Source organism: Delphinus delphis, chromosome 1 (assembly GCF_949987515.2).
Source record: "Delphinus delphis chromosome 1, mDelDel1.2, whole genome shotgun sequence".
Classification (NCBI taxonomy): Eukaryota; Metazoa; Chordata; class Mammalia; order Artiodactyla; family Delphinidae; genus Delphinus; species Delphinus delphis.
In genome coordinates, this window is record NC_082683.1 from 17,673,988 (window position 1) to 17,932,329 (window position 258,342).

A 258,342-nucleotide genomic window follows, 5' to 3' on the forward strand; every position below is an offset into this window, starting at 1 on the left:
CTGGAGGAGACATTAATGCTAGAGGGAGGCCTGGAGTAATAGTGCAAAGCACATTGTGGAGGCCTAAGCCATCTGGCCATGGAGTCTGTGCCAAGCCTGGGGAGAGAGCCCCAGGTTCAGATGGAGGAGTGGTCTGCAGGCATTGGACTTGCTCTTACGGTAGCTGCATGAGCTTCTTGACTTGTCTGAAGGTGTTAACCCAGAAGCAGCAGGAGATATTGGCCAGTGAGTATGGTTATTCCCCTGGTTGGCCAGCAAATAGTCCAAAGCTATGTGGTTATATCCTGAGCTAAGGATTCATGATAACCTTGACAGTGAGAACCCTGGCTGTCCCCATAGTAATTTCCTTTCTATGGTTCCACCTATCTAGGGGAGGAAAACCTGCATAAAATAGGGAAACCCATGTACTTAATACCCAGGAGTGTCTTGTCAATGGTACCAGAGGCTGGTGCTGGAAATGTTGCTTTGCCCACACATCTTGGGTTATTATGAAGGTTGATATGCAGGTGGCATTATGTCCAAGGAGAAAGCAACGAAGGACCTATATCTAGAATACAAAATAGTTTTGGGGTTACAAAGCGCACTGCTCAATATTCTTCCAGCTGGCCTCAACATTATCCATGAAGAGGATGAGAACATGATTGTGAAGGCCCAAGGCACAGCAGCTGGGAGAAATGTCCTTGCCATTGTCAGAGAGTGAGATACCAATAAGGTCTCCCGTAGCTGGGCATGGTGGGAGGGGGTAGGAATGGCATATTCAGTACTGTGACAGGTTCATGCCACGGGCCCCGGCCTGAGCAGCTGCTCAAGGCTGTTTAACATTGCCTGTTCAGATCTGGAAGAAGAGGAGAGAGGTTATTTACCCCTCCACCCCAGTCTATTTCCTGAGATTGCTTGCCTATGTTCTTGCTAGATTTGCCGGGATCTGTCGTGTGCCTGGCATGAGCTAGTTGATCTGTCCTTTCTCAGAACATTTACCTCCATAGGAACCCAGGAGTCACCATACTTCCTGACACATCAGGGGGACTTGTTCCCCTCTTAGGTGCCCACAGAGGATGAGGGAGTGGCTAAGGTAATTGCTCCTTGAGCCAACCATACCAAGGCTCATTTGTACCCACCACCTGCAGGTGGCAAGTGTGGAAGAGCAAGTGAATTCCACGTGGACAGATGGAGGGCAGTGCCGTAAAGATAATTCCATCATCATATTATATCATACCTGGGAATTCCAGCACATGAAAAAGATGCTCATCAGAGCCTTAAGAGTCTAGGTTCTACCTGCTTGGTGGAAAAGAACAGTCACCCCATGTACCTAAACCATGTTCATGGTAGTCAGAATCCATGGCAATTGTGAACAAGTCAGATCCAAAGGTCATTGTGCCACTTTGAGCCACCTTGAGCCACAGGCCAACGTTCCTGCAAGTAATACACATTCCGTGAGCACCAGTGACTTCATAAGTCAAATGAGTCCTCACTGGACTCCCTCAAACCGCCGTGGTAGTTTCACTGTTGTGATAGGTCCAGGTGTGCATCTAGTGAACTAAAGTGGTTATGATGGCCACATAGTCTTAATCAGCTTTTTTATTCCAGATGCTCTCTTCAAGATGCAGTGCCTTACTGTGGGCTCATTCATATGTCACATATAGATCGAGTTTGTGGCTGAATTGTTGTATCCATCTCCACAGCAGGGGTTACCATATGGACCTTCTCCTAATGGTCCCGTTTTGGGTGGTCCAAAGGCCTGGCCATACAGCAAGTCCATTAGCAACGGCCCATGAAGCTGTGTAAAAGGGACTATTTACAAAGGTGTGGGCAGGCTATAGGGAACACACAAGTGTGGTGCAGTACCCCTGGACTGGTAACTGGGGGGATGCTACTGCCCTTGGGCCAGAAGGGAACTGGAAGAAGGTCTTGTAGAGAGAGCCTCCTCTGTGATGACCCAGCCAGCCTCAAACCAGCCCCAGGCAACCCCACAAGAGGCATAAACATCCCAACCTCCTCCTTCCCTCTCATCCTCTGCCAGGGATCCCTGTCGGCCAAACTCAACTGGAAGTCACAGGGTAAAGGAACCTGATGATGCAGGTTGGCCCCCTGGCAGAAAAGGCAGAAGGATGGAGAGTGGGCCTGGAGGGCAAGTAGAAGATACAACACACAAGGGAGGGTTGCGATTTTAGATAGGGCAGTCACAGGAGTCCTCACTAGGAAGGGATCATTTGAGCAAAGACCTGAAGAAGTGTTGTAACTCATCGAATCCTCACAGCAATTGATAAGGCCATTTTATAGTTGAGGAAACTGAGGTACAGCACTCAGTTTATTCATCATCCAAGATTACACAGCTAAGAGCTGATAGAGTTGGGATCTAAAGCCAGGGAGTTTAGCTCCAGGTATCCTGCTCTAAACAAAATAGGATATAGAAAAATCATAAAATGAAAGGGCAGAGAAAATGTCAGGACATATAAGACTGTGATTGACAGTCATAGATGTTATTTATTGAGCACTGACTGTATACGAGCCACTGTGTTAGGTGCTATGAGGGGGATATACAGATGAACAAGATGCTGTGTTTGGGTTTCCCTGGTGGCACAGTGGTTAAGAATCTGCCTGCCAACGCAGGTGACCCAGGTTCGAGCCCTGGTCTGGGAAGATCCCACATGCCGCGGAGCAACTAACCCCATGCGCCACAGCAACTGAGCCTGTGTGCCACAACTAATGAAGCCCATGCGCATAGAGCCCGTGCTGCACAACAAGAGAAGCCACCGCAATGAGAAGCACGTGCACTGCAACAAAGAGCAGTCCCCCGCTCACCACAACTAGAGAAAGTCTGCGTGCAGCAACAAAGACCCAATGCAGCCAAAAATAAATAAATAAAATAAATAAATTTATTTATTTTTAAAAAAAAAAGATGCTGTGCTTGCCCTCAAAGAGTCTATAATCTAGTTGGAGAGTGGGGAGGGAGTATAGAAACATTTACAAACCAAATCCCAGCAGCTCATCATACATTCTATCGTAGAATTACAGATAAAATGCTGGGATACCGCTAAGGAAAGAGACACTTTACAGCTGGGCTGAGGGCAGCTTTCCGGAGGTGGTGGCTTTGAAAGAAGCAAAGAATTGTAACAGCAGAAAGGGGAAGATAAGGGATTCCAGGGGAAGGAACCATGTGAGCAAAGATGTGGCTGCATTTGCGGGATGGCTGATCACCTAATTTGATGAGAGCGCACGAGACTTTTGCTAAGAGAGATGATTTTAAGTGGGACACCAATAAGGCATTAAGCCACCCTGGATCCCACAGCGAGGCAGAGGCTTCCTTCTCAATTCTCCTTAATGGAGAAAAGTCTCAGCTGAGTGCTGGCATATCTTGCAAACACTAACACTCACTAATCTCCCTTTTTAACCCAAATTTTACAGATTCAGATCTTCAAGTGGGCAACCAAGCTCTGGTTGGAACTTCACAACATTGTTTTGTTTTCACTGTCTTTATTTTGACTGTTAGGTTCTATTTCAAACAATGATACTGGTTTTTTTTTTTAACTTACAGATAAATTTTTTATTATTATTTTCCTTTACAGATAAATTTATTAAGGAAAATATAGTTGATTTAAAGGGACAATATTTAGTTACGCATTCAGGTGGTTCACAGCTATGGCAAAAATCACAAAGGTGGTACACTACTGGCTGATGTTCAGGATACTCTGGTATAGAGTAAAAAGCATGTGAGGGAGAATAATGGGGGAAAAAGGTTGGGAAGGGGGTCAGATCATGGGGGGCCTGAACACCATGGTGAGGAGTGTGGCTTTTATTCTGTCAATCACGGCAAGGCGTTGGCTCAAGAATAGGCAATGATCATGCTCAGAGCTGTGCTTGGCAGGGCTTGTTTGTGGCCTCTGAGTGCAGGGGGAGGGGGAGACTGGAGGCTGGGACAGCACTGGGGAGGCTGTTGAAAGACTCAAGGTGAACAGGTAGAGGGCCCTGGACCAGGGTCAAGGTGGTCCAACTGAAAGAGAGGAAGGGCTGGGTTCAAGAGCTCCCATCAGGTTGTGTCATAGGGTGCTATGTGGCTGACCTGGTGAGCACAAACTTCTTTTCAAGAGGCGATGAATTTCAGCCTCTAATCCTCCTCTCCAGTGTGATTTACTAAGAAAATTCAATGGTCTCTGACTGGGCTTTACTGAGGAAAGGTAACAACAGAAGAGGCTAGCCCACCACAGTCTCTGGGACCTCGTTAGGGGGGATTGGAAGTGCAGTCAGAGATGATGGAGAACATAGATTCCCGTCTCCTCATTCTGTGTTTCCCCGCTGGAAAAGTCCACCGTCGGCTTGACCGCTTGTGGTGAGTCATTCTATTCCATACAATGCACATCTGATTTTCTAAGACCTTCAGCTTCATTTCACTGAACATAAGCCGTTCAAGGATCTTGTCCTGGAGGGCAAAGCAGGTGTGCAGCCTCTCCACTTCTTTTGTATTCAGGCAGTTGCTCTTGGGTTTGGCCTCACAAGTCTTTGTCTTCTCTTCCTAAACTCCCCATCACCACGAAAAGAGGAAAAGTTGGTTAATAGTGATAATCCTTTCCCATGCCAGTTGAGTTACAATCATCTCAATCAATTTCACGACCAGCATCTAAGGAGATCCTCTTTGCCACATCTTGTGGGTGAGAGAATGGGGCCCAGTGAGGGAAGGTCCCTTTCTCAGCATCACCCAGCCTGCATGAAAGTCCCCAAACTCCCAGGATCCAGAGCTGCCTTTGGTTCACAGGAATAAGTGAAACGGCCGGCTAATCTGCACCCACGGAGGACTTAAAACCCTTAACCCAAATATATGTGTCTCCAGAGCTTGTGCTTTTCTCAACATGCCTCTTTGAGAGTTTAGTCAGGCCTCATAAAATCTCCAAGTCTCAGTGGTCTCATGAAATGCTCTTATCTCTGTCATCTTTATCTGCTCCCTCCCCCACCACTGCATGCAGTTGGTAAGGACACAATTTTTTTTTTTTTTTAGGATTCAGCTACAAATTCCTAGTCTTTAAAACCATTTAAGAATTAAATATTTCGGACATGCAAAAAAAGTAAATATTACAACAAATACCCATGATCCCTAAAATATCACAACGGTAACTGAAGTCCTCTGTGGATTCTGCTCCTAGAGTGTTCCCCTCCCTCCCTGAACCTTATCTCAACTGCAATCCTGAATGTGGTATTTATTTTTTCCATGCATTTCTTTACACCACTTTACACCAGTTCTCAGTGGGAGGCTATTTTGCCCTCCCCTGGGGACATTTGGCAATGTCTGGAGAAATATTTGGTTGCCACAAGAGGCGTGAGGAGTGCTACTGGCATCTTGTGGGTAGAGGCTAGGGATGCTGCCAAAAATTCAGCATTGCACAGGAGAGTCTCTCATCACAAAGACTTATCCAGCCCCAAATGTCAATCGTGCAGAGGCTGAGAAATCCTGCCTTAATGTACTTTCACTATACATAGGCATCCATAAACTAGGCAGGATATTGTTTTGCATGTTTTTTAACTTTACATAAAAGACGTCATAATCTAGGTACATTTCTGCTGTCTTCATTATTCAGTTTTAGAGATTTATCTACGTTATACATGTTTTTAAATTTATCCATTTTAATTTTTCCCACTTTAAAGCAGTTGTTACTGTTGTCAAAGCATGTTGTCATCAAACATGAAGTACAAGAGTCTGGGATGGGCCCTATTCTTCAGCTGAGGCAACTGAAACTTTGTGAAGGAAGTGCTTTGTCCTCTATCACCCAAGAGGGAGCTGCAGAGCAAGGTCTTAGACCAGAGTCGGATTCCTTCGTCTTGCTGCATTGTCCTGACACCTTCTCTGTCTTCCCACCCCCCAGTCTGGCTGCGACTATCCCATCACTCTCAGCTGAAGCTAAGGTCCCTCTTGCTCACCTGCTGGGGCTCTGGGGGCGTGGGCTTGAGTTCGTACTTGACCAGCCAGTTGCTAAGCAACAGCAGAAGTAATAGGAACCCAAACAAGGCTGGCTTATAGCTGATCAGCCAAGCCATCAGTGCTCCTATGGTGCCTGAGGAAGCAAATGTCCCATGGAGATTCCTAAAAAGAGACATTAGCTCCCCCAGCATTATGGCTTGGAAGCACCCAGGCCCCAAGGCCCTGCCTGTCTCCCATCTGGGACAGTTGCCCTCCATGACAGGAGTCATGGCTGCCCCCTCCTCTGAGTCATAACCGGCCCCCACCCCCAGCTGCCGCATAACAATAATACTGACTACTCCTAGGTCTTAAGCAGCCACTATGTGCCAGACTTTGACAGGCAGTTCACAAGCATCATCTCATGACATCCTCACAACAGCCAAATGATGTAGGCTTTCATGATACCTCAGTCATTCAACAGTACTTCTGGGCCTAGTCGCTGGGGATCAACTGGCCAGCAGTACAGAGCCTCTACCCTTGTAGAGAGGGAGACAGCGAAGAAAAATTATCCAAAACTTGGAAATAAGGCAAGAAGATTTCTGCAAGCTCGTTCACAGTCATATTAGGATATTGGCTAACTGGCCCACTTGTTTGTCACCTGATGCTTTAGGGGAAGGAAATTTTATTGGGTTTAATATTTAATATTGATTAGGGTCCTGACTCTGTAAAGTCAGATGGAAAAGTTGCTCCACCAATTTCACTTGGGTATATCCCAAAAATTGAAAGCAGGGTCTTGAAGAGATATTTGTACACCCACGTTCATAGCAGTATTATTCACAATAGCCAAAAGGTGGAAGCAACCCCAAAATCCATCAGCAGATAAATGGATAAGCGAAATGTTGTATATACATACAGTGGGATTAGCCTTAAAAAGGAAGGAAATTCTGACACGTTACAACATGGATGAACTTTGACGACATTATGCTAAGTGAAATAAGCAAAAAGCAAAAGCTATTTGATTCACTTATATGAGCTATCTAGTGCGGTCAAATTTATAGAGACAGAAAGTAGAATGGTGGTTGGCAGGGGCTGGGAGCAGAGGGGAATGATGAGTTGTCGTCTAGTGGGTACAGAGTTTTACAAGATGAAAAGGGTTCTTCAGATTCTTTGCAGAACCATGTAAGCGGATTCTTTGCAGAACCATGTGAACGGACTTAACACTAGTGAACTGTACACTTAAAAATGGTTAAGATGGTAAATTTTATGCTATATGTATTTTACTACAATTTAAAAAATTAATTTACAGTGAATTAAATTAAAAATTTTTAATGAATTAGTTACTTCTGGGAAAAAAAATGGATAAGTTGCAAATGATTTTTGTTTCCAAATAGATGCAAATGAATTCTGTCTGACAGAAAAGATAACCTCAAAGTTTACAGTTTTATGGCCTTGTAGGACATTATTTTTTTTCTTATTCAACTTTGCAGTCTTATTCCAGCATTCTGTGTTCCACTGACCAGTGACTATATTATGTTTCTCATATTTTCCTTTGACCCATCTTTATCCTCCTGCTGTTCTCTCAAAAACGAGTTAAGGGACTTCCTTGGTAGTGCAGTAGTTAAGAATCCACCTGCCAATGCAGGGGACGCAGGTTCGATCCCTGGTCCAGGAAGATCCCACAAGCCATGGAGCAACTAAGCCCGTGCTCCACAACTACTGAGCCTGCGCTCTAGAGCCCACAAGCCACAACTACTGAGCCCACATGCCACAACTGCTGAAGCCCGGGTGCCTGGAGCCCGTGCTCTGCAAGAGAGGCCACCGCAATGAAGAGTAGCCCCTGCGCTACAACTAGAGAAAGCCCGTGTGCAGCAACAACACTCAACGCAGCCAAAAATAAATAAATTAATTTTTTAAAAAAGTTAAAAAAACAAAGAATGAATTAAATAAATCTTTGACATGTGCTCACTATTTTGTATGGGAGTTCTTTATGTTCAAATGTAAATTTTAATGATTATGTTATTCTAATATATTCAATTAGTTGTCACTTGTTGGGTCTTAGGGACCTGAGATAACACTTTTTTAAAAAAATAAATTTATTTATCTATTTACTTTTGGCTGCCTTGGGTCTTCGTTGCTGCATGAGGGCTTTCTTTTTAGTGGTAGCGAGCGGAGGCGGCTACTCTTCGTTGCAGTGCACAGGCCTCTCCTTAAGGTGGCTTCTCTTGTTGCAGAGCACAGGCTCTAGGCGCGCGGGCTTCAGTAGTTGTGGCACATGGGCTCAGTAGTTGTGGCTCGCGAGTTCTAGAGTGCAAGCTCAGTAGTTGTGGCACACGGGCTTAGTTGCTCTGCGGCATGTGGTATCTTCCCAGACCAGGGTTTGAACCCATGTGCCCTGCATTGGCAGGTGGATTCTTAACCACTGCACCACCAGGGAAGCCCAACACTTTAAAGTTAAATCTTTCTACACATACTTAAACATTTCCCTAGAATGTTTTCCTGAAAGTGGAATTGTTGGGTCAAAGGATATGCATATTTTTAAAATCTAATTTTAAATTTTATCAAACTACTAAACATGCAAGCCAGTCAGATAGAACTACAGGGTTTAAAACAAACAAGTTTCCATCTCTTATCTCATCCCTTCCCACCCTCACATTCTACGACTCAAACAACCAATTTCAACTCTTCTAGCTATTCCTCCTGGTGTTTATCTTGATATATCTGAGTAGTATGCTTATACTGTTATTTCTGAATTTCTCAATTTTGAAATTATATACTATCTTTTCATGATGGAATCTGGGTATTTAGCTCCTATGTAGAACCGCCTCCATTCCCACTTTGTCCCCTCTTCTGTAAACCCCTCTCACCCCTCTCCTCCACAAAGTTTCTCTTTCCTCCATTCTCCCCATATAATTCTATCCCTTTGGTTAAAACAATATTCATTGCTTATGTTATTATAGACCTGTCAGTGTAGTTCACAGCTGAACCATGTGTTGTATTATGATTACACTTTCTTTCTGGCATAGCTTTTAGTTTTCCTGAACTTAATTGTCTCTTTTTTTCTGTTAGCTTAGTTTAAAAAAAAAAATTCAACTTCTTTGATGTAAAATCGACATAAAATAAAATACACCTATTTTACGTGTGTAGTTCAATGAGTTTTGACTAATGTATACACGCCCCAGTCAAGATAGAAAACATTTCCATCACCCCCAGCAAGTCCTTTCCAGCTCTCTTGAAGTCAACCCCCACCCTCATCCCAGGCAACCACTGATTGGATTCTATCACTAGAGATTAGTTTTACCAGTTCTTGAACTTCACGTATAAATGGAAGTATTTTTTGAGAATTATACTTTGAAGACACAAACTTGTAAAAAAGCGATTACAGCTCTGTGTCCTAGAGGAAATAAGCTTGAAGAACACAAGGCCTGTTCCAGTGTTGGGTCAGTGAAGGATTCCTGGAGGTATTAAAAGAATAAACCGCCACCACCATCAGCGACATTAGAAAGAATTAACCTGGAGTGGAAAGCCGTCATGTATGTGGGGATGGGAGCATAGGAGTGGGAAGAGGTGCGAGTGAGGAAGTGCAAATGGGGAGGGGGTCCAGACAGAAGACAGAGCATGAACAAAGCCCCGGAGGCAATGGCAATCCCGTTTGGACTCATATCTGGATTTCCTAACTTTTGTCCATTTTATTACCTCGAAACTCATTTGCTCTCCAAGATTTCCCCAGTCGAAGCACGACAATTATGAATAGTAAATACGATGATCTACTAGTTACATATCAGTGTTTTCCCCTGTAAGCTCTTTGAGAGCAAGAACTTCATAATTAAACCTTTGTCACGTAGTAAGCATTAATAAATATTGGTTGACCTGACGAATGAGTAGGTGAATGAATGAATGAGTGAATGAACGAATGAATTTATGAATACACGCAAGTCCCAGGAGGAAATGGTTGCTCTCGGAGGTAGAGTCTGGCCCAGAAGCCCTAGAATGGGGACCGTGCTGGGACCGACCCCGACGGCTAAGGAGACGCTCTAGGAAAGCTTCGTGCAATTTGCCATGGCGCCGCTCTAGCCTCGAGGACGCCGCTCTATGGCAGCGGGGAGGGCGGGGCCGTGGGCGTCTCGGGCTTTATTGTTCTGGCGCGGCGGGAGCGCGCGGAGCGCGCTTAGCGCGTGCATACGCGGCGGCGGTTGGCAGCGCGCGGACTGTGTGAAGTGAAGCGAGGCGACTCCGGACTCACGGACCGACAGACCGAGCGGCCCTTACGGCCGTCCGCAGCCAGGCGGCCCGAGATGTTGTCTGGGAAGAAGGCAGCAGCCGCGGCGGCGGCGGCGGCAGCGGCGGCGGCGGCCGGGTCGGAGGCCGGTGCCGGGGCAGCGGGCGGCTCGGAGAACGGCTCTGAGGTGGCCGCGCCGCCCGCGGGCCTGTCCGGCCCTGCCGAAGCCGGGCCGGGGGCGGCCGGGGAGCGCACTCCCCGCAAGAAGGAGCCCCCGCGGTCCTCGCCCCCCGGGGGCCTGGCTGAGCCGCCGGGGTCCGCCGGGCCTCAAGCTGGGCCTACCGTCGTGCCTGGGTCTGCGACCCCCATGGAAACGGGAATCGCAGAGACTCCGGAGGGGCGACGGACCAGTCGGCGCAAGCGGGCGAAGGTGAGGCCCGATCCCCGCCCTCGAACCGCAAATCCCAATGCCAAGCTTCCCCGAGGTTGTCCAGCCCGCATTACCCCCACCCCCGCGAGCCCCGGTCTTGGGCCTTGAGCCCCATGCCCCCCGACCTCCCCAGTCACCGACCTCCACCCACCTCTCCACTAGCTGGCTGGGTGAGGTGGGAGAAGGGAAGGTCTTTGCGGTGGTGAATGCGTCTTCATGCCGGGACCAGGCCGTCCTGGGAAAGGGGGATCTCGGGAAGGGGTATTTACTCATTTACATCTCGTACACCTTTTCATTTTCTTGACTGGGAAAAATGGCTCCCTGACGTGGAGTTATGGTTGGCCTTGCTGGAGACATACATCATTTGTTTGACCACAGATGTGTCTGGAAGCTGCTCAGCAATATTTATGTGTTTCGGCCGGGAGCACGTTGAGGCTGTAGGGTGATGCTAAAGAAATTGCCTTAGCCTTGAAGACCGGAAAAAAGGAACTTTTTTTTTTTTTTTTGAGCCCTTTGCTGTGTGCTAGAGAGTTTTGCTCTTTGTCCTTTTATCCTGTCAACGATCTTTTGATGTAGTTTTACAAATGAGGAAGCTGATTAAGAGGGTTAATATCAATTAGTCAAGGTGTAAATATACGGCAAGAAAAGGCTTTGTCACGGGACAGTATATACAGACTCACATCTCTGGGTGCCAGATGCTGTGTTCAAAGCATCACCAACTTTTTATTTTTGCTAAACACCAACTGGCAGGTTTTGCTAGCCCCATTTCAGGAATGAGTAAGCTGAGGCATGCAGTTTAAGCAGCTTGCCCAGAGTCGCAAAACTAAGTAAGTGATGGAACTGGAATGTAAGCCCTACACTTACAATGTGATATGGTAGCATCAGCCTCTGAAACAAAGGACCACATGTGACACCAACAGTGAGCAGGGCACTGGGGCAGTAGTAGGGCACAGACTTTAGACATGGCCCTTTTCTGGAGATTTCATGGTACAGTTGAAAAAACTGGAAGTATATGTACATATAATTTTAAGTAACTAATATTTAAAATTATGTAATTTATGCATATTACAAGTTTTCTATCTCTATATAATTTAAGTGGATATACCAAGTCAGTGTGTATGAGGAGCTTCTTGAGTATTGCCCAGATTGAGAGCCCTCAGATTGAATTGCCCAGTTTTGAGAGATCTCTCTCCAAGAATACCTTACTCCAAGTATAAAGGAGGGAAGTCTTTGTGGGGGGGGTGCGGTTTAACCAACGCATAGGTTGGCAACTCCCAATTCTCTGAAATGAAATAGAGGATAGAAGCCCAATTGGGTTTTGATTTAACTATTTCAATAGAAAATTTGGCCAGAAACCAGATGATAAGATTTTTTTTTTTTAAGAGAACGAGGTGTCTTATTTATTTATGCATGCATACCTGCATGCTGGGTCTCTTAGTTGCTGCACACGGGCTCCTTAGTTGTGGCTTGCCAGCTGCTTAGTTGCAGCACACAGGCTCCTTAGTTGTGGCATGTGAACTCTTAGTTGCAGCATGCATGTGGGATCTAATTCCCTGAGGAGGGATCCAACCCAGGCCCCCTGCATTGGGAGCACGGGGTCTTAACCACTGAGCCACCAGGGAAGTCCCTCAGATATTTTTTTTAAAAACAGGTTTATTGAGATAATTCACATACCATAAAATTTACCATTTTTGAGTATGTAATTCAGTGATTATTAGCATATTCACAAAGTTGTACAACCAGCACAATATCCTACAGTCAATTGTAGGATATTTTCATCACCCCCAAAAGACACCTGTACCATTAGCAGGCACTCTCCATTCATCCTTGGCTCCAGCCCCTGGCATTCACTAATCTTTGTGTCATTGTGGATTTGCCTTTTTTGGACATTTTATGTAAATGGAACCGTATAGCATGTGGCCTTTTGTGTCTGGCTTTAGCATGTTTTCAAGGTTCATCCATGTTGTAGTACTTCCATTCAGTACTTGATAGCTCACTTGCCAAATAATATCCCAGTGTACGAATATACCACATTTTGTTTATCCATTCATCATTTTACAGACATCTCCACTTTTTGGCTGTTGTGAATAATGCTGCTGTGAACATTTGTGTACAGTTTGTGTGAACATGTTTTTGGTTCTCTTAGGTATGATACCTAGGAGTGGAATTGCTGGGTGGTATGGTATCTCTGTTTAACTTATAGAGGAGCTGCCAAACAGTTTTCCATAGCAGCCACATCATTTTACATTCCCACCAGCAATATTTGAGAGTTCCGATTTCTCCAATCTTATTGACACTTGATAATGTCTTTTTATTATAGCCATCCTAGTGGGTGTGAAGTGCTATCTCATTGTGGTTTTAATATGTAGGCTAAAAATGTTGAATTGAGTATCTTTTCTTGTCCTTATTGGCCATTTATATATATTTTTGGTGAAATGTCTATTCATAGCCTTGGCTCATCTTTAAATTGTGTTGTCTTTTTATTGTTGAGTAGTTAGAGTTCTGTATATACGGTGATTACAAAAGCTTTAAATTTTGATTTCCAGTTTATTTTTTCTTTTGTCCCTTTTGCTTCTAGTGTTCCATCTAAGAAACCATTGCCTAATCCAGTGTCATAAAGATTTACTCCTATGTTTTCTTCTAAGAGTTTTAGCTCTTGCATTTAGGTCTGTGATCATTTTGGAGTCAATTTTTGTACGTGGCATTCTTTTGCATGTGTGTATCCACTTGTCCCAACACAATTTGTTGAAGGCTGTTCTCTCCCCTTTGAATGATTGACACCCTTGTTGATTGACCATAAATGTAAGGGTTTATTTTTCCACTCTCAATTCTATCCCATTGATCTATATTTCTGTTCTTATGCCAGTACCACACTGTCCTGATTACTGTAGTTTGGCAATATGTTTTGAAATCAGGAAGTGTGAGTTCTCCAGCTTTGTTCTTTTTCAAGATTGTTTTGGCTATTCTGTATCTCTTGCATTTCCATATAAATTTTAGGATCAGTTTATCAATTTTTGCAAAAAGGCAGCTGAAATTCTGATTGGGATTGTGTTGAATCTAGATTAATTTGGGGCTTGCTGTAAGATTTCTTTGTAATTCTCCTGTGTTTAATTTTCCTTTGTGATTAGCTCTGAAACTCTCAAAAGAAAAATGGGTTATGTGTTTATTTGGTGAGCAACTAGGAAGTAAAGAACTGGGGAAGCTGACCTACGTATTCATAGCTAGTCTTGGGAACCAGAGGAAACAGACCTCAAGGGATAGAGTATCCATAAAGGAGTAAAATGGAAGCTGAGTCCACTGTAGATAGACCTTGCTTCAAGACCTTGCCTCAAGAGTTTATGCAGGGGATATATCTATATTTTATAGCCTGGGAGCTTATTCATTTTGGGGAGGGACACTTTTTTTTGCCACACCGTGCAGCATATGGTATCTTAGTTCCCCGACCAGGGATTGAACCCATGCCCCCTGCAATGGAAGCAATAAGTCTTAACCACTGGACTGCCAGGGAAGTCCCTGGGGGGAGCCCTCTTTTTAAAAAAATTTATATATGCATAAACATGTATATAATTATATAAATAAGTAAATATATATATAATTATGTAATCAAAATTAGGTTCAGGGTATTGGAAGGAGTCCATGCAATTGAAGGTCCCTGAGGCTTAAGTTTCATTAGTTTCAGCATAAATTCACCTCTGAATGTCTATGCTAACATTATGGCAAACTATTTAAGGTTTGAAATTGTTAAATTGGGCTGAGACTTTGGGAACACCACACAGCTTAAGGAATGGCAGTCTTGAGCTGGGCCTTGAAAAAGGACAGAATTTTTAAAAGTGTTCTGGAAAAGGATGGACTTCTGGAGTTAACTCATCCTCCTGTGATTCCTTTTCCTCAGAAAAATAAATCCTACCTTGTAACATTATTAGGTTTAGATATAATGTAAATAAAATGCTTATTGCAGTGTCTGGCATAAGTAAGTAGGTACCCAGTGATTTAAGTACTACTAGGGAAGAAAAGGAAGTGAAAAATGCTTGGAATATAATAGAAAGTGGTTTGAGAAGCAACAGGGAGTCCAGAGTGGACAACTGAATGTTGGGAACAATGGGCAAATGAATTTAATTGGAAATGAGGTTCTTCTAGGAGCAAGATAAGTTGGAGGGACCAGTATGTTGCAGAGTTGTATCTAGGTTGTAGAGAGCCAAATACTAAATATGTGCTGTCCAGGATGGTAGCCACTAGCCACCTATGGCTATTGAGCACTTACCATGTGGCTAGTAGATTGAGGGAACTGAATTTTTAATTTTTATTTAATCCTAAATAGCCACATGGTAAGTGCTCAATAGCCACAGGTGGCTAGTGCTACCTTATTGGACGCACAGATACAGAACATTTCCATTATCTCAGAAAATTCTGTCAGACAGCATTGCACTAGATTATGAAGTATAAGTGCTATGAGAATTTAGAGAAGGGAAAGATATATTTGTAAGTTTGGAAGACTTAGGGAGTAATTTGCAGAGGAGGTGGGCCTTGAGTTTTAGACATTGGATTTACAGAAAAGGTGGGAGTAGCTTTTAGGGAGTTTAGGGATGATTTTGACGAGTGTGTTAGAAAATGATTAGAGGTAAATTTGACTAATTAGAGCTAGAGTGTTTATATGCTGTTTTGACAGTTTGGGCATTCATTTGTTAAACTATCTGAAAATACAGTGTATTTGGACAATTAATCTGGCACTTGTACCCTAGGTGAATTACAAGGAAGCACTGTTAAAAGACTGGAGCTTTAAGGTGGTTGGGAAGTGAATGAATCACTGTAGCAAGGGTGTGGAAGAGATAGGAGGACTAGAGATACAAATTTGAGAGTCACGGATGTACAGGTAAGAACAAGTACCCTACTGACTCATCTGCCTGTTGGGACACCTTTTTGTACTTGGTTATAAGTAGTTGTAGAACCTCTCAAGTCTCAGAGGATTTTACTTAGGGATAAAAGATTCCCAATCCTTTATGTTCATAGCATCCATTCTTTTTGTCAGGGGAATAATTCTTATTTTTTAGAGTTTGTATGATTCTTTCAGATGATTTTTAAACTTTTTCGTAAGTGGGGAAATCCTTTTTTACAAAATATAATTTTATGCACAATCCCAAAATAAAATACTACTTGCCTGTTTTATATGAAGTTTAAATTTATAACATTTATTTTAGTTGTCAGTCTTTGAGACAATGAGGCTATTTTGGTAGAGCCAAATTTGGGAGTGGAGGTTAAGCATAATAAATAGTTGCAGCTTCAATAATTTCTGTATTTTGTTTATGAAGTATTGTACTGATTGACAAGTAGTGGTAGTGCAAAAGGTTGTTTCCTTTGTTTTTAGCTTGTCTTGCCATCTCAGGACACTCTCTCAGTTGAACAGAGATGGCAGAAGAAATTTTATTCTTCAGTCTACCCAAAATTGAGTTACCTCAGTAGTACAACTTCATATGTTGGTGATCTCTAAAGGGTTATGGTTTGGTTTAACATATGAGTACTCATCTTAAAAATACACTTTAAAATTAGTAAATGAAATCCTCCAAAAATCCAAGAGTTCTGTGGAACACAGTTCTTTTTCTGTTGTTGTTAAATACTACCTTAGATATTCTTACTCCTATCTCTAGGTATTTTTCTGATGTCCTTTTTTTCTTGAAAGCTAAGAACTCTAGACCAGCCTCTTCCAGGTGTATTCCTTGTTAGTAGTTATTACATCAAAACATTGGATTAAACAATATTTAAGAAGATTGTTTTTGCTGTGAAACTTCTCAGTACTTTTAACATGTATTATGACTCTCCTAGAGGGGGCCTATAAAAAATGCAGTGTTTCTCTAACTTTAATCTTGGATTCATTTTTCCTTCAAAGGGCGTGGTGTCTTAGGCAAAAGCTGAACTAATTCAGTAGAGAGGATCGTATATTATTGTTTGTGTTTGTCTCAGAATTTGCACATTGCCCAGTTCCACAGTAGGCACTTGTTAAGTGATTATTGATTGAATGGGTAGGATTGATGGGCAGGGGATTAAAGGGCTGAATCTTTGGGTCAGGGAGAGATCAAGCACCGTTGAGGGGTAAAAGGTGAAAGGAAGCTGCATACTGTAAACATGTATTACATTTTCTAACCCAGCTCCCTCTGAAACTTTTTTCCCTCCTTGCTGCTTTACCCATTATCCTGAGGTCTGTTCCTAACAGTTTAATCTCAGTCAAGTAGGATAAAGTTTGTTATCTGCATTTTGGGGAGATTTTATTGTAAAGTCTCTGAGATGTTTACCTGATCAGGTTTTTTTGTTTGCAACTAGAGTTTCAGTTTATTAAGGGCAGAGATACTCATTCATAATCATTTTCTCCATTGTGCCATGTTCTCAGTTCAGTATTTGATAGATAAATACAGTTATTCATGTGTTAAATAAAATTCTTAGAGCACAGGTCAAAACTATTCAATTTATCCATAATTGTTTCCATTTTCTAACCCAATCCCTGTTTTCAGTAAAACTCTTACCTCCCCTAGCTACCTACTGCCCCACCACCCAAATCCTGTGGTCATGTCACTTAAAAAAAAAAGAAGACGACAGATAATAGCAGCCAGCCATCTGGAGCAATTTCAAAGATATTTCGAAAGTTAAAATAGATTACATTCACTGTAATCCACAGGACGATGCATTTCAGAAATCTAATATATTTGGAAGCCATGTTGTCTTTGCCCTGTCTCCACCTCCAATAAATACTTTTTATTTTATTCGTTTTATTTTTTCATTCAGTCCAGAATAGAGAGCTCTTGTTTCTGTAGCTTCCTTGTTAGGGTAGGGGTCAAAATGATGATTTGACAGTGTTCCAAGGTTGATGACTATTTGTAATACCACATTACACATTTTAACAAAGCGGTCCATAATAATCTTCCCTATCCTAAGTTGCTTTACCCCCCAATAAAACATTCATTAAGACTGCTTCCTCTTTCTACTTATTACCTGGTTTTCCCCTTTGTAACGGGTGTGAATTAGTAGTAAGGCTTGTAGTCTCCATATCCACATGACTTACTCCTTAATTTGTTGTAATAAGGATTCTTTGCTCTCATCATTCAACTCTCTTAGGTCACCAGTGTTTTGTTTATGTTTTTGTTTTAAGCAAATGTACCGTTTTATTGTTTCAGTTTGACTATTGCCATTTGCAATTTTTATTCCCTGCCCACCCTCCCCACTCCTCAATTTGGTTTCTAGAATTCTTTTTTTTTTTTTTTTTTCCCAGTACGCAGGCCTCTCACTGCCGTGGCCTCTCCCGTTGCGGAGCACAGGCTCCGGACGCGCAGGCCCAGCGGCCATGGCCCACGGGCCTAGCCACTCCACGGCATGCGGGATCCTCCCCGACCGGGGCACGAACCCATGTCCCCTGTATCTGCAGGCGGACTCTCAACCACTGCGCCACCAGGGAAGCCCTCTAGAATTCTTTTGCTATCTACCTATGGAATAGTAGTTAGAAGTACAGATTGGCATTAGACAGACTTGTTATTCTAGCTAACTGTATTTTTGTCTGACTGAGGGCTAGCTTAGTCTTTTGTTGAAACTTCCAGTATGTGAACATGATATATACATATGTATAGATCCACACACAAACACACAATTAATTTTTATTTGTAGAGAGCCTCAGAGTCATTGATTTGAATTTCAGTACTATGATGTAAAAGTTACAGTTTGGGCTAAATCTGAACTGACACAAGATTATTTCATGAGAGATTTTGTTTTTAATGGTTACCTATTATGAGCTAGCTTGTTCCTTGTTATTTGCTTATTTTCCTTAAAAATTGAAGTTAGAAAACAATTCATATTTACTGATGGTTCCAAACTGAGTTTCTGACTTTAGATGTCCATTGTATTTAGCTTTCCCTGGTATAATCTCCATATAGGTAGAGTACAGAGAGATGGATGAAAGTTTGGCCAACCTCTCAGAAGATGAGTATTATTCAGAAGAAGAGAGAAATGCTAAAGCAGAGAAGGAAAAGAAGCTTCCCCCACCACCCCCTCAAGCCCCACCTGAGGAAGAAAATGAAAGTGAGCCTGAGGAACCATCTGGTGAGTTATAGTAACTAACCACAGTTTTGTTTTATCTTAGAAATAAGAATAAATGAATTTATTCCTATTCTGCAATGTTGTTTATGTCTTTGGTTTATACTCTTATATTGGCCATGTGTATTTTTGTGTGTATGCACATATACATGTATACACACATAAATATACATGCATATATACATAGTGGTACTGACATTCTTTTTGTGTGTGTCTGTACATATAGGAGGAAAGTAAAGAATGAGGGTAGAAGGATAATGGCTGTGTAAGGCAGCTGAAAAGTTGGAGAAAGTGCACAGAAAGCCAAACGCGAAGAACCAAACCTTTCAGTGATAACTCTGATTCAGAATTTAGAGATAGAATGATTCAGAAATTATTCCGGCTAAATTATGCCATTTACTTCATGGTTAGATACTTTCAGGTGAAACCTTCGTGGTGTGGATCAGTTTTGAAAAGGGTCTTTTCCTGGTGAACAAAGATAAAAATACATTCTGAAGTCAAAAAGAAAAGACTTAAGTGCCTGTTATTGTTTAGTTATTGAGCCTCCAGTCAAAAGAATGGTATAAGAAAAGGCTGTGAAGAGATTCTAAGGTCACACAATCTTCCCTATGACATTGAAAGATTATTGGAGCCTGTAGTACTGTTTTCAGAGGTTCAAACATTTTAAAAGAATTCTCACTAACATCACCTCAGTGAGTCCTACTGAGGATACCCAGACCAATTAGGAATACCCTTTTGTTTTGGAGAGACCAAACAAAAGTAGAATCTTAATTAATATTTCATATCTTCTGCCTTTAATGGCTACTCTTTAACTCTTCTTGACTTCGAATTTTTACTAAGTTCTTCTCATTAAAATACTTTCTGTATTTCCAGTAGCTCCAGGCCCATTCACCTCACCAATTCTTTAGAGAGCATTACAAATCAGGTGTTAATTTAAACTTAGATTTAGAACTTATCAAACAGATTCTAGCTAAAACTCAAAAATAAAAATTTATAATTTACAGTAATTGTAATAAAATGTGATAAAAGAATACAGTTTGAGAGCATTTAGAAAAAGATAGATTCTGGGTTTAAATCTTCTCAGGACTCAGATTTCCTAAGAATGGTTTTCCTAAAACTTTCTTAAAATAACTTATCGGAGAGTTACTTACTGGGAGTGGTATATTACCTTTGGGAGTAATGTCCCTGAGGCAAAGGTACCTCAACAACACCTCCTCTCTTTTTGTTGATTTTTTTTCCTCCTTTTCCTAGTCTTTTACATTTAGCACTCTCCCCTTCTTTCTGTCCTTACTCCCAACTCTTCCCTTGACTCTCTACTCCTTTCTTCTATATTCTTCTTTGATTCTTGCCTTTCTTTTTTTCTACCTTTGCTGTAGATTTGCCAATGAGATACATGGGGATAATCCTTTTGATAGCTGTTATATAGCTCCAGAGGCTGCTGATCTCTTAGTTTAAGGACTCTATTATTCAGTAGATGATCTGATATCTCAGATACTGCCTCACCCTCTTTTTTGTGTAGTTGTCAGTGTCTCCAGTAAGAAACTGATTTACCATAAAGTATCAAGTTGATATACACTTTGTCCTCTGAGAATTTTAAACCAAGTCTTGGTGTTTTCTTTTTTGTGAAAGAGGTTTTTTATTTTGTTTTCCTTCTTCCATAAATGTCAGATATTGTTCCTACAAAGAGTAAATATCTTTTTAAAAATTATTTATTTGGTTGCGCTGGGTCTTAGTTGCGGCAGGCGGGCTCCTTAGTTGCAGCTCGCGGGCTCCTTAGTTGTTGCATGCATGTGGGATCTAGTTCCCTGACCAGGGATCAAACCCGGGCCTCCTGCATTGGGAGCATGGAGTCTTATCGACTGCGCCACCAGGGAAGTCCCCAAAAGTAAATATCTTAGCAAAGGGATTTAGGATCTGGGGAACTGTCTTTATGCCATTATGTTCTAGTTAATGTTAATCCAGTGGTTTAGTTTAAGTTTTAAACTATTTAATATTTTGGAGAAAGTTAAAGTTTTGTTTCTTAAGTTTAGGATATCTTCAGTGCTCAGAGGTGTGCTGATAACAGCCAAAACGTACAATTAATTTGTGGTTATGAAAATAAAGTTATTTTTCCTCTAAAACAACTCAAAAAAATTTTTTTAAACATTTGTAGGGTGAATTAGGGAATACTTACCCTGGAAAAGTAGTGGTAACTTACTGGCCTGCAGAATTTAGAAATAGTTTGGGTCCTCATGGTGAATAAATATTATCAGGGAAGTTCAAGTATGTAGAAACTGTCCAGGGTTTCCAAAATCTCTTGTCTTATCCGAACTAGTTCTTTCACTTAAGTTTTCATTCAGAAATTGAATGGAAGCCTTGCCATATGCGTATTTAATATCTTGAGAGAAGATGTGGGTCTGGTTCTTTACCAAATCTTTTCAGTTATTTTAGGTGATAACTAGACATTAACTTACTCTCTTAAAATATATCAGGTTTGAATACATTTCATTCTTACCAGCTTTTAAACATGTTTAGAAAATTTTGCTTTGCTGTCCACAGTGTTAATCTTAAGAAGAATAAAATATTTTGTTAATTATGAAAGCACAAGGTATTCTGAAGTCAGTGGGTAAAATGATTTGACTGGAGAAGATTCCTCTAGGAGACTTCTAAGAGGAGGCCAAAAAGGAAGGTTGGAGCCTTGGTTACCAGGCTAAGGAATTTGAACTTGATGTGCTTTAAGCACTAGGAGGATCTGGCCACGGGTAACACTGAGGTTTTTTGAGTGAAGGTGCTATACCAAAATACGTGTTTTGGAAAAATCAATCTATGTGCTCTATAAGGGCAAAGTAAAGGAGTAAAGAGACTGGGATTGGAGAGGTGATTTAGGCTATTTTGGTAATTGAATTTACTAGATTTTGATCAATGGAAAAATGTTCTCAATATCAAAGTTGAATTTTTGGGGAAACGAGGTTTGAGTTTCAGGAATTCCCTGGTGGTCCAGTGGTTAGGACTCGACGCTTTCACTGCCTGGGCCCAGGTTCGATCCCTGGTCTGGGAACTAAGATCCTGCAAGCCTGCACGGTGTGGCCAAAAAAAAAAAGAGGTTTTTTAATTGAGAAAAAGTTCTCTGTTCTGGGTTAAACACTGTTTGTAGATTTGTCAGTTTTTAATTATAACAATGTGGCATTTAGTTCTGTGGTAGTCACATAGGTAAATGTATTTTTCATACTAAATATTACTGCTTATGTTTAAAATTCACCTGTTTTCTTAAACATTTCCATGTATTTTTATATTTACTATACACTTCTGAATATATTTGTTTTAACAAACGATGGTTTTATTTGGTTTTCCAGTACCTTTTCTATCAAGATAAAAGTGGCAACTGAGCCTGAACAGGTTGTTTTTCGAATTGAGTGTTTGGTTATTAGTGGTGTTACATAATAGTGAGCGTCTATAAAATAGAGTAAAATCTCGGTTGGAGTTTACATACTGGTTTAGAATAATTGCTGCTCTGTTAAAGTAACTTTCTATTGGAGAAAAGCTTTCTTCCCTTCTTGACTCAGTTGTTACCCTGTATACCTTAGATTATTCCTCAGTGAGGTTTTACTAAGTTAACTAATTTGCTAGCACTTAGCTTTTTTATTTTCATACAAAACATAGTTTTTTTCCCCTCACTGCCTTTCAGCAGTTGAAATTTTCCAGAAAAATCTCACTAAGTAGTTCCTGGATTTAAATTTTGTATTGGATTACTGTTTAGGAACTCTGGTTTGGGATTACTGTTTAGGAACTCTAACATTTGGGATTAGAAGTAGCTTAGTTGTGTATAGCTTAAGATTTGTATGGAAACTTACTCTAAAATAAATAAAATGAAATTTGAAATGGGTTTTTAAGATGCCTTTCTTAAGACTTCTTCACGTTAATGGATTTCTCAATAGAGACATCAGAAGTATGTTTAAAATATATGTATGTATGTGCACGTGTCTGTATGTGTACCATTTTTCCAGACTCAGTGCTGTGCTAATACTCTAATGAAACTCAAAGGCTTCCATTAACCATTGATTAACTCTTCAAATCAATTTTGTTAGATATTGTTAGCTGGTCGGTGACGACTTTATTATATTCCATTTTATTGAATGACTGTGGGAAGAATCACTTTATCTCCTTGTTTAAAATAAGGATTCTGGTGAGAATATAACAAAGGAAAGTGTTTGCTCTCTTCTCTGTTGTGCATGGTAATTTTGGATGTGTTTGGTGTATGTGTTTGAAAGATATGTAGGCTTTTAAACAAATTACAAAACAATGAGATATGAGAGATTGCTATGACAAAAAATTCTGTATGGTTTTAATAATTTGGAGGCCTTGTTCATGTAATAGTCATGCTGTAGATTGAAAGTATTTTTAAAAATCACACAAAAGGAGATGCAACCTGAATTAGTAAAAATACTAAATTTATATAAAATATACAAAATGTGCATGTATGGGTAGAAGAATTTAGCTTAAAATTCAGTGAAATTTGATCACAAATACTGTTGACAAGAGATTGACCGAAAACTTGATGAGTTGCTTTATTTGCTGTAGCAAAAATCTAAAAGGCAGAATCTTTTGGACTATCCTTTAGAACTCGATATAATAGAATTTGACCAGAGAAGAGCTGAAGATGGACCTTACTTTAAAAGAAAAAAATCAATGGTTGGTCCCAATATTTGTACAGTGGTCCTTATATTTTCATAATTCTTTGTTTATAAAGTACCCTGATCATCTCTCCTATGAGTCAGTCATACTGATTGCCGTCAGTAAAAGTGCTGGATTTGGCAGCATGGATAGTTATGGTCAGAGTTCAGGTGAATACTTTCGTTTATCAGGCTGTAAGTACTCTCAAGTGGCACATCCCAGCCTTTTCTCTCTCCATGTCTACAAGTGCACAGCCCCCATACCCAGCAGGAGACCCTTTTTTGTAGGTTTAGTAGAAGTTGCTAGGAAATTGATCCCTGAAGAGTTGTTTATGTTGCCATTTTGGCCTGCTAGTGTCAACTAAGTGCCTGAAATCATTTGATTTTCTCATCATATGAAGTATGGTGTATACATTTAGAAAACAGACCTAGGATTAATTTTCTTGCCTTTTTTTAAAAAATAAATTTATTTATTTATTTATTTTTGGCTGTGTTGGGTCTTCGTTGCGGGATTTCTCTAGTTGCGGCGAACAGGGGCTACTCTTCGTTGCAGTGCGCTTGCTTCTCATCGCAGTGGCTTCTCATTGTGGGGCACGAGCTCTAGGTGTGTGGGCTTCAGTAGTTGTGGCATGTGGGCTCAGTAGTTGTGGCTCGCAGGCTCTAGAGCACAGGTTCAGTAGTTGTGGCGCACGAGCCTAGTTGCTTCGCGGCATGTGGGATCTTCCCGGACCAGGGCTTGAACCTGTGTCTCCTTCATTGACAAGCGGATTCTTAACCACTGCACCACCTTTTTTTTTTTTTTTGTTATAGCATCATTTCAGTGTTCTGATTTGGAACTATGCTCCAGAATAACTTACTAGAGAGCTGGGGGAAAATGTCACAGGCCGAAAAGGTAACCTAGATCAATTCAACAAAATTTTTGTATTTTGAGAGATTACTAAAAATGGACCAAGATGTATATTACTCTCCAACACATGGTCCCCACTCTCAGATAATTTATAGCCTAGTGTGAGATACAGATGTATACATAAATGTATAATAGAAGGCAAAATACTCTTAGATGTTACATTTCAGGGTAAAAATTTAGAGAGACTTACAGGCAGAAAGGGTGGAAAGGAAGGAAGTCTTCAGATCCTTCTTTACTTACAGGAAGAGTTAAAAAAACAAAAAAGAAACCCAACAAGGTAGGGGATTGGTGGTGTGGAGGGGAAAATTTTTATAGAGACATTTTCCACACAAAATAAGATTTTCACAAATGTGCAGCTCCTCATTCACTTTATTCTACATACATTAATTGTAAAACTATAGTGCTTTGTTCCAGGCATGGTGCTGGATTCTGAGGGTTCAAGGCTGAAGACTAGGTCCTCCTGCAAAGAATTCACAGTCCAGTTTAGGGTTACAGATATTAATTGACAACAATGAAGAAACAGTACGATAAAAGTATATACAAAGTATGGTGAGACTGCAGAAATTGTTTTCAGATGTTTTTCCCAAAATTGGATTTTGGACGTTTTACTTTAAACATGAAGGAATGAAGTTAGGCTTTTATGAAGCAGTTTGAGAGCCCTGATTTTTAACTGTTTACTGCTTTTGGCTGATAAGAACCATTGAATCAGATGCTACCAAGTTATGTTTGGTCTTTAGAGATTGACCTGCTTTTCTTAATGAATGATTTTATTTTATTGATAATTTTGCTTTATTTTTTATTAAGGCAAAATAGTAATTTGTTTAGCTGAGCAACTTTATTTTTGTAATCTCGTATTCTTTTGCTACCATCCTTTATTTGGTGTGATCATGGATAATAGAAGAACAGGATACTTTGAGGATTTTCTCATCTGAAAAATGGGGCTTGATATGAGGATCACATGAGAAGATATGGGCTCCACTTTTGTGTACAGATGTTTTGTATTTATTAAACACAGTTGAACCAGGAATACGGTGGGTTGTTGGTGGTGGTGTTTTTGTTTTTTTTTTTGTGGTACGCGGGCCTCTCACTGTTGTGGCCTCTCTCGTTGTGGAGCACAGGCTCCAGACGCACAGGCTCAGCAGCCATGGCTCACAGGCCTAGCCGCTCCGCGGCATGTGGGATCTTCCTGGACCGGGGCACGAACCCGTGTTCCCTGCATCGGCAGGCGGACTCTCAACCACTGCGCCACCAGGGAAGCCCGGTGTTGTTTTTTTTTAATTTATTTATTTTATTGAAGTGTAGGTGATTTACAGTGTTGTGTTAATCACTGCTGCACAGCAAAGTGATTCAGTTATACATATATATATATACACACACACACACACACACACATTCTTTTTTAAAATATTCTTTTCCATTATGGTTTATCATAGGATTTTGAATATAGTTCTCTGTGCTGTACAGTAGGACCTTGTTTATCCATTCTGTATATAAAAGCTTACATCTGCTAACCCCAACTTACCACTCCATCCTTCCCCCAACCCCGTTTCCCTTGGCAACCACCAGTCTGTTCTCTATGTCCATGATCCTGTTTCTTAGATAGGTTCATTTGTGTCATATTTTAGATTCCACATATAAGTGATATCATATGGTATTTGTCTTTCTCTTTCTGACTTCACTTAGTATGGTAATCTCTAGTTGCATCAGATCAGTGTTCTCCTCAGGAAAAAATCAGGTTAGGTAATGGACTAGGTTGACATACATACTCTGTCACTTTTGGAAACTGGAAAGTGTATGTGGTAGCCCATTTTCAATAATGTGAATAGATCATTTTTTACAAGATAGATAATTCTTTAAGCTTTTATATGATAAATCATAGGAGGAGTGGCAAATCTTGATACTTTCTAATAAAGACTTTCTCTCCTCAGAGAATAACAATGTAAATCCATGTATCAACTATCGAGATATAACATTAAATTTTGCCATATTTGCTGATCACAGAGGTTTTCAACATTTGAAAATAGGATTATTTTTGATTTTGCTATTTTTTAGCATCTTCTGATATTTGAAGATAGACAAATACATATGATTAATTAAAGCCTAAGAAGTTGTATGTTTTTCATAGCATTGTAGACTCAAATCATGTTTAAGATGGAAGGAGCCTCTAATCATAGCCTGGGAAGATATAGATAGCCAGAGTTCTGAAAAACTGTTACATGAGCAGGAAAGGGGAACTCTCTTGTTGGGAAATACATTCATGGTTATCAGTTGTGAAAAGTTATAATGGTTCTTTTAATAGCAGCTCCAGAATAAAGTTCCATATTGGCCTTTTTAAAAACAGGTAAATAACTAGAAAAATAAGCTTTGTTTTTAAAAAACTACCGGTACTCAAACACAGCTTAAGCTTGGTAGTTGAGCAACATAACATAGCATCTGAATTGTGGGCTTTCTTTGCAACATTTTGAAAAGTGAACTACAAACCAAGATTTTGCAACAAAATAAGTAAGGAAAATCTATGGAATGTGGAGGGAAATAGCATGTGAGAAAGTCAGTTCTTTCAATTGGCTTACAAAACCTTTGCTTTCTTCCCTAGCTTGTAGGGCTTTTACATTCTTTTATATAGGATCCCTACTACTGAGCTTCTCAGTTCTGCCCCAGTGTTAAGTTCAGGAGCAAAGCAGTGCTACAGCTCCTCCAGTGGTACAGTGAGAAAATTCCAGGCAGGCTCCTACCTCAGGAAGCATGGTTTTCCTGCTTTCTAGACTTAGTTCTTTATTTTATTTTACTTGCTGTGTTAGGTCTTTGTTGCTGCGCGTGGGCTTCTCATTGTGGTGGCTTCTTCTGTTGCGAAGCACGGGCTCTAGGCATGCGGGCTTCAGTAGTTGTGGCACGTGGGCTCAGTAGTTGTGGCTCGCGGGCTCTAGAACGCAGGCTCAGTGGTTATGGCGCACGGGCTTAGTTGCTCTGCGGCATGTAGGGTCTTCCCGGACCAGGACTCGAACCCATGTCCCCTGCATTGGCAGGCGGATTCTTAAACACTGTGCCACCAGGGAAGTCCCAGTTCATTATTTTAAACAACAGTGTAACCCTAGAATTGCTGCTCTAATTGGAGATTTCATTTTGGTTAATTTTGTTGGGGAGTATTGATCAGTGTTAGGTGTTTTAAAATGCCTCTGATGTGCTTCAGAGGAACCCCCGAGGCTCTTCCTTCAGGATAGTTTAGTCTACCTCTCTGAGCCCAGTTTACTTTGCTTTGCGTTTCTTTGAGCTGCTGTAGATGATTTATTCTTCTGCCAAAAATCATAGTCAGAAAGTTAGCAGGAAAGAGATGTATCAAGCAAGAGTGGTATACTTGAAGGTGTTTTTAAGCCACCTCTCACTACAGCAGGGACAGGAAGGCAGCACAACTTGGTGATGGTCACCAATAATTCATTTTTCTCAATTTTTTCTTTTTTACTTTTTTTATCATTTATGTTGACCAATTCCTCTTTGAAACTGTGACTTTCCTTAATGAGATTAATCATACAGCTGCTTCAAAATTTTTTACCTCTATGTTGATTTAAAATTTCTTATACCCATTCTCACTTGTGAGTTCTAGTCTTTAATTTCCAACCATCTTTAGAGTATTTCCATTTAATTTTACTAACCTGTCTCCCAGATTTCCCATTTTTTCCATTGTATTACTATTCTCCTGAACTTTGGAAGCTTGGAGTCTTGAAAGCCCCTTATCTCTTTCATCAAGTCTCTTGTAAAGTCATGTGTCTTCCTGTGCACAGCCTCTTCACCTTGTCCATTTTTACTGCCACCTTTTAAACTTTTTTTTTTTTTTTTGCGGTACGCAGGCCTCTACTGCTGTGGCCTCTCCTGTTGCGGAGCACAGGCTCCGGACGCGCAGGCTCAGCGGCCATGGCTCACGGGCCCAGCCGCTCTGCGGCATGTGGGATCTTCCCGGACGGGGGCACGAACCTGTGTCCCCTGCATCGGCAGGCGGACTCTCAACCACTGCGCCACCAGGGAAGCCCTACTGTCACCTTTTTATTCTGCTGGATTTCACTTCACATCTAAATTATTTCAGTAGTCTTTCGACTGGATCTCCTTTATCTAGATCACCTTTCTCCTCTAATCCATCTAGTACAAACTGATTAAAGTATCACTTGTTTTGTTGCTTTCCTGGTAAAAATACTATTCTCCTGCATTACTATTAAGATCAAGTTTAAGTTTTGGCCCTGAAAGTGGCCCACTTTTGCTTATCCTTTGTGTCTCCCACTGCTCTTTGAGATCATCTCCTTCATTAAGCAGGGTGCTGTGTGCGATTCTTCGTACATACCATGTCTGTGGTTTTCTCCTTGCTTTTGTAAATGTTCTGGACCATGCTGTGGTATCACCGTACCCCGCACCCCCCACCCCAGTCTATGCAAATTTCTGGATTTGTTCGGAAAAGCTTCCCTGATTCCCCCAAGTGTGTGTTTCTTGTTTCCTTTAAAAAAAAAAAAAAAAAAGTTTCTTTCTGGATATTTTTCATCTTTCCCCAATTAGATTATGAGCCCTTTGAAAATAGGGACTCAGCCTTTTCTACTTTTGATTTTGTGCTTGGCAGTTTGGATGGGTATTCAGTAAACATTAAATTTGTGAGCTTATTTTAAGTAAGAAACTCAACTAGTGTGTTAATATAGTGCAAACTTGTGTGTTCAAAGATGGTTTTAACTTTTGAGATGTTTTTTTCCTTTGCTAGTTTCTTAGGTTCAATTGAAGTCAATCCTTGGCAGTTATTTTTATTCTGTAAATTTGGTAAATTTTTGATTAAATAAATTTTGATGAATTGATTTTCTGTTTAAAGATCATTGCTTCCTAGAAGATTTAGTAATTCCTCAAAATGTTTACAAAGTTATCAGTTAATGTGATTCCAAGAAACTAAATAGTCAAAATGTGATGAATATGTTGTTCAGTATATTCCTGGGAACAACACACCAATGATTCTCGCCTCCATGCCTGCCAGATAAAAGTATTTGAATGTAATAGACTTCCTCTTAAGATGTTGAAAGATTGGTCTCTTGAGAGTTTGAATCAAGATGAAAAAACAATTCAGTAGTGTGACTATAACTAAAATACTTAACTGTTCTTCAAGAATAACTTAACAGATCTGTAGATTTATTAGAGGACAACTGAAAGGCTGCTATGGAAGATAAACTGAAAAGATTTTATTTTGAACTTGGAGAAGATATGCACAAATAAACTGTATTAGGGTCTCTACTTCAAACTTGAGGATTTGTGTGTGTGTTGTCGGCGGGGGTGTGTGAAAACAAAAGGAAGTCTGCTCATTCAGTAGTGCCAAAATCAAGGTGATATTAAAAAATTGCTTGTGTATATTTTCATCTTCTGTTTTGAATTTGAGCTCATGGAAGATAACAACCACATTTGCCTGCTGTTCCATGTCTTTGTGCCACTGTCAGAAGCAGAGTTCTAGGCCTGAAAGACCCGAAGAGCAAATGAATATGGCATTTTATATGTTCTAATCAGAGACACTACCTGGATGGAAAGTTAGCTGCAAACATTTGTATGTGTGCTGTTCTTAATAAAATGAATATTCTCTTAAAGAATAAAGGAAATTAATACGTAATTATAAGACTGTTTCTTATGCCAATTGCATTGCATGATTCTGTGCTTTGAACATTATAGCATGCTGGCAAAACAAAGGATCTGAGAGCTGGTAAAGCAAAAAAAAAAAAAAAGAGGAAGAATTGGTCTAGAATACCACTAATAAAAATGGTGCTGTTTTCTGCTGTCTTTGGAGAAGTAGGCACCCTCAAAATACTCATGAGTATATTGTGATTAGAGAGAAAATAGCAACTTTACTTTCAAGCAGGTTATAAATATTCATCAATTCAAGAGACAAATATATTGTTCATTTACTTAATTTTAAGCACTTTTTGTTTTCCATCATTTCTTTCATGTTTATATCATCTTCTGCTTGGTTTTCTCCTGTTTCTCTGCTTAAGTAGTATTTTAGAGTTTCATTTCTTTTTTGACTTTCTGTTGCTATGAGAGATACCTTTTAAAAATCTTCCAGAGTATTGAATATTTTCCATGTTTCTCCTACGTATTTTTATCGAAGGACAGTGTCTTTATAAGAATTTTGTTAGTACCTCTTTTCAAAAGCAGACAGCAAAAAAGACTGCCTTACCTTGTTGTAAAAGAGCAGCCTTGTTGACCTTCTGAGCACATAAGTCAGGGGTAAGAAATCCATATTTCTATTAAGAAAAAACATTGACAGGAAAAAAAAATCAGTACAGTAAATAGCATATTGTATGACATGTAGTGGGAGGAGAAGGAAAATGATAGAAATAGAAAGGGTAAAATAATTCAGTCTCAATGGCAAGCTTGGAAGTGTTTTTTGGTTTTGTTTTTACTTATTAAGAAGTGGTGAGATGCCATCATTAGAAGAGACTGTTGTTTTCATTCTTTCTTAAAGAAGCCAGAAACATAATTTGAGAAAGAAGAGCTATATTATTCCTAATGCCTAAATGTTCTTCTTGGAAACTCTTTCATTGTTTTCAGCCCCTTTCCCCCCTTCTAAAATAATAGCTTAATCTTCTGGTGTAGTTTGGTGCTATTTGGAACCAAAGAAAATAATGACAACAATTTTAACTCTGAAACTTTTTAACTCTGAAAGACTTTTAAATGAATAAATCCATAAGTTCATTAAGAATGAACATTTTTTAATTTAAACTTTAAAAGTAAAATTTTAAATGTACAGCCTGCATTTTTAAGATAAGTTTACAGATTGGATTTCATAATTGGAGTTATCTCTTCATAATTATATGCCCTTTCCAAAGGCTGTAAACAGCAAATCATATACCTTGTACCTTGTCTGAGAAGCATAACCTTCTAGAACCTAAAGTACCGTTTATACAAGAGCAATGTGAAATAATTTTAGGATGGGATTCTATTCTACTTTCAAAGCAGACCATATACCATCTAGCAACATATTATAATATTGTCAGAAATCATTTATATATGAATACCTTCATATACTTAAAGATGAAAATGTCATTTTAAGTCTCACAGACCTGGGATCATTCTTATAGTAAGGGGGCTATGTTAGTTTTACTTTCCTGCTGCCTTTTAACTCAAATGGTAGAATAATCAATCTGCTTTCTAGTTGAGATTCTTTTAGAATAAACTGTTTAATGAAGAGTGTCCAGTTTTAGATCTTTGTGGGATGGTGTTTCATATCTTCCAAAGATCACACTGGTAGTAGTTTTCCCTAGTATATCAGGTGGCGAGAGGCTTAAGAGGATCATTGCATCTGTCTTGGTGATTGATTTTTGGAAGAGTCTGGAAGATGATCTATCCGAACTTTCTCAAGTTTAACTTTCAAGCTGTGATACTTTTCTTAAAGTTATTTCTGTACATTAATCAATGAGGAAAATTTCTTAGAGGGCTTATTGTGAAGCTTGAGGTAGAAGCTCCCCCATCATCTTGCCTGCTCCAGCCTTCCCCCTTGTGTTATGTCTATCTACAGTACTTGGCATATGACTGTGAGGTGTTTTATGGTGTTTTAATTAAAGTGTTACTGAGGAAGCACTGGCATGTTCGGATCTGGCACTGTCTAGTATGTATAGTGAATGAAACTTCTTTTGGAACTGAATCTTAGTTATCATCCCTTCTTTGAAGTCAAGGGGAGAATATTTCATTAAAATTATGTCTTGCTTGTTGTCTTATATATATTCTTTTTAGATAGAAAGGTAAAGTTTAAGAGACATTGAGCAGATGCTGAATTGTTGCAACTCCAGATCCTAGAGCCCATGTCACACCCACTCTCAGTCTAGCAACAAGTAGTAAAAGACATTTGGAATCCCTTTTCCCCCATCCAACCTTGACTATTAAGACTGACAGCAAGAATTTAGCGATTAGAAATACTGCGTACTTTGTTCTCCTACCTTTCAACAAGAATCAGCATGTAAAGTTGAAGTTTCCTGACCAGAATTTGGAAGACTATAATGTGACTCCCTGGGCCTTGATTCCAGAAGAAGGAGCTCTCTGAATATGCGTTTACTAGTTGGTGGTGAATTTGTGAGTCGCCAACTATTAGGCCTTTATGTCCAGATATTATCTCAATTTATGGAGTAAGGTCCCTGAGTTCTCCTCTTTCCTTCCACAGGGCAAGCAGGAGGACTTCAAGACGACAGTTCTGGAGGGTATGGAGACGGCCAAGCATCAGGTGAGGGTGGCATTAGATGCTTGCCACTTAGCAAGAGCCGCCAAGTCAGGGTTTGATGCTTGCAAGTGTTTTTGGCTGTAGTACCCACATTTTAGCCAGAAGCGCAGGGGAACTTTAACCCACAGGACAGAGTAGTATAATAGGAGAAAGTGTAGACAGAACAAAGGCAAGCAAAACCTTTTGAAGTCCTCAGGCCGATCTCAGCCCTCCACTCTTCTTCATGTTTTTGAGGAGATGGCGGATACTTTTCTCCCCAGCAGCCTTTATAGTAAAAGTAAACATGATATAAAACATAGACTTAGAAATCATGGGACCTTTACAAAGAAAAATAACTTTATACACAGAGGGGAAGCCATAGGCTGAAAAACAGGATGGAAAGGCCTTCTAGGATTAGTCAGAGGAACTATGTGGGCAAGAGAAATGGTTGTTAAGTGGTATTGGATACAGTTTTTTCAGTTAACATTACATAGTTAATCATTTTGCAGTTTAAACATTTTGTTTCTCACATGAAAATTAATCTTTGTTAAAAACTCTGCTTGAAGTGCTGTTTCTTTTCAGACCAAACTATGAGATTTTAACTTTTGGAAAAAGTAAAGGGTTAAATGATTTATAGGGGCCTATCTGGAACAGTTAAAGTTTGTTCCAAGAATCCAAAGTAGAATATCTGGATTTCATCCTTTACCTCTTAAAGGATGCAATTGTGTGTGCCAGTGCTCAAAACTAGTTTATATATACATTTTGATAGACTTGGAATAGGTATCACTTATGGAGTTTGTCACTTTTGAACTCTTAAGTCTACTTTAAAATTATTTGTTTATTATAGTTTGTGTACAGCAGGTCCAGGGAATATTTTGTATTTTACTCTCTTAGATCAAAAATAGTTCAATGTTAATACAGAAATTAGTACTTAGGGGATCCAGAATGTTAGAAGTAGACTTCTTTAAATGCTATTTGAAGGATTGGAGGTTGATAATCAGTACATGGTTGTCTTAGAGGAGTTAAAATTCTCTTTCAGAGTCTGTATCTGATAGATAAATCTTCAAGAATGCTTTTCATCAAATGATGCACAATTGGATCTTCCAAGGAACTGTTGAGGGTCAGGGATAGCCTTTAGAGCTTTAATCTTGAAGAAATAAATTGAGTTTTCTTGTTTCTTTTTGTTTTGTTTTTACATGAGTAATAAATAAGTTTACTCTTTTGCTTAAGTAAACAACATGTTGTATTGCTGAAAGTAAAAGCAGACTTTCTTATAGAACTGTGGTGCTACTGACTTAATATTAGTAGAACATGAGTTTTAAGTGTTTCCAGGAATGGTGGTGACTATTCTGAACCCTTCAAGGTCTCTTCTTTAGATTTTCACCTTGTTCAGAAGCATGTATTTGTGAGATGATCAGTCAGAGTTAGAAACGTATGCTTATAAGTGATCAATGTTATTCTCTTAACAAAACCAAATGACCGTCATGAGTATCTTGGGACCAGGATCACATCTTGACTTTTAAAAAATCATAGCAAGTTGGTGTTTACATCCTAAATCTTGAAAGTTAGAAGGGAACTTGAGGTCATCTTGCCTAGCTTTCTGCCTTCAAATAGGTGGTATTTGTATCACCCCTGTTTTATCAGGTCCTGAAACACAAAGTTAAATGACTCGACCAGGAATATACCCAACTGTGGAGGAGTGAAAACCCAGAGGTCTCGTTTCTTATGCGTATACTATTCCTTACACCTTCCCTTATAGAATCATTTAAAGTGTGCGTTTACGCTGAAAAAAAAAAATCTAAAGCATAAGAAATCATAGGATTTTCCTCTTTTTCCTTTTTCTCTCTTCTCCCCCTATTCTTTATTCTTTTATTTTTAAACTATTATAAGACTGGATATGGTGCATCTAAACTTACTAATTTTAGGAAGTTTATATGTGCATCCTATCAGGCTCTTGTTTTCCCTCTTTAGCTAGAAATCTAATTGTAGTTCATTTTCTCTACGTTAATAAAGGGGGAAAAAAGGCAAGAAACTCATGGAGGCCTTCTTTTCTGTTGTTATATCTCTCTTACTTCATTCAAGATGCTACCTGTATCATATCAGAATCGGGGGGAAATGATTTCATGGAATAGCAGTCCTATATACTCACTTCCCTCCCCTCCTTTTTTCTGCCTAATTGATATATCCGGAAAGATCTAAATTAGTCCCTTAAATATTTAACTACTTTTACTGTGTTTTGAGGGAAAGCATTAGCCAATCAGACCATTAGAAAAGGCAATTATGCTTTAGCATGACTGCATTTTGAAAGGTGATGCTGGAAATTTCCTGTGTTAAGTGGTGAGAAAGAGGAATTGAACAGAGGGCAAGATTGGTATGTAGGCAGCCTTGGGGCTTTTAAAAAATTAAGGTAGCATCTTTGAAATATTCTAAATTTCCAGAATACCAGACTCTGTTAAGTACACACAAACACCAAAGTATAAAACTGTATTCCAGAGCCAAGTGTAAATACTTCTGAATTATATGTACTACTGCTACTTTTAATCAGGATGTTATACTGAAGACAATTGTATTCTGTAAGATTCTTCCCTCTAAAGGAGATACTTGAGTTAGATTATCCAGAATGGTTTGTTAGTTCATTTTGAAATATTTTATAGAAAGAATGTTTTGATTTACCTTCTGAGCAGTTTAGTTTCCAAATTAACATTTTTTGTTTCCTTGGAAAAAAGTTAGATTTTTTCATCTTGCACACTTTTCACCTTGATTTTGATAATGGTTTCCTTTTTTGGAATAGTAATTTTCATCCCTAAAAACCAGAAGGAAGGCAATAATTACTGAGTTTTTAGGGACCATTTTTCATTTTTTAAAAATTTATTTTTAAGAATAATTGGGGTTGTTTTTAGATGTTATATAGAAGATAGAGATGGAGAACAGTGTTATTCCACATACACATTAATGTTACGACTTTTGGCTTCTTTAATTCCTTTTGTTAAACTTTTGATGTTTGATTCAAAGATAATTTAAAACTGTCATGACTCATATAAAATTTCTTAATTGTTACATATTTCCCAAATTAGCCAACTATATTGGAGTGATTTCTGTTGATAAGAACACTTGGAATGAGGAACCAAATATAATGTAAAATTTAGTGCTTTTTCCCCACATGGTTTTTCTGGCTGTCATTGACAATAGTATTTTGCAGTAGGATTGATGTTCATTGACCACTTATTAAACATATATATAGAAGATAATATAGCTAAGAAAGAAAACTACCCTGTTTTGGGGAGGGAGAAGTAGAGTTTACAGGGTTCATTGGTTGTCTTATTAATAGTATACACTCATGAAATACACCAAGAAGTAACCTATTAAGAGGTATTTGGTCCAAATACTCAGAATTATTGGGTAGATAATGCTTCTTATAAATGTGACATGTTTTGGGACTTGGCTTTGTTTTTTTATTTTGATTTGGGGGTACAGGACTGGGGACATCAGAGCTGTATAGTTGGGGCTTCCCTGGTGGCGCAGTGGTTAAGAATCTGCCTGCCAACGCAGGGGACATGGGTTTGATCCCTGGTCCGGGAAGATCCCACATGCCGCGGAGCAAGTCCGCGTGCAGCAACAAAGATCCAACACAGCCAAAAAATAAATTAAAAAAAAAAAAGCTGTATAGTTTTAGAAGCTTTCAAATTACTGAAATAACCTATACATCTGATAGTCAGCATTTCTTCTTTTCATGCCTTAATTTCATGCTTCACCCTCCACAGTATGGCTGTTACTGATTATTTTTTTCCTTAAGGAGTAAGTAATTCTGACAGTCTTTAATTTTAGGTTGAGATTCATTAAATGTGAGGATTATTGATTTGATCTACTGTTGTGAATACAGTATTTGTGCCCTCATAATCTACTGTGAATGGATGAATTTTTCTTCTTGTCTCCAACAACAGTATTTCTTAATGTACAGCCCACAGTAGCATTAGACATTTTTGCTTAACCTCTTGTTAACCATTATTTTTTCCTAGATAGTGTTTGGATGTCTTTGTGGAAACAACACCTCAATAGCTTAGCTATAATTTTCTAAGTTACATCTTTACCTGCTTTGTTCTTCTTCTTCTTTTTTTTTTAAACATCTTTATTGGAGTATAATTGCTTTACAATGGTGTGTTAGTTTCTGCTTTATAACAAAGTGAATCAGCTCTACATATACATATATCCCCATATCTCCTCCCTCTTGCATCTCCCTCCCACCCTCCCTACCCCACTGCCCCATCCCACCCCTCTAGGTGGTCACAAAGCACCGAGCTGATCTCCCTGTGCTATGTGGCTGCTTCCCACTAGCTATCTGTTTTCTATTTGATAGTATATATAAGTCCGTGCCACTCTCTCACTTCATCCCAGCTTAGCCTTCCCCCTCCCTGTGTCCTCAAGTCCATTCTCTACGTCTGTGTCTTTATTCCTGTACTGCCCTTGGGTTCTTCAGAACCTTTTTTTTTTCTTTTTTAGATTCCATATTATATGTGTTAGCATACGGTATTTATTTTTCTCTTTCTGACTTACTTCACTCTGTATAACAATCTCTATGTCCATCCACCTCACTACAAATAACTCGATTTCGTTTCTTTTATGGCTGATTAATATTCCATTGTATATATGTGCCACATCTTCTTTATCCATTCATCTGTCGATGAACAACTAGGTTGCTTCCATGTCCTGGCTGTTGTAAATAGAGCTGCAGTGAACATTGTGGTACATGACTCTTTTTGAATTATGGTTTTCTCAGGGTATATGCCTAGTAGTGGGATTGCTGGGTCGTATGGTAGTTCTATTTTTAGTTTTTTAAGGAACCTCCATACGGTTCTCCATAGTGGGTATATCAATTTACATTCCCACCAACAGTGCAAGAGGGTTCCCTTTTCTCCACACCCTCTCCAGCATTTATTGTTTGTAGATTTTTTTGATGATGGCCATTCTGACTGGTGTGAGGTGATACCTCATTGTAGTTTTGATTTGCATTTCTCTAATGATTAGTGATGTTGAGCATCCTTTCATGTGTTTGTTGGCAATCTGTATATCTTCTTTGGAGAAATGTCTATTTAGGTATTCTGCCCGTTTTTGGATTGGGTTGGTTGTTTTTTTGATATTGAGCTGCATGAGCTGCTTGTAAATTTTGGAGATTAATCCTTTGTCAGTTGCTTCATTTGCAAATATTTTCTCCCGTTCTGAGGGTTGTCTTTTCATCTTGTTTATATTTTCCTTTGCTGTGCAAGAGCTTTTAAGTTTCATTAGGTCCCATTTGTTTATTTTTATTTCCATTTCTCTAGGAGGTGGGTCAAAAAGGATCTTGCTGTGATTTATGTCATAGAGTGTTCTACCTAGGTTTTCCTCTAAGCGTTTTATAGTGTCTGGCCTTACATTTAGGTCTTTAATCCATTTTGAGTTAATTTTTTTGTATGGTGTTAGGCGGTGTTCTAATTTCATTCTTTTACATGTAGCTGTCCAGTTTTCCCAGCACCACTTATTGAAGAGGCTGTCTTTTCTCCATTGTATATTCTTGCCTCCTTTATCAAAAATAAGGTAACCATATGTGCGTGGGTTTATCTCTGGGCTTTCTATCCTGTTCCATTGATCTATATTTCTGTTTTTGTGCCAGTACCATACTGTCCTGATTACTGTAGCTTTGTAGTATAGTCTGAAGTCAGCGAGCCTGATTCCTCCAGCTCCGTTTTTCTTTCTCAAGATTGCTTTGGCTATTCGGGGTCTTTTGTGTTTCCATACAAATTGTGAAATTTTTTGTTCTAGTTCTGTGAAAACTGCCATTGGTAGTTTGATAGGGATTGCCTTGAATCTGTAGATTGCTTTGGGTAAGATAGTCATTTTCACATTGTTGATTCTTCCAATCCAAGAACATGGTGTATCTCTGCATCTGTTTGTATTGTCTTTAATTTCAGTGTCTTATAGTTTTCTGCATACGGGTCTTTTGTCTACTTAGGTAGGTTTATCCCTAGGTATTTTATTCTTTTAGTTGCAGTGGTAAATGGGAGTGTTTCCTTAATTTCTCTTTCAGATTTTTCATCATTAGTGTATAGGAATGCAAGAGATTTCTGTGCATTAATTTTGTATCCTTCTACTTTACCAAATTCATTGATTAGCTCTAGTAGTTTTCTGGTAGCATCTTTAGGATTCTCTATGTGTGGTATCATGTCATCTGCAAACAGTGACAGCTTTACTTCTTTTCTGATTTGGATTCCTTTTATTTCTTTTTCTTTGATTGCTGTGGCTAAAAATTCCGAAACTATGTTGAATAATAGTGGTGAGAGTGGGCAACCTTGTCTTATTCCTGATCTTAGAGGAAATGGTTTCAGTTTTTCACCATTGGGAATGATGTTGGCTGTGGGTTTGTCATATATGGCCTTTATTATGTTGAGGTAAGTTCCCTCTATGCTTACTTTCTGGAGGGTTTTTATCATAAATGGGTGTTGAATTTGGTTGAAAGCTTTTTCTGCATCTATGGAGATGATCATATGGTTTTTCTCCTTCAATTTGTTAATATGGTTTATCACATTGATCAATTTGCGTATACTGAGGAATCCCTGCATTCCTGCGATAAACCGCACTTGATCACGGTGTGTGATTCTTTTAATGTGCTGTTGGATTCTGTTTGCCAGTATTTTGTTGAGGATTTTTGCATCTATGTTCATCAGTGATATTGGCCTGTAGTTTTCTTTCTTTGTGACATCTTTGTCTGGTTTTGGTATCAGGGTGATGGTGGCCTTGTAGAATGAGTTTGGGAGTGTTCCTCCCTCTGCTGTATTTTGGAAGAGTTTGAGAAGGATAGATGTTAGCTCTTCTCTAAATGTTTGATAGAATTCGCCTGTTTAGCCATCTGGTCCTGGGCTTTTGTATGTTGGAAGATTTTTTTTTTTTTTTTTGCGGTACGCAGGCCTCTCACTCTTGTGGCCTCTCCCATTGTGGAGCACAGGGTCCGGACGCGCAGGCCCAGCGGCCATGGCTCACGGGCCCAGCCTCTCCGCGGCATGTGGGATCCTCCCGGACCAGGGCACGAACCCGCGTCCCCTGCATCGGCAGGCGGACTCCCAACCGCTGCGCCACCAGGGAAGCCCTGTTGGAAGATTTTTAATCACGGTTTCAATTTCACTGCTTGTGATTGGTCTGTTTATATTTTCTATTTCTTCCTGGTTCAGTCTCGGAAGGTTGTGCTTTTCTAACAATTTGTCCATTTCTTCCAGGGTGTCCATTTTATTGGCATATAGTTGATTGTAGTAATCTCTCATGATCCTTTGTATTTCTGCAGTGTCAGTTGTTACTTCTTTTTCATTTCTTATTCTGTTGATTTGAGTCTTCTGCCTTTTTTTCTTGAGTCTGGCTAATGGTTTATCGATTTTGTTTATCTTCTCAAAGAACCAGCTTTTAGTTTTATTGATCTTTGCTATTGTTTCCTTCATTTCTTTTTCATTTATTTCTGATCTGATCTTTATGATTTCTTTCCTTCTGCTAACTTTGGGGTTTTTTTGTTCTTCTTTCTCTAATTGCTTTAGGTGTAAGTTTAGGTGGTTTATTTGAGATGTTTCTTGTTTCTTGAGGTAGGATTGTATTGCTATAAACTTCCCTCTTAGAACTGCTTTTGCTGCATCCCATAGGTTTTGGGTCATCACGTTTTTATTGTCATTTGTTTCTAGGTATTTTTTGATTTCACCTTTGATTTCTTCAGTGATCTCTTGGTTATTAAGTAGTGTATTGTTTAGCCTCCGTGTGTTTGTATTTTTTACAGATTTTTTCCCTGTAGTTGATATCTAGTCTCATAGCACTGTGGTCAGAAAAGATACTTGATATGATTTCAATTTTCTTAAATTTACTAAGGCTTGATTTGTGACCCAGTATATGATCTTTCCCGGAGAATGTTCCATGAGCACTTGAGCAGAAAGTGTATTCTGTTGTTTTTGGATGGAATGTCCTATAAATATCAATTAAGTCCATCTTGTTTAATGTATCATTTAAAGCTTGTGTTTCCTTATTTCATTTTGGATGATCTGTCCATTGGTGAAAATGGGGTGGTAAAGCTTCCTACTATGATTCTGTTACTGTCGATTTCCTCTTTTATGGCTGTTAGCATTTGCCTTATGTATTGAGGTGATCCTCTGTTGCATGCATAAATATTTAAATTGTTATATCTTCTTCTTGGAGTGATCCCTTTATCATTATGTGTGTTCTTCTTTGTCTCTTGTAATGGTCTTTGTTTTAAAGTCTATCTTGTCTGATGTGAGAATTGCTACTCCAGCTTTCTTGCGATTTCCATTTGCATGGAATATCTTTTTCCATCCCCTCACTTTCAGTGTATGTGTCCCTAGGTGTGAAGTGGGTCTCTTGTAGACAGCATATATACGGGTCTTGTTTTTGTATCCGTTCAGCCAGTCTGTGTCTTTTGGTGGGAGTGTTTATTCCATTTACATTTAAGGTAATTATCGATATGTGTGTTCCTGTGACCATTTTCTTAATTGTTTTTGGTTTGTTATTGTAGGTCTTTTCCTTCTCTTGTGTTTCCTGCCTAGAGAAGTTCCTTTACCATTTGTTGTAAAGCTGGTTTGGTGGTGCTGAATTCTCTGAGCTTTTGCTTGTCTGTAAAGGTTTTAAATTTCTCCATCAAATCTGAATGAGATCCTTGCTGGGTAGAGTAATCTTGATTGTAGGTTTTTCCCTTTCATCACTTTAAATATGTCTTGCCACTCCCATCTGGCTTGCAGAGTTTCTGCTGAAAGATCAGCTGTTAACCTTATGGGGATTCCCTTGTATGTTACTTGTTGTTTTTCCCTTGCTGCTTTTTTTTTTTTTTTTTGCAGTACGTGGGCCTCTCCCGTTGCGGAGCACAGGCTCCGGACACGCAGGCTTAGCAGCCATGGCTCACAGGCCTAGCCGCTCCACGGCATGTGGGATCTTCCCGGACCGGGGCACGAACCCGTGTCCCCTGCATTGGCAGGCGGACTCTCAACCACTGTGCCACCAGGGAAGCCCTCCCTTGCTGCTTTTAATATTTTTTCTTTGTATTTAATTTTTGACAGTTTGATTAATATGTGTCTTGGCGTGTTTCTCCTTGGATTTATCCTTTATGGCACTCTCTGTGCTTCCTGGACTTGATTGACTATTTCCTTTTCCGTATTAGGGAAGTTTTCAACTATAATCTCTTCAGATATTTTCTCCCTTTCTTTTTCTCTTCTTCTTCTGGGACCCCTATAATTCGAATGTTGGTGCGTTTAATGTTGTCCCAGAGTTCTCTAAGGCTGTCCTCAATTCTTCTCATTCTTTTTTCTTTATTCTGCTCTGCAGTAGTTATTTCCACTGTTTTATCTTCCAGGTCACTTATCTGTTCTTCTACCTCAGTTATTCTGCTATTGATTCCTTGTAGAGAAGTTTTTATTGCATTTATTGTGTTGTTCATCATTGTTTGTTTGCTCTTTAGTTCTTCTAGCTCTTTGTGAAACGATCCTTGTATTTGTCCATTGTATTTTCAAGATTTTGGATCATCTTTATCTGAATTCTTTTTCAGGTAGACTGCCTGTTTCCTCTTCATTTGTTTGGTCTGGTACGTTTTTACCTTGCTCCTTCATCTGCTGTGTGTTTCTCTGTCTTCTCATTTTGCTTAACTTACTGTGTTTGGGGTCTCCTTTTTGCAGGCTGCAGGTTCATAGTTCCTGTTGTTTTTGGTGTCTGCCCCTAGTGGCTAAGGTTGGTTCAGTGGGTTGTGTAGGCTTCCTGGTGGATGGGAGTAGTGCCTGTCTTCTGGTGGATGAGGCTGGATCTTGTCTTTCTGGTGGGCAGGACCACATCCGGTGGTGTGTTTTGGGGTGTTTGTGACCTTATTATGATTTTTGGTAGCCTCTCTGCTAATGGGTGAGGTTGTGTTCCTGTCTTGCTAGTTGTTTGGCATAAGGTGTCCAGTACTGTAGATTGCTGGTTGTTCAGTGGAGCTGGGTCTTAGTGTTGAGATGGAGATCTCTGGGAGAGCTCTCGCCGTTTGATATTATGTGGAGCTGGGAGGTCTCTGGTGGACCAATGTCCTGAACTCGGCTCTCCCACCTCAGAGGCACAGGCCTGACATCCGGCTGGAGCACCAAGACCCTGTCAGCCACATGGCCAGGTACGTGGGGAGTTTCTTGCCTTTTGGGATGTCTGAGGTCTTCTGCCAGCGTTCAGTAGGTGTTCTATAGGAGTTGTTCCATGTGTAGATGTATTTCTGATGTATTTGTGGGGAGGAAGGTGATCTCCACGTCTCACTCCTCCACCATATTGAAGGTCTCTGCCTTGTTCTTTTTATTCTCCTAATCTTACTAATGCCTTTCCTTTAAAGTTGCTTCCATTATCAGTGCTTCCAACTTCTTGTTTTATGTGCTTTAAAATGATTAAATATGGATATCTGGTGCCTGTCTTGTTACTTATATAATTACTTCAGTGGTATTGAATTTTGAAACTCTTTAAATTGTTTCTTGATATGTTCAGAAGCTGATGGAAGTATGTATTTGTAAGATCATCTTAGATAGAGAGCGCCGAATCCGAACCACTAGACCACCAGGGAGAGATCATCTTAGAAATAAAAGTAAAATATATGTGAATGTTTCTGAGGACACCTTAAAAAGATGTACTTAACCATCAGCTTATAAAAATATCAATTTAATACCCAATTTTAAGAATTATACTTGTTATGTAAGTTATATATATACTATGTATATATATTACTATATAGTATATGCAGTAAAATATTTTACTTGCAATATGTAGTAAAGCATTTCTAATGTTTCTGCCAGAAAAGGCGAATTCCTTGCTTTCTTTTATCTCTTCATTGTAGTCTGCTTAGTTTCTTTCACTGCTTGCCAGCACTGAATTATGAGAACTGATGGATGGTGCCATTTATGAGATCATGTGTTGGTTATTAAACCTTAGAGTCCTCTTCATGTTCCCTGCTGTAGTCCTAAAAGAAGGCATGTGATTGTGTTTTTCACTCCATAACCTCTTTTGCTTTCGTTAGTGTATTTTCCTTTATTCTGGGTCTTTAGTTTTAAATTTTATTGTATATTATCAGTAATGCTAATTTTAATTAGAGTGTCCTCCAATATTTTAAAGTTTTTTTGTGGATGAAGAAAATATTCTAAATGCCTTGTGCTTTATATGGTATATTGTTTCACTCATTAGTAAACTGATTTTTGGAATGTTAAGCTGAAAAGAATGACTAAATCCTAAGGATGTTTCAGCTTTTGAGCAAATTGAAAGTTTTTTTAAAAAAGGAAGTGAGATCAGTCTGCAAATAAGGCAAAGCTTTACAGAGGTTCTTCAGGCAAGAAAGGAGTTTGAGGCATAATCATTATCCCTAGTTTTGTGTTCACTTTCACTTTTCCCAGAAGTCCTTTGCTTTTCTTTGTTAGGTGTGGAGGGTGCAGCTTTCCAGAGTAGACTTCCTCATGACCGGATGACTTCTCAAGAAGCAGCCTGTTTTCCAGATATCATCAGTGGACCACAGCAAACCCAGAAGGTTTTTCTGTTCATTAGAAACCGCACAGTAAGTTTCCAATCAGCTTTTTTCCACCTGAATTGTAAAAGGTACATATTACTTTTATATAGAATATGGGGGGAAAAATAGAGAGGAAAGAATTTTTAAGTTATCTGTAATACTATTCCGAGATAACCACTGTTAAAAATTAGGCGTTTTTTCCTCCAGGTATTTTTTTAAAGGTACATTTAATTTTTGTTTTTACAAAATTGAGATCCTACTTCCATGCATTCTTGGGATCCTTTTCTTTCCTCATAACCTCATAAACACACAATAAGAATCTTTACACACTTTTTTTTTTTAATAATACATTAAAAATAATCACTTTGTCTTTCCTTCCCAGGGTAAGAGAAACCCTTATTCTGTTCTTCTCATCTGGTTGATCTTCCTCCTCTGGCTAAATGATTGATTTTTAATGTCGGCAAAATATTTTTTTGTCTGACAGTTGGGTCATACTTTAACTGTTGGGCATTTAAATGTCCATTTTTGCTTATTATAATGAAGCTCTGAACAGCTTTATACATTCTTGACTCTTATCTCTGGTTATTTCCTTAGGATAGCGTTCTAGAAGGAAAACTACCTGGTCAAAAAGTATGAAGGCTTTTAAAGATTTGATACATGTTGTCAGATTGCTTCCCAGAGAGGCTGACCCAGTTGACACCCTCGTTACCCTGCCCTGTTTTTGTGATTAAAACGATGATAATCTGTGCTGCTGTAGTAGACCAAAATCATTTCATTTATTTTCCATTTCTTTGATTACTTAGACTGATTGCTTTTTTTTTTTTTTTTTTTTTTTTTTGCGGTACGCGGGCCTTTTACTGCTGTGGCCTCTCCCATTGTGGAGCACAGGCTCCAGACGCGCAGGCTCAGCGGCCGTGGCTCACGGGCCCAGCCGCTCTGCGGCATGTGGGATCCTCCTGCACCGGGGCATGAACCCGTGTTGCCTGCATCGGCAGGCAGACTCAACCACTGCGCCACCAGGGAAGCCCCAGACTGATTGCTCTTTCACATTTATTAGTCATTTGTATTTCTTCTGTGAATTTTTCTTTAATGTCCTTTATTCATCAGAAATTCTTTATATACTATTCAGAACATATTCATTGTACTCTGGAGTGATACAAAGTAGAAGAAATTCATGTTGTAATTTCAGTTATTTTGGATATAGCTCAGAGATGTCTTTTTAGCCACCACTAACGTCTTTATTTTGACCATTACATTGCAAAACTACTGCTAAATTTGGATTGTTAAATGCCATTCATCTAGAGTGATTGGTAGGTTTTTGTAGTACAGAATAAAGGTTCTTTTTTGTGAAGGAAAATAGGGTGATTTTTTTAAAGTGAATGGAAAATTCTTAATGTGCATTTCTGAGGCTGATTTGTCTTATAATTGAATCAGCTTCTTTGTGTAACATGTCAACATTTGTTCTAAGTGGATTTCAGACAAAATTGTCATTTTTTTGTTTCATCCTGAGGGGAGTTTTTACTTGAATTTGAGTGGTGGATTTATAGGGATCTCTGTTTTCTTTGATTCATTACCTGTGACCAGAAATCCAGATTTGGGGAAGGACTAGCCCAGGTTAGAGTTGTGGTCTCTGGCTAAAGAACGGAACTTAAGTCATTCTTTCCTGTAAGAATTGTGTCAGTTCTCTCGTGTTAAACTGCATCTTTTGCTTCCAGATTTTAAAACCACAACTTTAGGATTATTCAACTAGAACCTATGACCTGACCTTTATATTATAAGATGGAAGGAGGAAGAAGGCTTGTGTTGAGGGGTGATGGACTTGGGCCCACTGTGTGCTTGAGGAATTCCATTTTCCTTTGACAGTGGCCACAGAGAAAAGCAGAGGGTCCATATGGATTTGGTCATATCTCTGTAATTGAATTTATTTGCACTTTTTTTTTTTTTTCTTTTGCTGTACGCGGGCCTCTCACTGTTGTGGCCTCTCAGTTGCGGAGCGCAGGTTCCAGACGCGCAGGCTCAGTGGCCATGGCTCACGGGCCTAGCCGCTCTGCAGCATGTGGGATCTTCCCGGACCGGAGCACAAACCCATGTCCCCTGCATCGGCAGGAGGACTCTCAACCACTGCGCCACTAGGGAAGCCCTGAATTTATTTACACTTTAGTTCTTTCTTTGAAACTTGTTTATGGAGCAGTCTTTATTAACTTTTAGCTAAGATGTAAATATGATGGTATTCAGCTGGTCTTACATTTTGCAGATATATATTCAGTTTGAAAAGAATAAATTGATTGTAAATAAATTGTACCATAATATTTTTTATTCCTCATCTTACTGCTTTTTCAGCAGTATTCAAAATAATTGACTCCTCCTTTCTTAAATACACAGCTCCCTTAGCTTAACACATTATTCTAGTTTTTCTCCTTCCTCCCTGGTTGTCTTCTCTGAATGCTTTATAGCCTTATCCCTAACAACAGGCCACTATGTGAACTGGTTAGAGTTCCTTAAGGTCCTCTCCCCTCTCCCCTGTTCTTTCCCACTAGGAGCCCTGTTCTACACACTTGGCTTCAGTTATCACCCATAAGCAAGTGGCTCTAAACCTTAACTCTCCTCTGAACCCCAGCTATGTATCTAGATGCCAGTCTTTCACCTCCTCTTGTTGTCTTGAAACTTAACTCATTATCTCTTATTTCAGTGTCCCTCATTCAGTGAGTGGCATACCAACTCATTTAGTTGTGCAAGCCCAAAACTGAGGAGTTATCCTTTGCACACACACCTCCCCACATATCTGATTGATCATTTGATTTTGTATCTACTCAGGATCTCTGGAGTTATCTAACTCAGGTTTAAATTCTTGTTGCTCCCCAGCTGTATGATCTTGGCAACTTACTAGGCAGGCTAAATTATCTCCTAGCTTCTTTAATAATTCACTCATTTGACATAGTTTTGTGTTTCATTAGTTTCTTTGTCAGGAATATAACCCTTACTGTTTCACTGAAAGGAAAACCTATATTTGAGGCCTTAAAGTTAAAAAGATATTTTAAAGTGATCAAATGGTATATGTCTATTTGATTATAATACAATTTCTATCATTTAAATACAGTTGCAGTTGTGGTTAGATAATCCAAAGATTCAGCTGACCTTTGAGGCTACTCTCCAACAATTAGAAGCGCCTTACAACAGTAAGTAGTGTTTTCAGTAGGACTGGTTTTGAACTGGATTTGAAAATGGATACTTCCTTCCAGAAGCTCATGGTTCCTTGATAATGAATTTGATAATGAATTTTCATCTTCTTGTGCTATGCAAAAATGAGCCTTGCAGCAAAACTATTTTGTGTGTTTGTAATTGTTTTTCTGATTTTTTAATTGTGTTGACGGGTGAGTGAGTTCAGAGATTGCTAATAATTTCTCCAGACCTATGTTCCAGCTTTAATCCACATAGTACTTTGCTGGCATTCAGCCTGTCTATCTGGCTTTCTCATTTCCCAGTTGCCACCAGCAGTCTTGTAACGTTTTTGCCAAAGGAAATGAGCATAATACTACTTTTAAAAGGGTTGGTTTTGTCCTTCATTTCATCTGTAATGGGATGTCATTTTTAAAAATTCGAAATTATGTGATATGCATTTTGGACTACCACACAGATTAATAGTTCTAAGAATCACTTTTCTAAAGGAATCACATGACTTGAAGCTTATAGAAAAGATGAATAGAATGACTTCATGATGGAGAAATAGAAGAAGAGTTAAGAGTTTTCCATTTAAAGTGCTAAAAAGATAAACATGTTTTTAAATTCATTTTTCTGTAGGTGATACCGTGCTTGTCCACCGAGTTCACAGTTATTTAGAGCGTCATGGTCTTATCAACTTCGGCATCTATAAGAGGATAAAGCCCCTCCCAAGTAAGGACCTGGCCAATGAATTTTATGGTTTTAAATTCGGTTCCAGCAGGCTTTTTAGCATTTTATTTTGATTTCTAAATCCATATTTAGAACCAAAATATTCCCAAGTTTATCTTCTTATAAGTCAAATTTAAAGTAAAATCTCTTTGTAAATGTGAATTTCCTATAATTTCTGGTTTGATAAATACTTGATAAAAGATACTGAATTTCCAATTTAAGAAAAAACAAAGTAAAATTTATTAAAAATGAAAAAAATCAGTTATAAAGTAGGAAGTTTGTTTTCTCTCATTAACCAGTTCTTTAATGCAATGCTAAAGGTTGCATTTTTATTTTTTAAATGCTTTTTACCCCTTTAATGGTGTCTGGATAATGTCTGCCAGGAATCAGAAGATAGCGATATTTTGAGAATTAATACATCTATCTATCTATTTATTTATTTTATATTTATGCTTTAATAATTTTTCATAAAAGGAAACTAAAGACTGCAGAAGTAGAGCTTAAAGAAAATAGCTTTAAGAATCGATTGGTTGACTGCTCAAATTGTCCTAAGTATAATTGTGAGGTAAATGTGGGAGATTATTCATAATAAATTAACCGAGGGTCACAGACGCTGAAGCACATGGCAGAGGTAATGAAAAAGTAAATCTTAAGATAAAGGATTTCATTTATGAATTTTCAACATTGAATTAAAGTTTATAAGTTTCAGATATTTGCTAATTTGTATTCATATAGTTTTCATAATTTGAAAATAACTCTGAATTGTTACTTTGTGAGACGTCATAACATGTTAAGAACCTAGAAATTTCCTTGATAAAAAAAATAACAAATAAAAACTCTTAAACCTACAACAAAGTATTTTAATTTTTGTTCATTTTTTAATTTTAGCTAAAAAGACAGGAAAGGTAATCATTATAGGCTCTGGGGTCTCGGGCTTGGCAGCAGCTCGTCAGTTACAAAGTTTTGGAATGGATGTCACACTTCTGGAAGCCAGGGTAAGAATTTTATTTTGGGTTTAGAAGCCCAGCTTAATGGAAATATGGTAAAGAAATTATCTGTTGCAAATTAAGGAATCTTACAAATTGAACTAAACCAAACTGATTTAAATAATACTCAAAGTATTTTGACAGTGTTAACTACATTGGATAAAGCATTTTTGACAGTAAAACTTTGCAAAGTGCTCAGTGAGTATTTAGAGTTTATAAATAATCCATATAGCCCTTTGATGTATATTTTCAGGTCATTGTTTCTTGCAGCTAACTTTCAATTTGGGGGCTTTCTCGGGCATACCCTTTACAGGATGCAGTTATATTTAGTGGTGGGACAGAGTGAATTGTATTCTGTTTGATTGTAAACGGAAAGGAGTTGCTTCTCAGACAGCAGCCATCTTTTACAGCCTGGTGAAGCCAAGATATTGGCTCCTTATCATTAGTCCTAGAGAGAGAAATGGAAACTGAAAGAGGATGGGGATGATGGCACAGAATGGAAAAAAAGAACATCCCATTAGGATGTTATTATTCAAATCATTTTCATGAGTAATTTTTGAGATTTAATTATTTTTCAGTGGCTTAAAGACCTCCCTTGACTCCTACCATTTAAAGAAACAAAAACCAAACAACAACAAAACACTTCTCACATAACCTAAACAATCTAAAATTTTATAAAAGCTTTCAAAATGTTTTGAAATTGCTTTTTACAAATTCCTAATTTTTTAAAATGTTCTTTACAAATAGAGTATGGAGAGATCAAAATTAAATAATTCCTGATACAGTCTTACTTTAATATTTTATTCATTAATTCAGAAAACATTTGTGTGCCCTCTGTCTCCTGTGTACAAAGAATATAGCAAGGAATAATGGGATCATTATGATTCCTACCCATGTGTGCAGGTTTTTGTTTTGCTTTTTTTCATTTGTTTGTTTGGAGTTTACAGAGTACTCTCATGTAATCCATGACTGAAGTATCACTGCAGTTCAGTAAGATTTCCCCATACTTGAAAATCTACAGTCATCAAATGGGCCTGTGTAGAAATGAGAGGTATTGTCAACAGTTCATGCTCAGTAGACACTCTGCCCTTGGGCATGGGGCTGCACTGGAGAGGCATTTGTCAGATAGATATCAAATCATTCACAGCTGACTTTGACACTGTGGGGCAAGAGTCAGAACATGAAGGTAGGAAAATGGCCTTTAGTGTTGAAATTTGTGAACAAATATTTTCTATGTGAGTGGCCCTTGCTCAGCCTGTACAACTGGTGTTAGAGACATTAGGGTAGGTGGCTAATAGTACCAGTAACTAAGTATGTCTTTTGGGTGTCAAATTGTTTCCTACCTCACATCACTTAATTCTGTTCCTTTTATATGTCATTCATTACCTACCACTCTCTCAAATAGTTAAAGTTCATTTGCTCTTTGTGCTCACATTGTACTCCATGTAAACTCTAACTACACCTTTCTTTTTAAGTTATCAAAGAGCCCTGAGATGGTACCTTGCCAGGTTATTATGGTTAAACTAGAATTTATGACTTTAGCCATTTAATTTCTGAAAAACAGGATCGTGTGGGTGGACGAGTTGCTACATTTCGCAAAGGAAACTACGTAGCTGATCTTGGAGCCATGGTAGTAACAGGTCTTGGTAAGTAGTTCTTAGTTTTGTACTGTAATACAAGGTCTGAGACTCATAAAATTGTTTAATCTTACATATATATATATATATATATATGTATGTATGTATGTATGTATGTTTTTTTTTGTTTTTTTGGCTGCGTTGGGTCTTTGTTGCTGCGCACGGGCTTTCTCTAGTTGCTGCGAGCAGGGTCTACTCTTTGCTGCGGTGCGCGTGCTTCTCATTGCAGTGGCATCTCTTGCTGTGGAGCACGGGCTCTAGGTGCACCAGCTTCGGTAGTTGAGGCACACGGGCTCTAGAGCGCAGGCTCAATAGTGTGGCACATGGGCTTAGTTTCTTCTTGGCATGTGGGATCTTCCCGGACCAGGGGTCAAACCCTTGTTGCCTGCATTGGCCGGCAGATTCTTAACCACTGCGCCACCAGGGAAGTCCCTGTTTAATCTTATATTTTAAAGCCATAGATACAATTTTAAAATATATTGGTTAGGATACTGTTCTCAGTATTAGTGAGAGGTAAATTGACAAATAGTCTTCCTGAAAAGATACATCAATATGAGCATAATTTAAAATGTACATAGATTTTAACCTAGCGGATCCAGTTCTAGGAAATTATCCTAAGAAAATAGACAACTGGACAGTGACGTAGCAGATGTTAGAAACCACAGATTAGAAGATTAAATTATTATACAATGAGAACTATGCAGCCACTAAAAATTATGTAGCTGCATATTAACATGAAATTATGTCCACATTTGTTGCAAAGTTGGAAAAAGATCACAGAACAGTGCATGTGTTATGATCCTTTTGTATGTATATGTCTGTAATTTTATGCACATAAAATCTAGAAGGGTCTGTAATGTTAACCAATTTTTGGTAATAGGTAATGTTTTGCTTTCTTCTTTATGCTTAACTTAAATATTTATTTTACTTTGGGCATTTTGTTGATATGTAATTCATGTACCCTAAGCTTTGATATTTTAAATTTTGAGTAAAAATATTTTTGCATTGAGGTTTTTTGTTCTCTTTTCATAGGTATGTTGAATTTAATTGTTGGAGTTTTTTCTAGGAGGGAATCCCATGGCTGTGGTTAGCAAGCAAGTAAATATGGAACTGGCCAAGATCAAGCAAAAATGCCCACTTTATGAAGCTAATGGACAAGCTGTAAGTTGACAACAAACTACTTTTCACAATTTCTTTGGTTCAGTGGAAAACAATTTTGGGGAAATATGTGAGTGAATATACACACATATAAATATGAGCTGAGAGTAGAAATGATGTGACATTATTGTGATTGTTTCTTAACTCTGAGCTGTATAGGAAGGGGTTATACATGCCTGTTTAGGCATTTATCTTTAAATACTTAATGAAGATTAGGCTAGCTAGGCTGTTAAGTTTTTTAGTTTTTGATGGGCTAATAGCGAAATGGTGGTACTAACCTGATGCTTAGGTAGGTTAAAGTGTTTGTTGATCAGAGGCATAGGAGCTTCCTATGGTTGGTATGATAGTAGCATGGAAGTGATATTCAGTATGGGAGAGTGAGAGTGTTTTAACAGCTGTATTATAAGTTATGTAAGTCAGTCCTAATTTTTAGGGGTCTGTGAAACTCAAAAGTTTGTATTCAGCAGAATTTTTGCCAACTCCCCTGTTAGGAGTGAGGGAGTCTACAATTCTCAGGCTATAAACACACTATCATCTTTATATTTGAAGGAAGGGAAAGCTTGCTATGTATATGGCAGTTTAGCCTACTGTTATTAAAAGTGGTTAGATTCCAACTCTAGAATTTTGTGTGATAGGTCCCATGGGACATCCTCACCTTTTCCTGTCTACCTTTAGGATATGCAGTTTATATCAGAGAAGTACAGACTTCTGGGAAATGTTTTGGTTCCCATCCCCACCATTCTGGATCCATATTTACTCCCAGGGCTTTTTTGGGGGTGAGGGGAAAGGGCGGGCAGCCTTCTGGCAAAATAAACAAAGTAGAAAGGAAAAGGATGAAGTAGAGGTTAATTCAACAATTCTATAAACTTCTATTTACCCTGCAAAGACCTGTAAAAAATAAAGAGATAAGACAGTGTCCCTGCCATGTAAGACCCCATAGTCTGGTGGTACTTGTACACAAATAATTATCTTTTCCCACCTTTTTATTATAGAAATTTTCAAACATATACAAAAGTAGAAAGAGTACTATAATGGACTCCCATTTTTCCAGTCTTGTTGAGAGCAGGGGAAGTGACATGACCAGATAGGTGTTTTAGGTAGATAGACAGTAATTTAGAGAATTGAATTGAGGAAGCAGGGTCTCTGAAGTAGATACTACATTAGTTCTCAAGAAGTAATGGAATCCAAACCAAAGATTATCACTGATCTTTGAGACACTATCTTTTTCTTTAGACTTTCCTGAATGTAGAGCCTGTTCATTTAGTCTTTCTAACAGTAAAAAGTGAGGGGTTTTTTCCTAGTAGAGATATCCAAAGAAATTGTCTGCTTTCTTGGTATTAGATAAGCTGTAAAACATTTTTTAAAACACTTGTTTCTAAATAACATACCAATATTTGCTGAAGTGTGGCCTATAGCCAGCTGCCAATCCATGAACTGTTGGTTACTAGTATGGGATGAGATATATCTTGTGCCAGAATGTAAATAAACCACACCATTTAACCATGATGTTTGTTCAGAGGATGACTTTTTTTTTTTTGGTAGCAAGACTTTGTCAACGAAAGAAGTGGTGGTGCGTTTAGTTTATGTTCTGGCATAAGCTCCGTATCTCACCAGGACCAGCCCTTTGAGTAGCATTTTGGTACACAGTTGTTAAGCTGGTGTGTGGTTTTCAGCATTTTGTTGTCATTCAACTCTGATCTTTATAGTATTTTTCTAGGTTTGTTTGTTTGTATTTGGTGAAGCAGCCAAATGGTAAGGAGGATTCTTTAAGCATTCTCAAATTTGGGAAAAAATTCTTTGCATCTTTGAGTTCTGCTTGCCTTAAGTTAGTCAATCAAACATAAGAAGACATTAATATTTCTTAATCATGCTGTTCCCAGTGGTCTAGCTCAGAGTAGGAATGGACAACCGGTGACCAGTAGACTGGCTTTTGGCTTATATGACAAGTACTGAGAGCTTATAGCCTGGTTAATTTATGCTTATAATCACAGATATGTGTCGTGCCTTTAGAAATCTAAGGAATCGCTCAGTCAGTTGCTTCATTCTCCCATTTTGCAGGGGAAGAATCTAAAGCACGTGCATGTTTCCCTGAGGTCATTATAGTCAATAAGTTGTAGAGCCAAGGTCCGTTGTCTGGTGTTGCAGCTTTAATGCCCGCACTTGTTCTGTTCTGCCTAGCTGATAGTTCAGGGAAGGTGGGAGCAGGGGTGAGTGTGCAGTTCTGACTGCCAGTGTGACTGCATCAGCTGAGTCTCCTTCTCAGAGAGCTTTCTTTTAATAGGTATTCTAAGGAGGCCCACCTAGAGTGATGATATTCACTCAGCCATTGATTTTTCTTCAGTGAACTGTTGAACGAAATGAGATGTGTTCCTCCATTCTCTGTGGATAGCCTCAGTGGAAGAGAGGGTGATTTGATGGTTCTGTTGTTAGTACATAGAAATTAATTATTCCATCCTATACAAGGCCAGCAGTTAACTCAGAGTTATTAATATCATTTGTAATTTTGTCTTAAGGACATATCACCATACTCAGCCATTTTGCTGCTATAGAAAAAAAATCATGTAGTAAGTGGTTTTTGTTTTGTTACCTTGTTATTGTTTTAATAACAGTCACAAGAATCCCTGAAAGAGTTTGCCTCTCTCTTCTCTCTGGTCCTGGACTGGCAGCTAGTATGTTGAGCTTGTATGTTTGTTTTTGACAAAGGAAGCTTATTTTATGGCTTTGGTTTACTAGAACAGGGCTTTCTAATCTGGTTCTACTATAGGATATTCTTATAAATAGAAGTATCTTCCAAGCCTATAAAAACAATCAGAGGGCTTCCCTGGTGGCGCAGTGGTTGAGAGTCCGCCTGCTGATGCAGGGGACACGGGTTCATGCCCCGGTCCAGGAAGATCCCACATGCCGCGGAGCGGCTGGGCCCATGAGCCATGGCCGCTGAGCCTGCGCGTCCGGAGCCTGTGCTCCGCAACGGGAGAGGCCACAACAGTGAGAGGCCCACGTACCGCAAAAACAAAACAAAACAAAAAAAAACAATCGGAGCTAATAAAGCAGGTGCCCTCGGATTAACTGATGATGGAGTTATCCTCTGAATTATGCAGTTTTAAATAGATATGGGTAAGGTTGGGAAATAGGGTAATTCATATTTCAGGAGCATTTTGGGTGTCACCAGTGAGAGGACTGAAAACATGGATTGGTGGGGGAGACTGGAGAAATGACTGTGAGTGTTTTCTGCATCTCCTATACGGCTAGTAACTTGGGGGCTTTAGATTCTAGTTTTGTGTTTGACTTCTTTTGAGTAATGAAAAGGTATCTGAAGTGAGTGACTGTGTGAGAGAGAGAGACTCTGTGTGTGTGTGTGTGTGTGTGTGTGTGTGAGATTATTAAGTGAGATCAAAAGACTCAGTAACTACTTAGAGAAACAGAACCTGATTATGAGGAAGAAAGATAACACTTGAAAGGTAACGCATGCCAGGCTTCTTAGAAATACCATTGATTGGATACACTCAGTACCTATCATAACTTAGCAAGTTTCCACTTTTATTCATAGAGAGTGGTGCTTAAGTGGTTATACTTTTGACAGAGGTATCTTGGCCGTTTCAGTTTTCATCTTCCTTTTTGGAAACATCTTTGGTATCTTTAAGGAAGTCTTTCTCTACCCTTTAAAATCATGACTGCCAATCCCTGCTTTTTATAAATATAAAAATCTCATGCCTTCCTTTAATGTTTTTGAAGTTGCAAAATAAGTTTTTTCCCCTCAAATATAGTTATAATACTGACTTTTCTTTTCCAAACTATATTAATTTATTTAACAAGAATTTACTGAGCACCTCTGCTATGTGCTAGAAGTTGCTGGAGTGCACTCCTTAGACATGCCATGTGTGCCTTCTCCACATGGCTTAGTCCCTGCTCTAGGAAAGTCAGTTATTTACATCCCCTGAAAGATTCCTTATGAGGTAAAAGAAGGAGAGGGAGGCAACAGTCTCCATTTATAGAATCACATTGAATTTTATTTGAATTAAGGATATACCTGTTGTCCTTATTCTCCCTTCAGGGTTAATAACAATATCTCATTTCCCTTAGCTATTTGGGAATCTGGGTTAGAAACTCCTCAGATGTAAATTTATTTTTCCACTAATCTTTCGTTTTACCGTAATTGTAGAAGTGCATGGGGATGGGAGAGGTGGAGGTTGACTGTGGCCTCTGTTGGCCAGATTTTGCCATTACAACTTTCTTCAACGTGTAATTCTTCCTGAGGATTTCTCTGGCTAAATCTCAGAATTTTGAGTACCTGGAACCTAGGTACACTTAACTCCATTTTTGCTCTGCTGCTAGAGAACTTATGCAGACTGGAAGTATGACAGATGGGCAATGTTTTTGAAGACCTACCAAGCTTGTGATGATAGAATGCAACCAGAGGTAGAACTAAGGAGAGCTGTCCTTCCTTTGAGATGATTCCTTACAGAATCAGGGACCGTGTCCAGAAAGTTGTTTGGCTCTCCCAGAATTTATTCTGCATGAGCCAGTCACACAGGCTTCCCCACCCGGACCATGTTCAGGGATGCTCCATATAATCCGTCCTCCATATATGGATGCTCCGTGTAATAGGATCAAAGCAGTCAGGGTTAGACCCCATTTAGAGGAGGGAGACTCACCAAATGTTTAGTCTTGAAGGAACCATTTATTTGGAGCCTTTCATTGAGAAATAAATGGTTTTGAAAAATCATAAAATCTGTTTCAAGCAATAGCCTTTTTGTTTGATTCTTTGCTAGGAAACTGTATCAAAGGCCCTTTCCCGAAAGACTGCTTCTTCGTTTGTTGTTATGTGTTGTCACTGTGTTGTAATATAGGAATCCAGCTGCGTAAAATGTGGTGCTTAAGCCTTGGTAACATTTGCTGAGTTCCTTTCTGAGGATGCAATTTAAGAATATACAATAGAACAGTCAGGTTAGGGCTTCCCTGGTGGCGCAGTGGTTGAGGGTCCGCCTGCCGATGCAGGGGACACAGGTTTGTGCCCCGGTCCGGGAGGATCCTGCGTGCCACGGAGCAACTAAGCCCGTGTGTCACAACTACTGAGCCCGTGTGCCGCAACTACTGAAGCCCACACACCTAGAGCCCCTGCTCCACAAGAGAAGCCACCACAATGAGAAGCCTGCGCACCACAACAAAGAGTAGCCCCCGCTCGCAGCAACTAGAAAAAGCCCACGCAGCAACGAAGACCCAACGCAGCCAAAAATAAAAATAAATAAATAAACTTATTTTCTAAAAAAAGAATGAATGGTCAGGTTAAACTAAAATTATTGTGACTTGTGTTAGAGATTGCCAGTATTTCAACATCCTTTCATAATTATTTGTGGAACTAACAGAGTCCAAGGGTTCTCACCAAAGGGAAAGAAATGACCTGAAACAGGTGTGTAGGGGGTGCTTAGGGTAGTCAGTTGCTAAAGTTCTTGTCATTGTCTGAGTGTGTCAAGTAGAATATATCTAATAGATTAACTTTAGAAACAGAGTCAAGGTTTAAATACATCAAAAACACATTTTGCTTTTCTCCCAGTCAGTATTGGTGTCCTAATGGACAAGTATTTTATGTACTATTTTCCAAATATTTCTTTAATTTTAAAGTGTAATTTTAAAATTAATGGGAAAAAATCCAGGTTTCAAAGCTACCCCTGGTGTCACTGACAACATTCCTATAACTGCTTAGCAGAAAATGGATGGGACCTGACTGCTGACTGGAGCCCCGAGTTAGAGGGGGTGTCCTGGAGATGCAGTCATGTCATTCTGGTATCAGATGCAGCAGTGATCTTTTGGTTTGGTGTTTGTTTGGTTTGATTGTTGTTCTTTTTCTCTTGTACTGAATTTTGCTTACTCCTCTCTGCTTTCTGCACTGTCTCCCTTTAGCACCCCCACCCCCACCCAAAGTGCCTTTCTTTTGCCCATTTCTGTGCCTTGACTCTCTCATTTTAGTCTCTGTACAGTCTGTTCCTTATCTCTGTGGTAGTTGGCAGCTTCTGAGCTCACAATGCTTCTGTCATGCTGTGTGTTTAAAGCCTTGATTCTACTGCCGTCTTAGAAAACTAAACTTGGCTTGGCTGTGGGCTCTTATTTACAGTTTATTTCTCTCTCTGCTGCACTGGTTAAAAGGACACTGTCAAGGTATTTTTCTTTCATAATTTTTCAATTCATTTTCCTCACTGTTTACAGTAACCCATTAAAAGCCTGAAACTTAAATCTTTCCCTTCCAAAGATCCCGTCCATCATACATTCCCACTGGTTTGTTGTAGAGTTGCACCTGTATGTTGGGCTGGTGCCATTTGAGTATTTGTCATTGAAAGAGCATGTAAAAAGTCAAGTTTTTTGTCGGGGGTGTGGGTGGACTAAAGGGGAAAGTGTAACGAATCATGTGGGCTGCTCAGCACACAGAGGGAAGAAACAAAAGGTCAAATTTGGTCCCTCTAACCTTGACAGTGTCCCTTTAAATATTTCTGTACCACACACCCTGGACCCCAGATACTGAGCCTTTGAGTGCTGCGTACTTTTTCAATATGAACTTCCCTATGTGACTGTCACTCTAGCTGTAAAGATTAGAGCTTGTCTAAAGCAAGCCATCCAATTGACACTGGAAGAGCTTTAATCTGTACCATTTGCAAACTTGGCGTATTGGCACTTTCTGTCCTATTGTAGAGGCATATGTGATCTGATCCCTCTTGCTGCTATAGCATCCTCCTGCTAGGCATTTTAGAAGCCACATGTAGAAATATCACCATTTGTACTCCGGGAAAAGCAGTCATTCATATTGCATCTGTGATCAGTGAAGAGCTCATAACTATGTAGATTTCATATTGAAAATGTGATTGTTTCCTTTTTAAAGGAGCACCAAATTTAGAACCATCTTTTGTAACATCACTGCGGGAATTAACACCAAGCAAAATTTCAGCATTGCTTTGAGCTGTTCTTTATGTGACCATCATATATAGAGTATATGTAACTGACGGGAAAGTAAATGAAATTCCTGACAAGAAGGTCACTTCCATCAGCTCTGATAGCTGTGTAATCAAAACAAGTAGCGATGTCACCAAGAACTCCTTTCTTTGGCCCTGGACTTGAATGGGTAGGTCAGATGTGTTTGATCCACCAAGTCCTAGGTACCAAGTCCTAGGTACCACCCTGATATATAAATGGCACCAAGCATCCAAAGCCTGATTCACTGCCTTATTTCTCAACATAAACCAAAAGATTCTCAGGGGTTTCTATTTCTAAGGCTAAGGGGGATTCTCTAATTCATAAAGATTTCCTGATTTCTCCCATGTGTGATCTTTTAGAACTTGATGCTTTAAAATATTATTTTGATTGAATTAGTTACAGTGTCTTGTCATAATTTACAGTTCCAAAGGAGAGTTGCAGTCCTTTTCCCTTTGTTTTGGTGCAGATTATACTTCTCACCATATTCTTTTTTGCTATACCATGGCTCATCTGCTAAGAGTTACTGTGTGACTCATCAGTGAAGGGGCAGAGGCTAGTGCTTCGAAAGCATCCATTTAATTGGGAAGGGCAAAACTGAAGGAGTTGCAGATGAGAAGCAGAGTTTTACTGTGATGATCTTGTCCATAATAGTTACCTCTAATTGTAGATCATTCTTCCTCAGCCTTAGTGATTATTAGGGCTTACTTTCATGTTTTGTTTTCTTGTTACCAATTTTAGGTTGATGGTAAAGTGAAAATCCAAATTTTGAATCCTGTTTCCCAGTTGGTGCCTAGCGCCTTTTTTTTTTTTTATGTATTTATTTGGCTGTGCCGGCTCTTAGTTGTGGCACGCGGGATCTTTGTTGCCACACGTGGGATCTTTCGTTGTGGCATGCGGGATCTAGTTCCCTGACCAGGGATTGAACCCAGGCCCCCTGCATTGGGAGCACGGAGTCTTGACCACTGGACCACCAGGGAAGTCCCGATGCCTAGGTTTTTATGGCAAGAGATGCTTGCCTTAGACATGCTTTTTCCTTCTCGCTATTCCCATGAATTCAGCAATAGGATTGTAGATACAGTTTACTCTGGGGCTGAATTAAGCAGTAGCAGAGGAATTTGTGTCAGCTAACTGATGGTATCACTAGGTAGGGGCACAGCAGGGATTAGGAGCATGGTCTTGCAGCTTGATGATCTGCTTTGCAATCTGTTCTCTTACTCCACAGTAGTGAGCCAGACCTGGTACCTCAGTCACTCATAGTCTAAGAGCATTGGATATTCAACTCTGAACTTAATTGGTGCCATAAAACACTATTACTCTGAGAAAGAATTAAGATGCTGTTGTGTTCTTATTAATAGCCATGAATTTCACTTCTCTCTTCCCTACTCCTACCTGAAATTGTCGTCTTTGAGGGGAAGCAGATACCTTGGGCTTCTTATTTTTTCATCCTGTCCTTATTCTGGAAGGTGCTCAGGTGTGTTAACATAGTCTTTGTTCTCTGGGACTTCTCCAGTGTGTTGTCTGCATGTCAGCCCAGCTTATCTCAGTGCATGTCAACTCCAGGGCATCTTGGGCTCCACATGACTTCACTCAACACCAATGTGAATCCTGTGGCTGTTAATAAAGGTAGAGTCCCAGCTCTGAGGGCAAAATCGTGAGAATAGGAAAATATCTGGGCTGAAACATTTCATATCTCATTTAATGGAATTGACCACTTCATAGAAAAGACAGTTTGAATCATTGTCCTCAAAGGTTTCCCCTTTGAGATACATATTTTGACCTTTTAAACTGCAGAGCATTTGTGTTTTCATGGATGGTTATGTTTAGTCGTGTAAGGACCAACTCTGCCATACTTCAAATTTTCAGGTTCCTAAAGAGAAAGATGAAATGGTAGAGCAAGAGTTTAACCGGTTGCTAGAAGCTACATCTTACCTTAGTCATCAACTAGACTTCAATGTCCTCAATAATAAGCCTGTGTCCCTTGGCCAGGCATTGGAAGTTGTCATTCAGTAAGTACTTTGATACCGCTTGTTGTATTATAGATTCCGTTTATAGATTTGCTATTTAATGTTTAAAGTTTTCATCAAATCTTATTTGAGCTAGTTTTCACTTATTTTCTTGTGAGATAGTTAAATCCAAAAGTAAAGCTATTTAAAATAATTACATGATCCTTAAGGCTCTCTCGATTGTAAAATTCATGTCTTTTATGGTATTGAATTAACTGTATTTAACATAGCCTAGAAAATAATTTGCCACCAGCCAACTTTCTTATTCCAAAGTATTAGAAATTTTAGAGGGCCTTGATGCCATCAAATGTTTCTGATGGGCACCTGTCTTACTCAGCAAGGCTGGCTGTGTGGCCGGAGCATATATATTGTCTCTTCAGGTTACAAGAAAAGCATGTCAAAGATGAGCAGATTGAACATTGGAAGAAGATAGTGAAAACTCAGGAGGAACTGAAAGAACTTCTTAATAAGGTGAAATTTTATATTTTTTTCATAGCTGAAGATGCATCAGTAGGGGGAAAAGGCCTTTAATTTAGAAATTTAAAAGCATTTCTGATTTTTTTTCTCCATGGGAGAGAAAGTCTGCACAGCTCATTATTGTTAAGAAAATAATGACTAGCAAAGGGCACTGTATTATCTGTCAGTCTTTCTGTATGGCATTATTGGTAAATTGATGCTGGGGGAAATAGATCTTTCCTGTGTCAGGTTGCTGTTGCCTGTTGCAAAGCTGGCCTAGTGCCCTCTGCTGAAGTCTAGGATGAGAAGGAGATCAGCTGTGCTGGGGTTAAGTTCCCACTGATGAAGACAACATGTCAGCAGCCAGTACCATAATTCATTGGCATAATTATTTCACTTGAGGTGCCAATATGGGGATATTCCCCAGTGGTACCTGTAAGGGGGCCTTTGTTTATGCCATCTTCCAGAGCCCCAGCTCCAGACTGGGAAACCATTTGTTTCTCCTCATCCTGCCAGCTGCAAACTTGGGGGCTTTATGATGCAAAATCTGGGTGCATCTTGTGACTGGACTCTTGCCTCATTCTCTCACTGTACCTCATTTCGTCATCTTGTCAAATGAAGAGGTCTCTGGCACGTCTTCTTCATGGATTGTGGTATGGATGAAGTGAGAAGAGTGGCTAGAACATGGCCAGCTGGTGTGAAGCTCCCAGTCTCAAGCTTTAACCTTCACCCTAGTCTTGTGTAGCACCACCAGAAATCCGAAAAAACTAACATTGGGAATGGTTCTTTGTGTGATGATTTGACCTTTTACATATTTAAAAAACAAATCATGACAATTTGTTTCCCAAAGCAATAAGTTTAATTGGAGACAGTTTGTTTTTCCTGGTAGTTAATTTTTAATTAATTACATATTTTTATTAATGGGACATTCCTAGTTCTCCCATTTGTTTTGGAAGACAGAGCCAATCCTCCTTATCTGATAGTGATGTGATACCTCTATGTTGAGCCATATAGGATTTTTTCCTGTTTTAAAATGTCATTAAAAAAATTTTTTTTAATATCATGATTTGGAAGAGGTATTTAAGAATTCCATAGACCTTGCAGTATAACCCTGTTTTGGTATAATAGCAGTTTAGGGGAGGAACCAAAGTACATGCTTTGGTGATGAATTACTGTCTGGAATGGTAAATTTGTATTTTTCCCTCTTAGATGGTAAATTTAAAAGAGAAAATTAAAGAACTCCATCAGCAATACAAAGAAGCATCTGAAGTCAAGCCACCCAGAGATATCACCGCTGAGTTCTTAGTGAAAAGCAAACACAGGGATCTAACTGCCTTATGCAAGGTATGGTATACATACATGCCTCATTGATTTTTACTTGGAATCCTAAGAAATAGTATAGATCCGGGAAACTTTGGAAAAGAGAGAGCCACTAGCCAATCACAGGTGCCTGTAGTAGGAAGAGGGTTTGGTACACAGGAGCTGTGGGAACTTAATGGGTTAATTTTGTCTGCTTTTTCTGCAGAATTCCTGCCTTGTTTTCACAGTGTCATCCTTTAGCTTACCCACATCTCAGTTTAGCCCTCTGTCATAGTTTATCTCTGACAATTTAAAATAATGATAATGAACATGGACTTCAGAGTTATTGAATGGAGTCAAACTGTCTGGTTGAAATCCCTAACTTAGTATCTCCTAGCCCTGTGACCTTAGACTCCTTAGTCACCTCATCTGTGACATGGTGTTAGTACTACCTCACTTGTAGGGGGTCTGAAGTGGTTATTCCATGCTCGGGACACAGTAAACGCACCGGAAGTGGTAGTCACTATTCTTTTTCATCCTTACTGTGTAGCATACTAGTATGTTTCTTTATTTCCTCCTTCTGCATCCTCCCCCACCTCCCCGCCCCCACCCCCCTCAGTCTTAATTCTAGGCTAACATTGTAACTTGTCTCCGAGAACAACCATCCCTGAGCCCTGACCCAACCTCCAGCCTTCAGCTAAGGCACACTTGTAGATTAACCTGAACAGGGATATGGTCCAGGCCTTACACCTTGTGGTATAAATAACTAGGTGGGTCTCTGACCCATCAAGATCAACCCAGTTCTCTTAATTTTATCAGGAATATGATGAATTAGCTGAAACACAAGGAAAGCTAGAAGAAAAACTTCAAGAATTGGAAGCCAATCCCCCAAGGTAAGGAAAACACGAACGCTCAGAAAGATAGCTTTTACTGTTCCTTCTGTTAGATTTAAAAGAAAAATTACAAAGCACCCTGGGCTTTTATTTATGTTCAGTGAATGTATTGTAAATTGTTTAATGAATGGAAGGTATCTGTGCACATAGGACTATTTGTCAGGCTCCTTAATCCTCTGCTGTTATATTTTAATGTGTAACGGTGTCCTAGATACTTGCTAGGTATCTTTTTTTTAAAAGATAGCCTTTTCCCATAAGATTTGATACATGAATGAAAATTGTCTTTGAGTGGCGTAGAAGGTGGTATTGCTTTAAACTCATAATTCTGGGGACTAGGAAAGTATTACACTTTATTTCCATTGGGTTTTTGACAGTGAACTCTTACATGGTGACAGTGTGCTGCATGTTGCATCCAGCCTCCACATACATCTACTCTTTTCTGTAGTCAGGGATGCTACCCATTCTTGCTTAAAAAAAAAAAAGTCCATGCTTTATTCAAAATATAAAACAAAAAAAATGTTTTAAAGTAAGCTTTTATAATGCAAGGTAACAGGATAAAGAAGACTTTTTTTTTCCCCGGAATTACAGTCAGGCCTTGCTTTATGGCTTGGCCTGCTCTAGGCAGCAGGAATAAAGGGCTTAATAAAACAGAACGGTCCTGCTTTTTGACTTAGAATTTCTTCACATAAGGCATAGTCCCACTGAGATCATCCACATCAGCCCATTGAGAATCATAGTAATGTCCTTTAATAACCTTGTGCTCCTTTGTTCTCATTTTGCAGTGATGTGTATCTCTCGTCAAGAGACAGACAAATACTTGACTGGCATTTTGCAAATCTTGAATTTGCTAATGCCACACCTCTCTCTACACTTTCCCTTAAACATTGGGATCAGGTAAAATTCCCTTACCATGTATTGCACATGTCTTTGAGAGGGCTCCTAAGATAAACTGTTAATTTGTTTGTATGTGTGTTTTTAAACAGCTTTATTAAGATATAATTTATATTCAATAACACTCACCTATTTTAAGTGAGCAATTTGATGTTTTGCCAGACTTACATAGTCATGAACCACCACACCCACAATGAAGATACAGAACATTTCTGTCACCCTGAAAAGTCCTCTTGTCCCTTTGCAGTCAGTCCCCAGCCCTCCTGCGCCTGGCCCTACGCAACCACTGATTTGCTTTCTGTCACTATAGTTTTGCTTTTTCTAGAATTGCATGTAAATTGGACCATACAGTATATAATTGTACAGTATGTAGCCTTTGTCTGTGCCTTTTTTTGATTTTGAGATTCATTGTTGTTGTGTATATCAATAGTTTGTTTCTTTTTGTTGTTTAGTAATATTCATATCCATTGTATGGATACGGCCACAGAATGTACCCATTCACTGATACATGAACAGACATTTAGGTTGTTTCGTTTTTGGCTATAAATGATTGAAGCTACTGTGAACGTTCATGTCTTTCTCTTGGGTAAATATCTAGAAGTAAAATATTTGGGTCTGCGGGAAGTAGATTTTTAACTTTATAAGAAACTTCCAAACGGTTTTCCACATCTCATTCTCAGCAGCAGTAGTATATGCCCGCCCCAGTTGCTCCATAACCTCACCAACACCTGGTATCGCCAGTTTTTAAAATTTTAACCATTTTAATGGTTGTATAGTAGTTTTTCATTGTGGTTTTAATTTGCATTCCTGTGATGACTAGTAACGGTGAAGCATCTTTTCATGTGCTGATTGGCCATTCATATGTCAATTATTTGGTGAAAAGTCTGTTCAGAACTTTTGCCTATTTAAAAAAATCTGTCACAACATTGTTAATCAACTATACTCCAATATAAAATAAAAAGTTAAAAAAATTAAATTTATAAAACAGTTGTTTGTCCTCTTGTAAGAGTTCATTATGGTCTGTAAATTCTGGATACAGTTCCTTTGTCAGATTTATGTTTTGAAAATACTTTCTTCCAGTCTACAACTGGCGTTTTCATTTTCTAAATGGTATCTTTCAAAGAGCAAAAGTTTTTAATTTTATGAAGTCCTGTTTATCAACTCTTTCTTTAGGCTTTGTGCTTTTTGTGTCCTGAAAAATCTTTGTCTAAACTGGGATTGCAAAAATTTTCTCCTGTTTTCTTCCTGAAGTTTTATGAGCATAGCTCTTATGTTAGGTCTATGACCCATTTTGAGTTAAATTTTTGTGTATAGGGCTTCCCTGGTGGCGCGGTGGTTGAGAGTCCGCCTGCCGATGCAGGGGACACGGGTTCGTGTCCCGGTCCGGGAAGATCCCATGTGCCGCGGAGCGGCTGGGCCGGTGAGCCATGGCTGCTGGGCCTGCGCGTCCGGAGCCTGTGCTCTGCAACGGGAGAGGCCACAACAGTGAGAGGCCCGCGTACCGCAAAAAAAAAAAAAAATTTGTGTATAGTGAGAGGTGAGGTAGGGTTCATATTTTTCCATATGGTTATCTAATTAACTATTCTAGCACCATCTTTTTTCCTTATTTGTTTTGGAGCCTTTGTTGAAAATCAGTTCTTCTATATGCCACTGTCACACTGTCTTGATTACTTTTGCTTTATAGTACATCTTGAAATCAGGTAGTATAAGTTCTTCATCTTTGTTCTTTTTTGAAAGTGTTTTGACTATTTTAGATCTTCTATAAAGTTTTAGAATCAGCTTATCAGTCTCTACAAAAAAAATACCTTCTGGGATTGTCATCTTAACAATAGTGAGTCTTCTAATCCTTGAACATGGTATATCTCTCCATTTATTTAGGTTTCCTTTAACTTATCTCAGCAGTACTTTATAGTTCTCAGTGTACCAGTCTTACACATCTTTTGTTAAATTATTTTTAAGTGTTTTCAGTGTGATTTACTCTTGAACTGGTGAGAAATCACCAGGTTTCTTAGATGCTGAATGGACCTGTAAATCTGAGACTTTGGCCAGACTTAAGATTGTATAGAAGTAAATATTATATTTTGCTTACATATTTTCATTTTCATTATACATTTTCCTAGTAAAATTATTTTTACTTCTTCATCTTCAGATCATGTCCTGGTATTCTTTAGAATTTGAATTTGGCAAGGATTGCACTTGCTAGTGGTATAAATCTTGTAGAATTTCCAGTTTCTTTATGGTTTTTCATGTAAATACTAAATTACCTCTAGTCACTGATCTATCATTTGATGTTGCAATATGTATTCATTTGTAATCGTTTTAAATTTTGAATGTAGGTGATGTGAACTGATCCATATGGGGAACAAATGAGTCAGTCACTAAGTAGTGAGAGTAGTGCTGCCAGCCCAGTATATTTTTATCTAATTCCTAAGAATCGTGGTATGTTTTCCCCAGGAGTTTCATGAAATTAGCAATATCAACTAGCCTTCAAAAGTTTCTCTATTTGGAAAATTTTTCAGTAAATTCAAAGACATGAAATCATTTTGGGAATTCTTCCAGGCCAAATCTTGACTTCTTCATGGATTATCTTGGGCGAATCTTTATAATCCTAGATTACGTCTGGTTTGACCAACTTTAGTTTTGGAAGTCTTCCTCAACTTTAAAACCTGTAAGTTTAAGCCATAAAAACTGATTTTGCTGTTATGTAGAAGAAAATGTAATTAGGATGGTGAGTCTGATATCCTACCACATCTATAGTGCATACAAAAGCCAAACAAACTTTTATGGTATCATCTGAATTTACTGAATAAGCTTCCTTCCCTCTCCTGCGCGCCGTGGGTAGTCTGGACTTGGTGGTGTAGGACTGTGATGATAAAAAGTCTATCACAGAAGAAAAGAAACTGCCCCAATCTCACTGCCCAGAGGTAGCTATTAGTGACATTCTGGCGTTCTTTCCGTTTTCCCTTTAGTTTCCTGGGGCAGCTGTAGTGGAAGACTGAGTGATTATTCTTTAATTTCTGTCTTAGAATATTGGCTTTCCACAAGCTGGTGTTTTTTCAGTGTTATTTTGTAGGACTCAATATAAGTGGCATAAGTTAGATTAAGAAAGTGTGAAAATATGTTCTTTTCTGTCTTCTTTAGGATGATGACTTTGAGTTTACTGGCAGCCACCTGACAGTGAGGAATGGCTACTCATGTGTGCCTGTGGCTTTAGCAGAAGGCCTGGACATTAAACTGAATACAGCAGTTCGGCAGGTTCGCTACACAGCTTCAGGTACGTCTTTACTGGTAAGATAAATCTCTTACTTTGAAACATGGTACTGATCTTTTGTTGAGTTTGACCTACAGAAAAAATTTTAGGTACATCTCCTGATAGAATGTCTCATAAACTCTGATTCCTGAATTTAAAATTTTGCATTTACAGAAGTACTGAGGCTGTAGAGCCTTTAGAGGCTCTGACCCCATCTTAGTATAAACCAGAAAATTGGGGCAATTTTTAGAGTCTCCAGTTTGTGCATATTAGTTTGGTATTATAGTAAACAGCCAGGGAGTTTGGATCTAATTTTGCTAAGTATGCTCTTAAATACCAGGATTTGGGCCCCTAGGGCTCCAGTGGGACCCACCCCTTGTATTTCACCATCTGCATCTTGGTTTTTGGCTTTTCCTATTCAGGTGGGCTAACTGCTTAGGCTGGTTTCTCATTCTGGGAGCAGTTTTGCTGATAGGTTGACTTCAGAGATGAAATTGCCCTGTGATTCCTTTGGCAGTAGGCTCTGTGCTCATTACTGCTGCTTTCAGGGTGCATTTCATGTGGAGTGCAGAGAGCCCATCATCCACCCACCTTTGGAATTAATAGTCTTGAACTCCTTAAGAAAGCTAGTCACCCCTGCTCTCTAAGGGCTCTCATGACTAGTGGAGATGTGGCCACCAGTCTTGCCTGCCATGGCCCCTTTTCTAGAGTTGCTGAGATCACCACAGATAATTTTTTTAACAACCAGTGAAACAGTTTGGGTTTTTGGGGGGTTTTTGGGTTTTGGGGTTTTTTTTGCGGTACGCGGGCCTCTCACTGTTGTAGCCTCTCCCGTTGCGGAGCACAGGCTCCGGACGCGCAGGCTCAGCGGCCACGGCTCACCGGCCCAGCCCCTCCACGGCATGTGGGATCTTCCCGGACCGGGGCACGAACCCGTGTCCCCTGCATCGGCAGGCGGACTCTCAACCACTGCGCCACCAGGGAAGCCCCTAGTGTAACAGTTTTTGATTTTAGTTTTCCCTTCAGAGGCAGCTTCTGGCTGCTGGTGTTGAGAAGATCTACAGCCTTAAATAGCCATTTGCAGGCAGGTGGAGAACAGTGAGACTAGCTTTTGTGTCATTTTCCCTAATTCTGTGGCCACAGAAAATGGGCATGTATGGAGCTGTCATACTTACTTTGAGCTATCTATGTATTTTTCAGAAATTATGTAAAGAGGCATTTACTGAAGAAAAAATTGAACACAAATGAGGGAGAATTACATTAACTTACTTTCAGTACCTTTTCTGTGGTCAGCTTTGAGCTCATTCATATCCTGGCAAGCTAAGCATCACTGTATATTCTCAAGGATAGCATGCTCTGTGGTTTTAGGCTGCATCCCTTAGATCGGCACCACAAGCTTCTGATATCATTCTTCTTTTGGTCCTTAGTGAGCACCTAACCACAGTGGAGAGATATTGGTTCTATCGGGATAGGCATTTTACTCTTAATTTTGGTCTAAATTTACTTAACTTTGGTAAATGATAAGGTCCTATTATTAGTCCAAAAGATCCCCAGTGTATCAGTCGGGAAGGTGGGGTAGTATGGTGGTAGAGATCGAGGACTCTGAAGTTGACTGTTGGGTTTAAATCCTGGCACTTGTTACATGTATGGCCTTAGACAAGTTACTTCACCTCTGCCTCAGTTTTCTTCTGTAGAAAATGAGCAGAACTGACTTCACAAACTTGTAGTAAGAATTAACTGAGATAGCATGTAGATTCTACTGTGCACTAAATGTTCATACCCTTGTCATTATCATCCTTATCACCAATAAAGCCTTTTTCCTCTAACCTGTCTAGGATGTGAAGTGATAGCTGTGAATACCCGCTCCACGAGCCAGACGTTTATTTATAAGTGTGATGCAGTTCTCTGTACCCTTCCCTTGGGTGTGTTGAAGCAGCAGCCACCAGCTGTTCAGTTTGTGCCGCCTCTTCCTGAATGGAAAACATCTGCAGTCCAAAGGATGGGATTTGGCAACCTTAACAAGGTAACTTGCCCTAGGTACTTCTCTACATACCCAGTGTACAAATATCAGTCTGATTGCCCTCCACTTAGAGAGGAGAGAGGTTTGCGTTTTTGAACATTTTGCTGTGCTATCAACTCTGTGATATCAGGGTGAGGCCTGTCAGTTCATTAACTTTAGTACCTAATTATATAGAAAGTATCCATGAGGACTGTCTTCTGGGGTCACTTCTCAAACCCAAGCCTATAAAAAGAGAGTGCTAAATGTCTTCCTAAGTAGTACATGTATAATAGGGATTTCTAGGCTTATACTGAGAGTAGATTAGAAGGAACTTATTTTAGTAAGGTCTGAGGAAGAAGCACTTCCTGTTGAGGCACAGCTGTGCTTAGCTTAAAGCCATGTTCTCTGAGTGCTGTCACCAGCTTATACGCTTCTTTTTTACAATAGGTCGTGTTGTGTTTTGACCGGGTATTCTGGGATCCAAGTGTCAATTTGTTCGGACATGTTGGCAGTACGACTGCCAGCAGGGGTGAGCTCTTCCTCTTCTGGAACCTCTATAAAGGTAATGGCTTTCTAGTTTTAATCTTTATACATCCTTATAGGAATAGAGAATTAGGAATATTATACTGCCTTCAAGGAGTTCACAACCTAGTGGGGGATACATTAAGGAGGCTGGCAGCCTCAGAACAGGGCAGGAAGTAGAGGAGTGAGAGTGGAAGCCAAGGCACTGCAAGAGAAGACATAGAAGAAGAAATCAACTCAGCCAGGGGCTCGGGCTCAGGCCCAGGGAAGCTTCCTGGAAAGGGAAACTTGTATTCCTCATTCTCAGACTTTTGTATCTGACTTGCCCCTGAATCTTTGATCACTTTCCCTAGAATGTATTTATCAAACTCCTACCTCCTGTTTTACATTCTTCTGTAATTGGGTTGCTCTTAGTTCTATATAGAGCTTTTTTTTTTAAAAGAAGTATATTTAGATCTTACCTCATTCCAAGAAAAGGATGTAAGACATTCTCCTTTGCAGCAGTATCAGGAGGCCTGGCCTTGACAGTGCAGACACATCAGTTAACCAGTTTGACTGACACGTGGTTCTTTCCATCACTCCTCACTGCCTGGTACTGAACATCCTTCGCACGGCCAGGGCCACTAACTCCGCAGAGGAGCCATTTGCTCCCTGAGCACATTGTTTCCAGCAACAGCTGAGTGCTCTTTCTCTTCCCTGATCTAGGCCATCAAGTCCTGTCAGGGCCTCACTCTCTCTCTCAGACCTGTTTACTTCTTTCCCACTGCCTACCTCCCAGTCCAGGCCACTCTTACCTCATACCTGTTCAATTGCCAATAGCCACTGACTGCTATCACCACTTCTTTCTTTTGATGGCTTTCATTATCGTGGCCATCATGAAGGCTGAATAATCTGACCCTTCTTTTCTACTCAGCTTCTTCATTGTCCATGCCCTCCCCAGCCTCCAGGCGCACTTGTCTGCTCTCCTGGAATCCTAAAATGTACCATGCTGTCTTCTGCTCTGGGGCCTCTGCATTGTACTGTTCCCTGGGCCTGGGGTGCTTTTATTTTTCTCCATCTCTTCCTTCCCAATGTGGCATACTCTATGCAGCTTCAGGGCTTGGCCCAAATGGTACTATTTCAAAGAGACTTTCCAGGACACATGTATTCCCACTGCCTCAAATGAAATTATGTCCTTGTATTCTTTTCTCTGTAGTCTGTGTTTTCATAGCTTTTATCACAGTTCGTAATTGTCTCTATGATTATTTTTGTTGTTGTTGATTTTTGGAGTATATAGTCTAGTTTATAGTTTTTATATCCCTAGCATCTAGTACTGTGGCTATCGCATAAGCCTGTTGCACACAGAGTCACGAAATGGGTGAGTAAGGGTGACGATGAGTATGGAAGGGCCTGGGATGACAGCTAAGAGGATGCAGCCCTGGTCATGGAGATGTCTAAGAACTCTGTGCCTAAATATAGGGACACTTGATAGCAAGATCTGAAGTTATATCTTCAGAACTTCTGTATTCTGCCAGGTTATAAGCAATGAAGTACATGAGTCACACTTCACTGTGGTTTGCCAGCACCCTTCTGGGGATAGGATTCAAGTTGCTGGCTCAGAAACGTGTGTCTAGCGTGAGTGGTGCATGTCTGTCATCAGATTTCAAACAGCCAAGAATAATGTGAGACCTGATAAGGAGGTACTTGAGAAAAGTCTGTAGGAAAACCCTGGAATTGTCCTTTCTGTTTCTCTAGCTCCAATACTATTGGCACTAGTGGCAGGAGAAGCTGCTGGCATCATGGAAAACATAAGTGATGATGTGATTGTTGGCCGATGCCTGGCCATTCTCAAAGGGATTTTTGGTAGCAGTGCAGTGCCCCAGGTAAGTAAGTAAGGGGCAGGGGCAGGTGAGGATCTGGGGTTTAGACTAAAGCAGGGTTTGGTGTATCTCGAGTTGCAGCACAGATTCTTGGTCAGGACAGTTTCAGCCAGAATTGTGTGCTGGGTTTACATTAATGCTAATGTTTAGAGTTCATGCCCTAAGTATGGGATTGAGAAAAGCCCCCAGTACATGGGCCAGGGGATTGAGAAGGCTATTTGCCGCATTTCTTTGCTTGTGTTGTCTGTTGTCTCTGCTTGTGGAATCATCCCCACCCCCAATTCCCCAACCACCTTTCAGATGAAGTGGCCAACTCCCCAAGGGAAGTCTCAAGAGAATCTCTTGGTACTTTTTTCTGTTATTCTTTCTTTAGGTCCATTGAACACTTTTAAGTCCCTGATGATTCCTTTGAGAGAAGGCATATTAATGCTTCATGTGAATTTTAAAAGGGAATAGAGATCAATCCCTGGGTGGATCTCTGGATTCATAGCGAGAAGGCAATCTGGAGGCTTCGTTGCAGCCTGAAGGCATTTTTTTTACTTTACAGCAGCAGCATTCATCACTTGGCTAACTCTCGTGTCTCTCGCCTTTCTCTCACTTGTAGCCCCCACCCATCACAGCTTTTCCACCTTTCAGAAATGACCGATTTGTCCTTGGTGTCCAGTAATAACTTCCACTCATGGTTTCTCCTTTAGCCCAAGGAAACAGTGGTGTCTCGCTGGCGTGCTGATCCCTGGGCCCGGGGCTCCTACTCCTATGTAGCCGCAGGATCATCTGGAAATGACTATGACTTAATGGCTCAGCCAATCACTCCTGGCCCCTCAATTCCAGGTGCCCCACAGGTGAGAAACTGGCAAACTATACCTGGGCTTATTTGGAAACAGGCCAGTATCCCAGGATTTCAGGGTAAAAATAGTGCCACTGGTTTTCTTTTTAGATTTTAGTCAGTCTTAGACCCTTGGACCCTTTCAGATAACCAAAAGCAGAGGGAAAGGGAGGAGAAATGTTTGTGTCTAATTCGTTACATGTTGTCCTTGTCAGTCTAGACAGTCTGTGTTCAGAATGCAAGAGTCCAGAGTAAAAACCAATTACTTTTTCCTTATTCAGACTTTTGTTCCTAAAAAACAAAAACAAAACCATCTTTAATTGTGCCCCATTTTGTACTGGCTCGTAGGATTGTTGCAGGATCCCAATTACTTAGGGGCCTCCAGGAATGCCCCTGAGAAATAACCTAAAGTCTTTATGAGTAGTCAGGGTTTCTCAGGACCCTGTTGGTAAGTAAGGCCTGCTCTAAGCTGAGAGGCCGAAGTGTTCCAGAACAAGAACAAGTGCTGTGTTCTCTCTGGTTCAGAGTAGTCGGGAACACCACACCTCTAGTAGGGGATACATTAGGCAAAGGAAGCTCTACAACTGGGTATCCCTGAGAATACCCTGATCTAGGGTATTAAACCGATAAATAAACACAGATGCAGTTAAGCATCACCCTAGAACTAAGGCTGGGCTGAGTTTTTTGTTTTGTTTTGTTTTTTTGCGGTTCGCGGGCCTCTCACTGTTGTGGCCTCTCCCGTTGGGGAGCACGGGCTCCGGACACGCAGGCTCAGCGGCCATGGCTCACAGGCCCAGCCGCTCCGCGGCACGTGGGATCTTCCCGGACCAGGGGCACGAACCACTGCATCGGCAGGTGGAGTCTTAACCACTGCGCCACCAGGGAAGCCCTGGGCTGAGTTTTATTGCCCCATTTGTACTTCTGTTTGTTCTAGGAAAATGCCTGCTGATAAAGGGAGACCCTTTTTGGGAGAATGATGGGCCAGTGATGGGGTGGAGAGGGCAGGTAGTGAGCCCTCAAAATCCAACAGGAATTCGGCAGTTCAAACACAACAATAAGGCATATTTGCAGCCTGCTGATTTTCTCTAATTTTTTTTCCTGCAATAGCCTATTCCACGACTCTTCTTTGCTGGAGAACATACAATCCGTAACTACCCAGCCACGGTCCATGGTGCTCTGCTGAGTGGGCTGAGAGAAGCAGGAAGGATTGCAGACCAGTTCTTGGGGGCCATGTATACCCTGCCTCGCCAGGCCACACCAAGCGTCCCTGCCCAGCAGTCCCCGAGCATGTGAGATGGATGTGTTCTAAGGGAAGAGGCCGATGTGTTTGTGTCTTTTGCTGCATAAGCAAAGCTCTTCTAGCAATATTAGATTCTACTGAGAAACTCACCCTGGCATCTGGGCTCCAGATCAACTGCTAGAGCTCCTGGTGGTCAGGTGGCCAAGGAGGTTGCCGCCTTTAAGTGACTTAGAGCTAGGGAGGCACTTGTCCATTAGTGTGGGAGTCTGTGTTCTTCGTTAGGACTGAGGCAAGCAAGTGCTGCGAGAGAACATCTTAGTCTCTTTGTGTGTGGTGGTTTTTTATATTTTGAGAATAAAACTTCATAGAAAATTAGTCTTATCTTTTTGTTTCCCCTTAGGTTTCGAGTTATATATAAGGCAGGGGTGTTACTCCTTTGAAAATGCCAGTTTTTATCCATGTTTAAATAAAGAGGATGTTTATATAAAGGAGAAAATGGTTTGGTCTGGTCAGAAGACAGGATTGAGGGGGGTTCCCATAAAAGCAAAGGGTTTCCTGGTCTGTGGGGCTAGACTTCCCCATTGGGATTGTGGGGTGACCGTGTGCCAGGGGTAGGAAGCTGCAGGTCAAGCATATGGATATTAGGAAACTGAATGAATTTTCAAGATAAGACACAAGCCTTGACACAAAGTTTGGGTGGGCCTCTGGCAGACCATCCTGGCTTTATTCCCCTAGATTCCCTCCATGGGTATATGCTAACTTTCCACTTCTGTCCAAGGTATTGATATAAAAGTTTAAGGAGATCAAGGGTTTAGGTAACATAGTGGAAATTTTCTATTGCTGCTGTAACAAATTATCATAGCAGACTCTGAAGGAAGATTCCATTTCCTTGCCTCTTTCAGATTCTAGTGACTGTATTCCTTGGCTTGTGGCCCCTTCCTCCATCTTAAAAGCACATTACTCCAATCCCTGCTTCCATCATCACCTTCTGTTGTTCTGTAGTTCAGATCTTATCTCCCTCTTATAAGGATACTAGTGATTTCATTTAAGGCCGACCCAGATCTCTCTCCCACCTCAAAATCCTTAATCACATTTGCAAACTCGTTTCTGCCACGTAAGACTAAAACATTTTTACAAAAAGGGAACAGTGCCTTTTTCTTCCAAAGGGTTCCTAACAAACAGACTATGTTACTGTAAGTTATGTACATAATCTGCTTCTGGAAGTTGGATTTTACTCCCGTTAGTCAATTCTTCCCTATAATTAGTTTAAATGAGGTTTTATTCTTAGTAAGATATAAGGGACATTACATTGGTGGTCTGACTGGAAGATGAAGATGGAGAGGGCTTTTTCCTCATCCTGGAATGAGTGACAACCATGGGAAAAATTTGCACACCAGGATCAGGGCAAGTGGTGCAACTATGATGTAAAGGTGAGAAGAGCGTGTAGTAGAAAGTATATTGACTTTGGACCACAACCTATATTTGAATCCTAGCTTTCCCATGAATATTGTTACCTCAGGAGGTTAGGGTGTCTGATCCAGTGGTATGTGGTCTTTGAAGAGTTTTTGTTTTTTAAATAAACGACATAGGCAGCTTGGGAGACGACACAGATGATTGGGCGGGGGGTGGGGTGTGTGTGTGTGTGTGTGTGTGTGTGTGTGTGTGTGTGTGTGTGTGTGTGTGTGTGTGTGTGTGTGTGTGTGTGTGTGTGTGTGTGTGTGTGTGTGTGTGTGTGTGTGTGTCTGTGTGTGTCTGTGTGTGTCTGTGTGTGTGTCTGTGTGTGTGTCTGTGTGTGTGTGTGTGTGATATGACAGAAGAGCCTAAAAGTAAAATAACTGCTATATGATTCCAAGTCCAGTTACATGAGTCCGAGGAAATGTCCTTTCCCAAGCCTCAGCTATGTTTCCAGTCCTTACGGCATCAGTAATTGGCTGAGTATTTTCAGTAAATGTAAATGAAATATACTAGCTGCACCAGTGCACAGCAACAGCTGTACACAGAGATGACATCAAGAAAAATGGCATCACTGACTCACACTCACACAAAGCACATGGAAACTAGGGAGCTTTATTGGTTACATATTGTGCTGCCGAGCCAACAGAGACAGACAGCATTAGAGCCAGAGGATACATGCAGACAGGCAGCTTCAACTATACACATGCACCCAAGGAGCCCTGAGTCACTGCTCATGGCTTCGCCCTGGTTTCCAGCGACAGGGTCTGGCCTCCTTGGTCCCATGCTTGGAGCTGGAATGTAGGAGAAGCTGCTGCACCTAGACTCCAAGGGGCAGGGGAGAGACCAGAGCACCTGCCTGAGCAAGTAGGTGTGGACCGACAGATACTGATGTGTCCCCTAGCAAGGGGGCCTATAATGTAATAACAGTTTATTTGAGGGCTACTTCCCTAGCCCTCCCGATCTTTAAAATACAAAAAAAAAAAAAAAAAAATAGACTTTATTCTCTTAAAAATACATTCCATTCAGTACATGTTCTGAGCTGTGAAGCAGCAGGAAAGTAGGGCCCCTTTCCCTATGATCTTGGTTGTGAGGCTTTGAGGAGAACCCTGTTGTTCCCCACCCTGGGGTATTTAAAAGGTAATCCCTAAAAGCAGCTCTTCCAAAGCAGTCTTGTCAGAGTAATGATAAACCCACACCAACAAAGGCAGCTGGGGACCCAGGGGCAGGGTCCCTATTCCTTTACTGGGAAACGATAGCACATGGCACTAACTCACTAAATATAAAGAACTAAAACTGCCCCAGGATGGCAAGTCCAAGAGCAACACAGACGCTCCCACACCCCACGAGGGTGATAGCGTCACGTGCAGGCCTGCCTGTGGCCGAGGCTGGAATTCTTGGCCCCACTGCAAATCCCTGTGGCCCACCCGGGAACTGTTTCCTTGCTACGCAAAAGCAGAAACAGCCACAACTTCTCTGCCCACCGTCCCTGCAGCTTTCTCTGGTTGTTTCTAGTACCAGAGTGGTGACAGACAGGCGGGGGCAGGTGGAGGAGACCAGCTCCTAGCACTGAGCCAGCTCTACTTTCTCCAAGCAAGCAGCTCTGGAGTGCCAGCTTCCCAGACCTTACTAGGAACCCTCCCACACCCCATACACCTGCCAGTAAAATTCCGAGTTAGAGCCAAGCTGCAGAAGAGGCTGGTCATAAAAGTGGGTTTGTTGGCTGGGACAGAGGGAATATTTGGCTTGATTAGACAACTATTCAACTACCAGGTCTCCCATTTGGAAGTTTCCTCCAGGACCCCTGATGGTGAGGCCTGGGTCCAGACGGTCACACCTAGGTTGCTTTTCAGAAACAGGCCTTCCAACTTTGGAATTTGACAGCCAGCCTTGCCAGCTATTTGAAGCCCAGAGGAACTGAGCCTCTAGCGTTCACCTGCTATTACAAATATATTTTCTGCAATGCTGAGGACATTTAAAAATAAAATCTATTTTACAGCGGCTCTAGAAAGTGTGCAGATTAAGGAAACAAAATATTTATCCTGAAATAACTGTTACAATCAAACCCTATTGCACTCAGATTTTAAGATAGCAGCCCCAGCAAAAGGGCACCATAGCTGCCCCTCTTCCACAGAGCATTCTGGGTGGTGGCAGATGTTGGTGCTGCTAAAATGTGGAAAGATCCAGACTTTGGCACCAGGAGCTACAGCACCAGAATCCAGGGCTCCCAACGCCCAAAAAGACAAGAATTACTGGCGAGATCTTTGTAGGCATCGTTTGGCGCCCTTCTGTTTCCACCAGCAACGAACCACAGACCTAATTTCCTATAGCCTCAGTTGACCGCCACAGGGGTCTGTTTCCTTTGGACTCTCAGGGTTGACAACCAGTTAAGAAGAATGGCAGGAAGGCTACAAGTGAGAGGTTGCAGCCTTGAGCCAATGACCCAGGAAAAGCAGCAGGAAGAGATTTTGAAAACAGCATCTTGAGTATCTGAGGCAGCAATGTGAAGAAAAGGCAAGCCACATGACAAATACCCTTAGATTGGCAAAACTCCAGAAAATGGAAGTATAAGCAAAACACTCCTGTCCGTGAAAGTCAAGTAGGTGCTCCCCAAGCCTCCTCCAGGATCGCCAAATCTGATGCAGACAAGGGAGGGGCAAACGCTGGTTCCCACCCTGAGCGGAGGCAGGGAAGATTCAAGAAGCACTGGAACAGGAGATACACACCTTGTGCTGTGGAAAGCACGTGGCCTGCTTTGTGGCACTGGGCAAGGTTGGTGTTGAAAAGGGCCGCAGAGACCATCTAACCTCACCCTTTCACTTTATAAACTGGAAAAGTGAGGCCAAGGGAACTTCTCTGAGTTCATCCTCATGACATTAAAACATGGGGAACTGGAAAGAATAAGGCCCAGGAAAACAAAGGCGATGGGAAGGACACATGTAAACCCATTTGGACAATACCTTCCACGATTAAGACTCACCCCCCACAGGGAGGAAACAAAAATCTTAGAATGCCAGATTTAGGATCCTTAGAGACCATCCATTTCAAAGAACTCATTTTACACATAGGGAAACTGAGGCCCCAAGAGGACAATGACTTGCCCAAGGTCACATAGCAAGGAAGTACAAAGCCATGAAGAAAATTCAGCTTTCCTGACTTCCACTCTAATGCTCTTTCACTATGAAGGAACAGTGTCTGCTTCATAAAGGTAGCCTTTGAAAGGGGATCCCTTCTTTGAACTGAGAGAATGCTTAGAAAAAGCAGTGCCAAGAATGTACGGTTCTTTCCCCACGTGATTGGTATAAGGAATCTAATCAATTTTTCTTTATGTGGCTTCCTGAAAGGTTTGCTATATTTTGAATTGTATGAATCTAGGGCCCTTGATGGGCACGTATTACCTTTCCTCCAATGAAGTCATCATAATGATAGCTGGTTTGCAGAAATCATGGGCCCACTTCTGTAGGAATGCATCAGCTTGGTAAAGTGCGATACCTCCTCCACGGGGGATGAGGAGGAGGAACAAAGTCCATGCCTTTCATGGAGCCATTGCTTTGTGGAGTGACTAAGGGGAAATTGCTTCTTCCTGTCTACTTTCCCCCGTGCTGGCGCTTCCTAGAAGGCAGAGTATGCTGGGTCAGGCCCAGGTTAGTCTGGGAGTATTCATTCCAAAGGAGAAAACAACGAAGTCAGCCTGAAGTCTCCAGCCACAGGAGAGGAGCAGGCAAGGCCAGCAGCATGTTGGTGCCCAGGGAAGGAGATGCATGAGGCTCGTGCACTTCCAGGTGCCTTTGGAAGGTGAACAGAGAGCCGGGGGTTGGTGGGGGGGGGGGGGGTGTGATGTCATTCCAGTAGGTGGGTACCCGTGTGCTCTGCCCCCAGCAATCAATGGTCAGCCCGGGGGCCCAGTCAGAGAAACTTCAACCTAAAGGGTAGTTCCATAAACCTGTAAAAGTCTGAGGAACTCCACAGGGGAAGAAATGGAACTCCCTAGATGGAGCTGATGGCTGGTGGGTGCACAGGCCCCTGGGGCAAATGAGGAGTGAACTGGATGCGGTGAAGAGACTAAGAAATCAGAACGTTAACCACAGAAGGGGTTGCCCTATGACACAGAACCCACCAAGGAGCAGAGAAGAGATTTGGCTGCTGTTGTGTGGCGGGGATACAAGGGGTTTCTATGTCTTTCCTCATGTGGGGGCCAGAGTGGCCCATCCTACCTGGGGGACGGGGACAAGGAGAGTAGACTCATGCATCAGGGAAGGCTGGCCCTGGGTGACCATGTCCAGCTTGTAGTTTCTGATTTCCTCTGGCCAACTGGCAAAAAAGAAGCCACAGCCTGGCTCTCTGCCAGTCTCCCAGCCAAGGCCTAGTTTCTAGCCTGGCTCCTTCACAGGGCAGGAAGGCGCAAGAGCTGAGAAGCAGGAGCAGAGGAGACAGCAGACCTCACCAGCTGGCTCAGTTTTCCTCAGCACAGGGCCTGTTTGGCCGTAACCGTTCCTCAGCCCGGGGTCGCCCAGGCTCGGGCAGCCCCGGCTTTGCAGACAGTTCAGACCTTTCGAGGGAGTTGTGCAGTCGCCTGTAGACACTGAGTGTGCAGTCGTCACCTTCCTCCTGTGCCAACAGATGACAAAAGTCAGCTGCAGAGAACAATACAGTGAATAATAAGACACTGTCACTCCCCACCCCAATGGCCCTCTCTAACAGGGAGATGTGGTGCAGACCGACCACAGCAGAACTGCAAAGGACTGACCAGTATCAAAGTTCCACCTACGAACTCCAAGCTGCTGAGAGCTCCTAGGGTAGACTGGGAGGCTCACAGCTGAACAGGAGCCCTAAAAAGGGACAGGACCAGGAACAGGGCCACTGGAGTGGGACCTCCAAGTAGGGGCCAGCATTACTGGAGTGTTGCACGTGCAGGCTGCAGGCCTCTCAGGGTCAGAGCCATTTGCTCGCTGGAGAGGCAGGGAAGTATGAAAAGGAAGCTGGACAGCTCTTATCCTACTTCCCACCTACAGACTACCAAAAAGCTCACATATACCTTTCCTACCATATCTCATCTCATATGTGCCCCTCACCCTATATTTCTCAGACATCCACAGTTTTAGCTTCATCCAACTTTCTCTGCACTCCTCTTCTACCAGAATTCTGCCTTTTTAATGTTCTTGTTGCTCCTCCCCAGCTAATGCAGATCAAAGAATGAGTGAGAAAGTCTGGTTGGCAAGGTAAAAAAGAGCATTGGATTTAGAGACAAGAATCTTGGATTCAAATCTTAGCTCTTCCAGTAATTCACCTGGGTGGCCTTGGTGAAGAGACCCTTTGTGTCGCTGACCCTCCATTTCTACATCTAAAAAATAGAGATAATATCCCCCCACACACACCAGGGCTGTTGGAGAGACTGAATAAGACAGTGGGTGGGGAAGTGCTTTAAAGTACCCTGTAAAGACTCAGGGCTTTTCAACTTAACACACAGTCACCACCTGCCTTTTAAAAGAAAGGAACAGGGACTTCCCTGGTAGTCCAGAGGTTAAGAATCCGCCTTCCAATGCAGGAGGCACAGGTTCGATCCCTGGTTGGGGAACTAAGATCCCACATGCCATGGGGCAACTAAGCCTGCATGCTCTAGAGCCCGCGCGCCTCAACTAGAGAGAAGCCCACACACCACAACGAAAGATCCCGCGTGCCGCAACTAAGACCCGGCGCAGCCAAAAATAAGTATTTAAACAAATAATAAAAGAAGGGAACAATCTCTAGGTCAAAAACATCTTTCTTCATCACAGGACTCACATCTAAAAGACACTCCTGGGGGCTTCCCCTTCATATGTTGTTCTGGCACTCTGACACTCATATAAGGAGAGATTCTAGATTTGTCTATCCAGTAACAAGCCACACTGAACCAGCCCTGCCCTCAGACTGATGACATAATGGCCTACATAGGTGTCTGGGACAAAAAGTGATGCTCGGGCATAAAGCTTATCCAAGTAGGCCCAGTGTAAGCCCCAGCGCTCCTCAGCCCCTACATGCCAGCAGCTGGCAAAGATCTGCCTAAACTGAGGCAGCCAAAGAACTCATTTTCTTGGCTCCATCTCTGCTCTACAGAAAGCCACTGTGCTTCCTCCTTTAACCCAGAACCTCCCAACAGCTGCAGCTGATTCTTGTGCTTCTAGGTACTGCTCTGTGGGGCTATAAGGGGAGCTCCTCTGGCGACCCTGGCAAACCAAGAGAACACAGGCCACATCTCTCTCCTTTTTTGTAGCCTTCATATGTGAAGGCAAAATGAAGGAGACAAATTGGGGAAAAGATTTTGGAAATGCATGCTGCTCTCTGCCAAATACCTTCTTCAAGGTACTTCATTCTTCTTTAAGGCCAAATCCACATTATTTTCAACAGTTCTCTGAACTACCCAGTTCTATTCAGTGTTTCTCAGCCCCAGTCTCCATAATCCTGAGTCACACAGGCCAGGGCAGAGGGGAACAAAAAAGAAAGTAAAGGAGAAAAGGGGAAAGTGGAAGGAGAACAGGAGAGAGGGAAAGAAGTGGGACTTACCATGCCTGCCAAGTGGTTCCAGGCTTCAGCCGTGACAGTATCTCCTACCCGATTCCGACGAGTGAGCACCTCTGACACGGTGAGGCTGCTTTGGGTCCTTCTGGAGGAGAGCTCGGGGGCATCCCCTGAGTTGCCTACCCTTCGAGTGCCCTGCTCAAGAAGGTATGAGCTGGGCTGTTCAAGGTCTGAATAGTCTGTGGAAGATCTCTGGATGTAGGTGTTGGTAGATTCCACATTTTTACCTATTCGAGTCGGGGGGTCTTCTAAAGAGTTCAAGTCTCGCCTACTCTTCCAGGCATTTCTCACAGTAACGTGTCTGGCATCTGACGAGCCCACTTCTAAGGGGCCACTATGGCTTTTCCACCTGATTGTCTCCGCTGTGGGTGCATGGCTATTCCTCTCCACAGGATCGGATGGCTTGATTATAATGCTGCTCCGAGAGACCACCGTTTCTGGCCTGTTCTTCGGGGCCCCATCTCCCATTCTTTCAGCTTCTGTGAACTGCAGGGTGATGTCATGTTTGTGAATGGAGAGCTCAAAGGGGGAGCTGACATGGTTACTAACCGACGTGAGCTCTGGTGGCCCAACCTGGATGTTGCTGGTGGATGTGTGCCTCTCCCGCAGGGCCTCGCCTAGAGCAGCTCTCGGGCTGCTGCTGTCAGAGGGGTAGATAGTTATACTGCTTGTCACTTTGTTTGGCCCTGGTTTGGAAGTAGACTTCTGTTTTTCCAATGTGGCCTCGGTTCCAGATCCTCCCATGACTTTTTTCACATCCTTATCAATGATGACAGGTTTGATGATGGCTCTAGATCGCAAGGCCTCTCTGGGGCTAAAGGGCCGCTGGCTTTTTACCCCGGCACCATTGGCCTCTGGGAGCTCCACGGCATTGGTGGAGGCTCTGACAGGTTTCCCAGATTCATTTTCTGTTCCCACATCTTTATCATTCTCAAAGAGGGAGGTTCTAAGTCCCCCTCGGGATTTGGCCTTTTCTCTAGAGTTGGGCTGTTGCTTGGGCTCTGGAGTAATGGTTGTGTTTACCAATTTGGCAGTAACAAGAGACACCATGTCCATATCATCATCTGAGTCTGGCTTCTCTCTGCCACTGGATTTGATGACTCGACATCTCAGGGCCTCATGCTGACTACTGTCTTCCATCACAACTGCTATGGGTTGATCAACTCCTTCTTTACTGGGGGTTGAAAAGCCCTGAAGGATGTTCTCTTGGCTTCTGGAGCTATAAGGATACTTTGATAAAGGTGGAGCCTTGGAATTTGGGAAACTGGTATCAGCCTCTGGGCCGTTGGCAGCCTTTTTCCCCTTAGAGAGCCCTTCTGAGGAAGATCTTCTAGATGTTGCCAGAGCTCCCACGGCCTTAGAACTGCCAGAGTCTGCAGCCTGAGTTATTTGACTTCCATTGCCAGGCACCTGCCCCCTCTTGCCAAAGAGGGCCTCGGTGGAGGTGTCAGAAGCCTTGTCACCTCTCCCTGATATGTCATTGGGAACAGATCCATGGGTGGTATCACTAAATGTTCGTGTCGTCTTCTCTACTTTCCCCTTCAGCCCACTCTCAGTACCTGGCTTGGGAGTGCCCTTCCAAACTTTATTGTGCTCCTGGGCAGCTGGCGGGTAGCGGCTAAGCACTGACGGCTGTTCCCTGGACTTCTTCCCTTCACTCTGAGAGGAGCCAGATGCGAATCGATCTTCAGTTCTCTTTGTCTCCTGAGTCCCACTGTCTGCACCTGCCCCTGTGTTGGAAGCTTTGGCTGCCCTCCTGTTGGTAAAGCTGGGAGAGGAAACCTGCCTGTTGCTCAGAGGATAGTTTTCATTGTTGAGAACAAATTCCCTGTTTCGGTGCCTTTCCCGCTTATGCTGAGGGGACAGTTCCCGGGGTGTCTGCTTGGACACAGGTGCCTCATTCCCATGCGCTCTAAACTTAGTCCTCTCATGCCTGCCTTTGCTGGACAGGAAAGCATCTTCCCCTTCTACCTCCCCGTTCTCTAATTCTTTCTGTTTCTTGATTTGTAGCTTTATCTCCTCCAGCTGGCTGGCTAAGAGTTTGTTTTTATTTTGTTCACTTAAGTAATTATCCTGAAGGTCATTATTTTTGGCCCTCATTTTCTTAAGCTCTTCCTCCAAAGATTCAAAATGCTTGATTTGTGTCTTAAGTTTCTCAATCTCTTGGTTAAGGTCTTTTACTTTGTTGTCTTCCTGATTTCGGTTCTTTTCATTTTCTGATTTGTTTCTTGTTTCATTCTCTACCTGCTTTAGATAGTCCAGAGTTCCCTTCCTTCTTGATTCTTTGGACGGCAGTGTGGAAGAGATACCATCCTCAATTCGTAGGTCATTCCTTTCCAGAAGGTTAGAAGCATTCCTTGTATAATCTCGGTTCATTTTTTTGTTCTGCTCCAATTTTTGAGTGAGCTCTTTTATCAGTTTCTCGTTTTCTTTCTCCTTTTCATTCAAGTATTTTCTCTCACTTACAAAGGTCAGAGTTAATGATTTCAGCTTTTCTAACTCTGACACTAAACTCTGCTCAGTTTTATCCAGCCGGTCCTCAGAAGATTCTAGTTCTTTCACTTTGACCCTGAGCATTTCCAGCTCAGAGGAGATTTTCTTTGTCAGGTTTCTCTCCTCATTCAGGCTCAAACACAGTTGGGTACAGTCATTCTTACTCCTGCTAAAGGCCTCCTCTAGCTTCTCCAGTTCAGCCATTCGTTTCTGAAGCCGCTCAATCTCAGATTTTAGCTCCCGGGTGAGGTTTTCCTCCTCCTCAAGTTTCTCCTTCATCTGCTGACAGAGATCCTCTGCTCTCTTAATTTCCTCATCTTTGCCTTCGATTCTCAGCACTCGCTGACGCAGCACTTCAATCTCAGCCAACATGCTGGAGTTGCTGCCTTCCGCCTGAATCACCTTGTCCTGGAGATCCAGGAGCTCATCCTCTGCTTTCTGGAGGTTTTTTGTGGCTTCCTCCAACTCATCAAGACGGCGGCTTAGACTCTGTAACTTAAACCGCAGGTGGCGGCTGGAAGCAGTATCCTTGTAGCTTGTAAATTCAGCCATGTCTACTGCCAGCCAATGTGGGCTCCTAGAGGCACCCAGTTCCACTCGAGGGGATGAGAAACGGTTACCTTTCTCTTGGCATCCACAACCTTCTTTGGCAGCTCGAGACCATTATCAGTCTACAGAAGAAAAGCAGAAAGCATGTCAGGCAGCAAATCTAAAACCTCTACTTCAACTCCCAGTTGTAAAGAGTTCCCATATGTAATTCTTGTGCCTAGAACATGGCAGGTGTTGAAATTTGTTGAATGACTGAATTTGACTAAACCTGCAAGAAAACACTGGTTCTTTATGGCTGATGCCTAGTTTCACCCTAATGAAGAATGCCACCAATGGCAGCATGGCAAAAAGACACAAAAATGCCTCATTTACATGACCAACTGTTCGATATTCAGGAAGCAAAGTCCAACCCAAGAAGGATAAAAATAAAATCTGCACCTAGAAGCATCATAAGGATACAGCAGAATACCACAAGGTATTTTAAAAGCAGTAAGGGGTGGGGGGGAGCAAATAGTCTATGAAGAAATAACAACTGAACTGGATTCTCAGCAGAAACTTTTAAGTGGACATCAAGAAGATAAAAGACATGATAACAAAACAAAACAAAAAGACATGATATAACATCTTTAAAAGTTCTAAGAGAAAATAACTAACCTAGAAGTAAATCTCCTAGAAGTAAATACCAAGAGAAACTATGAAAGAGAGATATAATTAGTCAGAAACACTTCAAGAAAAAATAAAAGGAAAATAAAAATTTAAGTGTTTATCACTGAAAAAACTATTGATAGACGTACTTCAGAATACAGAAACTGATCATTTAAAGAAGGCATTAGATGCAAGAAGGAAAAGAAATTAACCCAGACAAGCACTGATTGATTCAGTTAAACAATAAAAATCAATTAGGGATTGGTTTTATCCTGCTCCTTCTCCCCAAAGTGGAACTGAAACACTAAACAATAATAACATGTAAATCATAAAGACAGAAATCAGAATTCAAGTGTTCTTAGAATGTTATATTCTTTGCGAAGAGGATAGTGTTATTATAACTAACTTTAGACCTTGTTAAGAATAGATATTAATCGTATATCTGATAAGGCATTAATAAGCAGAATATATAAAGAACTTCTACAACTTAACAGCGAAAAAGAACCTGATTTAAAAATGGGAAAAGGACTTGAATAGACATTTCTCCAAAGATGATATCCAAGGACGACTACTATCAAAAAACAAAAAGTGTACAGATGTGGAGAACTGGAACCTTTGTACACTGTTGGTGGGAAAATGCTATAACTACTATGGAAAAACATGATGGTGGTTCCTCAAAAAATTAAAAACTAATTATCATATGATCCAGCAATTCCACTTCTGGATATATATGCAAAAAATGAAAGAATGATCTCAGAGGGATGTTTGCACACCTGTTTTTTTTTAATTTTTCTTTTGGCCACACTGTGCAGCTTGCGGGATCTTACTTCCCCAACCAGGGATCAAACCCAGGCCCCTTGCAGTGGAAGCGCAGAGTCCTAACCACTGGACCGCCAGGGAAGTCCCCATACCTATGTTCATAGCAGCATTTTCACAAGAGCCAAAAGGTGGAAGCAACCTAAATGTCCATCAGTGGATGAATGGATACACAAAATGTGGTTTACACATACAATGAAATGTTATTCAATCTTAAAAAGGAAGGAAATTCTGACGCTTCAACATGGATGCACCTTGAGGACGTTATACTAAGTGAAATAATCCAGTCACAAAAGACAAATACTATATGATTTCACTTATACGAGGTACCTGGAATAGTCAAATTCATAGAAACAAAGTAGAATGGTGATGGCCAGAAGCTGAGGGAAAGAGGAAATAGGGACTTGTTGTTCAATGGGTATAGAACCATTTTTATCTTTCAGTTCTGCAAGATAAAAAATGTTCCAGAGATTGGTTGGACAACAGTGTGTATATATACTTAACACTACTAAAAAAGTGTACATTTAAAAACGGTTAAGATGATACATTTTATGTTATGCATTTTTTGCCAAAATAAAAAATAATTTTTAAAAACGTTAAGGCACAAAAGAAGTAAAATACATAGAGATGGTAGGGTATACTTTCAGTTTCTGGTCCAGCATGTAAGGAGCTTCTAAAGTCATCACTTCTTCCTAACAAGTAAAAAGCTGAACAAACAAAATCAACAACTCTTCTTAGATCCATCAGAGAACTGAGGTTACAGAGAAAACTGCTTCCCCCAAAGTTAAACAGACAAGTGGATACAGAGAACACAATTTACCAGAGCAGAAATGCAGGAGTAGAAACCTCCACAGGAACTAATACCAGGGTAGGAAAACCTAAACTGCAACTGACAAACTTCTCGAGGCTCAGGGTGGACAACTTTGGGAGTCAAAAACAATAGAGGGTGTCTCAGTCTTAGGTGGGGGATGCACCACATTTTGTGAGCTTTACCTCCAGGAGCTGTACCAGGTTCCCACAGTGAAGATGGGAAAAAATCCCCTCATGCTTCCAGCTGGAGGAAGGTAAATTAACCATTTTGAAACCAGGGTCTAACCTATTAGAGTCTTATCCGAGCCTAACTAACCTGGGGGAAGGAAAATACCCAACTCCAGCCAGCTCTAACTTTCTACATGGTGGAAGGAATATGCCCAACTCCAGCCATCCTGTACCACCTAGGGGATGGGGTAGGGAGAGGGGTGGCACGTAGGACCTGACATTGAGAAGCACTTGTGAAATTCATAGCCCAGGGGCCCAGGCTTACTAAAAAACTGAGACCTGATCATGGGACAACAGGATACTTCCCCTTCCCCAACGCTATACCACAACATCACTAAAGGCCTACTTGCCTAAGTTATTTTTACCCAGGACATCATGTCCAGCTTTCAATAAAAAATTACAAGGCATACTAAAACAAAAACACAGTTTAAAGAAACAGAGCAAGCATCAGAACCAGACTCAGATATGGAAGAGCTGTTAGAATTCAGATAGAAATTCAAAATGACTATGATTAATATGCTAAAGACTCTAATGGAAAAATTAGACAACATGCAAGGTCATATGGGTAATGTAAGAAAAGAAATAGAAATTACAGAAAAGAATCAAAAAGAAACGTTAGAGATCAAAAACACCAACAGAAATGAAAAATGCCTTTGTCTCATTAGTAAACTAGACACAGCTGGTAAAGAATCTCAGAGCTTGAGGATATGTCAGTAGAAACTTCTAAACCTGAAAAGCAAAGAGAAAGAATGACTGCAAAACAATGGAACAGAATATCCAAGAAGTGTGGGATAACTACAAGAAGTGTGGGATAACTACAAGAAGTGTGGGGTAACTACCAGAAGTGTAACACATGTGTAACGGGAATACCAGAAGAAGAAAGAAAGAGAAGAAAAATTTGAAGCAATAATGACAGAATTTCCCCAAATTAATGTCAGCACCAAACCACAGATTCAGGAAGCTCAGAAGACCAAGCAGGATAAATGCTAAAAACGAAAACACCAAGGCATATCATATTCACACTACAGAAAATCAAAGATAAAGGAAAAATCCTGAAAGAACCCAGAGGAATAAACACCTTACCTACAGAGGAACAAAGATAAGAATTAGCATCTGACTTCTCAGAAATCATGCAAGTGACAAGACAGTAGAGTGAAATATTTTAAATGTTGAGAGAAAAACACCACCAATGTAGACTGCTGTACCCTACAAAATTACCCTTCAAAAGTGAAGGAGAGGGACTTCCCTGGTGGTCCGGTGGTAAAGAATCCACCTTCCAATGCAGGAGATGCGGGTTTGATCCCTGGTTGGGAACTAAGATCCCACATGCCACAGGGCAACTAAGCCCATGCGCCACAACTACTGAGCCCGTGTGCCTCAACTAGAGGGCCTACGTGCTGCAAACTACAGAGCCCATGCACTCTGGAGCTCACATGCCACAACTGCAGAGCCCATGCGCTCTGGAGCCTGTGCACCACAACTAGAAAGAGAAAACCCATGCACCACAACTAGAGAGAAGCCATGCACCACAACAAAAGATCCCACATGCCACAACGAAGATCCCGCATGCTGCAACTAAGACCCAACCCAGCCAAAAATAAAAAATAAATTTAAAAAAAGTCAATTCCGAAAGTGAAGGAGAAGTAAAGACTTTCTAGGACAAATAAAACTTGAGGGGACCTGTTGCCAGTTGACCCACCTTACAAAAAATGTTAAAAGAAGTTCTTCAGTAAGAAGGAAAATGATATAGGTCAAAAACTCAGAACACTTAAAAAAAAAAGGACGAGCATTAGAGAAGGAATAAGTCCAGTAAAATAAAATTTTTAATTGTTCCTATTCTTAATTTATCTAACAGATAATTTTTCAAAATAATAATAGCAATAATGCCACACCTACTGAAGCCCACACGCCTACAGCCCATGCTCCGCAATAAGAGAAGCCACCACAGTGAGAAGCCTGCGCACCACGGTGAAGAGTAGCCCCCACTCACACGACTAGAGAAAGCCCAGGTGCAGCAACGAAGACCCAATGCAGCCAAAAATAAATAAATAAATTTTTTTTTAAAAACCCACTTTAAATTTTAATAAAGACATATATAGATTAAAAGTAAAAGGATCAAGAAAGATATACCATCTAACACTAATCAAAAGAAAGCTGGAGGGCTTCCCTGGTGGCGCAGTGGTTGAGAGTCCGCCTGCCGATGCAGGGGACTACGGGTTCGTGCCCCGGACCGGGAAGATCCCACATGCTGCGGAGCAGCTGGGCCCGTGAGCCGTGGCCGCTGAGCCTGCGCGTCCGGAGCCTGTGCTCCGCAACAGGAGAGGCCACAACAGTGAGAGGCCCGCGTACCGCCAAAAAAAAAAAAAAAAAAAAAAAAAGAAAGCTGGAGTAGCTACATTAATTTCAGATAGCAGATTTTAGAACAAGGAATGTTATCAAGGGGAAAGGGGGATATAACATAATGATAAAGGGGTCAATTCTCCAAGAAGACAATAGTCCTTAATGTGTATGTGCATCAAAATATGTGAGGCAAAAACTGATTGAACTGCAAGGAGAAATAGATAAATCAATTACTATGGTTGGAGAGTTCAACACCTCTCTGTGATAAATGGACAGATCCAGCAGGCAGAAAATCAGTAAGGACATAGCTGAACTCAGCAACACCATCAATCAACTGGATATAATGGACATCTATAGACTATTTCATCCAACAACAAAATAAACATTCTTCTCAAGTTCACATGTAACATTCACCAAGACAGACTACATTCTGGGTCATAAAACACACCCAAACAAGTTTAAAAGAAACTATACAATGTCTACTCCCAGACCACAGTGGAATGGAACTAGAAATCAGTACCAGAAAGATAGCTGGAATTCCAAAATATGTGGAGATTAAACAACACACTTCTTTGACATGGGTCAAAGAAGAAATCTCAAGAGAAATGTTTTGAGTATTTTGAACCAAATGAAAACGAAATACAACTTTATCAAAAGTTGTGGGGTGTAGCAAATGCAATGCTTAGAGGCAAATTTATAGCACTGAATGAATATATTAGTAAAGAATGAAGATCTACAATCAATAAACTCCTATCTTAGGGAACTAGAAAAAAGAAGAGCAAATTAAAACCAGAGTAAGCTGAAGAAAAGAAATAATAAAAATTAGAGTAGAAATCAATAAAACTGAAAACAGAAAATCAATAGAGAAAAAAAATCAATGAAACCAAAAGCTGGTTCTTTGAAAATATCAATAAAATCAATCAGCCTCTTGCCAGGCTAACTAAGAAAAAAAAGAAAGAAAACACAAATTACTAATAACCCAATGCAGGGGGCCCAGGTTTGATCCCTGGTCAGGGAACTAGATCCCACATGCATGCCGCAACTAAGAGTTCGCATGCCACAACTAAGGAGCCCACCTGCCGCAACTAAGGAGCCTACCTGCCACAGCTAAGACCTGGCACAACCAAATAAATAAATATTTTTTTAAAAAAAGAAATGAAAGAGGGACATCACTACAGATCCCATGGACCCTAAAAGGATAATAAAGGAATATTATGCATAACTCTATGCACACAAACTTGATAGCTTAGATGAAATCAATTTCTTGAAAGACACAATCTACCAAAACTCACACAAGAAGAAAAACACAATAGACCTGTATCTATTAAATAAATTGAATCGATATTTAATAACCTTGCAAAACAGAAAGCACCAGGCCCATCATTTCACTGCTGAAATTATACCAAGAAATTATACCAAGTATCTACAACCTCTTCCAAAAAGAGAAGCAAAGGGAATACTTCCTAACTTGTCCTTTGATGCCAGCATTACATTAACAACAAAAGCAAAGACATTACAAGAAAAGAAAACTACAGCCCAATATCTCTCATGAACACAGATACAAAAATCCTTAATGAAATATTAGTAAATGAAATCCAACACTGTATAAAAATAATTATACACCACAACTAAGCGTGATTTGTCCCAGGTATGCAGGGCTGGTTCAGTATTCAAAAATCAATAAATGAAATCCACCACACTGACAGGTTAAAGAAGAAAAATCACATGATCATATTAATAGATGCAAAAAAGCACTTGACAAAATTCAATACCCATTCATAATAAAAACTCTCAGCAAAGTAGGAACAGAGGGGAACTTCCTCACATCTACAAAAAACCCTACAGATAACATCATACCTAATTGTGGGAAGTCCAAAGCTTTCTCGCTAAGATCAAGAACGAGGCAAGGATGTCCCCTCCTATCACAGCTTCTCAAAATTTACTGAAGTCCTAGCTAACACAGTAAGACAGGAAAAGAGAAGAAAAGGTATACTGATTGGGAAAGAAGAAATAAAACTGTCTTTGTTCACAGATGATATGACTGTCTTATGTAGAAAATCTAAATGAATCAACAAAAAAACTGGAACTAATAAGCAATTATAACTATAGCAAGGTTGCAGGATATAAGGTTAACATACAAAAGTCAATCAATTTCCTGTATATACCAGCAATGAACACGTGGAATTCAAAATTGAAAACACAATACCCTTTGTATTAGCACCTCCTAAAATGAAATACACAGGTATAAATCGCACAATATGTACAAGATCTATATGAAGAAAACCACAAAACTCTGATGAAGAACTAAATAAATAAAAAGATATTCCATGTTCATGGATTCTAACACTCAATATTATCCAAACTCAGTTCTTCCCAATTTGACCTCTAGATTCAATGCAATCTCAGTCAAAATCCCAGCAAGTTATTTTGTGGATATAGCCAAATGGATTCTAAAATTTGCATGGAGAGGCAAAAGACCCAGTACAGCCAATGCCATATTGAAGGAGAACAACAGAGTTGGAGAACTGATGCTACCCAACTTCAAGACTCACTATAAAAAGCTGCAATATTCAAGACTGTGTGCTACTGGTGAGAGAAAAGACAAATAGATTAATGGAACAGAACAGAGAGCCCAGAAACAGACCCACAGAAATATGGTCACCTGATCTCTGACAAAGAAGCAAGGGCAATACAACAGAAAGACAGTCTTTTCAACAAATGGTGCTAGAACAAATTGGACATTCACGTGCAAAACTATCAATATCGACACAGACCTTACATCCTTCACAAACACTAACTTGAAATGGGTCACAGCCCTAAATGTCATAGATGAAACTATAAAACACCTAGAAGATATCATAAGGAGGATACCTAGTGACCCTGGGTTTAGCTGTGACTTCTTAGATACAACACCAAAGGTACAATTCATGAAAGGAGTAATCGATAAAATGAACTTCATTAAAATTAAAAACTGCTCTGCAAAAGACAATGTCAAGAGAATGAGAAGACAAGCCACAGACTGAAGGAAAAAAAACTTGCAAAGGACATATCTGATAACAATAAGAAAATCTGATTTTAAAATGGGCCAAATACCTTAACAGACACTTCACTAAAGAAGACGTACAGGTGGCAAATAAGCTTATGAAAAGATGCTCCAACATCACTTGTCATCAGGGAAATGCAAATTTAAAGTTACCACTACACCAAATGCTAGTAAGGATGTGAACCACAGGAACTCTCCTTGCTAGTGAAGATGCAAAATGGTACAGCCACTTTTAGAAGACAGTTTGGTGGTTTCTTAAAAAACTAAACATACTCAGGCATATGATGTAGCAATAGCAGCACAGGTAAGATGCAAAATATTATATACAGAATGGATAAACAACAAGGTCCGACTGTATAGCACAGGGAACTATATTCAATATCCTGTAATAAACCATATATATACCTAACTGAATCACTTTGCTGTACATCAGAAACTAAGACAACATTGTAAATCAGCTATACTTCAATAAGACAAATTTTTAAAAATAATATTACAAAAACAACAAAAAAAGCACAGATAGTTCATCTATAAGAGGCAGGAAGGCAGAGTATATGGGTACAAGTATTAGTGGGTAGGTAGGAAGGAAGGTGTGGTGGTAGTAGTCTAATAAAGTTCTCTTCTGACTGTTTTTGCTTTTTCACTGAAGTAGAAAGCAAGATCATCATCTTAAAATGATGACAAGGGCAGGGGGTAGAGTAGTACAGGTTTCAGAAATGGTCATCTAGGTGAATGGAAAATAGAATGATTGCCAGGCAACATTAAGGGCCCACTTGAAATTCATGGTTATGATTTAAAGTGAAACCAATCAGCAAGGTTGTATTTTTATATTCAGTCTTGTTCTGCTGACCAGGTGAAGGCACAGAGAGAGAGAATTGGACTGAAAACAGGGTTGGAAGTTTGCAAATGTAACAAAGCAAGAAAAGAGTGAGGAAATTATAGGTGTGCACAAGGGAGCTTCAGTAAAGAGAAACACGAACATTAAGAACATGTGAAGAACAGTGAAAATGTAATAGGACCAATGAATTGAAGGTACCAATGAGGACTGAAGGATTGTTGGAGTCAGGGTACTAGGAGGAATGAGCTTGAAAGATAGGAGACGGTAATCAGAGAGGGATCTCAGGGAACTGAAATTATCAAGGAGTTGCAGTAATTGATAATGTCAAGAACTAAGGTATGAATAGGCAGAGCACAGAGGATTTTCAGGGCAGTAAAACTACTCTGTATGATACTATAATGGTGGATACATGTCATTATACATTTGTCCAAACTCACAGGATGTACAACACCAAGAGTGAACCCGAATGCAAACTATGGACTTTGGGTGAACATGATGTGTGTGGAGGTTCATCAACTGTAACAAATGTACATGGGAGATGTTGATAATGGGGGGGAACCTGAGGAGGGAAGTGGACAGGGGGTATATGGGATATTGCTGTACCTTCCCCTCAATTCTGCTGTGAATCGAAAACTGCTCCAAAAAAGTAGTCTTAACTTTTGTAAGTTAAAAAACTAAAGTATGATTCTGGGAATGCCAGCTACAGAGAGGGGTGAGATCACTGGAAGAGAGAAATACTGAGAGGCAAAGGTGTTGCAAGGATTCCTGAATTGTACATTGAAAGCCCACAAATTAACAGGACTAGTGCTGCAAATTGTGACATTAAACAAGAAACTATAGTCATCGAGAAATGAGAGGCAGTGACCCTGGGGTTCAATATGACAGTAACAATAAGGGCACTGGGTGATGCAGTCTGATATTAGATTTAAACATAGGAGAAAGGATGGAGGGAACAAGGTCTGCGCCATAAGAGAAAAACAGCCTCCATCTGAGAGAAAAATGGACTCAACAATGACCCCATGAGAAAGCTCAGGGCAAAAGAGAAACGACCTTAAGCAGGATTTGAGGAGATGCTAAATGCCACTTCTCTCCAACCCCAAGATCTCCTCCATCAATTGCACCTAAAGCCTGGAGCCACCAGGTGGAGCCCATGCTCAGCTTTTAAAAAACACCAAGGCCTCCGCGGCGTTGGAAATTACGGGGCCTGCCTCCCTCCCAGCCTCTCCATCGCCCAGCTCCCTAACTATTCTTTCCTCTCCACCACTCGGCTTCCCTGGGTATTGTCTTTCTCTGTCTCTTCTCACCTGTGCCTCCTTTGGTCTCCCCTTCTCCTTTTTCCAGCTTACAGGCTTCCTCATTCCCAAAAACGGAGAGGAAAAAAAAACCCTACATCTATATATTTTTTATAAGAAAGAAACCATTTCCCTTATTCCCATCTACTTTTCCTACATACAAAAAAAAAACCTTGTTTTTGGCCTTTTGCCTAGTGGTACAGTAAAAAAAAAAAAATTCTTAACTACCATTTTTTTTTCTTGCGGTACGCGGGCCTCTCACTGTTGTGGCCTCTCCGGACGCGCAGGCTCAGTGGCTATGGCTCACGGGCCCAGCTGCTCCGCGGCATGTGGGATCTTCCCGGACCGGGGCACGAACCCGTGTCCCCTGCATCGGCAGGCGGACTCTCAACCACTGCGCCACCAGGGAAGCCCCTTAACTACCAATTTTATACACAGGGTGGAGGGGATGGGGGACTGAACTAAAAGTAGGAGCCATAAACCACTTTTAAATGAGTAGATACAAAAGATCTGTAGTGGCATAGCAGTTATTGGAGGACAAATGATGCTTCTATAATACAAAGAGCTTTAAAACAGCTTATCCTCATAAGTATGCTAGACAGTCATTAAATTGTATACTTTAAAGAGAGGAACTTTATGATACATAAATTATATCTTAAGTTGTTTAAAAAAAAAAACAGCTTACCCCAAACAGACATTCTCCTCAACAAGTCTTATTTATACTACATAAACAAATCTCTTTCTTAGAGAGGAAAATGTTAAACTTAAGTACAGCCCCACCTACAAATGATATTTCTGAATTAGCAGAGTCCAGGAATTACACTGCTTTTTTATTCATTTGGCTTTTAGTGCCAATTTTATATGTTCTGTTCAAGACTCTGATATGAATCAACCAGGGTAGCACAAGGAATGAAAAAGCGAAACTCACTGAATATACAGCAAATACTTACTGAAATATATAGAGAAGAGAGTTATCACACGCCACTGCTCAAAATCCTTTAAAGGGCCTTATTGCTCAGGACAAAGCCTACACTCCCCACACGGCATGTGAAGTCCTAACCACCCGCCCTGCCTACCCCTTCAGCCTCGTCTTCAAACTCCGCGTAGCTCTTCACTCCCGACGTTCCACAAACCTTGCACTCTCTCTCACCTCCAGGCCTTCACTAGCTTGATAATACTTCCTTTTCAGTTTTTCAAATCCCACCTTAGGCAGTACCTCCTCCTGGAAGCTCCTGGAGCACCTCCTTCCTGAACCCCTAGGCTAGATCAGGGCGCCTCTTTCTTGCGCTTTAGTCTGCTGTATTGGTCCCATCACAGCACTTATCACAATGTATTCAAGTTTTATTTATTCATTTTATCTCTCCAACTTGTTTCTTTTTCACCACTGTATTCTCAGCACCCAGCAGGAAGCCTAGCACATAAATTAATGCTTAAAATTCAATGAATGAATAGGGCTGAATGAGCCCCCTAATTATTAAATGGCTGGTCAGCCCTTTGGCACTAACCATTAACAGAAAATGATAAAAACGATGTCGAGGAGCTACTTACTCATGGATTACAAATGGAGAAAACAACTAACAATAACAGATACAGCCAGCACAGATATCAAGTCTCGTGGTAATGCTCTGAAAGGTCTCGTCCCAAGCCCCAAGCCACTTGCACAGTGCTTCTCCCGTTGGACAATGACCCATCTGGCTTTCAGGTCTATGCCATGGAAATATGACATAAATACCAGAAAACCACACCACTCATAGAGGTTCTAATTATTGGAGGAAGTGTTGAAGCAGAAAATATTTCTGGATCTTCTTCCACTCCTTAGAATGGGATTTCATAGCCAAAACACAGCTAAAAGATCATTTAGTCCACTGACTTTCAAACCAGACTGAGCAAACCCCTTCCAGAGTCACCTGGGAAAAGAGAGCAGGGGCGAAGGTCTGAGCAGGCTGAGTCAGGCTCCCTCTCTCACTCAGTCAACCAAAGCAACCGATTTCAGCTTCTTAACATATTGGTCTTCCCCCAAATGACTCATGAAAGAGTTCTACCACTTTTATTTAAAATAAAACTGCCTGTTTGGCCCAATCCCTTTATTTTAAAAATGAAGGAACTGAGACTCAATATTTCTCCAACTTAGCAAAGCCAAGGACTTTAGTCTCCTGACTCTACCCAGGACTCTTCCCATTGTGTAAAAGCACTTCCCTACAAATTCTTGAGCATTTTTACAAAGTGAGGCATTCTGATTATACATAGACCAATAAAAACAGAAAGGTATAAAGGGAACAAATAAAGGACAACCCCAAATTGAGCATGACTATACTACAGACAATATAGTAAGGACTTACTATACATGCTTTCTCTAGGAATCCCAGATCTATCTACTTGAACAAATTACTTCTCTGAGGTTTTCTCATCCAAAGACAATATGTAATCCCCCGGCATGTAAAGCACTTAGCAGAATGCCTTGCACGTAAGTCACAACAAACAGTAGCTATTACTATTATTCTACTCAGCCTTCACAATAACCTTATGGGATCGGTACCCTCAAACTTGCCCAAGGTCACACAGCTAGTAATGACAGCCAGATGGTGAACCCAAGTCTAGTTCCAAAGACCATATTCCTTTAAGAATGCTACCCTGTTTGGCCAAGTCATTGATCTTCTTCATGTCTCAGACCCTTCCTCTGAAAAAATAAAAGAATATCAACCCCACCTACCTCACAGCAAAAGTTAAAGTCAGCAAAATCTCTTTGAAAAGTCCTGTGCATACCTAAGGTAAGTTTCACTAGGCAGAATCCTCCTCAAAAGAGAGACTCACTAAAATCAGCCCTTCTACCCAGGGTAATAAATAAGGAAATGGATCGAAAATGAGGTTAGAGTTTCACTTATCTCTGACCTTTTGGCCCTAAGCACAGCCAGAGAAAGAAATGCTTTGCTACCTCCAGGACCATCCACAAAGGGAAGAGACAGATGCCTCTCTTTCCAGTCTTCCTGCACTCCCCATCAAGTATGTTTATCCAGGTAAAATGCATTTATTTAGTAGACATCTATGGAACATCTGTAATGCACCCAGCATTTTGCCAAGTGCTAGAGAGAGATCATTAAGACCCAACCCTTGACTTCAAGAATCAGAAAGCTAGAACCAATTATAAAATAAGAATAAAGAGGGGCTTCCCTGGTGGCGCAGTGGTTGAGAGTCCGCCTGCCCGATGCAGGGGGACATGGGTTCGTGCCCCGGTCCGGGAAGATCCCACATGCCGCGGAGTGGCTGGGCCCGTGAGCCATGGCCGCTGAGCCTATGCGTCCGGAGCCTGTGCTCCGCAACGGGAGGGGCCACAACAGTGAGAGGCCCGCGTACCGCAAAAAATAAATAAAGAGGCCTCCCTGGCTTCCCTGGTGGCGCAGTGGTTAAGAATCTGCCTGCCAATGCAGGGGACATGAGTTCGAGCCCTGGTCCGGGAGGATCCCACATGCCGCGGAGGAAATAGGCCCGTGCGCCACGACTACTGAGCCTGCGCTCTAGGGCCCACAAGCCACAACTACTGAGCCCACATGCCACAACTACTGAAGCCCGTGCACCTAGAGCCCATGCTCCACAACGAGAAGCCCCCACAATGAGAAGCCCATGCACCGCAACGAAGAGTAGCCCCCGCTCACTGCAACTAGAGAAAGCCCACGCACAGCAACGAAGACCCAATGCAGCCAAAAATAAATAAATAAAAACAAATAAATAAATACATTTATTTTAAAAATAAATATGTGCACCTGAAAAAAAACACATTAACTATATTAGGTGATATTGCTAAAATCACTTATCATTTCTAGTAACTGTTGCAGATTCCTTTAGATTTTCTACACATATGGTATGTCTTCTGCAAATAATGACTATTTAGCCTTTTCCTTTCCAAATTGTGAGACATTTATTTTCCCCAAATACAATGTTGAAGTAAAATGATGAGAGTGGACATACTGCTTTGCTACTGACCTTGGGTGGGGGAAGGATTCAGTATTTCAATGTTACTTATAATGTTTACTAGAGGTTTTCCGGTAAATGTCATTCATCAGATTGAGGACGTACCTCTTCATTCCTAATTAGCTGATTTTTTTTTTCTTTTTAATCATGTAGGGTGTGGAATTTTATCCAATGGTTTTCTTTTGCATCAACTTAAATGATCATGTTGATTTTCTCCTTTATTCAATTAATATTGTGAATTAAAGTGATTTTTTGAAATGTTAAACCAACCTTGCATTCACAGGATAAACCAAACTTGATTATGTTATTATGTTTTTATATGTTGCTGGATTTATTTCCTAATATTTTTATTATATATGTTTTATAACAGCTTTATTGAGGTATAAGTGAGAAATAAAAATAATATATATATATAAAAAAAAGAGGCCTCCCTGACCATCTCACAAAACATAGCACCCACTCTGCTTCTTTTCACTTAGTACATTTCACCACCTGATATATGTGCACTAGAAGCTCAGAAAAAGTGATTAATTGTACCCAAGAGTGGGGTGTGGGAAGGAAATTGTTTATATTAAGCCTCAGAAATCATGGGAAAGTGAAGAAAGGGACGAGTAGTCCATTCTTTAATGCCAACTTCCTCCCCCCGCCCAACACACATACCAGTGTCTAACTCAGTTCCAACTCATACTAGAAAGATATATCACTGTCTCTCATTCAGACCTCCTTTCTGCCAAAGGTCTTGAACCCAGTTCCAAGTGGCCCTATCCAGCATTTTGGAGGCTGGTTCTTTTTCCTGTCCTAGTGGGCCAGGAAGGTCTGAAATAGTACAGAATCAAACTTGCCCTGCCCTTTCCCCCAACACAGCTGCCATGATTCACTTCCTGTTCCCAACAGTCATTTAAAGTAGGGGATCAGCAAACTTTTTCTGTAAAGTTTGATAGTATCCATATAAGTATACAACTTAGTTTGATAGCAAATATTTTAGGCTTTGTAAGGCCTAAGGTCTCTGTCCCAACTACTCAACTCTGCCATTGTTGTGTGAAGCAGCCATACACAATACATAAGCAAATGACATGGCTGTGTTTCAACTAAACTTTATTTACAAAAATAGGCAGTGGAGGGTTTCCCTGATGGCGCAGTGGTTGAGAGTCCGCCTGCCGATGCAGGGGATACCGGTTCGTGCCCCGGTCCAGGAAGATCCCACATGCCGTGGAGCGGCTGGGCCCGTGAGCCATGGCCGCTGAGCCTGCGCGTCCGGAGCCTCTGCTCCGCAACGGGAGAGGCCACAACAGTGAGAGGCCCGCGTACCGCAAAAAAAAAAAAAAAAAAGGCAGTGGGCCTGTGGACCACAGTTTGCCAGTCCCTGATCTAAAGGAAAATGGGAAAACTATTTTAAAGCAGTTTCCTCCTGACAATTTCTAGTTACCTGTCTTAAAACCTTCAGCTGTCCACATCTCACCAGCACTTCTTGAGTGTTTCTATTTAATTTCTGGACTTAAAAAGATTTTTCCCAGAATCACAAATTCATGTATTTTAGATATGCAAACCTCAGGGCTGGGAGCCCAACTAGTATGTAGAGATTCTTCAGGTTGGAAAGGATTTAGAGATCATCTGATCCAACTTCCCACTCAATGAAGAAATTATCTAGCAAGTAGTCATTCAGCTCCTATTCAATGACAGGAAGGGTACTCATTTCCTCCCAAGGCAGCTCATTTCATCTTCAGACAGCTCTAAGGTAAGATATTCTACTTGTTCCTTCTTAGCACATTTTACCACTTAATTGCTTGAGAATTTATTTACCGTGTGACTCTTTTTACTAGATTGTAAGATCTATGAGATCAGGCATGTTTTTTTGTATTTGCAGCTGTTTTTTACTGCTGTCTCTCCAGCACTTTGAACAGTGGTACATAAAGGGTATAAAGTAATTGTTTACAGGGAGGAAGGAAGGGAGGGCAGGCAAACAAAACAATGCTGCATTTGGGGAACTTTAAGAAACTCAGCAGTACTGACACGACAGGCACAAGGGGAGGAGCAGAGCAGGTAACTGATATGGTTGAGTGCAACAGAGAAGCCCTTGAAATCTCACAGCAAGTGCAGAGGCTGAGGCGGTAATATTTGAGGACCAAGTTTAGAATTCCCCCTTTCTCCCTTTTCCTCTTCCTTCCAAGCCTCCCCTGCACCATTCTGACGGTGATCATCTGTCACTGCAGTTTTCTGAAGACTTTTCAAACAGGCCCTCCCCCAACAAAAAGTGCACAGCCCTAAAACCTCTAGATAGAGTATCCCCCCCTCACCCACGGGGGATATGTTTCAAGACCCCTGGTGGATGCCTGAAACCACACACAGTACAGAACCCTCTATGTATTATGTTTTTTCCTATACAGTTAACCCTTGAACAATGTGAGGGTTAGGGGCAATGACCTTCCGAGCACTCAAAATCCATGTATAACTTACACTTGGCCCTTCATAGAGGCAGTTCCTCCATACATGCAGTTCCTCTGTATCCTGAGTTCTGCATCCGTAGATTCAACCAACTGCAGATCGTGCGGTACTGTAGTACTTACTATAGAAAAAATCCGCATATAAATGGACCCGCACAGTTCAAACCCGCGTTGTTCAAGGGTCAACTGGACAAGAGGACGGAGCAAGATTTCATCACGCTACTCAGAAGAGCATGCAATTCAAAACTTATAAATTGTTTATATCTGAAATTTTTCATTTACTATTTTTGGTTGATTGGTCCATCTTAAGCTTACATTATTTACCTTTTTTTTTTCATTTCAATTTGAAAGTTGGTTTCAATCAATAGTTTCAATTGTCTAAGTATTTTCTACAACTTCCAGTTTATAAGCATTCACTCACTATTTATTAATCTAACAGGCATGTCTCTTCTGTATCTTCATCCAAATTGATTTTCAAATTGTTAAACAAAATATAACCAAGAACAGCCCTCCAGAATGCCACTAAAAACAACCCGTCTAGATAAACATCAATCCATTAATCAGTACTTGTATATCCTTTGCATGCAAGCCAGCCCCAAATTTTCTTTGTCTTAGGATCACATGAGAAAATGTTAAATACCTAATTTTAGCACTTAAGACATATTACCTTTGTAGCATATTCCTGATACCCCAGCCTAGGAACCTTTTCAAAAACGAATTGCCCTAATATACATCAAAGTGCTATATATATAGTAATTACCCCTGGATGGTATGATTTTTTTCCTTTGTTTTCTAATATTTCAATAACAAACTTGTACTGGTTTTACAATTTAAGTAAAATCACAGCAAAACTTAAAGAAAAAAAAATTATCAGTTAGCTTGAGTTACTCTTAGTGATTTCTACGGTCATCCCTGTGTTCTTATCCTTCGCTCAATCAGGTTTAGAATTTTACCAGAGATCACTGTCAAGTTTCCAATGATACCCTCAAGCCCATGTGACCTAGAGGTTAACTCCAGATAAATCAAACATCTCTACAGAGAGAATTAGAATTTAACTCTGCCTTCAAAAAAAATATGTCCAGAAACCATTCCTTTCTGGCTACACAGCACTGCCACCCTAGTCTGAGCCACCACCATCCCTGCCCTAACGAAGGCGAAAGCTTCCTACCTGGTCTCCCTGCTTCCGCTGATGCCCACTTTACCCCACCTTCCACAGTCTTGTTCCCCAAGAGCAAACAGAGTATAAGCCTTTTAAAACGTAAGTCAAATCATGTCTCTCCTCCACTGTCCCCTCCCCAGTGGCTCCCATCTCGCTCAGAATAAAATGCACTCCAGGGACTTCCCTGGTGGTCCAGTGGTTAAGAATCCGTCTTGCAATGCAGGGGACGCTGGTTCGATCCCTGGTCAGGGAATTAAGATCCCACATGTCGCGGGGCAACTAAGCCCACACACCACAACTACAGAGCCCATGAGCTCTGGAGCCAGCGTGCCACAACTAGAGAGAAGCCCATGCGCCACAACTGGAGAGAAGCCCACGCACTGCGACGAAGAGCCTGCGCACCGCAACAAAAGATCCTGTGTGCTGGAACTGAGACCCAATGCAGCAAACAAACAAACAAACAAATATTTTTTTAAATAAATAAAATCCACTCCAAAGGTCTTACCCCCGCTCTCAGGCCCTAGGTGATCTGAGTCCCATTACTTCTCTGCTTTCATCCCCTACTGCTCTTTCCAGACTAACTCCACTCCAGCACACTGGCGGCCCTGTCGGGACTTGGACAGAACAAGCCACACTGATACCTCAGGGCTTTTACATTAGCTGTTCCCTCTGCCTGGGATGCTTTTCTCCCAGGTATTTCCCTGGGTGTGTTCCTCACTTCTTTCAGATCTTGGCTTAAAATATCACCTCATCAGAGGACTTCCCTGATGACCTTACATAAAGTAACAATCTCTCAGCTCCCCATCACTCCCTATTACCACCTTACCCTGCTGTTGGTTCTTCTGAGCAACTATCACCTATGGGTGTTGTTTATTTATCTACTTATTTATTTACATCTAGCTATTCATTTTTTAAAATATTTCTACCCATTAGAATATAATCCTTGAGAACAAGGATTTTTTCCCTGTTTTGTTTAAGGCTGGACACTTAGCTCCAAGAACCGTGCTAGCCACGTGGTAAGTGGTACCATCAGAACATAAGTCCCAGTATATAGCAAAACACTCTATGTATAAGAGGTATGTGTAATAAATTTTGTTGATGAAAATGATTACTGCCCCCTCCCAAATTCACCAAGTATATTGAAAAAACATTGGTGCTCCAATAAAGAGAGACTAAAGTACCCTCAGAAAGATCAATGAACAAATGAATACTGGCTGCCACCCCACCCAACCAAAAATGAATTTCATTATCTACCCAGTTCCCTGGGGTAGGAAAAATCCTCCAGGGAAAGGAACAGAACAAGAAACCTGAGCCAACGAACAGGGCAAGAATTTGCCTCAAAGTTTCCCACTCCCTCAAGAAGAGCCTGTCCCAAACTATGCCTGTTTCCAGGAGGGGTTCCCATGAGAGTGAGAGGTCTTGCTAAGATTCCTTTCCTATGTCCAATCACTCCTACGCCTAGAACCCATTTCCCAGACTCATTCTCTGGTTGCCCCATTGCTCTTCCTTCCCAGAGAACCTTGTTCTAACTATTAAACAGCTACCGCTGGTGACCAAGACCACTAGGTCCTCTGGCCACTCAGTGCTCTAGTTTCTTCTATTTCATTAGTACTCTCCACTGCCTCAGTCAACAACACCAATAAGATACTGGCATACACAATCCGGAAAGGGCTAGGAAAAGGAACTAGCTGTCAGTCACTGCCTCAACCAAAAAGTAACTTTCAAAAAATAAAAATAAAAATAAATAAATAAAAAAAAAGTAACTTTCACAAAAGAGAAGCATTATAGTGCAATGAAAATAACCCAGGTTTAAAATCTAGTCCTACCATCTACTACTTGTATGAACTTGGAGAAGTCATTTGACCTCTCTAAGCTCACTTCCTTGTGGTGAAAATAGCAGCACTGACCTCATAGTGCTGGTGTAAATATTAAGGGAGATAATGTCTGTCGAACAGGACTATGCCTAGCATATAGTAAGTGTTCAGTAAATGGTAGCTAGGCCTATTTCTGAAGGTTGGCTGGGTGGATTGAATGAGAAAACATGTGAGGTACTTAACACAGTACTTGGTTCAGAATAGGTCATCAACAAATACTGACTTTCCTCCCTCTCTTGTAATGGTGGTAAAATTGTAGAGACTTCAGAAACCACCCAATCCTATCAGTGTGGCTCTACAACATTGTACAACATACTTACCATTTAGGTAATTTAGGCTTTCTGTCAATGCTTCTGGCTGCTCCCCTGATGCTTGTTGTCTTGGCAACAGTCACTCACTATCTTTTAATGGCAGTTGCCTCTTGACCTGGAGAGAATATAAACAGAAGGGAAAAGATAGGTAAAACCTGAATTGCACCAAGACTGGGCTGACCCAAAGGCCTCTCCCAAAGACCTTCACATACACTGCAGTGTCAGAAAGAGATAAGGGAGAATCTGCGTGCAGATCCTGACTCTGAAGGAAGCTGGCTATCTCTCTCCTCAGGGGAGAGAGGGAGTTTGGCTCTAGGAGACTTCCCCTTTCCTACTGGATGATATGGTCCCAGGATAGACTACATTGTTGTTCCTAAAATTAACAGACCTATACATTCCCCAATAGTCTAAAAATTCGTATGACAGCTTACATTCAGGAAGGATCTCAGAAATCAACTAGTTAAATGCCCACATTTTAAGGAAGGAAACTAAAGCTTGGAAAGGCTGAGTCACACAATTGCTTAGGGCTAAAGCTGGGATTCTACTAAAAATAAGATGTTCTGGAATATGTGTAAGGAAAAAAATAATAAAACCAAACATCTGTGAAGTATCCACCACACCCTGGGCAATATGTTTTATGTTTTACACCAGACAATAACACAATAATGTTACCCCCTTATAGATGAAGAATCTAAATTTCAACAAGTCAAGTGACTTGTCCAAGGTCTCACAGCTTGTGAGTAAGTGACAGGCAGGGTTTAAACCCAAGTCTGTCCAACTACAAAAAGCCAAGTCATCATGCTGACTCTCACTGGGGTGCCTTCTAGACTTGGTCCTCAAAACAGCCCTGAACTACTCAATATCAATTAGAACAAAAACAGAGCCTGTCTGCAAACTTTACCCCTGGTTTTGTAATAAACTTTCTCCAGGGGGGCTGAAAAGCCTCCTAACTCATTGAATCTTACCCCTAACATTAGAGAAGAGTAAATGAAGGTGGAAGATCTGGGTCAAACTTCTGTCCATCCCAGTCCTGAGGAAGAACAGAAAAATGGCTTCTAAGCTAGTGGCAAAACTAAAGCTTTTGTACATCGTCTTACACTCACACTATCCCCCTCCTTTCATGACAACTGCCCATCCCTCTCTTACATATCCCACAGACCACCCTGTGACCTCCTTCCCAGGCTGTTGGTCCCTTTTTTTTGCGGTACGCAGGCCTCTCACTGTTGTGGCCTCTCCCGTTGCGGAGCACAGGCTCCGGACGCGCAGGCTCAGCAGCCATGGCTCACGGGCCCAGCCGCTCCGCAGCATGTGGGATCTTCCCGGACCGGGGCACGAACCCGTGTCCCCTGCATCGGCAGGCGGACTCTCAACCACTGCGCCACCAGGGAAGCCCTGTTGGTCCCTTTAATCCAATTTCCACACCTCCACCACCAACCACGTAACATACATACAGATACAGAATCTACCCCTACCTCCATCCTCCTAGGGAGCTAGAAAAGGCTAGAATTAAAATGAAGAAGTAATAAAATGATAGCTTTATACAACTGGCTTTAAAAAAGACGAGGGCTTGAAGTCTCAAGCCAGTTAAGACCTAAGAGAGAAGAATTATTGATAAGCAATGAAAACAGCTAGAAAAGAAGTAGAAAAAAGGATCTGTACCAGGGGCAGCACCCAAGGGATGGCTTGGGTGGGCATGGCAGAAGCTTTAGCTCTCTCTCCCCGCACCACACACTTCAGAAAGACAATCAGTCTATGCAGACTAAGTGTGGTTGCTATTCAAACAGCATCAGAACTGGCCCACAGACCTTCTGTCCTGCCCCTCCACCCACCTTACACACACACACACACACACACACACACACACACGCGCGCGCGCGCGCGCGCACACACACACACACACACACACACACCTTCCTTTGCATAGCCTAGAACCTTTCCTACATAAAAATTCTAAACTCCTAACAGTGACAGCAGCACCTCTACTGAAAGCTGCTGCCCCCTCCACCTACTGCCAAATTTGCTGGCATAGTAATAAAGCCCAGGAGCCTATTCTCTTCAAAACAGGATAGAATACATTGCCAAAAATCAAACAAACAGGAACTCCAGATGATCCTGATTTGTTTTCAACTATCACACAGCCTTTCCTTATTTCTAAGGGCAAATGATTTCTTTCCTTTGCTTCTGAATGTCATTTACTTCTTGCTTCCTCAGTGTCCTGGTCCTCTGTCCCCAGAGACAAAGGATGACTGTAAACTCCTCAAACTCTGTAGTGCTGCCCCTTCAGAGCCTCTCACCCCAGCGGATCCAGCCACATCACTGCCCCAGGCATCTCCTCTGGTGCTCCTGGCTATTACTGCTGGCGGTGATAGTGAGGGTTCTGTGTGCATGTGCTCTCTGTCTAGAAGAAGAGATAACAGGACCCTTACAGATCACGGAAGAGCCCAACTGCCTCATCTTCCAGAGGAGAAAATGAGTCCCAGCAAGGAGAAGAGACTGGCCCAAGGCTGCAAAGCTGGTTGAAGTGAACCCGGTTGAGTCCACCTGAGATAGTTCACAAGCCACATTAAGGAAATGCATCAGTCCATCCTCATTTGATTGAAGATTAAAGCTCTCTTACTCTCTGGGCTCGGACCTAGGTTGCGGCGACATGGCTAAACGCACCAAGAAGGTCACAACGGTGGGTAAATATGGGACCCATTATGGTGCCTCCCTCAGGAAAAGGGTGAAGAAAATTGAAATCAGCCAGCACGCCAAGCACACTTGCTCCTTCTGTGGCAAAGCCAAGATGAAGAGACGAGCTGTGGGCATTTGGCACTGTGGCTCCTGCATGAAAACAGTAGCTGGTAGTGCCTGGACCTACAACACCATTTCTGCTGCCACAGTAAAGTCTGCCATCAGAAGAGTGAAGGAATTGAAGGACCAGCAGAAGCACCACCATTTGAAACACTGCAGCCTAAATGGGTTAATTTATGTAACAAAAAAAAAAAAAAAAAACTCTCTTAAATGTGTATCACTTTTGTTCCCAAAACACTTTGATAATAGATAAAAATGCTAGTGGGTAGTTCTGCTTCCAGTACACTCCTCCCACAGATAAACAACTAAACACTCTGAATAAAATATAAAAAACAACTATCTGAAGTGAACAATGGCTGGCAGACTTTAGAAAAGTTAAAAACTGGAAGAAGGGACTGGCAGGGGAAGAATTCCCCATTTTTGGAGCTTTGACCTGAGGGTTGTCCAGCTGAAGATCCAATTAAAAATTAAACCCTAGACTTTCTGTCCAGAAGGCAGAGAGACCAGAGAAGCCACAGACAAGAAGAAGAAAGAAGAGAGCCTGAGATGGAGAGCCTAGGTTCTGTGAGACACTCTGCCCAATCTCCAGCTGACCCCTGAACCATGTCCACATGGGGCAGAGTCCAAGGACCTCAGCTAAGGACAAAAGAACTGGACTGAGATTTGAACTGCCACCCACCACAGGTGAGACAGAACGTGCAATTTTGAGTCTAACCAACTTAACTATCTGCTAAAACAAAAACATCAACAGAAGCCAGAGTCTCCACAACATAACATTCACATGCACCCATGTCCAGGGCACAATCCCAAATTACATAAAGAACTAAAAGAATTAAACCCATTTGCAAGAGAAAAGACAATCAGGAGACGGCAACTCTAAGATGACCCAGATGTTGGAATTATCAGACAAGGATATTAAAGCAGCTATTATAACATCTATTAAAAGCAGAGAAATTGAAAAAAATTTAAGTGGAAATTTTAGAACAGAAATGCAGGATCTGAAAATTCTCTGAATGGGCAAGCTTAAGAATGGAATGGAGATGACAGAGAAAAGAGTCAATGAAACTTGTAGATCAAACTGAAATAACTGGGTCATCCGCAGTCTCTAGAAAAACCACCCTCAGGCCTTTCACCTGAGTGTATGCAATGATTACTTTCTGTTATCAGAAAAATAGGTATCAGAGAGAACCAGAATGACTAGGAATCACAGAGAAACCATTACCTGCAATTCTTTTGGACCAGGCCACCCCTCATCTACTAATTAACTCTTTCAAATATAAGCAAAGAAGAAAGTATAAAGGTAGAAAATGAGAGGGCAGGATAAAAATGTACACCTGAGATAACCATAATATCCAAAGTCCTAAGAGTCAAATCTAGTGCCCCACTGTGCGTACTGAGAAGCAAGGAGATCGTCATGTTTTCCCCTATAATTGCTGAGGTAGCATTCTCAGGATTGTTGGCGAAAAAAGCCAGGAGGGATTTTTAACATTTTTTTCTGCCCTATGTGGTCTCTTCAACAAAAATCCAACCTGGTAAACAGGCTGCTAGCAGGATGGGGTGGGACCAGTCGGTGGTCTGGAGCTGAAGAGTACCAGCAGCTTGGTGAGAGTCAACCTAGTGCCACCTGGATTGGCGAAAGAAGCTAACATGGCACCACCACTGACCAGCGTCCCACACTCAGGTTACCATGTTGGAGTTCAGCTGCAAAAGACACGTGCATTTCTGTAAACCCTGCCTTTTTCTCATGCCCTTCCTCCCCACCCACACACCTGCCCACAGGGAAGAGAATCCAGTGCAAGTGCTCTTTTCTCAAGTCCTGTCATTAATTCTTAAATTGTGTTAATAACAGAGGTTTCAACACTTATCTATGATGGAGGGCTACTAAAATAATGTCTTTCTTTTTCTAATTCTCCCAGGATAACTTTTTACCCATGTACCTCTTAAGATGAGAAGAAGATACTCTTATCCCCCATATGACAGATGAGCAAACAGACTGAGAGACTTGTGACCCTTTTAGGAAAGCTAGAAACAGAGGCAGGACTGGCACCCAATAATCCCATCTCTGAGCTTCAGCGTTTCTTCACCTCACTAAAGAAGCCTTACCCAACATAGACCCAAAAATATAAACAAGATTGCAATTGGAAAGAAAGGACTTAAGAACTTAGTATTAATAAACAATTGATAAGACTCATTTGTGATCAGCATATCTGTGTAAATGCAGGCCCTCAAGGAGGCCACCTGGCTCTGCTGTCTCCTTCCCTAACCAGTAGGTTGTAATTGAGACCAGGCATCCTTGCAATTAGCCCATGTTTGTGGGGTTTAGCAACAGAACCACATGCCTGAGATTGTTGGTTATTCACCTGCTTTAACAAAGTTGGCTGAATCAGAAGAACATGCTGGCTGCCTTTAACCTCTAGAAGTCTATAATTAGGGTATCAAGGGGCCACAAGGATTACAGCAAGTAATGGCAAATGTAGTTAAACAGCAAGTCACAGAAATCACCCTAAGGAGAAAGGAACCAAAGGGCTTTTATTACCTAATTTAATCTTCATGGTAACCTATCAGGAAAATACCATCATGTTTAGTTTATAAATGAGGAAACATTAAAGGTTCGAAGTCACATAGCTGATAAGTGATAACTGATAAGTGGATTCTCACCTACATATTTCTGCCCCAAATTTTGCTTTCTCCTCTCCATTATACCTCCTCTCTAAGGAATCATCTCTCAGATCTCACCCTCAAAAAAGTCAGTCCTGATCCACAGTCCAAACATCACAAACCTACATGAGGTCGATGGGTAGTTTGTTCGTTTTTTCATTCATTCATTCATTCATTCATTCTAATATTGACTGACCGTGCATCAAGCTCTGGGACAAGCACTGGGGATAAAACAGTGAATAGAAACAGACTGTCTTCAAGGCATTTTGTACAGTACAACAGAAAAGCACTGACTGAAGAATCATATTAAATATAAAATCTATGAAGTACAATTAATAGAAAGTGACCCACTGGGGGAGGTCTAGGAAGGCTCCAATTCGCAGTAAAATGTTCCAAGTAGAAGAGGGAGTACAGTGAGCTTGAAGAACTAAAGTAAATCTGTATAACCAAAGAAGGGAGAACCAATAGACACAAGAGATGAGACTGGAGAGGGCCATACCATGCAGGCCTTTGGAGCCCAAATTATTATTAAACTACCCAAATAATTTAAGTCATTTAAGTGTTAAAAAGATGTAACGTGTGTACATTTCAAAAAGATCACCTTGGCTTTAGTATGGACAACAGATGGAAGGAGGTAAGGATGATGCCAAGAGATCAGTAAGGAGGCTAGTTCTGTGGTCCAGGAGAGATAATAGCTAACAATACTGGGTGCATACAGGGCACTTCCTATGTGCCAGACACTGTTCTAGGTAATTTATATGAATGAATTTAATCCTTGTAACAACTCTGTGAAACAGATACTATTATCAGTACTGAACAGATACTACTATAAAGTTAAGTAATTTAACGAATTCCATGCCCCCGCTTGGTGTCCTCACTTCCCTCATAATCAGTCCCTTGCAAACAACTTTAATTCATTTCTTCATATTCAACTAGTAAAACTTCAATCCTTGTTAAACCAAACTAACAACCTCTCCAGGCCTACACCAAAGCAGCAAAGTTATAAAGTTGAAATAAAGTTGTATCTCTAGAGAAAATATAACTACATTGACTGGTATCATTTTAAATTTACCACCACAAATTTCAAACGGGCCCCCTCAATGCTGCCAGCAATCCCGCTGCATTTCTCTTAGTAGGTTCACTTTTCTATTCCCCCAAAATGACTCTTTCACATCTTTTTCCCTTTCAGTAAGCCTCCAGCTCCCATCAGCTAATGACTTTGCCACCAAGAAGCAACATGAAACCGTCATCTTCCACTCCAAATCTAACAACACACGAGCACTCTGCTTTCCCTACTGCTACAATGAAGACTCTTTGTTAGTATATAAAGTACAAACTTTCATATCTACTATGGATCCAATTCCCTCTTATCTTTTTTTTTTTTTTTTTTTTTGGCGGTACGCGGGCCTCTCACTGTTGTGGCCTCTCCTGTTGCGGAGCACAGGCTCCGGACGCGCAGGCTCAGTGGCCATGGCTCAAGGGCCCAGCCGCTCCACGGCATGTGGGATCTTCCCGGACCGGGGCACATACCCGTGTCCCCTGCATTGGCAGGCGGACTCTCAACCACTACGCCACCAGGGAAGCCCTCCCCTCTTATCTTCATATGCAGTTATCCCCACTCTCTCTTACATCATCATTTTTCTCTTTACAGACTCATACCCATCAGCATACAAATATGCTTGAGAATGGCACTACTCTTAAGTGTGGTCCACAAACCAGCACTGGCTCACAAACTGTTACCGTTATAGGTACAGAAATTGAGAGTAAGCATACAGACATTTGTGTAGCAAGGTGACATTGCTGCAACATCCAAGCATATGATCAGTGGACTTCTCAAATGGTAGACCAGTAAGTTGGTGAACCCAAATAGTGAGTCACGTGTGAAGTAAGCTTTGTACAAATCGTACACAGTACTACCACATGTTGATCCCCGACAGATTAGATCCAGAGGCCACATTTGAGAAGCAAGATTCTAGAATTACCCATCTTAAAAAACAAGACCAAAAAAAACTGAAATAAACTCTCTTTTGAGCTCACTTCCTCCAGCTGCTCCAGCCCCAACGTCTCTGCTTCTCTTCAAAGCAATACCTCTGGAAGAGTTGTCTACACTCTTCATTTCCTCCCCTCTCATTCTCTCAGTTCGCTCCAACCAGGCTTCTATCCTCAACATTCCACTAGAACTGTTCCTCAGGGTCAAAGGCCTCAATATCACCAAATTCTAAGGTCACCTCTTTGACCTCTAAATAGCATTAACACAAATAAACACTCTTTCTCCGTCAAAACACTTTCTTCCTTGGATGCAGGATAACACACTTTCCTGATCTTCTTCCTACTCCTCCCCTGGCTCTCCCTGATTCATTTTTGCTGGCTCCTTCTCCTCTGCTTGACAAGGGACGGTCCTGGACCTCTTTTCTTTATCTGTACCCTTCCTTTCTTTGGATAATCTCATCCAGTACCATGACTTAATATCAATGACTTCCAAAGCTTTTACCTCCAGGACTGACCCCCCTGAACTCCAAAAGGATATCCAACAAGCTACCTAACATCTCTACTTAGACGTCTAATCGACATCACAAATCCATACATTCTCATATGCTTGATGGCCTTCACCTTTTACTCTTCTCTCCCCAAACCCATTCCTCTTCAGATCTTCCCCCATCTCAGTCCACAGCCACACCATTGACCCAACTGTCCAGGCCAAACACCTGGAATCATCCTGGATTCTTCTTTCCCTCACATCCCACATGCAAATCCATCAGCAAGTCCTATCAACTCTACTTCCAAATTTTCTTGAATCTGTCCCTCTGCCCTCTTCACTGCTATTAAGCACCCTAGTCCAAGCTCCTGGACTCTCACCCTACCAATTACAATAGCCTCTCCTTAAGCCTCCCTACTACCAACTGTCCCCATTCTCCAAATAATGGTGAATTAATTTCTAAAAATTTAATCAGAACAAGACTCTATCCTGCTTAAAAACAACAAAATCTCTAATGGCTTTCCCATTCACTTAGAATAATCCAAAGTCCTCACCGTAGCCTACAAGGCCCTACATGATCTGACCCCTATCTACTTCTCTGGCCTCATTTCCTACCAGGTCCCCTCCTCACTTCCTGTTCCTTGCGCACACACTGTTCATTCTTGCCTTACGGCCTTTGCACTGCTCCCTTTTCCCTTTGTACAGCTGGCTCCTTTCGTTCATTGAAGAGTCAGCTTAAATTTTACCACCTCTATAAAGACTTGATCAGCCGATATAAAGTAGCTCTCACCCGCTAACATATCACCCTGGCTTATGCTCACCTTAGCACTTAACCTTATCTGACAGTTTGTCTATTTGTTTATTGCTCGTCTCTTCCTCCCCACTCCCTGTCTAGCTCATCACTATATCCCCAGGAACTAGAACAGTGCCTGACTGACAATAAATAGATGAGTCTACAGCACAGGGGAGTGATTTAGGCTGGAGACATGCATTTATGAGTCATGTGCACAGAGGTGTGGTTACTAAAGCCAATGGGGTGGATGAGATCACCCAGGCAGAGTGTCCACTATGAGGAGAGGGGACAGCCAGGGAGAGAAGAACATTTAATAGCTGAAGAATAGAGGATGAGCCTGCACAAACAACAGAGAACTATGAGGAAGAACAAGAGAGTGTTATGTCACTGGAGCCAAGAGAAGAGAGTGTTTCCAGAAAAAAAGGGCGGCCAACAGTGTTAACTTCACTGAGAAAATTAAAGACGAAAAATATCTGTTGAATTCAGCTTCATGGAGGACATTAGTCACCTTAGCAAGAGGTGTTGCAGTGAAATGATAAGGGCAGAAGCCAGACTAGAGCAGGCTGAGTGAGCAGAGTGAGGCAGTGAGTATAAACAGCTTTTCAGAAAAGTTTGGCTATTTGAAAGTGAAGGTGATGGATTAAAGAGAATGCAGGGCTGAGGAAGCAGAGTTGTTCTGTCTGTTTCTGTTTAATGGGTGCACTCATCAGAGTACTGCTGCACTCACAAGCTGCAAGTCACCCAAAGGTCTCACACCCTCATACCCAACTTAGGATGCCATTTCCCTTGGACTGATTCCTAAATGCCCAGAGTATCTAGAAGTTTCTGTTTACATGTACATCTCACCTCCCTTACTACATACAATGGAAGATAAAAACACCCTTCTATATTCTTTCACTTGGTGCTGTCAAGACAGAACACTGGGCTTTCTTACTAAAGGGCCTGAGTTTAAAAGGTTTTCTGCTGCTATTTTAACTTCAAGGCATATATGGGGATCACTGTTATTTCTACCCCAACAAGAAGCTTTTTTTCCATTTTATAGCCCCTAGGGCACTTCCCTTTGTCTCCATTCCACACTCCCTGTCCACCCTGCCTGCTTCCCAGGCAACACACTATAATGGCAACGGTCTTGGGAGTGAGAGAAGCTGGGTTCCCACTATAATTCAGTCACATATCAGGTTAGGTGACTAAACTTCACAATCTCAGTGTTTTCAAGTGGATATAGAGATTATAATATCTAAACTTCATGGGGGTGTTGTAAGGGCTATATGAAAATATACATTACGTGCCTAAGCACATAAGGCCTAGCATAAAACACATCCTATAAATGTTAATTCAATTCTCTTCTCATTACCATTCTGATTAAGCCTTACATCCTCTGCACAAGTTTATTTAGTGTCTTTTTTCCCTCTGTCTATGTTGTACCAGGAAAAGGAGAGGAACCTTGAGAAATTAACTTGCCCAGTTCCAACCGAAAGAGTTTTAAAGAAGTACTAAGAGAGGTGGATGGGTGGGGCCAGAGGTGTAACCAAGCAGCATCTGAAAGGGCAGGGAGGAGTCCACAGTCAGGCTCCCTGCCAGGTTCTCCTGGGTCCCCCTCCAAGTTCCTTCTTTGCAGCTAAGGCTGTGTCTCTGTATCATGCTCTTTTAGTAAGTCATGCTTGCCAACAAGTCTCAAGTCAATGTCTTCAGTATTAAAAAAAGCAAAACAGCACTTATACTCACACACATACTGGGCTGTACAAAGGGCAATGGAGTCCTGAGTTCTAGTCTTGACTCTCAATTTATTAGTTCTGGACCCTTGTAGGATTATTCTAATTCTCTTACTCAGAGAAACTCTTACTCAAAGTTTCTTCATTTGTAAGACAAAAATAACAATCTGTCTTCACTACAAGACTGAAAGGATCAAATGAAATAATGTGAAAGTACTCTGCACACTATAAAACATGGTTATTGTTATATTATAGGTATACAAAGCAGTTACACAGTCTACGTTTGGCCAGTTTCGGTGTAAGTTTGACTGAAAAAGTCCCCAGCTCTGGAGTACTCTATACTACGACCCAAGGCTACCTATTTCCAACCCAAGTCCCTCTGTCCCTGGCAGCTGAAAAATTTATATTCTAATTCCACTTGATTCCCTTATCTTAGCAAGGTTTCTTGAACTTCTCTGGCTAAGTGGCTCCATGTCCCCAAAATGGTAAAGACCATGACACCTGATGATCTCTAAGGGCCCTTTTGGCTTGGACATTCTAAGCCTCTCTATCCTATACTCTCAAAGCACTTTGTCTCCCTACTTGAGCAATTTCCACTCTACTTTGCATTATAGCTTTATCTTATATTATCTCCTAAGGAGAGAGCAGAAGGTTGTCTTAAATGAGTTTTATATTCCCCACAGCACTTAACATGGAGCTCTGTACATAGAAAGTACTCAAAAAGTATTGGCTGAATTGATTTATTGCTGATTTCTCATTTTTTGCACTTATTGTCCATACCACACAATAATTATAGACTATCTTCTTATCTTTTTATATTCCTTTTGTAGCTCCATAGGCCTGGCAAAATGTGAAACACATAGTCTATATTTTTTTAGGGACTGGTGACTGGTTCATTTCTTGATCAAGGTAAAAAAAGCTCAGAGCCAATCAACCTATCCTACCTACGATTTTTAACAACTGCCTCTGGTTACTGACATATATAAACATGACATTTATCAGACTGTCACAGGAAACTGTATAACAGTTATTACACGGATAGAGGCAAATGGAATGCAGGAGTTAAAGGCCCTTTTCTCCCCAGTGACATCAATAATGTGGTAAAAAGGCAAATATGTTGACAGCTAGCCAGACCTGGACTCTAAGCTCATCTCAGGGAGTGTGGCGGGGGGATCTTCTAAAACGGCTCCCAGGGATGTCCACCTCCTAGTATCCAAGTTCTATGGGGGCTCCTCCCTTGAGTGTGGGCTGGACCTAATGACTTACTTCTAATGAAGAGAATATATGGCAAGAGTTATGAGATGTCACTTCTGAGATGAGGTAGAAAAGACTGAATTTTTTCTTGTTGCCTCTCTCTTGCTCTCGCCACCTCTTGCTTGCTTTGATGAAGCTAGCTGCTATGCTGGAGAGGTCCATGTGGCAAGGAACTGAAGGTGGCCTCCACCCACCAACCAGCAAGGAACTGAAGGCCTCACTCCCATGTCCTGGAGGAACTGAATCTTACCAATGACCACTGAGAGAACTCTGAAGCTGGTCCTTCCCCAGGCACACTGGAGGTGAGCAAGTCCCTCCTGTGAAATTTTTGATGTGATGTTGTGGGTTTTTTTAAATTTAAAAAGCTGTTAACTCTTAAAGATACATACCAAAATGCTTACAGATGATACGTCTGGAATTTGCTTCAAAATAATACAGGAGGGCTTCCCTGGTGGCGCAGTGGTTGAGAATCTGCCTGCCAATGCAGAGGACACGGGTTCGAGCCCTGGTCTGGGAAGAGCTCACATGCCGTGGAGCAACTGGGCCCGTGAGCCACAACTGCTGAGCCTGCGCGTCTGGAGCCTGTGCTCGGCAACAAGAGAGGCCGCGACAGTGAGAGGCCCATGCATCGCAATGAAGAGTGCCCGCCGCTCGCCGCAACTGGAGAAAGCCCTCGCACAGAAACGAAGACCCAACACAGCCAAAAATAAATAAATTAATTAATTAATTAATTAATAATAATACAGATGGGGTTAAGTGAATGAGGGTATAGATGAAACAACATCAGCCATAGTTTATAACTGCTGCAATTGTGTATGGGTACGTGGGAGTTCGTTATGAAGTTTCCTTTCGTTTAAATTTGAAATTCTCTATAACAAAAAGACTTCTTGCAGGGAGGGATGGGCAAAATCCAAGAACCCAAGGGCCCTTCTAAGTTCCGACGATCTACGATCCCACAACACCTCAAATCCTATGCTCTGACCTTCCCTAGGTTTCCTGAACTGAATATACCATTTCAATCCATGCCAGTGACCTACATTATCACTTTCCCACAAAAACTCTGTTGAGCACCCACATCTGATAAGTTAGTTAAAATAAGATTACTTGGACAATTTGGCCCTAGGAGGTGAAGAGAATCGAGTGATACGATGGCTAATTGCTAGAAGGTACTTGGCACAAAGTAGGAGGAACCGCCCTAGGGCTTCCTCATGTAGGAAACCATCACCTGTTGTACTTTATTGTGGCCACCCTTAGGACACACCAGCCTTTGGCCAGTATAGGTATTTTAACATTTCCTCCCTATGCTGTGTACAAACTTAATTTTTTAATCACTTACAGTTTTCTTTCATTATGCCTCAAGTATCTCAATTGGTATGAATGACCTATTTTCTAATTTCCAGTTTTGTTCAGCTAATTAAAAAAGAAAATCTCATGGTCTACAGTTCCACAAGAAAAGAACTTCAACAGGGAAGAAATCATATCTGCTTTTTCTTGTCAGAGTCTCTGATTCTTCGGTTAGAGAATCAATCTTTGAAGTTCCTACTAAACAAGAAGATTCACACAATAAAGTGAAATGAGGATAGACAAATGCAAACTCAGTAACTAGTTCCCACACTCTTCCTTGAGGTACATCACCATTGCTACTGCCACATCCCACTTCTATTGTATAAGATGTCCATGCTCTAATCTGTCATGATAACTTCAATCACCCACACAATATTTATATTCTACCCCCTACCCTTCACCCTCTCTTTATGAATAGTCCTGAGATAATACTGTATCTGAGGGGTTTTCAACTCTGGCTAAATATTAGAAAAACCTGGGGACCTTGCAAAACTATCACTACTGTCTGATAACTGACTCAATTTCTATAAGAGGTCAATGATTCGAAAAAGGCAAGGGATGGGGGAGCAGGGGAAGAGGGACCACTCTAGATGTAAAGAAACTTAAGAAACATAACTTAATGTGTGGACTCTGGGTGGATCCTTATTCTAACAAACTAACTGCAAAGACATTTTTGAGACAATCAAGGGAATTTGATTATGACCTAGGACTTAGATATTAAGGATTTGTTAACATCATTAAATTTCATAATGGCACGGTTATGTGAGAAAATGTCCATATTTAAAGATGCGTATTAAAGTATGTGGGGTAAAATTACATGATATCTGGGATTTGCTTTAAAGTTCAACAAATGAAGCAAATGTAGCAAAATCTTGAAAATTATTGAATCTAGATAGATACATACAGGTTCACTGTATTAGCCTCTCCAGCTTTGCGAATGTTTGAAATCTTCATAATAAAAAAATACTTTTTTTAATGCTGACACCTAGGTACAACTATAAAACTCTTTATCAGCTTCTACCAAAGCTGAGCATATGATCCAGCAATCCTATTCCTAGGTATATATCCAACAGAAATGAGTGCCTGTCTACCAAAAAGACATGTACAACACTAAGAATGTTCATGGCAGCTTTGTCATATAGCCAAAACTGTCCCAAAAGTCCCGTAACAGAATAAATAAATAATTGTGGTACATCCAAACAATGAGCTATTACATACTAGATGAATGAATGCAACATGGATGAATACCAGATATGATACTGAGCAAAAAAATCCAGACCCAAAAAGAGTGCATGCTATCTGATTCTACTTATATGAAACTCAAGAATAGACAAAGCTAATCAATGGGAATAGAAGTCAGAATAAGTGAATACTTGGGCAGCCAGTAACTGATGAGGAAGAAGCACGAGGGAGCCTTCTGGAGTTTTGGAAATGTTCTATATTTTGATCCAGAGCATATCTTGATGTGAGTAGTCTTTTGTTTTTTGTTGTTATTTTTTTTTGGCTGCGTTGGGTCTTCATTGCTGCGCACAGGCTTCCTCTAGTTGTGGTGAGCGGGGCTACTCTTTGTTGTGGTGCACAGGCTTCTCATTGCAGCGGCTTCTCTTGTTGCAGAACACGGGCTCTAGGCGCAAGGGCTTCGGTATTTGCGGCACGTGAGCTCAGTAGTTGCGGCACACAGGCCCTAAAGCACGCGGGCTTCAGTAGTTGAGGGACGTGGGCTCCGTAGATGAGGCACGTGGGCTCTAGGGCATGCGGGCTTCAGCAGTTGTGGCATGCAGGCTCAGCAGTTGTGGCTCGCAGGCTCTAAAATGCAGGCTCAGTAGTTGCAGCACACAGGCTTAGTTGCTCCACCGCATGCGGGATCTTCCCAGACCAAGGATTGAACCCATGTCCCCTGCATTGGCAGGTGTATTCTTAACCACTGCACCACCAGGTAAACCCCTGTGAGTAGTCTTCACATGACTATTTACACATATAAAAATTCACTGAGTATTTTACTGAAAATTTTGTGTACTTTAGATATATTCAATAACAAACAAACATTAGAGTAAAAATCAGAATCTTACGTACCAGTGTTTTACAAAAGCTCTGTAAGCAATCCTAACGTGCAGCCAACGCTAAGAACTGTTCTTCTACCTCAACAAACTTCTACCTACCAAGACTCCCAGGTCTTGGACTTCCCTGGTGGTCTAGTGGCTAAGACTCCACACTCCCAATGCAGGGGGCCCACATTCCCAATGCAGGGGGCCCACGTTCCATCCCTGGTCAGGAAACTAGATCCCACATGCCGCAACTAAGGGTTCGCATGCCGCAACTAAAGACCCCACATGCCACAACTAAAGACCCTGCCTGCCACAACCAAAAGATACCTCATGTCGCAACTAATGATCCCGCAGGCCACAACTAAAGACCCTGCACATGGCAACGAAGATCCCGCACGGGGCAACGAAGAGCCCGCGTGGGACAACTAAGACCCAGTACAGCCAAATAAATAAATAAATATTAAAAAAAAAAAAAGACTCGCAGGTCTTCCTACTTCCACTGCAATAGTAACTGTGAAACAAGGTAATAAAAACAGAAGCTTGGAAAGATGGTGGTGCGGGGAGTAAGGCGAGAGGCACCTCTTAGAAGAGTAAGAATTCAGGACAAGGGAGGAAAACTGAGGTCAGTGCTGATGGAGCTAAGAACATAGCTGAAAGAGACAGTGAGTATGACAACTCAGATTCTAGTTTTAGCTTATTACTGGCTAGCTATGGGCTTGGCCTTAGGCAAACTGCTTCTTTTCTCCAGACCCCACTAAGATCTATTACAGTTTTTAAACAGTCTGGAGAGGTAAGTGAGAGGAATCAAGTAAAAACAAGCCCTTTTGAAGGACCCTAGGTTTATCTCTAGCATAGCACTTACCATTCTATACTATAATTATCTACTGGTTTATCTCTTCCCACCAAACCTAGAGCTCTTAAAAGGCCAGGATTATGTATATCATCTCTGAATCCAAGCACATGCATAGAACTTGGCACATAATAATAACTCAGTAAATGTTCAATAGCTAAATAGCTGAAAACTATGAGTGCCTATACTTATGTTCTTATAAGTACAGATACACTTATATAGACTTATAAGAAAGAATGATTCATTTCCCACATATACACCCTTTTCAAATAACACTGAATAATATTACTTTCCTTATTGATACCAACTAAAGGGAGTCCAGATTCTAAAATACCCAGAATCATCAGAAAGGCTCCCTAGCCTACCAGAAGGCCTCAAAAGTCTATGCCTCCTCCTCCCCAAATAACATACCTCCTAATAATATCTAATGCTTATACATTATTTCATAGTTCAAAGTACTTGCAGTCCCATAATCTCAATTAAACCTCATAACAAGTCTATAAGGAGGTATTATCAAATCCATTTTATATAATGAGCAAACTGAGGCACATATTTTAAATAATTTGCTGACCTAAGGTAAACTGAAATTAACTAAAGGAGGGCTTTCAATATGTACCCTCTTTCTTCGGAGCCCAGAGGGAGGAGAAACAGGAACATCACTACCTCTGCTCCCCTGGCCTCCCCAAGTTAGACGAATCAGTCCACTAGCTGCTTTTGCTTTATTGAGCTGACTACCTCTTAAATTTTCCTTGTCTCTATGAGAATCAGTTATATGATTTTTATGTTAAGCAAAATATAAGTCCAGCCCAAGTAGAAAAATCCCAAGTCTACAAACAGCCACACTCAAAAGCTTCTAGCTGACATCCTTGTGTATAAAGCTAAAGAAATAAGAGAAAAACTTGTTCCAGCAGGGAGGTATAAACCCTACTAACCAAACGGCCCTACAATACTCAGGCAGTTATGCACAACTGATTTAGTTTGTACTTGCTTTTATATTTTCTTCAATAATTTGTACTGTCTATTGTTTTCTCCTCACCATTGCAAATTCTTCAAGGGCAAAGGTCACATCTTCCAGTTAAGATGGTCCATCTCCTATATAAACGAGCATACTGTACCCAAGCTAAAACTGGACCATGTTTTTCTGACCCTGTAATTTATATAAACTGTCTTTCCCAAAATTAAAAATTTAAATACTTTTTTAATTTAAGTACTTAAGTTATTAAATACTTTAAGTAATTAACAAGCTTACATTCTTCAAAAGAATAACATATATAAAATCTAGAGTCAGGGCTTCCCTGGTGGCACAGTTGTTGAGAGTCCGCCTGCCGATGCAGGGGACACGGGTTCGTGCCCCGGTCCGGGAAGATCCCACATGCCGCGGAGCAGCTGGGCCCGTGAGCCATGGCCGCTGAGTCTGCGCGTCCGGAGCCTGTGCTCCGCAATGGGAGAGGCCACTACAGTGAGAGGCCCGCGTACCGCAAAAAAAAAAAAAAAAAAAAAAATCTAGAGTCTCTAAGAAACAAACACCAAAGAACACAGCATCTACAATAATGGCAGGCAAATATTTGAGTGGGAACTCAATGAAGATGAACTGTGTGAATGATAACTGAGAGCTCAAAATCCATTAAAAATCACTTAAAGCAGAATGAAATAACCAGGAACCAAGAGAAATGGATAGAGAATGCCAAATTAATTGGAAAAACAGCAAGTCAGACTTTAAGGCAGTACCACCCAAAGTCATGCTTGGGGTCCCACAAGGGAACACTGGATCTAAGCACTGCATTACACCCACAGCAGAGATCTATAGCCCAAGTGCAAGCATTCGGGTAATTACTCCCCACTACCACTGCCCTGAGGTCCAGGCACAGGACTGCAGGAGTTAAATCAGGCAATACTAAAAGTGAGGAGGAAATTAACATGCCACCTGACACTTTTCCGGCATAGCCTAAGCCGATTAGTTTAGGTTACAAACACAACTGCAAGATTCCACTACACTGATGAAACTACTCTTTTTCTGCAAACTAAAAATAACCTATTTATCAAATCCGGAGCATTCCTCAAGTATTTTTGCCCTGTCAGCTACCCGAAGTTCCATTTCCTCAAATCCTTCATTTAATCTACAGTGTTTTATTGGATCCAAGTCTCCCCATGTCCCTCAGCTTCCCCCTTCATCCTAATCCTGTGACTACTGCAAGAGACAAAAACCCTTTCCTAACTCAAGCTTTTTAAGTTTCTTTTCTAATAATAAGCATGTACAAAGCTTGTGGCTCCTGCCTTGTGTAGAGCCGCAAATGGATGATGGGCTGAGCTGCAGCAAAGAATAATGAAAAGCAAAGAAAAAATGAAGGACAAGACAGGGCATGATCAGGAAGTTGGCTAAATGCTTTTCATTCAGGCAGGAATAGAAGGAACCCCACCCACTTAGAAGAATAAAGCATAAGGGTGAATGGTTTCCAATACAGAGCAGACTGTATTTTACCACCTTACAACATAACAATCAAGCCTGCTCTGGGGACAGATAAATACCCAAAGAGCTCTGAGTATCCCACAGGAATCACTAATCTGTCCTAGGGTTGAAGTGACATGTTCAGGGGAAACAAGCTTCCATAATTTAAGCCAAACAAGTCAGGCATAAACTGCAGATTTTCTAGTCATAAAGTGCTGAGACAGGTGCTCAAATCATCAGCAGTTCTCCTCCTCTCAGGCCCTAGGGTAAACTAACACTCCTTTTCCAAAGGTGGAAACTAACATGGACTTTGAACTTCCTTTTGGCCCCTTGTTCCCTGCAATAGCCTCAGGAGAATGCCACAATACTCTGCCACCCTATATAGATGTAACAAAGCATTTGCTATTGTAAAACAGTTACTTGGGATATACATAATGTACTTCCCACAGATCCAACTTTCAAGTCTTCTCTCACTCCTATTTTTATCCTTTTATCTCTTTAAAACAAAACAAAACAAAAACTGGCTTATCTATAAAATCCACACTCTCAGAAACATTCCTCCTGAAAAAAGAAAACTTTAGCCTGCGACCACCCAAGGTGCACTGTGGTAAAGCTCCAGTGCAGAATCTATGCTGTGTATCAAAGCAAACTGCAAGTTGTGGTCCTTCCAGGATTCATGAAATCAAAGAATATCAAAGCTGGAAAAATCCTTGGGGGTCAATTATCCAGTCCTAATTTTCATTTTATTTTTTATTTTTTTGGCCGCACCTCGCGGCTTATGGGATCTTAGTTCCCCAACCAGAAATTGAACCCATGCCCCCTGCAGTAGAAGTGCGGAGTCCTAACCACTGGACCACCAGGGAATTCCCCGATTTTCATTTTAATGATGGGGAAAATATGACCAAAAGAGAGGAAATTGAAGCTTGGAGCAAAACTGAACCTAAGACCTAGGTATCCAGACTCCCAACTCAGGTCTCTTATGCCACACCATACCTCTGCAGAAGCCTGAGTTTACGGAAGTCAAGTAGCTACGGAAAAGGGAGGAAAAAGAAAGGAAAAAAGGTACCAAGCAAAGAGACCAATTCTTTGTGAATTCCCCTCCTCTGTTACTGGAGGAGGAGAATTCAGGGGATCGGTTACTGCTCCTCCAAATGCCTTAACTTTGAGAGTTTGTCTCTTAGGGACTTCCCTGGTGGCACAGTGGTTGGGAATCAGCCTGCTAATGTCAGGGACACAGGTTCAAGCCCTGGTCCAGGAAGATCCCACATGCCGCAGAGCAACTGAGCCCGTGCACCACAACTACCGAGCCTGCGCTCTAGAGGCCGTGAGCCACAACTACTGAGCCCACGAGGCACAACTACCGAAGCCCACGTGCCTAGAGCCCATGCTCCACAACAAGGGAAGCCACTGCAATGAAAAGCTTGCACACTGCAACGAAGAGTAGCCCCTGCTCGCCGCAACTAGAGAAAGCTTGCACGCAGCGACGAAGACCCAAAGCAGCCAAAAATAAACAAATTAAATAAAATAAAGAGCTTGTCTCTTAAACATTACATAATTTTTACTAAAAGCAAGATACAAATTGCCACTCACACCCTAATGGGGCCTCCCAATCACTGGACAGGCAAAATCAAAATCAACCAAATACTAGGATGGAACGACTACAAGAACCCTTAAATAGAAAGTGGCATCCTTTGGGGGAAGAGGGCACATTTTTAAAAGACGACTCAATTGTATGACACCACTGAAAGAAGCCACATTATCAGATCATATTCTGTATCTAGGCCTTAGAGAAAATTTCAGTTCTCTGAATCTTTTTCTTTAACAGTAAAATGAAAAGTATAGACTTTCATTCATTCAAAGACCCTTTCAAGTTCTAAAAGGCTCAACCTCTTTCCAAGAGGCCCCTACTAAAGGAAGACACTAGCCATAACAGTACCCAAAAGGCAAGGTACAAAATTCTTAAGCCTGACCACCGGCCTGGAGATGGGTCCTGGCAGATGGGCTTCCAAGCTACCAGTCTTCCCAGCTACCAGTCTTCCCACAACCTGACAATGAACATCAGTGGTATCACTAAAATTAAACATGGGGGAAACAGTGCACACTTTCTTCTACACTGTGCCCACTAGAATGTTGGCTGTGATGCCTCTTTAGGAACTGGTTTGACCATCGACCGATGATTAAATTTGCCATTGTTGATTGTTTCCATCCCCTCCCTTGAAATCAAACTGAATATTTACTGTCTACTATTAAACATATTAAATACTTTCTCAATATCCTCATTCTGTTTGTTTTTTCCTTCATTTAGCATCTTGCATGTTAGAGATTTAAAGAGCTATAAAGAAATAAAAAACTTTAATCACAAAAAACTAGAATTTTCAATTAACAGAAAATGAAAACACTACTGAGCGTAAGCAAGCTTTGTCCTAAATCATATCAGTCTATATAGCCAGCGCAGTGTTCTTGTTCAGTGGTTGCTCCTTCCCAGGGATGTGGCTGATGGTGAAAATGCAAAATAATGTAAGCAAAGAGGATAAGAGTTTCATTTTCTGCTGTCACATCAACACATCTTAATGAGGAAGCTGTAGTATATCAAAGATTAAAGCCAAGAACTAAATCAAGGCAAAAGGAAATGCAAGCTCCAGCATAGATGATGAAAAGTAATGAATCTTAAAAAAGCAGGAAATTAGCATGCCCACCCACTAAGTCTGAAATGAAGATGATTTCTATCAGCAAGATAACAAACAGTAATTTTCAAACCTCAGTATGGATATGGAATTACTTGTTAAAATCACAAATTCCCAGTTACCATCCACAAATATTCTGGTTAATTGGACCTGTTGTGCACATCAGTTTGCATTTGTATTCTGATACAGATGGCTCAAACACTATACTTTTAAAAATACTATAAGGGGAAAAAAATTGTTAGGTCTCCTAGACACCTAAATGTACATTTTCTGGAGTGGTGTAATCTACAGTATGTATTCCAAAGATGGCATGCAGACTGATTTTCAACAGAACTAGACCTACTCCTTTCCCTTCAGCAGACACTTGAGAATTAATATGGGCTGATTTCAATCACTTAACAAGGTAATCCTCCCTTTCACCTTCTAAAGCAACTTCTCAAGTCAGAGCTATCTCCACTCCTTATACCAAAGAGCCTTGCTCCTTATCTTAGAGGGTCACTCGCTGGCTTCATTCTGAAACCTCTCAGATAAGTCTTCTGTGTCATCCTACCTAAAGAGAGAGCCTATCTAAACGTAGGCACCCCTTCTCTAACTTGCTACTTGTTTCTCCTGCTTTATTTCTCTTCATGGTACTTAGCATTACCTGAGATTCATTGTATTTTATATTTAATATTTATTTACCCTCTCCCTCACTGGAATGTAAGTTCTATTAGAAAATGGAGGGGGTGGGGGATGCGTGGGGAAGACTTCCCTGGTGATCCAGTAGTTAAGAGTTCACCTTCTAAAAAAAAAGAGTTCACCTTCCAATGCAGGGGGTGTGGGTTCAATCCCTGTTGGGGAGCTAAGATCCCACATGCCTGGCGTCCAAAAAACCGAAACGTAACACAGAAGCAATATTGTAACAAATTCAATAACGACTTTAAAAAAAATGGTCCACATCAAAAAAAACTTTTTTTCAAGAAAACGGGGTCCTGAACCCCGCTACCATTGTATTCCTAGCACCGTAACAGTGCCTAGCATACAGTAGGTACTCGATAAATGTTTATAAATGAATAAAGCACCATTTCAGAAAACAAAGCAAGGGCTTCCCTGGTGGCGCAGGGGCTTCCCTGGTGGCACAGTGGTTAAGGATCCGCCTGCCGATGCAAGGGACATGGGTTCGAACCCTGGTCCGGGAAGATCCCACATGCCGCGGAGTGACTAAGCCCGTGCGCCACAACTACTGATACTGCGCTCTAGAGCCCGCGAGCCACAACTACTGAAGCCTGTGCTCCACAACAAGAGAAGTCACTGCAATGAGAAGCCCGCGCACCGCAACGAAGAGTAGCCCCCGCTCTCTGCAAGTAGGGAAAGCCCGCGCGCAGCAATGAAGACACAACGTAGCAAAAAATATAAATAGATAAAATTTAAAAAAAAAAAAGAAAGAAAGAAAACGAAGCAGGCTCTTGGTCTTTCATCCTATTCAGTTTACCAGCTATACTTACTGTCATAGAACTTTACACCCTAGTTGGTAATTATTCTTCCTTTTGATGGTTACATCATTCAGAAAATTAAATCTAGGCGTCAGCCCAGGGAGGCTCCCCGCCACATGACTTTCACTACCCTATGGTAATGTGAGATGTTTTTCCAACTAAACTACAACAGAATTTTAAAAGTCTAGCCTACAGATGTTTCCAAATGACTTACACTCCTTGGGAATGACTTGGCTTCTATTATATGAGAAGTCAAATACAACGTTGGCAAACACCAATGTGAGAGCTGCAAGTTTCAACAAAAGCAGAACATAGTATGTTGGCAGCCAAAATCACCTCACTCTATTCTACATTAGGTCAGCCAAACACTTTCTGTCAAAACTCTGCTCTCGGGGCTTCCCTGGTGGCGCAGTGGTTGAGAGTCCACCTGCCGATGCAAGGGACGCAGGTTCGTGCCCCGGTCTGGGAAGATCCCACATGCCGAGGACCGGCTGGGCCCATGAGCCATGGCCGCTGAGCCTGCACATCTGGAGCCTGTGCTCTGCAACGGGAGAGGCCACAACAGTGAGAGGCCCAAGTACCGCAAAAAAGAGAAAAAAAAAAACTCAGCTCTCACCACACACACTTGTCTATTCATTCGTTATGGTAAATAATATCCTATAAAGCACGTACTTTACATGCTTTATAAACATCACCGTAATCCTCAAAACAGTCCTACAAAATAGGTATTATTATCCTCATTTTATAGATTAGGAAATTGAAACTCTGAGAAGTTAAGCAATTGCAACTAATAAATAAGTAGCAGGCTGGGATTTGAATGCAGGTCTACCTGACTTTAAATTCTTGCTTTTTTCATGGTAACACTTTCATTCTTAAGTCTTCCCCCTCTGCCCTGCCTCACCCTAAACATCTCCCTCCCCCTGCACTAAGACTGGCACATAAAAGACATTTGATAAATGTTTGCTGAATCCATGAGAATTAAATGGGATATTTTAATTCAAACTCAAGAAACCACCTAAGATCAAATTCTTCAGTCCTTCAGTTTTTAAAAACAAAAAATCAAGTTCATTCAACTCCTTATGAATAATAAAAAGTAATGGAAAATATAGCTTTTTCAGTTTAAAAAATATTGGGTTTATTCCAAAATGGAACTTATCAAAACATAATTCATTACTATGGAGACCTGAATATAAAGCAAGTGAAATCACAGAAGCAGTGTTGTTTAGTACGCTAAGAGGTGGATATGAAGGAAAATCTGAGTTCAAGTTTCAACTACAAAGTAGTGACAAATGCTCTCGTCCCTGCACCTAACAATGGTGCCCTAAAATTCAAACATGTTAATGCCTATAGAAACACTTCAAAAACTGTAAAGTGCTATACAAAGATAATTATTAGTATAATTTGAACCTTGATGACAGAATAAACACCTGATATAAGTAAGACTCTTAACCTCTAAGGCCAGCATTATTAAAAGTCCCACTATATCTCGAGCTTGGAAAGAGGTAAATGTCCTAAACTCTAATTAATTTATCCTTAATAAAGAAAGGTTGTGGCTTACCCATTATCAATCTTTTTATGTCTAAGTCTTATCTCTCCAACTGCAATATTAAGTCTCTTGATGACAGAGAACTAGGATATAAACATCAATATCTTGCTTTGCTTGAGGACCAACAGTGACCTCACCACAATGCATTGGGATATGGGGAGAGACAGGTTCCTTTATATCCAAATAATAATTCCCTCCTTCAGGCTAAGAAACAGCAGTTGTCAGATCTATAAAATGGGGTGAAAAAAAGAGTCCAGATGATTTCTTCCAGTTATAAAAGCTGTAATTCTTAGGGACAGCTGATAAACACTATCAGCGTAAGCCTGTATGTTGGCTTAGTCCTCCATAAGCTAAAGAGAAAATAAGCGAGTAAAGACTTTCAATAATCTTAAATAAAAGACTACAGCAGTGGTCCTAATTAATGCCATAAAGTACATTTATCTGTGACATTGCTGAGATTGGTCAGAAATGGTAAAAATCTTTTTAAAGCCAGTGGGGCCTGGGTAGGTGATAGGGGGAGAGGGAGAAAAAGAGGGAGAGGGAGGGAGGGAGAAAGAGAGGGAATGAATTAGTTAAGGAGCTATTGGGATTGTGTGTATGTGTATGTGGTTGTATCTTTTTTAAAACAATCTTTATTTCCAACAATCCATTTCTTTTTTTTTTAATATTTATTTATTTGGTTGCCCTGGGTCTTAGTTGTGGCACGCAGGATCTTCGTTGTGGCATGTGAGATCTTCGTTGTGGCATGTGGGATCTTTAGTTGTGGCATGTGGGCTCTTAGTTGTGGCATGCAGGATCTACTTCACTGACCAGGGATCCAACCCGGGCCACCTGCACTGGGAGCGCAGAGTCTTAACCACTGGACCACCAGGGAAGTCCCCTGTGGTTGCATTTTAAATAATGAACAAGATAGGAAAATCTCATCATTAGGCTCACCATCCTCTTATTTGCAGCCCTCAGACATAAATGACCATTGCTCTATCAGGATCCAGAATATCAAGATGACAATGAGACTTGGAATCTTGCAACACATTTTAACATCAGCATAGCCTTCCTACAGTTTCAACATTTCTCCCAACCCACCTCTCAACAAAATCCTCCAACTATTCACCACCTACTAGTGATACAAATCCCACCCCATCAAACTTGCCTAAGGAAATAAGATCACTTATAAGAATCTTTTTTTCCCGGTTCATTCATTTTCTGCATGTTTTCATATCTATGTACAAACCATGTACCAGAATCACAACTCAATTTTACATCTGCAAGTGATCAAGGCTGTTAGAATTTCAAAGAATACAAGTGAACACAGTAGACAATAAATATTAGTTGAATAAACAGTTAGCATACAAGTGACTAATGCACAAATCATATTTGTGAGGCACGCCCACTACAACTACAGACTACAGTCTAAATTCCTTAGTCTGTTACTCAAGGCATGCCAGCCATTACCTTTTTCCTTCCCTGGACAGACCTACTCATTATTTCCTGAGGACAAAGTCCTTCACGTTTTACCTTTACTCAGGTATTTCCCCTGCCTGGAATGATCTCCATCTCATCAAATCTATTCAAGAAGCAGTTCAGTGCCATCTCCTCTACAGTGCAGGTCTTCCACACCCACTGCACGTTAACTCCTCCCTTCTGGGGCACCTTCTGCTGTTTAGCATATACTATATGACAGCTGTATTGTCGTCTTTTTTTTTTATTTATTTTTATTTATTTATTTTTGGCTGGATTGGGTCTTCGTTGCTGCACCTGGGCTTTTCTCTAGTTGTGGTGAGCGGGGGCTACTCTTCGTTGCCGTGCGCATGCTTCTCATTGCGGTGGCTTCTCTTGTTGCAGAGCACAGGCTCTAGGGCACGTGGACTTCAGTAGTTGTGGCACGTGGGCTCAGTAGTTGTGGCTCACGGGCTCTAGAGTGCAGGCTCAGTAGTTGTGGCGCACGGGCTTAGTTGCTCCAGAGTGTGGGATCTTCCCGGACCAGGGACTGAACCCGTGTTCCATGCATTGGCAGGTGGATTCTTAACCACTGTGCCACCAGGGAAGTCCCGTATTGTCCTCTTATACAATGCACTCATAGACATATTTTTTGCATTTACACCATATGACTCCAACTACAATGCAAAATTCTTCAAAGACATAGTGTGGACTTATTGTTTCTTTGTATTTCCACTAGTACAATATTATGAATATAACAGTTTTTCAGTAAAAATCTGTTTAAGGAAAACAGCAAAAAAAGGAAAGGAGAGGGCAGTATCCTCAGGATATATCAAGTTAATATTAAAATCAAGTCGTTATCAATGACCTGAATCCTTCAGTTGTTTTACATAGTACAATTTGTATTTCTCAATGGTTTCCTACCACTTAAAATAAAAAGCCTGGGACTTCCCTGGTGGTACAGTGGTTAAGAATCCACCTGCTAATGCAGGGGACACGGGTTCGATCCCTTGTCCAGGAAGATCCCACATGCCGCGGAGCAACGAAGCCCATGCACCACAACTACTGAGCCTGCGCTCTAGAGCCCACGAGCCACAACTACTGAGCCCACACACCGCAACTACTGAAGCCCGCGCACCTAGAGCCTGTGCTCCGCAACAAGAGAAGCCACCGCAATGAGAAGCCTGCGCACTGTAACGAAGAGTAGCCCTCACTCACTGCAACTAGAGAAAGGCCACACGCAGCAACAAAGACCCAACGCAGCCAAAAAAAAAAATTAAAATTAAAAAAATAAAAACCTTACACAATCTGGTCACTGCCTTCCTCTCTTACTTCATCTCCTATCATATTCTTTTACCACTCTCTCTGATCCCTTTTTTTTTTTTTGATCCCTCTCTTTGCTCCATACACACTGGCCTCCTTGAGTTCTCACAAAGGCCAGCTCAATCACAACCTTAGGATCTTTGTACTTGCAGCTTCCTCCGCCTTCTCCCAGATCTTCCCATGGCTGCTGCCGCCTCGTAATTCTAGTCACAGTTCAAATGTCACTTCCTCAGGATGCCTTCCTGACAATCCCAGCTAAAGGTATACTCCTCTCCTCCCATTACTCCCTACTGTATCAAACTGTTTTATTTTCCTTTGTATCTATCTGAAATTATTTTGTTGATATAGGTCTACTGTTTATTTCTTCCAACTAGTCTGTAAGCTCCATGAAGGCAAGAATTTTGTTCACCACTGTATCCCAGTGCCTAAAACACTACCTGGCATGTAGGGAACAGTCAATAAATATTTATCAGGACAAGAATGGGACTTCCCTGGTGATCTAGTGGGTTAGACTCCACACTCCCAATACAAGGGGCCCGGGTTCAATCCCTGGTTGGAGAACTAGATCCTGCATGCATGCTGCAACTAAGAAGTCCGCATGCCACAACTAAAGATCCCACGTGCCACAACTAAGACCGGGTGCAGCCAAATAAAAAATAAATAAATAAATAAAATTTTTAAATGAGTTTGTTTCCTCTCAGCTAATGCTGCAGGTTCTCCTCAAGAGCATAAATACTGTTTTCTACCTCTTTACCTCCTGCAGCACCTAGCAGACTAAATGCACTAAATCACTCAATAAATCATCAAGTATAGTGTTTTCTGGCACACCCTTCCAGTTACATCTTTAATTAAGTCAACAAATATTAAGTACCTATTATGAGCCAGGCACTAGGCTAGGCATCATTCTAATTTCTTACTTTTTTTATTTATCAAGTTCATCAATGATATTCTGAAAGGTCCAACACTTGATCACAAGCTAAGGAAGGCCTGAACCCCCTCTGCACAGTCAGGTGACCTCATTTTATTGACCAATGAAATGCAACTAATTGCAGCTACCTGCAGGGCACCATTCAAACTTAGTACAGTCATTCCAAGACCATCACCCACCCTCTGGATACCAAAATCTGCCAGTGCTCAACTCTCTCATATAAAAGGCATAGTATTTGCATATAATCTACACACATCCTCCCATATACTTTTTTTTTTTTTTTGGCTGCGCCAGGTCTTAGTTGCGGCATGCGGGATCTTTCATTGCAGGGCACGGGCTTCTCTCTAGCTGTGGTGCTCAGGCCCCAAGAGCGCGTGGGCTCAGTAGTTGTGGCCTGTGGGCTTAGTTGCCCCGAGGTATGTGGGATCTTAGTTCCCCGACCTGGAATCAAACCCATGTCCCCTGCATTGAAAGATGGATTCTTAACCACTGGACTACCAGGGAAGTCTCCCATATACTTTAAATCATCTCTAGATCACTTATAATCCCTAATACAGTGTAAATGCTATGTAAACACAGTGTCTAGATCACTTATAATCCCTAAAACAGTGTAAATGCTATGTAAGCACAAGGTAAATGCTATGTAGATAGTTGCCTCATGCATGGCAAATTCAAGTTTTGCTTTTTGGAACTTTCTGGAAGTTTCTTCCCCAAATATTTTCCACTTGTGGTTGATTGAATTTGCAGATGCAGAAGGCCAATTGTAGTTATTTTTCAGTCAGAGACCACATATTATTCAATTAACATATCAATCTCTCATCTATTACTGTTCTTCAAGAGAATATCTCTCAAAAAACAACTGTACTAGGACTTCCCTGGTGATCCAGGGATTAAGACTCCATGCTTCCAAGGCAGGGAGCGTGGGTTAGATCTCTGGCTGGAGAACTAAGATCCCACATGCCGCATGGCACAGCCAAAACAACAAACAAACAAACAAACAAAACAAACAAAAAAATTATACTGTTGGAGAGGATGTAGAGAAAAGGGAACCCTTGTACACTGTTGATGGGAATGTAAATTGGTGCAACCACTATGGAAAACAGTTTGGAGGTTCCTTTAAAAATAAAAATAGGGCTTCTCTGGTGGCGCAGTGGTTGAGAGTCCGCCTGCCGATGCAAGGGACACGGGTTCGTGCCCCAGTCCGGGAAGATCCCACATGCCGCGGAGCAGCTGGGCCCGTGAGCCATTGCCGCTGACCCTGCGCGTCCGGAGCCTGTGCTCCGCAACGGGAGAGGCCACAACAGTGAGAGGCCCACGTACCACAAAAAATAAAATAAAATAAAATAAAAATAGAATTACCACATGATCCAGCAATTCCACTTCTGGGTATGTATCCGGAAAAAACAAAAATACTGAAAGGGTACATGCACCCCAATGTTTTTGTTTGTTTTGTAATTAGTGGTTTAGTATTTTTTTAAAAAATAAATTTATTTATTTTTGGCTGTGTTGGGTCTTCGTTGCTGCGCGCGGGCTTTCTCTAGTTGCAACGAGTGGGAGCTACTCTTCGTTGCAGTGCGCGGGCTTCTCATTGCGGTGGCTTCTCTTATTGCAAAGCACAGGCTCTAGGCATGCAGGCTTCAGTAGCTGTGGCACACGGGCTCAGTAGTTGTGGCTCGTGGGCTCTAGAGCACAGGCTCAGCAGGTGTGGCGCACGGGCTCAGTTGCTCCGCGGCATGTGGTATCTTCCTGGACCAGAGCTCAAATCTGTGTCTCCTGCGTTGGCAGGCAGATTCTTAACCTCTGTGCACCAGGGAAGCCCCCTATCTTGCACTTTGAATGGATCTTTTACCCAAGCATGATCTTATAAAATCATGCATTGGTCATTTGTAAAATACTGGTTCACTAAGTTGACAGATATGCAGATCTTCTAAATGTTGACACATTTCATTGTACAATATCGAAAAATCACTTTTGTTAATTTCATCATCAATCTCATCAAAAAAGACTAAGTACTGGGAAGCTGCCAAGCTCACAGTGGCAAATAAAGTTATGCAAATTCTAATTTTTGCTTGAAAGTTCTAATCCTATCATCGGCAACAGATACTGTCAGTTGTTTTCCCTGAAGTAACAAGCTTCATTTCATTCATTTCCAAAAAAATGTCTGCCAAATACCCAAATCCGCATAACCAGTTTATCTGTCGATCATTATTTCAAGTAAAAAATGATGATTCATGAAAAAAGAGGTTAGCTTAGCTTGCAACTCAAACACTCATACTAGTGTTTTTCCTCAAATAACCACTCTACCTTGATATGCAAAGAAGTACTTCATAGAACTTGCCATTTCATCACACAGAATATTGAAAGATGTGTACTCAAGATTCAAGATTTAATAAAATTAATAATTTTTACTGCTTTATCAAGGACATTCTTAAGTAAAACTGGCATTTCTGTTTTACTGCAAGTGTGTTGCAAACACAATTATTACTAATGCAATTTGATACCGTTATGTTGATTTGTGCTAATACACCAGCAGCTTAATCCCCATTGATTGCTTTTATATCATCAGCACAAATGTCACCACAGTGAAAAAGGCAAATGATGTCTTAGTATTATTATGAAAATAGTTTCACTTTGCAAATCCCCTTAAAGGGTCTTGGGTACCCCTGGCAATCTGTGAATAACCCTTTGAGAACCACTGATGTAGGTGAAAGATATATGAGTACTCATAATACTATTTACTCAACTCTTCAGTAGGTTTAGAATTTCAAAAAAATAAAAACTGAAGAAGAAAAAAAGAAAACATAAAAATTCTCAACTGTTTTGAAGAGCAAAAGAAAATACCTACCCCAATATTAATGAATACATGGCACTGCAGTGTTCCTTTGAAAAACAAAGAACGGTAGTGGAATTAGCTGTCAGGCTTTATTAACCAATGAAGGCTCAATATAAAATTTCAACTCCCTGGGTTTATTTCAAAAGAATCCATGTAACAAGGAACTATCACTGACAAAACAAATACAGATCCATGTTTTGGGCTAAATATATTTTGGAATTCAGAATTTTTTAGATTTTGGAAAGATAATACAATAGGGACCAGGTAGACACACTAATATTTTTACAGTTAAATAATCATACTAAGTAGGATAAATAAAATTATAAATAGCTTCACTTTAGTTCAGGTCAGGTTTTGCCATGAAGTGGATTATGTTTTTCATTTTTAATTATTTTTTGGTTTTTGAAATTGCATATTCAAAAGAACTGTGGGCTCCTTGGGAATATGCTACACTTCTATTCAAATAATTTCATCAGCCTATCCTCATACCCATTTATTGGAGAGGGGGGTTAGGTAGAGGCTTTTGAGATTTTCAAGAAAGTTTTATTTGTGATTCTAATGTAGTTGCATATTCCATTGAAGATTTGGAAAAATCACATTAACAGGAACAGGTGGTTAGGAAGAGGCACAGTGCCAATATAAAATCATTTTCATCAGGAGTCAAAGTATCAGAAAGAACATAGCCTGGGAAATTGTAACCAGTGGTCTTGGATTGGAATTGTTATAATAAATCACAGGTAGCCACTTCAAGACCTTAGAGCCATAAGTAACTCTCTAAGGCTGAAAACAGGCCCTTAAAGGAAGGAAAGATGATTAAAAATTAAAACTATGCGTCCATTTACACCTAAAGTATGTAACAAATATGCTAGTTCTACTTGAGGCTACAAATTAGTTAGGAATCAGAATTCGGAGACAAATTATAGTTGCCCTTAGTTGAAACACTAGCAAATTCCTGATACTACACCTCAATTCTCTTCTCAATTCTGCCACTAACTAGTTACACAGCCTGAGCCAGGATCATAGTAAATACCCAGCAAATGGGACATTAAATCCATGAACCTAACTTTTTTGAACCTCTAATTCATCTGTTATAGAGAACACTGGATTAAAAGATCTCTGAAGGTCTCTTTTAAGCTATAAATTCTTTAACAAAACCCAGGTTTATTAATACGACTGGAGGTGGTCAGAATTAATTATGACTAGTTTAAAAAAAAAAAAAAAGGCTTCCCTGGTGGCGCAGTGGTTGAGAATCTGCCTGCCAATGCAGGGGACACGGGTTCGAGCCCTGGTCTGGGAAGATCCCACATGCCGCAGAGCAACTAGGCCCGTGAGCCACAGCTACTGAGCCTGCGCATCTGGAGCCTGTGCTCCGCAACAAGAGAGGCCACGATAGTGAGAGGCCCGCGCACCGCAATGAAGAGTGGCCCCCGCTTGCCGCAACTAGAGAAAGCCCTCGCACAGAAACGAAGACCCAATACAGCCAAAAAATAAATAAATAAATAAATGTTAAAGAAACAACAAAAAAAAGACAGTGGGTTTGAATGTCAGCCTGTGGGTTCAAGTCCCAATCTGAGTTTAAAAATAAAAGAAAAAAAAAAAACCTTTCTGTCATTATGAAAAAAAAAAAAAAGAAGAGGGTCCTTGATCAAAGAGAAAAAAAAACCCACAAAGTTTTCCCCCAAAGGTAAGAGCATGCAGAAGGGTTCTGTGTTAACAAATAAGATAGAGGGGAGATCAACTTGATGGAGTAGGAGGCTCACCTCCCCCAATGAAAACATCAAAAGTACACCCACATGTGGAGCAAGTCTCACTGAAAACAAACTGGAAACTGGCAGGAAGCAACTATTACCACAATAAACAGTGAAGGGATAAACATGAAAATATAAAATATGACAGTAAAAACACAAAACATGGGGACTTCCCTGGCGGTCCAGTGGTTAAGACCCGCACTTCCAACACAGAGGGCGCGAGTTCGATCCTTGGTTGGGGAACTAAGATCCCACATGCCGTGTGGTGAAGCCAAAAAACAAATTAAAAAATAAAATAAAATAAAAAAACAAACCATGGGAGAAGGGAGTAAAAAAATGTAGATCTTTTTAGGAACAAGTGAGATGGAGTATAATCTGACTTATAATGCATGTGCCCCCAACAAGGTCCTAATGTACAGCACAGGGCACTACACTCAATATCTTGTGATAAACCATAATGGAAATGAATGTAAAAAAAGAATGTCTATCTGTGTATAACTGAGTCACTTTGCTGTACAGCAGAGATTGGCACAGCACTGTAAATCAACTATATTTCAATAAATATAAAAATAGATAACCAACAAGGACCTACTGTACAGCACAGGGAACTCTACTCAGTATTATGTAACAACCTAAATAGGGAAAGAATTTGAAAAACAATAGATACATGTATATGTATAACTGAATCACTTTGCTGTACACCTGAAACTACATAACACTGCTAATCAACTATTCTCCAATATAAAATAAAAAATTTTTTAAAAAAAGGATACATGTTGCCCACAAGGAACTTACCAACTCAAACAACTTTAGTGGTGACCTTAAAGACTATCTAGTCCAAATCACTTTACAGAAGAGAAAACTGAGACCCTGAAAAATTACATGATATGCTCAAGCTCATACTACCTGGGTGTGGCAATGCTAGGATGAAAACCCAAAATTCCCCAGTTCCCAGTCAAATGTTCGCTACCTTTCCTGTAACCCAAGACTTCTAGAACTGCCTAACTGCAGTGCTACCTGTAGTATAGCAATCACTTCAATCAATATATGCTCTTTCAGGACCTCTAGTTCTACTATATCATATATATGTATTGAGGTGGGCAACGAATTCTAGGCAAATAGGTCCAAAAACTCACAAAAAATATTTGCAAATCATATGTCTGATAAGAGACTAGTATCCAAAATATAGAAAGAACTCTTATAATTCAACAATTGAAAGACAACCTATTGGAATTCCCTGGCAGTCCAGCGGTTAGGACTCGGCGCTCTCACTGCCAAGGGCCTGGGTTCAGTCCCTGGTTGGGGAACTAAAATCCCACAAGCCGTGCAGGGTGGCCAAAAAAAAAAGAAAAAAGAAAAAAAAGACAACCTATTAAAAAATTGGCAAAGGGGCTTCCCTGGTGGCGCAGTGGTTGAGAGTCCGCCTGCCGATGCAGGGGACGCGGGTTCGTGCCCTGGTCCGGGAGGATCTCACATGCCGCGGAGCTGCTGGGCCCGTGAGCCATGGCCGCTAAGCCTGCGCATCCGGAGCCTGTGCTCCGCAACAGGAGAGGTCACAAAGGTGAGAGGCCTGTGTACCGCGGGGGGGGGAAAAAAATTGCAAAGGATTTGCACAAGCATTGCTCCAAAGAAGATATACAAAATGGCCAATAAGCACATGAAACGATGCTCCAACATCATTAGTCATTAGGGAAGTGCAAATCAAAACCATGAGATACCACTTCACACCCATCATTATAGCTATAATCAAAAAGAAGCACAATAACAAGTATTGCGAGAATGTGGAGAAACTGGAGCCCTTGTACATTTTGCATTCCCCTTGTTTGTGGGAATGCAAAATGGTGCAGGTGCTGTGAACAAAAATTTGGTAGCTCTGCAAAAAGTTAACCACATTTATCATATGATCCAGCAATTCTATTCTAGGTATATAATGAAGAGAAAACTTATATCCATACAAAAACTTGTACAGCAATCTTTATTCATAATAGCCAAAAATTAAAACAACCCAAATGTCTATTAACTGATGAACAGATAAACAAAATATGGTATATTCATACAATGGGATACTATTGAGCTCTAAAAATGAATGAAGCACTGATACATGCCATAATACGGATGAATCTTGAAAACACTGTGGTAAGTGAGAAGCCAGACAAAAAAGTCTACATATGGTGTGATTTTATTTGTATGAAATGTCCAGAAGAGATAAATCCATAGAGATATAAAGCAGATTATGGTTGCCAGAGACTGGAGGTAGGGGAGAATGGACAGTGACTGCTAATGGGCATGGGGTTTCTTTGTGGGGTGATGAAAATGTTCTGAAATTAGATAGTGATGATGACTGCACAAACCCTGTAAATATACTTTTTAAAAAAGTGAATTGCACAACTTCAAATTGTGAATCTTATAGTATGTGAATTACGTAACACATATTTTTGTTTGTGTTGTTTTAAAACACACAGAGAGACACCAAAGTGAACTTCCCACTCCTTCCCTCTCAGGTTGGAAAAAGAAAAATACCAACACAAGGTTAATGCATCAGTCTCAATATTTATTGAGCAAGGCATATGCTACAAAGTGGGAATTCAGAGATACTCTGTTCTTATGATATTCATAAGATTATAAGTATACAAAGGTAAACAATTATAACACAATGTGATACATCCATAACAAAAGGTGTACAAAGTACAGAAGATGATTTATTATGGAGTCAGGAAAGGTTTCATAGAAGATGTCTAAACTAGATTATCTCCAGGCAGATAATGGGAGCAAAAATGCTATACATATCGGTCCAAGCTGTGTCATAATGGCATTTAGAAGTGGGACAAATAATTTCTCTGGAGTGATCTAAAAGAGCTTCATGGTGAAACTTAAGCTTATCTTTGAGAATGAGTAGAATATGAGTATATATAAAACTGAAGGGACTGGACTCTGAGATAAACTGAGAAAACAATGAATCAAAGGCAAAATACAATTAGAAATGCACATATTTAGCTCAGGACAGCAAGAGTAACCTAGATAGACCGCTAAAGTAGCACTGTCTAGGTGCTGGTGTTGGTATGACCTGGGCAGCATTTTAATTTGTTTCTTCAAAAGAAATACTGCCTGTAGTATTTCAGTTGCCTCAGATGTTTCTTGCACATGTAAAATTTATGTGCCAGATATCTTTCTATCCTCATTTAATCTTTACAACATACCTGAGCTAAGTACTAATACCAATTTTAACAAGGAACTCAACTTCAGAAAGGTTAGTAACAGCTCACAGGACTATACCTATGCATTCTGTTCAGTGTCATAAATTCATTCTCTCAATTAATCCTTAAAACAACCCTAAGAACCAGGTATTATTAGTACGTCTATTCTGTAGATGGGAAAACTGAGATTCGGGGAATTTAAGCAATTTGCCCAGGATCATACTGGCAATAAAAGGCAGAACTGGGAATTAAGCCCAGGCCTGCCTGATCCTAAAGTTTTCTACTACTAGACATATTGCTTCATCTATCCCTAATCATTATTCAGTCTAATTCAATATCCTTCAATGTTTATACTCTGCATTTCCTGTGACTACGAATAGTGGTCTCTTACATGAACAGGCACAATATACATCTGCTGAAGACACCGTTTCTATGTATTAGACCTAAGGGAAGGCTAACAGGAGAAATCCTAGCCAAGAGACACCCCCAAACAAGATGACTTCTCAAAAATTCTTTTGTCTTCAGATTTTTCCAAGGGGTAGGGAAGAGCCTCCAAAGCTACAGCACACTACAGCAGACCCCTGAGGGAGAGAGATGCAAAGAAATCTTTTCATCAAAAAGATGGAAAGGACAAGTCTGACCACGATCTGGTTACAGCAATGCAGAGATCATGCAGTACATACTGCAGCAAAATCAGGTGCTGACAGCTAAGAGATAACAAGCTGTGCAAGGAAAGAAAACACACACACACACACACACACACACACACACACACACAGAGAGAGAGAGAGAGAGAGAGAGAGAGAGAGAGAGAAGCACTTAGATCTAAACAAGTGCAGGAAACTGACACAGGACAAAAGAGTGGGATGTGGTATTAAGTTGAAGCAGTTCAAGAGTTAAATCCGTGAAAACTACTCACACGACAGCAACAGCTCACGCTGGTAACTCCCGTCTCCCACTCATTTTACCTTGTTTTCCAACATAGAAAAGGTAAGCTCTTTTCTCAGTTCGCAGCAAATCCAATACCCTTCAAATGCTGTTTCTCAGCTTGCTAGATGGCTAGACTAGGACACAGGAATGACGCAGCAACATCCTCCCCAGCTCCCTTCTAACAGCAGGAAGAGAATCAAGGACCAGAAGAAAAGAGTAGCGGGGTATGATTTTCCTTCTCATTCCAAACACCTCAGGTTTGTCCTCCTTCTGTAAGAGAGGTGACTATTATGACACTCATCCCAAACCATTTTTTTTCTCTTTCAGATTGGGGTTTGATAATCTTTTAAATTTTATTCCATTTAATTTTGTTCTGGTATCCTTACACAAGTTTCTTCATGGATTTCTTCTTTGTAAAATGGGACTAAATATGCTAACTCCAGGCCTTATTTTCCTCATAGGAATGTTACTTGAAGGAAATGTTATTTAAAGTACTTGGAAAAGTTAAAAGCATAATATAATAACAATAGCTAGCACTGATTATATGTTTACTCCGTATCAGTCTAAATCCTTCGTGTGAACTCCTTTATTTCTCACAACGCCATGAGGCAGATACAATTAACCTCATTTTTCAGATAAGTAAACTGAGGCACAAAGAGGTAGAGTTTCTTTCCAAGTTTACACAAATATATGGTAGAGCTGAAATTCAAACCCAGGCATATTGGTTAATAATTGTGAGTATATATTTCTATACTAATGTAATGTGTAATGAAAATTATGTTAGGATATTAACAGCACATGGCTTAAGGAAGCAACACAATAAATAACCTAGTCAAACATTCAACAAATGTTTGAATTCTACTTTGTTCCCACCACCATATGCCATCATTTGTACGCATTCTGAGATTAACATGTAACAGATACACTTATGTGGGACAGAAGAGCTGGAGTCACAGACAATATGTCACTTTTAATAGGAGCACAGACAAGTTACTTAACTGTGCCTCAGTGTCCTCGTGTAAAACAGCGACAATACCTACCACAAAGAATACAAGCTACATTGTATTTCTTACATGTCAAATGACACATTGCAAAACCCCTCAAATTAAAATGGTAGTGTCTTCTTAGAAATGAATTACTCCACCTTCTCATTTGACAAATCTGAAGTCCAAACTGTAAAGTAACTTGCTCAAATTTGTATAGCTAGGTAATGACAAAGACTCAACCAGAACCTCCAGACCCAGTCCAAAGCTCTTTATCATCTCTCTAGGCTGAATAATTCCATTTCCTGACAGGACAATGTGACAAATATCAGAGGACAGAGAATGACTCAAAACTTCTAAGGATTAAAAAAAAATTCAGGATGCAAGGCTTCAACGTTCATTTAACACAGCACGAGACAAAACAACAAAAAAAGTGGCATTACTCAGTACTGCTTCCTTCTCAAAAAATCATGTCATTTCAAAAATTTGCTCTACTGCATTTGTATTAGGCTAACCCACATTTGCTCATGCTATGCCTTCCCAGCCATCTCTGTAACTTTCTGAAACTGTCTTGGCAAACTCAGGTCAAAATCCTAATAAACTCCAGGCAACTGTCACAGCGCAGTGTTATTATAGCAAATACTCCTGAAAATAAGTAGGACTTAGAAATTCTATTATATTGAGATTCTCAGTCTAGTTACTTTTGTTGTGATAGAAGCCGATCTGTTTTTTCAGAAATAACTTTCCGTGCAAATCAAACCGAAATAAGAGAGAAGACATAAAATTTTTCTCATTAAGGTCACTTATTGATATTCATTAAAGTTTCCCAAATTTTTTGGAGCATTTCAAATCTCACATGAGTTTACCAAAGAACTCAACTCATATCACTCTTTCCACAAGTGTGCTCTAAAAAGGACATGTTTGGTTTTAGGTATTGTAAGTATTTAACCAGAGTCAAGACTAGAATCCATTTTACACACAAGCCACAGAAGGATCAGGGAGAGAGAAAAGAGAAAGAAAAGGAAGACTGGCAAGTCAAATCAATTATTTTCTTAGAAGTCCACAGGGGTACAGAGCCCTATAAAACGCACAGTGCCAATCTGTTCTACCCCTTCCCTGCTAGTCAGTACAGGCTACAAGATGAACACCAGAGTCCAACAACAAGCCAAGTTCCAGGCAAAATGGCCTTACTAGGCTAGATGGAGCCAAACACACACATTTTTAACTCCTAATCAAAGAACAGAGCTTCAAGGAGGAAGATGATCAATAGCTTAAATACTGCAGAGAGATTAGGGATTAAGAGATAAGGCATGGGCTTCCCTGGTGGCGCAGTGGTTGAGAGTCCGCCTGCCAATGCAGGGGACACAGGTTCGTGCCCCCGTCCGGGAGGATCCCACACACCGCGGAGCGGCTGGGCCCATGAGCCACGGCCACTGAGCCTGCACATCCGGGGCCTGTGCTCCTCAACGGGAGAGGCCACAACAGTGAGAGGCCCACGTACCGCAAAAAAAAAAAAAAAAAAAGAATCAGAAAAACGTACACTGATTGATTCCCGCTGTCCAAGGAGTCAAAGAGTATTCAACCAGCAAAAACACGAATAACAGTATTCATTAGAGAGAAGAGTTGTTTTCAGTTATAGGTTAAGAGATGGAGGAAATATTGGGAGAAAAGATTAAAAACCTAGGACTCGACTCACATTTGTGCACAGGTTCTACCAGACCCAGTAGAAGCAGCTGGTAAAGGAATGAGGCGGAAAGGGATGGGGCTTAGATTTATAATGTTGAGGAGATAGTAAAAATAGAACTTTGAAGTAATTATCAATGGCAAACATGAAGAGTAAGCTAAAGAATTTTATGGCTGCAGATGATAGACGAATGAAGAGAGAGGAACAGAACAAAAAATTGCTAAGTATCATTGACAGTGAGTCTCCAGTACTAACTACAGTTTCAAGTAGAATGATCTTCAGTCCCACTTTCCCAGAAGCTGGACCCTGAAACCTCCTTTAATTTCATTTGCCAAGATTAGCAATTAGCTGAACTGTGTCAAAATTGGGGATTTTTTTGTTTTCTGAATCAAACATTTGTTTTTAATAAGGATTTGTTGAGCGCTCTACAAAAGCATAAGAGAGACATTATCCAAAACATAAGTGAATGTAATTGACTAGAACTAGGGCTACAGATCCTATTTGGTCTTTTAAGCTGACTCCACCCCACCCCCACCTACCCAGACAGGATGGAAAAGGATAGATAACACCAGTTAAATTTGGGTAGCACTTCACTGATTTGAATTACTGCCTAATCAATTATCTCAACTGACCCACACTTCATTCCTATTCTTACGAGGTCTAACCCAAACACAGAGTAGTATAAAGAACACAAGTTTTGTGTCATGGTACTCTAGAGTCCTAACTCTACCAGTCCCCCAGGGATATTTCTTAAGCCCCTATGAGCTTCAATTTCCTCATCTATAAAGTAGGAATAATAGTACGTATTTCATGAAGTAGTTGTCAAGATTAAAGAGTTAACAGACATCAGGTATGTGATACAGAGCAGATGCTAAAGAAATGGCAGGTAATATATTCTACTAAAACATGCTGCAGTAACAGAAATTCAAGGACTATTTTAACTAATATTATAAACTAAGCCATCCAAGGTGAACCAGTTTATTGCTACACTGCTGTTAATTTACATAGGACAAATTCTGTTTTAAAAAACCTAGAGTAAAAAAAGCGTTCCAAAAATTCTGTTGCACTTGATAATCTAACTAATGATGATGTTTTTTATTGGGGTATAATTTCCATAACTAAGAACTTAGTGGTTTGAAACATACTTTTTTTTTTTTCCAAATAAGCACTACTTCCAAAATAGAGGAAATCTTTTAACTTCCAATTCAATCCCAGGGCAACATTAGAGACTCTCAACATATCTCAAATAAATGGAATTGTAAAAACACATGGATGTAAAGTAGTTAGCAGAGAATTCAAGGCAAAAGCCTATGTCTTTCTCCTTTTCCCAACTTCAGTTAACTAACATCACAAATGCTCCTCAGTTTTACCACTCCTATAATCTTAGAGTTATCATTTCTTTCTTTCTCTACATCATCAAGTCCTATCTCTTCCTTCTTCAAATCTTCTCTCCAACATATCCTCTTTTTTTTTTTTTTTTTTTACTCCCTAAATTCAGGTCTCAATAGTGTTCACACCTGAATTTCTACAATTCTTTTTTTTTTTTTTTGGCTGCATTGGGTCTTTCATTGCTACACGTGGGCTTTCTCTAGTTGCAGCAAGCGGGGGCTATGCTTCGTCGTGGTGTGCAGGCTTCTCACTGTGGTGGCTTCTCTTGCTGCGGAGCACAGGCTCTAGGTGCGCAGGCTTCAGTAGTTGCAGCACGCGGGCCCAGTAGTTGTGGCTCACAGGCTCTAGAGCACAGGCTCTGTAGTTGTGGCGCACGGGCTTAGCTGCTCTGCGGCATGTGTTATCTTCCCGGACCAGGGCTCGAACTCATGTCCACTGCATTGGCAGGAGGATTCTTAACCACTGCACCACCAAGGAAGCCCCCTCTATGACAATTCTTAACTGGCCTCCTTTCTAATAATCTACATAATATCTCCTGATTAATCACTCTACAAGTTCCAAGTTTATCAAGTTATGTCCCTATTTATAATCCTTCAATGATTCCCAAATGTTGGCAAGATCAAGTCCAAATTCCTCTGTATAACTTTCAAGACTGTTCATAATCTGACTGAGCATTACCTCACTGATCTTATCTCCTCCTAGTCCATAATCTAACTCTATTATAGGATCAGACAAGTATTCTCAGGTCCAATCAATAATACAAGTTTGTTCCAATCTCAGTATCTTTTCTCTTGCTCTGCCCAGGCCTGGAAAACTATCCCCTTCCTTTCCACCTATTCAAATCCTATCCATCCATCACTGTAAACTCTAGTCTAACTGCCTCCATGAAGCCCTCACAGGTCACTTCAGCCCAGACTAATCTCAGTAAACTATGATCTGTCATTTTGACATAAATTAACAGCATAACAACAGACCTCCTAGAGCAGTCACCATTGTACCATAGATTCAATGGCATTTTCACACACACAAAAAAAAACTTAAGGGGCTTCCTTGGTGGTGCAGTGGTTGAGAGTCCGCCTGCCGATGCAGGGGACACGGGTTCGTGCCCCGGACCGGGAAGATCCCACATGCCGCGGAGCGGCTGGGCCCGTGAGCCATGGCCGCTGAGCCTGCGCATCCGGAGCCTGTGCTCCGCAACGGGAGAGGCCACAACAGTGAAAGGCCCCCGTACCGCAAAAATAAATAAATAAAAATTAAAAAAAAAAAAAAAAAAAAACTTAAGTAAACTTTTCATAAGGCTGAATTATTCAGTATAAAAAACTCCTTTCATCTGAGATGATGCCCTTTCGTTTCTCTGTTTTAAAATGTTCCATCTTTAACCCTCTTGCACTGTTGGTGGGACTGTAAATTGATAGAGCCACTATGAAGAACAGTATAGAGGTTCCTTAAAAAACTAAAAATAGGGGCTTCCCTGGTGGCGCAGTGGTTGAGAGTCCGCCTGCTGATGCAGGGGACATGGGTTCGTGCCCCAGTCCGGGAGGATCCCACATGCCGCGGAGCGGCTGGGCCCGTAAGCCATGGCTGCTGAGCCTGCGCGTCCGGAGCCTGTGCTCCGCAACGGGAGAGGCCACAACAGTGAGAGGCCCGCGTACCGCAAAAAAAAAAAAAAAAACTAAAAATAGAATTACCATATGACTCAGCAATCCCACTGCTGGGCATATACCCTGAGAAAACCATAATTCAAAAAGACACATGCACCCCAATGTTCATTGTAGCACTATTTACAACAGCCAGGTCACAGAAGCAACCTAGGTGTTCATCAACAGGCGAATGGATAAAGAAGATGTGGTACATATAAACAATGGAATATTACTCAGCCATAAAAAGGAATGAAACTGGGTCATTTGTAGAGACATGGATGGACCTAGAGACTGTCATACAGAGCGAAGTAAGTCAGAAAGAGAAAAACAAGCATTGTATGTTAACACATATATGTGGAATCTAGAAAAATGGTACACGTGAACCTGTTGCAAGGCAGAAATAGAGACAAAGACGTAGAGAACAAACGTATGGACACCAAAGGGGGAAAGGGGGGGTGGGATGAACTGGGAGATTAGGATTGACATATATACACTAATTAATATGTATAAAATAGATAGCTCTTGAGAACCTGCTGTATACCACAGGGAACTCCACTTTGCTGTATGGTAGAAACTAACACATCATTGTGAAACAAATATACCCCAATTTAAAAAAAATAAAAATAAATAAAATGTTCCATCTTTTACAAAATGGTGGTATTAGATGAAAAGACTGTTTTTCGTTTTCATGTCCTTACTTGGAAAACAAAAACCTCTTTTGAAATATGACTGGTTTTATGAAACCCAAGCTCTGGAACCACAAGTCTACATCCCCCATTTTGGCATTTATATATGGCCCAAGACTGTTATGGAACTATTTAAAAACTAGGTACTGTCTCCCCATTGAGAATTTTAAATTCTTTAAGAACAAGGGCTATATACTGCACTTCTTTTGCCTTTTTCTTTTCTCCACATTAATTAGGCCTGGATCAAATATATAACAAGTACTGTAAACTGAAAAAAATTAACAAAATTCCTGCTTTGTTTTTTAGAAGATGTTGGGGGTAGGTGTTTATTAATTAATTTATTTATTTTTGCTGTGTTGGGTCTTCGTTTCTGTGCGAGGGCTTTCTCCAGTTGCGGCAAGCGGGGGCCACTCTTCACTGCGGTGCACGGGCCTCTCACCATCGCAGCCTCTCCCGTTGCGGAGCACAGGCTCCAGACGCGCAGCCTCAGTAGTTGCGGCACACAGGCTCTAGGGCACGCGGGCTTCAGTAGTTGTGGCACGTGGGCTCAGTAGTTGTGGCTTGCAGGCTCTAGAGTGCAGGCTCAGTAGTTGTGGTGCATGGGCTTAGTCGCCCCACGGCATGTGGGATCTTCCCCCACCAGGGATCAAACCTGTGTCCCCTACATTAGCAGGCGGATTCTTAACCACTGGGCCACCAGGGAAGTCCCCAAATTCCTGGCTTTTAAATTTGATGCGAAACTGACCAAAAATGTAACTAAAATCTGTGTTTGTCTCCTCTCCACTCCTCTTCCCTAAAGATTCTCTGCATCCCTGTGGATTGTACCTATTTAGTGAACAACCACTACCTTCTAATATTTCTGCTCAAATCCCACTCCTCTTGCCTCTCTTTATGATCTGAAATTTTATCTCTCAGTTACCTTATTATTTCTCCCTGTTCCATTAACTGCCTCACTACCCACCCACCTAGTTTTCCATCATGCTACTTTAAGATCCTGCTAGTCTCTTTCAAACTGTCTTGGGATCTAGTCTTAAAACAAAAGTCTAACATAATCGCCAGTCCTCAAGGTTCCTACCAAAAAAAAATTTAGCTTATGTTGGGAAGTATATAATATTATCAAATTATATTAAGACTATCTCATATTGCACTCCAGTACAGCTGTGGCAAAATGCATTAAAACTGGTATTCCTGATATAAACCTACCAGGGACCATTACTTTGTTACACAAACAGCATAAATACATTTGTAATATCTTCTATGCTCAACCAGCTTCTGTGTATTCTGTAACAGTATTCCATTTTAAAGACATTTACTATATCTTTAAATTTATCATGACCTAAAAATGGTATTCTTTCTATGCTAAGAAACATAAGCCAATGTTGACCTCATTTACTCAAGGAATAATGACCTTAAATGCACACAGTTCATAAAATCATTTTGTGTTCTGGTTCGAGCAATGTAATTTTCAAGAACAAGCTCAGAGTCAAGTCCTAGCTTGGCATTCACCAATTGTGTTGACTGTGGGCAAACTGAGCTCATATCTTAAGGATTTTTCATCTGTTAAATGGGGATAATTAACAGTATCTACCCCAAAAGGTTGTTAAGAGAAAGATTAAATAAAGACATAAAAAGCACTTAAGTACAGTGGCTGGCACGTAGTCAATAAATGTTAGGTTTTATTATTAGTCCTCAATAAGAAAGAATCCTTAGAAGAATTTTCAAGAACTGATATAAGACTTAAATGAGCTGTTTATTCACTGATGTTAGATATAAATCACTCAGATGGCCTAAACCAGATAAATTACCCCAGGTAATAAGAAAGACAGCACATTTATGATAAAGCTGTTTCAGGATTTAAAGAGCCAAAAAATTACTTCTACTACCTTGTCTGGCATTTAACTTTTCCAGTTAAATGCTTGAAACTGGATAAAAGCAGAGATTTTACACTTAGAAACAGGAAAATACTGTCATTTTTCTATCTAAACTCCTTAGCCTCTGCAGAAAACCTATACAAATAATGCCTTGGTAAGTGGGAAAGGAAAATACCTTTTAACTGTAATTAACTTCAAATCTGTTCCCATACAGATGTGCCTCTCAGCAAACTAAAAATGTTCCTTTCTCCCCCTTTTTAAAAACTTTCTTTTTTAGACAACAAAAAAGGACGAATTTTTAAAAGGCTACAAATAAAACTATGTTGATATTAATACAAGATAATGCTTTATTAGAGAGAATTTCAATTCAATCATAATTCAAGTTAAACAAGTTATAGTCAAGCAATTATTTTTATTTATAGAGGTTCAAAATGAGTGCTGTTATTCAAGTCATCTTGGGAAGCAAGACTCACTTTCAACAATGCCACCAAGGCTCAAAACCTTTTTGAAACTCCATTTGTAAGAGTCTCAAAGACAAGCCTCATACACAAAAAAATCCTAGTCTCCACCTTTTAGAATTACATCTCATTTATGACCAAAAACAATGTTGATTACTCACTTCATTCACAGACTTATCTCCAAAAGTTAAATATAACTCCCCCCAAATGAACACTTATCAGGATTAAGAACATGAAATACGCTCTACAGACAAGTTCAAAAGTAGTATACCAAATATTTCAGTTTGGAAATCTCACTAAAATAAATATACAACTACTCATTTTGTAAACTTCTAATATTTGTTTTTAAAAAGCAGTCATGAAACTTCCCTGGTGGTCCAGTGGTAAAGAATCCGCCTTCCAATGCAGGGGACGCGGGTGTGATCCCTGGTCAGGGAACTAAGATCCCACAATCCACATGGCCAAAAAAAAGAAACTTAAAATACACAGTACGCATCTCTTAAAAAATGGGTTTACATTTATCACTCAATTGTGTTACATGTATATTAAGTTAAACCACCCAGTTACTACTAATTCAAATTTGCACTTAAATTGGCTCAAAGTAAGTACATACGAAATTAGTACATACATTCTTCTACCATTAATAAAAGAGAAAAAATAACTACTGAGAGAGCTTATGGGCAAGTCAGAGAAGGTAGCTTGAAGCAGATTTAACTGGCTTAAATTTTTCATTGTTGATATCAAAATAAAATGTTACTCAACAGAGTAATTCAAATGAGGTAGTACCTAGTATCTCATTTCAGTTAATAGCTCCAATCTGAGAGCATTAGACAAACATTTGATTAAGCGTCATTCCAAGAAGAAACTGTGCATAGTTCTTTTCCAGTGACAGATTCCAGAAGTATCTGCAGCAGGTCTAGACTCCTGTACTTTCACACCCTAAGCATCTGAAGCAGTTGGGGCACTCTCAGTCTTTTGATTAGAGAAAACACTAAGCAGAATTCTAATTAAAATGTTAATAAGCCTGAGAAATTAAATTATTACTTACATAAGCATCATTATGATCAATCATCTAAAACTGTACCGAGAGCCTACTATGTGCAAAGTTCAGTGAAAGTAACTGAGGGGAGTACCAGCCAAGACAAACTTAGCTTCTAATCCAAAAGCTTCTGATAAAATTAGGTAATTAAGATACAAGTTAATAAAGTTAATCAAGAACATGAGGGGCACTAGCGTAACAAGCCGCAAAATTTTTGAGAAAGTGAGAAGCTTCTGACCCAACTAAGCACATAAGATACATGCTAGTGTGACTTAACCAAGAACATGAGGCGTACCGGCAATAAATGTCACAAAATTTTAGAGAAGAGAGACTTACTATTGCAAAGTCAGGACAGACTTCAAAGATGGGGAATTGAGCTGAGTCTTGAAGGATGGAAAAAATGAAATAATTAAATAGCATAAGAGAAGAAAAGGACAGAAGATAATGGAAATAAAGGTGCTGAATTGGGAATGTGGTCGGTAAATATTTATTAAATACCTACTACATGTCACTCACTGTGTTAGGTACTAGGTACACACCGGTGAACAAAGCAGATGAGTTCCCTGTTCCCATGAAGTCTAGTTGGGAAGACAGATAATAATCAGGCAAGCAGATATATCATTATAATTGTAATAGGGGTTATAAAGGGAGTTAACAGATGCCAGTAATAGGGAATAAGAGGAAAGGATTAGCTAGATAAAATGATGAGGGAAAGGGACTTCCCTGGTGGCGCAGTGGTTAAGAATCAGCCTGCCAATGCAGGGGACACGGGTTCGATCCCTGGTCTGGGAAGATCCCACATGCCGCTAGAGCAACTAAGCCCGTGCACCACAACTACTGAGCCCGCGTGCCACAACTACTTAAGCCTGTGCGCCCAGAGCCCATGCTCCACAACAAGAGAAGCCACCGCAATGAGAAGCCCACGCACCACAACAAAGAGTAGCAACTAGAGAAAGCCTACGCTCAGCAACGAAGACCCAATGCAGCCAAAAATAAATAAATAAATTTATTTTTTTAAAAAAAAGTGATGAGGGAAAGTATCTCTGAATCATAAGCTGAAGCTTGAAGGAGGAAGCCAAAGAGCAGGGGAGAGAGTATTCAAGAAAGAGAGCGCCACATGTACAAAGGCCCTGAGGTAGGAAAGGACTTGTGTTTAAAAATAAATAAGCAGGTAGGGTGAATGAAGCATAATGGACCGTGAAACTAACATAAGATGACATTGGTACATACAGGCCAGGTTATACAAGGCATTATAGGCCAAGATAGAGTTTTAATTTTATTCCAAGCCCCAAAGAAAACCATTAAAAGTTTCTGCGTACTCACATACTGTTGAATAAAAGGAGCCAGACCCAAGAGTATATACTGTATGATTCCATTTTTACAAAAGTACAAAAACTGTTTGTAAAAACATTGTTTTTACAATGTTTTGTACTTTTGAAAAAATGTTTTACAAACATTTTTACAGAAGTACAAAAACTGATCTATGCTGTTAGAAGTCAGGATGGTGATTACCCTGGGTGGGTGGAAAGGCAGTGAGAACCCGAAGGGAACTCAACAGGGGCTTCTAGGTCCTGGCAATGCTGTTTCTTGATCTGGGTGCTGGTTACATGCGTATATTCAGTTTGTGAAAAAAAATCATCAAGTTGTACACTTATGTGTACTTTTCTACATATAAATATTATATACTTCAATTAAAAGTTGTAATAATTTTTTAAATTTTTTGCAAGTTTTTAGTAACATATGTTTTAAAAATATTAGTCTGTCCAGATAAAATGGGAACAGAGGAGCACATGCAAATATGGAAGGACTTGATTGACATATTAACCTGGTGGAAGCTTTCAGATCCATATAAAACAGGAGGAGATTTTTCATAAAATAAGTCAAGCAGCCAGTGAATATAAAGTACCATGTTTATAAAGAATAAATGCTGGGTCTAGAAAGGGAGTTATACAATAAAGGATGAGCTATAAATTCCTTTGAATGTGAGACGGTATCTCTAGAAATTAAAAAAGGAATAGATGAAAACAGCAATGCCTAAAAAGGTGAGCCATGCTCGTTATCTTTTAGCTTATATTTTAATATGGCATTTTCAAGCTCTTCCCTTGCCACCCCAACTCCAATACAGCAGTGTAATGAAACACAAAGATCCTAAACTTGAGCATCAATCACATCTGAGCTGAAACCAATGGTCTGCCCCTCACAGCTCCAACAGTAACTGCTCTGAGCCCAGCTCCCTCATGTATAAAGAGGATAATGACTACCTCATAGTTGTTATTTTCTCTCTATCACCACCCAAAATGTTGAATTGGTAGACTGGTATTTTAATTTAATTATCATTTCCTAATGGTATATGGAGGGCCAATGGTTGATGAGTTTCCATTCTCAAGATTCATAAGTGGGAGAAGAGGATTATCTAAGAGTCAACAATAAAAATAGAATGAATAAAGAAAAACGAGAAAGGGACTTCCCTGGCAGTCCAGTGGTTAAGACTCTGAGCTTCTATTGCAGGGGGCACAGGTTTTGGTCCCTGATGGGGGAACTAAGATCCTGCATGCCGCGTGGCACGGCGAAAAAAAAAAGAAAAAAAAAAAGAAAAGAAAAGAAAAACAAGGAGTCAAAGATAAAACTAGGGCTTCTTCTAGCAGGTCAGATACAGTAGTTTCAAGCATTTTCTAAGACAGGGACTTGAGCTGAAGCAGACTGGGACAGGTTCAGTGACTTCAGAAATTATGAGAAGGAAAAAATAATCTATGTTTTCCCAGCAAGACACAATTCCTACCTAATGTATTCTCTTTGTGGAATATTAGCTAAAACAAGTTAGAGATTAACACTAAGGATATTCTGTCATAGGTGGAAGGGCAAAGCCTTTAACCATTTTATAGCATCCCCACCCTTAAGAATTATTTGAACAACCATATTGTGTAAAGCACTTCTTAAGTATAGCCAAAGATGTTAAGTTTTTTTTTGTTTTTTTTCGGTATGCGGGCCTCTCACTGTTGTGGCCTCTCCCGTGGCGGAGCACAGGCTCCAGGCGCGCATGCTCAGCGGCCATGGCTCACGGGCCCAGCCGCTCCGCGGCATGTGGGATCCTCCCGGACCGGGGCACGAACGCATGTCCCCTGCATCGGCAGGCGGACTCTCAACCACTGCGCCACCAGGGAAGCCCCAAAGATGTTAAGTTTTATATTACAAGAGATAATATTTCAAAAAAGAAACAAAAGTAGAAATTCAAGTTGTTAATAAATCTTTGGGTAATTTTTTATTTTCCCCACAGTGTATCCCCTATCCTAAAAAGTAATGAAAACCCGGTTCCTCACGAATTTATCTTTCTGCTGATCTGACAAGTGTCCTCATCTCTACCTCTCTTACTCTTCTCATGCACCTCACCATTAGATACCTAAGGTTTCCCTGTTTCCTACAAAGTTGGCACACTGACTCTCTAGTATTCACTCTGATCTCACCAGTATTGATTCTGAACATAGAAACTTCACAGCATTCCCAACGATCACTCTGCTAACCAACACCTAAGAGATAACACACAGTTTAAACAAATGAGGGCAGTTGTGATCACATAACTGTATGCATTTGTCAAACCTCATTAAACTGTACACTTCAGGTTGGTGAATCTTATCGTATGTAAATTATACCTCAATAAAGCTGATTTTTTTAAAGAGAATGCATGCATTCATTCATCCAGCAATATTTACTGAGCATCTATCATGTGCATCAAAGTTTATACCAAATCTTTCAGCTTGACTACTTGGGTCCTACCTGTATGAAATGTGTGTGCTCTACTCATAAACTAACACTGTCCCAAAAAGCCATGTTCCATGAAAAATGGTTCCATTTCTGATTATGAATGTCTCCTTAATGATGCCCTCTACAGCAGAAGGACCATTAGCTATCCGTCATCTTCCATTACATAAATGAATTCTATGCTCTTTATTGTAATACAAATGCTTCCATCATAAGAAAAAAATTAAGCACCTAAGCATACAGAACATACCTCTACCACAGCCTTATATGTCTGTCTTTCTATCAAAAAAATTAGAATATATCAAAAGCTTACTGATAACATTGCTGGAAGAAAAGGTAATATTATTGGGGAACAGACTTAATTGACTCATTTTAGCAACCATAGTGACCCAGTGGCTGAGTCAAAGGCCTGGAAACTAGGCCTCCTGGCTCCCAACCCAATATGCAGAGTGGATCTTAGAAACAGACTTCGGTTTGAATTCCAGCTCCACTTCTTACTAGTTGTATGCATACACTTAGGAAAGTCACCCTCAGTTTGCTCATCTGTGAAACAGGGATGCCAACTACCACCTCACAGCATTGTTGTGAAGACTATATGAGATCTATACCATGTAGCACAATTACTGGGCACAGAGTAGGCAACTCAACAATATTAGTTCCCTTTCTTGGTCTTAAATTATTTATTTAAGAGTAAGAAAATATCTATTAATCAAGGCTAATTCACAATCCCTATTAGTAATCACAGGACAACAATGAACCTGGATTTGCTCCTTGTTCATCACTCTAGATCAACTCCCTTCCCATCCCACCGTTTCCAGTTTTTCAAACTTCAGTTACTATGTTTAGAAGTGATTTAATTTTAGAAACCTGGAAAATTCTTCTGAGTAAATTGAGCAAAACCTTCATCTGCCCCAAGGGGAATTCTGAGCAAAACAATTATTTCTAACAAGAAAAGAATTTTTTTCTATGGGGGTTATTCAATTTAACCACATGAATGCCGCCAAAGCTGCACGCAAAGTAACAGAAAGCCGTCTGGAACACACCGTACAGATTCTCCGAAGGGAAACATCCCCCTAAAATCCAAACACCTCCCTCCCTAACCTTAGGTAGTAAAATCTTAATAGGTGATCTGAATTCCCCAGGCTCTGACACCAGTCCAACTCCTTAGGCCAGAACTGCAGCAGTCCGTAAAACGCCCTGAACAAACCCCACCTCTCAAAATACCCCCAAAAAGGCAGGCAGGTCCAGAGAGTATTTTCTCCTTAATGGACAGATTAAACACTAGAAGCACAATTCCTTTCCCAAGGTCATCCAAGTCAGTGAAGGTGCGACGGTGAATCTGCAGTCTCTCGGGCTTTACGGAGATCACACTGCAGGGATTTTTTTTTTTTTTTTGAAGTGGGGGCTGCCTATTCTCTTCCCCTCTCCCACCCTCAAGTGTGAGCACTGGTCTCGGCATTTCCGAAACAAGCCACAACAAGCTCTGCAGTGTTAGGAAAGGGACTGACGCGACGAAGAAACAGATGCTCCAAAGCAAGATGGTCTTTCTCGGCTCGCAGAGCCTTCTCCAAGGTTATTAACAGAAACCGCAGGCACCCCAGGGAGCTCTACAGCGGGCTCCGAACCCCCAGCCCGGCCGCTCCGGGACGCCGGGTTCCCTTCAGCAGCCCTCGCAGCCCGAGGCCACCGGCCCCAGAAACCGCACTTCATTCCAGCGCTCCGGGAAGCCATGGCTCTTTCCCCGCCCGGGCAAGGGTGGGGGCGCGCAGGGAGGCGGGCCGCTCGCGCTGCGGAAAGTTCACCGCGGCTGCGGGCGGGGGCGGCCCCGGCCCGGCTCGCCCGCGTCCCCCAGCAGATTCCACCATTAATTAGTCCTAAGGACTGTCTACTGGCAACTTAAACAAAGCGAATGCCTCGAATTCCTTCCCGGCCCAGCGGTCTGGCTGCGAGACCAGCATCGGCCGGGACACGGGCTGGCGCTGCGGGCGGACAGCTGCGGCGGCCGCGGCGGGACCCCCTCCTCGCCCATCCCGCGTCCCCGCCACCGGGCCCCGCAGCCCGGCCCGCACGCCAGCCTGAGCGCTCCCAAACCTCCCTCCTCCTCCTCCTTCTCCACCTCTCCTCCTCCTCCTCGGGAGCTCCCGGGCTCTTCCTGTAAGATCACTTCCTTCCTCCCCGGGTGCCCACGGGCCCCGCGCAGCCCCCTCCCCGGCGTCCCGGCCCCCCGCCCGGCCGCACCGCTCCCCGCCCCCACCGGGCCCCGCGCGCCTCCCCACCCCCCAACTCCCAAACTCGACCCTAAAACTCTCCTCTGCTCAGCTCTTGGCCTCTAACATTTCTCCTCAGGTTCTCGCTCCCACCAAGAAGTCTCTCAAAACCTTCCCTCCCCCTTCAAAGGAAAAATCTCCAACTCCAAAAGAATTCTCAAGGTCTCTCTCCAAAGATCTCCCTTTCCGAGCTCCTTCTCCGAAATTCCGCTCAAACTCTACCCCCACCTCAACTCCACAACCCCCCAGCCCTCGCCGGGGTGCGCCCGCCGGTTCTGCCCGGTCACCACTGGGTACCCCGACCCCTTGGCGGGGCAGGCCTCCTCCTCCGGGCGCCCTCCTCTCTCCGCCCGCCCGCCCGGCCTCCCGCGCCGCGCTCCCGCCACCTCCCCACAGACTCCTCACCTCGGCGGCTACGGCCCGCGCTCCCGCCCGCCAAGGGCTCCGGCGCTCGGCTCCCGGCGGCCGGCGCCTCCTCCGGCTCCCAAGACTGACAATGAGGGGCGGAGCCAGAAGGTGACGTCAGCGTCCTGGAAGGCGGGGTCTTTGTGGGGGCGGAGCTGATAGACGGTCCCTCCCCCTTTGTCTTCTCCCCCTTCCCGGGACTTGGACTTTTCCAAGTTTTTATCGCCTAATTAGCTAGGTGCCCAGGTCCTGTGCTACGCGCGGTGGAAAATCGAAATGGAAGACAAGACGTCCTGCTTTCAAAAGGGGCACCCTCAGGGGATTGTGGGATTAAATGAGATAATCCATGTAAAGGTATTTAGCCCAAGGTCTAGTATGGAGTAATCTCTCAAAAAATACTATTTCTATTACTCAGCAAAGTGTGGAAAAGGAACTCAGCTTGAACTCAGGAGGCATGGGTTCCAGTCTCCAGCTCTGCTATTAATTCCATGTGTGATCCTAGATAAGTCCTTTGCCATCTATGTTCCCTCCTTTTGCCTTCTTTAAAATGGGAAGGGGCAATGACCAGATGATTTCAAAGGGCCCACCAATAATTCTATGACATTTTCCTGTGGACCTACTATGTGCAAGGTACCTAGAGCCCAGAGAAGGGAGAGGGGTCCTTTGAAGACAGCCTAAGACCCAGATCCAGCATGGTACAGAACACAGCTCTAGACACTCTCCCCTCAGATGCCCTCCCACATACTGACACAGGGTTGCATTCACAAGCCCAGACCCAGATGCACTGAGGGCTGCTTCCTCTTTGACTGCAGCAGCATAGCTGGTCTCTTGAGATATCTCTTGTGTAAGCTCCTTATTGCCTATGGAATAAAGGCCAAATGCCTGGCCTGGTGTGATCTCTTCCTACCTTTACACACACACACACACACACACACACAAAGTTTATCCAAACTTCCCCTAGCACACCCACTGCTTTCCCACATCTGCGCATTGCTCATGCTCTTCCCTTGCTGTCTCTTCTCAGTTTACAACTCTTCCTAGTTTCTCCCAGCCAGAAGCTGACTCTCCCTACTCTCCCTACCCTTATCTTTTTTTTTTTTTTTTTTTGCGGTACGCGGGCCTCTCACTGTTGTGGCCTCTCCCGCTGCGGAGCACAGCCTCCGGACGCGCAGGCTCAGCGGCCATGGCTCACGAGCCCAGCCGCTCCGCGGCATGTGGGATCTTCCCGGGCCAAGGCACGAACCCGTGTCCCCTGCATCGGCAGGCAGACTCTCAACCACTGCGCCACCAGGGAAGCCCTCCCTACTCTTAATACCCATGGCATTGTGTTAACTCTCATGTGGGCATGAACACATTTTAACTTGTGTCAAACTGACCTCCCCTTTGTTTCTTAGCACTTCCTTACTTCCTTGAGGTCAGAGCCCACACATGTTTGTGGAGCTCAGGTTCTGATGCCAGAAAACCCTGGGATTATATACCCGTGTTCTGGCCCGTACTAGCTCTCTTTGAGCCTCATTCTCCTCATCTGTAAAATGAGCATATTAATACAGTCCTTGTGGTGTTCGGTTTAAAATTATATAAGACACTGTGTGGAAAGCACCAGGCACAGTTTTCCACAATGTACCTGTCATTCTTATTTTCATTCTTTTTTTTTAAATTTTATTTATTTATTTATTTTTGGCTGTGTTGGGTCTTCGTTGCTGGGCGCGGGCTTTCTCTAGTTGCAGCGAGCAGGGGCTACTCTTCCTTGTGGCACGCAGGCTTCTCATTGCGGTGGCTTCTCTTGCCGCGGAGCAAGGGCTCTAGGCGCATGGGCTTCAGTAGTCGTGGCATGTGGGCTCAGTAGTTGTGGCTCACGGGCTCTAGAGCGCAGGCTCAGTAGTTGTGGCACACAGGCTTAGTTGCTCCACGGCATGTGGGAACTTCCCGGACCAGGGCGTGAACCCATGTCCCCTACATTGGCAGGCGGATTCTTAACCACTGAGCCACCAGGGAAGCCCTTCATTCTTATTATTATTATCATCAATATTATTTCTAGTTCCTAACACCAGATAGCATCCCTAGTGATAATCCATCTAATCATTTCATAGTGGAAGACTGAGGTGCTGAGAGAGGAAGAGGTTCACTGAAAGGGGCCCTGCAGAACATGGCCACTGGAATAGAAACTGCAGTTTTTAGACCCCAGGTGGATTCTGCAGAGTCACAGCTGATACCCCAGAGTGTCTCTGTCACTCAGCACCCGTCCAGGCTGGGGACACCTTCAAGTTCTCATCCTTTGCAGCAGAGCTGACCCGGTTCTCCCTTGTGCCTCTCTCCTCTCGTTTTCCTTACAGAGAGATGGATCTGTGTTAAACTGCCCTTGGCGACTCCGCAGTCTTCTAGCAGAACTGCAGCAAGGCACTGGGTGTTTCCAGAGTGCTGGCCAGTGGGAAGAGGGAAAGGGCTTTGGGGTTCTGATTAATTTCCTGCGAGGGGGGACAGGCAAATGGCTGTTCTGAATTGCCTGGGCTGGTCCTCAAGAGCCCCTAACAAATCGCAGCTTATTTCTAGAATAAGAGATTCCAAAATTCAACTTCCCATGAAAGGAAGGCATGGCCACAGGATTGCTGCAGGCAAAGAAAGGGCCTTTACTGAGTCCCTGCTATGTGCTGATTCCAAGCATTGCAGACACTTGGAAGAGAGAACCCAGGACATACAGGGGAGGTTCTGAAGACAGAACCTTCTCTCTGGGACCCATGAACTGATCAGCCACTTATTCATTCATTCAGAGCAAAAGCTTTGGCACAGGACAGATCAGGATTCAAATCTCAGCTCCATTACTTACCAGTTGTGTGACCTTGGGCTTTCAAGTCTCTGCACCTCAGTTTCTCATCTGAAAAATGTGAATAATAATAGTATTTATTCCATTCAGGGGCTGTGAGGATCAAATGAAATAACATGTGAAAGAGCTTAGTTCAGAGCCTGGCATCTAGTTCATGCCAGGATATGGTGGCTGCTGTGACTATTCCAACATGGCCTCCCAGTAAGGCCTCTCATGTGCTGGCCTCTGGACTGGAGGTAATAGTTCCAACCATAAGAAACTCATTTGGTAAAAGGAATGGAATAGATTTTCATGAATAGGCAAGAAAAGGTGTCTACCGGGTATTGTTAAATTAAAAAAAAAAAAGAGTAAGAATAAGTTGCAGAATTACAGAAGTAGTAGGATCCCATAATTATAATTTATATGCTTAGTATATGCATTACAAAATGGAGAATACAGAAAACTAAATACGATGCCTTCTTTTTATTTTGCGTTTCTTTGTGTGTGTGTGTGTGTGTGTGTGTGTGTGTAGCAGGAATTTTCAAAAAAGACTCTACTGAATGCTAAGAGGGAGAAAGAGGATGAAGACACAGCTACAAGGTGTATCAGCAATGGGCATCTGAACCAACTGTTCATACGCCATAGAAAATTCTACAGGTTCCACCTCATTCTTCATGGCATTCCAGGGAAAGCCCCAGCCCAGACAATTCTCATCTTCTCACGTCTCCCCAGCCCTTAGCTGCACTTGAACTTTCAATGGTATAGCCAGAGGCAAGACTCTGAACAGAACTCCCAGGAACCATAGCAAGGCCAGTAGGAGAGACCTTTAAACAGGAAGAATCTTTTTTTGCTCCCTGTCCTGTGCCCCATCCCCACCTCCCAAGGAGTAAACAATCTGACAGCATCTTGCGGCTACAGTGCCTAAACCTGCCTGCACTTTCATTTCTCCTCATTATATCTTTCTGCAATTTAAATTTTTTTACAAAGAGGATGTATTACTTGGTCATCAGAAAAAAGGCAGTAAAGATGTATATAATAAGAAAGCTAACCAAGCCCGTGCTGGTTCACTTTTGTTGGTTTCCAAACAATAAATTAGAACAATGTGGTTGAGGCCAATGCTTAAGTCTCACAGGAATCATAGAAAGTAAGAGTGGGAAGGGATAGAATCACCCTCAGTTTCTCCTACCACCCCCCAAATGGCATAATTTTAAGTCCTCTCACATTTCAGACCACCCACCAACACATGTATTTCATACATTCATTCAACAAACACTTATGGATCCTTTACTATAAACCAAGCATCATATAGGTTATGAAGGTCATTATTCCTATCTTGCAGATTAGAAAAACAAGACTCAAGGAGGTAAAGTAAACTGCCCAAAGTCTCACATCTATTGGGATCTAAACCAAGACCTTCACAACATCAAAACTCAATTCCTAAAGGCTGAGAGCTAAATTCCAAAGTGAGTGCGCTGTGTACTTAGGCAGCCATGATTGCTGGGTGGCCTCGGGCAAGTCACTGAACTCTTCGCAGCAGCAGTTTCCCCATCTCTGTGGAGTAAGGACATACCTGCATATTTTACGTAAGTTAAGCACTTTGTAAGTTATAACACATAATTCAAAGGGAAGTCATTATATCACTCTTCTGAGACTGATTCTCACTCATCTTTGGATCTCTTGGTGCTTTCCCCATTAGTGTTTATCCCCATTAATGTTTACCCCCCATTAACATATTTAAGACAGTCTTCCTTGCACAAGCTCATATTATACCCCCCACTAGCCTGGGACCTCCTCAAGGAGTGGAACAATGCTTATTCATTTCTACTTCCTTTCTGCCCCTAGTGCAGTGTCTGGCAGTCCCTCCATTCCTTCACTCTTTCATTTATTTCATAACAAATGGCTGAGAGCCTAACATGTGTAAGACAGCAAAGGTCCCTGCCTTCTTAGGACTTAAGACTGGTGCGGTGGAGAGACAAGAAAATATTAAGCACAGTTAATTACTTCATTAATTAACTGCATTAAATCTCACAAAGTGGGACTTCCCTGGTGGCACAGTGGTTAAGAATCCGCTTGCCAATGCAAGGGACACGGGTTCAATCCCTGGTCCAGGAAGATCCCACATGCCATGAAGCAACTAAGCCCTCGAGCCACAACTACTGAGCCCGCATGCCACAATTACTGAAGTCCGGCGCCTAGAGCTCGTGCCCCGCAACAAGAGAAGGCACCGCAATGAGAAGCCTGCACACTGCAACAAAGAGTAGCCCCCACTCATCACAAGTAGAGAAAGCCCGTGCGCAGCAATGAAGACCCAACGCAGCCAAAAATAAATTTAAAAAAAAAAATCTCACAAAGTATCAGCCCAGGTGCAATGAGAGCTTGGGGGACGTGTTGTGGGGACCTAAGTGAATCCAGGACATAGGGAAGGCTTCCTAGAGGAGGTGGCCTGGAGTCCTAGAGATGTTAAGAAATTTGTTCAATGTCACACAGCTGTTGAGTGGAAATCTGGGATTTTAACCCGGAACACTTGACTCCACACCCATATTCTTCTACTAAACAACACTGCCTTTTATCTCCTCCCTCCTGTTCTTCCCTGGCTCTTATTGGTGAAAGGGAGCAAGGTCTGTCTAACACGGGATGCTCAAAAGCAATGTTTTTCCAAGATTGCGGGATCAGGGCCCCCTTTGAGAATCTGGTGAAATCCATGCAACATCTCCCATGTATACATGTATACAGACAGACCCACAAAGTCTTGCCTGCAATTTCAGGGTCCATAGGCATCCTGAGGCCCAGGTTTAGAACTCACACCATGGGGACCATAGGACTTTATAGTGAGATTCTCAGAACCTCAGAAAGATATACCAGGGCCCCATGGGGACCTCAAATTCAGAGACAGACCCCAGGATTCTATAAAAAGATTCTCAAGATCCAGGCGAAAGAGGCTGGGATCCTGTAGAGACCCCAAGTCCTTCCCCTGCAGAGACGTTAAGATGCCACATAGATTGCAGAGGAGGCTCAGACCTGGACAAAGCTGGTGTCCCCACAGGGGAACCCATGGGCCTTGGAAAGCTATGGTGAGACCTTTTTTGGGTCGCTGACACCTTTGAGGAAAAATGCACCACACAAGATGCTGTACACAAAATCAAGGCTTTCACAGACCTCTAGGAGGCCATCAGTAACCCCCAGAATCAGGCCTCCTGTTCTTGGGCCTCCACAAGAACCTGAAGCCCCTCAAGAACCTGGACCAGGACCACAGACTCAAGGCACAAACTCTAGAGTCAAACAGACCACGGGTCGAATTCTGGCCCTGCTGTTTACTAGCCATGACCTTGGGCCACTCACCTACAAACCCTCAGGCCTCAGCGTCTCACCTCCCAAAAGAAAGGGTCGGTCACCTCTCCCTCCCCAGTCCAAGCCCCCGCGGCGTGGGCTCCGGGGCGGGTGGGGTGTAGGCGCCTGCGGGACCCAGTCTCTCCGCTCCGGCGCCCGGGAGGGACCAGGACTGCAGCACTTTCCTGCAATGCTAATGGGCCGACTGCAGCGGGAGTGCGGGCGGCGCGGGAGGCGGCGCGCCTGCCGCAGTGACAGCGCCGCGCCGCGCCCCCGCGGGCCTGGGAAGCCGGCAGGGCCGTTCCCACCCGCCGGGCAGGGCGTTCCCGCCGGCCGGCTTCCTGCAGTCGGGGGCAGCAGAGGGGGGAGGCGCGGAGGGGCCGCGGGGCCCGGCAGGCCTGGTTCCTGGCTTTCTCTCCACGTTTCCTGAGCAGGACCGGCCGGGGGATGGGACCCAGCACAAACGTCCTTCCTGGGAGCGCAGCCAGGAAATCGCGTCCTGGTTCGCTCAGGTTCCTCCTCTGTCCGGGAAGGTGCCGATTGCGGTCCGTAATCTTCTCGTACTTACCCACTGGGTGTGATGCGACCCGCTTACCGCTTCGGGAAGCTGAGAGCTGAAAAGGCAGACCCCAGACACTACAACACAGCAAGATTCCAGCCCCATGATGGAAGTTAATTCCATCCTACGGATGAGAAAACTGAGGCTTGAAAAAATGAAGTGACTTACCCAAGGCCTTCATAAAAACATTACTGCAAATAAAATAATGTGTTCACTACCTACCAGGCGCTGTGCTACAAATGCTCTAAATGTAATTGTATCATTGAGTCTCAGAACCTATGAAGATAACTATTGTCCCTATTTTATAAATGAGGAGACTGAGAACCAGAGAAGCCAAGTGGCTTCTCCGATGTCTCACAGCTAGGAATTAAATGCCAATCTCCTGTTTCCAGAGCTCAGGCCATTCCACTATCCTGCGACCCAGATGTCCTATTTCAACGCATTACAGTGAGTAACCTGAGAATCAGAACCCTGTCTCCTTTGTCTTTGGGTCCCCCAAACCCCACTTGGAACTTGACACAAAATAGGCACTCGGAGATGACTCTGGAGCCTAGCACAGAAGCTCAAAGTTAGAAGGACTAGTAGGAAGCATCTAGCCTGACTACTTCTAGAGCCTTCAGCCAAGTGAAAATTCAGCCTCTGCTTCAATACTTCCTGTCATGAGGAACTCTCCCTCTCGCATCATAATCCATTCCCCTGTTGGACAAATATGTTTGGTCTAAAATATAAATACTTCATTTTGCTCATGTTCCTTGTAAACAGAGGAAGAACATTTCCCTCCTCTTGGGCATAATACACACCGCATGGTATCCTTAGCCATTTTATAAGGGTTCAATAATTTTAAGTCCTTGTGAACCGGAACAATGCCAGCTATTTACCAGAGATGTTCCCCTTTCATGTGTAGAGTTGTTTCAGAGCGAAGCAGCCAGCCCAGACTACATTTTCCTGCACCTCCTGCAACTAAGTATGTGACAATGGGATATGGGCAGAGACAATGTGTGCCGTGTCCAGGCCAAATCCAAGTTAAGAACTATGTATGCTTTCTCAAAACTCTCTCATTTCTCTCCCATCTGCCAACTGGATGCCAACACCACATGAACCTGGGAAACCACATGCTGAACACAGCAGAGCCTTGGTCAGCCTGGGTTTCACCCAAGTCGCTTGACTGAATGGTACCCACATTGAACCAACTTCTATTTAGTGTTTAGGCATTGAGATCTCAGGATTTCTCTATTACAGCAGTTAGCATAACTTAACTAACACTGGGACCAACTTAGGTTCATTGTTATGTCCTCCACTTCACAAAGCATGATGTTGGTCACAGAAAAGTTGCTCAAAAGACATCCATTTAGCACTGACTGTGTCCACCTGGTTCAGCTGGGCAGAAATAGTCTGTTCATCTCACTGATGCATTATGTCTTGTCTATTCCAAAAAGGGTTTTGCATTGCAGCTGCAAGCCTATTTGATGGATAATTAAAGAGCAAGAATCAAGAAGTAATGAAAGCCTGGACCAAAGGACAGTGGAGAAGGAGGGAAGAAAGGTGAAAAATTGACTAATAATAGCGGAAATGCTAGGTCAAGTTTTCTAAGGACAGCAACTGTGACAGAGCAAAAAACCATGGCTCTGAGTTTCCTGGCAGTCAAAGCAAAGAGGGAAACAGGATGAGTTACAAATTATATGGGAAGTAGTAAACATGTGATTAAGCACACAAACCCCAGAGCCAGACTGTGTTGTTTTGAAGCCCAACTCTACCACTTACTTAGGCAGTTATTTAACTTCTCTGTGCTTCTGTTTTTCATCTAAAAAATGGAGATGATATAATAATAATACCCCTCTCTTAGGGTCATTGGGAGGATTAAATGAGCCAAGGCATATTCAGTTCTTATAACAGGCCTGTCACGTGGTGAATTCTATATAAGAATTAGCTGTTGCTACAGTCTGATTGGAAGAATCAGGTCAGTGATGTGGAAGAGACAATTTTTTCCCTGTACTAAACTCTCAGAGGCATGTATTATATAAGGGACCCCAACTAATACAATGGACTGTGCCTCAATCAGACTTAGGACAACTGCTGGGCCCTGTATCCCATGGTCATTTCTCTTATTGGCTTTTGGTCCAGACAAGCCTTGGCATTCTACTCACTAGGTAACTCTGGGGGCAGATTGTTCGGGTGCCCTAAGTGCCTTTCTGATGACCTGTCCACAAGGCAGGTAAGTGTCGTGGTGACAAGCAAAGGGGCTGGTGTCAGACCCAGGTACATTTGTTAACCTCTTCAAGCCTCAGTTTCTCCACCCATACAGTGAAGATAACAACAAATAGTACCTACCTAAGAGAGCTGCTATAAAGATTCCATGAAAGAATAGATACAAAACCCTTACCACAATGACCGGAACTATGGGAAGATGGTACTACACCAGCACTCACAAAATAAGGGAGAAACTGACAAAATTAAAATAAGGACTCTCACCTGAGATCCCTGGAGTACGGAGAATCATTTTTAATGCTTTAAAAATTGAAACAGTTAAGACTCCGGGCTTCCACTACAGAGGGCATGGGTTTGATCCCTGGTCAGGGAACTAAGATCCTGCATGCTGCATGGCTAAAATAAATAAATAAATAAATATAAAATTTTGTTTAAAAGTGGAACAGAAATGGTAATTTCCCGCAGAATGTGGCCCTGGGCTGACCAAGGCATCATTTCTTTGCTTCTGGCTGGAATTCCCTTGGCCTGATTCAGTGTGGTGTGCAGCCCAGGCTGGCCTGTTTTTGGAGCCACCCTGGCCTGATGAGGTGCTGCAGAGCCAAAATGACCACCGTGCCACAGCAAAAGACTGTTTCTGAGGGCAGTTGAGAACCAGAAGCTCCCCCTTGGGCTTCCATGTGTTGGGTGCTTCCTCGGTTCCCAGCACTGCACTGAGCATATTACGTTGCCCTGACAACAGCTTCAAGGGGTGAGCCCTACTGGCAACCACATTTTATGGATGAGTAAACTGAATATCAGAGAAGCAAAGTGACCTGTCTAGGGTCACACAGCTAAGAACTGGCTAGGCTGGGACACGAGAGAGATGTGTGTTTCTAACCATTAGACCACACTGCATCTCCCCTGCACCCTGGCCCAGGATCTTGTCTCTCTCATTAGCCTAGGCTATCTGTTTTCCTCAAGGATCTTCTAGGAAACACCCACTGTAGGGACCACCTTCTCCTCCTGTCTGGGCAGCCCCTTACCCTGTGAGAACTATCTCCTGGACAAGACAGACAAGTGTTAATGGTGTGCCTTAAGCTGGTCAGAAGCTCTGAGTGGATGGAAAACCCGCCACCATCGCCATCACAGAGTCCAGTCTCAGCTCTCATTTGCTCAGCCTCCTGGTTGGTCTCTCTCTCTGCCTCCAGGCTCCCCCATCTCCATTCCTCCCTTCACCTGCAATCAGGGTGATGGGTCTCAACACTTACCTAACCAAGTCATCCCCCTTCTGAATAACCTTCAGCAGCTCCCTATTGCTCCCAGGATAAAGTTCAAAGTCAATCGTCTGGTATAGCCCTCAAGGCCCAGCCTACTTCTCCAACTCTCTCTTTGCTCTCAGGCATCCTTGGCCCCCATCGCCCCAAACATTCATAGTTCCCAGCCCCAGAGCCTTTGCACATGCGGTTCCTGTGTGATGTGAGGTGAACGAGCTGCCAGGCCTAAGCTGTGTTGTGAGATTGTCAGATTCCATTAACCTCATCTTCTCCCTGCCCTCTAACCAAGACGTCTCTGCCAGCAGGAGTTGCCCACCATCCACCTGGAAAAGGGACCAGTCAGGAAGAGGGCATAAGCAACTCGGGCTCTGTGTAGAGTCCTGGGAAATGAGGACCTTGTCTTGCATCCACGTGTCAGAAACTAGGTGTCAGGAGGTGACATGATAAAGCAGCAATGGGGAGCTAGATTTCCTACCAAGTCTACGTGACGCCTGTATCCAAGTTTTGAACAATTCCCCAAGGCAATCTCCTTATTTGAGACAGAATTCACCTCTGTATATGTATATAATGTATACAGTTGCCTGAGTGCTGTCCCAGAGCAGGCAGTCTTCCCACCTCATTATTTCCACTTGCTAGCAATAATTGCTCTGAATGAGGAAGGCGCCCACTCATCGTTGATTCTGTGCCTTTCTCTGGTGCCCCTGTGCCACCTGGTGGGCATATATGGAATAGACCAGTATTTCTGCGGACAGCTCTGAGGAAGGAGGCCTAGGGTAGGTGCCCTTAGCCAAATTCTCCAGGGTGGCATTTTCATCTCAGTCTACATTGCCCTCTGAGACCCCAGGGCTCACCTGCGCCTGAGGTCCTGAAAAAGGCAGAAGCTGATTCTGTCTCACTGTGGAATCTTGGGTCTGTCACGGGCCCTCTCTGGGCTCAGGTTCCTCATCTATAAAAAAGGACCTGAAGAAATCGGGCCCTACCAGCTCTGACATTCTAGGATCTGTGTCTAAAGTTCATTAAGTGGGAACTTCCCTGTTGGCACAGTGGTTAAGAATACACCTTCCAATGCAGGGGACGCGGGTTCAATCCCTGGTCAGGGAACTAAGATCCCACATGCCGCGGGGCAACTAAGCCCACGCACAACTACTGAGCTCGCATGCCTCAACAAGAGAGCCGGCGTGCGGCAAACTACAGAGCCCACGTGCTCTGGAGCCTGCATGCCACAACTAGGGAGAGAAAAAAAGAAAAAAACCGCACACCACAACTAGAGAGAAGCTCATGCGCCGCAACTAGAGAGAAGCCTGTGCACAGCAATGGAGACCTGACGCAGCCAAAAAACTGAAAAAGAAAATAAATTTTAAAAATAATAATAATAATAATAAATAAAGTTCAGTTAAGTGACCTGTGGCTCTGCCTCCTTCTTTAGCTCAATGGGAAGAATGTAAATTCCAGGGGGGCAGGGAAGTTGCTGGCTTATTCACTCTCTATCACAAGTGCATGGGACAGTGCTTCAAACATAGATGCTTTACTGGGTTTGAGGCTGTATTAATAGAAGCACTGTATGTACAATGAAAGAGGTAACACTCCTGTCCATGTCTGGAGTTCCGAGTTCCATTTGGGATCAGAACTTTGAAAGGGACATGGAGAAAGTGTAAGTCATTCCTAGGAGGATGAAGAAAATAATAGCTGAAAGGGGGACCACAAAACTACACAGTATAGGGGAACAGTTGAAGAAGCCAGAATATTGAATCTGGTATAAAAAAGACTCAGGGGGTACATCTTCCTTCAAATATCTGAAGAGGGCATCTGGGGAAAAGAAATGGGAGAACTAGGAATTAGGGTTGTTACTTTAAGGGAACAGATATTTCTTTCCCCAAAACCAAAAGAAGTTTTCAGTCTGAGCTACATAAAGAACACACCTGAATTTGAATCCCAGTCTGTCCCTAACTAGTTTTGTAACCTTGGGCAAGTTTCTTTATCACATTAAGCCTTGGTTCTCTCATCTGTAAAATGGGTATAATGTGGAGCACACAGGACTGTTGCGAGGATAGAATGATATAAAACATTTTTAAAGTGCCTAGTGCGAGGCCTAGTGCCTGGTTAGTGCTGAAGGAGTGTTGCTGTGGTTAAAAACATAGAGAGGGAGTGAGTATCCTGTCACTGGAAGTGTAAGCAGAGGCTCGAGGATAACGTGGCAGGAATGGGAAGGAGTCAAGCAGCTAGTGGGACTGTGGCTCGGGAAAGTGGTGCGGGCTAGTAGCTAGTAGTACTGGCTCTTGGTCACAATGATTAGATGTTGATCTTGGCTTTGCAATTTAATTGCTGTGCAAGTTACTTAACCATTCTGAACCTCAGTCTCCCCAGCTGCAAAATAGGGATAAGTAGTTCCCACCTCACCGAGTTGTTGGGGGATGAAGCAATCAAAATGTGAGCGGCTTCTCTGATGTTAATGATCTGATTGGGATTGTCCTGGATGACCTTGAAGGTCCCCTCCCATCTGATATTCTCCAGGTCTGGAATCCCTGCTCTTGCCCTTGGGAGCAGACTGCAGGGGGCCCTGGGGAAGCAGGTAAATGCACTGTCCTAAGACTCCCAGATGCAGAAGACTCCTTGCATCTGCTCCTTGCCAGGGGCAGTGTAAACAGGGCACTGTCCCTTTCCCTCCCCCACAAGCCAGCCTTTCCTGTGACAGGAAGGTGGCTAGGATGGCATCTGAGGAAGCTGAGGGGGCAGGACACAGGATGGGTTACGGGACAGGACAGTGGTGGACAGGCTGTCTGGTTTTCTAATCTGCTTATGCACTTTGGTCCCCAGATAAACTGTGAGCTCTGTGAGGGATCCAACGGCTGTACAGGGTACAGAAATTAGCCAATAGCCTAGGGAGGATCAGAAGTTGCCAAATGGCAGCCCAGGGGCCGGATCAGGCTCACAGGTTTGTTTAGTTGTCTGCATAGTTGCACAGTGGTTTGTTTTTTAAATTAGTTGTCAACATTTAAAAATAAGGGGATTGCATTAAAAATCCCAATTCCTTACTCTCTTCAAAGTCAGCAGAGCTGACACATTTCTGTATGGCACGAGTTAGTGAGAGATGAGTAGTAGCTGCCACCTTTAGTTAGGGCATATGAGCTCCAGTCACCAGAGTCCCCACACCTCCCAGTTGTATCACACCAGTCAGCTTCACTCACTTATGAATGTGCAAATTACTTAACCATTCTGAGCCTTAGTCCCTTGAGTTTATGATCCCTGGGATAGAGGGACATCTAAGCAATATCTAAGGACAATGGGACAAATCCCAGCCTGGTTATGTGATTCATGAGTGCTCTGAACTCCATTTCTGCATCTGTAAAAGGGGGAGAAGGACACAGATCCCTCCCAGAGCTGATATGAAGATTACTTAAGAAAATGTCTGTAAATCACCTGGAACATAGGTGCTCAACAAAAATTCCTTGTGAGTATCCCACGGCCCAGGCTCATTCAATACTCTCCCTGGTTTTGAATGCCACAGTCCTGGGCACAGTGCCAGGTCCCAATCACCCTATGAGGCTAGTGTTATTGTTATACACACCATACAGAAGAGCAAACTCAGGCACAGAGAGATATTAAGCAAGTAAATGGAAGAGCTGGCATACACAGCCCAGTTTGTCTGATTCCCAAACCTGTGCTTTTCCCTCACAGCCACACGCCATTTTGGCCCTGACCACATCCACTGGGGTTGAGTGTGAATTCTGAGGTATAACTAACTATGGGGCTGGAATTCTAGCTCTACTAGCATTTACTAGCAGTGTGACACTGGACGAATTATCTAATTTCTTGGGACTTCCAGTATTTTATCTGGAGGATAGGAAAAGGACCATCTTCATGGGGGTTAAATGAGTTAAATGCTCATAAAATACTTAGGGCAGTACCTGGGTACACAGTAAGAGCTCAATAAATGCTAGTTATTGTTATCATTAATTCAGCACTGGCTGCGTGCCAGGTACTAAGAGTACAAAGATCAATGAGAGTCCCTGTGGGGCTCAAGATGAGAGATCATAGGCCAGAGTGATGTGCTGTCAGGGAGCCTGGCTGTGGAAGCAGAGGTGGGTAGTGGTTAACTTTACGTGTCAGTTTGTCAGGACCACAGTGCCCAGACATTTGGTCAAATATTATTCTGGATGTTTCTGTGAGGGTGTTTTTGGATAAGATGGACATTTAAGCCAGTGGACTTTGAGTAAAGCAGATTGCTCTCCATAATGTGGGTGGGCCTCATCCAATCAGTTGAAGGCCTGCATAGAACAAAATGGCTGACGTCCCCTAAGCAAGAGAGACTTCTCCAGAAGATGTCCTTTGGGCTTCACCAGCAACATTGGCTCTTCTGCACCAGACTGCTTTTGGACTCAAGGTGGAACACTTTTGTCTGAATCTCCGGTCTGTCATCCTCCCCATCAGATTTTGGACTCATCAAGCCTCCACAATTGTGTAAGTCAATTCCTTGAAATAATTCTCTTTCTATATAAATGCACATCCTATTTGTTCTATGTCTCTGGAGAACCCTGACTAAAAGAGCAGGGGGTAGTACCAATACCTTTGGCAGTGCTAGCCTGGAGAAGGTTGTCCGGGGGCCCTGACCCTCTCCTTATAGATGTAACTGTCTTTAATATTTGGGATGCATTTACTATGAGGATCCCACAAAGCTGGGAGAGATAGCACCTATAGAGGCTGACAGAATCAGGATGCAAAACCCACTTAATCTTCAGAATGATGTGTAGGAACCTGCAAGAAGAAATGGATCAATGAAAAGTCCTCCCCTTGGGCTCAATTGTGCAGAGACAGAATCAGGGACCAGGGGGCAGGAGAATGTAGCCAGCTGGAAAGCACTAGGTGTGTATAAGACTTGGCACTTTAGTTTGACAACAAGTGCAATACGGGCCAATTCCTTCCTGGGTTACGTTAAGTTCTGATAAGGCATGAGGCTGATGAGCCTGAGGAGACACAGCCCTGGCCTCCAGGTTCCAAAAAGGCAGGATAGGGACGGGCAGGTGGAAGTTACTGGAAATCAGATTTGGGCCCAGTGGGAAGAACAGTCAGTACTGACCAAGATGGCCTGGGTGTCTCATGGGCACTGATCTCCCTGTCACCAAGAATGTTCTAGGAGTTATCCCTTCTTCACGATGTAACCAAGACAGTGCTGTGAAGAGAAAGAGCATGCACTTTGGATGGGATGGACCTAGATTCAAACTAGTTAGTGTGAGTGTGACCTCAGGTGAGTCACCCTGAGCCCATGGACCTCAGGGAGTACCCGTGCTGCACTGGAAATCCCTGGGTTGCCTCTTAACGCAGCCAGTGAATATAACCTGTTTACCACACTGGGGGGCTCACACTGAGAAACATCCTCTGGCTGTCCTCACTTCCCTGCCCAAGGCGCCAACCCCGTGCCAACCCAAGAGTGCCTCGTGCTGCCCAAACTTGCTGCCCTCCAGCCCGTGAGAGGACCGGGTAGCAAGAGAGAGGTGTGTCGTCCTGCTATCTGTCTCGATGCGTTCAGTAGCAAGTAACAGAAAAATCCAGCGAACAGTGTGTAAATCATAAGGATGATTACTGTTCACTTAACAAGTAATCTGAGACAGGCAGTCCCAGGGAAGCTTTGGGGCCTCAGTGATGCAGTCAAGGAAGTGGGCTTGCTCTTTCTCCTCTGCCATCCTCAGGGCATCCACAAGGTTTTCCTGCAGGATCACAGGATGGCTGCCCAAGCTTCCCATCCTCACCGGACCGCTCCCAAGAAGGAAGAACATTTTTAGAACTTTTTTTTCCTCACATGTCTCTCTTTCCCTGCAAGGAGTATCTTTCCAAAGGCCCTAGCAACTTTCCCTTGTATCTTTTTATTTTATTTATTTTTTAAAATTGAAATATAGTTGATTTACAATGTTGTGTTTCCCCTTATATCTTGAATAACCAGCTTCTCCAGGTTGGCAAGGTACTTCTCCATTTGGTACCTAAATTCTCAGATCCTGGGAACCCCCTTGGTCTCTGGCAGATCTGACCAGTTGGTTTCCCTACTTATATCCCACTGGCCAGAACTGGGTCACATATCCATCCCTTGACCAATCCCTAGTAAAGGGAATGGAAGTATTCCAACTGGTTTAAACCAATCAGGATTCACCTCCTGGGGGAACTGGCATGTTGCCATTTGACCTGATTGATGGCAGGAAGCAGGACTGGCTGCTAGACGTGAATCCTGCAGTGTCTGCCACACTTGCGTACGTCAGAAATTAGCAAATTCCTGTCCTAGACAAGGCTCTGCTCTCCCCCAGCATCATCGCCATCATGCTGTGCGTGTGTTTGTGACTAATTGTGAAAGAATTAGGAGCATGACAAGGATGTTGGCAGAGGGGAAGGAGTAAAGCCCCAAATACCGGCTTCCTCTGTGGTCATGGGAAATAAGTTTATTTTTAATCTGATCTTCATGTGGCCTAATTAGTGTGCAGTTCTCCAGGCATGGGCAGCTTTCAGGTAATAATAAGAAAGAGCAGAAAACAGCTGATCTTTCTCCTAAGCTGGCCTATCCTTTGACGGTCCCTGGGTAGAAACTGTGGAGGAGGGGGCATCTGAGCAGAAGGACAGAGGGCCTGGGCTGAGTGCAGGCTAAGGGGTCAGCCCAGCCCTGGCTCCTTGGGGATACTGGGGTAACCCAGCCTCCTCACTCACCTCTTGCCTCAGCTACACTCAGGACAGAACTGCCCTGAGTGTGACCTAGGTCTACCTGACACCAAATCTCATGATATGTGAGGTTCCAGCCACAGGAACCAGTTACCTTCTCTTAAAACTTTAAAGACAAAGACATTGAGAATAAGTCATTTATAAACCTGGAAATGGTGTTTCATTCATTCATTCAAACGAATATTTATTGAGTATCTACCATGTCTAGGCACTGAAGTGTGTTGGCGATCAAACAATGATACATGATAAGTAAGATCCCCACCCTTAAGAAGCTGACACCCTAGAGGTGACAGACAGAAAATAAGCAAGAACTAATATATATCATCATCAGTAATAAATATAATAAAGTCAGAGAAGGGGACAGAGATGGCTGGGTAGATGGAGGGGAGGGGTGCCTGCTCTTCTGAGGTCTTCCGACTACAGCCTGTGAGCTGCCATCTATTTTAGTAAATAACATTCTCGTGGAATATAGCCAAGCTCATTGATTTATGTATTGTCTATGGCTGCTTTCATGCTACAATGGCAGAGTTGAATAATTACAACACAGATTCTATGACCTGTGAAGCTGAAAATATTTACTCTCTGGCCCTTAAAAAAAAAGTTTGCCATCACAAGGAGATACCATTTCACACCCACTAGAATGGCTATAATCAAAGACAGACAATAACAAGTAAGAGTGAGAATGTGAACAAACTGGAACCCTCACGCACTGATAATGGGAATGTAAAATGGTGCAGCCGCTTTGGAAAAGTCTGGCAGTTCCTCAACAGGGTAGACAGAGGTACCATATGACCCAGCAACTCCACTCCTAGCTATATATCTAAGAGAAATGAAAGCATATGTCCACACAAAAACTTATACCACAAAGTTCAGAGCAGCAGTATCCACAGTAGCCAAAAAGTGGAAACAACCGAAACGTCCATCAATAGATAAATGAATAAATCAAATGTGGTATAGTCATACAATGGAATATTATCTGACAATAAAAGGAAATGTAGGGGGCTTCCCTGGTGGCGCAGTGGTTGAGAGTCAGCCTGCCGATGCAGGGGACGCGGGTTCGTGATCCGGTCCGGGAAGATCCCACATGCCGCGGAGCGGCTGGGCCCGTGAGCCATGGCCACTGAGCCTGCGCGTCGAAGCCTGTGCTCCGCAACGGGAGAGGCCACAACAGTGAGAGGCCCGCGTACCACAAAAAAAAAAAAAAAAAAAAAAAAGGAAATGTAAGGACTGCCCCCCAATGCAGGGGGCCCGGGTTCGCTCCCTGGTCGGGGAACTAGGTCCCGCATGCATGCTGCGACTAAGAAGCCCACATGCCGCCACTAAGACCTGGCGCAACCTAAATAAATAAATAAATATTAAAGAAAGAAAAAGAAATGTAATAGTGATGTATGCTACAATATGGATCAACTGTGAAAAGAAAGAAGCCAGGCACAAAGTACCACGTATTGTATGATTCCATTTGTATGAAATATCCAGAAGAGTCCATCTACAGTGACAGAAATAGGTTACTGATCGCCTAGGGAGAGAGGGTGGGCAATGATGGCTAAAGTGTGCACGGTTTCTTTTTGGGGTGATGAAAACTGATTGTGGTGATGGTTCCACAACTCTGTGAACATACTAAAAGGCATGGAATTGTACCGTTTAAATGGGTGAATTTATGGTATATGAATTTTATCCCAATAAAGCTGGGGTTTTTTTACGTCTTTATTGGAGTATAATTGCTTTACAATGGTGTGTTAGTTTCTGCTTTATAACAAAGTGAATCAGTTATACATATACATATGTTTCCATATCTCTTCCCTCTTGCGTCTCCCTCCCTCCCACCCTCCCTATCCCACGCATCACAAAGCACCAAGCTGATCTCCCTGTGCTATGCGGCTGCTTCCCACTAGCCATCTATTTTACGTTTGGTAGTGTATATATGTCCATGCCTCTCTCTCGCTTTGTCACAGCTCACCCTTCCCCCTCCCTATATCCTCAAGTCCGTTCTCTAGTAGGTCTGTGTCTTTATTCCTGTCTTACCCCTAGGTTCTTCATGACATTTTTTTTTCTTAGATTCCATATATACGTGTTAGCATACGGTATTTGTCTTTCTCTTTCTGACTTACTTCAGTCTGTATGACAGACTCTAGGTCCATCCACCTCACTACAAATAATTCAATTTCGTTTCTTTTTATGGCTAAGTAAGATTCCATTGTATATATGTGCCACATCTTACCAATAAAGCTGTTTTTAAAAGTTTTACCAACCTTTGTTCTAGACAGTTAGGGAAGGCCTCGAGGTGGTGGCATTTGAGCCTCTTTTGTAATTGGCTCAAAGTTCTCAAATAGTAACAGGTGGCATTTTACTGAGCACTTACGTGCCAGGCACTGTGTGAAGCATTTTGCAAATCACTGCCTCATTTAATCCTCACAAAGATCCTATGGCTTAAATACTGACAACTCCATTTAACAGATGAAAAAACTGGAGCACAGAGAGATTAGGGGACTTGCCCCAGGTCACACAGTTGATAAATGGCAGAACCGGGATCCAACCCCACGTATTCCTTTTTTTTTTTTTTTTTTTTTTTGCGGTACGCGGGCCTCTCACTGTTGTGGCCTCTCCCATTGCGGAGCACAGGCTCCGGACGCGCAGGCTCAGCGGCCATGGCTCACGGGCCCAGCCGCTCTGCAGCATGTGGGATCTTTCTGGACCGGGGCACGAACCCATGTCCCCCCCATCGGCAGGCGGACTCTCAACCACTGCGCCACCAGGGAAGCCCCAACCCCATGTATTTCTGACCTCAAAGCCTGTGCCTTTAACCACTGAGACACACTGTATGTACATAGTTCCCTGTCCAGTCTCTGGATTCTTGATCTTTCCCAGATCAGATCAGGAAGATGGCCCAAAGCGAGATGGAGGAGGTGGGGAAGAGCACAGCCTTAAAGGAAAGTAGGGAAGGGCACGCGGGGAGCAGAGGAGAGCAGTGACCATGCTGAGACATGTCTCTGGGCTCAGGGAGGGCCTCCACGGGGTGAGCAAGTCACTAACACAGTGGTTTTAGAAATTTGGGAACAATCTAGTGCCTAAAAATCACCTAGTGCAAGAAGTGGAGAGAGGTTTATTTAAAACAGATTCCTGGGTTTCACTGCCAGAGATTCTGACGTAGTGGGTCTGAGTTAGGAACCAGAAATTCAATGTTGACGGAGTCTCCCTGGGAGATTGTGATGCAGATGGTCCAGGGACCACACTGTGAGATGTCCAGCAGAAACTTCAAGGTCAGCACAAGACTCCTCTGGGTGCTCCCCTACCCTTATCTTGGCATCCCTCCTTTTTCCTCCCTTTCTGATATTCCATATTCCCGACTCTCCTTCTCCCTGTGCCCAGAGACCCCATGGCGCATTACAGGCCTCCCAGGCTCTGTTCCTGCTCTTTTCTCCACCTGGCGTGACCCTCCCTACCTTCCTTTGCTCTGCCCCATCTCCCCCACGAGGCTTCATCACACCTCCCCTTCCTTAGTCTCCCATCCCCAAAAGGCTCATCTTTCGGGAGTCTGCTGATGTGTCACCTCTTTATGAAATCTTCCCTAACCATAGGCAAGTTTCTTTATTGCAAAATGAGGATGAAAAGCAAACCAGAAATTGTATGTAAGGAGCATTGCAGGCACTCAATACACAGCAGCTGCTATTTTTATATGGCTTGACCTTGGGCAGGTGAGTTTCTGTATCTCTAAAATGATAAGAGCTCTTAGGCCAAGCACTGTATTAAAATATACAATAATATACCCATTATTTTCCTCATTTTACATTTGAGGGAAGTGAGGCAAAGAGGGATTAAGAAACCTGTCCAAGGTCACCCAGCTAGAAATTGGTAGTACTTGGATTTGAACTGAGGCATTAGGTCCTCAGCTGTAATCATCATGTTACACTGACTTCCATTGTTATGAGGCTCCGATGAAATAATAACTACCAGGACTCTGGCACAGGGCCTGGCATGTGGTAGGTGCTCAATAAATGCTAGAGACTGAATTGAATTGAAAGGTTTCTATGTCCAGGGAGAGGGGGAACAATTACCCCTTTGAGGCTTTGCTGATCATGATGTTTCATGCTTTTTATTTGACAATACTCAACAGCTTAAGATCTCTAAAGAGAATGGGATATAGGAACAAAATTCAGAATGGTATTCCAAGCTTGGTAGGTGCAAATCCTGTCAATCTACTTCAATGGGGGTAACTGTGGGTTTTAACTTCAGAACATTAAGATGGTGCAGGGAAACTGGGGAAGGATAGGCACAGGGTAGCTATCTGGTTCCAGCCATCCCACTCCCCTGCCCCTGGCTTCTGAATCTCTCTCTGTCACTCTGTATCACTGGCACCTCCAATGCTGAATCTCTCCCCATGAACAACCAAGGAAGATTCAATCTAAGAAGGACTCAGCGGAAGAAATATTGATACTTGGGTGTTAATTTCCAATTAAGGTGCCATATGGAATGGAAACCCATCCACCTGACTCCAAATTCTCTTTCAACTCAGGTCATTAATCTCATCTACCCTCTTTTAAGCTCCATACAAAACTTACGTAGACCAGAAAGCCTCCCGCTTTGAGCCTGGGGTCTTCCTACAGAGTCAGGCAGCTTTCTGCCTGACTTGCATCAATGGGGAAACCTGTGGTCACATTCTTTCCAACATGGATGAACTGTGAAAATATACTAAGTGAGGTCTTGTTCCATTTTACACAGCTGCCCAGCTTTGGGTGGCTCAGAGGTCAAGAAAACAGCAGCAAAAAAGAATGCTGAACAATTCTATTGATTGAACCAAAACCCAAGATATCAGGACTAACCCAACTCTCAGGAAAAATAAAAAAGACAATTCCAGTTGGGTTACAGGACATAAAAGATAACAAGAGTTGCCACCAAACAAGACTAAGAGGCTTTCCCGAAATGGACGACTTTCTGAAATGCTTGCCGAAAGTCTTCGTTAAACACAGTATAGATTATTGGATTGATGAGGGAGTTTAGATAGCCCAGCCAGGTGAAAAAGTCAGAAAGGGCTGGGTGGATCCAGCAGGAGTCCCGGCAGATGGGGAGGACCAGAGATGCAACAAAGAAGGGCAGCCAGCAGATGATAAAGGCGCCCAGAATGATCCCCAGGGTTTTAGTGGCTTTCCTCTCTCGGGCAGCAGAAATCCTCTGGCGCTCCAGGACACTATCCGCAAGCTTGATCTTCACGTGGTTAAAAAAGAGAGGGGAGCCGGCGGAATGAGAGTGCCCCTCGTGAAGGCTGGGATTGAGCGAGCAGAGCGAGGACCCCGCAGAGCCTGTGATGAGACGGGCTGTGGTAAAGCGCTTCCCGTAGAGGGGTGGCGGATTCAGGATGCGGTTCCGGGCGGCCGTGTAGATCCGGCCACAGAGGATGATGAGCAACACAGACGGGAAGTAGAAGGCCCCACAGTTGGAATAGATGGTGTAGGAGATCTGAGAAGTGTTCACCAGGCAGTCCGACATCTCTTCATGAGCTTTGGCCTGCCGCCAAAAGAGTGGTGGGATGGAGATGCAGATGGAGATGGCCCAGACGATGGCAATCATGGCGACCGCACGGCCTGCTGTCCGGCGTTTACTATACTCCAAAGCATCAGTGATGGCCCAGTACCTGTCCAGAGCAATGACACAGAGATGCAGGATGGAGGCTGTGCAGCACGTGATGTCAGAAGACAGCCAGATGTCACACAGGAGTTGGCCAAAGTTCCAGGTGTGGGTGGTGGTATATGCGATGCTGATGGGCATGACCAAGATGGAAACTAAGAGGTCAGTCACGGCCAGGGAGCCAATGAGATAGTTGGCTGGGGTGTGGAGCTTCCTGGTCAGGAAGATGGTGGTAAGCACAAAGGCGTTGGAAAGGACTGTGGCCAGTGTGATGATGGAAAGGACCACAGCAAGAGAAATCTTGAGGGCTTGGAGGGTCCCTGCATCCCAAGCCCCTGGGGTTTCTGTGGCATTCAGGGATCTGTTGGGAGCTCCCTGCAGAAGGCCTTCCACTGACTGGTTTGGTGGGGACATTGTAGGTGGCTCTCTCTTCCCACAGACTTTCACACATGCAGCTACTTCCTTCACAGTTGTTCTGCTCACAGAATAAGGTCATCCTTCTGTTTCACGCTGGTGGGAGGCAGCCATCAGAACAGACCCCAGTGAAAAGACCTCAAAACCTGACTATTTAAAGAACATTGAGGTGACTACCACCTAGTAGTTAAAGGTCTTTCCTAAACCAGATGAATCCCAAGATGTCTCACTGTTCTGGAACTTTGCCCAGCAACTGGTCAGGCCTAGAGGACACATGCTAGATTTGTTAGACATTTATCAGGATATCAAAACAGCGTAGGCAGTGCTCTGGAATTCTTGCCTTTGGCATTTTGGCTCCTTCCAAAGCTTGAGAGATAAATGTGTTTAATGAGAACTTCAGAATAATTTCCTCCATCCTATGCTGAGAAGATTCTGGCTTTCAGGTCGCCTCTGGGGAGCTTTTTTTTTTTTTTTTTTAATTTATTAATTTATTTATTTTGGGCTGTGTTTGGGTCTTCGTTGCTGCACCTGGGCTTTCTCTAGTTGCACGAGAGGGGGCTACTCTTTGTTGCGGTGGGCGGGCTTCTCATTGCTGTGGCTTCTCTTGTTGTGGAGCACGGGCTCTAGAGCACAGCCTCAGTAGTTGTGGCGCACGGGCTTAGTTGCTCCGCTGCATGTGGGATCTTCCCGGACCAGGGATCGAACCCGTGTCTTCTGCATTGGCAGGCAGATTCTTAACCACTGTGCCACCAGGCAAGTCCCCTCTGGGGAGCTTTTAAAACTAGAGACAAAAAGAAGTACCAGCTGATTCAGAGAGGCAGTGCAGTCAACAGCTCACAATTTTCTCAGGTTCGTCTGGACGTGTCATGAGGTACTTAACTTTGGTTCCTGTCCCACTGAACGTCTGGAGCCCAAACAGACAAAACATTCCGGTTACCAAGACTTGAAGAATGCATGAGCTGGGGGAAGGCAAAACAAAGAGATCACTGTGGGTTCATCGAGGAGGGCACGTGTTCAGAAGTTCTGGGGGTTAAGGAAAAAAAAAGTAGAGTTGGGCTCTAGAAGGACAATTTAGACACTTGAGATTAACTCTAAGATTAAAAGGATACTGTTTAGTGTTGGCAGCGGTGCAGCGTAACTGGCACTCTCACAAGTGTGAGGAGAATCCAGGGGAGCGCGACGTGCCCACCCCCCAATCCCCAGAGGGGGCAAAGTGTCACAGCTGCTGGAAGCATCACAGGCTTGTTATAAGGACATGAAACCAGTTCTGTAAATTGTGAATCAGAAATCATCCTATTTATTCAGCAACAATGGAAACTAAACAAAATAACTACACACACACACACATACACACACAGAGGCCACTTGGAAAGATACCAAATTGTTACAGTTTATTTCTCTACAAATTGGGGAGGGGGGCAGTGAACTTTCTTCTATTCATATGAATTTTCCAAATTTCCTAGAGTGAGCATGCATGACTCAAAACCAAACCAAACCAAACCACCTTTTTGTTAAGCAAAGAAATGAACTGCCAAAATAAAAACCCCAGAGCATTTTTCATGGTGAAAGTTCAAATCCAGAAAATACATTTGGCTTTCCAAATGAAAACTGGAAATTTAGTCACAAAAAAAATCTTAAAGAATCATTTTCTTTTCTCCTCTGTGTCTCGGGACTTGAATCTGGGTTTCAGCATTTAGGACAGAGGCAAGTCCTGGGGTCTGAAGTCCATGGGGCCTGGCAGGCAGCCCCTGGGTATATGGGGTTGGCAAGAAGAATGCCAAGACCCCTTAGCCTCGTCCACAGCCCCCACTGTGTCTCCCCCTGCCTTGCGTGGAATCCTACAACTCCACCAGGAATCCCTATGATTCATTTTATCTCTTCCAGGTCAGCTTAGCAAACAGGTCTTGCCCTAAAAGCATTCACAGCCCAGCAAGGGAAGCAGACATGTAGCTTCAAAGACCCTGAGGTGGAGCTGGCAAGACAGAATATATATATATACATACGTACTTTAAAAAAATGTGATCATAATTATTATGTATGAATTTGTTTCATAGTTTGTATGTTTATTTATTTATTTATTTATTCATTATTATTATTTTTTAGGCCACGCTGTGGGGCATGTGGGATCTTAGTTCCCCAACCAGGGATCGAATCCATGACCCTGCATTGGGAGCACAGAATCTTAACCACTGGACCACCAGGGAAGTCCCCTGTTTTTCCTTTTTTAAATAATTTTATTTATTTATTTTTGGTTGCATTGGGTCTTCGTTGCTGCACGTGGGCTTTCTCTAGTTGCAGTGAGCGGGGGCTACTCTCCATTGGGGTGCGCGGGCTTCTCATTGTGGTGGCTTCTCTTGTTGTGGAGCAAGGGCTCTAGGCACGCGGGCTTCAGGAGTTGTGGCGCACAGGCTCAGTATTTGTGGTGCGTGGGCTTAGTTGCTCTATGGCAGGTGGGATCTTCCCGGACCGGGGATCGAACCTGTGTCCCCTGCATTGGCAGGCGGATTCTTTTTTTTTTTGCAGTACGCGGTCCTCTCACTGCTGTGGCCTCTCCCGTTGCAGAGCACAGGCTCTGGACGCGCAGGCTCAGCGGCCATGGCTCACGGGCCCAGCCGCTCCGTGGCATGCGGGAGCCTCCCGGACCGGGGCACGAACCCATGTTCCCTGCATCAGCAGGCGGACTCCCAACCACTGCGCCACCAGGGAAGCCCTGGCGCGCGGATTCTTAACCACTGTGCCAGCAGGGAAGTCCGCACAATATCATTCTTAAGGCCTGTGTATTGTTCTACTGGCTGCCTACATTAAGGAGAAGGGTTTCAGTAGTCAAGGTCGGGAGGGATGGCATTCCTGGTGGCTGGAAAGGCAAGAGTAAAGGCCCAGAGGCTGGAGTGCAGAGGTGGGCAGGGGACAGTGCTCAGGCGGTGGCTGGCACCGGGCATGGGAGGTAGCAGGGCACAGGGGAGGGTTTGGCTTGGACTGGGGCAATCTGGGCTCTAATCCTTATTCTACCCCAGCCTTCCTGTATGACTTTGGGCAAGTCCTTAGGTCTCAGATTTCTTCCCGAAACAGGAGCCACCCCATATGGCACCCAGGCCTGCCGTGGAGCTTTCATTGCTCTGGGCAAGGTCGGCCTTTGAAACCCACTAAAAGGCTGAGAAGTGTCAAGAATCATTATCATCCTACTTCCTTCATTCTGCTTGGCTCAGGGCTTTGTTGGGAAGGTTCAGTCTATGCCTATTGATTGACTGATTTAAAACATTAAGAAGCTAAATGTGCAATGTGGTAGTTTCCCTCCCACTTCCCAAAATCATGCTTCGTCTTTAAAAAATATCTGCCTCGAGGAGGGGAAACAGCTTCAGTTTAAGAAAACCCATCTTAAGCCACCTGCTCTAAAACATTCCCAAAGTTTGAGGAATATTATCATACTATCTTTCATGGGGCTCTTGGTATGTTCCAGGCACTGAGTTAGCCCTGGGGCCAACTCCACCTAGGACCCCTAGCCTACAAATAAACCAGTCAGTGCTCAGAAAGGTGAAGTCACCTGCCCAAGGTCGTCCACGTGCAAGTGGAAAAACCGGGTCCAGGGCCAGCTCTGAAATTTCCACGCTTCTCCACACTGCCTCAGTTCAGGAAGCAAAGCCTTAAGGCATGTTTGCTTCTAGGAGAGAAGCTGGTTTGGGATCTCACGGTGGTAAGTGAAAACAGTGATTCCCTCCTGCCACCCCAGCCCTCTCCTTGCCTCGTGCTCCTCCCCAAAGGCCTATTTCCTCCCACTTCCGTTCACAGGGAAAATGTGAAGTCGGGCTGGACTGCTTGGAATTTTCTTCCCTCCAGACGGTCTGGGTGAGCGAGGTGCCGTCATTTCTCAAGGAAGGCTGGTGTGCTTGCCCCACAAACCCTGGCGGTCACTCCTTGGGTTCCAGGGATTCCAATGACCTCATTCCAGTGAAAGGCGTGGGCTCAGAAAGGCCTGAGAGGCTGGTGGGTGACATCTTGGGAAGAAGGACGGGGTGGATTGCCTCGGGCAGGAATGCTGGGCTGGAGCTCTGCAGGAATTCACACGATTCTGGGGCTATCTCCTGACTGCCATCTTTCTCCAACTGGAACAAATTTGGGGGAATTTCCCACAATCCAGCTACATTTGGAGATACAGACTACGGCTCTAGAGTCAACCACCTCTTTCCCATCACATTTCAAATAATAAGATAAAAAATACAAATTCAAACAACAGTGAGATACTATCTTCATCCAGCAGATAGGTAAAAAATTTTAATCTGATCACGTCATGTCAGTTTGGTAAAGATGTGGCCCAACAGGAATTGTCACCTCCCACTAGCAGAGTATAAATTAGAGGAGCCTTGTTAGCAAACAGTTTGGCCTTATGCCGTAAATCTAAAAATGTAATGACTACCTCACAACCCAGTAATTTCACTCCCAGGTATATAAGACAGAGAAACTCTTTGATGTGTTCCCCAGCAGAGAGGAACGAGAATAGTTAAGGTGGTACTGACTGTAACAGCAAACAACTGGAAACCACCCAATCGTTCATCAGCAGCAGAATGGCAGAATGTGGCATATTCCTATGACGGGTGCTACAGAGAAGCAAGACTGAGTAAACCAAAGCACACGCATCAAAATGGATGATTCTCACAAACATAACAGTGCCAACGTCAAAAACATGCCAGAAGAAACAAACTGTTTAAGGATATTAACATATGTGGCAAAGCCATAAGGAAAAGCAAGGAAATGTTAAATATAAAATTCAGGGGAAGGGCTTCCCTGGTGGCGCAGTGGTTGAGAGTCCGCTGCCGATGCAGGGGACGCGGGTTCGTGCCCCGGTCCAGGAAGATCCCACATGCCGCGGAGCGGCTGGGCCCGTGAGCCATGGCCGCTGAGCCTGCGCGTCCGGAGCCTGTGCTCCGCAACAGTGAGAGGCCCACGTACGGCAAAAAAAAAAAAAAAAAAAAATTCAGGGGAATTTCTTGGTGGTCCAGTGGTTAAGACTCAGGTCTTTCGCTGCAGGGGGCCCAAGTTTGATCCCTGGTTGGGGAACTAAGATCCCGCAAGCCGCGTGGTGCGGCCAAAAATAAGTAAATAAATAAAAAATAAAGGGACTTCCCTGGCGGCACAGTGGTTAAGAATCTGACTGCCAATGCAAGGGACAAATGTTTAATCCCTGGTCCGGGAAGATCTCACATGCCGCGGAGTAACTAAGCCCGTGTGCCACAACTACTGAGCCTGTGCGCTGCAACCACTGAAGCCCGCGTGCCTAGAGTCCGTGCTCTGCAACAAGAAAAGCCACCGCGATGAGAAGCCTGCGCACTGCAACAAAGAGTAGCCCCCACTTGCTGCAACTAGAGCAAGCCTCTGTGCAGCAAAGAAGACCCAACGAAGCCAAAAATAAATAAAATAATTAAAAATAATAATAATAAAATAAAATTCAGGATAGTGGTTACCACTAGAGGGGAAAAGAAGAGGGGATGTAATCATCGTGGAAGGTATCAGTGATGTTCTGGTTTTTAAGGTGGAGGTGAGTACATGGAGGTTTATTGTTAGTCTTTAATCTGTAAGTATGTTTTATATATATATTTATATACACTCTTTTGTAGGGAAGGATATATCTGTAATTCTTCTTAATTTTGTACATTATAAAAAAAGAGAACCCCACTACCAGCACTGATACATTGATTCTGATACATTAATACCTATCCGTACATCCTGGTTCCAAAGATATGGGTTCTGATCCCATCTCTGCCACTGACCAGCAGGGTAATCATGGGCAAGACATGATTTCTCTTTGACCCTCAGTTTCTTCATTGGTAAAATGGGAACATTAGCATGGCTGTGCTGCCCCAAAGGGGTGTTTAGTAGTTCCAGTAAGATCATGTATGTGATGTGCTGTAACTGTAGCATCCTGAACAAATGTAACCATGGTAACAGAGCTGGAGGGCGTGGCTAAAAGCATACATTTTAGGTCAGGCAGGCTCAGACCCCAATCCCCGTTTCTCCTCTTCCTCACTGTGGCCATTGGGTAAGTCACTCAGTGATGGAGGTGATACTTCATACCTCACCGGAGTTCGGGGAGAACTGGTAAGAACATGGACCCAAATGCCCAACATAGTAAATGATGACTTCTCTGGTTTCTCTAGGACGTATCCAACCATGTTCAGGTCTCCAGGCAACAAGGTCTCTTCCCTCACTAGAAACAAGGCATCACTGTCCGTTTTAGTGAGTGATGTCTGTCATTGTCAGAACTACCAGCCATACCAGGGAGCTTCTCCCCTGCCCACCACACTTCTGAGAGCCCTCACAGCAGCAGCAAGGACCCTCCTCAACCTCTCCAGAGCCCAGCAGCATCTTCCCTGGAATCCAGATCACACAGATTCTAGCCATACCATGCATCCTCCAGCTCCAGCATCTCTGCAGAGGGATGGAGGAGAAAAAGCAGGCAGACAGACCTGGGTCCCAATCCCTACTTGGTCCACAGACCACCTCTGACCACAGCTGACTGGACCAGGGTGGACATGTGAGTCAAAACAAGCCAGCAGATTCTCTCTGGGGAATTTAGATTGGAGGTTGTAAGCAGCTGGGTGGATAGATGATGGAGGGGAAGCAACTTGAAAGCTAAGGATGCTGGGGCGAGAGTCAGGTCACAGCCATGACCAAAGCCAGGCAAGTGGTGGCGGGGAGCAGAAAAGCCGTAAGTAAACAAACCAAAAACACAAAGCAAAACAAAAACAGGTCTGCAGAGAGAGGCGGGAGAACGGAGCAGAGAAAGGAGCAGAGAGAGAGGGGAACCACCTGCCCTAGGAGAGGAGGAAGGAGCCTTCCAAGCCCAGTGATACTCCTTATCCTTATATGTCCATGAGCAGCCCCTAGACCCAGGAAACTTCATTTGTAGCAACTTGCACTTTTCCTAGTTGAGTCAGTTCAAATGGACACACCAGGCCCTGAGAAAGAAAGCAGACAGAGGATTTTCAGTTCCTTCGCACCAAACAATCCCTACTGTGGGATGGAGGCAAGTCATTTCACCTCCTGCGCTTTTCTTCCCATCTGTAAATGGGGTCCCAGCACCTTTTTCCCAGAACTGCTATGTGGATTCCAGGAAGGCACAGTGGCTGCCATACCACAGGTGCCCTTTTTATCACTCTTAACTAAGGCTTCCTCCAGACTGCAGGAAGATCAGTCACCTCCCCTTTCGGAAGGATCTTTAACTAAGCGAGTCGTAAAACCTTGCCAGAAACAAACAGGATGTATGGGCTTAATGTATTCTCAGAAGCCAGTCCCATCCTTTTGGAGGAAGGAAAAAAAAAACAAGGCTGTGATAGATTTTGTTTGTTTGTTTTTTTGCGGTACGTGGGCCTCTCATTGTTGTGGCCTCTCCCGTTGCGGAGCACAGGCTCCAGACGAGCAGGCAGGCCCAGCAGCCACGGCTCACGGGCCCAGCCGCTCCGCGGCATGTGGGATCTTCCCGGACCGGGGCACGAACCCGTGTCCCCTGCATCAGCAGGCGGACTCTCAACCACTGCGCCACCAGGGAAGCCCTGTGATAAAGATTTGTTGCAGTAGAATCAATCCCCCACAGAGGAATTCATGCCTGTTCTTTCTCTGGAAGCTGTGTGGTACGGATGAGTGCGCCCTGGATGGGCAAATCCTCCACAAATCTGAGAATGATTTCCACAAAGTACATCCACAGCTGTTATTTCATCTCATTCTCTCTATCTCATGGGACCTCCCACAGTCTGAGTCTTCTCTGTAAAATCAGGGTATCAAGTCTATCTCCCGGGGGTGTCATGCGAGTGAAATAAAGAGAGGAAGACTGAGAAGTTTTAATGTGTGTTTCTATCAATCAATCAGTCTCTCTATCTGTAAATGAATGCAAGTTTTGAAATTTAATCAGTTTCTTGAGCAAGTCAACCTTTCACCTCAGTTTCTCCAATTATAAAATCTGGAAAATGTCAAAAAATAAAAAGTAGCCAAGAGACTTCCCTGGCAGTCCAGTGGTTGGGACTCCATGCTTCCAGTGCAGGGGGCACGGGTTCGATCTCTGGTCAGGGAATTAGGATCCCACATGCCTCATGGCTAAAAAAAACAAACAAACAAGTAGCCAAACCTCTGACCCAGAACTTCTACTCCCAGTTATATACCCAGTAAAAACATGTACAGCTGTTCACCAAAAGGCATGTGCAAGAATTGTTCATAACAGGAACTTCCCTGGTGGTGCAGTGGTTAAGAATCCGCCTGCCAATGCAGGGGACACGGGTTCGATCCCTGGTCTAGGAAGATCCCACGTGCCGCAGAGCAACTGAGCCTGTGCACCACAACTACTGAGCCTGTGCGCCACAACTACTGAAGCCCACACGCCTAGAGCCTGTGCTCCACAACCAGAGAAGCCACCGAAATGAGAAGCCCGCGCACCGCAGGGAAGAGTAGCCCCCTCTTGCTGCAGCTACAGAAAGCCTGCGTGCAGCAACGAAGACCCAACACAGCCAAAAAGTAAAAATAAATAAATAATAATTAATTTTAAAAAATGATATAATCCAATCTAATCAGCTGAGATTGCTAAGGCCTAGAGAGGTGGGTGTCTTGCCCAAGATCACAAAGTTCCACCTTTCTCCTAGCTCAGCTCAATGCTTCCACTACCCCATGCTGCCTCCATCTTACCCTGTCAAGACGAGGTGTATATTTCCTTGCTCCTGGATTCTGGGCTCAGCATGGACTTGCTATGGCCAACAGAGTGAGGCAGAGGTGACAGTGAACTGATTCCAAATCTAGTCAAGACGCTGTGCATGTTTCCCCTTGCACTCTGCCATCTCCGTGAGAAGAACGTGTGTGGGCTAGCCACTGGTCCCAAGAGGAGGAGACAAACATGTGGAGCAGAGCTGCTCACACTAAAGGCCCCAGCAAATCCCCACAGAGAACAGAGCTCCTCAGCTGATGGGTAGATGCATGTGTGAGCCCAGCTAAAATAGCAGAAATGCCCAGCCCATTTCAGATTAAGTCAGTCAATCTCCAGATGCATGAGTTGTAGTAATAAATGTTATTGTTTTAATCCACTGAGTTTGAGGGTGGCTTGTTATACAGCCATAGCTGACTGATACAGTCCCCTCTTTCACTGAATTACTAAACTCTATCAGTTCCACTGCCGAAAGCTAACTCTGCCTTGGCTCTTTTCCTTCTTCTCTATCCCTGTTGCCACTGTCTTGTTTCAGGCCAAAATTTTCTCGGCTTAAATGGTCTCCCTGCCTCAACTCCTTTCCATTCTGTTACCACATCACACCCGGAATCCTCCTTTTAACTAAAAGTCTGACCATGTCACTCCCTTAAAACCCTACAGTGGCTCCCACTGCACCCGGGATTAAGTCTCAGCTCCCTGGCTTGGTTTAAGAGACCCTTCATGAACTGGTCTTTAATTACATTTCCAGCATCACCTCTGAACCTAGCTGGCTGTGACCTTCACACTGTAGCAGCACAGATCTGCTTGTTTTTCTGCCAGCATCCTGCTGCCATTCCCATGTCCCAGTGCTGTTTCCTGCTCTATACCTTTGTCTCTGTCTGGAAATTAAGTCACCCTTCAGGACTAAGCTCTGGCACCTCCCCATGAAGCCTTATCTAAGCTTTCCCCAGGACAGCTTCCTCAGGGTTAGATACCCCTCTTCTGGATGCCCACAGCCGCACAGCACTGTCTCCATCACTGGACATTGAGTGCAGGGACCATATCTTATTTAGCTCCTATAGCCCTGACAGCTGGCCCAGAGCAAGAGGTCAATAAGTGTTTATAAAAGGCTCCATGAACTGGTGAGAAATGGGCCCTGAGAAATGGACTGAGAGATGGGAGCCCTGGGCTTTAGCTTGGTTCTGCTACTAATTCTCTGTGACCTTACAAAAGACAGTTCCTCGTCTGGGCCTCAGTTTCTCTATCTTGAAAATGAGAGGGTTGGACCAGATCAGAGAGTCTCTTGCTGTGCATCAGAATCACCTGGGGGAACTTTAAAAAAATACAAATGCTGTTAAACAAACAAACAAACAAACAGATGTCCAGGCTTCAACCCCTGAGGGGTAGAGCCCAGACACTGTAATTGTTCAAAGCTCCCCACATGTTTCTAGGGTGTAGCCAGGTTTGGAAGCCACTGGTCTGGATGATCTCTGGTTATCTTCATCACCGGCAAGCTTGTTATCTTTAAAAAGTCAAAGACAGGTAAAGCTTGTTTCCAAAGCCTTTGTAACAGTTAGGGAAACATGAAACTCCAACCCCTTCCTACTTTCAGCCTTGTGCTGGGTCAATTACCAGCCTTCAACAGGGAAGGGACCACCTTGAATGACTAAATGCATTGTACAAAGGCTCTCACTGAATTCTCCCATGCTTGTGAGAAAGAGGGCAAAGAAGTTTTAAACTCTCACCATCTGCCCCTAAGACTACTCCTTGGGGCAGAGTTGTTTTCCCCACTTTACAGATGAAGAAACTGAGATCCACAGAGGTGAAATGACTAGCCCAAGGCCACATAGGCAATACGTGGCACAGCTGGGATTCAGAGCCAGCGCTGAGAAACTCTAGAATAGTCACTATTGGCCACATGCGGGCATTGAGAGCTTGAAATGTGGCCACTGAGATGTGCTGCTTTAAGTGTAAAACAGCCTGGGTTTCAAAGACTTAGTTCAAACAAGAACGTAAAATATCTCATTAATAATTTTTATATCAGTTACATGATAATACCTTGGATATACTGAGTAAGTAAAATATATAATTGAAATTAATTTCACTTTTTTAAAACGTGGCTACCTCTAAATTTTCTAGATCTAAAATTACATTTGTGGCCTGAATTGTATTCCTATTGGATAGCACCGCTCTAGAACCGGTCTTTACAACAGGGGTGATATCGCCCCCTAGGGGTCATTTTGGGACTCTGTTTTCATGAAACAGTGCAATCCCAGGAAGGGGTTGGGACAGTACCCGGTGCTGTGTGGGCAAGGGCTGGAATAGCAGTAGTAGTAAATTAATGACCAACATTATTAAGAGCTTACTATGTGCCAGACAGGTTTTTTTTTTTTTTAATATTTATTTATTTATTTGTCTGTGCCGGGTATTAGTTGCAGTGTATGGGATCTTTTTAGTTGTGGCATGCGAGCTCTTAGTTGTGGCATGCAGGATCTAGTTCCCTGATCAGGGATCTAACCTGGGCCCCCTGCATTGGGAGCGCGGAGTCTTAACCACTGGACCACCAGGGAAGTCCCAGGCATTGTTCTAAGCACTTCCCCTATGTCAACTCATTTAAGTCCGACCACAACCCTCTGAAGTTGGTGCTATTATAGTAATTTCCCAGGGAAGGGATCTGAAGCTCAGAGAATTGGCTTGCCTAAGGCCCCAAAGCTAGGGCACTATAGATCTAGAATTGGAAACTGGCTTGCTCAATTCCAAGCTCCATCACTCATAAAAGGTGCCGAGTCAAGTCAGTTCCACTCCCTTATGCATTCACAAATATTTAACCATATGTGCCGGCTCACATTCAAAAAATCTCTGCTGGGTCCCTGTTATGAGCTGGGCTCCATCACTCTCACCTGAATGGGGTCTCTCTCTGCCAGGTCCAGTGATGGGAAGGTGCACAGACACCTTCAGCCCGCACTCAGCACGCAATCTTCTGCCTGTTTTTCCAGCATGGTCCAAAGAGAAAGGTGGGAAGGTGGTTAAGAATGTGCACATGCATTACCGAAGATCTTATTTAAAATGCAGACTCTGGGCTTTCCTCGGTGGCGCAGTGGTTAAGAATCCGCCTGCAGGGGACATGGGTTTAAGCCCTGGCCCGGGAAGATCCCACATGCCGCGGAGCAACTAAGCCCGTGTGCCACAACTACTGAGCCTGCGCTCTGGAGCCCGCAATCCACAACTACTGAAGCCCGCGTGCCACAACTACTGAAGCCCGCGCGCCTAGAGCCCGTGCTCCACAACAAGAGAAGCCACTGCAATGAGAAACCCGCGCACTGCAACAAAGGGTAGCCCCCGCTCGCCGCAACTAGAGAAGGCCAGCGCGCAGCAACAAAGACCCAACGCAGCCAAAAATAAATAAAATAAAATAAAAATAAATAAATGTATAAAATGCAGATTCTGATTCTGGGGGTCTGGAGCAGAACCTGAGAGTCTGCATTTCAGAGAGGCTCCCAGGTGATCTGCTGCTCCACTGACCACACTGAGTTGTGTGAGGGGTGATAGTAATGTCAGCCCTGGGATTCAAGAAGGATCTCAGAGTGTCACAGCAGGAAGGATTCTTAGGCATCATCCACTCCAACTCCCTGATGGTGCCGATAGGGAGAGAAAGGGTAAGACACTTGCCCAAGGTCACACCGTGAACTACAGGCAGAGACCAAGTCTTCAGACTCCCATCCATGCTCCTTTCCATCCATTGTCTCCTGTTTGCAGCAGCATCCAGGACAGGAGTATCCAGACGCTCTCATGCCCATTTCACACCATACGCTTTTGGTATTTTCAAATTCTCTCCCCGCCTCCCATCTGAGTTTCCATCCTAGGGGAGCAATCCTGGGAGCAGAGTGGCAGGACAGACCACACTCTGCAAGAAACTTTAAGGGCTGCACCCCCTGGTCCTGGAGCTCAACCTGCCCCTCCCTGCCAGATGCTACACACCTGGGTCCCCAGAAAGCACTTGAGCCGATGGAGTGAAACTGTTTTCAGGACGGAGGAGAGGCTGTCTTCTCCAGACTGGATGCGCAGGGTACTAACAACAGGAATTCATTTCCTAGAAATTAAACACTGAATTTGTTGGTGTTTACGGGATTCATCACCTGCTTTCCCTGCTGGGAGGCATAATACAGCCGTGATTAGAACATAAGCTTTGGAGTCAGATAGTGCTTTGGAGTTAGGTAGACTGAACTTGTTTCCCAGCTCTGCCATTTATTAGCTCTGCGACCTTGGGCAAGTTACTCAACCTGTCTGAGCCTGTTTCCTCATCCGTTCAATAGCGAATTACTTAAAGCCTTTCACAGGAATTCCCTGGTTGTCCAGTGGTTAGGACTCCGCGCTTCCATTGCAGGAGGCATGGGTTCATCAATCCCTGATTGGGGAAGTAAGATCCCACAAGCTGCGCTGCGCAGCAAAAAAAAAAAAAAAAAAGGTCTATCACATGTTGCCAAGAGCAACACAGATGTGGATCCTGCTCTTAGGGAGACACCATGGCCCTGGGGAAACCTCCTGGGACCTGGGACCACAGAGGATGACAGTGGTGCATGCAGGGAACCACGGGAAAGTAGGGGGGACATGTAAGCTGCGGCAGCCCTAAGATCCCCAGGTGAAAGTGGCTTTGAAGCTGAGCACTGGAGGACAAATAGAATTAGCAAGTGAAGAGGACCTGGGGCCAGTGACACCTATTCCACGGGACTACAGCTTGGGAAAACCTTCCCTGCCATGCACCCCAAATCCCTTTTCTTCATTTCCTGTTGCTCACCTGTACAGAGATTGCACAGGCCAGGCCTCTCCTCTCATCCTCCTGTTGACCTGCGCTCAGCAAGAGACCCCACCTCCAGTTTGGCTGAGACCTCCTCCTGTGCTTCTCTCACTCCTCTGAGCCTTTGCACGGGCTATTCCCGCTTCCTGGAATGCCCTTCCTCTTGTCTCCTCCACCCTCTCTGGAGGTTCCTCTGGACCCTAGGGATGGAATTGATCATCCCTCCTCCCTGTCCCACTGGTGTCCTTATTACACATCACACTGGACTGCCCTAGACTGGGCTCACTTGCTGACTGCCTGTCTCCCTGTTGGACTTGAGTTCCGGAAGGGAGGGGGACATGTGTGTCACGAAGCCCAGGGACCTGTGTGGGGTACCCTCTGCCTCATTCACCCATCCAACTCTGATATCACCCTCGGGATCAAATTCAACTGTCTTCTCTTTGCGGAAACGTGTCTACTCCTTCCACCGAAGTGAGGTTGGCCTCTCTCCTCTGTGCCAGCCGGTACCTCATGACATTGTTCATACTGTACAGTTCTCATCATCCTGCATCCAGTGCTTGTGGGTCTCTCTCCCCACAAGATGGCAACTTCCTGGAGCAGAGTCCGCTTTTGTTCACAGCTGTATGTTTGGGGCTCAATACTTATAGTGGTTCTGCAGTGATTTACTCAAAGAATGAATGAAAGAAGCACACTGACAATTTTACCTTTGCTCCCCAACCCCGTGCTTTGTGCCTCTGGCCACAAATGTCCTTTGTTCATCCCTCCTGGATGTCTCATAGGGAACCCAAACTCAGCTGAGCCACTATCTTCCACCCTACCCCAGCTTTGCTTCCTTTGTAGGCATTATCCTGGTCTTACTCACCCATCCCCAACACTTGGAATCCTCCCTCCTTCCTTCTCTCCCCCAGCATTTAAACATTTATTTCCCTTTTAGGAATGAGGAAGCTGAGGCTCAGAAATGTAACGCAATTGGCTCAAGGTCACACAGCAAATAAATGGGCCTTGCTCTGGAGAGCCCGGACTCCCTAGCTACCTAGCCGGACTCTCACTCCCCCCACGGGTTCTGTCTCCTTTCCCCTGACTTCTCTACACACATTTGGGGCATCTGTGTCTTGGTTCAGGCTGTTCCTCTGCCTGGAAGAACAATGTTTCCCATTCCCCTTCCCACATATCTATTATAATCTGCTCTCTGAGGCCCTTCTCAAAGCTGCTTCCTCCAGGAAGCCTTCCTTGGTCAACTGGATGCAAAATCTCCATCCTTTGAACCCTCTCCTGACTCCAGGTTTGTTTGTGCCTCTTATGCCTGTGCCTGGAAGCTCCTTGATGATCTATTTCCTCCCCACTCCAGTGACCAGAGCACAATAGGCTCACAATCAATATAGAGTAACTCTTCATGTAAGGCTCAAATGAGCCGAGGAGAAATAACAGCATTCCCTCTCTTCTGTTTAAAACTATCCAATGGCTCCCATCTCAGAATATAATCCAAAATCCTCACCATGGCCTGCAAGTTCCTACATGATTCACCCACTGCCCCCTCCAGGTACCTCTCTGACCTCATCTTTTACCAGCCCTCTCCTTAAATATCACCTCCTTGGCAAAGCTTTGACCAGACAACATAAAGTATCTCATCCTTTACTATATCACCCTGCTTCAAGCTCATTTTAGCACTTTACCATATCTGATATTTCCTGCCTGTTTGTTTATTGCTTGTTTCCCCTGCCCCTCCCCACCCACGCACCTTCTGTCAGCTCATCACTATAACCCCAGGGCCTAGAACAGTGCCTGGCTGACAACAAACATGCATTTATGAGCCATGCGCACAGAGGGGGTAACTAGAGCCAATGGGGTGGATGAGATCACCCAGGGAGAGCATCTTCTACGAGACAGGAGGGCCTGGGAGAGCAGAGCGGTTAATGGCTGTAGAAAGGAGGCTGAATCTGGAAAAACAACAGAGACCAAGAAGAAAAATACGACAGTGTTAAGTCACAGGAGCCAGGAGAAGACAGTGTTTCGAGGGGAAGGAGCGATCAGCAGAGAAAGTCAAAGACTGAACAGTGTTTGCTGAATTCAGCTTCCTGGAGGACACTGATGACCTTGGCACGCCCCTGCCCCTCTGCGGGCCTCGGGTGGAAGCCGTCTGTGCAAAGAGAGGGACCTCTCAGATCCTGGGAATTCCCAGCTTTGAGAATCTGTATTTCTGCTCACATTCATATCACTCTTGCCAAAAAGAACAATCATCTACCTGTGGTCTAGGAGGGAAGGGATGACCCGGGGTATCCACCCTCATTATTTATCCATCAGGTAACTGACCAACTGAGGAAGCATCTCTGTATTTCTGGGCCTGTCCTAGGCACCATTAGGAGGGGAAGAGGCCCTAGGGCCTGCCAGTCATGTCCAGGTAGCCAGCCCCCTCCCTCCCATGCCATCCTCTAGTTCCTGGCTTCCTGATGCCTCCATGACAAAGGCCACCCACTTCTCCCCACCAGCTGGACAGACCAAAGGCTGTAGAAGGCCCAGCTGCCCAAATGGTTTTGCTGGCTACTGTTGGTTAAGAGTCCCTTGATGTCCTTGTGAGGAAAGCTTAGACCCTGGCCGTGGCTGCGCCACCCAGAAGACAGCAAAGACCCACGAGGTGCGGCCGATTAGAAAACCCTGGAAGCTGACCCCAAGGAAGAGAGTGAGAGGTTGCTCCTACCAACCAGAGCCGTGATGGCCACCAGTGCCAGGTGCTGTGCTGAGCAATGACCCTATCTGATTTGCACAGCAACCCTGTGAGGTGACCATTCTAATCCCTATTTCACATGGGAGGAAACCAAGGCTCAGAAGAGGTTAAGGGCTTTCCCAAGCTCACACAGCTAGTAAACAGCCAAGCCCTGTTTGCTAATGCAGCCAGTCTGACTGAGAGCCCCTGCTCTTAACCCTTGAACCTCACCAGAGCTAGTGAGGCAAGGGGCTTCAGTCTTATATTCTTTTACAAGCAGTTTGACCTTGGGCAAGATTTATTCCCCACTCTCTGCATCTGCAATAAATCAGATTTCTTAGTGCCCTTCCATTTCTGACATTATGTAATTAACTGGGATTTGTACAGAACTCTACAGTTTATAAAAAGGCATTCATAAGGCATCTCATTTTTTTACCACAGATCCTGCAGGGTGGGAGAATTATCCTCTCCATTTGATAGATGTGCAAACTGAGGCTCGAAGAGACGCAGTGACCCGTGCAAGGTCACAAAGCAAGTCAGGGCCGCCGGGCTCCGGGTCTGGAAGCCGAGGCTCCACACTAGACGCTCCTCCAACTCCGCTCCAGAAAGGGGCGACCCTGCGGCGCTCGTACCTGGCCGGCAGGGGGCGGCGCCCGGCTGCCCTCGGCCGCCAGGGGCCACGTGGGAGCGTCGCAGCCCCCCGCCCGAGGGGCGCCTCCCGCCCAACCAGATCTCCCAGAACGCGCGCCAGGGATCCCGCAACCGACCCCGGGCGCTGACTCGGTCCACCCTCCATCCTGGGGCTCCTGGGGCTCCGGGCCGCGCCCCCCGACGCTCCCCTCCGGCTGGACAGGTCCTCCGGGACCCCCTTACGGCGAGTGCCCCTCCCATCCGAAGGCGCCGAGAGACGGGACGCCCGGGCCAGCGGGGCGCCGACGAGGGCGCCGCCTCCCCTCCCAACTCCACCGGGACGGCCGCACTACGAGCAGCCGGGGCCCCGGCGCCACCCCGCCCCGCCCCACACCGGGAGGCACCGGGCTCCGAGCGCTTACCCCCTCCCGGACACGCAGGTGCGGACCGCGGGCTCACCCTCCCGGGTCCTCTTCCTCGCGCAGCGCCTCGTCTCCCCGCCGGCGACTGCCTCATCTCCGCCGTGACCCCCAGCCCAGCTCCGGGCGTCGCCCCCCCCCCCCCCCGCCGCCCCGGGGGCTCTTTCCTGGCCCGCGCCGTCCCGAGCCCCACCTCCCTGCGCCCTGCGGCTCCGGCTCCCCTCTCCCCTTCACGCGCCCGCCGCTCCTCCTCGCTCCCCTCCCCCAGCTCCTCCCCACACCCGCGAGGCTCCCTCCCTACTCTGCCCTCCGCCCGCCAGGAGGGAGGCTCGGCCCCTTCCTGTCCCGGCGGGGCGGCCGGGAGCTCCGAACCCCCGCCTCCGCCGTCGCCGCAGCCCCAGGCCCAGGGGTGGGTAGACGCTGAGGAAGGGAGGTGAGGAAGTCCGCAGCTCGGTGCTCCCCGGTGCCCACCTGCAGGAGAGAGGACGGGCTGTGTCCGGAGTAGGGGGTGGTGAGAGGTGGGCCCTGCCCAGAGACCCTTGCTGAAAGCCTAGCCTCCCCCATCTGTCCCTGTCCCCTGTGCTTAGCCCTAGTTAGGTTTTTTTCCCTTCATTTAACAAATATTGATCTGTGGGTCAGGCATGTTCTAAGCACTGGGGACATAACAGTGAACAAAACGGATGTGGACCCGATGGAGCTTACATGAATGTAGTAAGTAGAACATACGAAGTGTTTATAGAGGTAAATAGGGTGGAGGAAAATGAAGCCGGGAAAGGAGATAGTGAGGTGCAGGCTTTGAACAGGGAGGTCAGGGGACACCTTCCCGCGAAAGTGGCATCTGAGCAAAGACGAGAAGTGAGGGAGTGAGCCCTGCAGAAATACGGGGAAACCACGCACCAAGTGAGGGCAGCGAGGCAAGGGCAGTGATTAGCAGGAGTTGAGGTCGGAGGTGGGGGGAGGGGCAGCTGCCTCGCTCATTCGAACAGCGGATTCTGAGCAGGGGACCCAGCCCCCAGGTTACAGCAGGTGATGGGGGTGTGGAGAAGAATCTTCCTGGTTCTAAGAACCAGGGTTGAGAGAAGAGAGAAGACTTGAGCACAAAGAGGAACGACAGACGGAAGAGAAAGGTTCAGGAAGAGGCTCAGGGCTGGGCATGGCCAAGTTTCATGCCCTCAGGGGGAGCGGGCCTTCTGTCCCTTTATGGGCTTTTTGTCTCCTTGTTCTTCATGTATTTCCAAGCCTTGTTATTAGGTGCATCCGCTGCTAGGATTGTTATATCATCTTCATGAACTGACTCTTCTGTCATTATGAAGTGACCCTCTGTCCCTGGCAACAGCTCTTGTCGTGAAGTCTCCTTAACTGGGTGTAGGGAGAGGCCAGAAGCAGCCCCTGCTGCTGGTTTATTTCCAGCCCACACAGCTGTTTGACATCTGGTACACCCCAAACTCAGCAGCTTCTCCAGACTTCCTTTCCAGTGTCTTTCTGTGTCCTTCTGCTCCATGAGTTCTCTACCCACCTGGACCTCCCCTCTTTTCTCCACTCCTCACCATCCTGGTTTACCATTTGATGACTGGCCTGGAACCTTCATCTCTCTCTCTCAATCTCTCTCTTTTTTGGAAGGCTCTGATCAATGATCATCAATAATGCAAAAGTTCTTTTTGTCTTAGCGCAAATCCCAGGCAAATAAACCACTGGCAAATAGACAGGCGTTATCGGCAGCCACACCTCGGCCTTCTCCCCTCTACTCAGGCCCTGGGCTCTTCTCCCAAAAAGGAAGTAGGAAGGTTGACCAATGCCAAATGTAGGCATTGCCCAAAATAGGTACTGCTGCTGCTGCCCCAAGTTGAAGCTTCATAGAGGAGGAAGGGGTCCTGTCTACATGGCCCAAGCACCTGTAGCTGCTGCCGAGGTACCAGCCTGAGATCTGCTGTCAGAAATCACGCGGCAGAGAAAATATAGACATGCCCGGGCTGTGTGTGCTCACTGGAAAGACCCTGACAGCCCCAGAAGCTGCCCTGACCAGGGATGAGAAACAGAAGGGACGAGGATGTGCAGCATCTCAGCACACTCTAACAGCTGACATCATTTAACAGCAAAAGCAGCCGGAGATGCACAGTGCCACTGGAAAGCTGGTTTAGGGAAAAGGCTGGGTCTGCAGGAGAGGGTTCACTTCAGCTTCTCAGACCTCACCCTGGGCCAGCGGATGTGTTAAGTACAGTCCCTTCTCTCAGGAAGCTCAGAGTCCAGGAGAGAAAACCCACATGCCATTAAGCACAGCGCAGTGTGGCGGAAGGGAGAGAGGTGGGGGCGGGTAAGGAATGCAGAGGACAGCATGCCCTACCTGGGAGTTGAACAAGGGCCACCCCTGTGCTGAGCCTTGAAGGGCGAGTAGGAGGCATCTGAGCAAAGAAGGGGGAAGGAAAGCAGAGAAGTTCCCTGGTAGAAGGAACAGCATGTGCAAAGGCACAGGGGCTAAAAGAGAGAATTTGGTTAGGGAAACTGCAAGTCTGTAGATATTGCTAGTGTGGGGAGAAGTAGTCAAGATGCAGCTGGAGAGGCAGGAAGGGGCCAGCTTATGAAGAGCTTTGAATGCCAGGTAAAGGAGACTGTGCTTTATCCTGAGAGCCATGGGAGCCAGGGAAGGGCTTTGAGCAAGGGAGTGGCATGATTGGACAGGGTAGGTTGGCAATCCATGGTACCCTGAACTGTGATACCCATGTGGAAATCATCACAATCCCTACTGCTGCCATGATGAAAAAACCTGGGGCAATTCCTGATCAGCTTCCTCCCCCCTCCAAACCATCCTCCATGCTTCATGAGAGCGGGTTTCCTAAAACACGTGGATCCCTTGCCCAGACAGCTCCAGGCCCTCCCCATTCTCTCCTGAAGAGGTTCTGACTCCCTTGTCCTGGCATTCCAGGCTCTTCCCAGTCTGTTCCCACTCTGTACCCTGCCTTCTCAAACCTGGCTCATGCTTTTCCTCCCATGTGGAAAGTTCTGACCTTCATTTCCATTGATCAGAATCCCCCCTCATTTCCAGAATCTCACACCTCCTTGGCTTACCATGACTCATCCCTCAAGGCCCAACTCCAAAGTCCCCTTCTTTGCAGGGTCCCTGTCCTTCCTCCTGAACAGAAATGGTGGTTCCCTCTGTGGAGGTCCAAGGGCCGAGTGGGGGGTAAAAATGTTGACTCAGTGATCAGACTGAGTTTGAACCTTGATTTCACTGCTCAGTAGCTGTGCAACCGTGGGCAGGTTATGGCAAGTCCCCTACATACGAACGAGTTGTTCCTAGAGCCCATTCATAAGTCCAACAAAGTTAGCCTAGGTACCCAACTAACACAATCGGCTATATAATACTGTACTGTAATAGGTTTATAATACTTTTCACACAAAAAATACATAAAAAACAAACACAAGAAATAAAGAAAACATGTTTAATCTTACAGTACAGTACCTTGAAAAGTACAGTAGTACGTACCAGCTACATCACTTCCGCATTTACACTGGCTTCCGGACATCCTGGGCTTGAAATAAAGATACTGTACTACACTACTCTATACAGTACTTTATGTGGTTGGACATGCGAATGCACGTTCGCATCTTTGAAAGTTTGCAACTTGAAGGTTCGTATGTAGGGGACCTACTGTATCTAAATTCTGTGAGCCTGTTTGCTCATGTGTAAAATGATCACAGTAACAGTACCTACTTCGTGGGGTTATGATGAGGGCCAACTTAAACTTGTGCATCTAAGTACATAGCCCAGTGCCTGGCACGCAGTAAGCCCTCCGTGAGTATTCCCTATCACTGTAATTGTAATTGGAATGCCACACCTTTCACAATTATTTTGCATCCATCTCCCCCAACATCATGGGTTTCTGAAGGGTAGAGGTTATTCACCTAGCCTTGCCCCATGCCCAGCACTGAGTCTGGCACACTGTAGGCATTCAACCATCGATGGATGGATGAATGGATAGATGCATGAAAGAAGCCACCCAGACACTCCTGCTCCCATAGAGTCCGCCTTGCTTGGGAGGTGGGAGCCAGGCTTGCCCTCTTCTGAAGAGGGTTGGACAAATTGTGTGTCAGGGGACTACTGTCTGGGGCAAGCTTTGTCATCAGACAGTCTGCGGTTTGCAATTTCTTCAGGGGAGAGCAGTCTAGACAGAGGTGACAGCTGCACCAGCCAGGGAGGAGCAGGCACTGCATGGGAATCAGAATCCAGGGGAGGGCTTTTCAGGAAACCGGAAGCCCAGCCTTCTCCCTGTTTTCTTCCCTCCTCACCACTCAGGAGCTGGCTAAGCAAGTTTGCTACCAGTCTCCAGCAGTGGAAATTAGTTCTCAGCTTCGACCAGGGGACAACAAAGAGGGGTACAGCACGGCCCCTTGCCAGCTGGTGTCAAGGGTAAAGGGAAGGATGGAGAATCTGTCAAGGAAAGGAACCAATATTTATTGAGCAGTTCTTATGTGCCAAGCACAATGCTAAGTGCTTAACGTGCGTTCCCCTCTCTGTAACCCTGCCAGGAAGGTACCATTGTGGATTGTTGCTGGATGAAGAACCAGACACGGAAGTTAGGGGACTTTCTCTTGCAACGGTAGTAACAGAATGGGACCTTGATTATATCTAAGTCGCGAAGCCTGTGCTCCCCGCATGAATCATGCATCTAATCAACAAATATTTTGAGCACCTTCGCTCTGCACAGTGCAAAGGTAAATGGTGCAGGGCAGCAAGGATAATTCAGATGTGATTTCTACTCTCAAGGAGTTTATAACCTGAGGACAGAGGTTAAGCCTCACTTATCTTTGTATTCTCAGCCCAGGGAATTCCCAGTGAATGTTGAATACAGCACACAGATTGTCAGAGCTGGAAGCGTCTTCACAGTGCAAGTACACCAATCCCGTTAATTTACAGTTGGGGAAACTGAGACCTAGAAGGAGGAACTAACTAGAGGATGTGGTCAGGAGCTTGAGCTCTGGAAACAGACTATTTGGTTTGAATCTCTGCTCTGCCACTTACCAGCTGTGTGACTTTGGGTTGGTCACTTAACCTTTCTGAGACTCAGTTTCTTTGAAAAAAAAAAAGGGAGGGGTGGCTAAAATGATAAGAATGAAGTAAGATCATCCATGCATGGGATTTAGCATAACACTTAAGTAATCCCACAACACATCGTGCTTTGATTACGATTAACCAGTCACACAGTGAGTTAGTCACAGATCTGGACTAGACCTCAGGCTCCTTGACTCACCATCCAGTGCTCTTTCCAGCTCTCCATGGTTCCTTGTGTCCATTCGAGTGGTGGTCGGAGGAGAATGGAGGTCACCTAGGGAGGGGGGATGCGTGTGCTCAGGTATCTGCTGTCCTTGGGAAGAAGTGCCCAGATGTCCCTGAGTCCCTGCCTCAGTGCTTCCTGCCACTGCCCCTCCCCATCTTTGAAACCTTCCCACCCCCACCCTCCCCGCTTGACTGCAGTCCAGGGACTCACTCCTAACTGGAACATGCAGGAGACTCTTGATAACATCCCACACCTCCCGTTGCAATTTCCTCTGGGCCAGATGGGGTGGGGCTTCGCGGGGAAGGAGCCAACAGGAAATGCCCCGGGAGCAGTGAGGGATGGCTGTCCAGAGAGCGTCAGAGATAATATCTCCAGCATCAAACCTCTGTGAAAGGAGGAGACAGGTCCCACAGGAGAGCTTTTTCTGTTTGTTTTCCTCCGGCTTGACTTCGAACCAGAGAATTTAATTAAGAGCTTGATTGCTTTGCCCAGGGAATAGAAATCCGAGGGGACAGTGAGGCTGAGGCTCGTGGTGGCCAGGAAGGGAGGGAGGGCCTCTCTTGACTCAGATCAACCCATGATGGGTTTAAGTTGCAGCAGAGGAGTTCAGCTCACAGAGGACATTTGGGGTGACCCCTAAGACAAGAATCTTTCCCTACAGGATCTTGGGAAGTTTTAGATTCTGCGATACAATTTGTAAGAAGTTTAAACCACCCAAAGAAATAGGTAAAGTTTGATATTTCCCATTGTCCCCATTCACATCACTCTGATTGTCTTCCCTGGGGCTGCTGGCGTATAGTGGAAAGCCAGTGGGCCTGGGTTCAAATTCTGATACTTTAGCTCCCTGAGCCTCAGTATCCTCATCTGTAAAATGGGGACAACTCCAGCAACCCATTCACCTGATCTACCTATAAAATGAGAATAATAACATCTTTCTTGCAGAGTTGGGGGGCAAGGAATAAACAAGACAGAACCTGGAAAATAGAAGGGAGGTAAGTGTCAGAGAGAAAAGAAAACGGACTTGGAAGTTAGGCCTGGGAGAAAATTCCAGCTCTGCTACTCTCTTATGGAATGAACTTGGGCAGGTACAGTACTTCTCTGAGCTACAGTTTTGTCACTTGTAAAATGAGGATGTTAGTGCCTACTTCCCTGTGTTATTGTGAGAATTAACTGAAACAGGATATGGAAATACCTACCACTTGGCCTGGCCCATAGTAGGCACTCATTTAGTGTTTGTTAAATTTGAACACCCCTCACCCCCTCTATCACCACCAGCTCCCCAGGATTCTTCATGGAGGGAAGGAATTTCTGAGGAAGGATTGTTTGTGGTTTGGGATAACTTCCTACCTCTCTGCTCTCTGAATCTTCTCCAGGCTGGGTTGGAGAGTTAGTGATTTGCAAAGAAGAAGACACATTTTCCTGACTTCCAGCAGGGCCGACTTGGGGCTGGGGCCAGATTAGTCATTTTAACAAAATTCACTGATCAATTCTGTTTAAAGAAGAAAAAAAGCAACATTCAACTTAGTCTAACTGGTCAATTATTTGTGGATGGAGGTGTGTCCCCCAAGAGGAGCAGATTTTCTGGTATCTTGGTTTAATTCATGACAAAGCCATTTGAGAAGGGTTTTGATGCTTCTGCCCCCCAAATGGCCAAGAAGAAGCTTCTACCTCGATGTCCCAGCTTCAGGCAGTCTTAGGGATGTCTTAGGAGGAAAAGAGGTGGCGAGAAGCAGAGAAAAGCACAGGGACCTGGTTTTGAGTCCCATTCACTTGACCGTTAGTTCTTGCCAGGTGACCTGGGCAGGACCCATCATCTTTCCAAGGCCTTATTTCCTCTCTCCTCCACCTTCTTTCCGGTTTCCTCTCAGCTATCTCCTCCTGGAGGAGGTCTACCCAGCACTCCCTCTCAATCATGCTCTTTCCCCTTACCCTGTTGCAGTATGTTTTTTTCTTAGCACTTACCTGACGTTATATTTTCATTGTTTACCGTCCATCTCTTCCACTACTGTCTATCCTGTTTGTCAATCTATCCAAGGCCCTAGATTAATGCCTGCACATGCTAGATGCACAGTACGTATTTCCCAAATGAATAAAATAATGAAAAAGGGCTATTACTTACCTTACAGGACTGTGGTGAGGATTTTAGTGTGTTTTCGCCTCACTCCTCCACTTACCAGCTACGTGACCTTAGATGAGTTACTTCCCTGCTCATCTGTTAAATGGGCATAGTAAAAGCATCTCCCTATATTGTGGCACATGAAGTGATGCCTATAAAGTATTTAGCTCATTGCTGGGTACATAGTAAGTGCTCAGTGTAACGGAGCAGGACCCTATGGGGCCTTCCTGGGACAGGACCCACCCCTCCCCCAACCCACAAGGGCCCTCCACCTGCCTCTTATTTGTAGAGAAACTTTAGCCTCCTAGGCCTTTCCCAAGTTCCAAAGAATAAATTTGATCCGAGAAGTGAGAAAAAGTCAAGCAAGACAAAATAATAATAGTTTAGCCATTAAACAAAGTCAAGGACCTTCAGTTCCTTCTCAAGGGATATAGATAATATTCTGAGCCATGTCCTTTGAGCTGCTTTGCGGATACTGAAACCCCCACCAGGTGGAAGAAGTTAAGTGCATGCTGCCCACAAGCATGCTGCCCACAAGACCCCAAAAGCTTGGAACCAGAAGGTTGATGATGTTGACCTCTTGATTACCTCACCACCAACCAATCAGAAGAATGTCCACGAGCTGATCATACACCCCACAACCTCCCTCCCTCACCCTGTCTTTAAAAACCTTTCCCTGAAAGCCATCAGGGGGTTCAGGTCTTTTGAGCATCAGCTGCCTGGACTCCTTGCTTGGTGCCCTGCAATAAATGCTGCACTTTCCTTCACTACAACCCAGCGTCAGTAAATTGGCTTTACTGCGTGGGCGAGTGGACTGGAGTTTGGTTTGGTAATCCAAACTTGGTATGTGATATGGAGAAAACTCCAGAACTAGGGTAAAGGATGGGTGAAGACTAGGGTCTGCCATGGGGAAGACCAGGCAGGAGGAAGTATGGGGCCTGACTCCAGCAGTGGCTGTGGGGAAGATGAGGGGAGAAAAATTAGGACCATTTTTGAGAAGCCCAGTAGGTTGTCACAGACCAATTTCAGACTCAGGGAGAGACACAGAGAGCACCCTCAGTCAACCCTGCTGCCCTCCACAATCTTGTAGTTCCCAGAGGATTCCAGGACGGCACCCCTCCGAACATGTCAATGAGAGAAAGGGCTGAGGCCAGGAGGGTGACAAGGCACTGGGCACAGCGTGCAAATAATTCCTTAATTCATCTTCACAACAGCCTTTGAAGAGGGGATTATCATCCCCATTCTATGGATGAACTATCTGAGGCTCAGAGGGCTGAAATAACTCCCCAGGTCTCCTTAGGGAGAGCTGGAAAAAACAGGAGCCGTCTGCTAAGAGTTCACTGAATGCCAGGCACTGCCTTGAGGAACACTGTTTTTCTTCTTGGCTGCGCTGCCCTCTGGCAGGATCTTAGTTCCCCCCACCAGGGATCGAACCCATACGCCCTGAAATGGAAGGGCGGAGTCTTAATCACTGGCCCACCAGGGAAGTCCCAAGGAACACTTTCCATACAATAGCTCCCAACTGATCATGAGGTCTGTGCTTTATTATCCCCATTTTACAGATGAGGAAACTGCACAGAGTGGGTGGTAATTTGCCTAAGGACTCACAGCTAGTAAATGACTGCACCAGGATTCCAACGCAGGCAACTGTCTCTGGGGCCCACGCCACTCAGCCTGAGTCTATTTCTCCAACTATGAACTAGGACTTATACCATCTACTCTTTTTTTTTTGCGTCCACAGGCTCCGGACGCGCAGGCTCAGCGGCCATGGCTCACGGGCCCAGCCACTCCGCGGCATGTGGGATCCTCCCGGACCTGGGCACGAACCTGCGTCCCCTGCATCGGCAGGCGGACTCTCAACCACTGCGCCACCAGGGAAGCCCATACCATCTACTCTTAAAGGACTGGGGGGGACAAAGGCGATCCTAATGCACAGGGGAGCATCATGAAAAGTATAAAGTATGAAGTGAGGGATTGCTACTCTGGAACCGAGATTAAAGGATATTAGGGAGAGTAGCCAGCACTGTGCCTGCCCCCGCAGACAGCTCCGCAAAGCTGCTTCCCTGCCTCTCTCCCCATTGTATCCCTAAAGCTCACGAGCCCCTTGTTCCTGGAGTGTTCTTCCACCCTGTGGCTGTGTGCATGTTACAGAGAGGAATCCAGTAAGTATTGGGTTCTTTCTCAAAGATGAATTGAGCAGAGAGAAATAAGGCTGACGCTGTAAACCCACACATCAACCAGTCTCATTACTTTATAATCCCATCATACCACGCCTGCCAGGGCCCAGCCAAGCTGAAAGACAGAATTTAATTCTAAAACGTGGCTTGGAAAAAAAAAAAAAAAAGGATGCTTCCAAATTTAACCCTCAGGTATCCTGGAAAGATCAGCTCTCATCGCTCCAAAAAAAGAAAGTTTGACAGTTTCTGAAATTCAAGGGAACCTCCTGGCATGAAAAATTAATTGACAGATACATTTGAGATTCCTAAGCATCTTTTTAAAATCTCATGTGTTCCCTTCAAAACATAAAAAACCTCTGAATTCCATGTAGATATAAACATTCATTTGAAATGCAATTTTGAAAAATTAGAGCTGATTTTCACCCATCAGAGAATAAATTTTAAAAGATTGGTAATACCCAACATTGGCTAGGATGTGAGGAAATGGGGCCCTCATTCATTCCTGGGAGAAGTGCATATGAGGATGGTCTTTTTGGAAGAAAATTTAGCATCAGCTATCAAAAGTTCGAGTAAGCATACTTTTGACAATTCCATTGCTAAATATCATCCTAAAAATATACTCTCCCACACACATACAGATGTATGTTTATCACTGTAAAAAAAAATGAAGATGATATTTAGATTTCCTTCTATGCCTTTGTATTCCTTTTAGTTAAATAAATGATATTATATCTACATTATGAGCTACCATAAAGCATTAGAAATAGTTTCGCAGATCTCCATGTATTGGTGTGATAAGCTCTCTGAGTGAAAAAAGCTGAAGTGAAAAAAGCAAGTTACAGAACAGCATATGCTGTGATCCCATTCAGGTACCAAAACTACATTTGTGTATATGTACAACTATAAAAATGCACATAAATGCTAGAAAAGTGACTGGAAGAAATCACACCGAGCTGTTAACAGTGGTCAGCTGAGGAGGGAGGGCGATAGGGTGAGTGCAAGGGACTTTCACCTTTCACTCTCTTATACGTTGGCATTTTCCTCTTCTTGTTGGCATTATTTTCAAGCATATAACTTATGTGACTTCAAAATACATATTCAAATATATGAGAAAAATTAATTATGAGGCTTTTGAGCAAAAGCTACATTACATCAGCAACTTCATGCTCCACATTACGTATGAGGAGCTACTAAGGTACCTTCTGGCTAAAATTCTACAAATACTAAAAAATAAAAGAAAAGCTTTTTTTTTTTTTTGCGGTACGCGGGCCTCTCACTGTTGTGGCCTCTCCCGTTGCGGAGCACAGGCTCCGGACGCGCAGGCTCAGTGGCCATGGCTCATGGGCCCAGCCGCTCCGCGGCATGTAGGATCTTCCCAGACCGGGGAACGAACCCGTGTCCCCTGCATCAGCAGGTGGACTCTCAACCACTGCGCCACCAGGGAAGCCCTCCTCAAACATTTTAACGCAGCTCCAAAGACATTTCCTCCCATGTGGAGGAAGAGCATCCTTTGAGGAAGCTGCTAAATTGCCTTCATTATGTTTCTTTCGGAGGCACGAAGGGCCCATCTGCTTTCATGGTGGGGGGGTGTGGATACGTGCTGAGCACAAACACAAATCAACCCCAATACAAACACAATCAGCAGGTTCATGCAGCCCTGTAATCTAAAGACAGGGGGACAGTGGTGCCCGTGGGGTGGGCAGCAGGTCAGCTCAGCTCCAGGGCTCCCCTTGGATCTGGGTTCCGGTTGGAGCATGCAGGGACTGCAGCTGGCACCAGCTCTTGACACTGGGGTGCGGGGTGGGGGACACAGTGCTGTACAAGGGAGAGGCTGCAGGATTGGGGGCCCCCAACAGGGGCAGTGCTGACCCCATGCAACAGCGCGACTGTAAAGTCACAGTGTCGTTGGAACTCGGTAAACATGAGATGCAGAAGAGGCCTTTGGAATGTCATCGGGGGAAGAGCACAGGTGCTGCATCAGACAGCTCAGGATTCAAACCCTGGCCCTGCCACTTACTAGCTATGTGACCTTGGACAAGATATGTAGCCCTCTCTGGGGTTTCCTCTTCTGTAAGATGGCGATAGTATACCTGCTTCCTAGGTTGGAGTGAGGAGGTGTGAGGGGATGTCTGTCCAGCTCTTAACACAAAGCCAGGCATGATTAAGTGCTTGAGAGTTAGCTCTTTTATTTTTTCTCATTATTATTCACCTACACTTTCCGGAAAGGCCTATGGTTGACCCTCCTTGTTCTCTTTCTCAGGGAGGAAGGATGCAGAGGAAAGATGAAACGATTTTGAGAAAGGACAGCAACTTAATCTATGTTCCCGAAGGAAATCTGCACAACCTTGAGTAAGTCTCCTTACCCTCCTGCGACTCAGGTTCCCCATTTATAACACAAGGTCCAGAGGACATTTCAGCTCTGACTACCTAGTATTTTATGCATGAGGACAGCACCAGGCTGCCTCCAGAGCTATCCTGAGGCGGTGACTGGGGGAAAAGCTAAATCAGGGAAGAGAAATCCCCATATACTTACTCACCACTTAGAAGAGTGTGACTGGGACCGTTAAGGGATGAGCTGAGGATGAGGATGGTTCTCTGGCAAAGCAAGGACGACTTGGGAATGTGCTAGGCAGTGTCCAGCTTTTTTTTGGACAGGAACTGATGGGACTGTTGGTGATGAGAGCAGCTTCTACTTTTTGGAATCTCCTCTGCTCCAGGCACTATGTGGGGCATTTTACAGATGTAAAATCTTTCATGCTTGTAACACCGCTGGGGAAAAATGACCCGATTCAAAGATGAGGAGACAGCTTTAGGGAGCTAAGATCACACAGCTAATAAAACAGCAGAAGTGGGACTTGAACCCGGGAGGCTCTGGCGTCAATTCCCTGTGCCTTATGCTGCTTCACCAGTTGGGAACGGCTTGAAATGAAGAAAGGGGAATAAACATGCCCAGATTTCCTCCTATATATTAAGCAGTGGGCTAGATACTATGTTTATGCCATTTAAACATTCCAATAGTCTTGTAATATAGGTATTAATGTTCCCATTTATAGATAGGTCCATTGAGGTCCACTGAGGCTAAGAACTGGATTCAGGGTATAACTGATGAAAGGACTAGTTTTGGGACTCTTAGTCTGTTTTTGTGTTTCAGACCTCTTTGACAACCTGGCAAAACCTATGGACTCCTCCTCAGAACATGTTTTTAAATGCCTAAAATAAAATACATAGAATTGCAAAGAAAACAAATGATAATGAAATACAGTTGTCAAAATGCTTCTTAAAAACCCCATTATAGGGTTTCCCTGGTGGCGCAGTGGTTGAGAGTCCGCCTGCCGATGCAGGGGACACGGGTTCGTGCCCCGGTCCAGGAAGATCCCACGTGCCGCGGAGCGGCTGGGCCCGTGAGCCATGGCTGCTGAGCCTGCGCGTCCGGAGCCTGTGCTCCTCAACGGGAGAGGCCACAGCAGTGAGAGGCCCGAGTACCGCAAAAAAAAAACAACCCATCATAGGCTTCCCTGGTGGCACAGTGGTTAAGAATCCGCCTGCCAATGCAGGGGACACAGGTTCGAGCCCTGGCCCAGGAAGATCCCACATGCCGCGGAGCAACTAAGCCTGCGAGCTACAACTACTGAAGCCCACACGGCTAGAGCCCGTGCTCCGCAACAAGAGAAGCCACTGCAATGAGAAGCCCGCACACCACAATGAAGAGCAGCCCCTGCTCGCTGCAACCAGAGAAAGCCCACACACGGCAATGAAGACCCAGTGCAGCCAAAAATAAATAAATAATTTTAAAAAATGTTTTCAATTAAAAAAACAAACAAACAAACCCCATTATAGGGACTTCCCTGGTGGCTCAGTGGTTAAGAATCTGCCTGCCAATGGAGGGGACACAGGTTCGGTCCCTGGTCCAGGAGGATCCCACACTGCAACAGAGAGTAGCCCCTGCTCTCCACAACTAGAGAAAGCTCACACACAGCAATGAAGACCCAGTGCAGCCAAAAAATAAATGAATGAATAAAAAAATTTTTAAAAACCCATGATATAATAATGAGTGCTCTTTTTTTTTTGGTTGCCTTGGGTCTTCGTTGCTGCACACGGGCTTTCTCTAGCTGTGTCTAGTGGGGGCTACTCTCCGTTGTGGTGCATGGGCTTCTCATTGCAGTGTCTTCTCTTGTCATGGAGCATGGGCTCTAGGCACGCAGGCTTCAGTAGTTGTAGCACGTGGGCTCAGTAGTTGTGGCTTGCGGGCTCTAGAGCGCAGGCTCAGTATTCGTGGTGCACGGGCTTATTTGCTCCGCGGCATGTGGGATCTTCCAGGACTAGGGATCGAACCCGTGTCCCCAGCATTGGCAGGCAGATTTTTAACCACTGCACCACCAGGGAAGTCCCAAGAGTGCTTTTTTATTAACACATTAAATAACAAGATCTAGCAGCTGGTGTAGTAACTACGTACTCTAATTTCAAAGTCATGGTGACCATAAACAATATTTCAAGATATCTGCAATAACCATAATGTGATGCCAAAATATCTATGATTTTTAGGAACCAGAGCCACAGGAATTGCTAATAATATGTAGTTTATTGCCTTGATCCATTCTAACTTTGGGTTAAAAGATAGTAAAAACGCAGATATAATTTTCCACTATCCAAGTCCATGTCCTGCCTGAATTCTGTCCATGGACCCTGGTTAACATCCCCTGCATAGACTGTAACTATGGTCACTGGATTGAGCTATACTAGAATAAGACATAGTTGTGCTTTGGTAACCCATCAATGGCTTGTTTCATGGAAGACCTAATATTTGGCCACGTATATGATGCTCTCCAACCCCATTATACACACCTGGGGAAAAAAGCCTTTTGTTGGGATGACCCATCCAAGGGAACAGGACCACCAAGAGAGGCATGCATGATACTGACACAGGGAGGTTCTTCCCAGGCAGACCAGTCCTTTCTGGTTCTTGGTGGCTTCAGTGGGTGGCCTGAGTACATGAAAATATACAGCCCCGAAAATTTCACACCATCTTAGATTTCTTATCTTAGTCCTTGCTCTGTTTCCAACAGATAAGATTTCTTCTCTCTTAAGTGGGTGACTTCATTTGATACAGATTAAGAGCTACCATATGCCAAGGAGTGTAGCAAGCACTGAGAATGCATTTATTCATTCAATTTATATTTATGGAGTGTATTGTTAGTCACGACTTTTGAGCTAAGCAAAAAAGAAAGGGGGGAGGGTACCTATTGACTCACATAGCTGAACATGTCTAAGAACAGCACCACTTCAGGTATAGCTGGATCCAGGCTATATTTTCCACTATAACAGCTTCATTCTCAGACAGGCTCCCCGTGAGTGCAATAAAGCAGCCACCAGGAACTTCTGTTGATTATCTTACTTATCAGCCACCTCAGCAGAAAGGAAGTGACTCTTTCTCAACAGTTCCAGAAAAAGTCCTGGAATTGACTCTCAGTATATCAAGCTGGGTCATGTGTCTGTCTTTGAACCAATCACTGTGGCAAAATGGACGTAATATGTTAATGAGCCAGTCCTACCTGAACCACAAGGTCCAAGTGGCAGGTGGGGTGGGGGGGATGTCTGCAAGGGAAAATCAGATCGCTGACACCGGAAAAATTATTCAGGGAAAGGGCGGTGGATGCCTCTGTTCCGATTGCCTCCTGTTCATCTGGTTGGTGAGGGAGGAACCCCGCCCTGAACAGTACAGATAGCCAAACACATGACACTTGACAGTGACAGATGAACGCAAAGAGAAGGTAATATTAATCAAACATATGCGCAGCCCCAGAAGCGTACGTGGCCTGCCACACAGGGCCACACGGGGGTTGCAGTCAGGAACAGAGTGAGCCAGCAGGGGCTTTGGGAGGGTGGACTTTGTAGTAAACGAGAGGATGGGGTGACCCTTGTTTTCCTCAGGAGGAAGTGATTGGCTTGTTTGAATAATTTCTCAGGCTGGCAGGGAGTTGAAATAGGTTAGGTTAAGGACCAGGTTGGGCAGCTGGTCTGGCCAATAGGGGAACTAGCAGGGTGGAGAGCCTTTCCTGATGGGTGGGGGAATACCTGGAGCAGTGGAACTGCCTTTGGGGCCCTGTGAGGCTCACAGATGCCAGGGCAGCACGTGACACTTTAGACCTTACAATACACCTTCTGAAGGGCCTGCTGTAGGCCAGGTGTGCTCTTAGACATGGGAGCTGAGATGGGAGACGTCTCATAGGTCTGGTGCTCCTGACTTTGAACTGGAGTCTCGGCTCCAGTAGGATTATTCTGGACCCAACCCTCTGCTTGAATACCTCCCTGGAATCTTGACCCACTTTTGGGCATTTAGAAATTTCTTTGTCATATGGAGCTATCCTTGGTTTGCCCTAAATTCAGTGAAAAGAATACTTACTTACTGTGTGACTCACAAAGTCTGAAATATTTACCATCTGGCTCTTTAAAGAAAAAGTTTGCTGATCCCTGGTCTAGAATAGTGGATCTCAGTTAGGAAGATGCCATCCCAGGCAATGGGGCTTCAGTTCAAATCCAGACCCAGCTGTGTGGTCTTGGCCAAGTTACATCAACTCTGTGAGCTTGTTTCCTCATCTGTAAAGTGGAGATGAGAACAGTTTACCATGGGTATTTTTGTGGGGTTGGGGGGTGATAAAAATGTTCTAGATTTAGATAGTGGTGATGGTTACCCAACTTTGTGAATAGACTAAAAATCGCTGAATTGTACACTTTAAATTGTACACTTTAAGGGGTGAATGTTATGATCTGTGAATTCTATTTCAAGAGAAAAAAAAAAAAACCTACCTCCAAAAGCTGTTTTAAGGATTAAATGAGATAGTGCAGAGTAGAGCATAAGGAAGAGTGTAGCATAGCACCTGACACGGAGTACGTGCTTTGTCATCAGCATCGTCAGCAGCAGCAGCATCTTCATCATCTGGGGGGGGGGGGGGAATTATCTGGAACAAAGCAGAGTAAAAAGATTTGTTGTATCCAATGACCTCTATTGTTTTCTCTTTCACAATACCTAGAATAGTAAAGCATCTGGCCATCAAGCCAAATCAGCACTCACGCTGGAATTACACTATCTAAACTAAAAACGGTTATCTTTTAAGATAAAAATAAATTTATTTTCCTTAAAATATTATCATGCTTGACAGATTTGACAACAAACAAAAATAAACTTTTCTCTTTGGCACATGACACTACACACAAAGTCAAAATAACAAATTAGGGGGAAATATTTCCACATAAAACAAAGGGTTAATACAAAAATGGTCCTCCCAGGATCAGATGGCTTCACAGGAGAATTCTATCGAACACTTAGAGAAGAGCTAACACCTGTCCTTCTCAAACTCTTCCAAAATATAGCAGAGGGAGGAACACTCCCAAACTCATGCTACGAGGCTACCATCACCCTGATACCAAAACCAGACAAAGATGTCACAAAGAAAGAAAACTACAGGCCAATATCACTGATGAACATAGATACAAAAATCCTCAACAAAATACTAGCAAACAGAATCCAACAACACATTAAAAGGATCATACACCATGATCAAGTGGGGTTTATCCCAGGAATGCAAGGATTCTTCAACATACGCAAATTAATCAGTGTGATACACCATATTAACAAACTGAAGGAGAAAAACCATATGATCATCTCAATAGATGCAGAGAAAGCTTTCGACAAAATTCAACACCCATTTATGATAAAAACCCTCCAGAAAGTAGGCAAAGAGGGAACTTACCTCAACATAATAAAGGCCATTATGACAAACCCACAGCCAACATCGTTCTCAATGGTGAAAAACTGAAACCATTTCCTCTAAGATCAAGAACAAGACAAGGTTGCCCACTCTCACCAGTATTATTCAACATAGTTTTGGAATTTTTAGCCACAGCAATCAGAGAAGAAAAAGAAATAAAAGGAATCCAAATTGGAAAAGAAGAAGTAAAGCTGTCACTGTTTGCAGATGACATGATACTATACATAGAGAATCCTAAAGATGCTACCAGAAAACTACTGGAGCTAATCAATGAATTTGGTAAAGTAGCAGGATACAAAATTAATGCACAGAAATCTCTTGCATTCCTATACACTAATGATGAAAAATCTGAAAGAGAAATTAAGGAAACACTCCCATTTACCACTACAACTAAAAGAATAAAATACCTAGAAATAAACCTACCTAAGGAGACAAAAGACCCGTATGCAGACATATAAGACACTGATGAAAGAAATTAAAGATGATACAAACAGATGGAGAGATATACCATGTTCTTGGATTGGAAGAATCAACATTGTGAAAATGACTATCTTACCCAAAGCAATCTATAGATTCAGTGCAATCCCTATCAAACTACCAATGGCATTTTTCACAGAACTAGAACAAAAAACTTCACAATTTGTATGGAAACACAAAAGACCCCGAATAACTAAAGCAATCTTCAGAAGGAAAAATGGAGCTGGAGGAATCAGGCTCCTGGACTTTAGACTATACTATAAAGCTACAGTAATCAAGACAATATGGTACTGACACAAAAACAGAAATATAGATCAATGGAACAGGATAGAAAGCCCAGAGATAAACCCACGCAAATCTTGTCACATTTTTGATAAAGGAGGCAAGAACATACAATGGAGAAAACACAGCTTCTTCAATAACAATAAGTGGTACTGGGAAAACTGGACAGCTACATATAAAAGAATGAAATTAGAATACTCCCTAACATCATAAACAAAAATAAACTCAAAATGGATTAAAGACCTAAATGTAAGGCCAGACACTATAAAATGCTTAGAGGAAAACATAAGCAGAACACTCTATGACATAAATCACAGCAAGATCCTTTTTGACCCACCTCCTAGAGAAATGGAAATAAAAACAAAAATAAACAAATGGGACCTAATGAAACTTAAAAGCTTTTGCACAGCAAAGGAAAACATAAACAAGACCAAAAGACAACCCTCAGAATAGGAGAAAATATTTTGCAAATGAAGCAACTGACAAAGGGTTAATCTCCAAAATTTACAAGAAGCTCATGCAGCTCAATATCAAAAAAACAAACAACCCAATCCAAAAATGGGCAGAGGACCTAAATAGACATTTCTCCAAAGAAGACATACAGATTGCCAACAAACACATGAAAGGATGCTCAACCCCACTAATCATTAGAGAAATGTAAATCAAAACTACAATGAGGTATCACCTCACACCAGTCAGAATGGCCAGCATCAAAAAATCTACAAAGAATAAATGCTGGAGAGGGTGTGGAGAAAAGGGAACCCTCTTGCACTGTTGGTGGGAATGTAAATTGATACAGCCACTATGGAGAACAGTATGGAGGTTCCTTAAAAAACTACAAATAGAACTACCATATGACCCAGCTACTACTGGGCATATACCCTAAGAAAACCATAATTCAAAAAGAGTCATGTCCCACAATGTTCATTGCAGCTCTATTTACAATAGCCAGGACATGGAAGCAACCTAAGTGTCCATCAACAGATGAATGGACAAAGAAGATGCGACATATATACAATGGAATATTACTCGGCCATAAAAGGAAATGGAATTGAGTTATTTGTAGTGAGGTGGATGGACTTAGAGTCTGTCATACAGAGTGAAGTAAGTCAGAAAGAGAAAAACAAATACTGTATGCTAACACATATATATGGAATCTAAAAAAAAAAAATGGTTCTGAAGAACCTAGGGGCAGGACAGGAATAAAGACGCAGACGTAGAGAATGGACCTGAGGACACAGGGAGGGGGAAGGGTAAGCTGGGACGAAGTGAGAGGGTGGCATGGACATATACACACTACCAAATGTAAATAGCTAGCTAGTGGGAAGCAGCCACATAGCACAGGGAGATCAGCTTGGTGCTTTGTGACCACCTAGAGGGGTGGGATAGGGAGGGTGGGAGGGAGATGCAAGAGGGAGGGGATATGGGGATACATATATATGTATAGTTGATTCACTTTGTTATAAAGCAGAAACTAACACACCACTGTAATACTCTAATAAAGATGTTAAAAAGAAATAGTCCTAAGAAGTAAATAGGAAGAAGACAAAGAACTCACTAGAAAAATGGGCTAAGGACATGGACAATCATAGAAATTGACTGCAAATAGCCAAAATGCTTATGAAAAGATGCTCATCCCCTCAGAGAAGTCAGGGAAATGTACATTATGAATCAGGAGATGCTATTTTCTCTCATCAGATTGGCAAAAATGTAAACAACTAATAAAATATGGAGAAATGTTTGTGAGCTCACAAATTGCTACAAACTTTGGGAGAATAATCTGGCACTATTTACTAAAATTTAAAGCCTGCATACTTTTTGACCCAGCAATTCCACTTCTAGGAATCTGTCAGGTAGAAATAAAAGCATGACCACATAGGGATAGGCATACAGGAGATTCACTGAAGCACTCTGCGTAATAGCAAAAAGCAAGAAACGGGAAGCAACCTAAAGGTCCATCAGTGGAATTAGTCTACCTACCTCCCATGGAATGTTATTAACTACCAAAAAGAATGAAATGTTGCATATGGATATGACCGACTTCTAGACATGGTATTAATTAAGAAAGGCAAGGTGCAGAACAGAATACATTATATGTACAATATATATTGATATGTAAACTGGGAGGCACAATGTACGTACACATTTGCTTGTCCATGCTTAACAGATCTGGAAGGACACACAAGAAAGGTCATGCTCATTGCTTCTAGGGAGCTAGCCAGGCGCCTGAAGGGGAGGGGTGGGGGGAAGCTCATCTTTGAATACTGTTGTATACCTTTGGAATTTTGAACCACGTGAATGTATTACTTATTAAAATTTTAGATTAATTAAAAGAATACACAGATCTAAAAATATTGGAAAGATGTCCACAGTATATTGTTAAATGAAAAATGTATGTCCTAGGACAATAAAAAATGATTTTGTTGCTGGTAGAAAAGTAAGGCAAAAGAAATAAACAAGAAGCCCTAACACTATACACCCAGACACACACATATATTTGTTTAGGCATTAAAAAAAAGAAATTTTTTCTTTACACATGAGCATGCATAACATTTCTACTTAAAAAAAAAAACTGCCATTGCTTTGATTTGTTCTTTTTTTTTTTTTTTTGTCACGATGCTTAATTAATTTTGAGCAGAGGACTCTGGTCTGGAAGATCTTCATGCAAACCTTTGGCGCCTCAGAAGTGGTGCAAAGAGCTTCTCTTGGTTTCCTGAGCCTATTCTGGCAGGATGTTTGTTGCTTTCCTTGTCCTCAGAAGTTTCAGGTTCTGGGTTTTTAACCCAACAGCCTTGGCCCTCCAAGTACCTCCTTTGCTCCGCACAAGAGAAACATGCAGACTCTCCAGTATGTTAGTGGCATTTGAGGGGCACATTTCAGGAACAGAACAGGGAGACACAAGCAGAGTGAGGAGCAGAGGCTCCTGGGACCCAGTGCCAGCCTCTGCCCTCAAGGAGGCTGAATGGGCTGGTCTCTTCCAGCTGCCCAGGGCTGCCCGGGTGTATGGTCCCTAGAGAGCTGCTTGGACTCCTAAGAGTTGCACTTTTATTATTTTTGGAAGGAGATAGTTGGTTGCTTTGTTCCCCAGTGACACCCCTGAGATGCTTTGCTCAAATGGTCAGTCCCTGTGAGATTTCCATCCAGCCTGGTTTCCACTGACCTGCTGGCTCTCCCAGATTAATTTACTGGTTAAGAGCTCCAGGGTCCAACAGATCTGATCTTCCAATCCACCTCTGCCATATACTACCCATGGGATTCTGGGTGGGTGACTTACCTTCTCTAAGCCTCAGTTTCCCCAACTGGAAAATGGAGGTGGGGGTGATAATAAAACTCCTCTCCAGGAAGATGTCTTAAGAGGAAATGATGCTGCTAGTGAGCCTGGCACATGGGAGATGTGACACCTAAGGCACTGGCCTTTAGCACAGCGGGGTTACAGCATACCTCTGGCTCTCACTGTACTGTGACCCTCGGTGTGACCTCAGGGGTGTGGCTGGTGGGGACAGTGCACAAGTGCTTGTGTGTGGAGCTGCGTGGGCCTGAGTATGAGGAAGGCGTGTCTAGAGTTGTCTCCGGGTGGGGGGGGGTTGGCCAGAACATCTGCCATCTTGAAGCAGCCGAACAGGGAGGGAGGGGCTGTCTCAGCAAAGACTCTGAGGTCCAATTTATAAAAATAACCCTCCAAGTCCCTGGTGGGGCAGAAGCAGCAACCCCCCCCCCTTTGCCTGCTCCTGACACCCGAAGTGAGATTAGACAAGCACATTCATTAATTATTTCAGAAATAACCGAGGCAGCACTTGCTACCCCAAAAGCTGAGGCCGCAAATGTCCAGTGGGTTTTAATTATTTATCAGGAAAATGGTTGTATCCATCAGTCACAGACCCATTCCACTGAGTGCTCAGTGGTGGGTTGGGCTGGATGAAGGGCTCTACATCACTGGGCTCTCAGGGAGCTCTTGGCGTGGCCAGGAGGGGGAGGGAGAAGGTGGTGTGCGATGGGACTGATTTAGGGAAACCACCTGAAAGCAAACTGGTCCTCTGCTTCAGGGGGCTGACTCAGTGCGGCAACTGGGCCTTTGAGTGTGGGAAGGACTGTGACCGGTGGGGAGGAGAGCTGGGTCTGCATCCAGGCTCCCCACTTCTTAGCCTTCACCTTGAGTAAGGTCACACACCTTGCCTCTATTTCCTCACTCTAGGCTATCAGTCAGGAATTTGGAAACATTATACTGTGGAAGCAGTGGGAATAGTGGGAAAAAGAAACCAAGGTGCAGGGAGGTATAATGGCTGCCCAAGGTCACCCAGCGGTCATTGGTGAGTGGGACCCTCCAGGGTCCCGACCCAGGCTTGTCACCTCCATGCCTCCCAGGGCCTCCCGTGGTTCCCTCTTTTCCAGGCCCATTTCCGGGGGACACACGTGCTTGATGGCTGCTCTCTTCCGGCGATCCTAGGAACAGGCTTGGTGCATGCCCAGCTAACCCGGGTGTCCCGTGACCCTCTTTCCTCTCCAGCTTTTGTTAAATACTCTCTGCTTTTCAGCATTCTCAGAGCAGGACCAGGTGGTGCCTTGCCCGAAAAGTGAGGAGGAAGGAGCAGATGTGCTCCAACACTGGGGAACGGAAGGGAGTCTCTTTTTTACCCAGGAGCCCCTCTTAATCCTGGGGATTTCTGTCCTGACTTCTGGCTTTTCCCACCATTTCCACTGTATGACTTTTCCAAATTCCTGATTAATATCCTCTGTCCAAAATAGGTTCAAATAGCTGCTCACACAGTGTGATTAGCAGCAGACAGTGGCCAGGCAGCTAAGCCCTGGAAACCCAGTGCCTGGGTTCAAATTCCCACTCCACCACTTCCTAGTTGTGTGACCTTGAGCAAGTTGCTCCACCACCCTGTGACTCAGTTTCCCCACATGAAAAATAAGGATAATAATAGCACCGACATGACGACGTTGTTGTGAAGGCTAAATGAGATAACACACGTCAGCACTTAGCCTCATGCCAGGCCCATAACGAGGGCTCAAGGACTGTGTGCTAATAACAGAACTACAATAGGTCATTTCCACATATCTGTCTCCCCACATACAGTGCAAGCTCGTGGAGGGCAAGGATCACGTTTGTTTTATACCTTGTACATAATGGATACTTAAAAAAAAAAAAAATTAAATTTGCTGAATTCAGAAAGCACATGAGTAGGATTCTAGTTCTTTTTCTACCTTTTTTTTTTTTTTTTTTTTTTTTGCGGTACGCGGGCCTCTCACTGTTGTGGCCTCTCCCGTTGCAGAGCACAGGCTCCGGACGCGCAGGCTCAGCGGCCACGGCTCACGGGCCCAGCCGCTCCGCGGCATGTGGGATCCTCCTGGACCAGGGCATGAACCCGCGACCCCTGCATCGGCAGGCGGACTCCCAACCACTGCGCCACCAGGGAAGCCCAGGATTCTAGTTCTTGGCGTTCATGCTCGAGCGTTCTGGAGGTCACGTTCTGCGTGAGTGACGTTTTAGTACTTCATTTTAGGCTCACACTTCTCATATTCTGCTTGCACAAAACTGCACATCTTCAGACTTGCCCTGCAACTATAAGGCACTTCTGTAATTTTTCTTGAATTTTACCTCCCTTCCTAGGCTATAAAATCTACGAGGGAAGTGACCCTGCTTACTTTGATTACCTCCGAATGTACCCATAGGCCTAGCTCAGGGTCTGGCAAACATTAGACACTCGGTAAATATTTGTCAACTGGCTGATGACTCAGACGTTTAGCAGAAGGGGTGGTTAGTGAATAGAGAAAACTTGCTTTTTAAAAAGACCAGTGAAACACTAGCAAACTGTTAATGTTCTATATAATAATATATTGTATTAAAATATATGCAATTAGAACAAGAATTAGATTAAAACAAGTAGCCAGGTATCACTAATTTTTTTTTTTTTTTTACTATTCTTAACTATTATTTATCACTGTTAGGTTTAACACTGACTTAGGGCTCTGGCTAGAACAGAAGTTATCTTTAATTTACTCTTCATCTCCTAACAGTCTAAAACTTCCTGTGATATATATCTAAATATCCCTGTGGGGCTTGAAAACACCTTAACTACAAAAGGCTGTACCTGTGGCTTTTCTTACTTGCCAGTGGTGTTCTCATAGCCGTAAAGACTACACACTTTTAGTTGGGAGTGCTATTTAACTTTACTGTTTTCCCTTCTTTCTCTATCCCTGTTTCTGCCCCTGTATCTCAATCCATAGACGGAAACACAAGAAAGCCAGCTCCATGCGTCCTCTGCCCTCATCAGAAGCATGAACCTTTTAACTACATTTTCCCTGAGCAGAAAAGGATTACTCTGTACCCATCAGCCTTTTCCTAGTTATTATTTCTCTTCTCTTTTGGAGGACATTGCTTCTAGCTTCTCCCCTCCTCTTCCATTCCCAACCAATGACTTAGATGGGCGTACTGTAAAATAAAGCTTACATTAAATCGTTTCTATGGCAACCTCACACATGGGCTCTCTGGTTCTAAAGCAATCATATCCCTTTTCTAGTTACAAATTCAAGCTTGCCAAAAAGTAACTTGTCTTTAAAATACACAGAACCTAACAAGGTTTGTAAAGAGAGATAAAATGGTTGCACAAGATAGGAGTCCCTTGATAGAAAGCATGAGATGAATTCCTGAAAAAATCCTCTGTAAATCATGGTTATTTACACTGCGCTAAAGCCATTTTAAGTCTGCATAAGGAAGCTTGTTGAATTATAAATATTAGGAAGCGCTCTCATTTCTGGAGCACCACCCGCCACGTGCTAGACGTTGGACAAAGCACTCTGCATACATGAATTGTTTCGTTTAATTTTGAGGCTTGTTTAAATTTCAGGCTTCATTTAATTTTTAGACTTTGCATCCTGCAGAATTTTTTTTTTTTCCCTGCAGAGATTTTTGCCCATAGATTGTCATTAGAGCCAGTGGGCATCTGCTCCATGGAAAATGTTTCAGCCCCTGAAATTAACTAGTTGGAATTGAAGCAGTCATCCACATACCTCCTAATAAGAATAACAGCTGCTGTTTACTGTGCCAGGGTGGTGCCAGGAGGTTTGGCCACAGCCTCTTGGTTTTTCATTATTAGAACAGGCTGCAGGGTGTTAGCCCCCTGTCATAGGTGGGGAAACAGAGGCTCAGGGAGGGAGAGCTACTTGCTCACACGGCTAGGAAGTTACCAAGTTGGGATTTGAACCAAGGTGGGTTTAGTCCCAAACATGTGCTCTTGTCACCCTACCTCCTAGAAATGCTTCCAGTCAGAGAGGTAAGGGAGAGACCAATATCGCTGCTCAGAAGACACAGGCTTCCAGGTGTGTATGAATATCCTGGGCAGATTCTGTACTGGGGTAGGTAGCTCTGGGGCATGGGAGGTGGAGAGGGAGGAAAAGGAAGCATTCACCCTTCCCGTTCCTTGAAATTGCTGAGCTCTAGTTGGTTCCCACTAACTGAAATGCTGTCTTCCTCTCCCACCCCTCTCAACTTTTCCTCCTGGCCATCTCCTTCTCCCCCTCCAAGTCTCATTAAAAGCTGCCTCCTCTGGGGGCTTCCCTGGTGGCACAGTGGTTGAGAGTCCGCCTGCCGATGCAGGGGATACGGGTTCGTGCCCCGGTCCGGGAGGATCCCACATGCCGTGTGAGTGGCTGGGCCCAGCAAAAAAAAAAAAAAAAATGTTTCAGGGCACAGGGGCAGGTGTTATGGGCATGGGCAGGACCACTGCATTGGGGACCAACCCCTCCTCTCCAGGAAAGGTCCCTGCTCCTCCTCTTAGACTTTTCTGGTCAAGCACTGGTGATAATATTTATTGAAGCCTACCACGTGAGAGGCCTTGGACCAAGTGCAGTTTCTTTATGTAGTTCTCACAACAACTCTGTACGTAATCTGTATTATGCCCACTTTATACAGAAGGAGTGGGATCAGAGAAGACAATGTCACTTGTCTAAGATCACATTGTGGCAGAACTAGGACAGGAACGAGGTAGGCTGTCTGACTCCAAAGGCCATCTGCTCTGCTACCCTGCAAAATGCCTGCTTAGTCTCATCTTTTGTGCACTTGGATCCCCAGACTATTGCTATTCACCTCTGGACAGGTTCTAGTCTGTCCATGTTCCGCTGTGTGCCTCCCTTGTACAGGCCCTTGAGTCCTGGTGTTGGCTATATCACTAAATAGGCCCAATAGCAGAACGATTTCTGTGGTATCTCTGGAAGCTTTGGAAATTTTAGGGTCAAAGCAAGGGCCAGGCAGAGGCTGGATTTGGAGGGGCTGAGGCTGGGTCTCATGCATCTTTGCATCTCTCACTGAATAGCCCATGTTAAAGCACCATTTTCAAAAAAGGGTAAAATCATGATTTGCATTCAGGTATAAAATGAACACATATTAAAGATTTCATTTAACACATCGTCAGTGAAGGAACTGGTAAGATGTTACAACCAGTTCAAAGGAGAATCCAAGGAACAGACACATTTATTGATCAGGAATATTGACATAAATGTCCAAATGGAAGAAAAACCAGCTTCTTCCACAGTGAAGGAGTAAAATCCATGCAACGTCTGCCAGACAGAATGTTCATGTGGATAGACGAGAATTATTTTACTTTGCTATCAGTTCTCTACAATTCACAGAGTTATAAAGTAGTTCAAAGGCAATGAAAAGCTAGAATCAGATAACCTGGAAAAGTGTGTGCCAGACCAGGGTCAGTTTTTACTGTTAAGAGCCAGGTAGTAAATATTTTAGGCTTTGTGGGCCGTATGGTCTTGTTCAAATATTCAACTCTGTCCCTTAGGTATGAAGGTAGCCATAGATAACACACAAGTGCACCTGGCCGAGTTCCACTACAACTTTACTTAGGGCAGTAAAATTTGAATTTTATATAATTTTCACATGTCGCAAAATATTATTCTTTTTTTTTTTTTTTGCGGTACGTGGGCCTCTCACCGTTGTGGCCTCTCCTGTTGCGGAGCACAGGCTCCGGACGCGCAGGCTCAGCGGCCATGGCTCACGGGCCCAGTCGCTCCGTGGCATGTGGGATCTTCCCCGACCGGGGCACGATCCCGTGTCCCCCGCATCGGCAGGCGGACTCTCAACCACTGCGCCACCAGGGAAGCCCGCAAAATATTATTCTTAATTTTTTTTCAACACTTTAAAAGGGTAAAATCCACTCAAGGGATATAAAAACAAGTGGCTATTGGATTTGCTCCATATACAGTAGTTTGCCAACTCCTGCTCTAAACAATGCAGTTCTCTGCTGAAGCATAAAATTTTCTCTATAGTCTCTCAGTTTGGCAGGCAGAATAATGCCCCCCATATATGTCCATGTCCTAATCCCTGGAACCTGTGAATAGATATGTTATGTAACATAGCAGAGGGGAATTAAGGTTGCTAATCAGATGATCTTGAGATGGGAAGATTACCCTGGATTATGTGGGTGAGCCCAGTGTAATCCCAAGGGTTTTTAAAAAAAAAAAATCTATTTATTTATTTCTTTTGCCTGCGCTGGGTCTTAGCTGCAGCATGTGGGATCTTTGTTTTTTTAGTTGCGGCATGCGGACTCTTAGTTGTGGTATGCAAACTCTTAGTTGCAGCATACATGCGGGATCTAGTCCCCCGACCAGGGATCGGATCCGGGCCCCTGCGTTGGGAGTGTGGAGTCTCACCCACTGGACCACCAGGGAAGCCCCCCAAGGGTTCCTTGGGAAGAGGTAAGCAAAAGAGTCAGAACAGAGAGCTGGCATCATGAGAAAGACTTGACAACCATTGCTGGCTTTGAAGTTGGAAGGGGGCCATGAACCAAGGAACGCAGGTAGCCTCTAGAAGCTGGAAAAGGCAAGGAAATGGCTTTTCCCCTAACATTTCCAGAAGAAACACAGCTCTATCGACAACTTGATTTTAGCCTAGTGAGAGACCCATTTTGGACTTCTGACCTCCAGAGCTGTAGGGTAATACATTTATATTGTTTTAAGCTACCAAGTTTGTGATAATTTGTTACAGCAGCAATAGGAAACTAATATATCCCCTTTTACCAAAAAATAATCTCAAAGAAAGATTATTCTTGATCACAGAATGAGATTGGTCTCATTTGGTTTGGCCTGACTATGTACATAGGTGCGGTGAGAATGTTAATCTACCAGACAGACCTTATGAATTTGTTGCAAATTTTCATAAGGAATCTCAGATTGGACTTTAAGTTTAGGTAAATTCCTCTCCTCTTGAGTCCTCCAACTATCTAAGATTTTGGGGCTTACCAGGAAGTGACCTTCCTTATTCACCTGTAAGGCTGGGAACTCTGTTCACTGGGTGCCAGGTCAGTTTTCCTGGGAGGGCTGTGAAAGCCATTGGCTTCTATTTCCTTAAAAGTGTCAGTCATATCGAAAGTGGTAATTAAATAAGCATCACTTTCAAATATGACAAGGCAAGCCTTTGACTGCAAAATGAATTTTTCAAATTATAGAATGGCAAAAAGAAGGATATAGGGGACTTCCCTGGCAGTCCAGTGGTTAGGACTCCTCGCTTCCACTGCAGGGGGCACGGGTTCGATCTCTGGTCGGGCAACTAAGATCCCGAATGCCATGTGGCACAGCCAAAAAAAAGAGGATATATTCTTAACAAACCCATGCAAATAACTATACTGCCATGAAAAGTAGAAAGACTCAGTAAGAGTTTCTGGGGGAGGGGGGAATAGGGAAGAGCCAATGAGAATAAGATCCTTTTCTGAAGTTTCACCTCAGTTTGCAAAAGCAGAGTCTACTAAATTGTCATGGGTTACACATAGCTTATGAAGAAAGTAAAAGGCTTCCTTATATACAGAAAATAGAACATTAAAAAACACCTGTAGGGCTTCTCTGGTAGCGCAGTGGTTGAGAGTCAGCCTGCCGATGCAGGGGACACGGGTTCGTGCCCCGATCCGGGAAGACCCCACATGCCGCGGAGTGGCTAGGCCCGTGAGCCATGGCCGCTGAGCCTGCGCGTCCGGAGCCTGTGCTCCACAACGGGAGAGGCCACAACAGTGAGAGGCCCACGTACTGCAAAAAAAAAAAAAAAAGAAACACACATTCAGGGAGAGGGAAAGATAAAGCAAATGGGGCAAAATGTAAACAATTGATGAATCTAGATAGAGGCTATAGGGAGTTCCTTGTACTAACTTGCAACTCTTCTGTAAGTTTGAATTATATGAAAATAAATTATAATAAAAATAGTTGACCAGAAACCTTTTATTTCACTGCACAGTGCTAAAAATATTCCTAGAATTTAAGTCCACTTTCTTGGTAAACACCTCTAAGGAACAGAACTGAACCTCCATGAAATAATTCAGAGGTTCTTCAGGATCCTAAATCTTCAATAACCATTTATTCATCATTGATGAGAAAAAAATTAATTCTCCATATAATCAAAATTTATTCCTTTAAGTCATTCTTTCAGCAAATACGTGGGAGCCTTCTATGTGCCAGACACGTTCTAGGTGTTTGGTGGGCTAAAGAGACCAAGATCCCTGCCTTTATGGAGCTTACAGTCTAGAAGAGGGAGACATACAATAAATAATGTTCATAATTAGTAAGTAAATGATATGGGTTAAATGGTTATAAGTGCTATAGAAAGAGTACAGCAGGGTAAGGAGGAATCAGAAGTGCAAAGGCAGGGCAAGCCAGGCCAGGCTGCCATTTTAAATAGGGTAGTCAGGAAAAGCCTCACTGTGGAGAAGCACAGGCTTGAAAGAGGGCAGAGAATGAGCTTTGCAGGTATCTGTGGACAGAGCAATCCAGAAAGGAACAGCCAGTGTAAAGGCCCTGAAATAGAAGCTGCTCATTTTTTTTTTTCTTTTTGATTTTTTTTTTGGCTGTGCCGAGGGGCTTGAGGGATCATAGTAACCCGACCAGGAATTGAATCCGGGCCCTCTCAGCAGTGAAAGCAAGGAATCCTAGCCATTGGACGCCAGCGAATTCCCTTTTTTGTTGTTTTTTGATTTTTGTGGAAGCTGCTCATTTTCAAGGAATGGAAACCCCTGTGGCTGCAGTTGAGTGAGAAAGTCATATTTCTGCTCAAAATCCTCCACTGGTTTCCCATTTCTCTCAAAAATCCTTGCAGCAGCCTTTAAGATCCTATAGACCTCACCCTTTTCACCTTTCTGATTTCATCTCCTACGCTACCTTTAAGTTCATAAACAGTTTTGTTTACACCAGAACAAAAATATCTTCTAAAAAATGCATCGTTATCTTTTGAAATGCAAGCATCACGTTTGTTTTTGACTGTAGGTTAATAACTATACTATACTATGGCACTAGTCACAGGCTATCCTGAGTACTGCATGTAGATTAAAATATTAAGGTCTGTCAAAGTGTACCATGTGAACGTGTGAGTCATATAAAAGAAAGGCACAGGGAAGTCCAGGATTGTGTGTACAGACATTCCCGCTCACTGTTGATTTCCACAGGTAGAGGGTTTTTTCCTAAAATGTGCAGGCATCATCTGTTTCAGAGAATCAAACAACTTCAGATTATCTCCAAGCTTCCTCTTAGCTCTAGACTGACACCCCATTTTCCAGAAGAGAAAATTGTAGCTCAGAAAGAATCAACGGGACTTCCCTGGTGGTCCAGTGGGTAAGATTCCGCACTCCCAATGCAGGGGGCCTGGGTTTGATCCCTGGTCAGGGAACTAGATCCCACATGCTGCAAATAAAGATCCCACATGCCACAACTAAAGATCCCACGTGCTGCAATGAACATCCAGTGCAGCCAAATAAATAAATTTTTTTTTTTAAAAAAAGGAAGTATAAACGACTTACTTAAGGGACACATACCAGGGAAAACTAGGAGTCTATTCAAGCCACCTGAAGCCACCTTCTCTCAGCCCGCTGCTTTCTCACTCAGCAGCTCAACACTGTTCCCAGAAGCTCCCCAGAGGACAAAAGCACAGAAGTTCCCTCATCTAAGAATAAAACATTTTACCCTATTATTCTCCAGGGACAATTATGGAGTGTTTCAGGTTGTGTCACTGATTACTTGCTACCGTTTTGCAACTCCAAATAACTTTAGGTTCCCATAGCAACACACTCTGCTCTGGAAACTTACATTGTTCCCTAATCCATGTGGGAAGGAACAAGAGCTTCTCCTAGAAAACACAGCAGGTGGGAGAAGACATGTCATGGAGTGTGGCGGGTGGGGAATGGTTACTAAGGACTTTGTCCAGCCAAAGACAATGAACTAACACGGTCACCACTATGAATGATTAACCAATCCTTGACCATTCTCAATGGGGCCCAAGAAGAGATGTCTGCCAAGAAAGTGTCTTCATATTGCAAGATGTGTTATGATGCTTGCCAGGACCAAGGCAAGAAATTAAGAACCTAAGCTCCATCAAGTGAAAGGAACTTCCACTAAACTTCATTAAATGTACACGGTAGTGGGACTTCCCTGGTGGCGCAGTGGTTGAGAGTCCGCCTGCCGATGCAGGGGACATGGGTTCGTGCCCCGGTCCAGGAGGATCCCACATGCCGCGGAGCGGCTGGGCCCGTGAGCCATGGCCGCTGAGTCTGCGCGTCCGGAGCCTGTGCTCCGCAACGGGAGAGGCCACAACAGTGAGGCCCACGTACTGAAAAAAAAAAAAAAAAAATACACGGTGTTTTTCATAGAAAAGATGTTGCAAACCCAAAAGATTCATGTTGGCAGATAAACTGAAAGGCCTATCACATGCAGAATTATTTGGGAGGTTGTGTACTGATGTCTGCAACTTACTTTGAAATGGATCACAGAAATAAGACGAATTGATTGATGGAGGGATGGATAGACATGTACGAAAGCAAGCATAGTAAAATAATTGTAGAATCCTGGTGGTTGGTATAGGGGTAGTCAATGTGAATTCTTTCAGCTTTTCCCTAAGTTTGAAATATTCATAATAAAATGTTGGAATAAACTTAAATGCGTATCACATTATGAGAACAGGGAAGAAAAAATGAAAGGATGAGAGAAAAGAAGGTTAGGAAAGGAGAAAGAGAGATAAAAGGGGAAAAGAGAGACAGAAGAGATTATCTTCAGTGTCCTTCCTAAGCTGATTCCCTTTCTTACCTCTGCCCTTGAGAACTGATTGAAGCAGATTTTGATTGAATTGGGTTGAAATTATTGAAATATATCATGGTGTCAAAAGGAACCCAAAGGAATTTTTGAAAAACACTGAATCACTAATGTCTCTTGATGTTTTGAATTGGCTATTGTTATCCTGAGATGTTTATGTAAAATCAAATAAGCATCTATAAAGGGTGGGGTAGAATTAAACAAGTGTTTTTTAGTCAGGAAGTCCAATATCCCAAAAACAGAAGCTAAAGCTGACAGCTTTTGAATGTTAGGGCTTATCACTCAAGTCCTGGGGCTAGTGGAATACACAGTTGGAAAACTTCTTCAAGGCTGCTGTTCATTCCTTTACACACAAAGTTCAAAACAGTGAGTGTCAAGGTAAAAACCAAACTTAAAATCTTTGATATTTGGGCTTCCCTGGTGGCGCAGTGGTTTAGAGTCCGCCTGCCGATGCAGGGGACACGGGTTCGTGCCCCGGTCCGGGAAGGTCCCACATGCTCCGGAGCGGCTGGGCCCATGAGCCATGGCCGCTGCGCCTGCGCGTCCGGAGCCTGTACTCCGTGACGGGAGAGGCCCCAATAGTGAGAGGCCCGTGTACCGCAAAAAAAAAAAAAAAAAACTTTGATATTCAAAGAAAAATGTCTGTGAGCTACTGACAGTTTCATAAACACTCTGTGCATAAATGGGAACGTAGCTCTAGTCTACAAAGCCAGTAAGAGCTGTTACATGTGAAAATAGTACCACCTAGTGGACAGAGTGGGAAATAGTCTAACAATGTCTTGCCGACCTACTCGTTTTCTTCTCCTTTAGAGGAAGATTGTCTACTAGGCCTTTATTTTTTCCACTGTTCTTACTTATTCAACAAACGTACATAAGGAACCTCTGGAATACTAGAAAGAGCACAGGACTTGGAGCTAGAATAACTTGTCACCATATTTCTACTTCTTTATTTTTTTCTTTTCTCTACTTCTTTATGTATCCTTTGTGTTTCCAGTATTAGTTTTGAACGTAATTTCTCACAAGGACTTGCTCATTAATTATCAAAAGGCCCACAGAATGGCATTTATAGGTTGGGATTGAGGTGTTAGCTAATGCCGTGGTGGTAATCATTTTGCAATACATAAGTGTATCAAATCAAGACTGTACACCTTAAACTTACACAATCTTGTGTGTTAATTATGTCTCAAAACAGCTAGTGGCCAGAGGGTGTGGGAGTGGGGAGAGGCCCAGAGACCAAACTGCCTTCCATATACATCTTCATATATTTAAGATGACTGTAGTCACCTTGGTCATGTCATGGGAAATCTCACCTTTAAACAATTCCTTTCTTAGGGTGTGGAAAATTCTCCAGTTTTCTAATTAAATTAAGAATGCCCACGGGGGAATTCCCTGGCAGTCCAGTGGTTGGGACTCCTTGCTCTCACTGCCAAGGGCCAGGGTTCAACCCCTGGTCGGGGAACTAAGATCCCACAAGCCACTCTGTGTGGCCAAATAAATAAATAAATAATGTCTATTCTTGAAAGAAAGAAAGGAAGGGAGGGAGGGAGGACGGAAGAAAAAAAACACCCCTGGGAAGAGTAACACCTCAAATGAAAAGGCCTGGGTTCTGATATCTGCTGTCAGTTTACTAATTGTGTGATTTGGGGAAACAACTCCCTTTGAGTCTGCTTTATTTAGACGTCATCTGCCTACACTACTTCGTAGATTTGTTATTGGATCTTAAATCTCCTTATGTCTTCTAGTAACACCCATCTCTGGGATCAGCAGACCAGGCTTAGCTTGACTCTCCTCCCTGCTTCCTGGAGCAGAGAGGACGCTGCATCAACTCCCTTGCAGATATAGCAGCAGCTGTAACAGCAGGGAATTAGGGCAGAAACAATACTGCAAGGATGTTATTTTGCTCAAGATCACAAAGTTTATAAGTTTAGATATAGATTGGGCTCAAAACCCATACATTAAGAAACCATTTTTTTGGATTGTGAAACATGACACCAATACAGACAAGTACATTATAAACATAGAGCTTAATGAGTAATTATAAAAAACACCCATGAAGTCACCATGCAAAGCAGAAATAGAACTCTACAAGTCTTCTTTCTTCCACATTCTTTTTTTAAAATAAATTTATTAATTTTATTTATTTTTGGCTGCTTTGGGTCTTCATTGCTGGGCGCGGACCCTCTCCAGCTGCAGTGCGCGGGCGCTACTGTGCTGCAGTGGGCGGGCTTCTCACTACGGTGGCCTCCCCTGTTGTAGAGCACAGGCTCTAGACACATGGGCTCAGTACTTGTGGCTCGCGGGCTCTAGAATGCAGGCTCAGTAGCTGTGGCACATGGGCTTAGTTGCACAGCATGTGGGATCTTCCCGGACCAGGGCTCGAACCCGTGTCCCCTGCATTGGCAGGCGGATTCTTAACCACTGCGCCAGCAGGGAAGCCCCCACAACATTCTTGTATACGTATCCTAGTGCATGTGTACGAGTTTCTCTAGGGTATAACTTTGAGGAGTGTCAATACTGTATCATGGGGTATATGTGTATTTATCTTCAAATTTACTAAGACAAACTGTTTAAGTAGTTGTTCTACTCTACTCTGCCACCAGCAGCGAATTAGAGTTCTCATTGCTCCATGTCCTAACACTTACCCTTGTCAGCCATTTCCCTGATTACTAATAAGGGTGAGCACTTATTTATATGTTATCACTAGAATATCCTTTTTAAGGTGTGCTGATTCAAGTCTCTTGCCCGGTTTTCTATTGAGTTATCCCATGCTCTTTTTTCTACTCAATGCCTCATGCGGGGTTCTAGATATGTCCAAACAGCAAAGAGCAAAGGGAGGACAGGCACTAGGGCTTATTTTTTGTTTGTACTACCCATAGTGCTATACAGAGCTGGCCACAAAGTAGGGCTTAAGAAATACATGCTGATTTTTAAAAAAAATATTTATTTACTTATTTATTTTGGCTGAACTGGGTCTTAGTTGCTGCACGCGGACTCTTAGTTGCAGCATGCGTGTGGGATCTGGTTCCCCAACCGGGGATTGAACCTGGGCTCCCTGCATTGGGAGCATGGAGTCTTACCCACTGGACCACCAAGGAAGTCTCAATACATGCTGCTTGGTTAGTACAGGACCATAATCCTTACCAGTAATCCCAAAACACAAAGAGTTATGAAAACCAAAATAATTTTTCTAAGTTTGGTACAATATTTATTTGGAGGCAAAACCTGAACTGACACAAGGCTAATTATAGTTTTTACTTATCATGTTTCCTGCAGAAGTATTAATGGTTAACTATGGATGCTGCCCCAGACCGTGCTGCGAAATAACATAACATACAAGTACCTATGCCCCAGAATAGCTTCCTAAATCTGAAAATTTCTGAATTCTTGAACACATCTGGCCACAAAGATGTTGAATACAGGATTCTGGACCTGCCATTTATTGAATCCTTGCAATATTTCTAGCACCATGGTTAAGTAGGTGTCTTACATATATAATAGACCTGTTGCAAAGATTAAATAAGGCAGGCATTAGCCTACCTTATTTTACATAGGAGACACCAGAGGCTCAGACAGGTTAAGTAATTTGCCTAGTCACACAGCAGAGCTGAGATTCATGTTTATTGAAATTAATATATCCTACAAAATACATACATGGCTGTCATTTAATACCAGAGTATTTTAAAGATATATACCTGATACCACAGAGTCATTTAAAGATATCAATGAAACATATTTAACAATAGTTAGTGAGCCAAATTGAACGCCTGCAGCATATTCATTGGGAAATGTGATTTAGATGGATTAGTCACAGTAACACGAAGTGCACTCTTTTCAGAGATGAACTCTGAGGTCCAGAGAGGTTAAAGGGCATGTCCAGGGCCTCACAGCTAGTCAGTCTGAAGAGCTGAAGGTATTAATTTTAGTTTGCTGAACTTCTAACAGGGCTTCCTGACAGATACCAACAATCAAAACTGCATTCCTAAAAAAAAAAAAAAAAAAAACTGCATTCCTCTTCTCATGGACTTTTAAGACAAAGTGAGACTGTTATTTCTGAAAAAATCAATATTTAAAGCAAACACGTTTTAATAAGGTAGACTCTCAAACCTCCCCTTCTCACCTTGCAAACTTACATATTCTTCCCTCCAGTCTCAGAGGATGAGATTGTCTTTTTGTCCAAGGTCCACTGCTTCACCAGGGCCTTCCATTCCACTCACTCCCATCTTTTCTGGGGCCTTGGTTTCACAGTCATCATCCCCTCTCATATTTTTAACCTTCCTGCTTTCAGTTGGCTTTTCCAACTTTTAAAAATATAGCGCAAAAAAAAAAAAAAAATATATATATATATATAGTGTAGGGGGCTCCTTCCTCCATTCCCTCTAAACATCAGTGTTTTCCCCTTTCCTTTTCAGCAAGCTTAAGAGTAGTCTACACTACCCCATTTTCTCACCTCCCACTTATTCCTCAAAGCACTAGCAATTTGCCTCCCCGCCTCCTGCCCCAGTGTTCCTCTGGCGACAGAGTGCCAATTTCTGTGGACACGTCTCAGTCGCCTTTCTCATTCTGCTGTATTTGGTGCTGTTGACCTTTCCCCTCCTTGAAGCTCCTCACCCTTGGGCTCAGTGTTGCTCCTGTTTCCCAATTCTCCTGGAGGTTTACCTACGGCCTTGATCTCTCACCTGAGCTTCAGACTACATTCAGGCAGACAGATTCCAAATTCAAGTTTCTGGCTTCTCCAGACACATCAGTCTAATTGTCTTCAAATCCTTTGTTGCTCCTCTTGAACCCAGGCCTGCTCCTGCATTCCTTATCTCAGGAAATAGCTACTACCTACCAGATAATCTAACTAGAAACCTAGTGGTCACACATCACCCTTCTCCTGCCTCCACATCAATCCCTAGTTCCTGCCTTTACCTTATCAAATAAGCTTGAAGGAGAGAATCCTCACTCTTCTTGTCGGTTCAGTTAAGCAAATATTTGTTGAGCACGTTATACACACTTAAAACATATTAGAACCCACCTCAGTGCAGAAATTCAGTAGCCCACAAATCTTAGAAAATGCTAAACACCTACCAATTTATTTATATTTAGGACAAAATACTTTTGAAGCAATCACTGTAGATAACTAAAATGTATCAGGAATTATAAATAGGCATTTCTAAGTGCACATGTCAAGAGCCAGCTTTTATAAACTTGGTTTAATAGGACAACAAATAGCTCAAATTCATCCCAAGTTGTGGCAGCCAGCCCCCAAGAAGGCCCCAATGTCTCACCTCCTGGTAGCCTTGCTCTTGTGTAGTCGTCTCCTCCCACTGAATGGGGTTGACCTGTGTGATCAATGGCGTATTGTGGAAATGATGGGAGCTTGCTACATTATTCCCTGGGTGAGGGGGGTAGCTAGCTGCATGCCAGGAGAACACAGTCAGTCCAATGAAGGTGTCCACTTGACTAGAAACGGACTTTTCCTGCCAACAACCAGTACTAATTGCCAGGCATGTGAGTGAGCCACATCGGAAGCAAATCCTCCAACCTCAGTCAAGCCTCTAGATGACCACAACCTCCTGAGAGACCTGAGCCAGATCACTGAACTAAGTCACTCTTGAATTCTTGACCCAGTTTAACTGTATGAAGATAATGTTTGTTTTAAACAGCTACATTTTGGCACTCATGGAAGAAATGTGGAAAGCTCCGCAGCACAAGCGTTCACATTACTGACCAAATGATGATGAGATGCTCCGAATATAATGACTATGGGGAAGCTTTGAATGTCTCTCAATTTATACAGATATGAGAATTCATTCTGGAGAGAAAGTCCTATTGAATGTTATCAGTATTGGAAAGTCTTCCATTTTTCCACATGCCTTAGAAAACTTGAGAACTCACACTTCAAAGAAATTTGTGAATATAAAGAATGAGGGAAAGCCTTTAATGATGTCTCTTACATTAGGAAACACATGAAAATCCCCGATGCAAAATCTGTAAGTGTATTAACTTTGGAAAATTTTTCAGTGACTCCCGTCTTCACTGACATGTGAGAACTCATACTGGAGGGGACCCTAGGAATAAAATCCATGTGAGGATGTCTCAGCCTCAGTTCTGCACTGAGTGGCCACAAAATAATTTACACTGAGAACAAAAAGTATAAATGTTATGAGAATGGGATTACCTTTATCAATATCCCATGCTTAGTTTGGGCCACTAGCTCATTCCTCTTTAGTCTTTTTGGTTTCATATAAACATTGATGTCTACATCATCAATGCTATCCCCTAAATTAAACCTTAAATTACATTCTTAAAAAAACAAAACACTACTAAGTTTTGGAGGTAATTTGTTATGCCACAATATATAATACATAGACTTCCCAAGACATGTGAAAATCTGTTCAATGTAATGCATGAAAAGTTTTGTCCTGCAATTTTATCTATTGGAATGGGGAAAACAATTAAAGACTCTTGGTTGTAAACAGCCAAGAAGAGGCTGAAAATATCTGTCCTTAAGAAGTTATTTTGAAGATTACTCCATAAATCAATCTTTGTAGGACAGTTGATAATTTCCAACTATGGGGGTAGAAGTTAAGCCCTAGAGTATATTAGATAATTCATTTTGTAGAAACTGAGGACCAGACCAAGTACCCTTAAGGCGTCAATTTATGATCATGAGTCATACAAGCACTAAAGAACTCAAAACTCAGACTCCTGCTGTCTCCCTATCTTTAGTGCTAGCCATGTGTTTACGTTTTTAGACTACTTCTGTCAAAACAGCCAACAAGGACATCTCAATTTATCTTTACATTCACATTTCCTACTCCTTTCACCTCAGGTACCACCAAGTCAAGCTGAATGGAACTACTGGCCAGTCCAGAGAATTACACCTTCCTGACACTACTTCTACACCTCTACCACACTCCTGCTCTTCACACAGATCACACTGTATTGCACTTAAAATCTCTTATTTGATTCCTGTTTATAAAAGCAGAGATCTTGTTTTGCTTTTTGCATACCCAAGGCTTAGCACAGCACTTGGGCACATGGTAGCTGTTCAGTAAAGGACAGCTGGCATTTATGCTACCATTTATGACCTCAATATTTTAATGCCTTCTGCTCTATCATTTTAGAATATACCCTTCTCGTACACCTCTACTTCTAAAATCCTGGCTTTACTTCAAGTATCATCTCCTAGAAATCTTTTCTGATTCTTACCACCTCCTACCCCCAACTGTCAGCCGACCTCATACAGAATGGAAGTAATTGCTGTTTCACTGGAAACCTCACAGACCTTTCAGCTATACTTCATGTTCTGGCATTATACTCCCTTTTTGCCCACATAATCTTCCCCATTTTTCCCCATCAAACTTCCCCTTTTTGCCCACATAATCTTCCCAAGCCCAGAATCCGAATCTCCAATTAAGTCAAATCTTAGTTGAATGGGTGAAAGAATTGAGTTTAGGAGTTCCCGTCTCCTGGGAGTCTTCTTTGAACCTACCCACCTTTGGTCTATCCCAATGTTCACCAAAATGTATTAAATTGTTTATGTGTATACTTCCACCACCATACCCTTCATTCCCTGAACGCATCTAGAAAGGATCAAAACGTTTAACTCAACTGGAAGGAAATGTACACATCCTCTCATTCTGACGTTCATTCATTCATCTATTTTTCCCCAAATATTATCACCAGCATATACAGAGCCACCCAGAACTTTTGTATAACACTACCAAAGACCTTTATTAATATTCTGCCAATTATATAAGCATTCCCAACTTAGAGCTGCCTCTTCCAACTAAAAATGAATATTCTCTTCCCCTTTAGATGTATCAATCTACATTTGAAGAGTTTAAAGGCTAAATAAGCCCACATGCAGTAAGACTAATGTTAAAAGAAATGAGGCACCAAGGCCTTGTGAAAGGAAAACACCTTCTTTGCTTCTAGTCAGACACTGCAAGTTGAATTAAGTGAAAGTTCATGTTCCTAATTGTTTACTTTGTAGGTGCCCAAATGTAATCTACAGCCTGCTACTCATCATCACCTGGGAGCTTATATCAGAAATGCAGACTCTCAAATGGTACAGCCACTTTAAAAACAGTTTAGCAGTTCCTCAAAATGTTAAAGTTAACATATGACTAAGATCTACTGCACAATGTTGCACCCACAGTTAACAGTACTGTATTGTGTACTTGAAAATTTAAGAGGGTAGATATTAAGTGTTACAATTTTTAAAAAAGTTACCAAATGACCCAACAATTCCACCCCTAGATATATTAATAGAAATGAAAACACATGACCACAAAATCTCACAAATGTTCACAGCAGCATTATTCATGATAGCCAAAAGGTATAAACAACTCAAATGTCCATCAACTGATGAGTACAAACAAAATGTGGCATGTCCATACAATGGAATGTTATTTGGCCATAAAGTACCTGGTACATGTTACAACATGGATGAACCCTGAAAACATGCTAAATGAAAGAAGCCAGTTACAGAAATCCACATAATGTATGAATCCATTTATATCAAATGTCCGGAATAGGTACATCCATAGAGACAGAAAGCAGAGTAGTGGTTGCCAGAGACTTGGGGTGGTGATGAATGGGGTTAACTGCTAATGGACATAGGGTTTCTTTTTGGAATGATGAAAACTGTCCTGAATGAAATTAAGACTGGTGACAGGTGCACAACTCTGCATGCTAATAAAACCCATTGAACCGTACACTTCTAAGGAGTGAATTTTACATGAATTGTGTTTCAACATGGTTTTTTAAAAAGAAATGCAGATTCTCAGGCTTACCCCAGACCTACTGAATCAAAATCTGCATTTTAACAAGATCACCAGGTGATTCCTATATGAATTCAAGTTTGAGAAGCACTGATGCTTAAGAAATACAGTCAAAATTGCTTCTCCAGTTAATTTCATTATTAACCATTATGGAACAGTTAATTTGATTTCACTAGGGCAGATTTTTCTTGTCACAATTGCCTGAGTCATACAATAAGCTACCGTTCACAATGATTCTATAACACCAGGTTTTTCCTTTAAAAATTTGCAAAGTTTTAGTACTGGGTGGCACCTGCATTGAGTTAAAAGCAAAGCCTTGGCATATATTTTTTTAAACCCTCAACAATACTAGGTATATAGTAGGTACTCTTACTTTAAGTAAACCACCAGTTTTGAAACGGTGGCAATAATATCAAGTGACCAAAAGAGATACACATCCAAATGAGACCAAAAAACCACTCACTTCAGAAAACAGTTTATTAAAGGTCAAATCAGATTTACAGAAATATAAAACAGGGGCTAGAGGTGCAGAGGCTTCAGAAACTATACATACAACAGGAAGTAAATTACCTACCTGGAGTTCTCACAGCAGTTTTTCTTTATTTTGTACAGAGCCTAATCTATTTTTAAAGAATCCTAGGGAAAGTCTCAGCAGTCTTATTTTCTCATCATTTAGCAGCTAAAGAAAATGTCCACATTCCAGAAAGAAAGAGGGGTGGACTAAGTGACAACAGGTAGTGAAGAGAAAATATAAGGGTGATAAGCTCTGCTTCTCTGTGCCAGCACTTTAAATTTTGTGTGTGTGCATGCACACTGTTGGGGGGAGTGAGGGGAAGGGGAAGAGGGGAGATCATCATGCAAAATGACTATCTTGGAGCCAAGAGTTGAAAAAAGGGAAATTCTGGTTCTCTAAAAAGTTGGACAACTGTTATCTATAGTAGTTCTATATTACTGAAACTTTCCTTTTTAAAACTAGGCAAATTTTATTAAGAATCTGGAAAGTCTGGTGGGTACTCCTAGCCAGGTACTGCATATAAGTATCACACCCAAATTGAAGAGTACAGGCTCTGCAATCAGCCTGCCTGGGTTCAAATACTGGTCCTACATGACAGTTGTGCAAACTTGGGTAAGTTAACTTTTCTGCCTTAATGACTTAGAAAATGGGCTTTAAAAATAGCACCTATTGGGCTTCCCTGGTGGCACAGTGGTTGAGAGTCCGCCTGCCGATGCAGGGGACACGGGCTCGTGACCTGGTCTGGGAAGATCCCACATGCCGTGGAGCGGCTGGGCCCGTGAGCCATGGCTGCTGAGCCTGTGCGTCCGGAGCGTGTGCTCCGCAACGGGACAGGCCACAACAGTGAGAGACCCGCGTACCGTAAAAAAAAAAAACCAATAGCACCTAACTCATAGGATAGTTATAGGGATAGGGATTTTATATTTATATATATATATATATATATATATATATATATATATATATATATATATATATATATATATATATATATATATGGCCTAGAACAGTACCTAGAACATAGGAAGTATTTAGTAAATGTCTCTCACACACATGCAGTGCTGGATCTTTCAAATACAATTTGTCATATATCAGATTAACATGCTAGCTACAGTGGATTGTTGACTGGGAAATGGAATTAGCCTCGTTTTATTTGATTCTGATTCCCTAAACTAGAATTCAATCTGTATTGTATCAATAAAAATGAATTTCTTGAGGCCATGAACTGTGTGCTAGTCCATCTTTTTATTCCAGGGCCTGGCACAATACCTATTATATAGGGATTTAATAAATTTGGAACAATTTAATCCTAGTAATTTAAAAATTATCTATAAACCCATACAGGTGGATGTTAACAGAGATCTATACAACTCCATAATTTTACTCTTATTTGACTACATATAATACAAATGTAGTTCTGGTAGGAACTCTGAAGCATTTAAAAAGTTTTTCTAAACGGTAAGGGGTAAAATTAAAACTCAACTACAAATAATTTTTTAAGAGAGGATTTGAGCACAAAACAACAAAAACTGGCACTCTGTACACTTCAATGCAAGATCCAGCTTAACTGCTGAGAAGTAGAGGAAAAGCTTCGTGTTGGTTGGAACAACTCCACCTTCTCCACAATTACTGAGAACCATACCAAATGGGGACAAGACTTTTGAAGCTCAGAATAAAGAAGCTGTCCAGTTTTACTAATACAGAACTGGTTTTAAAATACCTAATAAAGTCTTTCTTCAAAACAGACATCTCACTTACCTTTTCAGTATATTTCCTAAAAACATTAAAGACAGATGTAAGGCTTAGTTGGTAATTTTCATGAACTCAGTTCTTTTCCTCTGACTGTAGTGGAGCTGACGTGACAAAGCAGGTTTGGGAATGCTAGAAATGAATTCCTACTTCCCCTTGCATTCTTCAGGTTCATTTTCCCCCAAATTTCTGCAATGGTTGGCTTCCATTTCAGCATCAGTCACGAAATCTTGAAGATTAGACACAGTAAACAGGGAAGGACATAAAATTAAGAGATACGGGCGTAGCTTTGAGTCTCACAACTTTAATAGGGATGAGTCATACCTTAAAGTATGTGAAAATGAATTACATACTCTGTTCCTTTATGAAATTCAGCTCTTAGTCAAGCTAAAGTTATTAGTTTGGTATAGCCTAAAATTGTTTGTTCCTTTAATAAATGTTGAGTGAAAAAAGATGTAATTCCCATGAAGACCAAGACAAACGTTGATCAATTTAAGTATGAGTCTGCACCATTGGTTTATTTTGCACTATAAATGTGTAAAGGAAAAACATGTCTAAGAAAGGGAATGAAAAATACTGGCAAACTGTTCTGATTTTCTAATTTGCCAGTCAAATTTGAAATGAGTATTTTACTTACGTATCACTTAAGTCAGAAAAAAAAAAGTGAACCATACCTGATTATCATTAGTACAAGCTTTAAATTAAGACTTATTCCATTCAATTGCTTTCATAGGAAATTAGCACTGAAATTAACTTAGTAAGAGAGAAAAAATATTGAATAATTCATGTGGAATTAACAACCAAGAAATGTCTTTATGCTTTGCAAAATCATAAACTGAAAACCAAAACATTCTACACTTCAAGTAGTTAGCAAACAAAACTATTTTTCTTTCCTTCCTATAAATCATTAAATGTTTGCTGTACTCACACACTGAAACCTCAATTCCCTTTGACAGCCAAAAGTGACAGAATTAGGTCACTACTTTGGGAATATAAATGAGAGTAGCTAGATTAGGGGAACTCAGGCTCACAAACTTGCTTTTTAGGGTAATGGAAGAGAAAGCCATCGGTATGCCATTAGTTTGAGCATTCCGACCATGTATCAGGCAGTTATCCTCGTTGAATGGCTCTGGATTCCAAATGACACATTCTTCCTCAGCGTACTCACTCCATCACTGGCTGAGCAGTCCACACTGGAGACCATTTAAAAACATGCTGTTTGTAATAACCATTATCTATCTTAGCAGCTAGAAAGGTAAAACAAAAGTTAGCATATAAAACTATCTTTAGGGACTAGGGCAGAATACTAATTCATGAATGATAAATATAATGACCAGAGTAATTTCTCAAAAAGTATAATGAACCCATCTGGTACTAAGGAGTTGGCTTTGTTTTTAAGAAACAAAAAAATTTCAAAATGTCTTTTATTCAAAGTATGGTCCAAGTACCCTCTTTCCTCCCCGCAACTTCTATTTTTGAAGTGGCATTCCAGAAGTGTAAGAAATATAAAATATCATGATTAGGTGTTCGCTAAACAGGAAGGCGAGCCAGTGAATTTATTTATACTGCCCAATTAAATAATAAACACTGGAATCAATATGCCTTCCATCCCAGAAAAGTTCATGGATGAAAATCAGACACAGCAACAACTGCTTCTGATGCCAGATTCTAATTGCAAAGGGCAAGAGGGACTCATGTTACCTACTCTTAACTTTACAAAGAAAAAGCAAAATTCAGTTTAAAAAAGAAAAGGCTTTGATATAAAGCAGAAACACACCATTGTAAAGCAATTATACGCCAATAAAGATGTTAATAAAAAAAGAAATGACCATTTAGAATGATCTGAAAAAAGCTGAGAAATTTTCATAAAACAGAGTTTGAGAACAAGCTGTGTGAATGCTAGGCTCAATGCTTCTTAGTTTGCAGTTAAACAGTATTCAAAGGGAAGACAAAATGTACATATAAGTTTCTTTTCAAAGTAGGACACTGCTCAAAGCTAAGCAATGGGGCAGAGCACTTGTGTTAAAGTGGTATCTGGAAATTAGGCAAAAATAAAATACGGTTTGTTGCAGGGTTGAGATGCATCCTGGATCAGATTTGTTAAACTAAGAGCCAGGAGTTGGCAAGAGCAGACCTCTGCTCTTAAAGACATCCTAGTTTGTAGTATTTTGTTCTTGTTAACAGTCAACAGTTAAGTTTCAGGGTTTGTATTTTGAAGCTGGTTATTCTGACATCTATACTACAAAACACTTCTGTTTATATTTCAAGTCCTCTAATATAACCTAATATACTTAACCACAGCTTCACTGACATCACAACTGCTCCTACAGACTTAAGAGGGGAGGGGTGGGGGGGAAACTGAGAAATGTAATCATTATACCTGTTTCATTATACCAGTTGAAGAAAATAAAGCTCAAGATATGGAGAATTAATTATTTTTTATTTCTCTTTATGCCTGGTTTATAAGAAGTTGACCACTGGACCTAAGAAAAAGGAGGTCCTAGCACCAAGTTTTCATCACTCATTTGAAGTAAACACCTTTCTTTCACATAGAAAGGTGCTTATAATCTCTCACTTCAAAGTTAAATTACCTGGAGCTATGCATATTTGTGTTCTTCTGTAATAGTGTAAATAATCAAGAACCACATGAGTCACACCCTAGTGATAACAGCCATATTTTTTTGGCCTACAACAAATGCAACTACACTTTTAAGTGTTTACATGCTTCTTTAAAATACTAATTTCGAACATATAAAATGTAACAGTCTTGTTTCATTTAAACCCAATATTCAGTATCCCTGACTGAGGGGGGCTCAATAACTGGTCTTTCAGAAACAGTACACTTGATTCATATATATTTTAAGTATAGTTGCTAGCTTGGTCCCAACACTTCCACTTGGTTCTCTCAACTTGGTTCTCAACTCAAGGACAAAGCCAAAAGCAAAACTGAACCTGTAGACTAGGCCTTGTTAACGCTGAGCCAAGATGGCCACCAACTTTAAAGAGGCAATCTCTCCCAATTTGGGGATGCTCTGTACATAACTATAAACAAAGGGTCAAGTGTCAATTATGCCCACGAAATGGAGATTTCTGTAGCCTCAGCTCCTGAAAATTCATTTTAAAAGATAACAAGGCGTTACGATTATTTTAGTTGTGAAATGTGAAATATCAAGAGAATAAGAAACCAGAAAAAGAAGTCTTGAGCATAATTTCAACTTTTTTTCTACATAAAATTTCCTGATAATCAAAAGCCATCAAAGTGCCTTTCAAGAAGCCTTATCCTATCCTGGCTGATGACAGGATCAGTTGGCTGATGATGGTGAAGGTGATCCCATTCATGAATATTTACAGATTTTTCCTTTGGAGATGCTGTTGCTCTTGGACTGAATGCCATCAGAGCCATTGCTACCTGGATACAGAGCATTTGCTGTAGATCTGTGTCTCCAGCCTGGCTTCCCATTTTTCCCAAAGTGCATACTTAAGGAATGAAACACTCATTTCATGTTAGTTATAAGTAAACCACATAGGAAGCAAATCAAATTACTTAATATTTATGTCATCTCCTCCCTTCCTAATGCTGACCCCACTACTCCATTTCCTGCAACCTCTTCTCTATTTTCATTTTTTTTTTTTAATTTAAGAAAAACATTTTCCCCGTGTAATTCTATTCTCCCAACATATGTGGGCTTTGCCCAGCCCCCTTTCTTTGAAAAAGACATTGAGCTAAGCTCTTGGAAATTTCAGGAAAAAAATCAGTGTTAAAACTAGAGGCAGAGTAAAGAGTAAATACTACTTTTCATGTAAATTATTAACAAGGGTCAAATTTAAAAGGTGGCAGTTAATCTGATTAGCACCCTCTCCCCTTTCTTCTTGCCTCTGGTTCCAAGAGTGAGCCTTAGAAATCACGGTCACTGACAGACTGTCAAGGACAAAGTGAATGTAAGTATGGAGACTCTGACTCCACCTTCCTCTTAGGCAGAGATGTGGAGGAGTGACGGGAGCTGCTGCAAGGTTCATGAGGCAAAGGTTATAAACTTCTAACTCAAACTACAAAGAATAAGAAATCCTAAATGTGTCACTATCTTTCAATCATTGGCCAATCAGTTATTACACTGTCCCCCTTTCATGAAAATACTAACATGGGCACTCTATTACCATCATACACAACTCCATTAATCAAGCCCTTATTTTCCTATCTAAATTAAACTTTCAGGTCACTTTTTAAAAAATGCTAAAGCAAAGAAGAAAACTAGAAAATCTGTATTTGAATGAACTTTGCCAGTGACTGTGATGTAACCTGGAGTGTCACTTTTAAAAATAAATGGACATAATATTTCTAAGTGTCAACAGCCACACTTGTATTAAGTTTCTCCTTGCTTTATGAAATAGGTCAATTTCTAAAAAATCCCATGAATAAACATAATATTTTGGGGAATTCCCTGGCGGTCCAGTGGTTAGGACTCCCCGCTTTCACTGCCAAGGGCCTGGGTTCAATCCCTGTTCGGGCGAACTAGGATCCCACAAGCCACGTGGCATGGCCAAAAATAAACAAACATAAAATTTTTATATACCAGATAAATTTCCCACTTACAACGAATTCCAAAGATGCTTTACAACATTTATTTCTGATTGCTATCAACCAGCACCTTCTCCTTCCATCATTTTTTTTCCCCAAGTAAATTCTCCAACAAACTAATGGTTCTACCCGATACCTTGGGTGAAATTCCCAATTTGATCTTGCTAAATTAGGTTACTATAAATAAGATGGTAAATGTGGAATTTTAAAAAATGTATTATTGGGAGTTCCCTGGTAGCCTAGTGGTTAGGATTCCGGGCTTTCACTGCCATGGCCCATGTTCAGTCTCTGGTCGGGGAACTGAGATCCCTCAAGCCGTGCAGCCAAAAAAAAAAAAAGTATTCTTTTTCTATAGCTTTTTAAAAGACTGCCATCAGAGCCTTTTTCTCAGAGATTTGATTATCAAGACAAAGAAGAAACAGAGAGAATGTGTATTATCCATACGTAGAAACTCATGTTCTCACTGACTTTGCGGAAGAACCTAGTCCTGTTCATTCACTGTGAAGTTCTACTTCAAGTAAATGGAGTTTAAGCAAACTTCAAGTAATTCCAAGTAAAAAAATAACTGCAGACATTTAGTTTTCAAACAACACTTGTTTGACAGAAAAATGTGTTAAAATTTTTGGTGTCACTAAATGAAAAATTTTAAATGTGTAGCATACCTTGTTTCTAAATTAAAATAAAGGATGTTTTAAAACAACTTTATGAATAGATAAATGAATATGACACCTCCAAGGTTTTTTGCTCTTCTACAACTTCTAGTCATAGAAAAGAACTTGCAGGGTTCACTTTGGCACACCTGGCTCAGATATGTGAGAGATATGATATGGGGTTTATATCCACTGAGGCTTCTGGGGAAGAAAGCATTTCGGACAGAGCAGCAGTAAGGCCTGATTCTGATAAATCTAAAATGTTAGTTTTAGATTAGTATTTGCTATTCACTTTACAATTAAGTAACTCAAGTACTGCATAAAATTTCACACAGAGGGGAAATAAATTTCTAAGTACTTCCTAATATAACATTAGACCACCTGTTTTGACCTGAAGGATTGAGAACTGATATATGTTTATAAAAATAAAAGAGAATCAAAATACCCGTAATTGTTTTGGCAGACCCTATACCACTTAAATTGTTATGTAAATATTTTTCAGATTGAACACAAGTATGCAACTAAAGGAAAAAGACTTCATAACCCTAATGTAGAAAATGTTCCATATTATACTTTTTACCTATGTCCTTCTTCAAGTCTGAGGGCTCCAATACATGCTAGTGAAAAAAAAGATCAAAATTAGCATTAGTGTAAGGATTTTCAGTCAATACTACAAACAGAATCACCAGGAGAAAAAAGTCAGAATAAAGAAAACTCAATTATGTGACTTAATGAGAAACTCTTGAGACATACAAAATCAAACTGTATTACTTACCAAACCTCTACACCATCTCCTGATAAATATCCAGGGAAAAAATGTGGGAGATCTAAAATGTATCATAAACATGCAGAGAAAACACTTTAATAGCTCTCCCCCTAAACAACATAGTTCAAAATGAAAAATTTCAAGACAAGACATAGGTCAATGAAGTATAATTATTTTGATGTCTTTTATAAAATTTCTAAACTTATGAATAAACTTCCAGTTTACTGCTCCTGATGATGCTGAAATAGGTTGAAAAGGGAGGGAAAAACAAGTAAAACTTAAATGTGGGGCGGGGAGGAAATTTACACAGAACATGGGGGTAGAGTTAAGTGCAGGGAGGAAAGGAAGAGAGAAAACACCAAAATTAAAAATAAAATAAAAACCTTTCTCTACAACATGATGGAGCTCTATTTTCTTTTTTTCTTCTAGTTTACTGAGACGCAGGGCTCTATTTCTGATCAGATCAGTTATTTAGTATTTGAACCATGGCTCTACTACAAACATTCCTGCCTCTCAATGTCCTCGTCTGTAAAAGTGAAGCTGTGAAGAGAACACCTGAAAAGCACTTTGAACAGTACGTGACACATAGTAAGCACTTAACAAATGCTAGCCATCAGCATTAAACAGAGCACAGATTCACCTAAATTTTATTTCCTTATCAACTATTATTTTTATTTTTCCAAGGGCAAAAGCAGGGATCTCCCCGATGGGCTCCCTTAATGGCTGGAATTTGAGTCCAGGTCTTGCCAATGTATCTCATGATACTTAACTTTCAGAACAGCTTCAGGCAAATTCTTTCAAACGTTCTTTACATAGAAATAGCTGATCCAAATATGAGGTAACACTCTTCTTGCCTGGCATTATTGATAGTAGGAGATGGAAGGCAGTATGCCCTTATATATATATAGTGTTATATGTATGTTAAATGTGGTGAATTAAATGTTCAAGTTTGCTGTGAGGATAATCAAAGTCGTCAGACTCTACTTGCAAGTATAAAACCAACTTAACCTCTTTTATCCCTTTCCCCTACAAAACTAAAGCTTTTGTGTATATATATATATAAAGAAGCAAACATATATCAATCACAAAATGTAGAAAAGAAAATATTCTATGAGTCTAAGAGCAGGGCAATAGAAGCATACAATAGCAAATTAAATTTTACAAATTTAAACCTTATATTCTAGAATAAACCTTCTGTTTTTAGCTTGTAATTCAAAACTCGCCACAATAAATCTAACCTAAGAAACTGCTTTGTCTCTAGCTCTAAAAAGCAAAATATATTTCCAGAGAAAGATAAAAGTGAAAGTTTTTAGTTCTAATACTTGCTTTATTACAAATTAGCTGTACAACCCTGGCGATGTCATTCAATCCCTCTGGGCCTGTTCTCCCACTGGAAACAGGGATACTAGTGCCTAACACGGGAGTTACTGTGAATACTATAGATACTATAAAGCGCCTAGCTGCATGTGACTGGCACACATTAGGAATTCAATGAATGGGAGCTATTGCTTGACTACTGTGAGAAGGGGTGGATATCAAGTCAAAAATATCAAGAAGCCTTTCTTTTTGTACTTTAATTTCCCCAGGAAGAAACAGCTAGAGCATCGAACATAGGAAGCAGGTCTAACAGGCTTCGTCTAAGGGAGTCTATCACCATGATTAAAGTACAGATTTAAACAGTCTCACTCACAGTATGGATGACTACCGCAATATGGACGTGTACTGCAATAACATAACAGAACCTTTGCTTTCAGAAAATACAACAGCATGTGAAATTCTATGTACCCACCTATGTAATTTTTAGGCCAGGAATGGCCAACTAGGCCTTTTTTCTGTTTGGTCTGTGTATTTTTTTTTTTTTTGCGGTACGTGGGCCTCTCACTGTTGTGGCCTCTCCCGTTGCGGAGAGCAGGCTCCGGATGCGCAGGCTCTGCGGCCATGGCTCACGGGCCCAGCCGCTCTGCGGCATGTGGGATCTTCCTGGACCGGGGCACGAACCCGTGTCCCCTGCATCGGCAGGCGGACTCTCAACCACTGCGCCACCAGAGAAGCCCTGGTCTGTGTACTTTTAAGAAGTGGAATTCTGAAAACTGTAAAGTAAAAGATTGCTCTTTAACTGTCAAGAGAATTTTAAGTTCTCTGTGAGTCACTAGGTTCATCCTCAAAACCTGATGCAAACTCTCATATCCATATTGACTAAATCTAACCCTTCTGCATTTTCTACTTAGATTTTGTTACCCACTGCATCTAGATAAGTTTCAGTACAATTTTGTTGTCAAATTGCCACTTGATTCCAAGAGCTCCCGGAAGTGGGTCACTAGTTGGAGTCTAGAAATCATTTTGTATATAGCAATTTTCATAGTACAACCATATATTCCTGTTATTTCATGAATGATATCACATTCCAATCCATGTCTCTTTAGAAAACGGAATAATCGCCAAAGTAATTGCTAGGAAGTAATGAGTTAAAGCAAGGTGGACAAAGGCAGTCTAACTTCCCTAAGGTTAACAGTAAAGGTTTAACTAGAATATCAGAATGGGAAAGGAATAAAAGGTTGGAAAGGAAAGATACCTGGGAAGTACATAAAAGGTCTCAAATTTCAAGAATTCAGATCTGACACCATGATGTGATGGGAATATTGGTATTTGTGTGACAATCATTATGGCAACTGTATAGAACAAACAGAATAGTGAGAGACATCAGGTAGGAAAATAAGGAGAAGAGTTGTAATAATTTAGAAATTGACTTGTAAGACACACAGCAATGCCTCCTAACCTGTAAGTCTTAGATTTGGGGGTACATCAAGTCAACTTAATGTGAATTTTCTCCCTTAATAGAACATTAGCTCCATAATGGGAGAAGACTGCCTTATACCCACAGTGTATTTTCAGACCCTAGTACATTATTTAGCATAAAAGTGGCTCTCTAAAAGTATAGTCTAAATCTGAATGTAAATGTTGTTGTAATTAATAAAATAATTCACTTAAAAAGTATTGCTGAATTCCTAGAATCTTTTAATACAAAATTTCCAATCAACAGAAGTAGTGAAGTACAACTGTTAGTTCTTTTTTCAGCCGCATCGTGTGGAGTGCAGCATGTGAGATCTTAGTTTCCCAACCAGGGATCCAACCCGCGCCCCCTGCACTGGAAGCGTGGAGTCTTAACCACTGGACAGCCAGGGAAGTCCCACAACTGTCAGTTCTTATGGTTGGTCTGATATTTTTTCCTACACTGGTTCCAAGTCATTTTCCTGCAAGGTTAAGAACTCCCACCCTAGGATAGTAGATTAACTAGAGAAAGTAAGGAAAAGACGTAGAAGAATCAGTATGACTTAGCAGAAAATCCAACAGGAGAATTATTAAGATTGCAACCCACAGGATCAAAATGTGCTCCCAAAACACGTAATTCCTTCATGCCTATGTCTGTGAGGTTTTGTTCCCTTTGCCACATGCTGCTCCTTGTATCCCCAGTGCCAGGAACACATGTACTCACTAAACGTTTGTTAAATGACTGGTAACTATTTTTCCGCATTATCAAGTCTCATGTGATCTGGAGGTACATATGAGATTAGAGACTGAAAAATTCAGTAGCCTTAATAGTGGCTGAAGTCCCTAAAGAGGGACAAAAGACACAGGAAGAGGGCATTACAAGGGACAAGAAAATACACATATTGTGGACCACAGCCAGCAAAAGCCAGAAAAGCTTTGAAGGTTTACTCAATTGTGTCAAAAATAACAAGACGATCAAGGATAATGACTGGGAAAAAGGGCAACTGAAATGGCCTGAAGATCACTGCTGTCATTAGCAATGCTGGCTTTAACTGAGCAGCAATTAAAATGATCTGTAATTATGAATCTCCTAGACAGGACACAGCTGGATGGAACCTCAGAGCAACCCAGGGCACCTTGGTTTGTCAGATACCTATTTGGAATTCTGAACCTGGTCTTGGTGCTAAGTATAACTAGAGCCAGCCTGACTTTGATTAATACCTTCCAGGTCACAAGTCCCAACTCTGATATTGCAAAACTGTTTATTCACCAGCCACATATACATATATGTATATACATATACATATCAGTTACTGAGAACTGATTTTCCTTAAGTTCACAGGCAATCAGGATGCCATTCAACTTTGCTTATGCATACTACATATAGGCTTCTTTCTCCAGGAATCAAAGTGAGTGGAAAACAATAAGGCAATAAGTTCTGGTTCTGCTCTATCTTTAGTCTATGACCCTAGCCTAGGCAAACCATGAGTTAAACAATAATGCCCTACTTCTGAAACACACACAAACAAACAGAAAGATAACGATTGCAGGTAATCAGAAAGATGTTAAAAAAAAAAAAGCTAATCAACACTACACAAAGCCGGGTTATATATGCACCCATACTTCATGACCTTCCAGCAGCCACTTCAAAGACAAGAAAGCAAGCCAGGGAACATACAAAACAGGGCAGCTAAGAAGTGTTTACAAAAATAAAGTAGCTTTTACCTTCAAAGAGTAAGAACTCCGATCTGGAAAGAAAATTAAGATGATAAAATTGAATTCCATGTAAAATCATAGTGGTTGCAGATAAGATACCACAGTCTGGCTCCATTTTATTCCAAGTAATTTAAAACAAATCCTGAAACACTAACTAGGAAATGTTTTAAAATTGGTAAAAAGAAATCTCAAATCACAAGATGATTAGTAAACTTGTGACAAAAGCCACAAATACAAAAAAATTTTTAAAAAGAGAGTAGTTAACCATAAATAGGTTTAAGAAGGTTCAATTAATGAAGGCTACACTGATAGCAATATTTATTTACAAAACGGAAGCTTCTCAGCTATTCAGAGGCTACCATTAGTCTTACCATCACAACACAAAATAATTCTTATGCTGTCATTTCTATGAAACTAGTCTTTGGCCCCACCTATAGTTCTGAGCTGGGGAAACTAATAGTCTAACCAACTAGTTAGTAATACCCCAGTTATTCAATATTTCAAAGAAGCCTAATGACATTTACCAGATAAGACTGCACACAGCAAGTAAAACCCAGAAGGCAGTACAGAGTGGTGGTTAAAATGTGAGCTCTGGTATCAGACCAACTGGGGTCAATTCAGGATTGGCCACTTCTAGTCAGGAGGACCTTGGACCAAAATGTCTCTGTCTCAGTTTTCACATTTACACTTACTTAAGACAATGACAGCCCATTGGAAGCATTCAGTATTAGTTCTTCTGCCAAGTTTGTTTTTGACTGAAATTATAACCACTTCAACGTGTTAACCTCAGTTCTCTCTTAGTGATTAAAATTTCCAGCTAGCAATTATAGGTCTTAGAACTTCTTAAAAGAGAAAATGTTCATAGGTGAAAAACAGAAATAACAGTGTGTATTATTAGACACTAACCAGTTTTGTTACGACATCATGGAGTTTGAAACAGCTTAACCTCATGAGGGGCCTTATGAATTACAGGGAATAGAGAAAAAAAATATTTTTAGTAAATCTACTCCATTTGAACAAAGCAACATCTGTATGTCTGTTTATCTTCAGGGAGGTAAGAAATATTTCAAAGAACTGCCCATTATTTCAACCCTGACCAGGGATTTCTCACTTAAAGGCTCAGTTTTCAGTAAGGGAAAAATAGATACAAATATAAGGAAACCTACCTTCACATTTGTTCTTTCAAATTCATATGGTCACTCCATCTTTACATTTTAAAATTTGAACTGTACAGTGAAAATTCCTAAAATCAAGTTACTTTGATCATATCCAGTGGATACTAAACAATTTTAGTTAAAAAATTCATGATATATACATTTTACAAGCTCTTCTCTCTAGGAGTAATCCAAATCATACACATTATTCATGTATTCCAATTATAAGCTGAATATTTTATTATGAGCACAGAACCCCTTTCAAATTTCCAATGGTGTTTTTTCTGGAAGATTTGGTTTGATGATCCCTACTATTTATAAATCTATTACTGTCTCCTGGAATCTTTTCTAAATTCTTTGAGGATAATGATGACTTACTATTTGTATTTCTAACTCCTGAAATGTAAAACACTCAATGATTGTAAAATGAAGGACAACATATCAATTATCAATGTTAGGTACAGACTAGACTTATTAACCTTTTCAATAAATAACTGACTTTTAGTTGATTATCTAGATTTGGTTGATAATGTACAAGATGAATCTATTTGATTATATCCCTTCCTACACATTAACAGGTTGATCAAGATGTTACTGTACTTTCTGAAAAGAAAAAGAAAAGTTAATTACTGTTATAATACTTCTCAAGGACAAAATCCAGTATGGGGAACTTTTGGTAGTTCTTACTGTCATACTGAAAGCCCACACTATGGAGAAAGCAGCTGTATATTTTGCAATCTTGTTAAGGTGAAAAACATGTTACATTAATAAAAATAAGAGTAAAGTTAATAATTTTCAACACCACATGTCATGATGAAGCCTCAATTTGACTTTGCTATTTATTACAACTATTTAAACATTTTTCCCAAATATTTATTGGTAAGCAAGATCACATAAATTATATGCTGAGAATTCATGTCAGTGTTCAGCTGCTGGAATACAGTTAGTCAAACTTCTTTCTTCAAGACTACTATACTATACATCTATAGACTTAAATATTCTGCCCCAGACAGAATCTTTGGGTAAATTTTAAGAAGTAGTCATCATTGCTTTGACCTACTTTGCAGATTTAAATATAAAGCAACACTAAAGCTGATATAAAAATATTACTTTTAAAACAGCAATGATAGTGACTTTTCAGAAAATATTGGCCAGATCCTTTATTAATGTAATATTTCAAATCATTAATAATCTCCTTCTGGGAAACATTTAGTCTACACCAAACAAAACTAATCATGTAAAAGTTCCGTTAAGGAGAGAGCTAGTTTTCTTAGAGCCAGATCAACTGATTAGTTATAAACTCAAAGAAATGACTTAAGTTCAGGTATCATAAATAAAAAGTCTTCAGCTAATCCCTTATAGCATCACGTTACCATCATGGTGACTTAAATTCAGGACTGCTGAGTACTGGGAATCCCTGAATCTATTCTGAAATACTCAATTATTTTAAGCAATGGACCAAATTACATAGAATTCTAGAAGCAAGACATTACAGTCCTTAAGAATTAATAGGCTTTTAACAAAAATATTGATATCTGGTTACCTATATACCATTTTTATATAGCTCAGATTTTCATGAAATAGAACAGTAGAGAAAACCCTGAATAATCTAAAGCCATAATTTTTTTTATTAAAAAAATTTTTTTTACAGACCACCTTTCTTTCTGCATCAGGGAAGGAAAATAGGTTCTCTACATGACCAATTTTACGGCTGACTATACTGGCTCCTTTTATGTGTTAATTCTGTATCTTGTGCACGCGCGCACACACACACTGAGGTTTCGTTTAAGTGAAGGCCTTTAACAAACTTTTCTACCATGTCCTTGAAAAATGTAGAAGAACTGAAACCAAATGTTAGATAGATGGGGATGGCTTAATACAACAACATTTTAAAAAATACTCAGGACTTCCCTCCTGGAGCAGTGGTTAAGAATCCGCCTGCCAATGCAGGGGACATGGGTTCAAGCCCTGGTCCGGGAAGATCCCACATGCCGCCGGAGCAACTATGCCCGTGTGCCACAACTACTGAGCCTGCGCTCCAGAGCCCACGAGCCATAACTACTGAGCCCCTGAGCCACAACTACTGAAGCCTGCGCCTAGAGCCCGTGCTCTGCGACAAGAGAGCCACCACAATGAGAAGCCCACGCACCACAACAAAGAGTAGCCCCCGCTCGCCGCAACTAGAGAAAAAAAGCCCACATGCACAGCAATGAAGACCCAACATAGCCAAAAAATTTTTTTAAATTAAAAGAATTCAATTAAAAAAAACCCAATACTTTAAACGCTAGTATAGACCAAACTCAGGGATGAAGATTAATTTGGATTTTGTGAATAAGTGAAATTTTAAAATTTTAAGTAAAAAAATATTTTTTTTAAAGTCAATCAGAAAGTGGCATTCCCTTTCCAAATCAACTGTAAGTTTGCTTAGTTAAAAATGGCTTTTCTGGAGACCAAAATCCAATATATTTTGGCCTAAACTTTTATAAATGAATAACGGAAGAAAAACAAAACAAATGGCAACTGAACTATCATCACCACACACACACACACACACACACACACACACACACACACACACATTCCCTTTAGCAATCCATTTTAATCTAGGACTTTACAGTTGACCCTTGAACGACACAGGTTTGAACTGTATTGGTCCACTTACATGTGAATTTTTTTCAATAGTAAATACTATATAGTACTATATGATCTGTGGTTGGTTGAATCCGAGAACGTGGAATGGCATACACAGAGGAACCGTGCATAAGGAGGGCCAACTGTAAGCTACATGTGAATTTCCCACTACAAGGAGGGCTGGTCCCTGTAAACCCTGTATTGTTCAAGGATCAAAGCTACTCTAAATTCAAATTAGTTTTACTTTATTTTAGGCATAAGTTAAAGTAAACATAAAATTAAACATTTAAGTCTAACCTGACTTATTAGGCCTATTCCTAAACTAGTGGTTATGAGTGTATACTCAGGCAGAACAGGGTTTGAATCCTGCTTCGCCACTTTATAGAACCACCAGCTATGCAAAAAATATTACTTAAATCTCAATCTCTGAGTTCCTCATATTTAAAGTAGGGACAATACCACCTACCTTAAAGGGTTGTTGATTACATGATACACAAAATATAAAGTGATTCCTTTAGCACAGTGCCTGGTAACACAATACTCACACAATAGTTAGTATTATTAACCTATCATTAAAAAAATGCTTGGCATAAGGAAACAGCAGAATATTTCTTTTCCATACTTCATCTATAATATTTTTTTATTTTTCAAAATAAAGTTTTAGAGTTGAAAGTAAGATATTTTATCAGTTCCAGGGACTACATCCTAGTCCTTCTTTATATAAAAATGGATACCGTTTTTGGTATGGATACCTGCCATTTCTATTCTTTACATTTCCCATCTGTTGACCTTAATCCATATAAATTATTTTTAAAGTCATCTTTAATGATTTTCTTCCTTAATCTGCTTTAATTTTTCACCACCAAAGGCTTACTTTGACCTGATTAATGAATGTTAACTTTTTTTTTTAAGTCAGAGATTTCAAGAAAAATAATACCACATGGCTATTTTTTGTTACCTATTAGCCTTCCCTTTCTGAGCTGTCAGAAGTTATTTTTATTTTATCTTCCATGACTTTTTGTATCTGTTTTCTGATGTAATTCCTAAATAAACATGCCATGACACTTCCTCAGCCACCTAGTCTTTTTTGCTTTTTCCTTCTTATTTTCCATCAGTTCCCTAAAACTATTAATGCCTGATTTTCAAAACTCATTTCATTTTCTTGCAGATTATGCTCTTAACCTTTCCTTGGGATCTAAACACAATAAACATTTGTGGTGGCCATTACTGAAGTTTTTAATCTCCAACTAGATCCACCTAGACCAACCATCCTACAAACCACTGTAAACATCTGTTGTTGGTATCTTTTCTACTAAGGTGTACTCTCTAAAAACCCCCCAAATGTGATATAATCTATGACCATGCTATTTATTCAAAGTGTAATTAGGGACATTGACATCACCTACGAGTACGTTAGAAGTGAAGATTCTTGCTCCATCTCAAATTATTGAATCAGAATCTGCATTTTTAAAAAATCCCCAGGGATTCCCATCCACATTAAAGTTTGAGAAACACTGTTGAATGGTGAACTGTGACCTAAACAGTTTAACTAAAAAGTTAAAATAATCACCAGAAGTTCTTACAAAATTATTTTGATAAATGCAACAAACAGTCTCATTTATCTTTTTCCCACCTTTGAAAAGTCAAATAAAAATGACGTTACAACTAACAAGCATACTTACATTACTCTTCAGGATTTAAAAAGACATTTCAATAACAATATTTATTGTTGGTTATATTTAAATAGATCAAATTGTTTTCCACACCAACTCTACATAGATGATACTTAAATATTATTAATCTGATAAGGTTATACTTCTTAACAGGAAGCGTGGAAAGAAAGTTTCAATATGATAAACCAATGCTAAACATGTACCATCTAACCAAAATATTTAGTTATACCTAACTTGCCAGAAGTATGCCCAAGTCGTTCTGACCAAAGCAATTGAGGTACTTGAACAATAACGAAATATATAAACACATACCATTATAATCAATGGGTTCAAATAAAAACAAGATTTGTCTTGATGATATTTTTCACTTTTTTTCCCACAAAATTTCAAAATAGTGATTTAGCTGATAAACAGTAATGGCCTTTTAGAATATATTAACCTCTGCTTAATCTACTTAAAAACCTAGGCAACTGAAATTTGCAGATTTAAAGGATTCCTGGCAGAAGCTTGAAATTAACACCCCGAGAACCACCTGTATAGATGTCTCTGTCTCCAGATTCTATTAAAAAGTGCTCAATATAGTACATGAGATCTCTAATTATGCAATATTTTCATATTTAAGGAAATATCTTCCCCTTTACATGTTTGAAAACTGAGGCTGAGCTCCTTTTTCACCAATGTTACTATACTTAACAATATTGGTCCTCACCTTTAACCCTGTGGGTAAAAAATTTTAAGTGACCAAACCTCACATTATTTTAAAAGGCATGACTAAGTTGTACAATTTTATGACTAATTTAACCTCCTGTCCTCTTAATAAATGGACAGCTAGGCCTAAAGTCACCCTTAGGGAATTTTAAGTAAATAGGTGAATAAAACACTACTCTTGCTTATTAGTTTTTTGAGGAAATGTCTATACATGATTGTGATTTCAGTCACAGATTTCAAGTCTAAATAAACAGAAATGTGATTTCTTTCATAGCAATAAGAAGATATTCCCCTATGTGAATAAAATATACTCCGTAGGGAAAATACTTAATAAAATCTTATTTCTAAAAATAAATAAATTTAGAGCTTTAGGTAGAGCCAAAAGACACCAATAGAGCCTAAGCCTAAAATGATCATCAAAAATCAACCTCCTTCTATTTTTGGAAAACATACACCATAAAGCAGTGAGCTGCAACACCCCTGCCCCAATCCGCCCCGATCCCCAGCTCTGCCAACTCCTAAAGGTGTCCAAGTTTAGATATTTTTGCTGTCAGAACATTCCTTACTGTCTCAGTGAGTGACCTCTTGATTTGGCAGAAAAGGAAAATAAAAACACTAAACTCTTTCTGGAAAATATTGACCAAAGAATTTTGTCTACTCTTTCTTAAACAATAGGGTACACTTTTTCTTCCCCATAGCTCATATTTTCTTAACAGTCTTCATTTAAAAGAGACAAGACAGAATGTATTACTACTCCTTCTGAATGGTTTCTTACTCGATTTATTTACAAATCATTAGGTCACTTTCCTCCTAAATCCTTATTGTTATTAATGGTACAGTATTCAGAGGAATGAGCACAGTACTTCCAGTAAATTTCCATTCTGAGTTGCAGAGCTTCTACCTTTTTGACTGGTAAGGAACTAAGTACACCTTCAAGGAAAAGAAGTCACAAGAAATACTACTAGATTAGGGCTATCTTTAAGACAATGGGATCAGTATGAAACAGAGAGCCTTCTATATGGTATTTCTTACACACTGGAGATATTTCCCAGTGATGCACCTAAATCCTCCAACATAGCCTTTCTCAAATATTCCCTCACTTCTCTTTCACTTGCTGAAATGTCATGTCAAGGGGTAAAGGACACTGGGAGAATAAAATGCCTACTAAAAGCACTGTACAAGTGTTTCCCTTTGCCCAACTCTGTTTTCTAGGATCATTTCCAATGTGGATATGCCACAATT

The 258,342-nt window shown here is 42.3% G+C and overlaps 4 protein-coding genes and 1 long non-coding RNA gene across 6 annotated transcripts; 1 reads left to right on the plus strand and 4 right to left on the minus strand.

The window, feature by feature from the left end:
• Positions 1-4,219: 4,219 nt before the first annotated feature.
• Positions 4,220-6,099, minus strand: TEX46 (testis expressed 46). The gene is made up of 2 exons (XM_059998799.1): positions 5,908-6,099; positions 4,220-4,417 (listed from the first exon to the last, which is right to left on the minus strand). Exons 1-2 carry the CDS (start codon positions 6,097-6,099, stop codon positions 4,220-4,222), a joined length of 390 nt encoding a protein of 129 aa, XP_059854782.1.
• Positions 6,100-10,072: 3,973 nt separating this feature from the next.
• KDM1A (lysine demethylase 1A) lies at positions 10,073-74,285 on the plus strand. 2 transcript variants are annotated; one of them, XM_060015794.1, is made up of 20 exons: positions 10,073-10,533; positions 18,444-18,609; positions 32,321-32,380; positions 43,780-43,913; positions 46,963-47,041; positions 47,664-47,756; positions 48,642-48,748; positions 50,304-50,385; positions 51,443-51,537; positions 60,358-60,500; positions 60,878-60,968; positions 62,163-62,297; positions 63,072-63,145; positions 63,928-64,039; positions 67,178-67,310; positions 69,122-69,309; positions 69,733-69,847; positions 71,542-71,669; positions 72,362-72,508; positions 73,600-74,285. In XM_060015794.1, the coding sequence occupies exons 1-20, from the start codon at positions 10,180-10,182 to the stop codon at positions 73,783-73,785; spliced, it is 2,622 nt and encodes an 873-aa protein (XP_059871777.1). In that variant the 5' UTR covers positions 10,073-10,179; the 3' UTR covers positions 73,786-74,285. The 2 variants fall into 2 exon arrangements, with proteins under 2 accessions (XP_059871777.1, XP_059871787.1); XM_060015804.1 differs by lacking the exon at positions 32,321-32,380 and having other exon boundaries at positions 73,600-74,284.
• A 1,493-nt stretch (positions 74,286-75,778) lies between these two features.
• On the minus strand, positions 75,779-157,213 carry LUZP1 (leucine zipper protein 1). The gene is made up of 5 exons (XM_060015818.1): positions 157,189-157,213; positions 105,510-105,574; positions 104,554-104,659; positions 81,725-84,903; positions 75,779-79,792 (listed from the first exon to the last, which is right to left on the minus strand). Exons 4-5 carry the CDS (start codon positions 84,782-84,784, stop codon positions 79,637-79,639), a joined length of 3,216 nt encoding a protein of 1,071 aa, XP_059871801.1. The 5' UTR covers positions 84,785-84,903; positions 104,554-104,659; positions 105,510-105,574; positions 157,189-157,213; the 3' UTR covers positions 75,779-79,636.
• A 1,648-nt stretch (positions 157,214-158,861) lies between these two features.
• On the minus strand, positions 158,862-163,723 carry LOC132414720 (uncharacterized). Its single transcript, XR_009517020.1, has 3 exons — positions 163,328-163,723; positions 160,013-160,060; positions 158,862-159,141 (listed from the first exon to the last, which is right to left on the minus strand). It is a non-coding gene; the product is annotated as an uncharacterized lncRNA (long non-coding RNA).
• A 15,204-nt stretch (positions 163,724-178,927) lies between these two features.
• On the minus strand, positions 178,928-180,061 carry HTR1D (5-hydroxytryptamine receptor 1D). Its single transcript, XM_059997646.1, has one exon. The coding sequence runs from the start codon at positions 180,059-180,061 to the stop codon at positions 178,928-178,930; it is 1,134 nt and encodes a 377-aa protein (XP_059853629.1).
• Between the last annotated feature and the right edge of the window lie 78,281 nt (positions 180,062-258,342).

Bases quoted from the DNA above. Each gene is read 5' to 3' on its own strand.
- TEX46 (XM_059998799.1), bottom strand. From the start codon at position 6,099: ATGCTGGGGGAGCTAATGTCTCTTTTTAGGAATCTCCATGGGACATTT. The intron at 4,418-5,907 runs GTGAGCAAGAGG...TTTGCCCTCCAG, and splicing joins CGCCCCCAGAGCCCCAGCAG to GACAAGATCCTTGAACGGCT.
- KDM1A (XM_060015794.1), top strand. From the start codon at position 10,180: ATGTTGTCTGGGAAGAAGGCAGCAGCCGCGGCGGCGGCGGCGGCAGCG. The intron at 69,310-69,732 runs GTAACTTGCCCT...TTTTTACAATAG, and splicing joins GATTTGGCAACCTTAACAAG to GTCGTGTTGTGTTTTGACCG. The intron at 72,509-73,599 runs GTGAGAAACTGG...TTCCTGCAATAG, and splicing joins CAATTCCAGGTGCCCCACAG to CCTATTCCACGACTCTTCTT.
- LUZP1 (XM_060015818.1), bottom strand. From the start codon at position 84,784: ATGGCTGAATTTACAAGCTACAAGGATACTGCTTCCAGCCGCCACCTG. The intron at 79,793-81,724 runs GTAAGTCCCACT...CTGTTGGCACAG, and splicing joins GGAACCACTTGGCAGGCATG to GAGGAAGGTGACGACTGCAC.
- HTR1D (XM_059997646.1), bottom strand. From the start codon at position 180,061: ATGTCCCCACCAAACCAGTCAGTGGAAGGCCTTCTGCAGGGAGCTCCC.